The sequence below is a fragment of the Felis catus genome, chromosome B1, assembly GCF_018350175.1.
Source record: "Felis catus isolate Fca126 chromosome B1, F.catus_Fca126_mat1.0, whole genome shotgun sequence".
NCBI lineage: Eukaryota > Metazoa > Chordata > Mammalia > Carnivora > Felidae > Felis > Felis catus.
The window spans coordinates 68994938-69283295 of record NC_058371.1 but is presented as its reverse complement, the minus strand read 5'-3'; the positions used below and the strand labels follow the sequence as shown (position 1 = coordinate 69283295).

The 288358-nt window shown below is 37.4% G+C and overlaps 4 protein-coding genes, 1 long non-coding RNA gene and 1 pseudogene across 16 annotated transcripts; 3 read left to right on the top strand and 3 right to left on the bottom strand.

The window, feature by feature from the left end:
- The first annotated feature begins 25003 nt into the window (after nt 1–25003).
- Nucleotides 25004–25538, top strand: LOC101089689 (annotated as a pseudogene).
- Nucleotides 25539–87333: 61795 nt separating this feature from the next.
- On the top strand, nt 87334–222983 carry RXFP1 (relaxin family peptide receptor 1). 12 transcript variants are annotated; one of them, XM_045055731.1, is made up of 18 exons: nt 87335–87507; nt 147189–147326; nt 168822–168920; nt 172476–172662; nt 177968–178039; nt 188726–188797; nt 193069–193140; nt 193227–193298; nt 193911–193985; nt 204062–204133; nt 206753–206824; nt 210395–210466; nt 213647–213718; nt 214562–214633; nt 216383–216612; nt 218672–219082; nt 220084–220302; nt 222177–222983. In XM_045055731.1, the coding sequence occupies exons 1-18, from the start codon at nt 87429–87431 to the stop codon at nt 222476–222478; spliced, it is 2388 nt and encodes a 795-aa protein (XP_044911666.1). In that variant the 5' UTR covers nt 87335–87428; the 3' UTR covers nt 222479–222983. The 12 variants fall into 12 exon arrangements, with proteins under 12 accessions (XP_044911671.1, XP_044911670.1, XP_044911667.1 ...); XM_045055737.1 differs by having other exon boundaries at nt 87336–87507; nt 172557–172662; XM_019828775.3 differs by lacking the exon at nt 87335–87507 and adding an exon at nt 110089–110373.
- On the bottom strand, nt 146265–174907 carry LOC123384896. The gene is made up of 5 exons (XR_006596621.1): nt 173749–174907; nt 172539–172655; nt 163348–163469; nt 154280–157479; nt 146265–147392 (listed from the first exon to the last, which is right to left on the bottom strand). It is a non-coding gene; the product is annotated as an uncharacterized LOC123384896 (long non-coding RNA).
- A 7203-nt stretch (nt 222984–230186) lies between the features above and the next one.
- CB1H4orf46 (chromosome B1 C4orf46 homolog) lies at nt 230187–234967 on the bottom strand. Its single transcript, XM_023252731.2, has 3 exons — nt 234705–234967; nt 234320–234534; nt 230187–232578 (listed from the first exon to the last, which is right to left on the bottom strand). Exons 1-3 carry the CDS (start codon nt 234826–234828, stop codon nt 232423–232425), a joined length of 495 nt encoding a protein of 164 aa, XP_023108499.1. The 5' UTR covers nt 234829–234967; the 3' UTR covers nt 230187–232422.
- Nucleotides 234968–235078: 111 nt separating this feature from the next.
- Nucleotides 235079–267164, top strand: ETFDH (electron transfer flavoprotein dehydrogenase). Its single transcript, NM_001290236.1, is given in 13 exon segments — nt 235079–235245; nt 243904–244044; nt 244461–244690; nt 246044–246125; nt 246765–246883; nt 249726–249803; nt 253161–253307; nt 254888–255028; nt 258442–258585; nt 262273–262441; nt 264766–264948; nt 265343–265564; nt 266835–267164. Coding segments are annotated over 13 exon segments (1854 nt in total). The 5' UTR covers nt 235079–235211; the 3' UTR covers nt 266999–267164.
- Nucleotides 267165–267751: 587 nt separating this feature from the next.
- PPID (peptidylprolyl isomerase D) lies at nt 267752–281078 on the bottom strand. The gene is made up of 10 exons (XM_003984906.5): nt 280873–281078; nt 279490–279630; nt 277174–277280; nt 275001–275189; nt 273975–274097; nt 273726–273832; nt 271832–271973; nt 268911–268997; nt 268772–268814; nt 267752–268022 (listed from the first exon to the last, which is right to left on the bottom strand). Exons 1-10 carry the CDS (start codon nt 280955–280957, stop codon nt 267934–267936), a joined length of 1113 nt encoding a protein of 370 aa, XP_003984955.1. The 5' UTR covers nt 280958–281078; the 3' UTR covers nt 267752–267933.
- Between the last annotated feature and the right edge of the window lie 7280 nt (nt 281079–288358).

Below are 288358 nucleotides of genomic sequence, written 5' to 3'. Positions count from 1 at the left end.
TGTACCAGTTTGCATTTCCACCAACAGTGCAAGAGGGGTCTCATTTCTCTGAATCCCTGAAAATATCTGTTGTTGCCCAAGCTGTTAATTTTAACCATTCTGACAGGTGTGAGGTAGTATCTCATTGTGGTTTTGATTTTTATTCCCTGATGATGTGTGACATTCAGCATCCTTTCATATCTCTCTTTGCTATCTGGATGTATTCTTTGGAAAAATATCCATTCATGTCTTCTGCCCATTTCTTCACTGAATTACTTGTTTTTGTGTGTGGGGGGGTGTTGAGTTTGATAATCTCCTTATAGATTTTTGGATACTAACCCTTTATCAGATATGTCATTTGCAAATATCTTCTGCCATTCTGTCAGTTACCTTTTAGTTTTGTTAATTGTTTCCTTCACAGTGCAAAAGCTTTTATCTTGATGAAGTCCCAATAGTTTATTTGTGCTTTTGTTTCCCTTGCCTCCAGAGACATGTCAAGTAAGACGTTGCTGCCACTGAAGTCAAAGAGGTAGTTGCCTGCTTTCTCCTCGAGGATTTTGATGGCTTCCTGTCTTACATTTAGGTCTTTCACCATTTTGAGCTTATATTTGTGTATGTTGTAAGAAAGTGGTCCAGGATCATTCTTCTGCATTTCGCTGGATACTTTAGTAGGATGTTCTTTAACCTCCATGTATTTGTGGTCTTTCAACATATTTCTTGTGGTTGACTTCAACTTTTAAACTGTTGTGGTCTGAAAATATGCATGGTATGATCTCAATCTTTTTGTGTGCTTGTTGAGGTCTGGTTTATGACCCAGAATGTGATCTATTCTGGAGAATGTTCCATGTGCACTCGAAAAGAATGTCCACATGGAATTCTACTGCTTTAGGATGAAATGTTCTGAATATATTTGTTAAGTCCATGTGGTCTATGGTGTCCTTCACAGCCATTGTTTTCTTGTTGATTTTCTGCTTAGATGATCTGTCCGTTGCTATAAGTGGGATGTTAAAGCCCCCTACTATTATCGTATTATTATCAGTGACTTTCTTTATGTTTGTTATTAATTGATTTACGTTTTTTGGTGCTTTCAAGTTAGATACATAAATATTTATAATTGTTAGATCTTCTTGATGGGTAGACCCCTTAATTATGATACAGTGCCCTTTTCATCTCTTTTTACAGTCTTTGGTTTAAAATCTAGTTTGTCTGATATAAGTATGGCTACTCTGGCTTTCTTTTGATGTCCATTAGCATGATAGATGCTTCTACATCTCCTTACTTTCAATCTCTCCATATCTTTAGGTCTAAAATGAGTTTCCTGTATGCAGCATATAAATGGGTCTTATTTTTTTAAATCTATTTTGATAACTTATATCTTTTGATTGGAGGATTTAGTCCATTTACAAGCAGGGTGATTATTGAAAGATATGAGTTTAATACCATTATGTTATCTGTAAAGTTGGTGTTTCTGGTGATGTTCTCTGTTCCTTTCCAGTCTTTGTGGCTTTTGGTCTTTTCTCCCCCCATGCAAAGAGTCCCCCTTAGTATTTCTCATAGACCTGATTTAGTTGTCAAGAATTTCTTTAGTTTTTAGTTTTTGTTTTTGTTTTTGTTTTTGTTTTTGTTTTTGCCTGGGAAACTCTGTCTCTCCTTCTATTCTGAACAACAGCCTTGCTGGATAAAATCATCTTGGCTCCATATATTCCCACTCAGCACATTGAATATATCCTGCCACTCTCTTCTAGCCTGCCAAGTTTCTATGGACAGATCTGCTGCAAACCTGATCTGTCTTCCCTTGTAGGTTAAGGACTTTTTCTCTCTTGCCGCTTTCAGGATTCTTTCCTTATCTGAGTATTTTGTGAATTTGTGAATTCTTTCCTTGTCTGAGTATTTTGTGATTTGATATGCCTTGGAGATGCATATGCCTTGGATTTGTTGAGTGGGAGTTCTCTGTGCTTCTTGGGTTTTGATGTCTGTCCTTCCCCAGATTAACAAAGTTTTCAGCTATAATTTTTTGAATAAGCCTTCTGCCCCTCTTTCTCTCTCTTTATCTTCTTGGATTCCTATGATACAAATGTTTTTCCATTTCAATAAGTGGATGAGATCCCCAACCTACTTTCACGATCCATTACCTTTGTTTCCCTCTTCAGCCTCATTATTTTCCATTATCTTAACTCTTTTTTTATGTTTTTAATGTTTATTTATTTTTGAGAGAGACAGAGCACAAGTCAGGGAGGGGCAGAGAGAGAGGGAGACACAGAATCCAAAGCAGCTCCAGGCTCTGAGCTGTCAGCCCAGAGCCCAACACAGGGCTTGAACTCACAGACTGCAAGATCATGACCTGAGCTGAAGTCGGACACTTACTGACTGAGCCACCCAGGGACGCCTCCATTATTTATCTTTAAATCATTGATTCATCCATCCTTGCTGTTATGGCCTCCATTCAGGTTTGCATCTCAGTTACAGCATTTTTTATTTTGGCCTGATTAGATTTTAGCTCTTTTATCTCTGCAGTAAAGGATTCTCTAGTGTCTTCTATGCTTTATTCAAGCCTATCTAGAATTTTTATAATTGTTTTAAATTCTAGTTCAGACATCTTACTTATATTTTTATTGATTAAATCCCTGGCTATCATTTCTTCCTGTTCTTTTTTGGGGTGAATTCCTCCATCTTGCCATTTTGGAGGAAAAATAATAATAATAATAATAAAATAAAAATTTTAGATCTCAGGTATGTTTTGGTATGCTTGTTAAGAGAAGCTCGAGAGAAAAAAGAAAAAAATTAAAAACATAATAAAATAAAATAAAGTTTTCCTTTTCTGGATGTAAGAAAAAACAAAAGCAACAACAGAAAGAAACAAAATAAAACAAAAAAAAAACCCAAAGGAAGCTAGTTCCTGTTTTCCCTAGGGCTGAAGCTTTGTAGCACTCTATGATCAGTAGACTTAGTGAATCAAAGGGGTTTGTGCTGATCCTCTGGGGGAAGAACCTGCTGCTCTGATTCTCAGGTGGATATGCCTTAATGGAGATGTGCCTGTAGGGCGCAGCAGTGCGGGGCTCGGTGTAATGGCTCCATTCTCCACTTGGTGGCACTGTTTAGCTCACTGATGTGATTTTTGCTGGTGGGTTAGGGATGAAAGTGGTTTTGCCCCACTCTCTAATCTCCAGAACAAAAAGTTTGCACCCTCACAGATGCATAAAACAATCACCCCTCCTGTGACCCAACTACTATCAGATCCCCACTTTCACCCTGTACTTGACCAAACTGTTCACCTGACTAGGCAGCACTACCCTCCTGGGTTTTATCCCAGATATGGTTATGTTTCAAAACCCCATACTTCAGAGATTCCTGCGGCTTGGACCCACACTGAGGGGTTGCTAAACTGTGGCTAGTGCCGGATTGTCCCAGAAAACCGTTGAGTGACCATGCAAAGACTCAGGGTTTATGGTAAATTGCAACCTGGTGTGAGGGTTTACTGCCCTCAGCTGGCATCTTTGTTCCTATACCAGTGAATGGGGCAGCTCTATGGTGCCTGCTGGGTCCTTTACCCATGGAGAGGCCCTATCGCCTCTAGAAAATACATTTCTCCCCATGTGACTCAGGGAATCCTCACACTGAGCTGCCCTTTTCTGAGACCCTGTCCTGCTTCCTCACCAGAGCACTGCCAGATGCTGATCTCAAAAAATTCAGACTCTGTCGTCTGTTTATTAAAAAAAAAAAACTGACAATATTGAAACCCTTTCCTTTTTCCCTGTAAATGGTTTTGGGGAAAAGTTTTCTTGGGCAATCCTTTGCACATGTTCTCATTTTTCCCCCACTCTTTCTCTCTCTTTCTCTCTAGCTCATCTCTCTGAAGTCAGGCTCCCTCCTCACTGAAGCACCTACAGCTCTTTTCTCCCACAGATCAATTCTCTACAGTTCCTAACTTCCATGGGTCATTTTTTGTAGACGTGCATCTTTGTTCTCTACTTCGATTTTTTGGGTGTTCAGAATGATTTGATATTTACCCAGCTGTTTAGGGGAGGAGGTAAGCTTAGGGTTGCCCTACTCCTCCACCCTCTTAACCCCTCTCTCTGTTTATTGTTTGAATTATGGTGATAGTTTCTAATATATCTATATATTTGTATCTCAATTTATATTGTAAGCTTTAAATTTGTACAGTTTATTATATGTCAATTATGCCTCAATAAAGCTCTTTTTAAGAATCTTTTTAAAAAGAGAAGGTGACAAGGGGTGATAATGAACAGCAAGGGGAAAAAAAGTCCCTAACATTCAAGAGAAGAAGATCAGGTTTGCAACAGACCTATCCATAGAAACTTGGCAGGCCAGAAAGGAGTGGCAGGATATATTCAGTGTGCTGAATCAGAAGATCATGCAGCCAAGAATTCTTTAACCAGAAAGGCTGTCATTCAAAATAGAAGAAGAGATAAAAATTTTTCCAGACAAACAAAAATTAAAGGACTTTGTGACCACTAAACCACCCCTGCAAGAAATTTTAAGGGGGACTCTCTGAGGGGAGAAAAGAGGGAAAAAAAAAAAAAAAAAATATATATATATATATATATATATATATATATATATATATACACATATATACACATATATACCAAAGGCAACAAAGACTAGAAAGGACCAGAGAACACCACCAGAAACTCCAACTTTACAAGCATCATAATGGCAACAAATTCATATCTTTCAGTACTCACTCTAAACATCAATGGACTCAATGCTCCAATCAAAAGACATAGGTTAACATAATGGATTAGAAAACAAGATCCATCTATATGCTGTTTACAAGACACCCACTTTAGACCTAAAGACACCTTCAGATTGAAAATAAGGGGATGGAGAACCATCTATATTGCTAATGGTAAACAAAAGAAAGCCAGAGTAGCCAGACTTATCATAAAATATAGACTTTAAAATAAAGACTGTACCAAGAGATGCAGAAGGGAATTTTATCATAATCAAGGGGTCTATCCACCAAGAAGACCTAACAATTGTAAACATTTATGTGCCAAATGTGGACGAACCCAAATACATAAATCAATGAATCATAAACATAAAGAAACTCATCGATAGTAATACCATAATAGTAGGAGACTTCAACACCACACTCACAACAATGGACACATCATCTAATCAAAAAGTCAACAAGGAAACAATGGCTTTGAATGACACACTAGACCACATGGACTTAACAGATATATTCAGAACATTTCATCCTAAAGCAGAAGAATATACATTCTTCTCCAGTGCACATGGAACGTTCTCCAGAATCAACTATATACTGGGACACAAATCAGCCCTAAGTAAGTACAAAAAGATCAAGATCATACCGTGCATATTTTCATACCACAACACTATGAAACTTGAAATCAACCACAAGAAAAAATTTGGAAAGGTAACAAATATTTGGAGACTGAGGAACATCCTACTAAAGAATGAGTGGGTTAACCAAGAAGTTAAAGAGGAAATTAAAAAGTATATGGAAATCAATGAATATGATAACACCACAACCCAAAACCTCTGCGACGCAGCAAAGCCGGTCATAAGAGGAACGTATATAGCAATCCAAGCCTTCCTAAAGAATGAAGAAAGATCTCAGATACACAATGTAACCTTACGCCTGAAGGAGCTGGAAAAAGAACAGCAAATAAAACCCAAAACCAGCAGAAGACAGGAAATAATAAAGATTAGAGCAGAAATTAATGCTATCAAAACCAAAAAGCAGTAGAACAGATCAGTGAAACAAGAAGCTGGTTTTTTGAAAGAATTAACAAAATTGATAAACCACTAGCCAGTTTGATCAAGAAGGAAAAAGAAAGGACCCAAATAACTAAAATCAAGAATGAAAGAGGAGAGATCACAACCAACACAACAGAAATAAAAACAATAATATGAGAATATTATGGGCAATTATATGCCAATAAAATGGGCAATCTGGAAGAAATGGACAAATTCCTAGAAACATATACACTACCAAAACTGAAACAGGAAGAAGCAGAATTTGAACAGACCCATAACCAGTAAGGAAATCGAATTTGAAATCAAAAATATTCCAAAAATCAGAGTCCAGGGCCAGATGGCTTTCCAGGGGAATTCTACCAAACATTTAAGGAAGAGTTAACACTTATTCTCTTGAAGGTATTCCAAAAAATAGAAATGGAAGGAAAACTTCCAAACTCTTGCTATGAAGCCAGCATTACCTTGATTCCAAAACCAGACAGAGACCACACTAAAAGGGAAAACCATAGACCAATTGCCCTGACGAACATGGATGCAAAAATCCTCAACAAGATATTAGCCAACCGGCTCCAACAATACATCAAAAAAATTATTCACCATTACCAAGCAGGATTTATACCTGGGATGCAGGGCTGGTTCAATATCCACAAAATAATTAATGTGATTCATCACATCAACAAAAGAAAGGACAAGAACCATAAGATCCTCTCAATAGATGCAGAAAATTCATTTGACAAACCACAGCATCCTTTCTTGACCAAAACCCTCAAGAAAGTAGGGAAAGAAGGATCGCACCTCGAGATCATAAAGGCCATAAAAAACGACCCAACATTAATATCATCCTCAATGGGGAAAAACTGAGTTTTCCCCCTAAGGTCAGGAACAAGACAGGGATGTCCACTCTCGCCACTGTTATTCAACATAGTATTGGAAGTCTTAGCTCCGCAATCAGACAGCACAAAGAAATAAAAAGTATCCAAATCGGCCAGGAGGAGGTCAAACTTTCACTCTTCACAGATGACATGATACTCTATATGGAAAACCCAAAAGACTCCACCAAAAAACTGCTAGAACTGATTCATGAATTCAGCAAAGTTGCAGTATATAAAATCAACGCACAGAAATCAGTTGCATTCCTATACACCAACAATGAAGCAACAGAAAGAGAAATCAAGGAATCGATCCCATTTACAGTTGTGCCAAAAACCATAAAATACTTAGGAATCAATCTAACCAAAGAGGTGAAAAATCTATACACTGAAACTATAGACCGCTTATGAAAGAAATTGAAGAACACACAAAAAAATGGAAAAATATTCCATGCTCCTGGATAGGAAGAACAAATATTGTTAAAACGTCAATACTACCCAAAGCAATCTACATATTCAATGCAATCCCTATCAAAGTAACACCAGCATTCTTCACAGAGCTGGAAGAAATAATCCTAGAATTTGAATGGAACCAGAAAAGATCCCGAATAGCCAAAGCAATCTTGAAAAAGAAAACCCTTTTCTTTTTCTTGAAAAAGAAAGGGCATCACAATCCCAGACTTTAAGGTATGCTCAAAGCTGTAATCAAGACAGTATGGTATTGGCACAAGAACAGACACTCAGATCAATAGAACAGAATAGAGAATCCAGAAATGGACCCACAAACATATGGCCAACTAATCTTTGACAAAGCAGGAAAGAATATCCAATGGAATAAAGACAGTCTTTTCAGCAAGCGGTGCTGGGAAAACTGGACAGCGACATGCAGAACAATGAACCTGGACCACTTTCTTACACCAGACACAAAAATAAACTCAAATGAATGAAAGCCCTAAATGTAAGACAGGAAGCCATCAAAATCCTCGAGGAGAAAGCAGGCAAAAACCTCTTTGATCTTGGCTGCAGCAACTTCTTACTCAACATGTCTCCAGAGGGAAGGGAATTAAAAGCAAAAATGAACTATTGGGACCTCATCAAAACAAAAAGCTTCTGCACAGCAAAGGAAACAATTTGCAAAACTAAAAGGCAACTGACAGAATGGGAGAAGATATTTGCAAGTGACATATCAGATAAAGGGTTAGTATCCAAAATCTATAAAGAACTTATCAAACTCAACACCCCCAAAAACAAATAATCCAGTGAAGAAATGGGCAAAAGACATGAATAGACACTTCTCCCAAGAAGACATCCAGATGGCCAACCGACACATGAAAAAATGCTCAACATCACTCATCATCAGGGAAATACAAATCAAAACCACAATGAGATACCACCTCACACCTGCCAGAATAGCTAACGTTAACAACTCAGGCAACAACAGATGTTGGCGAGGATGCAGAGAAAGAGGATCTCTTTTGCATTGTTGGTGGGAATGCAAGCTGATGCAGCCCCTGTGGAAAACAGTATGGAGGTTCCTCAAAAAACAAAATAGTACTACCCTATGACCCAGCAATTGCACTACTAGTCATTTGTCCATGGGATACAGTTATATTTTTTCGAAGGGATACATGCACCCCCATGTTTATAGCAGCACTAGCAACAATAGCCAAAGTATGGAAGGAGCCCAAATGTCCATTGATGGATGAATGGATAAATAACATGTGGTATATGTGTATACACACACACACACACACACACACACACACACACACACACACAATGGAATATTACTCGGTAATCGAAAAGAATGAAATCTTGCTATATGCAACTACATGGATGGAACTGGAACTGGATTTCACTTATGCTTAGTGAAATTAGTCAGAGAAAGACAAAAATCCTATGACTTCACCCATATGAGGGCTTTAAGAAACAAAACAGATGAACATAAGGGAAGGGAAATAAACATAATATGAAACAGGGAGGGGGACAAAACAGAAGAGACTCATAAATATGGAGAACAAAGTGAGGGTTATTGGAGGTGTTTGTGAGGGGGGATGGGCTAAATGGGTAAGGGGCATTAAAGAATCTACTCCTGAAATCATTGTTGCACTAGATGCTAACTAATTTGGATGTAAATTTAAAAAAATAAAAAATAAAATAAGTTAAAAAAAATAAAAATAAAATAAACTGGTTTTGAAACATGGGTGCAATTTGCTCAAGCAGTAAAAGAGGTAAAGGGGTGCAGTTAAGAACACTTATAGCATTACATTTCTGGGAGAGAAAAACCCTGCATAAATTAAAATTTTCTCTAATACCTCTGAAATCACACCATCTCCTTACCGCTGCTGTTGCAGCAGTTGGCTTGTAAATTCTATCAAAAAAAAAAGATCAAAGAGTACTCTGGAGATGCCTAGAATAGACAGTTACAAACAGAAAATGTAAAATATATGAGATTTATATTATTTTTCTTTAAAACCTTTTTTGCTTTTGATGTATCTTGTCATCAATAATGTATAATATTTCTAAATTCCTATGGAATTTGAAAATCCACTGCTAACATACATATTGTCAGAAGTTTGTAAGAATAAATTATTAAATACAAAAATACCATTTTCTTTAGGAAAAATACCTACTCAAAAATTAGGTATTGTAAATTCAATTAACAGCATCAACAACATAACTCTCATGGAAACTTCCAATTCTTGCACATTTTTTAAACTTATTTTTTTTATTTTTTAATGTTTATTAATTTTTGAGAGAGACATAGAGACAGGGTATGAGTGGGGAAGGGGCAGAAAGAGAGGCAGACACAGAATCCAAAGCAGTCTCCAGGCTCTGAGCTGTCAGCACAGAGCCAGACGCGGGAGTTGAACCCACAAACCATGAGATCATGACCTGAGTTGAAGTCAGACGCTTAACCAACTGAGACACCCAGGCGCCCTTTACCTGCACATTTTTAATACTATCATTTTTCCTTTCCAACCACCACCTAAAACACACACACTTCACCATTGCCACAATATATATAAACATGATGCAGTTCTTTATGGTACCCTCCATAAAAGATATAGATATTTTATAATCAACACATGTACTAAATAAATGCTGGAGTATAAGAGGTAGTCCTGATTCATATTTTGCATCTTTACACCAACTTGGCATCAATCTCTTGACCTTGGTATATATTATGAATATATCATTTTTTTAATGGAAGATAACTTTAATTGGCTTCTTAATGTACCAAATAAAGGCCACACTCTTAGCCCTGCCATTCTCAGTCTACTTTTAGTCCCCATTCACTTCTTCAGCCTTCTCTGCCTACTTCCCAAGATCTAATATTAAAATGAAGACAGAAATAAACTCATAGGAGAGAAAAAAATTATAATTCACCCTCTCCATTATTAGCTGGGAATATCTTAAGGCCACATAGGTATGAAGGTCCAGCCCTTTGTTTTCATTTCCAGGTGGTTAGATCAGGGATTGATTCTCTGTTAAAGTAATATGTCCTCAACCTTAAGCTTGTTAATTTGAGTGCCTTGGGAATGGGTATTGTAAATGGAAAAATATGAATATCTGTTTCTCGGATCTGACATAAAAATGTAATCAATTTAGGCTTTTTATTTTTGGCATGAGGCACTGATGACTCCATTACATTAAAAACTCAGATACGATCCTTGGGCAATATAATATGAAAATTTTTCTTTTAGAATGGGGTGGCTATCATGAGGAAACAACCAAGGTCTGGCTTGGAATATCTTTTCAAAAATTTTTCTTTTAGAATCACAATCATGATGCACAAATAAAATTTTCTAACATTTTGCCAGCCAATGTTCTCTGACTTAACTACTAAAAATGTGAGCATGGATCCTATAGGTTCTCATAGTAAGCTACTAGAAATCATTGTTGTATGAATGAATAAATAAATGAAAATGTTTTAGCCATATTTCTTTTTTTAAATATGAAATTTATTGTCAAATTGGTTTCCATACAACACCCAGTGCTCATCCCAACAGGTGCCCTCCTCAATTCCCCTCACCCACCCTCCCCTCCCTCCCACCCCCAATCAACCCTCAGTTTGTTCTCAGTTTTTAAGTCTCTTATGTTTTGGCTCCCTCCCTCTCTAACCTCTTTTTTTTTCTTCCCCTCCCCCATGGTCTTCTGTTAAGTTTCTCAGGATCCACAAAAGAGTGAAAACATATGGTATCTGTCTTTCTCTGTATGACTTATTTCACTTAGCATAACACTCTCCAGTTCCATCCACGTTGCTACAAAAGGCCATATTTTGTTCTTTCTCATTGCCACGTAGTATTCCATTGTGTATATAAACCACAATTTCCTTATCCATTCATCAGTTGAAGGACATTTAGGCTTTCCATTATTTGTTTTAGCCATATTTCTGAGCTTGTTTCAAGACTGATGATAACTTGCTCTGCTTCTAGCCCTGGAACTCCTTTTCACCACTATTACTACTCGTCAACATCATCCAAATCCACTGATGCTGAGCCTTTCCCAGTTCTGCAGCCCATTTGGCCTCTCCTGGATTCACTTACTTCCTTTTCCAGCCTGCACAGCACGATCAATATCTCAACTATGTTTTCACCAATACAGTCACAGTTCCTTAATTCACTCTCCCTTCCATTTAACTTGCCTTACCAGTCCCTAACTCTGATTTCAACCTTTCAAATTTATATAGACTTTCTTTGCCTAAGATTTTGAACTACTAATGTTTTTAGCTGACAGTTTTTCTTTGTTAGCTTAAAGAGAAGAAAATATTAATAGAGTTGTTTTAATAAACATGTACTGTATGTGAACAGGGTGAAAAGCACTCTACTAGACACTATATGGAATAAAAACCCAAGACACAGTCTCTTCAGGTCTCTTACTACCTAGCAGAGATCAGGCATAATAATATAAACTGCCATAGAAGGTAGACTTTAATGGTCATATTGGGAACAGCTAGTGAGAGATTCATTTCAAGTGAGGTTTTTGCTGCAGAGACCATAACATCTAAATCTCTGATTTACGACTACATAAACCCATAGACAGATGGTACCTCACAGGTTAGAAGAGCACATTTCTCTCAATCTTCGCATGAACAGAGCAGTTCTCCAAATGGCTACCTTCATTTCCACACTCTCCACATCAGTCAGACACCATCCACAAGCCCGATATTTTATTTTCCAGCAGACTGTGGGGAAAACTGTACCTTTAAAGTGTTCCTGAAGACTGAGTCAGGATTAGCTACCATTTCCGGAAAATGACAAGGGTCCTGTTTCTTAAAAGTGATTCTGCTCTGGAAATGGAAATCTCGGGTTTCAGTACAAATTGTCATATGGAGAAGTGGAAGCAGGGAATTTATAAAATCCCCATACTTTAAAAGAATCAGAAGAAAGTAAAAAAGAATAAAAGACTTCACTGAGAAGCTTTGGAGAACTAGCTTCTAAATGAACTAACTTATAACAGGACTGGCTTATAACAGGTCAACACTCATTCCTCCTGCAATGCTGCTAGGCATCAAGGGTTGTTGTTTTTTTTTTCCAGATACACTTAAATTCTAAATCCATTTATTCTAAATCCATAAATGCCTCTGCCTTAAAAAGAGGTTATCTTATAGACATTAACTGCATTATTTTATGCCCCTCTCTGAAAATCTCTCAGAAATGTCAATCAATAAACTTTGATAATAAGACATCCATGGATCAAATCAATAAAAATCCCTTGATTTCCACCTCTGCTAAATCAAAGCTACTTTACTGAGCAGGTGGATCTCCAATCCTGTCTTCTTATCAGCAGACACTAACAAAGAGGAATTAAATGGTGCTCAGGGGAGTCCTCACCAAAGATCAAAGCACCTGGCTGATCTGTAAGCTGCTCTTTGAAGTTCCTCTCTGGGCCCCATCTTCCTGACAGATTGGCATGGACCACTGTCTTTCGTTTGTGTTCCTTTACCATTCCAGATACCCCTGACAAAAAAATCCCCAACCACTGGCTGTTTTTTTTTTTTAATTTGAAATCTGTTAGCTTTTATTAGTAAGGTAATACATGTTTATTTTAGAAAAAGTAAAGAAACAAAATACAAATAGGCAAAAATAAAATACACGTTAAATATAATTCCAACTGCCCCAGAGGCAATTATTGCTAACTCTTTGGTGTACATAGTTCTAGATTTTCTGTGCCAAAAAAAACACAAACAAACAAACAAGAAAAAACAAAAACAAGCAACAACAAACAACACTATATTGTTTTGAACCACAATATTCTAACGACTTTCATCTAACAAATATACTTGTACAACAGCATCTTTTCAAACTGCACAATATTCCACTGCATGGATACACATTAATTCATTTAACAGATTGCCTCTGGTTTTAAAAATACAGATAGATATGTCCTTGTTCTCTTATTACAAAAAGCAGTTAAAGGATATATCTGGTTAAGTATTTGCACATCTCTATTTCCTTAAGAAAATTTATATTCTAAAACACTAGATTTTTCTACACTTTTTTCGATTTGTTTAAAAAAAAAAGAAAGAGTAATACAAAAAGTCATAGAATCTTTAACAAAGTTATTTGTCATATTTAAATATGGCTATGTTTCATGATTAATGATTTATTTGCAGTTTTAGATGCATATATTTTCAGAATGTCATTGAAAGTGGTTACCAGTAAATTCTTATATATTTATATAGAAAAGGATTAAAAGTAAAAGAGAGATGGGGGGAAAACCCATATAAAGAAAGAGGAGAGTAACTGTGTAAGGAAGAAGCCATGGGTTAATTTTCAGTTAATTTCAATATTCTGACAACCAAGGTTAAAAAGTAAACATTGTAGGTGAGGAAACTCTCACCATGTGATGAAAAGAAGCACACCAATTCAAAAGAATCAAACTTTTTCTCTGGTACTAGGGATAAGGAAATGTATTCCATGTGTCTTTATATGAAGACAGTGATCAATAAAGTGTTTTTCTTCTTTACAAAGCCAAAGGCACAATACTATATTTTATTTCAGGGGAAAGATTTTTATAGGAAAAGCTAATATAGTCCAAGTAGATGTCTTTTGATCTAAGTTGCTACAAGAATTGAACCTAGAGAACCTTATTCTAATGGTCCCATGTATGGCTTCTTTCCAACATCTGTCCCTTTCATCATAAATTAGCAGGACTTCAATGGTTGGGAACTCCAGAACTGCCTGACAGCAGGATCAACTTTTACTTTAACTCTTTCAATTTGTTCAAAAGCCTATATAACCGCTAAGTTGAGCCCCAGAGAGCTCGATGTAGATGATTGGGCCTGCAAACCTTTTAGGGTAGCTATTTTGTCAATGAGCTGCTTTCACCATAGAGGAATCTCAGGACAGTTTGAGTAGAATGAAAGGGCTTTCACAACTCAAAAGCCCTAGCCGTCACTAAACGGCCCCATGCAATAGGGCCCCACGTGAGAGCGGCAAATTGGAGATACTCACCTAAAGGCATTCACATTCAAAAATACAAAAAGAGTGTGGCAGCCAGTCTCCTGGCAGAATTTGGCCTACTGGAGGCCATGTGGGACCCTTGCTGACAATAACTGATTTGGAGCAGCAATGCTTCCTATGAAGCCAACCAGAATGAGTTTGCTGTAAAATGTACAGCCAAGTTACTGGATAAAAATATTTAAAATATTCACTACTTGAATGTTGGGCTTCATTAGCCACGAAAACTTATTTTAGTTCTCTTAACAGTAATAGGCAATCTGGATGATGGGTTCCTCCTAATCCGTGATAGTACCACCACATTATCAGTACCAAGAAGCTGTTTGCTTTTCCCTTTGTTATAACAAAAGGATGCAAATTAATCTAAGTAATAACAACCAGATTGTTGGTTTATATTGATAAGAAGAGAGAACAGAACATAGCTTTCATTTATGTCCCTCTGAAATGGAGCAGAACACCATCTTTTCCATCATGATTCTTACAGAAGTATGATGAAGAATTCTTATGCACTAGAAAGGTCCTTATGCTAGGTTGCCTGGCTAGTTTAGTTGGTAGAGCATGTGACTCTTGATTTCAGGGTCATGAGTTCAAGCCCCAGGCTGGGTGTAGAGATCAGTTAAAAATAAAATTAACAACAACAACAAAAAAAACTCCCTCCCCGTTGTGGCTTCCTTTACTCCTTAATTTATCCATTCTTTGATATAAACAGTCAAACTGAAAGATAGCAATATTGAAAAACAGAATAAATTTAAGGAAGAGATTTTGACTTTTAACTTTAAGGTCAAAACAAATATTTCTGGAAAAATGACCCATGAGGAAATAATCTTTGAATAAAGATGGCTTAGTTTTTTGCAGAGTTGAATCCAAGCATTCCATTCCATTCTTTCAACACTCGAGTTAACAAATGAGTCATTAAAAATGTGACTTATTTTTTTTAATTGTCACGATTTTCTTTAAACTGGATTAAAATGAGTCCTAGCTGGGTTAGTATACATTGATGCTTCTATACTACCCTTTTGAAAAAGAATAAATAAATTCACAGGAAAAGAAAAACACCTATCCACATAGAACTTTCCTTATCTTTGTATTTGCCTCTACCACAATTTCCTTGAGTCTAGGCTGCACTAATACTTTAACTACTAGCCATATGATACTGTTTATACTTAAATTTAAATCAAAATTAAAATTAAAAATTTTTAGTTAATAGTTCATCTCATAAGCTACATATTAAATGTTCAATGGCCACATGTATTTCCTGGATACTATATTGGATTGTACAAACAGAGAACATTTTTAGCACAGAAAGTTCTGTTGGACAGCCTTGGTCTAGATAACATAAAAAGCAATTGAAGCCTTGCCCATAAAGAAAATTACATGGAACTTGCTGAGAAAAACAATTCACTCATAAATATACCTGCTGATGGAGGAGTCTCAATTTTTGGAGTTTAATTACGTGATAACTTTTTCTTCCAACTATGCACACCAGCAACACTAGATGAAATTTGTTTTTCCAGCTGGGTAATTGCTACCTTAATAGTGTCTTACATTGGTTCCATAACCCTGTTCAGTTACTAGAACAATCTTTTTTCTGGTAATTAGGATTTTATGCTGCTTTTTTTTTTTAACTTGAATCTCACACTTGACTCTAAGCTCCTGTCTTCCCTTACTCCCTGACCCACCCCAAGTAAGCTTTACTGTTTGAAATGGTGGGAGGGGGTGTGTTGTCTCCGAGACACCCCTTTTTATTCCTTCTTATGGACACTTGCTATTCTGGATTTGGGGATAAAATGGAAATGGGTATAGGGAGTTATGAAATTCTCCTTACGTGTCTCCACAGTGTTGGTTGAGAGGATCCCTGCTTTACTTCTAGTTTAGGCTGATTCCACCTGGTACTGGTGGCCTCACCTGATGTGGCAGCCTTTATCTAAGTGGTGTACATGTGATGTTTTATGCTGGACCTCTCTTGTCTAAAATCCTCCCAGGCCGCAAGGGCCCCTCCAAGGAGCAACTCATCTCATTCAGCCTCATCATAACATGTCTTCAAACATCAGGAAACACAGCCAAGCACTTCCCTCTTCTCTCCCATAATGAGAGAGAAGAACTGAGAAGAAAAGTGTTAGGAAAGAAAAACTTTTCCCTACCCATTTATTTTAAGTGCTTGAGGGCCTGCAAATTAAACTAACAAAAGATAGATTTAACTGGAGAAATGACACACAATTTTTATTAATATGTGCACAAGCGTTTACAGAAAAGAAATGAAACTCAAAGAAGGGTTAGAATCATGAGGTTATATATCCTTTTAACAAAGGAAAGAGGGTTTTGGCTTCAAGGGATGATAAATTATGGAGAAATGACTAGGAAATATATGGGGTAACTAATGGATGATAAGGGCTATTTTAGGAAGACCCGCATTTGCAAACTCATCTTGTTATCCACTGCCCATCTACAGCGAGAAGACTTGCTCTTCTCACCCTGGTGGGGATTTAGGGGGGATAGGAAGAAACTTTCCTGAAAGGGAAACTTACGTTCTTCTTTTAGGCAGATAAGTGGAAAACAGAGAATTCTCCCTGTATCTGTTGATTCTCAGTTGCCTTTAGCTCAAAATAATTCTTATGCCAAAGTTGCATATTTTGAAGTGGCATATTCTGTTACCTTTCAAAACCATGCCACACATTTAGCGACAGAATAAGTCTCCAGAGTCTGCAGCTAAATAAATATCCAGAGGAACAGGGTGTCAGTCTCCCCATTTTTGAGACATCCCCAATCTTCATGAAGATTTTATCGAAGCTGACTCATTTGGCTCCATGGATGGAAAAGCACCACTGTCTCCTCCTCCAACTGAAGGGAGGGAGGAACTTCCAGTCATAAATTGTGAATGTTCTCCCTCCCTCAAATTCTGGGGCAGTAGGAGGAAATGGGATGGGGGAGTAGAAAAGAGATGGTTACTAATGGTGATGGAAGGGACAAATGCCATTTGGTAAGCCCTGGAAGCCATTAATGCCTTAGGAATATTTAGTGCCTTGTTGTGTCTTCAGCTTTGAGTTTCAGCCACAATTCTGAGACTACAGGAAAAGTACATATGCAACAGATATTAAAACCAGCCTTAAATTATTGCCTTAAAATTTCCATCTTACCATAGTAAAGATTTTTTGTCACTTGAAGATATGTTCCAGAGCAGTTTCCAAGTCAGAATAACTAAAACAAGTTGCCTTTGGATACTTGATATTTTATAGTTTCAAATCTTCTGTTCTCAGCCAACCCTAAGGGTGAATGAGTCTAATTCATCTGGATACAGAAACAGCATAACCAACCAGTTTCTCATGGTGAGTTACTGCATGGGCTTCTTTGATGAGGAAGTTGGAGATGGAGTCAGCCAATGGCTAAGAATAAGGATAATCAATTCACATGAGAGGACAGTCCGAGGTCAAGTTCCACCTGCATATCTGAGGATTATCCCTGAATAAGTATATATATCAGAATCAATCAACACCAATGTAGCGGTTAAAAACTTGGGCTCTAGAGTCTAACGCCTGAACTGTTACTCCATCTCAAACCCACGTTAATTCTGTGAACCTGTGACAGTTACAGAATTTTCTGAGCCTCTGTGCAATAATCCCTAAAAAGGTGTCTTGGGGCGCCTGGGTGGCTCAGTTGGTTAAGCATCTGACTCTTGATTTCAGCTCAGGTCATGATCTTGTGGTTCATGAGTTCAAGTCCCGCATGGAGTTTAGCACTGACAGCTTGGGATTCTCTCACCCTCTCTCTCTGCCTCACTCTCTATCTCACTTTATCTCTCTCAAAATAAACAAATAAATATTTTTTAAAAAACAAAATAGTGTCTCAAGGGTAATTGTGAATTGCTAATACACAGTCATGCAAATGCAAGGCTTGTGTTGGACTTAAACTGTTGTTACTACTAAATTCCACACTACATTCTAACATAATTAGAATGGATTATTTTAAAGGCTTTAGAAGGAAGAGGAAGTAGAGAAGACTCTTACGAAAATGTTTCACAGATTAACTTGTGATCAGTAATTTCATTATTTAGTACACAGACTGCCCATCTTCTGGGTGGCACTATTCTCACTGCTAGATTGCGCTTCACAATGTGATTTTTTTTGGACACCACATCACTTTGGGGTGATATTGCTTTTTTTAAAGTCATAGTACCATGTGACACTTATTCAGATTGTATTGTCCATAGAAACCACTGAGACCAGTAGGTTTTTGAAATGAGTATGCTTTTTGTGATGTGCTATAATGAGAAAGTCACAAAGATTCAGATCACAAAATTTTACATAAAATACAAAGAAAAGCCTCCTTTATCTAAATGTTTTTACTTCCAACTTACTCTCTGTAACAGCACTAGAATAAAAGGAAATCTTTTCACTGAAGTAAAAATTAAGAAAATAAAATTATCGTGATGCTATTTAGAGATGGTACCAGTGGGAGACAATTAGGTTTAGATGAGGTCATGAGAATTGGGCCCGCATGATGGGATTAGTGCCCTTAGAAGAAAAGATACAGAGAGTTTGCTCTCTCCCCTCCCCAACCATGTGAGGACACAGAAAGAAGGCAGCAATCTACAAGTCAAGGGAGTCCTCAACTAGAAAACGACCATGCTGGCAACTTGATCTTGAACTTCTAGCCTCCAGAACTGTGAGAAATAAGTTACTATTATTTAAGCCACCCAGCGTATGGTAGTTTGTTATGGCAGTCGAAGCTGACTAAAACGGGATTCTACATACTTTTATTATCACCAAAAGTTTTTGAGTATGTTGAAATTAATGTGTGTATTATTACAGAAATAAAGATATTATTCTGAATGTAATCCATGAACATTTTAAAATAAGTCATAAGATTAAAAAAAAAACAATTCTGGAATTATTTATGTAGATCTGAATAAAAAGAAATAGTCATGTCCTGCTGGCTCCCTTGCTGAGGTTCATATGAGTCGTGTTGACCCAGCAAAACCTCCTCAAACTGGGCACACCACTAAGAGGGCCAGAGGAATCCCAGTCTAAAGAGATTAATTCAGAATTCACTCACCATAGTGGTTGACAAATAATTTCAATTTAAACATAAGAAATTTTTACTTTTCACATTACCATGAAAGACTGAAATAAAAATGCCAACATGATAAAACTGAACACTCAGGATAATTGCCCTTTCGATCACAATGCATGAGATTCGTGTTGAGCTACTTACTGAGTACACTGGATTAGTTAACTTTCTGACTCCAGTGTCCTCATCTGTAAAACTGAGAATAATAATAATAGTACCTGTATCACTGAATTGTCGTGAGGATTTTAGAAAAGTCCCTGGCTTGTGGCAAATTCTCAACTAATGTTTAACGCCCTGGCCTATCTGCATATTGATTTCAGTTCATAAATAATGTTGGTCCAGAAGACTAAACATAGACTCCAAAGACTCCAAAAAAATTAACAAATCATTTTTTCATTTAGACCATACTGAATATTCAGTATGTCTTTTACAAGTAAAAATTACTTCTATGCCATGAAAACAGTATGTTCCGTGGCATATGATATGGAGAATTTTTTATAGCATGAGTTTATTCATCCATAGTTTTGGATGAGAGTTAAAGAAATTTAGAGAAAAAGTGTTTTAATCATCATATGTAATTAGTTTTGTCAGAATACAGAAATAGTTGAAATATAGTTTTTATACAAGTTTTATAAAACTATATAAATCTTCCCAATGATCATAAATCTGTTTTCATTACAGACTTAATGTTTGGGTTTTTTTTTTAATTCAGGCAAATAAGATTTGATTTAATATTAAAAGTTTTAATTGTTCTGTCAAGGTACCATTTTACATTCCAACCACATTGCTTTTTTACTCAGTCAGAATTTCTGCCTTTTAAATGAGTATTTAGACTACTTGGAGATTGTTCCTTCTGAACCTTTTGAGTGTCCTTTTTTTCTTTGGCCTCAGATAATTTCCTGACACATAAGCATTGTCCCATACTCAGATAAAGAATTCAGGGGATCCTCTACAGATCTCTTAAATTCTCTGAAAGCTCCTTTTCAGGTATTCTGGCCTCTACACCTTTTTTTTTTTAACTGAGATACAATTGTCATATAGCACTGTGTAAGTTTAAGGTGCACAACCTGTCTAATTTAATACACTTACATAAGTGCAATATGATTACCACTGTAGTGTTAGCTAACACCTCTATTATATCACAATTATTTTTTATGATGGCAACCAAGTAAGATCTAGTCTTTTAGCAACTTTGAAGTTTATAATACAATATTGTTGAATACAATCCCAATGCTGTGCATTAGGTCTCCAGAACTGAGGTACTAATTGCAAGTATATATACTTAAACAACATCTTCCCAATTCCCCCACCCCCAGTCCCTAGCAACCACTATTCTACTCCATGTTTTACAAGGTAAGCTTTTTTCTATTCCACATATAAGTGACATCTTGCAGTATTTGCTTTGCTCTGACTTATCTCACTTAGCATAATACCCTATATAGTTTAGCCTCTTAGCCCACCTGATTTCTCAGCTTTTTCTCCTCAACTCAGGGGTACCACTGACATTCATCTGGGTTCTTCCTCCTTCTGCCATGGCCTGGAAATTCTCAGGTGGTAAACTGGGGCAAACACAGGATTCACCACACTTGTTTCTCCTCTCTCAGAGAATCCTAACCTTTGTTGTTGGCTGTTTCGCGTCTTGATAAACCATTGTTTCATGTATTTTATCCAGTTTTTCATTGTTTAAGCAAGAGAGTAAACCTAGTTCCCTATTACTGTAAAAAGTCTCCCACCTTAATTTCTGACAGGAAAATTAAAATGAGCACCTGCACTGATTAAAGCAGTTCATCTTCCCAGTTGATGAACAAACATTTGATTGCCTTCAGCTAATTCCATGATGCTTCTCACTACCACTAATAGCCAGTCTCACCTTTGCTCCAACTGGATGGTGACCTGCACCTAGCAATGGCCATTCACCATGCCTCCTGCTCTTCCTCACCTTGACTAGAAACATTCTAGCCTCCAAGACTTAGGAGAAAGGCACACAGGTGAAAGAAGACTCCAGAGCAATCTCAATCTATATAATTTAAAGCTCCCTTGCCCTTGACAATTGATTTGATTGTCATCTTCTCTCAGCGTACATATCCCTTGCATACTGTATATAAACTGTCTTTGAGAAAAACCACACGATGTTCAGTTTTTCATGACTTATTCCCCCTCTGTCCAAGGCCCTCCTCTATCATTTACAGCCCAAGAGGAGCACAGACTATGGTTCCTATGCCCCTGCAGTTCCCACCGACCACCAGCGGATCCACTTGGTATTACAAGGGTCCTCAGTGCACAACTAGGGAGAAGCCAAAACACATTCCCAGGCTCTGATAATGTTCCCCTCAACAGTGTCCTTTGGCCTATAACCACAGGGGTGAACAACTGGAACTCAGGTAGACCTCAGGTGATCCATTGGGGGAAGATTCCTGAGCAGTCATTAAAAGTAGGCTTGGGGCATGAAAGCAAACCCACGCATTTGCACAGGGAATTCTATGGTCCTGGAGAGCCTGGAGCAGGAGTAGAAGTGGGGAGGCAGGAGAATGGAAGCTCCTGGTTTGGAGATGTTCTGGCCCAGTGAGGAAGTGGTGAATGGAGGACAGGGCACCCAGAGTAGGGGTTCTAGTCGCCCAGTTCTAAGAGTGGTAGTGCCCCATTGTAAAACTCTCATTAAAGAACCATATCAAAATGTATCTAAATAGTTAAGGGGCACCTGGGTAGCACAATTGGTTAAGCACCCAACTCTTAATCTCAGCTCAGGTCATAATCTCACCATTCCTGAGTTTGAGCCTTGCATGAGTCTCTTCACTAATGGTGTGCAGCCTGATTGGGATTTTGTCCCTCCTTCTCTGTGTGCCTCCCCTGCTTGTGCTCTTTCTCAAAATAAATAAATAAACTTAAAAAAAATTTTAAATATATAACTATTTAAATACTTCTGTTAAGAAACCTTGCTCTCTCTGTACCCAATGTAAATTGCTTGGAAAAATCAGACTCATAAGTTTAGTGACAACAAGTAATTTTATCTAAAAAAACCCTGAATATTTCAGCAGAAAAATTTCCCCCTCACTGGTCAAGTGGGTTTCTGGCACTGACTAAAATAACAAAGAAGTGTCTAGGGAACAGAAGAAATAAAATATACCTCTTGAAAAACAAAGTATTGGAAATCCATTCTAACCAGTATTTGTCTACAAGAGATGCAGTTATATTTGTCTGCAGTGAATTGGTCCCAGGCATGAGTCCCGTAATTGGGCTCAGACATGCAGTGATGTTCTCACATGGACGCGAGTCCTAAAGGGAGAGACAGTGAGACTGTGAAATGTCACAGGAAGGTAAAGCAATGCTGTGTGCCAAGGGGTTCCTTCAGTCCATTTCACCCCCAATTTCTCAAACTTCACTAGCATGTAAGTGTGTCATGTGAAAATAAAAAGAAATCTTCCAGAGAAAAATCTGACCCTATCCTGCCAAGATAATTCCTGACTAGATTTGTTTATATGTATTTGCAGCTGACTAAAAGGTAATTTATTATTTCTTTTGGGTGAGTAGAGGTTTTTCTTTTGGACAATCTGAAAAGGTTTTTTTTTAATAAATTAACAAGATCTTTTCATTGCCTTGGGCCCATAACAAACTTGAGAGATTTGTTTATATGTTTCTCATATGATATTATTACATAAAATTCATAAACCAAACAGGAAGCTTAGGTTCATTAACCTGTGACAAAAGGGAAAAGGTTGTATCTGAAACAAATTTGGAAAATTTCAAAAATGTAATATAATTTTGCAACATATTACAGTGACAGTAAAAGCCAAAAACTAGGTTTGATTAAAAGTCACAACAGCAACACAAACTTATATTTCACAGAGAAAACCTACTTCCTATCTTCAGAGGGAGAAATACAGAGAAGGCAGGAATTTTCAAAGAGAAAAATTATCAGAAATTATCTGTGAACTCCAGCTGGACATGCATATTGCTTGTGTCCAATATGCATTAATTCTCACTGAAATTTAAATGAGTCCTACCAGAAAATTGGCAACGTGGAGATATTAAAGTATAAAATACGTGTTTGATTTGTGCAGGAATTTGGACTTGTTCTGAGGCCGAAAAAGATAATAGGACTTAAGAAATTACTAGCATTTAAGTGAGCAGGTCTATTTGTATGCAGAAAAGACTATTACAGTAGTTAATCCTGAAGGGAAGTAGTATGTCAAACTGCTTAGAAAAAGAATCAGGTGTATGCTTTAAGGAATTAGGATTTGTTCAAAGGGTCTTTAGGTAACTGTTAGGCTGAAATGAGACAAAATGCACAATGCCGTGAAAATTATAGAACCGAACCCATTGGTTCCCTTCCCACGTTGTCAACGCCTTGACTCATATCCAGACCTGCTCATTTGGAAGGTAAAGCACACCAAGGAGGAATCTCAACTGCAAATATCACCCCACCTATATCCTGACACCCCAAAATATGTCCCTTTCACAAAAACTACAGAACATTTATGAACAAAGTTGAAAAGGACACAAAGAAATAGAAAAATACTCCATGCTCAAGGATTGGAAGAACACTGTTAGAATGTCGATACTACCCGGAGCAATCTACACTTTTAAGGTAATCACTATCAAAATACCACCAGCATTTTTCACAGAGCTAGAACAAACAATCCCAAAATTTGTGTGGAACACAAGACCTTGAATAGCCAAAGCAATCCTGAAAAAAGAAAAGCAAAGCTGGAAACATCCCAATTCTGGACTTCAAGCTGTATTACAAAGCTGTAGTCATCCAAACAATATGGTACTGACACAAAATCGACACATAGATCAATGGAATAGAATAGAAAACTCAGAAATGGACCCACAAGTATATGGTCAATTCATCTTCGACAAAGCAGGAAAGAATATCCAATGGAAAAAAAGTTTCTTCAACAAAAGTTGTTGGGAAAACTGGACAACAACATGCAGAAGAATGAAGGTGGACCACTTTCTTACACCATATATAAAAATAAATTCCAAGTGGAGAAAAGACTTAAATGTGAGCTAGGAAATCATCAAAATCCTAGAGAAGAACACAGGCAGCAACCTCTGACCTTGGCCACAGCAACATCTTGCTAGACATATCTTTGGAGGCAAGGGAAACAAAAGCAAAACTGAGCTGAGACCTCATCAAGATAAAAACTTCTGCACAGCAAAGGAAACAATCAACAAAACTAAAAGGCAGCCTACAGGATGGAAGAAGATATTTGCAAATGCTATATCTGGTAAAGGGTTTGTATACAAAATTTATAAGAAACTTATCAAAGTCAACACCTGAGAAACAATCTAGTGAAGAAATGGGCAGAAGACATGAATAGACATTTTTCCAAAGAAGACATCTAGATGGCTAACAGACACATGAAAAGATGCTCAACATCACTCATCATCAGGGAAATACAAATCTAAACCACAATGAGATACTACCTCACACCTGTCAGAATGGTTAAAATGAACAATTCAGGAAACAACAGATGTTGGTGAGGATGCAGTCTCTTGCCGTGTTGGTGGGAATGCAAACTGGTACAGCCACTCTGGAAAACAGTATGGCGTCTCCTCAAAAAGTTAAAAAAAGAACTACCCTATGATGAATCGTTAAAGAAAATGTGATATATATATATATATATATATATATATATATATATATATATATATATAATGGAATGGAATATTATTCAGCCATCATAAAGAATGAAATCTTGCCATATGCAAATGACAGATGGAAATAGAGAGTGTTATGCTAAGTGAAATAAGTCAGTCTGAGAAAGACAAATGCCATATGATTTCACTCATATATTGAATTTAAGAAACAAAAGAGATGAATATAAGGGAAGGGAAGGAAAAATAAAATAAGATAACAGAGTGGGAGGAAAAACATAAGGGACTCTTAACTAAGAGAACAAAAGCAATAGTCTTCTGGTTAGTCAGGTGAGATGCTATGAGAGACAGTGTACGGGACTGTTCTCTTGGAGGGACAGCAAGATGGCAGTGTTAGCCACGGTGTCTTTGATCAGAAAGGTGATCAGCATTGCGAAAGCCCCAGGAGCTGTTGGTCCCTACAGTCAAGCTTTGTTAGTCAACAGTACTATTTACATTTCAGGACAGGTAGGCATGAACCTTCCAGTGGACAGCTGGTGCTAGGAGTGATGGCAGAAGAAACCAAACAAGCCCTTGTCAACATGGGTGAAATTCTGAAAGCTGCAGGTTGTGATTTCACTAAAATGTAAAGACAACTGTTTTGTGGGCTGACATAAATGGCTTCAAAACCATCAATGAAACCCACAAGCAACATTTCAAGAGTAGCTTTCCTGCTAGAGCCACTTACCGGGTTGCTGTTCTGCCAAAGGAGGCCATGTGGAGACTGAAGCCAGTGGCTGTCCAAGGACCTCTCACAACAGCATCGCTGTAAGTGGGTCCAGCATTATTTAGTCTGGAATTATAATAATGTTTTTAAATTAACTTCTTAATTTTTACAGCTGATGTTGGAAAGTGCACGTCTGACTAAAACATTTGAAGTTATTGTGGAAATACCCTATAATAAGGGGGATTGAGCATGAATTGAAGATCAGAGGACAAATCCTGTTACCGGTGTTATAAACCACCCTTAAGTACACTCATGTGACTGCGTGTGGGAAAAGACACTCATTACATACTTACTCTCATAAATAATAGTAAAGGGAAATAACGTGCAGGAGAGATGAGTTACTATTCCTGATAAATAGTAAAGCGCACACCTCGTTCAATTAAATTCTATTAATTTAATGACATGAAATACTTTGTTCTCACATCAGCTATCTACTTCTGCTTTCACTTGAGTAAAATTGAAGTACTGGAGTTTGAGTGGTAGAAGTAAAGAAGACAAAAGCGGACCAAAATTTTAAGAGATAATATTTTTTCTAATGGAAATAAAATAAACATGCAGTTTTGAATGAATGAATGAATGAATGAATGAAAACAATAGTCTTCTATTTCTGGCCAAGATGAAATAGCAGATCAGATTTACCCTCCTGCCTAAAGCAACCAAGAATACTAAATGAAGTTGTTTGGAACAACGATTTTAAAGACACCGAGCGTCAGACAGTGAAGGGCAGTGATCCCTAAGAGATAATAAACATCCTTGGGGCTGTCCCAGTTTACGGCTTTAAGAGTTTCCAGACCCCAGTGCAGAAAGGCACAACCTGAGGGCAAGGTCTCCTTGAGTTGAGGAGAAGCAAGCAAGATTCTGGGGAGATGAAGGAGGCTAGAACTGGCCATGTAGAGGGTTAAAGAAATCTTCTCACTGAAGAGAGAAATCTGGGAATGTGCAGATGGTTCTCTTTAAGTACTCAGCCAAGTACTGATCAGCACCTGTAGGTGAGCAAACAATCTGAAGCCAGAAAAAGAACCACCTGGAAGGATTAAAGAGAACAGCACTCGAGGCACTCACAGACCTGGAACAGTGTCTGCTCCCACCAGCCAGACTGGAAAACTTCCTAATTCATGGGGCATCAGATGGGATTTGCCTTAGTTGTGGGGAACGATTAGCCTTTGACTATATGCTCCACTGGTCCTACGAGACCTGAAAGAATCAAATACACGTATCAGGGTTTAATTGGAGAACCAGGACCACAGTGACTAATACGGAGTGAGGGGTTCCTTATAGGGTTTAAACTTAATTGTCGGAGAAGCTGGGGAAGGAAAACTCCGGAAGGGGGTAGCTGGAGGACCCGAGAAACACCTCTAAGCCGGAACCACAGGGAGAGCTGGTGCAGAAGTCTATGCAAAGCTGCTGTGTCTGTAGCCGCCTGCTGGCCAGGTGGAGAGTGTTGTAGGTCAGCTGGGTCAGAGGGAGGGAACAGGTCGCGCTGCAGAGTGGAAGCAATCAGGGAAAAACTAGAACCCACGAAGACCAGCCAGAATTCACAAAGACAAAGTAACACCGACAAGGACAAGCAGGAATATGCGTCTTTTCCCATGACACCTCCAGAGACCAGCACCCGCGGGGCTGCCCAAGTGCCTGGCCCAGGACTTGGAGAGGCGGCAGGAGGAGCAGCAGCAAAGTCAAATGCAGCTGCACACCGAGCTGCAGCTGTAGTGCAAGCCTCAGCGCTGCCCCAGCCCAAGGAAGTGGATTACAGATCAGCCGCCACATGCACGAGCTGCAGCGGCACCGCAACCCTGCAAGAGTCGCCGGTGTCACTGTCGTTGCTTCCTCTACCTTCCAAATTACTGCACACATTTCTCCTGTGCCCAGTCCGCACCCAGAATCATACGGGAAACGCGATGCCAGCGTCATTTTTTTTCTCACGGACACAACTCATTCTATCTTATTTCTCGTATCTGTAATAGCAAATTCTTATTTGGTCTCCTTTCCTATCCTAACATCCCCCATATCCTCTAAGTTAATGCTTCTAATGCACAGGTAAGAATCACCTGGGAATCTTCTTAAAAAGTATATTCCAATACAGTAGGTCCAGGATGGGGCCTGCGATTCTGATGTCTGACATGCCATGTCTTTACGCAATGAGAACCCCACAAGTGAAAATGCCGTGGTGGCAGTTTTCAAACTGTGTTCCATGGGGCCCCAGGTTCTTCACAGATGCTGATAGCGCACAGGTTGGTGGGGAAAGGTCGGGTTTGCCCTATGCATCACCCTAGGCTGCTCTGCTTTTATCTGTTTTATATATCGGAACCTCATGTAAAATCGCATTTGTGGAAAAATATACATGATTTCCCTGGTTTAATAACAGTAACAACAACAAAACCTAAAAATCATTTGAACTTGAAGGTTCGTGAACCTAACTGCAAAATTCTCTTGGCATTGTTTTTGAAGAAAAAATAAATAAATACTCCATTCCGCTTATCTGCACTACATTATAAAACAAATTATAAAAGCCAAATTTTCCTCAATACGTTTAATAGATTTACTGACTGCCCATTACAACCTTGAGCTAATCACAAAGAAACTTCTTAGAGATTTTATTTCTGTACCTAAGTTCAATTCCACAAATATCCATGGAGTGCTAAGTATGTTACCGATGCAGTGCCTTAGGAGACAAAAGGATTCAGTCACAGTTTCAGTATTCAAAGAGATTTGCTTCCTATTAGGAAGAATAAAACAATTTACTATAAAACATGAAAGTGAAAGGGGTGCCTGGATGGCTCAGTTGGTTAAGCATCCGACTTCAACCCAGGTCATGATCTCACCCTTCATGAGTTCAAGCCCCGCGTGCAGCTCTGTGCCAACAGCTCAGAGCCTGGAACCCGCTTCAGATTCTGTGTCTCCCTCTCTCTCTGCCCCTCCTCTGCTCACACTCTCTCTCTGTCTCTCAAAACTGAATGTTAAAAAAAAATTTTTTTTTAACCATAAAAAGTACAAAGTACAAAGGTTCAGGAGTTCAGGAGAGAAATTGTCTCTATTTGCGATGACCAGGAGCTCCTAGAGCAGTTGCCCCAGACAATGAGCATTGCTACACAGGGTTTCCAGGAGGCGGCCCTAGCAGAGTAAGGACTGAACTGGCTGCCCTCACAGTTGCAGGAAGGGAGCATGAGTTGTATGTAGTCCCTGCTGTTTCCCTGCCGTGAGGCTAGGCGGCATGGGTGTCCAGCACGGGGCATCACTTTCAGTGGCCCACTTGTAGCATGCATGGACAAGGAGGCTACAGAACTGCTTGAGGTCACGTCCTAAGTACCAAGGGAGGTCAGCGGCCAACCCTAAGTACACTTACTAGCAGGAAATGGGAATGAGGATGGGAGTCAGGCAAAATTCTTGGCAGGCACCACCAATGCAGTGGCTCTGAATCTCTGCCATCACCTATTTATAAGATTTCTGTGTGTCTCTGGCTGATTTGTCCCTTTTCTCATTCAAACTAGCTTCAGGTGATAGTTCTAAAATGCAACCACCTTCTGAAAATTAGAGCCTCATGATGATTTTGAAATTCTGATATGGAAAAGTTTAAGTGGATTCAAAATCTATTAACACTAGGGGCGCCTGGGTGGCTCAGTCGGTTAAGCGTCCGACTTCAGCTCAGGTCATGATCTCACAGTTCATGGGTACAATCCTTGCCTTGGGCTCTGTGCTGGCGGCTCAGATCCTGGAGCCTTCTTCAGATTCTATGTATGTTTCTCTGTCTCTGCTCCTCCCCTGCGTGCTCTCTCTCTTACTCTCTCTCAAAATAATAAATAAAATAAATAAAATGGTTTTTTTATTAAAATAAATAAAAATGTTTTTTAAAAATCTATTAACATTAAACATTATTTCAATGTTTCTCATTTCTGAAGGAAAAAAAGGAAGAGCTGCTTTAAATACAGTTTCAACTGTTATAAATACTTAATTTGAATGCTTTAAAATGGTTTTAAGGGGTGCCTGGGTGGTTCATTTGGCTGAGCTTCCAACTCCTGATTTCAGCTCAGGTTCATGATCTCAAGGTCATGAGATCAAGCCCCACATCAGCTGAGCCATGCTCAGCACAGACCTGCTCAAGATTCTCTCTCTCTTTCCCTCTGCCCCTCTCCCCCACTCACTCTCTGTCTCTAAAATGAAAAATAAATGGCTTTAATTTTTAAAATCACATACCTATGTCAACAATTCTTCTTTGATGGTGACTATCAAGAAAAATGAAGAAATCATTATCCAAAAGTATTAATCAGGAATTAAATATAGCCACTGAAAACATAAAACCTAATTTTAAAATGTTATGTTCAGGGAAACAAGTACAAGTTTCTAATTAAAAACCCTGAAAGATTGTATTTGAAAATTTTAAGCACACTCAATAGCTAATATCTACAATATATGTAATTATATCATATAAATGTAATGGATCTTTTCACTAAACATGATAAAAATGTCTCCAGGTCCCCTCCTGTTTACTCCAGGGTACTATACATTATAATTTTATAATTGTTTTAAAGGCTTATTTGTTTTGATAGAGGAAGCAAGAGAGTGTGTGAGAGTGAGTGTGCACAAGCTGGGGAGGGGCAGAGAGAGGGAGAAAGAGAATCCCAAGCAGGATCCACACTCAGCACAGAGTCTGACACCGGACTCAATCTCACAACCATGAGATCAAGACCTGAGCAGAAATCAAGAATCAGATGTTTAACCAACTGAGCCACCCAGATGTCCCAATATAATTTTTTGTGTAGTCCATAATGTTAAAAAAGAAAATGGTCATTAAGGACTATTTTTGAGAGTAAAGATTAGGAATGCACATTTCTTTAGGGTCAGAAAGACACAAAGGAATCTGGCAGCTCTAATTCTCTATATCCCAATAGGCTGACAATATCATGAAGGATATTGACCACTAAGACCCCTACATGAGGACTATTCTCCAGCTCCACATCTGAGGCAAATCCATCCAATGCAAATGATAGTGAGTAACAGCTAATATTTGTTCCCTCACATGATCAGTCTTCCTCTGAAAAGATCAATTGTCTTAACAGAGTTCTTTAAAAGTTGTAAATTCAAAACTGCATTTTACAAAGATGCATCTGGCTAGGACTATACATGATGCAGTACAAAGAGGGAGAATCTACAGAAGGAAAGAAAAGTAGTGTGCTATTGCAACAGTCACAGGGAAAGAAGGAAGGCCTAGCAGAAGAGTGTAGAGTAAGCATGGAAAAGAGAGAACTGATTCTTGAGACACTTTGCAGACAGAATCTCCTGATGGTTTGAAGGATGATAAAATTGAATTAAGAGAAAAGGAAGAGCTTATTTGAGGAGGAGAATGATATTCTCGGATTCAAACTTGTTGAATTAAGTCCCAGGGGACCACAATATAAACCATTCAGCGAAAAGATAAAAATATTATTTCCAAATAAGAGGAGAAGCATCTTCAACTATACAATATAATTTTCACACAGAAAAAAGGACAAGTTGAAGTGTTAGTAAATAATCGTAATTCAGACAATAATAATTCTGATAATGGTTTTTGAGATTCAAAAAGCATTTTCCACGTTTTGTGCTTTTCCTTTGGACAAGTTTGTAATACCCTGACTTTCCTGGCTGTACACTTAGCTTGCACATCAGCTCACATAGGCAACATATAAAGGCACTGAGAAATCTGTTGGACTGCAATATGCTTTAAAAATTTTTTTCACGCCTGAAATCTTTTCCATTTGTAATATTTTCTTAAAATGATTTTTCCTTTTAAATATAGCAAGCACTCAAGGTAATGATATTAGCTCTGAACAAATAATACAGTACTTGGAAAAAATATACTCAAATTTCCTCCTTATGAAGTACTTCTTTCAAATATTGCCTCCGTGAACTGAAAATTAAACAGTACGTTAGCTTTTGTATTACAGACAAATGTAAAAATAATTCACTATCCTGCTGCATATTAGCAGCAGGGGAAAATGGTAAAATAAAATCTTCAGAAAATTTTTAAAGCTCTTGATTGCATTGCAGATGTGATAAGTGTGACCCGAAATCCAGCAATACTGAACTTTCTTCCTTCTCAGTGGTGTGATTAAAATGGCACTGAAAGAAACATCCTTCAATTTGCATCCTTGACCAGGACAAATGACTACACTGAGGCAAAATACCATGATCCCTATCAAAGCCTTTTCTCCCTAGGGGCTTAAACTGTCATAGAGAAAAATGAATATAAATTCTTCATGAATTGCAGACACATTACATATTTCATAAGACATAAAAGAGGCAAGAAATGTACTTTTGTTGAAATTGTGGCCTGATCATTACAATCTTTTTTTCATATATTATACTATTCAAAGGGATAATTACATTTTCTTTGTTGAAAAAAAAAATATGGAACAAGACAAAAAATTTACCTTCTGTGACCGTGTAATAGTTTTGCCATTCTAAACTATTGAAGTGGCCACATAGCTGGGAGGAAATGGAGGAAGAGTCTGATAACTGATCATTTTAATCTATTTTGTTTAGTATAGGATTAGTCACCAGAAAAACTAAATGTTTTAAACTAAATTGCTAAATTTTGAGGAATGTTTATGTATGTTAACTAAAATGTATACACATATAACTGTGCTCAAAAGGGCTTCATATTTAGCTTAGTGCTCTGCTATTATTATTTTCTTGAAATTCTTCTTAATAATTTTATCTTTGAGTTTGTGTTTTGTTAGTGGAGTCTGACTGGACAAAGGAGCAATGTGTGTGTCTGCTGTTGCTTGTTGCCCCATCTCATATGGACTTTACAATGCCCCATGAAGATAGAATTCCAGAGGACAAATGACAAGTGATGATTCAGTGAGACTCAGTGTGAAGTAAGCATGTTACCTCCAGGTATGAATAAGCATGGGCCCCCATAGCCTCAAAAGTCACACTCTCCATCTTAATCATAACTTGCTTCAAACACAGAAAGGAAGCAATGTGTATCTAAGAAACATTAGTGGCCAAGGAACACTATCATATCCTCTCCTCGTTGTATTACTTCCATGCATTGGTTCCTCAAAAAATTGAAAAAAGAACTACCCTATGACCCAGCAATTGCACTACTAAGTATTTATCCAAAGGACACAAAAATGCTGATTTGATGGAGTGCGTGCACCCCAATGTTTACAGCAGCTCTATAAACAATAACCAAATTATGGAAAGAGCTCAAATTTCCATCATCTGATGAATGGATAAAGAAGATGTGGTACATATATACAATGGAATACTCCTCAGCAATCATGAAGAATGAAATCTTGCCATTTGCAACAATGTGGATGGAACTAGAGTGTGTTATGCTAAGCAAAATAAGTCAGAGACAGATAACTATCATATGATCTCACCCATATGCGGAATTTGAGAAACAAAACAGATGAACATAGGGAAGGGAAAGAAAAATAAAATAAAAACAGAGAGGGAAGCAAACCATAAGAGACTCTTAAATATAGAGAACAAACCGAGGGTTGCTGGAGGAGAGGTGGGTGGGGAGATGGGCTAAATGGGTGACCAGCATTAAGGAGAAATTGTTGGGATGAGCCCTGGGGGTTATATGTAAGTGATGAATCGCTGGGTTCTACTCCTGAAGCCAACACTACACTGTCTGTTAACTAACTTGAATTTAAATAATAATTTTTTAAAAAAAGAACAAAATACATATGCATGCATGAGCTACAAAATACACAGTTTATAATATCAATTATTCTGCATACAAGATAAATGTTCTTACATTTGCATTTAAAACTAGCATTGCACAATATAAATATGAACAATAAATTATAATACTTAATATTAAATTTAAATATAACAATTTTAATTTTAATTTTTCTTTGCTTAGAACAAGATTGAATAACAAATTTAAAATGCCAGGACAATTCAAAAGACTTTGAAAGAAACAAAAAGCTTTATATATACCTTTAATGACACTTTTCTCTTGCTTTATGAACAATGGCTCCACATTATGTGGCCAACCCTGCTGGAATGGAATCTTATGATGTGACTTTCTTGTGTCTTTTCTAGTTCAGCATAAGCTGTTATGAAATTCATCCATTTTTTAATAAAAGAAAGGGTAAGAACCATATGAGCCTGTCAATAGATGAAGAAAAAGCATTTAACAAAATACAGCATCCACTCTTGATAAAAAAAAAAAAAACCCTCATCAAAGTAGGGATAGATGGAACATACCTCAACATCGTAAAGGCCGTATATGAAAGACCCACAGCTCATGTCATCCTCAATGAGGAAAAACTGAGAGCCTTTCCCTTATGGTCAGGAGCATTACAGGGATGTCCACTCTCACCATTACTATTTAAAACAGTACTAGAAGTACTATAGTCTAGAAGTCTCAGTCTGAGCAATAAAACAACAAAAAGAAATAAAAAAAAATCCAAATCGGCAAGGAAGAAGTCAAACTTTCACTATTTGTGGAGGACATGTACTCTATGTAGAAAACCCGAAAGACTCCACCAAAAATTTGCTAGAACTAATACATGAGTTCAGCAAAGTCACAGGGTATAAATCAATGTACAGAAATCTCTTGCATGTCTATATACCAATAATGAACCAGCAGAAAATGAAATCAAGGAATCAATCCCATTTGCAATTGCACCAAAAACAATGAGATACCTAGGAATAAACCTAACTAAAGAGAGAAAAGATATATACTCTAAAACTATAGAACACATATGAAAGAAATTGAAGAAGACACAAAGAAATGGAAAAACATTCCATGCTCCTGGATTGGAACAACAAACATGGCCAAAATGTCTATACTACCCAAAGCAATCTACACATTCAATGTGATCCCTACCAAAATACCACCATCATTCTTCACAGAGCTAGGACAAACAATCCTAAAATTTGTATGGAACCGCAAAAGACACAGAATAGCCAAAGCAATCCCGAAAAAGAAAAACAAAACTGAAGGCATCATGATTCTGGATTGCAAGCTATATTACAGAGCTGTAGTCATCAATAGAGTATGGTAGTGGCACAAAAACAGACATACAAATCAATGGAACAGAATAGAAAACCCAACAATGGACCCACAAACATATGGTCAACTTATCTTCAACAAAGCAGGAAAGAATATCCAATGGAAAAAAGACAATCTCTTCAACAAATAGTGCTGGGAAACTGGACAGCAACATGTAGAAGAATGAACTTGGACCACTTTCTTATACCATACACAAAAATACATTCAAAATGAATGAAATACCTACATATGAGACAGGAAGCCATCAAAATCCTGGAGGGTAACACAGATAGCAACCTCTTTGACCTCAGCCATAGCAACATCTTACTGTACACATCTCCAGAGGCAAGGTAAATAAAAGCAAAAATGAACTATTCGGACCTCATCAAGATAAAAAGCTTCTGTACAGTGAAGGAACCACTCAACAAAACTAAAAGGTAGCCTACAGAATGGGAGAAGATATTTGCAAATGACATATCTGATAAAGGGTTAGTATCCAAAGTCTACAAAGAACTTGTCAAACTCAACACCCAGAAAATAAATAATCCAGTTAAGAAGTAGACAGAAGATATGAATAATAGACACTTTTCCCAAGGTATCCATATGGCTAACAGACATATGAAAAGATGCTCAACATCACTTATCATCAAAGAAATACAAATCAAAACCACAATGAGATATCACCTTGCAGATGTCAGAATGGCTAAAATTTACAACCCAAGAGATAACAGGTGTCAGTGAGGATGTGAAGAAAGGGGAACCCTCTCACAGTGTTGCTGAAAATGCAAACTGGTGCAGCCACTCTGGAGAAGAGAATGGAAGTTCCTCAAAAAGTTAAAAATAGAACTACCCTATGACCCAGTAATTGCACTATTAGGTAATTCCCCAAAGAATACAAAAATACAGATTTGAAGGGGTACATGCACCCAAAGTTTATAGCAGCATTAGCAACAATAGCCAAACTATGGACAAAGCCCAAATGTCCATCAACTGATAAATGGATGAAGATGTGGTATGTATATATATGTATATGTGTATATATATGTATATATATGTATATGTATATGTGTATATATATATATATATATTTATATTTATAATGGAATATTATTCAGCCATCAAATAGAATGAACTCTTGCCATTTGCAATCACATGGATAGAACTAGAATGTATTATGCTAAGTGAAATAAGTCTGGCAGAGAAAGACAAATACCATATGATTTCACTCATATGTGGAATTTAAGAAACAAAACAAATGAACATATGGGAAGGGAGAGAAAATAGAGAAGAGAGGGAAACAAACTACAAGGGACTCTTAATGACAGAAAACAAAGTACAGGTTGATGAAAGGACATGGCTGGGGGATGGGCTAGATGGATGATGGATACTAAGGAGGGCACTTGTTGGAATGAGCACTGGGTGTTGTATATAAGTGATGAATCACTGAATTCTACTCCTGAAATCAATATTGCACTATATGTTAACTAACTAAAATGTAAATTGAAAAAAACGGGGGAAATAAATTAATTAATTAATTAATTGAGTTTACATTTCCTGTATCCCTGTATCCTATGTTAGCAGTCCTTTTAATTTTAGCCAATCTGATGTGAAGTGATACCTGTGTATCACTTTATTTTTTTAATATAATTTATCGTCAGATTGGTTTCCATACAACACCCAGTGCTCATCCCAACAAGTGCTCTCCTCAATGCCCATCACCCACTTTCCCCTCTCCCCCACCCCCCATTAACCCAAAGTTTGTTCTCAGTATTTAAGAGTCTCTTATGGTTTGCCTCTCTCTCTCTCTGTAACTTTTTCCCCTTCCCCTCCCCCATGGTCTTCTCTTAAGTTTCTCAAGATCCACATCTGAGTGAGAACATATGTATGGTATCTTTCTCTGACTGACTTATTTCACTTAGCTGATACCCTCCAGTTCCATCCACGTTGCTGCAAATGGCATGATTCCATTCTTTCTCATTGCCAAGTAGTATCCCATTGTATATATAAACCATATCTTCTTTATCCATTCATCAGCTGATGGACATTTAGGCTTTTTCCATAATTTGGCTATTGTTGAAAGCACTGCTATTAACATTGGGGCACATGTGCCCCTATGCATCAGCATTCCTGTATCCCTTGGGTAAATTCCTAGCAGTGCTATTGCTGGGTCATAGAGTAGTTCTATTTTTAAATTTTTTTGGAACCCCCACACTATTTTCCAGAGCAGCTGCACCAGTTTGCATTCCCACCAATAGTGCAAGAAGGTTCCCATTTCTCCACATCCTTGCCAGCATCTATAGTCTCCTGATTTGTTCATTTTAGTCTTCTGACCAGCATTAGGTGGTATCTCAGTGTGGTTTTGATTTGTTTTTCTCTGATGATGAGTGACATTGAGCATCTTTTCATGTGTCTGTTGGCCATCTAGATGTCTTCTTTGGAAAAGTGTCTATTCATGTCTTCTGCCCATTTCTTCATGGATTATTTGTTTTTCGGGTGTGGAGTTTGGTGAGTTCTTTATAGATTTTGGATACTAGCCCTTTATCCAATGTGTATTAATTTAAATTTGACTTTTCCTGATTATTAGTGAGTTTGGCCATAATTTCAGCTTTTGTTGGTGGTTTGGATTTGCTCTTTTATTCATTGTCTAGTCACGTGTGTTATATTGCTTGTCTGTTAATATAAGAAATAGACAATACACCAAATAGTTCTATCTGTTTTGTTAGTTGTATTTTTCCCATATATTAAATATTTTTTTTAATTTACTGTTTATTTACTGTTGACAGAGAGAGAGACAGACAGAGCACAAGCAGAGTAGGTAGGGGCAAAGAGAGATGGAAACACAAAATCTGAAGCAGGCTCCAGGCTCCAAGCTGTTAACACAGAGCCTGACATTGGGCTCGAACCCATGAGCCGTGAGATCATGACCCGAGCCAAAGTCAGACACCCAACTGACTGAGCCATCCAGGTTCCCCTTTACCATATATTTTAATACTTTTTAATCAAATATCTTATCTAAGTTTCTAGATTTATTTAAGAAGATCTTCCACAAACCTAGACTGCACACACATCCTAGATTTTATTGTAGGGGTTTTATTATCCTATTTTTTATACTTGATTTGTCACATATGATGGATTCCCAATTGTTAAATAATTAAATAAAACATGAGCTTTGTCATTTGATAAATATGTCCTTAAGTATTCCATAGTTTTGTTACTACTACAATTTTTTCATTTACCTTACTGAAGTTTATTACTAGAGTAGAAAACAATACTTACTAGTTTTTTAATTTAGTTAATATTCAGTCATATGGCTCACTAAAAGCCTGAAACTTAATCATAGGACTATTGAAAGCTTCCCTTACCTTAAAATTTACCACTATATTGCTAAGGCTCTTTACTACAATTCTTCTTACCCGGAAAATCATGTTTAGGCATCAAGAAAAAATTACAAGATGTACAAAAAGGGAAAAAACATAGTTTGAAGAGACAGAGCAAGCATTAGAACCAGACTCAGATATGACAGAGATGTTGGAATGCTCAGATGAGGAATTTAAAACGAGTGTGATTGACCCGCTAAGGGCTGTAATGAAAAAAGTAGATCATATGCAAGAACAGGCAGGCAGAGGCATGGGAATTCCAAGGAAGATACATATAGGGAATGCTAAAAATCAAAAACACTGTAACTGAAATGAAGAATACCTTTGATGAGCTGATGAGTAGATCATACATGGCTGAGGAGATAATATCTGTGCTCGAGGATAACTCAGTAGAAACCTCCAAAACTAAAAGGCATACAATGTCTGCTCTCAGACCACAATGGAAGTAACCTAGAAATTAATAACAAAATGATAGCTGGAAAATCCCCAAATACGTGCAGATTAAACAACATACTCCCATACAACACATGTGTTAGAGAAGAAATTTTAAGGAAAATTTTAAAATATTTTAAACTAACTTGGAATGAAAACACAACTTATCAAAATTGGTGGGATGCAGTTAAAAGTGTACTTAGGAGGAAATTTATAGCACTGAATGTACATATTAGTAAAGAAGAAAGATCTAAAATCAACCATCTAAATCCTACCTTAGGAAACTAGAAAAAATGAGATAATTAGATCCAAAGTAAGTTGAAGAAAAGAAATAATAAAAATTAGAGATGCAATTGAAAACAGAAAATCAATAGGCAAAACAACAAATTCAAAAGCTGATTGAAAGGATGAATGAACGTAATAGGCCTGTAGCCAGGGTAACTTAAAAAAAAGAAAGCAGACACAAATTTCCAATATCAGAAATGAAAGAGGGGACAACATTGCAGGTCTCTTTATAAAAATGTATACTAAATGGATAGTTATCCTTTACTACATGGATAATAAAGGAATACGATGAATAACTCTATGCACATAGATTTGATAACCTAGATGAAATGGACCAGTTCTGGGGCGCCTGGGTGGCGCAGTCGGTTAAGCGTCCGACTTCAGCCAGGTCATGATCTCGCGGTCCGTGAGTTCGAGCCCCGCGTCGGGCTCTGGGCTGATGGCTCAGAGCCTGGAGCCTGTTTCCGATTCTGTGTCTCCCTCTCTCTCTGCCCCTCCCCCGTTCATGCTCTGTCTCTCTCTCTGTCCCAAAAATAAATAAACGTTGAAAAAAAAAATTAAAAAAAAGAAATGAACCAGTTCCTTAAAAGACAAAATCTGGCAAAACTCATACAAGAATAGACAATCTAACTACCCAAAGTAATCTAATTCAACCACATCTAATGCAATACCTATCAAAATACCAACAGTATTTTTCACAGAACTAGAACAGATAATCCCAACTTTTGTATGGAACCACAAAACACCCTGAACAGCCAAAGCAATCTTCCAAAAGAAAAGCAAAGCTGGAGGCATCACATCTTCAAACTATATTACAAAGCTGTAGCCATCAAGACAAGATGGTACTGGCACAAAAGCAGACACATAGATCAATGGAACAGAACAGAAAACCCAGAAATGGGCCCACAACTCTATGGTCAACTAATCTTCGAGAAAGCAGAAAAGAATATCCACTGGAAAAAAGACAGTCTCCAACAAATGGTGTTGGGAAGACTGAATAGCAACGTACACAAGAATGAAACTGGACCACTTTCTTATACCATACACAAAATAGATTCAAAATGGATGAAACACCTAAAGGGAACCATCAAAATCCTGAAGAGAAAACAGGCAGCAACCTCTTTGACATCAGCCATAGCAACACTTAGCTTTCATTGGAAACATCACTGATTAAAAACTAAAATTTTATCAATTTTCTCCTTCTTAGAATACAAGTTTGGGTGACTGAAAGACCCATGCATGGCTTGGCCAAGATAATCACAATGATCCTTATAGGTATGATTCAATCACCCACAAGGCAAATTGTGAAACCTGCCCGAAACACTAGACGAAACGTTCTGCAACTTATCAACTGAGGCAACTGTGTGCCAAGTTATCTGGGAACACATTCCTAAAATCACTCTAAAACTGAAATAGAACCCCGAGGGAAAACATTAAGATGTGTGATTAAGTGTTTGTGGGTAGCTGTGCACTGAAACATCTTGGAGAATCCCTGCTGTGAATAGAGAAAGAGAAAACATCGGGAAGGAAATGATAGCTAATAAGGGGTGAATGGTCACTGGAGCCAACTTTGATTCCTTTTTTTCTTAACCCAGAACCTATGCCAGGATCATCATTTTTTTCACAAATTTAACCCATAAACCAGTTGCATGGCCTTTTAGCACAATAGATGACTTAGAGTGATTGACTAAGAAAAGAGACCAAGAAAGAGTAAAGGACGCAACACACACACACATACACACACACACAATCTGTCCTACAACAAGTAGACATCATTTTGTCAGTACGCTTTGTTGAAAACGAATTTGTTTCAAAGTAAATATTTGGGGGGGATAATTAAATCTATTGGTATTTTGCCCACATTGTGAATTACATATGACAAGTATGCAATAAAAAAAGAAAAAAAAACTTAGTTACTATAACACCCAAGTGGCAAAGAGTTTACATCTTGTAGCCAGATTATTCTATTCAGCTGGATTCCCATGTTAGTATGCAAGTGAACTGGTAGGAACTGAGGAATAAGATAGATTGCTTCCTTAATAAAAATTACATTTGAAAGTCTAGAAAAAAATGTGGAAGGAAGGAGAATAATGTTATAAATTTAGGCACTAAATCAGGAAAGGAAGTGAGCAAAGTGACACTTGGTGGTCTTGTGGCCAAAAAAAAAAAAAAAAAAGGACTTTAAAGAAAAATGTTTAAGTACCTCAGGTTTTTTGCTTATAGACATATACGGTATTTCCTCTTTCCTGCAAATCACCTGTGAAATAACCAGCAAGTTCTATATAACACACTAATGTTTTTTCTGAAGCAAATTCTTTTGGGGGGAGTTCACAGACAGCAATGAGGGAACAGCTGACATCTGAGTCACCACTGGATTGAAAGCTGCAGGAATTAGTCTCAACAGGCAGTCATCCCAAAATAGGAGAAATAACTTGGGAGAGAGAAAATGTAGACAGAGGGTCCCAGGTGGGTGTTATTGCGGACATCCAGAAGGCAGCTTGGGGACACTAATTACCTGCAGCCGGGGTAAAGGGTACAGGTAGGAGAGTGATGATCCACCAGTTACAAGATGTCTCAGGCCAAAATCTAGGGTGACAGCAGCGGCTGTGAGAAGCAATGAGATTCAGAAAATGTGTTGAAGGCAGAGTTTACAGAAATTGCAGTTGGGCTGGATAGGGCTAGGAGTGAAAGAAAGAGAGGTTCAGGGATGATTCCTGGGTTTTTGGCCTGAGCCACCACCAGTTCATCGCTCTGATGAACTCTTCAGTGACTTTCTAACTTTCCCCTACTTCACTCACCTCCCCCTAGCTTGTGTATGGTTGGCCTCGCTCCAAAATCCCTCCAGGAATTGTGTCCTGTTCACCTCTGCCTCTCCAGTGCCTAGACACGTGCCCGGCATATGGTAGTACTCAGTAGCCATTGAATAAGAGAGGAAGTACTACATTACAAGTCCAGGGCCGAGTGCATTCTATATCAGACTAATCTCAGCGTTTCTAAGAAATGACTAAAGTTATAAAACCATGAAAATAGAGCTCTAGTTTTCTTTTTCAATAAGCTGACTTAATGAACTATATTTTCTCAATTTAGATTTTTTTCTTCTATGCATTTTTCTTAATCGATACTGCCTGCTGCCACTGGATACTTTAAGGTGTCTGTGGGCTATTTTACCACAGAATTAAATGTTTGGTTAGTTCTATTTGATATATCACTTTTCATGGTATTGGAAAAAAATACTTCCAGGCACTCCTCCAGTGGGTATTATTGCCTCCATTTCACAAAGCACGAAACTGAAGGAGCAAAGACTTTAAGTATATTTTTTTATTATTATTTTAGAGACAGAGGGTGTGTGCAAGCAGGGGAGAGGGGCAGAGGGAGAGAGAGAGAATCTTAAGCAGGCTCCACGCTTAGCACACAGCACAACACAGGGCTCAATCCCACCACTGTGGGATCATGACCTGAGCTGAAAGCAAGAGGCAGACAATCAACTGAGCCACCCAGGCACCCCAAAGATGTTAAGCATCTTAATCAAGGCCTCACATTGGTGGAGCTGGGATTCAAGACCACACTACCTGATCACAAAGCCCAACAAGAATAGGAAAGGAAGAAAAAGGGCATCAAAGATAAACTACCAAATCGGCCTTGAGCCTTGATTAGGAAGAAATCACTTACGCAAACTAAAAATCACTGGGGCCTCCATCACCCTAATGTCATAGCTTCTCTCCGCCTAAAATGCCATGATGGTGTGAGAGATAAATCACTAATCACAGTTTTAAAATAAATGTAAATTAATATGCTACCTCTTATAACTTCAGGCTTACAAATGGAGGCTTACATGAGCTAAAAAGACTATTCATGGCAGGTCCTTTGCTGGCCCTAACTACTATTTAGAAAGGAGTCCTCTTCAACATAGATTTCACCATCATGATTTTGTTAAAACCAGATGGTGTACTTCTATCCAGCAGGAAATTGTCATTATATATATATATATATATATATATATATATATATATATATATGCAATGTCCTTGGTGTGCATCTCACCACTCCTCTGAGCAACGCAATGCATAACCTATGACCCTGATTCAGGGCACCATGAGCATGTAAATTAGTTAAGTGTCTCCTCTGATAAAAATGAATATTTCCTGAGTGCCAGCTTCATCTGACACTTACATGTAAAGTGCTCAGAGCTATACCTAGAACACAGTAATTGGTAGCAGAGATTTGTTTGTTACTAACCCACTTGAGCCACACACAAAAAAATTCTACAGGATAGATAATATAGGTTTTTCCACTAAAATGAAATACACACATTCCTAAAAAAAAAAAAAAAAAAATTCACATTCTGCAAAAGTTTGCACTAAACCAACTGTCTAAGCACTGTGGTAATAGAATTAATTAAAATAGCACATTTTTGTTTTTAATAATAATTTATTTGTTTTGAGAGAGACAGAGAGAGTGTGCATGCACACAAGTGGGAGAGGGGCAGAGAAAAAGGGAGAAAGAGAGAATCCAAGCAGGCTGTATGCTGTCAGCTCAGAGCCTGACATGGGGCTTGATCCCACACACCATGAGATCATGACCTGGGCCAAAATCAAAAGTCTGACACTTAACCAACTGAGCCATCCAGGCGCCCCTAAAATAGCATATTTTTTAAACGTGACAAATGCCCAATGTAAAATGAGAGTTTATGTGTGGTTTTCTCCTTCTCAGTAATGTAAGAAAAAAATGCTATAGAAAATACAGGACTTTAACTTTCTAAAAATGTGGAATTGGTGGGACTGATGGGGGTGTAGGAAAGAATGGACAGTCTTTATAGCAATGACCTTCATCAAAGTCAGGAAGAACCATGCAGATAACCATTGCAAGCAAGATCATGTGGTTGAACTTACCCAACCCTTAGAGGGAGCACCAGCTGGCACCAGGCACAGTCCTACCTTCCCCACAGCTGCCTGCACTGGGGTCTTCAGACACTTCACGTTCAGCTGCTGATAACTTAGTGATATGAAACACAAGCGTGGAGAAAATCTCATATGAACCAGCACATTACTGCATTATATTGACAACATTCTTTCATGTACCAATCATGAAAGGCAATTCACATTACACAAACACACATTGTAGCAGAACATTAGTATCATCTTCGATTTACAAAGGAGGAAAGTGACAGTCGTCTGGATGGCTCAGTTGGTTGAGCCTCTGACTTCAGCTCAGGTCATGATCTCGCAGTCTGTGAGTTCCAGCCCCACGTCAGGGTCTGTGCTGAGAGCTCAGAGCCTGAAGCCTGATTCGGATTCTGTCTCCTTCTATCTCTGCCCTTCCGCTGCTCATGCTGTCTCTCTCTCTCTCTCTCTCTCTCTCTCTGTCTCTCTGTCTCTCTGTCTCTCTCTCTCAAAAATAAATAAATATTTAAAAAATATTTTAAGTGCACACTATGATGATTTGATATAGGTATACATTGAGAAAGGATTTACACATGGAATTAATTAATACATCCATCACCTCATGTATTTCATTTTTTCTTTTTTTGATGAAAACTTTTATATTTTACTCTCTTAGCAAATTTCAATTTTTTGATTCAGTGCTATCAACATAGTCACCATGTTATACATTAGATCCTCAGGCCTTATTGATCTTGTAACTGAAGTTTATATCCTTTTACCAGCCTCTCCGTATTTTCCCCACCCCTCAGCCCCCAACCTCTGGCAACTATTTTTCGAGTCTCTGTTTTTAGAGGTTCAACTTTTTATTTTTTCAGATTCCACATATGAACAATATCCTGCAGTATTTGTCTTTCTCTATCTGGCTTATTTCACTTAGCCTAATGCCCTCCAGATTCATTCATGTTGTCACAAATGACAGGATTTCTTTTTTTCTTTTTTTGTTTCTTTTTTTAATTAATTTTTTTAAGGTTTACTTATTTTTGTGAGAGAGAGACAGAGCATGAGTGGGGGAGGGAGGGAGGGAGAGAGAGAGAGAGAGAGAGAGAGAGAGAGAGAGAGAGACGGAATCCAAGGCAGGCTCCAAGCTCTGAGCTGTCAACACAAAGCACGACACAGGTACCAACCTGATAAACTGTGAGATCATGACCTGAACTGAAGTCAGAAGCTTAACTGACTGAGCCACCCAGGCAGGCTCCCAAGGTTTCTTTCTTTCTTAAGGCTGAATAATACTCCATTGTCTATTTATATCACATCTTCCTTATCTATCAATAAACAGTATCCACAGAGTAAAAAGTCAACCCATAAATGAAGAAAATATATTCAAGTCATATATTTGATAAGGTATATCAAATAGAGAGAGAGAGAGAGAGAGAGAGAGAGAGAGAGAGAGAGAGAGAGAGAGAGAATATATAGAGAACTCTTAAAACACAACAAACAACTTGATTCAAAAATGGACAAGGACTTGAAATAGACATTTCTCCGAAGAAGACACACAAATGGCCAATAAGCTCCTGAAAAGATGCTCTATAGAAAGAAAATGCATATCGAAACTACAATGAGATATCACCTCACACCATTAGGATGGCTACTTTCAGAAAAAAAAAACAACAAGTGTTAGCAACAAGTGTTAGGTGGGAATGTAAAATGGTACAGCTGCTGTGAAAAACAGTATGGAGTTTCCTCAAAATATTAAAAATAGAACTATCATATGATTTAGCAATTCCACTGGATATGTACCCAAAAGAATTAAAAGCAGGATCTCAAAGAATTATTTGTATGCCATGTTTATAGCACCATTATTCACAATAGCCAAAACAGGGAAGCATACAAGTGTCCATCCCGCCAATAAGTGGATAAGCAAAATGTGGTATACACACGCAATGAAATGAATATTCAGCTTTGAAAAGGAAGGAAATTCTGCAAAAGTTACAACAGGATGAACCCTGAGGAAATTATGTTGAGTGAAAAAACCAGATACTGCATCATTCTACCTGTAAGAGGTACTTAGAGTAGGTCAAAATCATTGCATAACAAAGTGAATGTATTTAATACCACTGAAGTGTACACTTAAAAATGGTTAACATGGTAAATTTTATTTTATGTATGTTTTAACACAATTTTAAAAGGGTGGAGGAAGAGGGGCGCCTGGGTGGCGCAGTCGGTTAAGCGTCCGACTTCAGCCAGGTCATGATCTCGCGGTCCGTGAGTTCGAGCCCCGCGTCGGGCTCTGGGCTGATGGCTCGGAGCCTGGAGCCTGTTTCCGATTCTGTGTCTCCCTCTCTCTCTGCCCCTCCCCCGTTCATGCTCTGTCTCTCTCTGTCCCAAAAATAAATAAACGTTGAAAAAAAAAAATTTAAAAAAAAAGGGTGGAGGAAGAAAAAAATTCTTAAGACATTTCAGCTGTTCCCATACCTTGGCTATTGTGAATAATGAACTTGGGAACAGTTATCTCTTCAAAATAATGGTTTCACTTCCTTGGATATATACCCAGAAATGGGGTATCTTGGGGAACCTCCATACTGTTCTCCAGGGTGGCTACACCAGTTTACATTCCCACCAACAGTGCACAAATTTCCCTTCTCCTCATCCTCACTAGCATTTACCTCTTGTCTGTTTGGTAATAACCACCCTAAAGATATAAGATGATATCTCACTGTAGTTTTGATTTGCATTTCCCTGATGATTCGTGATGGTGAGCACCTTTTCATGTACCTGTTGGTCATTTGTACAGACTCCTTTGGAAAAACATCTATTCAGGTCTCTAAAGGCCACATTTATAGCAGTTGATTGGATTAGGTGAGACCCTGCATGCCTCCCCTCCGTACATTCTGAGTGCAGAGGGAGCATTCATTACAGCCAAGAGGTGTAACTGGATTGGAAAAATAATCTGGTAATTACTATTGTAAGAGATCCAAGAGCAAAATTCAATCATTACAGCTGATATGATACAAAGGTTAATAATTCTCCTATAAATTGATACTCCAATTTATTCCACATACATATTCTGGTCTAATTTTAGTAGGTTTTATCCTACTTATTCATTGCATTAGAAGCCTTTGAAATTAAGTGCCCACTTCACTACCAGCAGCAGGGGTTGCTGTTCATTCTCTGTCCCGAGGAAATAACTCCTGGGAGGTGGGAAATCATCTATCTTTCTCACAGCTGCTCACCGCACACCCAAAGTATTATGTTGATCTGAAGACGAGAGGTGCCTGTGCCCCGCTTCCTGCCTCCTTCAATTTCTCTCTCTTTTATTTAGACATAGCATAAATTTAGCGAGTAAAAAAAAGGAGAAGCCGTATATACAAAGTCATTCATTCTAGTCCTTGTGTAGGTTTACTTTGTTTTTGTTTTTAAGAAACTATTTGCTGTGTTTTTCAAATAGTTTATCAGTTTACTTGCCCGGTTACTTCCTTAGCTTGGCATTAAATTAAAAAAAAAAAATTAATTACATTTCAGATTGAATGACTGAAACTCCAAAAAGCCATATCCATATGTTCGAATTGACTCTTTGGAATTCACGCATCCTAAGAGAATTTGTTTCAAATTTCTTTTTAAAACAAAACACTTTGTTGATTTAGGATATTTTTAGGGTTTTTTTTATTACATATTAACACACAAACCAGTATCTTCCCGCCGCAAGCACCTGAGCCCATTTCTAACTCTGAAACACTCTATTGGCATTTGCAAAATAAAATAGGTAAAAATTTTCTTGTTAAATTCATGCCTTGATTTGCAGTCTTGAACAAAACATTTCAGAGTGCTTTTTAATTAAAATTAGAGACTTGCACACACACAGTGCCCAGCAATATAACCTTGTTGCTATGAATGGTCTCCGTCTTCTTGCTCTCCCCAGGGTCACATCATCATTGTGACTGAGGCAAAAAGAGAGGTCACGGAAGGACAGCCTCCTGAAACATCTTCCAATTTTAAAGATCCTCGAACATTTCACAAGAGATTGGAATTTCAAACACACAAGTCAGATGAGTTTGAGACTGGCTCCATGATGCTCTGTATAATAATTGAAAAATTCTGTTAAGTTGAATCATGTGCCAAGAAACCTCTGAGCCTCTCTCGACCTGACTTTGAGTCTGCATAAGCAGAACCAGAAGTATCACTGAACAATATTTTATGAAACTGAGTCAAATTCAGTAGCTGTTTTTCATTCATCGTTCACAGTGGTCAAGTAACATAGTGGCTAAGAATATGGCTTTGGGGTTTCACTATCTGTTCAGTCACTTGCCAGTTGGGTGGGGTTGGCATGTTAACCTCACCAAGTTTTGGTTTTCTTATCAATAAAATGAGGAATCAAAGTCTACAATTTGTGTGAAGTATTTAGCACAGTGCCTGGCAATAGTAAACATTCAATAACTTTTATTGATCAAAATAACAGAGAAAATCATACTTGCAGCCTTTGCTAGTATACACAGTATGTTCGGATCACAGATTATCAAAACATTGAGAAGTAACTCTTAGATTCATTCTGCAACTGGTCTCTTGCCATGAGTTAAATGCAGCCTAAGGAAACATATTTTTGTCCAGGCTGAATTGAACTAAAATTCCTCAGAGTGATTGAAAAATGCATGAAGCGAAAGCAATGAAAATTTCACACACTGTAATTTTATGATCTGTAACTTTCCTTAAAATTAGAATTCTTCACAGAATGGTCAAAAAGGCTTGCAATGAGGGGTGCCTGGGTGGCTCAGTTGGTTAAGCGTCCAACTTTAGCTCAGGTCATGATCTCATGGTTTGTGAGTTCAAGCCCTACATCAGGATCTCTACTGTCAGTGCAGAGTCCACTTTAGATCTTCTGTCTCCTTCTGTCTCTCTCTCTCTCTCTCTCTCTCTTTCTCTCTCTCCTAAAAATAAACATTTTAAAAATGTTTTTAATGTTTATTTTTGAGAGAGAGTGTAAGCAGGGGAGGGGCAGAGAGAGAGGGAGACTCAAAATTTGAAGCAGGCTCGGAGCTGTCCTTATAGAGCCTGACCCAGGGCTCAAACCCACGAATCACAGGATCATAACCTGAGTCAAAGTCGGATGCTGAACTGACTGAGTCACCCAGGTGTCCCAAAAAATAAATAAACATTTTTCAAAAAGGCTTGCAATGTATGAAACATGTTTTTATAACTAAAATATTTGCAATTGTATTAAAGATTTCTAGGTACTTAAATCATAGAAGCTATAACTGTACACAGATATTTCAAGTAGTACTACAAAAACTTCAACTGATGCATTAAAGATTTTTGAACTAAATGTTTCCAAACTCCTAAGGCATCCATCATGCAAGAACATTTAGTGCTACATGAAAACACCATGATCAATAAAATGTATGAATCTTATTAAGAATTTCATGTATCTCAAGTTATGTGCTAGGCAGTAAAAATCATTTATTAAATCCTAGCCTTCAAAGAATTAATAATGTAAAAACAGAAAACAGACAAACAAATAATAATCTAAAGGTACCTTTTAGGTGCTGTAACAGAGATATGCTCAAACAGCTAGGTGAATCAAGAAAAAAAATAGAAGTGGAATAGGGGAGATAGTAGGAATCCAGAAAGCCAAAGAGAACTGACCATCTTTGAACTGTACCTAAAAGAATGAGTAAAAAAATTTGTAGGCCATATTTTCCAGGCTGGCAGGGTTAAGGTAGCATGGAGGAATGAATATATATGGCATGCTCGTTTCCTGCTGACACATCATCCTTTAAACCAGACCAACACGCCCACATACCATTTTCCCACATGGCTCAGAAATGCAAGTTTAAAGAGATCAACAGAGCTTCTTGACTTCATCTCTCCTCCCACACCAATTTCTAATTCATCCCTGACTTGCCTTTCCCTGGACTTGTGTTCCATACTCTGATTTACATATCTCCATCTCTCCCCATTTGGTATTTGTGAACTGCTAGATGGTTAGTACTTTCTTAGGATCTAGAATATTCACCTAATTTGGGGATTCAGTAGTTACTTTCATGTATAACCACAACCTGTATTTCAGAATTTTCCCTTCAAGTTTATTTTTTAAAATCAATAAAGGTACACATAGATATTAACATATATGCAGACATATATGAGGAGGAGGAAAGAAATTTGCTATTTAGAAACACACCACTGTCCAACCTCAGCGACTATGGCAAAATTAAGACCATTTTGTTCCACTAAGCACCTTGATAGATTGGGATGTATATATATATATGAGTCTGGAGGAACTTCTGATTCAATTGTAATAAAATAAATTGAGCATTGCCTCTTCTATAAATAATGTGAGAAACAAGTATAAATCTATCTTTGATTGAACTAGAGAAATCTCAACCTCGATATAATAAAACAAAAGAAAGGTTACACAAAGTTGTGAAAGTCAAATAGAAAGTACAGCAGGATATGGACTGACAACAATCATAGCTAAAAAGTTCACAAAAGCCAGCAGAGCATATTTCTTTTTTTTTAAGTTTATTTATGTATTTATTTTGAGAGAGAGAGAGAGAGAGAGAGAGAGAGAGAGAGAGAGAGAGAACATTTGCAAGCGGGAGACGGGTAGACAGAAAGGGAGAGATAGCGAGTCCCAAGAATCTGACAGCCCAGAGCCCTATGCAGGGCCTGACCTAACCAACCTTGAGATCATGACCCAAGTCAAAAGCAAGAATCTGATACTTAACCAATGGAGCCACCCAGATGCCCCAAGCAGAACATACTTCTAAGATATTTTTTTAATTATTTCATACTTACAACAGGATAAATGAAGTATGTAAACTAATAATGGAAGCCCCCTTGGATCCTATTGGAAGAGGTAATCGAGAGGATGTGACCAGGAAAACTGAGGCTCTTTAGCCCTTCCTCTGTCTTTGGGTGTATATTCTCCCCACCATTCCCACAGTGGAAGGCATTTTCAAGGACACAGTCCTGAGAGCAATATGTTGTTGAAACTATCTGGATGGTTTACATGACTGAACCTAGTTAAGGCTTCCAAATAAACTTAAAATTTTGGTGAGTGGGTACAGAGATCCACTTGTCTTGCAGCTAAGACAAGCATTGGAAGTAAGTTCCCTTGTCTATTAAACCTGCCACCTACCAATCCAGAGGAGTCTGCCTCTTTCTTCAGTCCTCTCCTTGTCCTCCCTGTACAGGGGTCAGTTTCAAATTTCACCCAGGGAAGCTCCAGAGGTTGTGAACCAACATTCTATTTGGCATCAAGTCTAAAATATCTGAGAGAGTGGAACTAATTTAGGAAACATAGATAAGCTATATTTTGGCAATTATCTCAGTGGGAGACAAGGATGAAGATTAAAAACAGTCTAAAGTACCATTTTTAGTTGACTAGAGAGGAATGAAAGCTAAACGAATTTATATAGATTATGTCATAAGTAAAACTCTTGTGAGTCTGGATCCTAACACTGTCCTTTGTTTATCAAACTCTCCTACAAATAGATTATCCAAGGACAAGTCACCTCATTCAAAAATAAAGAATAATAAAAAAAAAAAAGAAAATACACAAGATCTATTTTTTAAAGGAGGAAAATAAAACAGTAAATAAAAGTTGTAGTCAAATATAGTGTACTAAGTATGAAAAGCATAATGAAGCAAGGGCCTCTTTAAAACAGAAACACAAATAAGAGATATGAGAATTCAGAGGTCATGGAAAAATAACAATAGAAGATGGAAAATCAGCTAGATGAGCTCAAGAAAGAAGTACAAGGGCAAAAAGAGTCATCACAGAAATGACAATCACATAAGCAGCAGCACAAAAATAAACACACGGAAAGCACAATAAGAAACACAGAGCACAGTTACCTAATATGGACTAATAAGATGAAAAAAGATTTTAAAACTTTAGAAAGGAAACGGTGCTTTAGGAAAATAGGTAAAGGAGATCCAACATTTGCATACATCATGTTACCAAAGAGTAAAATCAAAGGACTAGAAAAAAAATAAGTAAGATACAAATTAAGGAAGTGTCCCAGAAAGTTTCCAAACAAAAAAATGGAACCAGATTAATAAATTATCATCATCATCATCATCATCCACATTTATGTTTCACGTGTAGTACCTATCTCATTTAATCCTGAGATAGGCAGGCTGTGCTATTATAGACACTATTGTCATCTGCATTATGATTGTAATGAAACAGAGTTAAAGAAAATTGGAATCTAAGCAAAATGATCAGGTAACCTCCATAGTAAAAATTCTGACTAGCTCTTACTTCTCTAGAGAAAACATTCATTGTTGGAAGACAATAAAACAACACCCACAAAGCCCTCAAACAAAGAAAGTATAACTTAAGAATTTCATATACAGCCAAACTGTCACTCAAGCACAAAGGCCACCAAAAAATACGTTATATTAAAACTCAGAACATAATTTACATAAATTTTTACTTAAGAAACTACTAGAAGAGTGGCGCCTGGGTGGCTCAGTCAGCTAAGCATCCGACTCTTGATTTCAACTCAGGACGCCATCTCACACTTTGAGTTGGATCCCCACATCAAGGACTCTGAACTGACAGCACGCAAGGCCTGCTTGGGATTCTCTCTCCTCCTCTCTCTTTGCCCCTCCTCCACACTCCCCATCTCTCTCTCAAAAAAAAAAATAAATAAATAAGTAAACTTAAAGAAAGAAGATAAACTTTACTAGAAGATAAACTTCAGCCAAATCAGTAATAAATAAATGACTACAAAAAGATTGGCATTCAGTATTGTTTCCACCTAATTATAAGAAAAAGAACAAAAAACAAACATATTTAATCTGCATTGCCAAATCCTAGTCAGAAGATAAATGAAAATCTGGAAGAAAATGTCAGTTCTTTTGGATAAATACTTAGGAGTAGAATTAGCACATCGTAAAATAAATTTATGATTAATTTTTAAGGAACTACCTAACTGTTGGAGGAGGTCATTGAGAAGACATGACTTTCTGGTTGATCTGCAAAGCTGGACCCAGCCATTGGGAGTCTTTATCTCTTCGCCTGTTGGAATATATGTTCTATTCATCATTCCCACACTAGGTGCCATGTCAAGAATGCAGCCTTTTGAAGGGGTAATGTGTTGTTGAGACCATCTGGAACTGAACCCGGTGAAGGCCTTTATATAAATTTTTAAAACCTGATGGGACAACGCAGAGATCTCATCTTACAGTGGCCCAAGACAAGCTTAATGTTTAAGTGCCCTTGCTTCTTAAAACTGCCACTTACCGGGGCACCTCGGTGGCTCAGTTGGTTAAGCGACTGACTTTGGCTCAGGTCATCATCTCACGGTTCATGAGTTCAAACCCCTCGAAGAGCTTTGTGCTGACAGCTCAGAGCCTACGGCCTGCTTCTGATTCTGTGTCTCCTCGCTCTCTGCCCCTCCCCCTCTCTCAAAAATAAACATTTAAAAATAAAAATAAAATAATAAAAACCTGCCACGTGCCAATCTGAAGGGGTCTGCCTCTTTCTTTGGTCTCTCCTTGCCCTCTGTGTACAGAGGCCAGTTTCAGAGTTCACCTGGGGAACTCCTGAGGTTACAAACCAACAGTAACAGATTTCCAAAGTGAGAGCTCCTGTTGTGCCACCTCATCACTAATGTTTGGTGTTATTGGTCTTTTTTTTTTAATGTTTATTTATTTTTGAGAGAGAGAGTGAGAGAGAGAGCGCGCGTGCAGTGGAGGGGCAGAGAGAGAGGGAGACACAGAATCTGTAGTAGGCTCCAGGCTCTGAGCTGTCAGCACAGAGCCCGATGTGGGGCTCAAACTCACGAACCACGAGATCACGACCTGAGCCAAAGTCAGAAGCTTAACCCACTGAGCCACCCAGGCACCCCTTACTAATCTTTTTAATTTTAGCCATTCCAGTGGGGTTAAAGTGGCAATTCATAGTGTACTTAATTTGCATTTCGCTGTTAACTAATGACATTGAGTATGTCTTCTTTTGATTATTATCCACTTGGAGCTTCTTCAGTGAGATATGTATTCAATAGTTTTGCTCCTTTTCATTAGGCTCTTTTTTTATTGTTGGGGTGTTGCTCTTAATACATTAATTTCAGTGAGGTAAATTTCTTAATTTTCTTTCTATTGCACTTAGTGGATTTATTGTCCTCCTGAGAAATCTTTGCCTGCTCCAAGATCGTGAAGGTAATGTGGAGGTTTTGTTCTTATGGAAGAAGTTTTTTCCTCTAGAAACTTTATGATTTTAGGGGTTTTTTTTGTTGTTGTTGTTTTTAATTTTAATGTTTATTTATTTTTGAGAGAGAGGGAGAGAGAAAGAGCACAAGCAGGGGAGGCGCAGAGAGAGAGGGAGACACAGGATCCGAAGCAGGCTCCAGGCTCTGAGCTGTCAGCACAGAGCCCGACGCGGTGCTCGAACTCACGAGCTGTGAGATCATGACCTGAGCCGGAGTTGGCTGCTCAACCGACTGAGCCACCCAGGCACCCCTGATTTTAGTTTTTATGTTAGGTCCATGCTTCACCCAAATTAATTTTCAGTGCATTGTCATAGGAGTGTCAAGGCCCATTTTTCTCCCACATATTCACCAACTATTCCAGCCCTGTTTGTTGAAAAGACTGTTTTTACCCAGTGAATTGAGTTGAATTGAATTGAATTGGTAACCTTTTCAAAAATCAATTGGTGTGGACCTCCTGTTCTGTTGCATTGATCTATTTATCTATCCTTACATCAATACCACTCTGTCTTGATTACTGTAGCTTTATAGTAATCCTTGAAATCACATGGTGAAAGTACTCTTTGTTCTTGTCTTCTAATACTCTTAGAGAAAATTGATGATTCAAAGAGGGAAACAATTGTTTTGACTTGTATATGAGATACCCACAATCATTTTGTTGACTACATTTTCTTATTTTGTGTATTCCTGATGCCCTGGCATCTGGGGCATTGCTAACTGAGGAGGAACTGTCCATCCCAGGGTTAGCTAATTCCCTGAGGTAGTAAAGTATTTGCCCGGGGGCACGTCTTTGTTATGCCACCCAGCCAAACCCTCATCTGTCTCATTTTATTGGGCTCCTCAAGTCTGAGAACCACTATCCCCAACCTAATCAACCCAAAGCCAATTACTAGACAACTAGGAATCACCTAAGAGCCCAGAGCCCACCCAAATTATTCAAACTTGCTGAATTTGTTTACCTTGTCTCATCTGGTCCCTCCCAGAAAAGCCAGAAAAAAAGGGCCTATCCAGTTGCTTCTCTCTCTCTCTCTCTCTCTCTCTCTCTCAGCCTGCTCATATTGTCTGTGCTTTCTTGTGTGGCCCTATAGGTATGACATGCCCCCTGTTTCTAGGTGATTGTGAGTATAATAAAAACTTTTCACACATAACCAATACTATGATTCATTGTTTTTTTAATTTTATATTAATTTGATAGTTGAAATTGACTTATCTAAGCGCTTTCCTTACTTATCTAAGCACTTTATAGTTCCCTCTGTATTTTTGGTTTATTGTATTTCTTTATTGCAAAATTATTTTAATGTTTTTGTTTATTATTTTATTATGCTTTTGTACTGCTTTTCTTTTTACCTCAGACTGAGAATGCCCAGAGCATTCCTGGACTCTCTCAAATGGTTTCAGAATTCAAACTTGTTGGCGTTACAGTAAGTAGTGTAACATGGCAGAAATTTTGTGTATTTGGAAAGCAGATGGAGATACAGGTAGAAACCAATATGTGAAAGATCACATAGTATGTCCACAGGAAATTGCATGTGGAGAGTACTGATGTGAACGCTGAGGTGTGTGTGGGGGGGTGTATATATATATATATATAGGTATATATATATATATATATATATGTATGTATGTATATATAGGTATATATATATATATATATATATATATATATATATATATATACACACACATATACCACATCTTCTTTATCTATTTATCAGTTGATGGACATTTGGTCTTTCCATACTCTGGCTATTGTCAATAGTGCTGCTATAAACATTAGGGTGCGTGTGACCCCTTGAATAAGCATTTTTGTATCCTTTGGATAAATACCTAGAGATGTAATTACGGGGTCACAGGGTAGTTCTATTTTTAATTTTTTGAGGAAACTTCATGCTGTTTTCCAGAGTGGCTGCATTCCCCAGCTTGCATTCCCACCAGCAGTGCAAGAGGGTTCCCCTTTCTCCACATCCTCACCATCTGTTGTTGCTTAGTTGTTAATTTTAGCCATTCTGATAGGTGTGAGGTGGTATCTCACAGTGGTTTTGATTTGTATTTCCCTGATGATGAGTGATGTTGAGCATTTTTTCATGTGTCTCTAGCCCTCTGGATGTCTTCTTTGGAAAAATGTCTATTTGTGTCTTTTGCCCATTTCTTCGCTGGATAATTTGTTTTTTGGGTGTTGATTTTGATAGTTCTTTATAAATTTTGGATACTAACCCTTTGTCTGATATGTCATTTGCAAATATCTTCTCCCATTCCATCAATTGCCTTTTAGTTTTGCTGATTGTTTCCTTAGCTGTGCAGAAGCTTTTTATCTTGATGAGGTCCCAATAGTTCATTTGTGCTTTTGTTTCACTTGCCTCCGGAGACATGTCAAGTAAGAAGTTGCTGTGGCCGAAATCAAAGAGGTTGTTGCCTGTTTTCTTCTCTAGAATTTTTATGGCTTCCTGTCTTATGTTTAGGTCTTTCAACCATTTTGAGTTTATTTTTGTGTATGGTGTAATAAAGGGGCCCAGGTTCATTCTTCTGCGTGTCGCTGTCGTTTTCCCAGTACCATTTGCTGAAGAGACTGCCTTTATTCCATTGGATACTCTTTCCTGTTTTGTCAAAGATCAGTTACCCATACATTTGTGGGCCATTTCTGTGTTTGCTATTCTGTTCCATTGATATATGTGTCCATTTTTGTGTCAGTACCATACTGTCTTGATGATTGTAGCTTTGTAATTCAGCTTGAAGTCCAGAATTGTGATGCCTCCAGGTTTGTTTTGCTTTTTCAGCATTGCTTTGGCTATTTGGGGTCTTTCTGGTTTTATATAAATTTTAGAATTGTTTGTTCTAGCTCTATGAAAAATGCTGGTGGTATTTTGATAAGGATTACATTAATATGTAGATTGCTTTGGGTAGTATGGTCATTTTAACAATATTTGTTCTTCCTATCCAGGAGCATGAAATGTTTTTCCATTTTTGGCGTCTTCTTCAATTTCTTTCATAAACTTTCTATAGTTTTCAGTGTATAGATTTGTATTAGGTTTATTCCTAGGTATTTTATGGTTTTGGCATATTGTAAATGGGATCAATTCCTTGATTTCTCTTTCTGCTGCTTCATTATTGCTGTATAGAAATGCAACTTGTTTCTGTACATTGATTTTATATCCTGTGACTTTGCTGAATTCATGTATCAGTTCTATCAGATTTTTGGAGGAGTCTTTCGGGTTTTCCATGTGGAGTATCATGTCGTCTGCAAAGAGTGAAATCTGACTTCCTCCTTTCTGATTTGGATGTATTTTATTTCTTTGTGTTGTCTGATTGCTGAGGCTAGGACTTCCAGTACTATGTGGAATAAGAGTGGTGAGAGTGGACATCTTTGTCATGTTCCTAACCTTAGGGCAAAAGCTCTCAGTTTTTCCCCATTGAGGATGATATTAGCTGTGGGTCTTTTGTATATGGCTTTTATGATTTTGAGGTATGATCCTTCTATCACTACTTTCTTGAGGGTTTTTATCAAGAAAGGATGCTGCATTTTGTCAAATGCTTTTTCAGTATATATTGAGAGGATCGTGTGGTTCTTATCTTTCCTTTTATTAATGTGATGTATCACATGGATTGATTTGCAGATATTGAACCAGCCCTGCATCCCAGGAATAAATTCCCTTGATCGTGGTGAATAACTCTTTAACATATTGTTAGATCCGGTTGGCTAGTATCTTGTTGAGAATTTTTGCATCCATGTTCATCAGGGAAATTGGTCTGTAGTGCTCCTTTTTAGTGGGGTCTTTGTCTGGTTATGAAACCATGGTGATGCTGGCCTCATAGAATCAGTTTGGAAGTTTTCCTTCCATTTCTATTTTTTGGAAAAGCTTCAAAAGAATATGTGTTAACTCTTCTTTAAATGTTTGGCAGAATTCCCCTGGAAAGCCATCTGGCCCTGCCTGGGCTCTTGTTTATTGGGAGATTTTTTTATTACTGATTCAATTTCTTGGCTGGTTATTGGTCTATTCAAATTTTCTATTTCTTCCTGTTTCAGTTTTGGTAGTTTATATGCTTCTAGGAATTTGTCAATTTCTTCCAGATTGCCCAATTTGTTGGCATAAATTACTCATAATATTCTGTTATTATTGTTTGTATTTCTGCAGTACTGGTTGTGATCTCTCCTCTTTCACTCGTGATTTTATTTATTTGTGTCTTTCCTTTCTCTTTATGATCAATCTGGCTAGGGGTTTATCAATTTTGTCAATTCTTTCAAAGAACCAGCTCCTGGTTTCATTGATCTGTCCTACTGTTTTGTTTTGTTTTTGTTTTTGTTTTTTGTTTTTTTGTTTGTTTTGATAGCATTGATTTCTGCTCTAATCTTTATTAGATTTTTTATTAGATTTATTATTTCCCTTCTTCTGCTGGTTTTGGGCTTTACTTGCTGTTCTTTTTCCATCTTTTTTAGGTGTAAGGTTAGGTTGTGTATCTGACACCTTTCTTCCTTCTTTAGATAGGTCTGGATTGCTATGTATTTCCCTCTTATGACTGCCTTTGCTGCATCCCAGAGGTTCTGGGTTGTTGTGTTTTCATTTTCATTGGCTTCCATGTACTTTTAAATTTTCTCTTTAATTTATTGGTTAACCCATTCATTCTTTAGTCAGATGTTCTTTAATCTCTAAGTATTCATTGTATTCATTTTTTTCTTATGCTTTATTTCATAGCATTGTGGTCTGAAAATATGCTTGTTATGATCTCCGTCTTTTTGTACTTGTTAAGGGCTGATTTGTGACCCCGTATGTTATCTATTCTGGAGAATGTTCCTCAAGATGCACTCGAGATGAATGTATATTCCACTGCTTTAGGGTGAAATGTTCTGAATATATCTGTTAAGTCCATCTGGTCCAGTGTGTCATTCACAGCCATTGTTTCCTTGTTGATTTTCTGCTTAGATGATCTGCCATTGCTGTAAGTGGGGTGTTGAAGTCCCCTACTATTATTGTATTATTTTCAAGGAGTTTCTTTATGTTCATGATTAATTGATTTATATATTTGGGTGTTCCACATTGGGGGAATAAATATTTACAATTGTTAGAGCTTCTTGGTAGACCCCTTAGTTATTATATAATGCCCTTCTTCATTTCTTCTTACAATCTTTATTTTAAAATCTAGTTTGATACAAGTATGGCTACAGCAGCTTTCTTTTGATGACCATTAGCATGAATAGATGGTTCTCCATCCCCTTACTTTCACTCTACAGGTGTCTTTAAGTCTAAAATGAGTCACTTGTAAGCAGCATATAGATAGGTCTTGTTTTCTTATCCATTCTAATACCTTATGTCTTTTGATTAGAGTGTTTAGTCCATTGACATTGAAAGTGAGTAGTGAAAGATATGAATTTAGCACCATTGTGTTGCCTGTTAAGTTGGTGTTTCTGATGCTGCTCTCTGGTCTTTTCTAGTCTTTGTTGCTTTCGGCCTTTTTTGTTTTGTTCTGTCTTATCTCCACTCAATGGGTCCCCCTTAAAATTTCTTCCAGGGTTGGTTTTGTGTCCATAAACTTCTTTAGTTTTTGTTTGTCAGGGAAACAATTTCTCCTTCTATTTTAAATGACAGCCTTGCTGGATAAGAATTCTTGGCTGCATATTTTTTCTGATTTAGCATGTTGACTATATATCCTGCCACTGTTTTCTAGCCTGCCAAGTTTCTGTGGATAGGTCTGCTGCAAACCTGATCTGTCTTCCCTTATAGGATAAGGACTCTTTTTTTCCCCCTTGATGCTTTCATAATTCTTCCCTTGTCTGAGTATTTTGTGAATTTGACTATGATATATCTTGGTGATGGTCGGTTTTTGTTGAATCTAATGGGAGTTCTCTGAGCATCTGGGTTTTGATGTCAATGTCCTTTCCAGATTAGGAGAGTTTCCCCCTATAATTTGTTCATGTAAACCTTTTGTCCCTTTTTCTCTGTCTTCATCTTCTGGGATTCCTATGTTTCTGATATTGTTCCTTTTTAATAAGTCACTGAGTTCTCTGAGTCGTGTATCATGCTCTTTTGCCTTAGTTTCCATCTTTTTTTCTGCTTCATTATTCTCCATAATTTTGTCTTATAAATCACTGGTTCACTGCTCTACTTTGTCCATCCTTGCCATTGTGGCATCCGTTCAACATCACATCTTGGTTATAGCATTTTTAATTTTGTCCTGACTAGGTTTTATTTCTTTTATCTCCACAGAAAGATATTCTATGCTTTTTCAACCCCAGCTAATATTCTTATTATCATGGTTCTAAATTCTAGTTCAGACATTTTGCTTATATCTGTGTCAATTAAGCCTCTGGCTGTCATTTCTTCCTTTCCTTTCTTTTGGTGTGAATTCTTTTGTTTTGTCATTTTGGCAGAAGAAAAATTAATAAAGCAAAAAATTAAAAACAAAACAAAAAATCAAATAAAGAAATCTGGATCCCAGTTGTATTTTGGTCTGCTTGTTGAAAGAAGCTTGATAGAACAGAGAAAAAAAAGGAGAGAAAAAAAGAATAAAAAAGGTAAGAACAAATTTAAAAATTAAAAAATTATAGAATAAAATAGAATAAAATGAAATAGAATTTAAAATTTTTTAATAAAAATAAAGTTAAAAAAATAAAAATAAAATTTTCTCTTTCTGTATCCAAGAATGAGGAAGAAAAGGAAAAAAAGAAAACAATTTAGGCAAAAATAGAAGCAAATAAAATGAACAAATAAATAAACCAGTGAACAGAATGAAACCCAAATAAAGTCGTATCCAATTTCCTCTAGAACTGGAACTATGAAGCCTTCTATAGTCCATTCACTAAGCAGATGAATTAACTTGTGTTGGTTTTCTAGGGGATGTGCTTGGAGGGTGCAGTTGGGTGGAATTGGTGTAATGGCTCTGTTCTTCACTAGGTTGAGCTGCTTAGCTTACTGGGGTGGATCAGTGTGGTGCATATGCATGTGCACGTACATAAGCATGCACAGGAGAGATTGAAACGGCTTCACCCAGCTGCCTAGTCTCTGGTACAGGAACTTCACGCTCTTACTCATCCACAATCAAGTACTCCTCCTTTGTCTCAGGCCTCCATCCACTCCCTGCCTCTACCCTGTCCATGTCTAAGCTATCCACTTGCCAGGCAGCACCTCCCTCTAGAGTTTTATCTCAGATGGGGCTGTGTTTTAAAATCCCACACTTCAGAGACCCCTGAAGCTTGGACACGCACTGACTCTCTTGGGGGGAGGGTCTTGCTAACCAGTCCCTGGGGACGGCTTGCCTCAGAAAAATGTTCCTGTGATCATACAGCAGCAGAGGTTCTGAGATTATGATGAACCACAACACACAGCCAGGGCAGGGTTTCACCACACTCTGGCCTCTGTCCCAGTACCAGCAAACATGGCTGCTCTCTGTGGTCCACTGGGACCTTTGTCTGTTGGGAGGCCATATTGTCTCTACCAAATGGGTGGACAGGAGAACCGTTTCTCCCCATGTGGCACATGGACCCCTCAGACCCTGCTGCCTGCTCCTGGGGATTTGCCCTGCTTCCTCACCAGAGCACTGCCAGGCACTGAGTTCCAAAACTGCAGACTCTGCTCTCCACTGTTTATAGAATCCTGGTGGTATTGAAACCTCTCCTTTCTTCCCTCAATGGTTTTGGGGAACAGATTCTTTGTTCAGTCCCCTGCACATGTTTTCACTCTTTCTCTCTCTTCCTCTCCAGCTACTTTCAGGGGAGTGCTTTTCTTGCACAATCCCTGTGCACCACACTCTCCCCCTTTCCCTTTCTCTCTCTGCTCTCCACAAAATAGCTCCCTACCCTTCGTGGCTTTTCTCTCCCCCAGTTTACCTCTCTGCACCACATACCTGTAGATTTCTGTGGCTCAAGCTATGTAGATTGTTGTGTTAATCCTCAGATCAATTTCCTAGGTGTTCAGAATGGTTTGGTGCTGATCTGGCTGCATTTCAGGATGAGACAAGCTCAGGGTCTCCATGCTGCTCTGCCTTCTTCTATTTTTGTATTATTTAGATAAATACCTAGTAGTGCAATTGCTGGCTTACAGGGTAGTTCTATTTTTAACTTTTTCGGGAACCTCCATACGATTTTCCACAGTGACTGCACCAGTTTGCATTCCCACCAGCAGTGTAGGAGTATTCCTCTTTCCTCACCATTAAAATCCTAGAGGACAACACAGGCAATAACCTCTTTGACATTGGCCATAGCAACTTCTTACTAAATATATCTCCTGAAGCAAGGGAAACAAAAGCAATAATAAACTATTGGAATTCATCAAGATAAAAAGCTTCTGCACAGCAAAGAAAACCATCAACAAAACTAAAAGTCAACCTGTGGAATGGGAGAAGATATTTGCAAATGACTTCTCTGATAAAGGGTTAGTATCCAAAATATATAAAACTCAACACCCAGAAGAACAAATAATCCGACTAAAAAATGGGCAGAAGATACAACATTTTTCCAAAGACATCCAGATGTCCAAAAGACACATGAAAAGATGCTCAACATCACTGATCATCAGGGAAATACAAATCAAAACTACAATAAGATCTCACCTGACACCTGTCAGAATGGCTAACATTAATAACACAGGAAACAACAGGTGTTGGTAAGGTTAAAGTAGCTTTAAAAAAAAAAAAAAACCAATGGAGGGTGGGGTGGTATGTGAGATAGTTGGTATGAGAAATAGGGAAAGGAATTGATTAGAATTAAGTCAGACTGCTTTTGAAGACCCAGATAAAGTAGCAATTCAAAGATGTGTAATGCAGTCAATCATTATGATTTTTTAATATTCTCTACCATAATTCAGCCATCGGGAGTTAAAATGAAGAAACTAGGAAAGTAAGCTTCAAATTAAAATGTACTAAAGTCTGTTATAAAGTTTTTGTCTTTTCTAACTAACGATGCTATAAATTCTTTGAGAGTGGAAACCTGTGTTACCCAGTCTTTAATGCTTAACATGCAAATATTAATAGATACTGATATTTCTATCCTATTTCTTTAAGTGCAGACTACAAAGTGCTGAAAATGTCTAATATCACAAGAAGTTTCTTTGTTCATTCCTATCATATGAATTGAGACATCTTTCCTAATTTATTTGCATATATTGTAGTCAAAGTTTTCAACCCCAAACAGAATAAAATGCATATAATGTAAAAACTTTAGGCATATAAGGAGTCAAAAACTACTCTCTGAACTCATCCCAAGTATATAATAGCAATTTTCCAGCCCCCTGTTAAATACACCAGTGAAAATATGTAGCGGCAGAGGAGAGATGCTAACTCCTACAGCCCATCACAAAATGGAGAAAGTAAGAGACCCCAGGTGGATGGACAGAAAGACCCAGAGACTGAACAGAAGACTCACAATAGAGGGAAGCAAAGAAAGTGTTAGTTCTTTTAGGAAAGGAAAGATAGAGGTAGAAAATATCTCTTGTACCTATTTATTATAACAGTGTGGTCTCCAGGCAAACAGATAGAGCGTTAGGATAAATAGGATGGATTTTAGACCCCAGGTATTGGCGATCTTGAGGTAAGTTTTTACCATGAGCCATATAACCAAAACTCAAACAACTCAATGAAATGGTAGAGTGTCAGATTCATACCACGAACAAAAATAAGCTTTCTGCTCTATCCTTCTAATTTAAACTTTACAATATTTTTTCTCATTTAAAACACACTCCAGTTTGAAATGCATCACGCTAACATATTGTGTGAGTCTTGGATCTAAAAGAAGCATTAATAAAATTCATGGCAAGCATGCACCCACCTTCAGAGATAAGTTAGACATCAAATTCCAAAAACTCTATTTCTGTGTTAGCAACCTATCTGTGCAACTGAATAATCAGAGGTATTTGTTTGAGATAACATCGTGTACAGTCTTTGTATTTCACAGACCATCTGTCCTTGGTCATAGTAACTACAGAAAGAAGGCCTAATGGATAGGAAACTTCTGAAAGTCATTTTGACTTTACTCAGCTCCGTACAATATCCATTCCACATTGTTCAGGGCCTCTTAGGCAAACTATCTTAATGTAAGTGGAAGGCAGAAAATAAAGATATATGAGATCAGGGCATGAAACAGAGGTGCCCAGGGGTTACCTCTATTTTGGATCAAGTTATTATTACAGAAGTTTTAATCTATTGTGAAGTCATTTTTTCTTAAACGTTTTATAGGAATAATTAATAGCAATGCTATCAGAGTTCTTAAATGCCATGCCTCTTATAAACAGCACATGAATAAATCTTTAGAGCGAACTGGCTATGGCTATATTGTGAGTCAATTATAAAATACAGAAGTGGGTACCAGTCAATTTCCAAAGGTAGTTGTTAACAGATAATCCTCCTCCTCATTTTTAACTATATCTCTTTTCTTTGGCAAAGAGTAGCAACTACGATTGCAGTGATTCTCAACCCTGGCTTTACATCAAAATTGCCTGCAAAAATTTTTAAAAATATTTATGCTGGTCTTTTACCTCAAGATATTATGATTCTGTGGAATTCATGTGGAGCCCAGAAATATCCACACATTTTTCCCTAAAGGATTCTGAGGCACTGCTAGGGATAAAAACCTCCATCTTAATTTTCACCTTGGACAATCTATACATATTACATAAATTAAAAGCACCAGGAATCCAAATGGTTTATATGGATATCATGTTGTTTCCAGGAATGAATCTAACTGAGCAGTATGTAACAGTAGTCATTGACATTATTTGAAAAATGGTGGATTAATATAAACACAACTCCTTATAAATTCTCAGACCTGATTGATGATGAGGTCTCATGAAAAGATTTGATAGCACACTCTGCATCCACTGAGCCAAAGTAGATTGACAGCCAAACTTCTCAAAGTTCTTAACAAAAGTGTTTCCTCTAAAGAGTTAAGAAATTTACTAACCAAGGGTGACATGGAAAGTAGAGTTGAACTCTCCTCTCTCAGACAATGATTGTTGGTGATTTTACTTGTCTCTCTTTTCTAGGAATAATGTAACTATATCCCTACGAATAGTGTATTTTCTCTTTATAAATGACATATATATCTTTTTTTAATTTTTTTTATTATATGAAATTTTTTGTCAAATTAGTTTCCATACAACACCCAGTGCTCATCCCAAAAGATGCCCTCTTCAATGCCCATCACCTACCCTCCTCTCCCTCCCACCCCCCATCGACCCTGAGTTTGTTCTCAGTTTTTAAGAATCTCATGCTTTGGCTCTCTCTCCCACTCTAACCTCTTTTTTTTCTTTTTTTTCCTTCCCTTCCCCCATGGGTTTCTGTTAAGTTTCTCTGGATCCACATAAGAGTGAAAACATATGGTATCTGTCTTTCTCTGTATGGCTTATTTCACTTAGCATCACACTCTCCAGTTCCATCCACTTTGCTACAAAGGGCCATATTTCATTCTTTCTCATTCCATGTAGTACTCCATTGTGTATATAAACCACAATTTCTTTATCCATTCATCAGTTGATGGACATTTAGGCTTTTCTCATTCCTCTCTTTCTTCAAAAACCAGGAAGCCTAGAATCACTTCCCTTCTCAACTTTAGTAACTATGTATGTAGACTACATATTCACAGTCTTTCTTTCCTGTCTTGGATTATTTTATATTTTTCCTCATTCAGATTTTATTTAAAGATTTTCCATTTTATTACACAAATTAGTTTGATTTTCTAGTGAGTCGACTCAATATGGAAAGTGTTCAACACTATTGGAGTCATTCCTAATTATTGTTATATAATTAGTGAAATATTTTAATTATCAGCCAAAGAAATATTGGCAGGTCATCATGATGAGCCTTCCTGAGCGTCTTCAAAACTAAAACAACTAAGAGGCAAATTCTGCAACCAGAGAGTGTCAGCATCACCTCCAAAACTAACCTGAGTTGCAGTTCACTCAATACCCAAATTTTCACCAAATTGGGAACCAGTTATGATGGTCTTGGTTGCTTACACACAGGAAGCAGGGAGATGAGATAACAGTGAGTCGCGATGGGTACACAAGACAAAGCACCTAGATGACATTTGTAATTGTAGAAACACTGATTCACGCCACCTTTCCTATTTTCATTTCCTAGAGTAGCAGCTCTTATTTTTATTAAAGGATGGACTATTTTGGCTTATCATTAGCTAAGAAGGAATCTGTTATATTTTCTGAATAATTATGCTTAGATGAAAGCCAATCCAGCTTTCTTCAGAGATTTTTCAAAATCTGTCTGAAACAAAGGTCTCTCAGACCCTTGTAAATATTAAAAGCAAAGTTTTTCTTTATACAGGAAAAAAATTGTTCTCAAAGATTTCTAAAGAGAAATCACCCTGGGGCCAGAAAATGCTTTTAATCTTCTGTTATGTTGTGATCCTGTTGCCAGAAAACTGAGATTAAAAAAAGCCAAAGACTTATTCCTTCTCATTATTACAATAATACAGAAATGTGCACAGTAGGAATTAGTCAGATAAACCCTCCATAAACCTAGGATGATTTCATCACTGCCAATCTAAGACTATCTTATACAAGGTCAAACCTTCTGGATGAGAAGAATAAAACACAATCTGCCATCTTGAAACTTCATCTTTGCCAGAGGCAGTATGGCCACTATAATGTTTACCTCTGTCCTATGCCTTATTCTATTTGATAAAGGTTATTATTGGGGCTGATATCTTTTTTTTTTATTTTAAGAGTTTATTTGAGTAAAAAACAATTCTTTTCTGTTAATTTTTTAAATATTTTTTTGAGAGATAGAGACAGAGACCAAGCAAGGAAAGGGCAGAGAGAGAAAGGGAAACACACTATCCAATGCAGGCTCCAGGCTATGAGCTGTCAGCACAGAGCCTGACATTGGGTTCAAACTCACAGACCACGAGATCATGACCTGAGCCGAAGTCAGACACTCAACTAACTGAGCCACCCAGGCGCCCTGAGCAAAAAACAATTCTAATCGAGCAGTACCAAACTACAAGTGATTAGAAGCACTTCATTGACAGGAATTAGGGGAAGGACTTTTATAGAGGAAAGGTGGAAACAAAGAAAGGAAATTATTGATTGGCTATAGCTGAAGGCCTAGTTGGCTGTTTGTTGTCTTTATGTTTCAATTTTGTAATCTTGGGGCATTTACAGTCTTAGATTATGCTTTGTTTATTCAGGCTGCCACAGTATTAGAGCCACATCAATCTAATGGCCTCCTTGTTTAATTAATTTAATGATTCTCCACTTTGGATCGTCCTCTCATATATGAAAGATTGACCAACCCTTAGTATTAGTGCCACTCTCAGTCACCATCAGAGTTAAGTAGCTCTTGTCTCATCCTGAAACTTGTAGACTGTGATGTCAGGAGCTGCTGTCTCTTCATTTCCAATCATGTCCTGTCTCTAGACGAGTGGCTGCATGTGAGAATCAGCTGGTTTTAAGAGCTCTTAAAACTCCTGATACCAAAGCCAAATTCAGAGCAATTGGATCAGAATATCTGGAGGAAAGACTATGTAACAAATACTAAGCTTCCTAGGTGATTCCATTAAGCAACCAAATTTGATGTCCAACTTCACATAAAATCAATTAATTAAATTGTTTTAAGTTACATGTAATCAGAATCAAGAACTTATTCCAAAATGGATAAAATATCCCAATCTATCAATGGTTTCATTTAGAGATCACTCTTAGAAATAAGTTTCCTCTTTCAAGTCCCTTTTCCTAAAATTAACACAGAAACTTGAATTCATGTTTTAATAGTAAAAGTGAAGCAAATTTTATAAAATATTTTATTATTAACTTTACTCAAGATAATTTTTGAGAAATATTATACTCTTGATTTAAATTTTAGAGAGGGACCTCAATGTCAAATCATTACTTTAAAATAAAGAACCTCTGACTCGATCTAAAAAACAAATTTAGCTTGTAAAATAGTTAGGAAGGAGGACCTATTTTAACATGCATGCATGCTTTATTCAGAATAAAAACACAATAAGAAAATTTTAATGATTCTTGAAAACTAACTTGAAGAAAGAAGCAGTGATTTTGTTTTGCTCAAGAAAACTGGTATTTAAGGAGGGGGAGAGGCAATGGATATAAAACCTCATTTATCTGGAATGGATAAGTTTCAAACAAGAAGTAAACAGGTTTGCTATTTCCACATCTGATTCTTCTGAAATCTGATTGATTAATAAATTCATTTGGAGGATAGATAATGTTATCATAAGTACACACAAAATACCTGAAGATCCAAGGATTAGAAATAAGCTCTTATTTGTACTGTGTGTCAACTTAATTTACATTTTCAAAAGAAGAATTGAGGTACAAAGACATTAAGTGACTCACTTAAGGTCATCCAGTAAGTTCAATCAGTGGGAGAGGGAGAAATAAAGTGTAAGTTTACTAATTTAGTATTATGATACTGATGTTATCTTAGTTTCCCAGAATCCCACTAGTTTGCACAATAACCTCTTTTTCCATGAATGCATCCCACTTTATACAAATCATAGTGCAAGACACTTGCCAGAGTTTCAAATATCTCTTTACATTTTTTTTCAAATATCTTTAAAAAACAAAAAAACATACCTTTTAACAGCTCTGCTCTTTGAGATTTCCAAAACTACTGGTGAGATTTAGTCTTTTGACATTGGTGAATGGAAACATTCATCTCTCATGGAGAAGAGGACTACCACATCCAATAAACCCAACAAATTCCTCAAGAACGATTCATGTTTATGGAAAGATCCACATGTAGAGTTCCAAAGTCTGCCTTTCTGAGCCATCAGCTGTGTCTGCCATCAGACCAATTGCATAAACCAGCACCTGGCCTTTCCAAAAATTTCCTGACTTATGCCCATCAATCATTTTGCTGGCCTCATCAAGGGGTTGGCAACTCTAATCTCACCATCAAAATTGGAGTTTTCTGACACAGAAAGAGTGGTGAGTGCTAATTAAAAATGGGTATACAGGAAAGATGGACCACTTAGCTTCATGTGAATACTAACCTCACACTGGAATTTCTATAGTAATCTCATGGTTTCCTCTTTATTTGCTGCAGAGATACATTTTAAAATTATTGAAAAGGAAAACCCAACGTTACTATTTAAAAGATGGGCAAATATTTATAGCTGAAACTCCTGATCATAGATACCTTAGCTGATATCTGGCACCAAAAAAAGACAAGCATTTTGATGTTTTTTGTTTTTTAGAGAGAGAGAGAGAGGGCACAAGTGAGCAAGGGGTAGAGAGAGGGAGAGAGAGAAGGGGGGCTCATCCAAAGCAGGGCTCAAGCTCATCCAATATGGGACTCGAACTCACAAACCATGAGATCATGACCTGAGCCAAAGTCAGATGCTTAATGACTGATCATCCAGGTGCTTGATATTTATTTTATAGAATAATTCCCAACTGAGTCTTACCAATTACAAATATATCATTATTCTCCAGAGTATGGCAGTCAAGAAGCCAATATCCCAGGAGAATTTAGCCTTTCCCTTATTGAAATGATTTACCAAAAAACAAATAAATAAATCTTTGGTCCCATGTCTTTCCCTAGGCTGGGAAGTACCACCCAGTTTCCAGACATTATCCTTCTGTTTTCCAGAAATGAAGAATTATATTTATTATAGACCCAGTGATGGGTATTAGACTCTAAGACTCTTCCTGGTCACTGCATTCTTATTCTGTTAAATCCTATGCCCTTCTCTCACGTCTGAATTGCACCATATCCTCCAGATCTCTGTTCCCTCTCTTCAGAAGACTTCCCACGACACCTTTGACTCTGATGTCACCATCCCATGACTTCAATGTCAGTTCCATCCTCTGAATTTATGATACTTGCCTTTTTCATATTCAGTGTCAACTCACTTTGCTTTCTACAGCTTATATCATCATGTTTCCTTTTCTGTCCTTCATCCATCATGGCCTCTGGATATTTGTGCCATTTTGTTCTGACCAATCTTCACAGCAACTCACCACCCAGGACTGACAGCTATTCATGAAAACACATATCATATACAAACTGGGAATTGTGCATATTTACCAATAGAACCCTTTAAAATTGTCTTTACTTCATATGCAGACATGTATCTATAAGTAATTAAACGGGCAACTCACTGAAAGGCAACTTTAAAAATAATAAATCAACCTAGAGAGGAAAACAATATGTCAAAGACAACAGATGGTCAAATAATACAGCACACATAAAATGTTTGGGTAAAAACGAATTTGCTGAGTGGGGTGGGTTGAAAATGCCAAGCATAATATATTAGCTATCTTTGTAAACAAAACAAAATGTGCATTTTTCAGAGTACCATTTCACTGAAATAGAAGGACACCCAATCTATAGTGATTTCAAAGTTATTTGACTCTTTTTTTAAATAATTTTTACAAAAACTGGATTTTTTTCCTATACCTAATCTTTTCATGAATAATGTAAATCCAAAGCATTTTAACTAGTGTACTGCTCAGTATGACCATTTGTAATTAGTCTCACATGTGACTTGTGCAATTACTAAAGAAAACGAAGAGATCTTAAGGTTAACATCCATTTATCATGTTTTATCTTCGCTTTCCCAATATGTATGCACACACAAACACATGCACACAGAAACTCTAAAATCACCATGGGAATAATAACCAGGGTTGTGTAATATATCCTTTACGGGGGCAGGGTCTGGAGCAGGTTATGCAGTAATTACGTAAGAAAACCTCAGATGCCCCTATATTCTCATGTAGCCAGGGTGTTAAGGCAAAAATCACTCCCTCAGATCAAACTAGTATCATAACCTTTGAAAGGAACATAGAACAAAGGCAGTCAAGCTAAAACCAGAAATATTTATAGGAAACACGCTCAAGAATGTGAGGCAGGGTTAAATAAATGCCTAAGAGAAAACTGGGTAAGGAGATAATTGTTAGAGGCAGCCATTGACAACCATCAGAGCAGTTCAGTGCAGGTATCTCTCTCTGACAGCAGTTGAGTCCATGTCTCAAACATAACTTCATAACAAAAAGTATTTCCCTGGTCAAGAGCATGACCTGGAAATTTAGACAGATTTTGGTTCAAACCCCAACCACTTAAGTGCCATTTAAGTTCTCTGACTTTGAGCAAGTTCCTTAATTCTTTAAGCCTTAATTTCCTTATCTGAAAAATAGGGACTTTCCTATAATTACTGCTAAATGTAAAGCCCTTTACTCCAGTGTTTGGCACAAAGTAAGTGCTCAACAAAGGTTAGCTAAAATAATAAACATTAATAACATTAATAACCTAATATTTAGAAGCATTCCATTTGTTTCTCACCAGGTTTCCTTTGGTTCTCAAATTACCTGCCATCCCAGACATTTATGAATTGGCTGGAAAGGGCCCACTGAACTGTGAGTTCCCTGGGTAAACTCAGTCTGGTTGTTAAATTCTTAACTGTTTAAGTGCAATCTGAGTCCAGGCAATTAATTGTGCAAAATCAGCCTGTATTTCTGCAATGTCTGCTGTATGTCTCACAATTTGGTAGGTCTTTTGGGAGCAACAAAAAGACCTTGCCTAGGAGATTTAAGGCTGAATTTATGGAACAGGCTAAGGCAAGTGGCATTATCCAGACTAGAGAGGGAGATAAAGGAGAAAAATAGACATAACTCTGTTCCAGGACAAGAAGCTACAAACCAAAAGGAAGGCTGTATAAAGTTAACTATACAGCATAACTCAATGGTGGGTTGAATAACAATATGGAACTGAAATCAACTTCTAGAGAGAAGACAGCTTCCTGGGTTAGATAGTTGTGATGGTTAATTTTGTGCATCAACTTGACAGGGCCAAGGGATGCCTCAATAACTAATTAAAAGTTATTTCCGGGTGTGTCTGTGGGGTCTTTCTAGAAGAGATTAGTATTTGAATTGGTAGACTGAGTAAAGCAGATGTCCCTCCCCAATGTGGGCAGACATCATCTAATCCACTAAAAGGTAGAGGAAGTTTGAATTCACTTATTGCCTGACTATTTTAGTTGGGACATCAATCTTTTCCAGCCCTAGGCACTTCTGGTTCTCAGACCTTCTAACCCAGATTGGAATCTACACCATAAACACTCCAATTCTTATGTCTTCAAACACACCACTGGCTTTCCTGGGTCTCCAGCTCACAGAGACTTGTCAGTCTCCATAATCGCATGTGCCAATATTGTATATCTCTTAGATAGATAGATGACAGATTGATAGATTGATAGAAACTCTCCATAGATAAAGATAGAGATGATAGACAGAGAGAGAGAGAGAGAGAGAGAGAGAGAGAGAGAGAGAGAGATCTCCTATAGGTTCTGTTTCTCTAAGGCTCTGCAGGTTCTACTGAAGAAGAAATAAGTTTAGATGACTTCCTTGGGCAGAAAAACCATGTTAATTATCTGCACCAACGTAAGAAGTGGGATATTAACTTTACAATTTTTTCATAGATTATCTAATTCCCAGGCAAATGACCCCAACATAAAACTAGCAGGTTAACACATATTTTCTGTATGATCTCCCTGGATAGGAGTCAGTTGTGTGACTTCAAGAGATATATATATTTTTTTAAGTTAACTCCATAATGCTAGAAACATACATACTGCATAGGAAGAACAGGCACGAGAAAAGAAGCTTTTTCCAGTAAGAAGTGCCAAGGCCAAATAAAAGGCAACACTTCTAGGTCATTTACAGTCTAGCCTGAAGACGCTCCAAAATTCAGTAAGCACCATGCTACAGGGTCCACTGACTTCCCTGAGACTGTAACAACACACAAAAGATCCTTTCAGCAGCATTATAACCATGGCATCCACTCTTCTGTGAATCCAACATAATCTTGTAAATATTTTCCTCCGGGACCAAAATGCAAATATAACATAAAACACATTTATAATCTAATGTCTTATTTCTAAATATTTTGTTATTTTCAATGCAAGGCAGTCTACCCATTATCACCTGTTACTTTTATAGATATTGCCTATAAAAAACATCTCTGAAACTTAATGACTAAATTCTGACATTATTACCTAGAAAGCATTTGTATTTTCCCCTTCGGTTTCTATAGCATATCACTGTATGTGATATCACTTAGGTGTTCAAAGCACCTAAGGAGTTGTGAGGAAGAATATTTGAAAGCATTAATGATTTTATCAAGGTAGACAGTGGGAAACTATCCAAAGGACCTATTCAAAAAGAATACCAAAATTATCATAGTAGAAAACATTAGTATGCACACACATCTTTGGGCTCTTGGCTTAACACCCAACTGCTTTCTGGATGCTGGTAGCTTAAAAGAGGATCTACCAGAGTACTTCAATGATGAATATATGAACATGAGATCTAGTACAATGAAGATAATGAGTACTTTTTAAACCACATCCCCACCTGCTCACTCGGTTAAGATTCACTTTTTCCAACTCCACCTTAATTCAGTGGGACAGAATGAAGGGTTTATCCTTGCCTTATTCCATCTCCTTATTTCTAAGCAATCCATGCATCACCTTCCTTCCAGTTATCTTCATTTGAATTTCAAATTTACTATTTTCTCCAAATCATCAGCTGAACTCTGAGAAATACTTCCACCCTCTGGGGTAACTTAACAACTGATTGAAATTTTTCTTGTTATCCTCACTCCTGAGAGTCATTTTCCACTTGTCCATGCATTTATTTATGCATCCATCCATTCCGCTCCCCAAGTATTGACTCCAGTATATTTGTTTGTTTGGGTTGCCATGACAAAGTAACACAGACTGAGCGGTTTAAAAAACAGAAACGTATTGTCTCGTAGTTCTTAAGGTTAAGTCCAAAATTAGGCGTCAGTAGAGTTGATTCCTTCTAAGAGCTGTGAAGGAAGGATCTGTTCTAGGCATCTCACCTTGGCTTGTAGATGACCATCTTCTCCCTTCTCCCTTCATTTCATCATCTTCCTTCTCCATGTGTCTGTGTCCAGATTTCACCCTTTTTTATAAGAACACCAGTTATACTGGATTAGGGGCCTACCCTATTGCAATATGACCTCATCTTGACTTATTACATCTGTGGACCCTATTTCCAAATACAGTTACGCTCTGAGGTATTGGGGATCAGGACTTCAACATATTAATTTGCACTGAAAGAGGAGACAAGTAAATCCCTACTAGCCAGATGCAATACTGCACACTGAAGATAAAATTCCCCATGGAACACCTCCCTTCCCCCAGTCTAACCAGAGGCCTTGGCCTCCTACACTGTCATTAAAACAAGGTTCATTCTATGAAAGTTCCATCAACTGCCATCTTCTTCACCTCTTTATTATATATAATTTCTCATTTCTACTTCATCCTTCCATTATCCTCTAAGGCAAATTCCTCCTACATCCTAGATTCCAAGCTTTCCCAACTACTAAGGAACCTGAAGGTCCACATACATCTCCCCTTTCTAAATTTTCACCTTTCCATCGACTCATTCCCTATGCTTAAAAGGAGCAAAGATTTGTCCATCCTGAAAACCCCATTTTGGGAGCTCTCTGGATACACTAGAAACTAGCCAGAAATGAACCTCACAAAGCAGAGGCTTCTAATCAGTTTTGATGGTGATTCCATCATTTGCTGCCTCAGAAAGTGTTAAAATTATTTTGTTTTGTCCTTTTCCCTGTTAGGATCATTGCCTGGCAGTCTGCAAATTTAACTGGCAAAAGACAGGTTAACAGGGGAAAAAGAACACAAATTTGATTAGTATTGAAATGCATAGGAGTTCACAGAAAAAGTGAAACTCAAAGCAGCACTTAGACTCTGGGGTTTATATATCATTTTAACGAAGGAAAGGGGGTTTGGGCTTTGAGGTATAATAAATTGTGGGTAAGTGACTAGGAAATATATGGGGGAACTAATGGAAGATAAGGGTTATTTTAGTCAGGTTTGTTGATGCAGACCCATCTCATTGTCATCTCTGCATCTCTGGTGATAAGAGTTGCTTTCCCCTTCCTGGAACAGGAAAAGGGGACACCTTCACACGGGAAAATTTATGCTCTGCTTTTAGGCAGAAAAGGGGGAGGGAAGAGAACTCTTCCTGCATCTGCTGATTCTCAATTGCCTTCAGCTCAAAAAAATCCTAATGCCACAGTAGCATTAGGCGCGTCCTCATCCCCTTCAGTTTCCACATATGTGATTTGAAAAAAGAAAGCAACTTTATGTACTGTGTTGGTTTGCCCAAATTCCCCACTCTGAATGACATGGTTTTCAGCATACACCAGGATATAACTTTTGTAACCTATGAAAAGTGTCACTACGTGATGTGCCCATCATGCTGTCACATATTTATCATTCCATGTATTAAACTCATAACTTGGGGTGCCTGTGTGGCTCAATCAGTTGACGTCTGACTTCAGCTTAGGTCATGATCTCACCGTTCAAGAGTTCAAGCCCCACGTCAGGCTCTGTGCTGACAGCTCAGAGCCTGGAGCTTGCTTCAGATTCTGTGTCTCCCTCTCTCTCTGTCCCTCCCCACCTCTCTCTCCCTCTCTCTTTCTCTCTTCTCTCTCAGTAATAAATAAACATTAAAAAATAAATAAATAAATCAACTCATAACTGAGGCAGCTTCTGATTTTAAAATTTTAAATTAAGATAATCATTCAAAAGTTCAAAGGCTTACCAGGATATGTATCCTAATTTGTCAGCTAAATTTCCATGGTTTTTATCTGTATTCAGTTATATTTTGCCTTTGTAGATAAAGCTCTTTGCCATAGTTCTAATTGAAAAGTTATCTTCACAAATTATCTTTAAATGACTCAATTATTACAAGAGAAACCAGGAGGCCCCAGAGAATAGCAAAAACACAGTCATGGCCCTGATAAATAGAAAGTAAAATAAATTTAAAAGTGAGAGATGCTTTTTGCAGGCAATGAAAGAAAACAATTCCACTTATGAGTGAAGATCAAGATAATAGGTATTTAATAACCAAATGAGACATTAGTTAAGAAGTGTCTCTTGATACATGATTAACCTAATTTGATATTCAGACACTAAAAAAACTACAGTGGGTAAAGAGCTTCCAAAAGAATACCAAACACAACATTCATTCATTTATTCAACACTTAAAACTTGTATTTAGCCTCTCCTATATTCCAGATGTTGTGCTAGAGACTAGGGACACAATATTGACTAAGACAGTTATAATTTTCATTGTCAACAGAAGAAGACAGCAGAGGAAAATTATACTACAAAGCGAGATGCTGTTACAGATAGGAAAACTTGATGTCATATGCAAATAGTTAGCAAGAACAACTAACCTCACATAAGGAGTTTCCTATCTTCCTAAAGGAAAACCACCCAAAAGATGAATAGGAGTTTAGTCAGAGCAAAAAGAGGGAGAATTGTGCCCAGATAGAGGTAAAGGGAACCAAAGAAACTAGTTGGGAAACTGTTGCCATCATTCGGATAGTGGCATCAGCTAAAGCAGTGGCAGTGGATAGTAAAAAATGGAATAAGTTTGGGGCGCCTAGGTGGCTCAGTCAGTTAAGCCTCTGACTTCCGCTCAGGTCATGATCTCTCACGGTTCGTGGGTTCGAGCCCCGCATCGGGCTCTGTGCTGGCAACTCAGAGTCTGGAGCTTGCTTCAGATTCTGTGTCTCCCTCTCTCTCTGCCCCTCCCATGCTCATGTTCACTTGCTCTCTCTCTCTCTTTCTCTTTCTCTCAAAAATAAATAAATGTTAAAAAAAAAAAAGAGGAAGAAACATTTACAGTTTTAAGGAAGTGCAAGTTGAAACAGGGGTTGGGTAGATAGTGAGCTCCATGTCATATATCCAAAGTTTAAGGAGACTAAAAAACCCAAAAAGAAACCAGATTAGAATTGAGTTCTAGCAAGCATCTTCCTGCTACAGTAAATGTCAAGGAGTAACAAAGGTCAAAATGGAAGAGTAACCACAAGTATTTATCTTTGCTCTTTAACAGGAGTTCTTAAAATTATTAAAAAGGAATAAAATAGATATAAACTCACAAGAAACCTTGTAACAGGAAGACACAGGGTTCTAGGAAGAAGCTGTCTGAGAAAAATATTTGTAGATTTAATATTATTTTTGAGATGTTACTAAGAACTTCAGAATATAATAAAGACAGTCAGTGCAACAAATTAGAAACCTAACTAAAATCTTCAGATAAAAACGAAAAAATACCTGAAAAAGAAAATATAATCATAGCATACTGGTAGCCAGAGCAAAAGTAGTTGCATTGCTATCACAAAGTAAGTGGTATTTGCTGATTTTCAAATGTCAGAATCAATCACATAATAAAACCCAGAAGAATTCATTATGATTATTAAATAGAATTTATATCTAATCATCTTGTGAACTGTAAAGGAGCAGTACATGGTGCTGGAGACAATGAAATCCAGGTGGAATACCATTTATGTTGCCAACAGATTTTTGTCTGGTTCTCTTGCTTCTTGGTATAAACACATGCACACTACCACCAGCACCACCATCCCACCACCCGCTATAACAACACACTTAGAAGAACTGGTGACATTTGGTCTTCGAGACTTAGCTTATATTAATAGCTTTTAAGCTCTCGACTACTTCTCTGATAACTGTGAGATGGTTCCTGGTCTTTGGCTTGGACCTACAGAATCATAAAGTGGCTCCATTTTACATGAAGTCATAAAATATTAACTCTACGTAGACTGTGAAAGTTAAGTTTGCATATTATAACCCCAAGAACAACTGCTAAAACTAACGCAAAGAAGTAGAACTAAAGACCCAATATGTAAATTAAAATGGAGTTCCAAAAAAATATATTCAATTGATCTGAAAGAAAGCCACCAAGGAAGAACAGAGAAACAACAACAACAAAAAGGAACAAACGGAAAACAAATAGTAAAATGATAGACCTAAATCTAATCATACCAATAATTGTATTGTTATTGGACTAAACACCCCCTATTATAAGACAGAGATTACAGAATAAATTTTTGAGAGACCCAAATATATGCTATTTTAAAGAGACACACTTTAAATATAAATATGCAAATAGATGGAAATTAAATCATTGGGAGAAACTGCCATGCTTACACCATGCAAGCATGAGAAAGGCTAGAGTGTCTATATTAATATCAGGTAAAGTAGACTTCAAGACAAAGGATATTATCAGAGATGATGAAGACATTTTATAATGATAAAAGGACCAATATATCAGAAGGATATAGCAATCATAAATGTGTATGCACCTAATAACACTTTTAAAGTATATGAAAAAAACAGAATTAATGGAGCAATGAACAATACTTGTAGATTTTAACACTCCACTCTCAGCAACCGACAGAATGATTTAAAATTTTCATTAAAACATAAGTGATTTCTGAAAAAAGAGCTAAATATGATTAAGACAATAAAAAGTTAGACTAACAGTGCTGCTAATATCAATCTACAATGTTTACCAATAATCAACAAATATGCATAATTGGGTTTGTTTACTCTTACATAGCAGTGTATTGATGTCTACTACTGTCTTATTCTTTTTTTTTAATGTTTATTTATTTTTGAGAGAGAGACAGAGAGAGACAGAGAGTGAGCAGGGGAGGGTCAGAGAGAGAGGGAGACACAGAATCTGAAGCAGGCTCCAGGCTTTGAGCTGCCAGCACAGAGCCTGACGCAGGGCTCGAACCCATGAACCATGAGATCACGACCTGAGCCGAAGTTGGACCCTTAACCAACTGAGCCACCCAGGCACCCATACTACTGTTTTATTCTTAATGCAATGAAGAACCATTAAGTATTTTTTATTGAGATATAACTGACATGTGACATTATATTTGCTTTAGGTATACAACATAATAATTTTATATTTGTGTATATTCTGAAATAATCACCACAATAAGTCTAGTTAGTATCCATCACTATACACAGTTACAAATTTGTTTTCCTGAAATGAGAACTTTTGAGATTTATTCTCTTAGCAACTTTCAAATATGCAATACAGGATTATCTATAGTCACTACGCTGTACATTACATTTCTATGACTTATTTATTTTATAACTGGAAGTTGTAACTTTTAACTCCTCCACCAATTTTACCCACCCTCCAGCCCCTACCTCCAGCAATCACCAGTCTGTTCTCTGTATCTTTGAGCTCATTGTGAGTGTGTGTGTGTGTGTGTGTGTGTGTGTGTGTGTGTGTGTTTAGATTGCACATATAAGTGAGATCATACAGTATGTTTGACATACAGTCTGTTTGACTTCCTTCACTTAGCATAATGTCCTCAAGATCCATCAATGTTGTCACAAATGGGAAACTTTCTTTCTTTTTTATGAATAATATTCCATTATGTATACACACTACAATATTTTATCCATTCATCCATCAATGGACACAGGTTGCTCCTGTATCTTGGCTATTATAAATGATGTTGCAATGAACATGAGGGTAAATATCTTTTCAAGTTAGTGTTTTGGGAGTTGTTGTTTTTTGTTTTGTTTTGTTTTGTTTTTCAGATAAATGCCCAGAAGTAGAATTTCTGGATTATATAGTAGCTCTGTTTTTAGTTTTTGAGGACCTTCCATACTGTTTTCCTTGGTGGCTGCACCAGTTTATATTCCCACTGACAGTGCACAAAGGCTTTATTTTCTGCATATCCTCACCAACACTTGTTATTTCTCATCTTCTTGATGACAGCCATTCTAAGAGATGTGAGGTGATATCTCATTGTGGTTTTGATCTGCAGTTCTCTGATGATTAGTAATGTTGTATTTTTTCATGTACCCATTGGCCATATGCATATCTTTGGGAAAATGTCTATTCTGATCTTCTGGTCATTCTTTAATTGGATTTTTTTTGGCTATTTTATTGTATCAGTTCTTTATATATTGTGGGTATTAACCCCTTATCAGATGTATGATTTACAAATATTTTCTGCATTTGATAAGTTGCCTTTTCATTTTGTTGTTGGTTTCCTTTGCTGCACAGAAGCTTTTAGTTTACTTTAGTCCTTCTTGTTTATTTTTGCCTTTGTTGCCTTTGCTTTTGGTGTCAAATCCAAAAAAAATCATTGCCAAGACTCAGGTCAAGGAGCTTATGTTTTCTTCTGAGACTTTTTATGATTTCAGGTCTTTAATCTACTTTAATTTTTGTGTATGGTGTAAGACAGTGGTCCAGTTTTATTCTTTTGCATGTGGCTTTCTAGTTTCTCAGTACTATTTATTGAAGAGACTGTCCTTTCCCTATGGTACATTCTTGGATCTTTTGTTATAAATTAATTGACCCTAAATGCATGGATTTATTTCTGGGCTCCCTATTCTGTTCTGTTGATCAATGTTGTCTGTTTTCATGCCAGTACCACACTGCTTTGATTGCTATAGCTTTGCAATATAGTTTGGAATCAGGAAGCATCATGCCTCCAGGTTTGTTCTTTCTCAAGATTGCTTTGATAAAGATTCTTAGACAAGAGACTGATATGAAAAAAAAATAGCATTTCAGAACACCACTCAGAAAATGGAGATCATGGTGCAAATCTACATGGCTAGGTGATATTCTCCAGTGGCACAGAATAGCACAAACATAAGCAAAATAGTATATGATTAGTCAAATCCAAATTGGTAGGTTTTCCCAGCAGAAGTGAGATAAAGACAAGGGTTTACCTGGTTAAAGATTATCAAGAAAGTGTTAGCCAAGTAATCTAAATAGATTATAGAAAAAAGTGAAAAAGGTAGACAGGGGAAGAGCAAGAAAATAGGTATTTAGCTATTAATAATAATCAGACCATTACTGACTGCCATAATAAACACCAGTATTTCAATAGCTTAATACAATAACTCACTCACTTGAGTATTGATGATCAGGATAGATGAAGGCTTCTGCTCCAAAAGTCATTCAGGGACATAGGCTAACAGATGACCTAATATTTTGAACATTGCTTTCCAAGGTGACCCCTGGACATGACATTCATCCAGCAAACTGAAGAAAGTGCATTTGCTTCCTAATAACTTGGACTTAAAATTACCACACATCACTTACACTCAGGGTCCTTGAGAAGAATTAATGCTCCCACCTAAATGTGAGAGCTGCTAAGTAATACAATAACTTGATTATACAGCCACTTCCTAACAAACAAACAAAAACTCTACATTAAGGAAAGGGAACCTAAATTTTGGGTACATTAGCTAAATGTCTCAGACACAAATTCCCTGTGAGATTGAAGAGTCTAGACCGGGACCATGTCCGTGACATATTGGTCCAAAGTGAGAGGTGGAACAATTTGTGGTGATGCCCCAGATACATGCACAGAAGGCTGACTAAAATGAAGTGGAAAGGAAAGTCAGTGAAGGAGAAAAAGTCAAGAAACTTCTAGAAAATGGTGTGGGATATTCATGTGGACCTGGAAGTCACTCAGGATAATGGCAAGACTGAGGGTAGATCATTAGTGAGTTGGTTAGCCTTCACTGAATGAGAGGAAGTAACTGAGAGGAAGGTAAATGACAGCAACACAGAGGGGAAGAAAGAGAGGTAGGTGAAAGGATAAATCTCAGAGGCAGAAATAAGCTTTTATCAGGGGGTCGTATGATCAGCAACTGCTACTAGAATAAAGGAAAATGCAGGATGGGTTTCCAGTGTCTCCCTGAAGTGAGAGAATATATAGACTCCTTTCAGGTGGCTCCAGCGTAGCCACAAGGCAACAGTAGCCACAAAATGAGAACCAGTTTCTATTAAAGAAAAAAGGAAAGTATCATTGAATAAAAAAAAACTGATGACATCTAGCAATTAAGTAATATATTACCCCCATGTTGAAATTGTAAAAATTTAATCCACTGATTTATTCACATTTTGTTGATATTAATTAGCAAAGTATTCAAGATGTGAATATTTAACTATATTTAATGCAAAATCTAATCCGATTTACATGAAAGATCTAATCTTCATTGGCACCCATTGTCATAATACATATGGGCCAAGTCACTTTTTTAAGCTTCAGATATGACATCTGTAAAATGTAAATAATTAGAACAAACCCATGAAAGTCAGAAGGGTGACCAGACATTGCCTTGGGTTTTCTTTCACTGCTAAAATCTATGATTCTACAAAATTACAGCTAGGAAGAATGAAAGGAATTTTTCACTTAAGACCTAGACAGTAAAATCTTGTAAATCTTAGAACTCTCAAATCAGACACATCATACAGGCATATAGGAAACATAAATAATGCTGTCTAATATAACATTTTAACATTCTGACTTCTGAGGGAAGAATCCAAACAATGACAAGACATATTTTGTGTAAAGAGTAACTTCATTCATCAGACATAACAGTGATTTTCCTTCTTTTTCTTTCCTAGAACTCTGCATTTAAGTACAATTTTTCAGAGAAGACAAATATGTAAAACAAATGAAACCAGAATTGCTTCTGTGGGAGTAAGAGGTAGGAGCTCAGATTGGGAAAAAAAAACCCAGAGTACAGCTCTTTCCTTAAATGGGCTTTTTGGAGTACCACTGAAGACAAAAGCACACTGGGAAGAATCACAGAAAAAGAAAAAAAAAAAAAAAATCTCTTCAGGCTGCCATAATAGTTTCCCATTAAGACTTTCCTACAACCAAAACTCATTGATATGCCTGCAGGCAATGCTTAATCAATCGTTTATGTTGACTTCACATTTTATCCACCCATCTCAATGCCAGATATGTTGACGCTTAACCATGTATATTTTTTCAGCATTTTTACTTTCTGTATTGCATTGCCTTAAATTGCTTTACCTAATTGTAACATGCACAAATCTAATTAACATTCCCTAACTCCCATATACAACAAGGTCTCCAATGTTTTGAGGACAAAAGATACGTATAATTGCTGAATTGGCTAAAGTACTAGGACCAAATGTCCAGTTCTGAATTAAACATTAACATGTATGAGGAAAATATTGAAAGAATTCAAAAGAAAGAAATACAGATGAAAACATATCTAAATCAAAGGAAGTGAACCTGTTTAGCTGGTCAATGACCACCATGTAATGAGAAACTTAGTAACTATCTTCAGGTTAGATGTGGGGAAAGACATTAAGCATTGGTAACTTCTCCACCCTTGCTATTTCATGAGGAACTTAAATCAGGAAAGAGAGGACAATTCTTTCTTAATGGGAACTGACTGGGCCCCCAGTGCTACTCAGCAATCCCAAGTCAGCAAACTTGCCCATTCTTTCAAATGGCTTTTGCAAGTATTTGCCATATTCTTCAAGATCTCTGTGGCACTCCTACTCTCTGAAAATATCCAAGAAAGAGATTAGAAGGTATAAATAAAGGCAATGGGGGTGGGATTACAGAGCAGATGTGGCATTGGGAATGAGGGAAAGATGATGGGTGTGGCAACTCCTTGGAACCATGAAAGAAAGAATGGTTGATTAATAGGTCAGTCACTGACTGGTGCTACTGTTCACCAGGACAGAGAATGAAGGAGGAAGCAGAAGGTGAAAGGGAAAGGAAGAAATTGTAACTGCGTCCAAGTTCATTCTACATGCCACGGGACAGGCCAATAAGTCAAGAGGCAAGATGCTGGGGTGAGGAAAGTGACTTCATTCAGAAGCCCAGCAAACCAGGAGATGGCAGACTATTGTCCCAAAGAACCACCTCTCCTTGGCATAATATTAGAGCTTCTTTTATGTTACCAAAAGGAGGAAGTGGAAGGGATTGGAGTCAAAAGATGACTGACATCTTGCAGACATCTGAGGAAGGTCATGTAACTCCTTTGTCCTTGGTCAGTTGATCTTTGTGTACACGAGTCTGGTCATATTGTTCCTGTAAAACTCAAACCTAGTATAGTCATTTCTGTACATACTTCCTATCTCCTCGGGGGAGAGAGAGATAATCTCCTCGGGGGAGATTTCACATAAAAAGCAGTTTTTACAAATCTTAGTTGTAACGTGCCTACGTGCAGGGATAGACAGAAGTTTATACACTATAGGTCACAGCAGCAAGGAAAATAGAAGCAATATGGAGTCAGACATGCTAAGCTTCTCCCTGTTACAAAACGGTGATGATTAGCGGTGACAGGTATGTTCCCTGTTGAACATACAGAATCAAGGTGATTTAGGGATATGATGTGAAAATGTCTGGAAAGCAGTCAAATATACACAGCTGAGGATGAGCTAAGGACACAGGTTTCAGAACCCTTGGTGTGTCTAATGTCATTAGTGCAGTTGAAATTAACCAGGAAGAGGAGGTAAAGGAGGGGTCCTCAACTGCCGGTTAATGCTCCCCTATTGTTTCAATGAGTAATCTTCAAATGGTTCTTTTAATCCCCTAAAAATTTTGTATGATTTACATGGAAATAGGGTCTATATTTTTCTTCAAATTCTCTACCCTAAAAGGTCTTTTTTTTTTAATGTTTTTAGTCACCCACTCCTCATTACTACCTTTCATCTACTTCCCAAAGATCATTTTAATCTGATTTTGCCACCACCTTTTAAGGGGCTTCCCTTGCCAATAGTATCAATGACCTCCTAGATGTTTTGTTTTGTTTTGTTTTGTTTTGTTTTGTTTTGTTTTGTTTTGTTTTGTTTTGTTTTGTTTTTGAGAGAGAGAGAGAGCAACCAGGCCAGGGGAGGGGCAGAGAGAGGAGACAGAGGATCCAAAGCAGGCTCTGCACTGACAGCAGAGAGCCCCGTGTGGGATTTGAACTCACTAAGATCATGACCTGAGCTGAAGTCAGATGCTTAACCAACTGAGCCACCCAGGCACTCCTATCCCAAAGACTTTTGAACCAGAAGTGTAGATTCAGAAATGATATCTAGAAAGCATGCCCTGAAGAACATAATGTTCATACACATAAGGGGAATCATGAGCCAAGATGGAGTCTGAAAAGTCACTGGCGGAAAGAGAGTCAGAGAAACAGAAAGATGCAGGGCTGGGTCCAAAAGAAGGAAGGTATGAGAATGCCCTATCCCATTATTAAGGGTACAACTCAAATGTCAACTCTCAGCAAGGCTTTCTCTGACTACTTAGCTCAAGCACACATATGTATTTATTGTAAATCTCCACCACGAGAAGCAAAGTTTTCTGTGGGCAGGAAGCCTGAGTTCTCAGTGCCAGGAACCCAAGGAATATAATTGTTGAGTGATGATTTGATTGCTATTGGAGACAATCTGCAATTGTTTACATTCAATTTTGCCCTTTCCTATTCCAAAAATAGATTAGATTGAGGAGGTTTATATAAATTTTTTGATGGAATGACTAAATGAACAAATGAACATGTATCTTCCCATTGTTTCTTAATGCTACAAATAACAATACCAGCAGAGTGACATCATAGAATGGGGGGGGGGGAGAAAAATAAAACAGATAACTAAACAATAAAATATCTAAAAGGATTTATCACTGAAATTTATATTCATTTGTCAGTTTTCTTTTCCATTAATAAAAATTACTATTAATCTACACGTTCTATATTATTCTATAATCTAAAACGCTACTAAAGGGAGGGCAGGGTGGCTCAGTAAGTTAAGCGTCCGACTTTAGCTCAGGTTGTGATCTCACTATGAGTTCGAGCCCCGCATGGGGCTCTGTGCTGACAGCTCAGAGCCTGGAGCCTGCCTCGGATTCTGTTGTCTCCCTCTGTGTCTGCCCCTCCCCTGCTCATGCTCTGTCTCTCTGTTTCTCTCAAAAATAAATAAACATTAAACAAAATTTTTAAAAAGAATACATAAAATAAAATGCTAGTAAATAGGAACTGATGTGGTTGTCAAAATTTACTAAAGGCCTACCAAACTGGAATATTCAAAAGGTTTTTATTATAAGCTGACTGCTATGAAATATAATGTCCTGAGGCATTTAGGCTGTAAATGTTCACTGAGGAAAAAATGAAGTCTGCTTCACTAGGCAATTTGAGTTACAAGAATATTAAAATCATTTATAAAAAAAACATTAAAAGCTATTTCAACAGGTTTAACATGACGCTACATGCTCATTTCCAATAAAATATATGATTTCTCAGAGTTGTAGAAAATTACATCACAGAACCCAGACATGTTTTCTTATTTTTAATGTTTAAGCCATGCTTAATACTTGCTATAAAGAACAAGACAAGAAGGAAATCTCACCTTAGGCACCGAACTTAATACTTATGCTCTGAGATACTCATAACAACAGTTGAGTTCATTTGCAAATATTAAATTCAGCTTCTGAGATGCAGGTGTGGCAAATACATGAATCTAACAATAGGGAAAAGAATTGCTACATAATAAACAGTGCAGGCAGACGATGGTCTCTGCGATCAAACAGCTTGGATAAACTGGTGCGTTTTTTACAGATTCACCTTAAACAAGTACTCTGTGGGACAGCAGTATTTTCAAAGTTGCTGCCATGTCCTGATTCATTTGCAGACTCCAAAGAGCTGAGAAAGGACAAAGCAAAGTGGACATAGTGCACAGTTCACGTTGCTACAGGCACAAGACCAGCTGTACAACTGTGCAACACCCAGTGCACAACAAAAATGTGGGTATCCTTTTTTTTTAAAAAAAAAAAAAGGAGAGGAAACTGCCATTAAAAGTATGGAAGTATAAACCCTTTTCTTTTTTCCCATGGTTTCTCTCTATTTCTCTCTCCCGACTTGTCACAGTGTTTTTTATTTCCTATTTAATATCGTTCTAAGTAAAGAGAAATTAAAATTTTAAATTATTAGCATGAATTTTTCTGTCCACGTTTACCTTGTGCGATGCTGGTTTTCAGTGCAACTATAAGAACATTTAACTTGGGGGCGTCCAGGTGGCTCATTGAAGCATCCAACTCTTGATATCAGCTCAAGGTCTTGATCTCAGGGTCATGAGTTCAAGCCCCGCATTGGGCTCTGTGCCAAAAGAAAGAGAGAGAGCCAGAGTGAGAGAAAGAAAAAAAAGGAAGGAAGGAAGGAGCACTTAACTTATATACAAAATCATCAAACTTATATGATTTGTATTCTGTAGCTCATACATTAATACTTCATGAAACAGTGGAAACACGGCACAGAGCTAACTTAACTCGTCGTGTCACTTCTTGACACAGGACCTTCTGCAATACTCTCTGCCTCTGGCTTACTAAAAATCCGAAAGGGCTGAAAAGAAAAGGAACTCTGAGTCACTCTATTTTTCACTCTCTTTCTGTGTCATGTTCTCCGGGTGAATGGTTAGCTAGTGTATGGAAGTAACAGCAGGAAACAAGGAAGCAAGGATATGCTAGGGCCCCTAGGGCACTGGTGTTTTTGAGAAGCCATTGCCTGCTTTTAGAGCAAGTCTGGTTGGAAAGGAAAGTGAGTCCTTTGGGGCTTTCAAGTGCAGTCCCTCCTTAGCCATAGATGGAGCATGCTTATTCTGTACTCCCTTGAGTCTTGCTCAACTTCCTTTCCCTAAAGAATGACCAAATCTTTCTGTTCCCAGTCTCAATTTTACCAGGGGAGAAAGAGATTAGAGATTAGATTTTAGAAACTTCTCAAAAAAAAAAAAAAAAAAAAAAAAAAAGAACCTGCTATTGTGACAATCCAGGAAATACTAGAGTTCCAGGGGTCCCTGAGGGAAACATAGGGAAAGCAGCCACTCTAGACCAGAAGAGGGACTTAGCTTAAGTTTCCAGTGAGAGAGTTGGCTTCTGCAAGACTAGGAGGTCCACAGGATGGCAGGCTCTGTAAGTGCTGAGTCTGCACCCAGCTCATCAGCAATATTTCAAAGGGGAAGAAAAGTTCTCATGCAGAAAGTGGAGAGCTGGGTTCTGAGCCTTACACACCTGGCTTAGAAGGTAAGGGTAAACGTCCACTGTGTTTGACCTTATAGAGGAGCCAGGCTCTGAAAACAGCATCACTGTCTCAAGCGACAGGGCTGCAAAGTTGTTGACATCTACAATCACATATCAAAAAAGCAATGGTAACTATGGTGACCACCCTGGACATCCAGGGTCCAGGATTCCTGTGTCATCCAATGAAGAGAAGAATGGAGCCAGGTGGGTGTGGGTGTAGAATCATATTTAATGTATTTAGAAAAGTGAAGAAAATTTAACATTTCCTGCATTGGTCTCATAACCACTTCTTACTTGAGCTCAAGAAAAAATACACCCAGTCTATTCTTTTTGACTGAGATATAATTTACATATAACATTGTTACACACCTTACAGTTTAAGTTGTACATGTTGATTTGATACGTATTGCCGTATAATTACCATTGTAACTTTAGCTAACACTTCTTTGCTATCACATAATTAACATCTCTTTTTTATGGTGAGAACAGACAAGATCTAGTCTCTTAGAAATTTTCAAGTACATAATACAGTATTATTGACTATAGTAACCATGGTGCGCATTAGATCTCCAGAACTCTTCATCTTCTAGTTTCAAGTTTATGCCCTTAAACAATAACTTCGTGATTCCTCCACCACCCTCAAAGCCCCCAGTAATCACCCTTCTACTCCCTGGTTCTACCAGTTCAGCTTTTTTAGATTCCACATATAAATATCATAACATTATTTGTCTTTATTTATTTTTACCTTTTCACATTAGATCATTTCCACTTAAATCCAAGTTACACAATTTTTTATAACTGCAAAATTCTGAAACCTCTTTTAAATAACATGGGTAGGCATTTAGATTAAAATGCAGAACTCAACAAAACAAACCCTCTTCTACACTAGACATTCGTAACTATTACTTACATCATTTGCTTCTAAAGAAAGAAAATCTGTTCAGCTGGTAACCACAGCCTGCTTACTTATACAACTGAAATCACTTTTAGCTCAGTGGGAGAAGCCATACATAACCTTGGAGATTCTTTGAGAACTGTGTGTATTTTTTCAATGAAGTAAATCAGTTAAAGTAAATTAGTTCAGGAAATATTTCATCAGGTTGTAATATGGCATTTGGCAATAATCTTTATTCCTACAACTATCAAAGTCACAATTACATTTGCTTCACTGCACTTAAAATGGCAACGTGATCTACGAACAGGTGTTTCACTTGGAATTAGATACAGCAGGCCCAAGTTTGGTTCCAATAATAGAGCTTGACTTTTGCGGGTGCCTGGGTAGCTCAGTCTGTTGAGTGTCTGACTTCAGCTCAGGTCATGATATCGGGGTTCATGAGTTTGAGCCTCATATCGGGCTCTGGGCTGACAGTTCAGAGCCTGGAGCCTGCAGGATTCTGTGTCTCCCTCTCTCTGTCCCTTCCCTGCTTGTGCTCTGTCTCTCAATAATCAATAAGCATTGAAAAAAAAATTGTTTTAAATAGAGCTTGGCTTTAGGTCTTCATAACAGAACTTTCTAAAATCACTGGGCCTCACATGGGTTATTTAAAATACAAGATTTTTTTTGTCCCCATCAAAAGCAGGCTATGTAAAACCAGTTGCTTATATACATTTCCCCCGTTGCTTCCTACATTATTAAGAGAACATTTAACATTCTTTTTTTTTTAAGTTTATTTATTTATTTAGAGACAGATCGAGAGCAAGAGTGAGAGCAAGGGGCAGAGAGAGAGAATCCCAAGCAGACTCTGCACCAACAGTGCAGAGCCCCATGCAGGGCTTGAACCCATAAACCATGAGATCTTGACTGAGCAGAAGTCAGAAACTTAACCAATTGAGCCACACAGGAGCCCCAAACATTTAATGTTCTTAAAATTCCTTCATAGGTTCCTAAGACATATTTTCCAAAATAAACAATTAACAGATAAAATAGTTTTTATTTCAAGCCACTGATTGGTCTTCTAGACTACCATCATTTTAATTTTTAACCACTTTCAAAAATGCATTTTTCTGGAAATTAAGTAAACATAATTTTCCCTGCAGTCTTCCCGCATTGTTATTGTGGCTTGTTTTCCACATTGCCAACTTGAAAAGTCGCCATAAAAGGAACTCTCATTGTTTTTGTTTAATGATCTGTGCTGATGGGTATTCTTTAGCAATGTGGTTTTACCCATTCAAATGAGTGGGACTTATACTTGAGGACAAAAATTCTTCACTGTTTTTTCATGGGTCAAATGAGACAAGACAGATCTCACACCTTCTAGACCGGCATTTCTCAAACCTAAGTGTGTCTCACAATCACTTGGAAAGCTTGTTAAACCACAGGTGAGTGGGCTCCGCCCCTGAATTTCTGAATCAGTAGAAGGGACTGGAGAATTCGTGTTTGTAACCACTTCTCAGGTCCACACTATGAAAAACCATTGTTAGAGACTGTCCTAGAGGTCCGATAAGAAACAAAAAGTGTTTACAAAACACCTTTAAAATACTACTGAAGAAAATTAAAACATTCATACTTCTGATTCTAAAATGTATCAACCGCATAATATTTCTTAAAAGAATTGTAGTAAATAATATTATAAATATCCATTCTTTCAAATAAAAGTATGTCTAAAATTATTATACTGTATTTATTTATTTTTATTTTTTTTTTTAATTTACATCCAAATTAGCATATAGTGCAACAATGATTTCAGGAGTAGATTCCTTAATGCCCCTTACCCATTTAGCCCATCCCCCCGCTCATAACCCTTCCAGTAACCCTCTGTTTGTTCTCCATATTTATGAGTCTCTTATGTTTTTGTCCCCCTCCCTGTTTTTATATTCTTTTTGTTTCCCTTCCCTTATGTTCATCTGTTTTGTCTCTTAAAGTCTTCATATGAGTGAAGTCATAGGATTTTTATCTTTCTCTGACTAATTTCACTTAGCATAATACCCTCCAGTTCCATCCACATACTTGCAAATGGAAAGATTTCATTCTTTTTGATTGCAGAGTAATACTCCATTGTATATATATATATACCACCTTTTCTTTATCCATTCATCCATCCATGGACATTTGGCCTCTGTCCATACTTTGGCCATTGTTGATAGTGCTGCTATAAACATGGGGGTGCATGTGTCCCTTCGAAAAAATATAACTGTATCCCATGGATAAATGCCTAGTAGTGCAATTGCTGGGTCATAGGGTAGTACTATTTTGTTTTTTGAGGAACCTCCATACTGTTTTCCACAGGGGCTGCATCAGCTTGCATTCCCACCAACAGTGCAAAAGAGATCCTCTTTCTCCATATCCTTGCCAACATCTGTTGTTGCCTGAGTTGTTAATGTTAGCCATTCTGGCAGGTGTCAGGTGGTATCTCATTGTGGTTTTGATTTGTATTTCCCTGTTGATGAGTGATGTTGAGCATTTTTTCATGTGTCGGTTGGCCATCTGAATGTCTTCTTTGGAGAAGTGTCTATTCGTGTCATTTGCCCATTTCTTCACTGAATTATTTGTTTTTTGGGAGTTGAGTTTTATAAGTTCTGTATAGATTTTGGATACTAACCCTTTATCTGATATGTCATTTGCAAATATCTTCTCCCATTCCATCAGTTGCCTTTTAGTTTTTCTAATTGTTTCCTTTGCTGTACAGAAGCTTTTTGTTTTGATGAGGTCCCAGTAGTTCATTTTTGCTTTTGTTTCTCTTCCCTCTGGAGACGTGTTGAGTAAGAAGTTGCTGTGGCCAAGGTCAAAGAGGTTGTTGCCTGCTTTCTCCTCGAAGATTTTGATGGCTTCCTGTCTTACATTTAGGGCTTTAATCCACTTTGAGTTTATTTTAGTGTCTGGTGTAAGAAAGTGGCCCAGGTTCATTGTTCTGCATGTCGCTGTCGTTTTCCCTGCACCACTTGCTGAAGAGACTGTCTTTATTCCATTGGATATTCTTTCCTGCTTTGTCAAAGATGAGTTGGCCATACCTTGTGGTTCCACTTCTGGGTTCTCTTTTCAGTTCCATTGATCTGAGTGTCTGTTCTTGTGCCAGTACCATACTGTCTTGATGATTACAGCTCTGTAGTATAGCTTGAAGCCTGGGATTGTGATGGCTCCTGCTTTGGTTTTCTTTTTCAAGATCACTTTGGCTATTCGGGGTCTTTATTGGTTCCATACAAATTTTAGGATTGTTTGTTCTAGCTCTGTGAAGAATGCTGGTGTTATTTTGATAGGGATTGCATTAAATATATAGATTGCTTTGAGTAGTATTGACATTTTAACAATATTTGTTCTTCCTATCCAGGAGCATGGAATCTTTTTCCATTTTTTGTGTGTCTTCTTCAATTTCTTTCATAAGCTTTCTATAGTTTTCAGCATATAGATTTTTCACCTCTTTGGTTAGATTCATTCCTAGGTATTTTATGGTTTTTGGCACAACTGTAAATGGGATCGATTCCTTGATTTCTCTTTATGTACCTTCATTGTTGGTGTATAGGAATGCAACCGATTTCTGTGCGTTGATTTTATATCCTGCAACTTTGCTGAATTCATGAATCAGTTCTAGCAGTGTTTTGGTGGAATCTTTTGGGTTTTCCATATAGAGTATCATGTCATCTGTGAAGAGTGAAAGTTTGACCTCCTCCTGGCCGATTTGGATGCCTTTTATTTCTTTGTGTTGTCTGATTGCAGAGCTAAAACTTTCAATACTATGTTGAATAACAGTGGCGAGAGTGGACATCCCTGTCTTGTTCCTGACCTTAGGGGGAAAGCTCTCAGTTTTTCCCCATTGAGGATGATATTAGCGTTGGCTTGTTCATATATGGCTTTTATGATCTCAAGGTATGCTCCTTCTATCCCTACTTTCTTGAGAGTTTTTATGAAGAAAGGATGCTGTATTTTGTCAACTGCTTTCTCCACAACTATTGAGAGAATCATATGGTTCTTGGCCTTTCTTTTATTGATGTGATGAATCACATTAATTATTTTGTGGATATTGAACCTGCATCCCAGGTATAAATCCCACTAGGTAGTGGTAAATAATTTTTTTTAATGTATTGTTGGATCCAGTTGGCTAATATCTTGTTGAGGATTTTTGCATCCATGTTCAGCAGGGAAATTGGTCTATAGTTCTCCTTTTTAGTGGGGTCTCTGGTTTTGGAATCAAGGTAATGCTGGCTTCATAGAAAGAGTTTGGAAGTTTTCCTTCCATTTCTATTTTTTTGAAAAGCTTCAAGAGAATAGGTGTTAACTCTTCCTTAAATGTTTGGTAGAATTCCCCTGGAAAGCCATCTGGCGCTGGACTCTGGTTTTTTGGCAGATTTTTGATTTCTAATTCTATTTCCTTACTGGTTATGGGTCTGTTCAAATGTTTTATTTCTTCCTGTTTCAGTTTTGGTAGCGTATATGTTTCTAGGAATTTGTCCCTTTCTTCCAGATTGCCCATTTTATTGGCATATAATTGCTCATAATATTCTTGTATTATTGTTTTTATTTCTGTTGTGTTGGTTCTGATCTCTCCTCTTTCATTCTTGATTTTATTAATTTGGGTCCTTTCCTTTTTCTTTTTGATCAAACTGGCTAATGGTTTATCAGTTTTGTTAATTCTTTCAAAGAACCAGCTTCTAGTTTCCCTGATCTGTTCTACTGTTTTTTTGTTTGTTTGTTTGTTTTGTTTTTTTGGTTTTGATAGCAATTTCTGCTCTAATCTTTATTATTTCCTGTCTTCTGCTGGTTTTGGGTTTTATTAGTTGTTCTTTTTCCAACTTCTTAAGGCATAAGGTTAGGTTGTGTGAGATTTTCTTCCTTCTTTAGGAAGGCCTGGATTGCTATATACTTTCCTTTTATGACCGCCTTTGCTGCATCCCTGAGGTTTGGGGTTGTGGTGTTATCATTTTCATTGACTTCCATATACTTTTTAATTTCCTCTTTAACTTCTTGGTTAATTCATTCATTCTTTAGTAGGATGTTCCTCAATCCCCAAGTGGTTGATTTCGAGTTTCATAGCATTGTGGTCTGAAAATATGCACGGTATGATCTCGATCCTTCTGTAGGTACTTAGGGCTGATTTGTGTCCCAGTATGTGGTCTATTCTGGAGAACGTTCCATGTGCACTGGAGAAGAATGTATATTCTGCTGCTTTAGCATGAAATGTTCTGAATATATCTGTTGAGTCCATCTGGTCCAGTGTGTCATTCAAAGCCATTGTTTCCTTGTTGATTTTTTTTATTAGATGATGTGTCCATTGCTGTGAGTGGGGTGTTGAAGTCTCCTATTATGGTATTACTATTGATGAGTTTCTTTTTCTTTTTTTAATTTTTTTTAATGTTTATTTATTTTTGAGAGAGACAGAGACAGAATGCAAATGGGTTGGGGCATAGAGAGAGGGAGGCACAGAATCTGAAGCAGGCTCCAGGCTCCAAGCTGTCAGCACAGAGCCTGACATGGGGCTCAAACTCACGACCTGTGAGATCATGACCTGAGCCAAAGTCAGATGCTCAACTGAGCCACCCAGGCACCCCTTGAAGAGTTTCTTTATGTTTGTGGTTCTTTGATTTATATATTTGTGTCCTTTCACATTTGGTGCATAAATGTTTACAGTTGTTAGGTCTTCTTGGTGGATAGACCCCTTGATTATTATATAATGCCCTTCTGCATCTCTTGATACAATATTTATTTTAAAGTCTAGATTGTCTGATATAAGTATGGCTACTCTGGCTTTCTTTTGTTGACCATTAGCATGATAGATGATTCTCCATCCCCTTATTTTCAATTTGAAGTATCTTTAGGTCTAAAGTGGGTCTTTTGTAAACAGCATATAGATGGATCTTGTTTTCTTATCCATTCTGTTACCCTATGTCTTTTGATTGGAGCTTCAAGTCCATTGATGTTTAGAGTGAGTACTGAAAGATATGAATTTATTGCCATTATGATGCTTGTAGAGTTGGAGTTTCTGGTGGTGTTCTCTGGTCCTTTCTAATCTTTTGTTGCTTTTGATATATATATATATATGTGTATATATATATATATATATACACATATATATGTATATATATATATATATATATATATATATATGTGTATATATATATATATTTTTTCATCTTTTCTCCCCTCAAAAAGTCCCCCTAAAAATTTCTTGCAGGGCTGGTTTAGTGGTCACAAACTCCTTTAATTTTCCTTTTTCTGGGAAACTTTTTATCTCTCCTTCTATTTTGAATGACAGCCTTACTGGATAAAGAATTCTTGGCTGCATATTTTTCTGATTCAGCACACTGAATATATCCTGCCACTCCTTTCTGGTGTGCCAAGTTTCTGTGGCTAGGTCTGCTGCAAACCTGATCTGTCTTCCCTTGTAGGTTAGGGACATTTTTTTTCCCTTGCTGCTTTCATGATCCTCTCCTTGCCTGAGTATTTTGTGAATTTGACTATGATATGCCTTGTTGATGGTCAGTTTTTGTTGAATCTAATGGGGGTCCTCTGTGCTTCCTGGATTTTGATGTCTGTGTCTTTCCCCGGGTTAGGAAAGTTTTCCACTCTGATTTGCTCACATAACCTTTCTACCCCTATTTCTCTCTCTTCCTCTTCTGGGACCCCTATGATTCTGATGTTGTTCATTTTTAATGAGTCACTAATTTCTCTAATTCTTAAATCGTGCTCTTTTGCCTTCATCTCCCTCTTTTTTTTCTGCTTCATTATTCTCTATAAGTTTGTCCTCTATATCACTGATTCTGTGTTCTGCCTCATCCATCCTTGCCACCACTGCATCCATCTGTGATTGCAGCTCAGTTATAGCATTTTTAATTTCATTCTATTTTTTACTTCTTTTATCTCTGCACAAAGGCATTCTAATCTATTTTTGACTTCAGCTAGTATTCTTTTTTTTTTTTCAACGTTTATTTATTTTTGGGACAGAGAGAGACAGAGCATGAACGGGGGAGGGGCAGAGAGAGAGGGAGACACAGAATCAGAAACAGGCTCCAGGCTCTGAGCCATCAGCCCAGAGCCTGACGCGGGGCTCGAACTCATGGACCGCGAGATCGTGACCTGGTTGAAGTCAGACGCTTAACCGACTGCGCCACCCAGGCGCCCCTTCAGCTAGTATTCTTATTATCGTGATTCTAAATTTTGGTTGAGACCTCTTGCTTGTATCTGTGTTGGTTAAATCCATGGCTGTCGTTTCTTTGTGCTCTTTCTTTTGGGGTGAATTCCTTCGTTTTGTCATTTTGAAGGGAGAAAAGGAATTAATGAGGTAGAACAATTGAAAGAAAAAAATTAAAATTAAAAAATATTAAAATTACAAAATTAAAAACACACACACATAAAAATATAATAAATGATGCTATATCCTAGGTGTGTTTTGGTCTGGGTGTTGAAAGTGGTTTGGCAGATTAGAGGGAAAAAAGGTGGGGGAAGAAAGGGAAAAAAAGGAAATCATTTGAGAATTTGAAAAAATAAATACAGTGAAGTAGACTAAAATGAGACGACGGGAGTAAAACAGAATTTGAAAAAGTATACACAAAAGTAAAGAATATAGTAGAAAAAAATTAAAGAAAAATATTTTTAATAAAAATTAAAAATACAAATGAATTTTTTTCTTTTCTGTATTCAAGAAAAAGAAAAGAAACAAAAAAGAGAAAAAGGAAAAAAAGAAAATTATTCAAAAATTTGAAAAAGTGAATACACTGTCATAGACTAAAATAAAATGATGGAAGTAAAATAGAATTTGAAAAAATTTACAAAAAAGCAAAAAATATAGTAAAAAATTAAAGAAAAATATTTTTAATAGAAATTGAAAGTAAAAATGAAGTTTTTCTCTTTCTGCATTCAAGAAAAAGAAAAGGAAATCATTTGAAAATTTGAAAAGGTGAATACACTGAAGTAGACTAAAATAAAATGATGGAAGTATTATAGAATTTGAAAAAATTTACACAAAAGTAAAAAATATAGTAATAAAAATTAAAGAAAAATATTTTTAATAAAAATTAAAAATAAAAATGATTTTTTTTCTTTCTGTAATCAAGAAAAAGAAAAGAAGTGTAAAAGAGAAAAAGAAAGAAAGAAAGAAAACTGAATTGATGGACCTAACAGACTGAAGTAGGACTGAAATTACTTCGTTTTCCCCATAAGGGAAAAGTCATAGAAGTCAGACTATGTAGCATTTTATAATCCATAAACTAAGCAGGCAGTGAGACTTGTGTTCTTGAAGAGCGCGAGGTTGGCCCAGTTGGGCGGGGCTCAGTGTAAAGACTCCGTTCTCCACTAGATGGCGCTGCTAGTCTACTGGGGTGGAGTGTTGTGGGGCCCATAGGTGAAAAAGTCACCACCCAGCTATCCAGTCTGTTCTCCCGGACCAGCAGTTGCACACCTGTCCTCTGTCTTCAGCTCTTGTCCACTCCCCGCTTTTTCACTGTCCGTGACCAGGCCCCAGGCAGCACCTCTCTCCTGAGTTTTGTCTCAGATGCAACTGTTTTCCCCGGCCCCTTACTTCTGAAGGACTGCGGCTTTGGCCCGTTCCGCCCCTCTGCGGGAAGGTCTCACCGAGCAATGGCCGAATGAGCGATGGCTGAATGTCGGCTGCACCCAGGAACGCTTGCCAGACCCTGCTTCTGCTGGTGCCCCGAGACTGCGGCCAGCTGCCAGGCTGCCCCGGAAAAAGCTCGCGAGATAGTGTAGCAGCAGCTTTTCAGGGATTATGGAAAATCATAACACACATCTGGCACCGGGCCTCACCCTTAACGACCTTGTTCCAGCACCAGCGAATGTAGCCGCTTTCTGGGGTCTGCTGGGACCATGTGGCTTCAACAGTCTCTACCGAATGTCCTTACGGCAGTGGAACCGCTTTTCCCCGTGTGGCCTGAGAACCTCCCGGACCCCACTCTGTTCCTGGGGATTCGCCCTTCCCACCAGAGCACCGCCAGGTATCGAGCTGCTGAGTTGCAGCCTTTGCGCTCCCTTTGTTTACAGTCTTAATGGAATTTCAACCCTGTCCTTTCTCCTTTCTCCCTTTTTAGTTTAGTCCCTGCGGCTGTTTCCAATTTTCCACTTTCTCTGCAGCTGCTTTTGGGGAGGGGTGCTTTTCCCATATTCTCTCCCCCCAGTCCTCTCTCTGCTCGCAAAAACACCTCCCTTACCGCTCCCCAAGTTCAGCTTTCCACTCCGCGTACCTGCTGAATTCTGTGGTTCAGGTTGTGCAGATTGTTGTGTTAATCCTCCAGTCAGTTTTCTAGGTGAGTAAGATGGTTTAGTGTTGCTTGGCTGTTTTTCATGGACGCGAGACACACGAAAGATTTCCATGCTGTTCCGCCATCTTGGCTCCTCCCCTCTACCGTATTTTTAAGTTTAAGCACAACAATTTATTTTACCTCAGTTTTTAGGCAGTTTCCAAAGAACAAATGCATTTTTCATTTCAGAATAATACAAAGTTAAAGACACTGTATAATTCTTAAAAAACAGCTTAATTAACTGAGTTAAAATTGACTCCACATGTTTACAGATCTTCCAAAAGTTACAAAGCAAACTCTAACTACATGTAAAGTAAAATTTTTCTAAAGGCGTACATGATTATGGGTGTGGTTTGCTACCAATTATTTGTACCTCTTTTTAAAACAAAGTCACTTTTTTTTTCATTTCCAGTTTGCGCAATGTATTCTGTCACCAATTATGTGATAATGTAAGAAATGGAATTTAATCAAAAAATCAACTTACCTTAGAATCCTAAATGCACATCATATGTTAGAGAATAAATAAGTGTAGCCCTTGTAACAAATTACTGCCCCACATCAGTTTCCTGAATCTTATGGTGTAACTTAATGTCTAAAGGAAATATTTTTCATTCAGTAATGATTTAAAACTTCACATTATTAAATATGTGTGCTTAAGAACTGGATTTTAGTCGACTTTACGCCCTGTGTATTTTCATGTTAATTTGAAGCACTTTTAAAAGCTAACAAGTTTGTTGACTGCCTCTCACTGTTTAGCTCTCTGAAAACTAACCCCTCTGCTGCACGTTGACTAGGGCAGGTAAAGAGAATTTTGTGGCGAGGATAACCTCAAGGTGACAAGTTTACTTCTCAGGACTTTGGATTGCTTTTCTTATTGTGTCATTTAGTAATCAAGTGTGGTCTTAATAACAACCTTCTCAAGAAACTCATTTTAATGATGCTAAGAACACCAGTTCTCCCAGCCTTTCCAAAGGAAGGGACTTACTACTATGATGTGGAGACTTATAAAGTCTAAATTCTAAATTAACTTATAAAGTTAAATTAACTTTAAAATTAACAAAGATGAGAGGCTCCTGGGTGGCTCAGTCGGATAAGCATGCGACTTTGGCTCGGGTCATGATCTTAAGGTTCGTGGGTTCGAGTTCTGCGTCGGGCTCTGTGCTGACAGCTCAGAGCCTAGAGCCTGCTTCAGAATCTGTTTCCCTCTCTCTCTCTGCCCCTCCCCTGCTCACTCTCTGTCTCTCTCTCTCTCTGAAAAATAAAATTTATTTTTACTTAACAAAGATGAGTAAATTGCCGGAGGTAAAGAATAGTTACTACTTATCTTAGAGAAAGAAAAAAAAGGGGCGCCTGGGTGGCTCAGTCGGTTAAGCGTCCGACTTCGGCTCAGGTCATGAGTTTGAGCCCCATGTCAGGCTCTGTGCTCACCACTCAGAGCCTGGAGCCTGTTTCAGATTCTGTGTCTCCCTGTCTCTGACCCTCCCCCATTCATGCTCTGTCTCTCTCTGTCTCAAAAATAAATAAACATTAAAAAAATTTTTTTAAATAAAAAAAAGAAAAAAAGATGAATCCAATAACAATCATCAAAGATATGCGAGAAAATAAAGATAACAATCAATTGACTAATTTGACATAACACACCTGGATTCATTGTCTCTTCAACCCTATTCTACCCAATCCTTTAGTGCATCACTATTTTCTCAAGCTTCTCTCCTTCAGGAAATCACCAGGAATCAGGTACCAGACATATACCGGTATCAAGAACAAAGTCTAAAGTGTCCCGTCTCCTCGCTAATAATAGTCTCCGAGGCAAGAGGTCCATCCTACAAGGTTGACTCATTAAGCATCTACTTCCAGAACCTCATTCTCCTCCCACCTGCCTTTTTTTCCTATTTATTCATTGTTAGTGCCCAATAATTGTTAGTACCTTAACTTTTTTTAAGTACCTGTTTGATTCTTGATACTTGCGGTGTGAATTTTCATGATTCCCCTTAGCTTCAGTCCACAATTTGTCCCCCTATGCCAGGATTGAAGCTGTTGTTTCTCTAGTACCTTCTTGCCACCTCCCCCTTGGTTCCAACAAGTACACATGTACCACAATATTCCACCCAGAAAATTCCTGACTTCCCTACAGCAAATTTGGTATGGCATTTGACCCTTATAAATGTATGTCTATTTGATATATTTACAGATTGACACATTGTGGAGAAAACCCAACTTCACATTTCAAAAGGTAAATAGCAAGCTATAAAACATGTAAGGAATCAGGAGCTGCCAAAAAATGTCTTCATTAAGATTTTTACCCCCAGACCCAAGTTCGATTAGTTTCTAGAAGGGGCAATAGCTGAGAAATTCCCTGAAGCTATTTCATGACAAGCTAACACGGGCCTGGAACATAAATTAGAAATCCCAGTTGACCTCTAGTAATTCTAAAAGAAGATTAAACGAGAAATAGGAGACACATTTTTGTTTTCACAATTAGGATTTCTTATTCCAACACCTTCTTACTTTAGTCACACAGCCTGAAGAGTGTTATCTCACCAGGAGAAGAGGAATATGACAGAACTGATCTGTCTTCACATAGCAAAATCATAAACTTAATTGCATAATTATATGTTACTTTTTTAATATTTGCTTTTATGACTATTGTGACAATTACTTTTCATGATCTCCATAAGTTCGTATACACCAACTCAAAAAACCTGACAACATTCTCACTCAGTTTAGTTACTGATCCATTTTAGTTACCATCTGTAAATTATTTACCATCTGTCTTTATCTTTGTCAATCTTTCTTTTTCTCAGTCTTCACCCCCAACCCTTGCCCCATTTTCTTCTTACTTATACTATCTCTGAACATCTCCTAAACATTTTCAGCCTTGGTACTACTTCCTTCTATACTTACTGGCAGAGGAAACTTCTGGATTGTGGTAGACTGTGTATCTGCTCACCAAGCCTACCCATCTTCTATCTTCTGATAATGTGTACTACACTACCTTCTAATCATAAAGTAAATGCAAAACCTAGTCTCAGATAATTATAAGGTTCTTTTCTCGTAGACACAATGCTTAATTCATGGCCAAACATGTAACCTAAAAGTAGAGACCTGCACCAACATTTCTTTAATTAGACAAGGAGATGTTTCCTTGCTTTGAGGATCATGGACCAGAAAAGATAAGAACCAGAGATTAACAACAGCCATTATGTCAACCACACAGAGAAAATCTATCTAAAGTAATAAAGCATAGAGAAGCAGAGATAAAAAATAGAGAAAGGAGGAAGAGACCTATGGAAATAGACAAAGAGACTTGATGAACTTGACTGAGTTGGATTTCTGTCATCTGCACTCCAGGGAATTCTGATGAATACCAAAATGGGAAGTGGATTGTCATAAATAAGAAAAGCTAAAATGCATGCATAACTGATAATTGATAAGGGTAGAAAGCAATAATAATTCTTCCATCCCAGACTGGGAAATTGGCAACTTAGTCATTCAATATAAAGTCATGCGATTAAAACTATCACCTGTCATGTCTTAGGACGAGGGTATGGCACACCACTTTCCCTTTTTCCTACCACAATTGTGGAAATATGTATCAAGACAGAATATTGTCAGGTCCCTGAGTGATCATAATGTGAGAAATAAACTTCCATAGGAGATGTTTCTTACTGCAGCCCCCCCCCCCCACATCTAGCATATACTAGCTGATTCAGAAATTGGTAACTAGACATGGTGTGCTGTCATAACAAAAAGAGAACATATGGCATTGACTTAAAGGCCAGGTGGCACATAGGAAAGAAACTGTTGTCAAAGCTTTAAGGATAGTTATCCATGTTGCATAGTGAAAAAGCATTTAGTAATATCGTCACCATTGATAACCTGGCAAGCAGATGGTGTACCTAAAGAATTTATAATCCTAGGACAAGAGATTATAGAAATTTAGTTGTTGCTGTTGCTGGGTGTCATTGTCTATGTTTCATAAGATTTTATAGAAAGCAAATAAACTTAGCAGAGAATTGTCCAGTTTGGGGAAAAAAAGAAAAGAAAAGAAAAAGAAATAGAATCCAGAAATTCAGCCCTTGAAGGATTGGGAGAACTGTGTGCTTTTCATCCACAACCAGTAAAAAATATAATTGAAAGAGCAAAGACCCAACAAACTGTGGTTCAGTAAAGTCTTTCAGTGTGACCAAATAGCTCTGGGAGAAGACAGGAAGTGGCTGCCCCAACAAAACTTAATGGACTCAAGTTACTTGAAATTACGTCATTAAATACAAAGAGATACATAGGTATGGGGGCAAAAAAAGTAGCATGGTAAATCAGGAAATTGTGTCCACAAAACTTTTCTGAGAAAAGAACTATTGAGGTGGCCATCAACACATGAAGTTAATTGGAATCAAATAAATAAGAACACAATAAGTCCTTGAGAGAGATGTACTTCTACAAAGACTATCAACCTCAGGTTAAAAGCAGAAATGGTGATTGTTCTATTTATGAAACAACCTTGGATACCCAACCATCTGAAAGGAAAAAAAGAAGATGTATAGGGGCACCTGGGTGGCTCAGTTGGTTAAGCATCAGACTTTGGCTCATGGTTCATGGGTTCAAGCCCATGTTGGGCTCTGTGCTGACAGCTCAGAGACTGGAGCCTGCTTCAGAATCTGTGTCTCCCTCTCTCTCTGCCCCTCCCCTGCTCGCTCACTCGTTCTCTCTCTCTCTCTCTCTCTCAAAAATAAACATTAAAAATTTTTTAAAAAAAGGAAGCTGTGTATTCTGTTCAGCCCTCAACTCTAATGCAGAAGAACATATTCTTCAACATGGAAAATCATATAATACAAAGGAAGGACCCTCCAGTGTGCAGACCGAGGGCCACAGTGAACAATGGACAGGGGAGCCCCTTCCAGGGAGTAGACTCAGCCAATTAACAAACGTTCCCCATCCTCAGGGTAAGGAGCCTCACCTCATCTGCCCAGCAGAATTTCAAAATTGCTACCCACAACTATCTATAGGGTTTCTCCTCACCTTCTGCTTTCTAGTAAGAATATTCATTGTGATTATCTTGTCCCTGTTCCACCACTGCATATTGGGGGAGGATAGTGTGTCTTTTTAGTTCGTATATGATTAGTCAAGAGAAGCCACAGATAGATATCATGTCAGAAGTACCCATTTTATATGTCATTCAGAGATCCTGATCTGTGGGCTTGATATTGTGACTAGATTTGACTTCTGGAATGTCTGCCTTAGAAAAGAGATTAGTGTATTATGCTTACCGGTATTCAGAAAAGCAGATTGAAGCTGTCATTAGTGCTGTTCATCATAATATTTCTGTTCCTCTTCTTCCAGGCACATGGTTGAATTGTCCCTTCCCTTATCATTTTGAAATTAGGCCAATGAAATGTGAGCAGATATGATGTATATCACTTTCAGGTAGAATCTTTAAAAGCCAGTGTGCAATTTACCATGTTACCTTCTTCCTGCCCTGATGATCATGGATGCATGTGTCATTATGAAACCTCCATCAGCCCGATACCTGAGAGACCATAATGACCAGAGCCTCCTACTGACCCATGATGGTCATGTAGAGTGAGAAACAAATTTCTGTTGATTTGAGCAACTAATATTTTTGTGGTTGTATTTTATAACAGCATAATCTAGCGGATATTGACTGAGAGGCCTTTAGGAAAAAAGAAAAAAAAAGTAAGAAAGGCCTTTTCTACAAAGATCACTTTTAGGTCAGATGATGATTTCTTTACAGCACTGTAAAAGTCCAATTACATACCCAAATCAAAAATTAGGGTCCAGACTAGGAAGAGGAATACTTAGAAGGAGCCAAAGAAATAAGGAAACCCTGGCTTCCCAACCTTTCTCCAAAATGCCCCACAGGATCACCTCTGAGTTACAGGGGTAACAATACCTCCCTTCATTAAGCACCAATCACTAGAATCTATCCTGGCATTAGATGAAAGATTAGCTCTGCCACATGGACCCATATATTATTCTCCTTGCTTTGAAGCAGAAGCCAAGTTAGCTGCCATTAAAACAGGGCTAGGAACTCCAGCACATACTAAAAGGAAGACCTACAAAGACAGCCCCTAGATTGATTGATCCAGACTCTAAAAACTTTGGTTAACTGCTGAGTGCCCCAAAATCAAAGGCACTAGCAGTCTACCAGGGTTTTAAAGGACTTGAGCTACCAAACAGATTCTGAGCCTAGACTAGATCAGTAGTTCCTAAATTATGGTCCACAGATAGGATCTGGAGAAGTCGTTACTGATTTGCAATGAAACAAGAAAAATAAATACAATGTCATCATGTTTTATGAAGCTAATTGTGTTTAGTTTAAAGGACTGTTTTGTGTTTGAACATTGTATTTTCCCTAATTGTACAGTAACCAAACGTCCTCAGATTCATAAAATGATGGCCAAAAAATGGTAAGTAAGGCTTTTGTTGCTGTTGTTAATTTTTTTACTTGATAAAACTGGTTGGTAACCTTATGTTGTTCCCATTGTTTTTGTTAAAATTCTACTTACTTATAAAATGATTATTTTTATTTGCTCTTAAGATCTAAAAACTTCTGATGGGATCTTAAAGAAAACCTCTTGTGTCCTCCTCTAGAGCTGCACTGTCCAATATGATAGCCACTAACCACACATGGTTACTGAGTACTTGAAATGTGGCTAGCCCAAACTGAGATGTGCTGTGCGTGTAACACACATATACCAGATTTCAAAGATAGTAAAAATTTAAAAAAGGACTTAAATACCCATTAATAGTTCTCATACCGATTCCACGTTGAAGTGGTAATATAGTGGATATATTGAGTTAAATAAAATGTATTATTAAAATTAATTTTACCGGGGTGCCTGGGTGGCGCAGTCGGTTAAGCGTCCGACTTCAGCCAGGTCACGATCTCGCGGTCTGTGAGTTCGAGCCCCGCGTCAGGCTCTGGGCTGATGGCTCAGAGCCTGGAGCCTGTTTCCGATTCTGTGTCTCCCTCTCTCTCTGCTCCTCCCCCGTTCATGCTTTCTCTCTCTCTGTCCCAAAAATAAATAAAAAGTTGAAAAGAAATTTAAAAAAAATTAATTTTACCTATTTCCTTTTACTTTCTTAATGTGGCTACTAGAAAATTTTGAATTGCACACGTGGCTCATTTTTTACTTCCATTGGACATCCCTCATCTAAAGTCAAAGTCTGAACAAAATAAATAGGTAAACAAATAGTCAAAGTCTGTTCATAATCAACCATAATTAGAACAGTTTTCTTTCTGGCAGCGGCTGGTGTTTGCAGCCTTTGCAGTGACACCAAACCCGAATAGCTGCCTTACATCTGTTACACAACAGCCTCATCTCCGTAGCTAAAGTCTGTTCTTTCTCATCTTTTGCATCACACGGTCATGAGACTAGTCGTCTTTATTAGTCTTTTTTTTTTTATTATATCAATTTACTGCTCAGAAATTGATATCAACTTTTATATCCTACTTTTTGTTATCTAGTCAACCTCATGTCTGACACTTTCCAACAAGTGATTAATTACTCCATAACTTTACAATAGCATTTCTTGGTTATATTTTGGCCTAGACCCATACGGATCTGCTGTTTGCACATGTTTACACACACTTGTTTTTGAAGTAAAATGTTGTTTCTATGACTCCCTGTCAGCCCATGACTTTCTTTGTCTTCCATATTCACTACACAGATTTTCTTCCCTAAAGGATCATCCATAATTGACCCCAGCTAGTTGTCTGTACCAGCCTCCTTGACACCTTCTCATACCTTCTTTACAACACTATACTCATGGCAACAGTTTACATTTGTTGAAAAATCTGGTAAAAATATATTTTAGGTAATTCATATGTATGAATTCTGTCTCCATAATAATTTATTTTTTTTCTTTTTTTAAATTTTTTTAATGTTTATTTATTTTTGAAGAGAGAGAGAAAGCGCATGGGGGAGGTGCAGAGAGAGAGAGAGGGAGACACAGAATCTGAAGCAGGCTCCAGGCTCTGAGCTGTCAGCACAGAGCTGATGCAGGGCTCAAACCCACAAACCCTGGGATCATGACCTGAGCCAAAGTCGGATGCTTAACCAACTGAGCCACCCAGGTGCCCCAATTTATCATTTTTTCTGAAACAGATTATTATATTTCATAAAATTACACAGTTATAATTCCTCTAAAAGATAATTGTTGGGATGCCTCTCTGTCTCCATCAGTAGAGCGTGCGACTCTTGATCTGGGGATTTGAGTTTAAGCCCCATGTTGGGTGTAGAGATTACTTAATAAATAAATTACTTAAATAAATAAATCTTTAACAAAATAAATAAATGAAAGATCAACCATTGATTTCACAGGTGAGACAACAGAGGACCAGGGCATTTAAGTGATTTATCAGAGGTTACATGTCTAATCAGTGGCAAAACTGGGAGCGTAACTTGCCATCCTCTACTGACACTACTGGAACAAGCCATCTTTACTTTTCTGATTTATGTTTTCTTCCAGCATGTAGGAGATGCCCCTTGCATAGATCAGGCAGTCTTGGGTGAGCCATGCAGAGGCATCAGCAGCAGACTGGCAGTGCATTAAAGGGAGAACACTGGGATTAGGAAGCTAGGGCTAAGAGCAGTAAATCTCCTGTAGGGTCAACCCCATGGAGTGAAGAACAAGCTAAATCATAGGCAAGTGGGCTGGGGTTAGAGGCAAGGCAGCATGGATGCCGAAGCTCCAGCTAGGAAACTGAAGCAGCTGAAGCTTATCACGACTGAGCAGGAACAATGGGCATGTGCAGAAGAAGGGACAGAGATGGCTGCTCAGAGAGCACGCAGGCTGCTAGATATGAACCAGCAGGTTTAGTTTCCAGACCCCATCTACTGGCTCAAGCAACAGACTTTATTTCTCCTTTTATACTGTTGGTCTTGAACTAGGTAGGCTCAATCTTGATACAAGGACCCTGAAACTTGAAGGTCATCAATTACAGTTGTTTGAGGAAACGAAGTAAGGCAAGGTTAGTAATACTAAATTATGTACATAATTTTCAGTTAACAAAAACCATCAACTGATATCTACTGCATAAGGTGATGATTGATAGATAGACAACAGATAGATACATACATGGATAGATGGTGTTGAGCTTGTTAACCATGTCCTCGCCGTCTTCACACCATCGGTTTCACAGAGGATTACTCAATTCTGTCACACCCCTATTATAACCATCAAGGCAACACACAAATCCACATGGGATTTGGTTTACATTTAATGGTTGATTTTCTGCTAAAATGACATAATAGCTTCCATCTAGAGTGAAATTGTTTAGATTCCGTATAAAATGTCTCTTGAAATACCTGTACCTCTTCATTGCTCTGTCCCAGTGCACATCTTACTTCATATCATTCTCCAGAAGTCATTTCATTTCAGAATTGTGTAATTAATGCTAAATTGAGATAGCTAAAATTGCCTTGGTATGACTTAGACATGATGAGTATCTCAAGAGTATTGCCTGGTTGACAGCTGTCAATTAGGAATGGATCCATGGGATCCATGCATTTGAAAGCATGCATTTTAGCTCCGGGATCGTACTTAGTCTTGATTCAAGAGTTGGTTTACTATTGCCCAAATATCTTTGAATCATGAGGCTCTGATTGAGATCTTACCAATCTCTTTCATTGAGACTTTCCCAGGTCTGCAATCAAACAAATATTTAGGGGAGCCTGAGTGGCTCAATGTCCAACTTCGGCTCAGGTCATGATCTCATGGTTCATGAGTTTGAGCCCCGCAACCGGCTCTCTATTATCAGCCCAGAGCCCACTTCAGATACTCTGTTCCCCTCTCTCTCTCTGCTCCTTGCTCGCTGGTTCTCACTCTCTTTCAAAAATAAATAAGTAAACTTTAAAAAAAAATTAAAAAACACATTAAGTAAAATGGTTCTTTCTACTGTTGGAAATGATGGTGGCAAATAGGTTGAGACACATAGACAAAAAACCTTTGAGTATCATTATCAAATTTTAAAATATGATGCTAAAAATGTACTAGAATAGTTCACTGGTAGTGGGAAGGAAAAACCACAGATTAGAAATTTGAATCTATACAGTGCACACAGGTTGATAATGCTTATCTGGCTTGACTCTAGGTTGTTCTGAGAAGTAATTTTCAAATATAAAGTTTTGTGATTATTCAGAGAGTCTCAATAAGATTTTAAAAGAGACTCCAAGGTAAGAAAGGGTGTTAACTGTTAGCCTGAATCGCCACCAAATCTGATGTGGAAAACCACGAAGTAAATACTCACAAACAGAGGGAATGACGTCACAGATCCTATCAGACCCACAATGTAAGCTTGGAATTGAACGATATGAGCAGGAAGAGAAGGCTAGGAACATACACCATTTCTTTTTAAAACTCTTTAATGTATGTCTTTAAATTGCAGAACAACAAAAGAAGAAAATACATTTTAATTAGAAGTTTGAGAAGAATTCTACTTTAATTATTAAGTAAAAATCAGTAGTTAAACATTGTTCAGGCAAGGCTTTGTCTACAATGCAGTTGTTGTCAACCAGGAGCAAGTTTGCCCCCCAGGGAACGTTTGCATAAGTTTGGAGATGTGTTTAATTGTCCCAACTAGAGAGTGCTATTGACATCTAGTGGGTAGAGGACAGGGATGCTGCTGAATATTCTACAATGCAAAGGATAGCACCTCACAATAATTTTCTGGTCCAAAATCCCAATAGTGCCTGCTGCACTGTATGGTAAGGGTACTTTTTTTTCACTCCTGGGTTTTTTCCACCAATATACCTATATGAAACTAATACTCCAGATTCGTTGTATTGGCTTAAAATAAGAAAGAAGTGATATTCTATTTAAAAAAAAAAAAGTCTTAAATTGTTCCTCCAGATAAATATCCATTTTAGTAAAATATACTACAATCTTAGTGAAATGAGAAATTATTTTGAAGTTTAGCATGGATAATTTGAGATTAAAAATACAATGCATGTATATATTGTTAAAAGTACTTCCTGACTACTGGCCCACTAATTGTATCATCAGCTCAGACAAAATGCTCAAAGCTAACAAAATAACATCAGGATTACTTTGAAAACGACTTTCTGCTGGAAGATTCCCAAAGCAAGTGCCTCAGCTTTACTGTTGAGAAGCTTCCTATGGGCTTCCCTTCAAAAATTGCCCTAATATGCCCCTTAGCATCCTTCTAGGAAACACTGTTTCTAAAACAAATAAAAAATCATTAATCACTTAAGTCATTTCAAGTATTAGTATAAAGAATATACACTGAATGAACACTTACTGATCATTAAATGAGCATTCAAATTCAGTTAACCATAAACATTTCTACTAAAATAACAGTGTCTTCATTGAATAAATCTGATAAATAAAGGACTTATAAAGATTCCTATACCTCATTTCTCCTTTCATGGCATTAATTACTTCTACAGGAAAAAAGAAAAGTAGTGTTAATATAAACTTTTAGCCACATTTTAGAAATAAGCTTCCTGAAAAAAAAGAGAAAAAAAGAAAGAGAAAAGAAAGAAAGAAAGAAAGAAAGAAAGAAAGAAAGAAAGAAAGAAAGAAAGAAAGAAAGAAAAAAGAAAGGGCTTCCTGTGATGAAATAAATGATATCATGATGTGTAACTTACATAGAGTCTATATGTAGAGAGAGATTAGGAGGCATTAACCTCATGAGCAAATTTCTCATGGCAAGGTGCTGCCCATTGCTTTAGCAATAAATTAGCAAACTGAAAAATAAGAATGATATAGCCTGGTTAAAAGAAGAAAGCACTGCATGGAAATGTTTTTCCTTGTTTTCCTTTCCTTTTTTTTTCCTACTTATACAAGTCATCATCATATGAATGGCTGCCATTTGGTAACCACCTACTATGCCCTAGAACCTATGCCAGATATTCAGTATGCACTATGCTGATCATCCCAGCCACCTTGCCTTTTTCCTCCAGATATTTTCCTCCAGAAAACCAAAGGTCAGCCAAGAGCAAGCAACTACACAACTATAGTTTGTTTGAATCAGACCATGATTCAAACCCAGGAAGGCTTTACTCCACAACCAATGACTTGTCGTGCTCTCTCCACTGCAGTCAAATTCATGGGCTCAAGAAAATTTAAGATTTGTTTTTTATTCCTTTGTATTTTTCTGTAAACAATATCCTATCATTCAAATGCCTAAACTCAGATCACAAAAGAATGCTACAGTTACATTTTAATCCTTGCCTTATAGTTAATTCCACCAAGGCATTTTGCCCCGTGTAGTTCTGTTCTTTTCCTAGTCCCAAGTCACTGAGGAGAAAAAATAGTTTTCATTTGTAATGTATCTCTAGCTCAGTTTCTTTCTAGTAGTGTGACTTTGATCAGCTCAGACATTTGTCAGTTCACACACACTCTCATTTGTACACTGCGGCAGGACATAGAAACAAGATGTTTAGAGTCAAGAAGAGCTTGTATGTTCTCTGTCTGAAACTTTTGCTCACTGCTCAGCTTTGTGTTCCCTCTTGTGTGTGTGTGTGTGTGTGTGTGTGTGTGTGTGTGTGCGCGCGTGCGCACGCGCGCACGTCTGCTGGGGGTGTGTGTGTGGAGAGGGTGTAAAGAAGGATATTAAGACTTTTTGCAAAGGAGGGTGGGAGGAGAGATTCTGAGAAACAGAAAGGAAGAAAGAAAAGAAAAGGGAATGGAAAGAGAGGGAGAGGAAATGAGAGAGGAAGGAGGGTGAACTGCTTTGTAGCTGCTAAGATTGCAGACAGAAATAGCACACAACCACCGTGAGCTGTGTGCGACTCAGAAACCAAGACCAAATTGTATTCACTTTTATTAATCAGTTGCTCAGAGAGAAGGAAATGACATCTGGTCCTGTCTTCTTCTACATCTTAATTTTGGGTAAATATTGTAAGTATGCTCAGTATTTAATTTTATATACCTTAATAATATTGTATGAACTAATCACAATTACAAATGTTTATTACTTACATTTATGCTTTTGAGATAATTTTTTTTCTGATAAAATTGTAATCTCACTTCAGAATTATTCTTAAGTCATTTCTGGTATTTATATTAGAAACTGGACTATCCTGGCAGAGTCAAATGTCGAGCAAGATTAACGTGACATACAAACCTATGCTTCATAAAAACCAATTTGTTTAAGCAATAATTATTTTATAAGTAATTTTATAATGTTTCAAGAGAAGCAGTCCTTAAAGAGATCGTGTTCAAGTAAGATGCCCACTGAAATATTCTGGGAAAGACTTTACGTGTATTCAGCTTTCTGTGTAGTTTTAACACTTTGTAGTCCCGGTCCTTTGTGATTTGATATCACAGGTGTGCCTTCTCACTGAGAAATGCATTCATAAAATCTTTTTTATTCAACAAGATCTCTTGCTATGCCTTGGAAAAAAAAAAAAAAAAAAAAGGAAAAGCACAAAGCAGTGAAAGGCACAGACACACCAGGAGCCCAGATGGGCATTTTTACTTTTGTTACTATGACAATTTTTGCTTTCTCCATGTATGCTGTAGTTTATTTTTCAGAAAAAAAAATTTTTTTTAATCAAAGGAGAGGCATTCTGCATTACACCCTCTTTATATTATGTAAGTAGAAATAAAATGTTTATGTCTCTTAGGTACTAAATTATGAGACAGTCCAAGGAAATCAAGAAAGAAAACTTTCTGGGTGTCTTTAACACCTTATGATGCTGGGAATGACAAACTTTAACACATTTAGAATTCACACGCATGTTTACACTCCTCCATGTCTTCAAAAGTTTGCAGAAGGTGGTTTTCACTGAGATATTCTATTGAGAATATCTCCAAGTAAATTTCAATCCTAACTTTCCCAGTTCCGATGGCCTGTACTGCATCAAAGTGATTTTTTTTTCCTTTCCTCTCTTGGTCTCCGGTATACCTTACTTTTAATGGTCAGAGGGTGGGAGACGGCATTGAAACCGAGGAAACAGTTCAGAATCCTGGAAAAGCATCCTATTTCTTTGCTCTCTCTGTCTCTAATCTTGGTAGCTGGTACTCCATTTTTCATTCCAGTTTTGTTGAGAAATACCTGACATATATCTCTGTATAAGTTTAAGTCCTACAGAACGATGGTTTGATTTATATATGTTGTGAAATGATGACACCATAGGTTCAGCTAACATCCATATTATATAAATACAGTATAAAAGAAAAGAAAGAAGAAAAGAAATATGGGTAAAAATTGTTTCCTTGTGATGAGAACTCTTAGGATTTACTCTTTTAACAATTGTCCTGTACATCATACAGCACCTTCCTCCACCTCCCACCATTATTTCTGGCAACCACAAATTTTATCTCTTTTTCCATGAGTTTTGAGACTTTCCTTTTGTTGTAGAGATTCCAGATATAAGTGAGATCATACAGTATTTGTCTTTCTCTGTCTACCTTATTTCACTTAGCATAATGCGTTCGAGGTCCATCCATGTTTTGCAAGTGGTAGGATTTTCTTGTTGTTTTTAATCACTGAATACTACTCCATTGCATATATAGGCCACAACTTCTTTATTCTCTCATTTACTGATGGACATTTAGCTTGTTTTCATGTCTTGACTATTGTAAGTAATGCTGCTATGAATACAGGGGTATGTATCTTTTTTTGAGTTAGTGTTTTTATTACCTTTGGATATACTCCCAGAAGTGCAATTGCTGGGTCATATGGTAGTTGTATTTTTAACATTTTGAGGGTCCTTCTTTAGTGAGTATACCAATTTCCAGTTCCAATTCCATCAACAGTGTGCAAGGGTTCCCTTTCCTCCACATCCATGCCAGCTTTCTTCCCCTTGTCCTTTTAATGATAGCCATTCTAAAAAGTGTGAGCTGATATCTTATTGTGGTTTTGATTTACCTTTTCCTTGTGCATGACTGGTGATGTTGAGCATCTTTTCATGCACCTGTTGGCCCTGTTGAAATATGTCTTCTTTGGAGAAACATCTATTCAGGTCCTTTGCCCATCTTTTAATTGGGTTATTTTGTTTTTTGCCACTGAATTGCATGGGTTCTTTTTATGTTTTTGGATATTAACCCCACATCACATATATGATTTGCAAATATTTTTCTGTATGTTTTCTTTTCACTTTTTTGATGGTTTTCTTTGGTGTGCAGAAGCGTGTTAGTTTGGGGCAGTCCCACTGGTTTATTTTGTATTGTGTTGCTTGTGTCTCAGGTGCCATATCCAAAAAAGCACTACCAAAATCCATGTCAAAGAGCTTTGTTCTATGTCTTCTCCCAGAAGTTTCATGGTTTCAGTTCCTACATTTAAGACCCATTAGCCATTTTATTAATTAGAGGACCAAAAAACAAATTGCAAACCACCACCAAAAATGGAATGTTTCTCATTGTAATCCAAGTATTTAAGCTACCCGAGTTTTTGACATTTGTAGCCAACAGCCTCATAAATCAATAACATATTTTACCATCTCCTATTCCATTTCAATGAAATGAATAGATTAAATAGGCCAAAAAGATACTTCCAATTAGAATTAGACATTCTAATATGAGGAATTCAAGGGTATGTAAAAGGTGTTGAGGGCAGGGGTGCCTGAGTGGCTTAGTCTGTTAAGTGTCCAGCTCTTGGTTTTGGCTCAGGTCATAATCTCATGTTTCATGACTTTGAGCCCCACTTTGGGCTCTATATTGACAGTGTGGAGCCTACTTGGGATTCTCTGTCTCTCTTCCTCTCTCTCTCTGCCCCTCCTGTGTACCCTCTCTCTCAAAATAAATAATAAATAAACTTTAAAAAAAAAAAAAAAAGGTGATCAGAGCAAGTTGAAAAGCAACTTTGGCTAATGTGTTTCCAGCCAAGTCAGGTTAGTAAAAAATTTCCATGTTTACATATTCTCTTTTGTTAAAAAAAATTATTTCATGAGCAGAAAATAAAAGTAGATGATGATGATGATGTCAAAACCCTCCAACTTTTAAGTGTTTATTTATTTTTGAGAGACAGAACATGAGGAGGGGAGGGGCAGAGAGAGAGAGAGAGACACACACACACACACGCACACGCACACACACACGCACACAGAATCTGAAGCAGGCTCCAGGCTCTGAGCTGTCGGCACAGAGCTCAACATGGGGCTTGAACTCACAAGCCATGAGATCAAGACCTGAGCCGAAGTCAGACACTTAACTGACTGAGCCACCCAGGCACCCCCCTCCAACTTTTTAAATTTAAGTTTATTTTGTGATTTAAAAAATTAAGTTTAATTTGTGATTTAAAAACAAATTTTGACAATGTACTGTGAATACTTAAGGGCTCCAATTTCTCATCCTTCCATGCCTTCAGCAAAGGATGAGGATATAAACATCTGATGCAGTTTGGCAAGCAACATTCTTCGCTATAGGGTGTCAACGGAATGGGGAGGGTGAACGGGCATTTGGCAGGGACCTCTAAAATAGCACCACACACCCATGATTGACCTTCTAGTTTATCTCATCATCCAGCTCCACTAAGAGAGGGTTTCCTATGCACTTAGCAAAAGAAGTCAACAACTACATAAGGACAAAATCTTAAATCTCTGTAACTTCCCTGTGGTGGTGGTTGTTTGTTTGTTTGTTTCTTTCTTTCTTTGTTTTTTTAATCTACTCTTCCAGTGGCCTGGAAAAGACAATGTGCTATCATGGAAGGCTGCTGGTCTAAGGTGCTTAGCAGCACTTTATGTATCCGCTCTAAGATTTGCAGCAATGACTGACCTTCCCTGAGCCTTAGTTTGTAAAATGGCAATAAAATCATTGACCCTTAGTTTATAAAATGGCAATAAAATATTTTACCCTAACCACATCCCAAGCCCTTATGTTTGCTTCTTTTTTACATAAATTACCTCCTTGAATTTTACAACAACTCTATTATGTAGATGTAATGAAATACGTGAGGAAGGCAAGACCCAAGGACATTCAGTACCTTGTCACAAGACTCAAGCTAATAAATACCAGGATTTGAATGTTTTTCAAGTCTATACTCTTTCCCCTAGACCATGAACATTCTGAGAGATAATGTGTATAAAGACCTAAGCAATTATTAGTCACCTTGTTAACCAAAAATACTTTTTGAATGCCAATGACCTTAATAAGCAATAAGACTAAGGGGTGACTAAAAAGCATGATCCCTGCTCTGAAGGGGTAGAGTGGAGAAGACAGAAAGTTAATCTAGGATTCCCAAACAGTGAGACGGGCAAAAACCTAGGTGCACACAGACAGGGGCAACATTTAGATATAGAAAAGGTTTTCTTTGACCCTTGAGAATTTCTAATTCTTTAAAAATTCCTCTGTCTTGGGGCACTTGGGTGGCTCAGTTGGTTAAGCATCTGACTTCGACTCAGGTTGTGATCTCCCAGTCCGTGAGTTCGAGCCCCGCGTCGGGCTCTGTACTGACAACTCAGAGCCTGGAGCTGTTTCAGATTCTGTGTCTCCCTCTTTCTCTCTCCTCCCCCATGCATGCTCTGTCTCTCTCTTCTCAAAAATAAATAAACGTTAAAAAATAATAATAATAAATAATAAAAATTCCTCTGTGTATAGTCTAGTTAGTTGTATTATGCCAGTGTTGATTTATTAGTTCGATAATGTACTATGATTATACAAGATTTTACCATTGGGGAAACTGGGTGAAGGGTATATAGGACTTCTCTGTGCTATTTTTGCAACTTCTTTTGAGTCCATAATATTTTGAAATTAAAAGTTAAAAAACAATCCCCAGGAAGAATTGTATCTTAAGTCCTTATCAGCAAATGCTTTACTTATTACTTAACCAGTATCATTAAACAAAAACAATCATTTCACTCAATACTTTGGATAGATGGAGAACAAGTGAGGAAATAGGAAATAGAAGAGGCCCAAACATAAACTTGATCCACTGAAGTATTTTGCCAAGAGCTGGCACAGCTGGGAACGTCCTCATTTTCTTTTTTTTTTTTTTTTAACTTTTTTAAATGTTTATTTATTTTTGAGAGGGAGAGAGAGAGAAAGTGTAATGCAGAGAAAGAGAGGGAGACACAGAATCTGAAGCAGGCTCTAGGCTCCAAGCTGTCAGCACAGAGCCCGACATGGGGCTCGAACTCACAGACCGTGAGATCATGACCTGAGCCAAAGTCGGACACTCAACCGACTAAGCCACTTAGATGCACCACGTCCTCACTTTTCAATTCCGAATGGATACTTATAAGACCATCTGAGCTTTGCCTTAAGTCCTACAACAGGCGTACCTTCTAATATTTTTTTCTCAAACCATTCAGAAGAAGAAAGGGAAGGGTTTTCCCAGAACCGACCATTAGTATATAAAAAAAAAAAGAGAATACTGGCATATTTACCCATATCCAAAAGATGAGAGAATAAACTTTCCAATGTGCACACTACAGAAGTATCTATTATGCCGCCCTATGTTTTTGAAGGTTATTAATAATTTTTTATTGTTCTTGCTGTGAGTTTGGAATAATATTTTTAAGTTTCGAATAGGAAGAAAATTAACAGATCTGTGCAAATACATCATCATAATCTGCATCAAGGAAAGACATGATTATATTTGTGAACTAAATATTTGTGAACAAAACTAAATAGTTTTGCAAGCATAATTTCGCACATTAGGACAAACTTGTTTGCAAAGTGAAGTGCAAAGTGAAAAGCTTGGAATTGGGTATTCTAGTTAGGTGTGTTTTTTTGTTCTTTGTTTTGTCTGAAAAACTATAAGCATTCATACCATTTGATTTCAAGGACTATGATTGTGGTTATAGATGTGGTTGTTTTTATATTTACCACTTATTGAGAATTTCCCATGAACCACAAACTATGTACTAAGTGCTTTATAAACATTATCTGATTTTACCCCTATAAAAACACAAAGAGATATTCTCATTTAGCAAAAGAAGAAACAGAAAATGAGAAATATTAAGTAGTATGCCTGGCACCATTCCCTAGTAATTGTTGCAAAAGAGATTTGATTCCAAGCCTGTCTCCCTGAAAAGCCTATGCTAGCAAAACATGATTCAGTTCTAATATTTTCTAATACCATAATATCTGAGAATTAAAGGGGATTTTTAACAGATCCTCTAATCTAGCGCATTGGCCTACAGGCAAATCAGATATTTCTCCATTTCAGAGATTAAGCAAAAAAGAACTATTGACCATCCCAGAGTCATAAAACTAGTAAATCCAAACAACACCAGGTTGCACATCCCCAGGTGAGGCCCTCCCCATCCCAGGGAAGTTGAAGAAACCCATGCCCATTGTTTATGGCTCTCCTCCTATGAGCTGGTGCCATCTGCTCTACGTATATCTCTCAGTGTCCCCCAACTGAGGAATTAGGATACACAAGTAAATAATTTGAATGAATAGAAAATTAGACTCCACTTGTATTGATCTTAGGATTTTTCTTAGAAAGCACTTTTGTTTGTACCTCATGACATGGAACTATACACATTAGAAGTACCAATAAATATTTACTCCATTCCTATGTCAGTTTACCTCCTCCTCCTCCTGGGTATATTCTCCCCTCTATATCCCCACAACCTCAGTAGCTCTACTTCTTGTACATAGTCATCCAATACTCTCTCATCCTTTTTGCACCTTCACCCATCACCCTGATCAGAACAACCAAAAGCTTTGTCCTTCTTTGAAGATAAGCAGGGGCTGGCACGTCATGTATATTTCAAATTTAGGTTTTGTTCTCTGTTACAGCAAAGCTAGAAGTCAAGTTAAAAAAAAAAAAAAACATAGTATAAAGTGAGGTCTCCTGTTACTTGTGTTAGAAACTGATACTTTCCTGCTAAATAGTTGTAGTTTATAGTAATTTGTTTGATTTTTTTTTTTGCTAAGTAGATTCATTTTATAATTATTTCAATATTACCTCAATTTACTGGGGTCACCTTATTTCTTAAATCCCCCATAATAATGAATATATCTTTTTTTTAATAATACTCTCAAAAAAAAAAAAAAAAAAGAAAGAAAAAAAACCTCCAAGGATTATCCTTTGTGAGGAGGACTCTCAGGGCCGTTGCACTGGATGCTCTAGGCCTTGCCTCTGACAACTGCACCAGTTCCTCTCTCCACCTCTCTCTCTCTCCATCATTCCTCCTCAACCTATCACCCCTCCCTGATATTGTCTCCAGAACTCAAGTTCTCCTCCATAGTGAAGAACAACATAGGAGCACCTGGGAGCTCAGTCGGTTAAGCATCCAACTCTTTGTTCCTCTCAGGTCATATTCCCAGGGTCGTGGGATCAAGCCCTGCATCAGGCTCTGCTCTGATAGCATAGAGCCTGCTTGGGATTCTCTCCTGTTCTCTCTGCCCCTCTCCCACTCATGCAAGAGCTCTCACTCTCTCTCTCTCTCTCGCTCTCGCTCTCTCTCGCTCTCTCTCTCTCCCAAATAAACATTTAACACACACACACACACACACACACACACAGCTCTCTGGCCTGAGCCCCTGTCTCCAAACTCAACTCCAGGTCCACCTTTGGTCAAGGTGCTCTGTTGAACCAAAATGTCACCACATGATTAGCTACAAAAAGGAACGCAGACAATCTGATACAGTCTTTAATAGTAAGATTCACCCTTCTTTTTTTTTTTAATTTTTTTAACGTTTATTTATTATTGAGAGACAGAGAGACATAGAGCATGAGCATGGGAAGGGCCAAGAGACAGGGAGACACAGAATCCTAAGCAAGCTCCAGGCTCTGATCTGTCAGCACAGAGCCCAACACGAGGCTCAAACCCACAGACTGCGAGATCATGTCCTGAGGCGAAGTTGGACGCTTCACTGACTGAGCCACTCATGCGCCCCAAGATTCACCCTTCTTAAAAGGCAACTAACATTTAAATTTTTTTTTGTTTTTATTAGAGGATTGAATATGCACTTGAACTGAAAGGCCATCCAATTATATGAGCTAATTAATTGATTAAAACATCTAATTACACTGCTGTCCCCTAATCATTTCTCTTAATTCCTATCTAATATATTTAAAGAAAAATAGTAAGTTTTTTCTGTTTCCAGCATCTGAATCTTTAGTGAATTACTATCTAGTTAGACAGTTCCATCTTCTGTCTCTCAAGTACTTTTTTAATTTAAGTCTCATAAAATCAGACTTTTGAGTTCAGGGGAAAGTCAAAAACTTATAGAGTACAACACCCTCATTTTTTACATAGCAAGAAACTGAGGCCATATAGCTGTGTTCCCTTTTGTCATCAGTTGTATTATTCTTTACTTACTCTTAAAAATGGGCCTCCAGGGGCGCCTGGGTGGCGCAGTCGGTTAAGCGTCCGACTTCAGCCAGGTCACGATCTCGCGGTCTGTGAGTTCGAGCCCCGCGTCGGGCTCTGGGTTGATGGCTCAGAGCCTGGAGCCTGTTTCCGATTCTGTGTCTCCCTCTCTCTCTGCCCCTCCCCCATTCATGCTCTGTCTCTCTCTGTCCCAAAAATAAATAAACGTTGAAAAAAAAAATTAAAAAAAAAAAATGGGCCTCCAATTTCATATGTAGGGCAAGAAGGGCAGGAAATATAGAAGGGTAGAATGTCACCTTAAAGTAGAGAGAACCTACAATGATGTTATTAAAACAAATTTATTATCACCCAAAATCCTAGCCTTAAAGATTAAGATTTTGCCAATACACTAAGCTTAGTATAATCATTATTCACATACCTGCCTAGTAAACATTTTAAATCATTCTCACAGCCAGTGAGAGAATGAGCAGGGAGAGAAGGGTCTGATCACACTTCTCCAAGTCCTTGCTCGCAGTCAGGCCCAGAGGAACTTTAACGAAAGGGGCTTTTATAAATCTCCAAGTGATTAAGATCCAGTGGATGTTTTCATTATCTCTATTCCCTCTCCAGTCCATACCCCCATGCTATCCCTCAGACAACTACATTTTCCTTAAAGATACAGCCCTTTCCATCTGAAAGGGCCCTGAATCTGGCCCTTGGGGGCATTCCATCTAAGGTGGAGGAGTCTTGATAGGCTGTAGGAAACCTGAGGCTGAAGATTGCTATACAGGTGTCAGGTGAAGCCACAGTGGAAGAAACTTTGTCAACTTCTCAGGAGTAATTTGTAAACTACCAGGATCTGCCCAACACTTCTTTTTTTTGTTTTGTTTTTAAGTTTATTTAATTATTTTGAGAGAGAGAGAGAGAGAAAACAGCAGGGGAGGGCCAGAGAGAGAGGGAGAGAGAGAGAATCTACACACTGTCAGCACAAAGCTTGACACGAGGCTGGAACTCACAGCCGTGAGATCGTGACCTGAGCTGAAATCAAGAGTCAGCTACTTAATCTACTGAGCCACGAAAGCGACCCACTTCCTGACACTTCTAGTTTCAGACAGATGCTTTCTTTTCTCCAGGTAACCCTAAATAGCTTGGTTGCCAAATACCTACACACTTGACCTCTCCCATCACCTCTCCCCCAAAAAAGAATACCGTGTCTTCTGTCATTCTGCCTGTGCCGAGGCTGGTGCCCAGAGAAGGGAGATACATTTGAGACCGTGTTCATACTGAATAGAGTCACCCTAACTTGCTCCTTCCTCCCTCGCCCTGCCTCAGCACACACACACAATTCCCTGAGATGGTAGCCACACGTCTCCCAACTTCAAGGAGATGGCAGAGACACGTAGAGAAGCAATGCAACGCATCCTCACTGCTGTGCGAAGCTACCCAAAGGCATTAACGATTCATGATTTGGTAGCAAATACATCCCACACTGGTAATAAGCTGTCTGTTACCATGCCAGGCTGATTTCCTCTTTATCCTGTGGGGGGAGGCAAGCTTTGCATTGAGATGAAGTGGGTATGCCGACACTGAACACGTCTCCTTGGCCACTTTCCCACCTCCTTCAGGCTTTGATCCTGCTGCGTGCTCAGTTTCTCCTCTTTTTCATCTCCCCCACATTCAGGCTGCTTAGTGCCAAGTGGAATCAGCAGCATTTCCTTCCCTGACTTCCAAGAGGCCCGGATATCGATTTCTAATTCTGATCAACAAGCTCTTCTGCACCCTCGCTACCACCTGATTTCTCCCTTTTCATCCTAACCATTCTCTCTATTCCTCAGACTCACCATACGTCATGAAGAAACACACACAAAGGGAAACTCTCGTCTCTTGGTCGCACATCTTGCAACCAGAATTCTTACTTCTACCCACCTCTTATCCTTAATATCCCCCCTCGTGAGTTAGGACCTTCATGAAGGATAGTTCCCTATTAAACAGGTTTTCGACAGATCACATATGCACAATCCATTCTGCAGCTACCTGCATTCACGGACATTCTGGCTCATTTTTGAAGCATTTAGTAAGATGGTGCCCCCATCTGATCCTCACGGTATAAGGGAATTATCACCCTACAGGTTCCTGTGTTGTAGCCATTCAAGCAGATAAATCTTACTTCATAGATTCGAAATTGAAATGTTATAGGATAAAACATGCTGATGGACATGAAATGTGCATGCCTGGATCTGAGAGAAATCACGTAAGTTACCACACAAAGCTGTTTTGATAAAGCTTTTGTCCAGGTTCCATGGTGCAGGTATAAATTAAGGGAAAGAACCGATTAAGCTCTCGGGTGCATCAGGCACTAGCTTCTGAGACAAAACACAACTGGCACCACTACCTCGGTCACTCGCAAAACCTCTGATCCTTGTCTTTCCTTTTCAGCCTCTGCCCTCATCTTCCTGCTCACCCCCAGCCTTTGGATATTTTAATAGGCTTTTCCCAGCGCAGGCTAGAAATGTTTGACTCATTTTCAATGGTCCAGAAGATTTGCTCTCCTGGTTGTGGCTGATTTATTGGACACCGCAAAACTGCTTCATGGTTTATAAATGTTTCTACTTTCTCACACGTTTCCAGCTTGGACAAGAAGACGTCATCGGTCATGCTTTCTGTTCGATTCTCCTAACCTCCACTTAACCTCCTTCTTTGTGGTAAAATCAGGAGAGCTGGCTAGTTTAGCTAAGTTAAATTTAGATTTTTGTTTCTTCCCTTCTGCCTGCAGCCCTTACCCCTGATCTTGAGTGCCCACAGCACAACAGTGCAGGCTCCCTGGAAAGAGGGATTGTTTTTATTTGTTGAAACCCCATAACTTTTCTCAGCAACTGAGCATTCACCCCCAGTGTTGACCTGAAATAATGGAGCAAATCATTTGTCCATCAAATCCACTTTAGTGGCAAAAAATCTATACAAATCTTTTTTGTCGTGCTCCTGGCTCTTAGGCATCTTTTTCAAAGTTTCTATGCTGGTAATATACAGTGGCTTCAATATTATTCTCATGGTCCATTGTAGTCATTACCTAGGAGGAGCTGCATGAAGAAATTAAACAGACTCATTCCCTTCTCTCTAGGAGTTTACAACCTATGACAGCTTTAATGCCTGTTGTATAAGATGGATACAAATAGACACAGGCTAGAATTATCAACTTAAGATGTGAACAGATAGGTCAAGGCCAAATGGTTTGTCCTGATTAAATCCCCTCCACATTTTGCTTATGGTACAGCTATAATGAATACCTGAACAGATAACTGAGGAGTGAATGTGGTAGTGATCAAGAAGAATGGAACCTGACAAGGCAGTGTGTTGTGGAGGAATGAAAGCAAGAATGATGCCACGTCATATGGAATAAATATAAGTAGTGTTTGCAGATGGACAGTAAGTTTTAAGACATTAAAGAATTCAGTGAAATCACCCAGCAGTCTGTGACGTAGAGGCAGGATAAGGAACTAACGGAGGCATTCATGTGTTGGTGGTGGTGTTAGTACCAGCGTAAACTTTATTATATGTGATCCAATCCCAGAATGGGTTCACATTTAATGACACTCATACAGAACAAGGGCGTTCCCTTTATTCATGCCTCCGAAAAATTTAGACTCCTCCATTGTACGTGATCTACACGAATCCTACTGAAGTCCCATGGCCTCTCTTCTCTATTACTCTTCAATCTCCAAGAACTTTTTGACTCTTCTCCCCAGATTTCTTTCTTGGATGCAAGACTGCATGGCCTCCCTTCAGCCTCCTGCCCCCCATCACTCAACCCTCATTCCTAACACACTCCTGACACCGCACACTCCTCTGCCGCACGGTCTCCTTGGGCACAAAATGTGTTTTCTAGTCTACTTTTTTCAGGAAAATTCACCTCTCGTGTTTTTTTTCCTTCAGAAAACACAGGGTAGGGGAGAAGTTCAGAGAAGAAGGTTAAAAGGCAATGCCAACATTCTGGTCATAAAATTTAAGGGTGCAGGGAAAGGTTGTAAACTATTACACACACATACACACACACACACACACACACACACACACAATAATAGCTTTGTCCGATCATTAATATTAAGTATATCAAAACCAGACATAGTATATAATACACAAATTTTCATTTTTAGGCCACAAATCTCATATGCATAAAAGTGAAATTTTGTTTCTGTGACTAAACTCAGAACTCGTGACTCCTACATAAAATGATAAACATTTAAATTTGCTAATTCAAAGTAGCTTGGTTTAAAAATCAGGAACCTGGGGCGCCTGGGTGGCGCAGTTGGTTAAGCGTCCGACTTCAGCCAGGTCACGATCTTGTGGTCCGTGAGTTCAAGCCCCGCGTCAGGCTCTGGGCTGATGGCTCAGAGCCTGGAGCCTGTTTCCGATTCTGTGTCTCCCTCTCTCTCTGCCCCTCCCCCGTTCATGCTCTGTCTCTCTCTGTCCCAAAAATAAATAAACGTTGAAAAAAAAATAAAAAATAAAAAAATAAAAATCAGGAACTTTAGGGGCACCTAGGTGGCTCAGTCACGTAAGCAAGCGTCCAACTTTGGCTCAGGTCATGATTTCATGGTTCGTGAGTTCAAGCCCTGACTTGGGCTCTGTGCTGACAGTGTAAAGCCTGCTTGGGATTCTCTCTCCCTACCTCCCTCTCTGGCCCTCCCCCACTCACCTTCTGTCTGTCTCTCTGTCCCTCTCTCTCAAAATTAAATAAACATTAAAATAAAATTTTTTTAAAGATACAATCTTAATCACCTAAGAATTCTTATCCACTCCACCCATTTTCCCCTTCTGCCCAATAGCATCTAGACTCAGAGGCAGCTTCTGAAACATGAAAGTGGAGGACAGGTGGAGAGATGAACATCTACAGTAACTTTGTCAGTCCTGTGTGGGGTTTAGCTCCTCTGTTGGATTTTGGCATCAGCACTCACCAAAGCACTCAAACACTTTCATGTTCTCCAGCTACCAGATAATCCACATGCTTCTCACCCAGCAACAATGCCCACCTACATTGACTGTCTGCTCATAGCCAGTCTTCTCAGAACAGCATAAGAAATCCTCAAATGTCCTTCATCTGCCAGGAACCCTGGGGCGATTTGAGGTTGACTCAGACCCTGTTCTGACTTACCTCTGTGCCACAGCTCCCCCGGCCCCTCACATCACTCAGGGCACATGGCTTCTGCTAGAGACTTGCCCTTTCCTTGGACTGCATATTTGGATTTGGGACAAGAATCACCTCTGTTTGGGCAATCCCCCAAGCTCCCTCAGTGATTTTCGCCTTCCCCCTTCCCCAACGGAGTTTTGGATTCCAAGTTGACAGTGTGCTTCATCCTCCCATTTGGTTCCCCCCAAGTTCAAAAAAAACTGCTTTAAGGACATCACACATGCTTACTCACCTCTATAGGTTGGGGAAAACCTCAGTGCTCTGAGTCCTTCAGTATTTATTTATTTTCACTTTCAAGAAAATTCTAAAGAAAAATCAGAATATTCACAACTTAATGGTGGGTAGGGTTATTCACTTTATCAAAGGAATATCTTCATTTGATGGTTTTGCTGTTTTTTAAGTCACATGAAAATGTGCCCATCCTATTTGGATCCTAATTCAAATATCATGACACAAATCTTATATTCTTTCTGGTACCATCTCCTTCCACTCTTTCATTCTATTGCCCAACTGGTTTCTCTTATTTCACTTACACCTACCTTTTCTGTAATTTTTATTTTTAATCTCTCTTCCCTACATTTTACTGTATGCTTTCTTTTCCTGTTCTAACAACACAATATTATAATATTGTACATTATTATAGATGAAAACACCAAAACATAAAAGTTTTATTCAGATTGTGAAAAATCGCAAATCATTGTGTCTATCTATTATCTTTCTTCCAGAATATGTGAGGGGCACCTGGGTGGCTCAGTCCATTAAGCATCAGACTCTTGGTTTCGGCTCAGATCATGATGGGTTTGGTTCATGGGATCGAGCCCTCTCTCTATCCCTCCCCTTCTCTCTCTCTCTCTCTCTCTCTCTCTCTCTCTCTCTCTCTCTGTCTCAAAATAAATAAATAAGCTTAAAAAAATTAGAATCTGTAAAACAATAGAGTTTCTGATAAATATTAGGAAGGAACAAAGAGTGGTCTGACATGATGCTCTCCTCCACCAGAAGCTGTGCTATCACACATCCTCCAATCAGTCTCCAGGAATCTACACTACTTGTAAATTTATTCCAGGGTAATTGTTGCAAAAGTTTAATATATATTATAACGTGCTGTCTTAGATACACAAAATGTACTAGACCAAAGCTACCATATTCTGATTATTAACATGAATTATTTATATTGCTGAAGTTGTAATTAGAGTCAGTTACATTATTGAAGTTCTGGTTGAAGATAAACACGTCAGGGTGTTGTCTAATTAAATCCTCACATGAACCTTGAAGGGTAATGTATTCTCCTCTCTCTACATGAGGGACTGCCTCAGATTTAGAAACTTGCTAAGATCACCAGCTCGTAAGTGCTTAATTTAGAACTTGAACTCGGGTTTATCTGGCACCCAAGTCTGAGTTCTTTCCACTCATCATACAAGCACCAAAGTCATGATACTTAATTATGGTATATTATCTCTCATTTTATAGGACAAATATTTTTATTCCCATTTACAGATAAGCAAACTGATCAAGCAATCTCAACTCAATTCAGATCTACCACTTACTGTTTCGTGGGGAAAAAAAGAGAAAGCACTGGCAGGAACAGGTAGTGTGTGGGCAGGAAATGGCGTGGCAGGTTTAGGAAATGATGGGAAGTTTGGGTGGCTTAAGAAATAGGGCTAAAGCAAGTGCTTGGAGTTAGAGAAGCTAGAAGATCTTTGGAACCAGATTATGTAGTCTTTGTAAACCACGCTCAACAATGGACTTCGTCATATATGCACAGAATGATATAAAGAGATTTATCTTCTAGGAAGTTATCCCAGCAGCTTACCAAAAGTGGTTTCTAGATCACTGAGCCGTTGAAAACAACCCTTAAAGGAAGTGTCCACTGCACTCGAGTCACTAGAGAAGACTGTGACCAAGTCAAGTTAGCTGCTGGGTTTTACATTGTTTTCATAGGACCTTGATACATTTTTAATGTATTTTCTCCCTGTTTAGTACCTATAAAATACACAAAATATGTGTGGAATACAAGACAGACTTTTTGTCTACTACACTGAATATGATAATATTGGCCTTTTGTGACATTGCGCTCCACAAAAATCCAACTATTATCTCTACTTCTAGTTCCCAAAACTCTTTTGATCCACTCTGTGCCTGTATTTACATGTTTCTTGTTTTCTATGTGTTATTTTCTCACTGTTTTCTTTAACTGCATAAAGTTTGGGATCCAATTTGAAAATAAGTCAGAAGACAAAACATAATAGAAAACATTGTTAACAAAAGTACATACGATAATGGACAATAGGTGGCCACGGTGTTTATTTGAATCAAATGGAAGGTACTATCTAGAAGTACAATCTCTACTCTTTAATCAATGAGTAACTTGGCAGCACAAAGCTGTTACTAAGAAAGTATCAGTACACAAACTTCAGGGATTTTACTCAGCAACTCGCAATACTCAGTGACCTCACCATAGTGGAAAAACAGTATTTATATAAATAACTTAAAATATTGTGTTCATAGGGCCAAGGCATAATATCTGTAAGATATAATTTTACCCGTTGCTTTAATATGTTCATGTTTTAGTTGATAACACTACTTGTGATAAGTTTTAGGCCCAAGTGTACATTCATTACTTTATTTCTTAAAGTTTCCTTGATGAAGGGCACAGTAAGAATGGGGTGAAATGGTGCTGAAAGTTTATGGCACAAATACTGACCATGCATCAGAGAGGCCCTTGACCCTCAGCATACTTCTAATCTCCCTAAAAATTGCACATTCATGGTCATGCTATCTAGAAAAGTAGCTTGTCCAGAACATCTTCAAAATAATAGCATATTATAGTATTCCTGCAAGTTACTATTAACTCAAGCATTAAACTAAAGGAGCTACATGAGTGAGTTGGCCAGTTAGCTTAGTTGGTTAGATCATGGTGCTAAAAAGAGACACATGACTGAAAATGGGCTCTTTGGGGAAATATTGTAAACATTATGTAAAAAACATTGCTAATGGCTTCTAATATGATTAGAAATGTTACAACTACTAGTCATAGAAAACTAACAAGTAGTTTCAATACATTTACCAAAAAAAACAAGACATTTGCTTTCAGCTGAACAAATCCTTCCGCTGGATAAATTACTTTCTGGTGTAAATTAAATGCATATTTGGAAAATATATTAACTCTTAAAAATAACACAGAGGGCACCTGGGTGGCTCAGTAGGTTGCATGCCCGACTCTTGATTTTGGCTCAGGTCATGACTTCATGGTCATGAGATAGAGCACCACATTGGGCTCCATGCTGAGGGTGGAGCCTGCTTGGGATTTTCTCTCTCCCTCACTCTCTCTCTCTCTCTGCCTCTCCCCCACTCATGCACATGTGCTCTCTCACTCTCTTTCAAAATAAATATATAAACATTTTTAAAAAATAACAGACTCAAAAAATCACATACATTCCAGACTTGCAATATTGATGTACTATTTAGGGTTTACAGTGGTGAGCGAAGAATTCCACATGTATAGAATGCACAAAGTTCTGTTTATGGTTTTCCTTAAAAAAGTAAATTCCATGCCAATTTGTCAATTCATGAAAACCTAGCTAATATAGGAAAATTGATTTTTGTTCACTTAATTATAGTGATTATATTATTTGTTCACTTACAGATATATATTCTAGATTCTAAATCTAAAATCCAACCTGTCTTTAGGATTTTTACTATCATGGGATGACAGAATACAGCTGGAGTAAACATGGTGTTATTCCACCACTAGCTATACTGAAGAGCTAGTCCTAATTTTAAATATTTCTCTTTGCATCTCTTTCTTCCCTTAATTTTCTCTTCCGTTCCTCCCCTTGCCCCAAAAATACAACTAAGTTTCCTTTATCTAGTTGTTTCATAGACAAAAATCTGTGGTCCCTAGAGTTGTTATAGGTCTGGTAAAGGGCCTCATGTCCTTTGAGGAAACAAAGACTTCGTGGCCAACTACACTAACATCAGGCCCGGGATGTGTTTGGAGAATATTTATAGAAATTGGACCCTAACTAGCTCAAGTCAGAGTCTGGAAGAAAAGCCCAGGCCACGCCTTTAAAGAGATCTTCAAGGCACCACCATTTTAAAATACTATTCCAAATGTTTCAAATTCATAGGCAATTATTCATTCTTCCTTTCCTTTGACTAATATTTTTTTGAGTTCTTACAGTATGTCTAGCACTGATACAGGCATCAGAAATTAATGGTGGACAAAACAAGAAAGATCCCTTGTCTATGAGAATTTATATTCTGGGAGCAATATTCAAATAACAAAAAAATAAACTAATAAATAAAATGTCCCTGATAGAAATAAGTATTGTGAAGAAGAAGGGCGGGGAGGGAACCAATAGTGTAATAGGAGAGTAACCAGCTAGGAATGTGGAGGGACTTGAGATAGGTGACCCCAGTTTTTGTAAGGCAGGGATATTTATGCTGAGACCTGAATAATGAGGAATAATCAGCCATGACCCAGGGGAAGAACAGTCCAGGCATCCAGGTTGTTGGAACAGCTAACTCAAAGACCTTAAAGTAAGAACAAACAGCCCATCTAGAGGACAGTCAATATGGATGAAATTAAGTGAAGCAGGAAAAGTGGAAAGAAACCAAATCAGTGAATAGGAAAGGTTCACTCAAGTAAGGTCAGAAGGGGAGGATAGAAAGTTTGGATTTTTATCCTAAGAACTATGGGGTGACATTATAAATTTTGAAAGAGGATATTTTTGTGATGTGATTTATTTTTGAAAGATCCCTCTGGCTGCTATATGGAGAACAGGTTGAAAAGAGAAGCAGGAAGTCCAAGTGAGAGACAACTACAGCTAAGAAAAGACAGTGGCTGACCCTATAAGGAAAGAAAAAAGCCAAGAGGAGAAGACATTGGCACATTCAGGATAGCTATAAAGAGAGTCACCAGCCCTTGCTAAAGGATCACAGGTGAGAAGTGAGGGCAGAGAGAAAGCCATTCCTTTATCCCTGAAAGGTGAAAAAAGGCAAAAGGAATTTTAAGGGTCAGAGAGAAGCTAAAGGAATTTTCTTTTAAAGGAGAGAAGAATATGTAGGAAAATGGCCATATAATCTACAGCTTCTCTACTTAATAATTCAATTCTGGAGGAATGGTGCTTCCCCTTACCTGCCACAGATGAGCATCCAACCCATCTATTGGTCTAATGAGCTGGGTACAGATGGGCAGGTCAGCAGGCAGACACTCGGAGGGACCCCAGCTGGCAAAAGCCATACGAGAATATGACCAAAGAAGATGAATTCTTCCTCACTGCTTAACCTGGTGACCTGAATTAGCAACCATCTCCCAGTATAGGCTTCAGCTTAATCTGAGATGGCAATTTAGACAGAAATAGGAAGTCAGTCAACAACACAAATAAGTACCCACAGATAGCTATGTTCATTAGAAATCAATCATGAAAGGTTTGAGGGTGAGGGTGCCCTACAAAAGATTAAGAAGAATATTAACTAATTCTCAGTAGACATCAGTAAGAAGAGAGAGGTATAGGCAATATCTACTTGGTATCAGAGGGGGTCTTAGCATCAAAGTGGGCTACATGTGACTCTTAGCATCTCAGCCAATATTCAGCCCATTATGCTTACAATTTCATGGGTCAATGATTGATTAGAGGGAATGGATTCTATTAAATATATTCATGGGATGCCTGGGTGGCTCAGGCAGTTAAGCATCCAACTCTTGATTTTGGCTCTGATCATGATTTCACAGTCGTAAGATGGAGCCCAGTGTCTGCCTCTGTGCTGGACATGGGGTCTGCTTAAGATTCTGTCTCTGCCCCTCCCCTACTCATGCTCACGCATGCTCTCTCTTTCTCACAATAGAAATACTCTAGAAATTAAAAACAATGGACGTAGAGGGGAAATTCGCACGTACTACATGTGATCTCTGTGAAAGGCAGTGAGAGACTCTTTCACATCCATTAGCTTCATCTAATCATACCAAAAAACCTGGAAGGAAAATTTACTAACCCCTGTGTTCTAGAAGAGGAAATTGAGAAGTTATGAAACCTGCACAAAAAATCCACAATGGCATAACTGGGAACTCCCAACAATAACTCTCCCTGCCCTGCAGCAGCCACACTTAGCCTACACTGAGGACGTGCGGTGCTGGTGTGTGGAGCAAGTCTTGAGGATTGCTATTGTCTGAGGTTGTGATAATTCCAAGAAAAGGCAAAAGCAGGAAAATACAGTATTCAAATTTAAATAAACCTCTTTGATTTTTCTGAATGATAAGTAGTTATATGGAAAAGCATTAAAATTAAGTACATGACAGATGTTATTAACAAAATAATAGCCATCCTGGAAATTCTAAAAAGGAAGCAATGGCATTTAACCTGTAGCCTGTGGACATGCAGTCAGTCAATAGTCAGTTGTGCCTGAAGCAGACCCTTAATGATATTCAGAGTCTTGCTTATTGTATTTCCCCCTCAGGTATAATATCCCTACTCTGTACCTTGAGACATCTATGTCACATCAGATAAAATCTTGTGCAACTCTCATAGCCTATAAATGCCTTTGAAATTGTCCTTTGGGTTAAAGATAGGGGGAATAACTACAAACTCCAAGTCATGAACACACAGATAATATGGAAGGACATCTCTTATAAATAATATGTCTGGCATTTAAAGCTATTTGTGTCTCACACACATAATTCTCAGAAATGTTACAGTGTACATACATTACACACACACATACATAGACAGTGTCCAGATAACTTCATGTTTATTCAAAAATTGTGTGGGTTATGTGCCCATACACCAGATAGAGGAGAGGTTAAATATTTTTCAAATAATAAAACTTTTAAAACCTGGAAACTTTACAAAGCTTTTCAGCTATAGTAGGTTTAATAGATTACATATTTACTAAACTTTTTTAAATTTTATGTTGAAAAATTTTAAACCTATAAGATATTACAAAAGTGGTAGACAAACACCCACATACCTTTCACCTGGACCACCTGTTGTTAATGTTGTCCCACACTTGCTTTCTGTCTCTCACCAATCATACAAACTTACACATTTTTTTTCTTGCTGAATGATTTGAGAATAAGTTGCAGACATCATGATCCTTCATTCCTAAATGCTTCAAGCTGTATCTCCTAAGAATTACATTTTCTTAGCCCCCATATGATGATTAAATTCAGAAAAATCTAACATTGATAAAATCATACTATAAAGTCCATATTCGTATTTCATCAACTGTCCTAATTTTTCTTTAAAGAAAAAAATTATTTTTTTTTCTAATCCAAACTCCAATCCAAGATCACACCTTGCATTCACCAACCACAGCTCTGTAGTCTCCTTTAATTTGAAGACAATGACATGAATTTTGAAGAATGTTGTTATGTAAAACATTCTCAGTTTGGGTTTGTCTGATTCAAGGGTATGCTTTTATAAATACCTAAAATAATGCCTTCTGCGAACACAAGACTGTTAACAAAAGTTGTCATAGAAATATTCCAGAGGAAGCCTACGTGGAGGCTGATCTCCTGTTAAAGTTCCTCTTCATATTACATCATTTTTTTGTTTCAAATAGGACTCACAGAACTCCCTGTTTCCATGTCTCATTTGTTCTTTTCATTGTCACACTTATCTATCCTAACTTTTAAGGTCATTTCTGGAGCCTTCACCCTAAACGCACACTTTGCCTTCACCTGTTGGCAATCATTTTCATTTTCCTACCTTCCTTTACCTGCCTATGCTCATAGTTCTCCTAGTCCCCTCCAGGGAAGGGAGTCTGTATCATTATTTACATAAATCCCCTCTGTATTCGAAATGCATTCTAGGTGCCACAAAGAGAAGGACCAAGCAACAGTGGCTTAAACAAATGAGAGTTTGTTTTCTCAGATGAACACTATCCAGAAGTAAGTGCTTGCTGGCACTGGATCAGCCGTTTAGGCATTCCATTAGGATCCTAGGCTCTATCTTTCACTCCACCATCTTTTGTGCATTGGTTATTGTGTTAAACACTTATCTCCTGATGAATGCAAAGATGACGACTGTAGCATCAGATCATTTTTTAAGTAATTTTTTGTTAATTTATTTATTTATTTATTTATTTATTTATTTATTTATTTAGAGAGAGAGAGAGAGAGACAGAGAATCCCAAGCAGGCCCCTCACCATCAGCATAGAGCCAGATGTGGGGCTCAAATTCACAAACCATGAGATCATGACCTGATCCGAAACCACGAGTTGGATGCTTAACTGACTGAGCCACCCGGGCATCCCTGTAGCACCTGATATTAAGTCCATGTTCAAAGCAGGAAGAAAAGAAAAACTGACATGAAGCTCCATTTTTCCCTTTTTATCAGGAAGGCAATAGCTTTTCCAGAAATTCCCCAAGAAGACTTCTACTTCTTAGATCTCATTGGTAGGTATTTGGTCACATAGCCCGCCTAACTGCCAAGGAAGCAGGGAACACAGGAAATTGTTGTTGAGGCCTGTCATCTCATCTTCCAGTACTGACCACACTGTCACCACAAAAAAAGGGAGGCAGGATTCCATTATGAAAGGGAGAGGAAGAAATAAATAATAAGCAGGCAACTAGAAGTTCCTCTGTCTCCTCCCAATCACTATTTAACTGTATCCATGCTCTACTTCTCAATTTCGTTCAATATTTCTTCCCTATTTTTCTTCATGTATCTTCTCTTCCTAGTACTTCCCCTTGAAAGATGAACTTTCAAATATTTTTATTAACACTTTATCTTCCACCCAGAATCAAATAACATTACAAGAGCTGGTACCGTCTCCTCTCCCAACATTGGAGGAGACCTCACATCCAGCAAGATGAAGTGACTTGCCCAAATTTGCCCATCAATTTAGAGGCATAGCCAAGAATAAAACATAAGTCTGCTGGACATCAGTATTTACTGTGAATATCAGAATATATGGTGCATACTAGTCCACTTTGTTCTGCCTGGTCCCTTTTGCCCATACCTTGGCCACTGAAATATAACGTTCTCCACAAGGATTTATCAATTCAGTTGTTTATTTCTGGAGACCTCTCTAAAGAGGAAAGATAATGAGAATTGTGTTTTCCCCCTTTTTAATTTTTTTTTTTACTCTCTAAATATGAGTAAATATAAGTAAGGGGAAACCATGGGAAGAAATCCTTGTCTTCACTGGAATCATTGTTCCATATGAACCATGAGTCTGAATTTATAAACCCGCCATCTCCAATACCATCTGCCAAGAAACAATAAGAAAATGTCTGTTTAGATGCATTATGTTTGTCTTTGACCTTTGGGGAAATATCTTAGAACATCCAGGGAAACACAAATACAAAATACCCTGATAAAGCAGTATCTCATCCTTGCACTGAAAGATTTCAAAAGAAAGACATTTCACCCAGAATAGAAATCCAAAAGGAAGTCAGTCAGAAAGGATAATTGATCATGAAAGGTAAGATTTAGAAAAAGAAGAAATGTGGGGACACCATCATATGGCAAAAAAGGAAGGCCAAAATCTGAAAATTTTTCAGGGGCTCATGAGCAGGTTAATATGGGGGGAATGAGCAGAGGCACCATGGTTAAGAACGCATGCTCTGGAATGAGTTGGCTGTGAGTCTGAATCAGTTTTGCCACTTACCAGTTCTTGGATCCCAAGCAACTTACTCCTCTATGCCTTCCCTTCTAAGCCTTAAAGTCAGGTAATATTGATAATTATTTAATGGAATTATTATGAGGATAAAATGAAGCAAGGCATGCAAAATGCTTAGCCTAGGGCCTAACATATTATAAGTGCTCAAAAACATGAAAGAAAGAACTGCTGATCAGAGCAAAAGTTAAAGTAATGGATTTTTAGGTTTTAAAAAGCAGGTTACGGCGAGTTGGGGCCGTTTGACTATAAGGCTAAAGTGCGATCAAAAAAGAAACCATTAAAAATTTATTACCTGGACAGGATATCATACGGATTGAAATAAGTTGAGACAGTAGGAATGGAAATAAGGTACTGAATGGAAGGGCTATTAAGAAATACAACTGCCCTTGATTTAAGATCTCTATTTCTTGGCTGTGCTACTAGAGTAATCAATAAAGCTTACTGCTGTTGTACTGGTGAGTAGGAATAAAATGTGATGGTTGGATAGTCAAGAAAAACAGTTTTGTCATAGTTTGAGAAATATGCTAAAAATGTATAAATGGAAAATTCAGAAATCTTGGCTGCTCTCTATGTTGGGAAATATGTGCATCCATTCAATAAATTCTTACTGAATGCTTATTATGGCAGAATACTAAGCTCTAAAAAATGTTTACAATAACATCGCACCCAATTGTAGATCACATATCCTAGAACCCAAAAAAGTTTCATTCTTGAGGCACCTGGCTGGCTCACTGGTGTGCTGACAATGCAGAGCTGCTTGGAATTCTCTCTCTTCCTCTCTCTCTGCTCCTTCCCTATTTGCTCTCTCTCTTTCGCTCTCTCAACATAGGAAAACAGTTAAAAAAATTTTTTTTAATTTGATTCTTAAAAACCATTAAAAAACAAAAGAAGAAAAAGAATTTTGTCCTTTTCAGGATCTCATTCGTAGCGTATTGACTCATTCTTTACACAGAAGTTTACCATGTGTGAGTATCTGCATTTGTAGCTACAGCCAGTTCAAGTAAAAAATTAAAAATAGTAATGAAGATACTGAGACTACAGAGGCAAACAAATTAATGGTGGGTGATGCAACACCTGGTGAAGAATTTTGGAGAAAAACTATACAAAGTTGACAACTCAAAGCGCAGGAGTCTGTGGTCAAATTTATAGGACACAAATTCCCTCAAAGTGCCTTAAAGGCATTCTTGTACTGTTCAACATGATAACCTAAATTCACAAAGGAAGATTAATATTGTATTCAATAGCTTCCCAACACTTTAGAGGTAAAGCTAAACACAAAAGTTATATCACAAACACCAGTATAGAAAAAATTTGACAAGTTTTGCTAAAAGGGGGAGACAAAACTGGAAATGGGACTAGTATGGGGAATGGGATCACAAAATTCTTTTTCTCTTGCTTTGTTCTGTTTTGTTTTGTTTTTAAGAAGGGAGATGTAAAAAAGAAAAAGAAGGGAGAGGTAACGGCACGTTTTCAGACTGTTGAGGATGAGCCAGGTGAGAGGTAAAATTTGCTAATGCTTAGCACGAGGAAGGAACCACTGAAATGTGTCCTGAGTAGGATGGAGGAGGTGGTGCCTGGAGCTCAGAGAATGGGCCAACTTTCAGCAAGAGCACATTGGGTTCATCCATAACAAGGGCGAAGAATGTATGAGGGCGATCTGCGGGGAGACACAGCGGGAGGATCAGTGGGGCTCCTCTTAGCAGCTTTAAGAGCCCCCCAACATTTGGGTCCTGTTATGAAATGAATCATGTGCTTTTCTCCTGTCAAGTTTAGCCACAACAGTGCAGGTCTAAGAGAAACAGAATTGGATAGAACTGAAGTTACGGCTTTGCCATAAAAGTAAATCTAGAGGGGATATATTTTAAACGCTGCAAATCAACAACAGCCAAATTCATGAATCTCAACTACTCTGTTTAAAGGGCTACTACTTATTCCCTCAATGACAATTTTTCAAATGCTTCCCAGGAAGAGCCCATCACTGAGCATGCAGAATAAACCAAGCAGCTCTTTCCCAGAGATGCCAGATGAGCTAATCCTACACACTTTTCTTAAGGAGCTACCTTCTTCCAGAAAGGATTTGCGTGGCAGAACCTTGGTAGCCTTTGAGTAGATAAACATTGGTATTCTTCTCAGTGTTTCTGTAATTCTGGAAAGAACCCATTTTAAATATATTTTGAACTCCACAATGCTTGATATAAATCAGTTTTTAAAAATGCACACACAGTAGAATATGCCATTTTTTTTAATGTGCTCTAACTCTACAATTTAGACACAAGTAAAACAGAAGCAGTACAACTCCTTTTAGAAACTTAAGGGCAGAATAATGGAAATTCATTTCTCAGTAAATGAAATTAATCTGAATGTCCACTCCTGCATATGACAGAAAACCTAACATACTTCCAGGTAATCCAATCACTTATTTTCTTCCCACTACTTTTTCCCTTCAGTATCTTTTGGGTAAATATTTTGCCAATTCAAAGCTCTCTACCTTCTCTGTCTTCTTCTCTTCTCTCTTTTCCAGGAGTGACCAAAGCTGAGCCATAGTTTTTGTGTCATCTAGACTGTGGTGGGAGGGGCCTCTGCTTTTGGTCCCATGGTCCACTGCTGGATCATTCACCCGGGAAATCGCACCACCCGTGCTTAGTTCCCGGTCCCCTGGCTCTGTCATATCTGGTGTGGAGGCATCTGCTTCCCCACACCGTCCTGCAGTCGGCTTCACATTGGTCAGTCTGCATTATCCTCCTCCTGCTCATCAGTCCTCTCCCAGTTGGCTAGCTTCTTGGCTACTTCTGTCCCCTCTGGGGAACACTGTAAACATCAGGACACTGTTCTGTTCCAGTCTAGGATTTCATAAGAGACTGTAAAAAGGAGCCCTTGGGTCTCTGTCCTTAAATGCATCACATCTCCTTTTTATTCTACTGTGGCTTACACCGTGTGGTGGGGGATGAAAAAGGTCCATTGAGATTTGTGATCCCTTCACTCACCCCGGGCACGATTTCCTATTTTTTAAAGGTTTTGTGGGGCTTTTTTATGTTTTTTTATTTTTTTTTAATTTACATCCAAATTAGTTAGCATATAGTGCAACAATGATCTCAGGAGTAGATTCCTTAGTGCCCCTTACCCATTTAGCCCATCTCCCCTCCCACACCCCCTCCAGTAACCCTCTGTTTGTTCTCCATATTTATGAGTCTCTTATGTTTTGTTCCCCTCCCTGTTTTTATATTATTTTTGTTTCCCTTCCCTTATGTTCATCTGTTTTGTCTCTTAAAGTCCTCATATGAGTGAAGTCATATGATATTTGTCTTTCTCTGACTAATTTCACTTAGCATAATACTCTCCAGTTCCATCCACATAGTTGCAAATGGCAAGATTTCATTCTTTTTGATTGCAGAGTAATACTCCATTGTGTATATATATGTGTGTGTGTGTGTATATATATATATATATATATATATATATACATATATATATATATGGAGGGGTTTTTTTGTGTTTGTTTACTTATTTTTGAGAGAGTGCAAGAGAGAGAGCAGGGGGAGGGACAGAGAGAGAATCCCAAGCAGGCTTCATGCTGTCAGCACAGAGCCCAATGTGGGGCTCAAACTCATGAACTATGAGATTATGACCTGAGCTGAAATCTGACGCTTAAACAACTGAGCCACCCAGGCATTCCTCCCACTACTTGTTGATCCTCCTTCCAGATTGTTGTTTGGTCCCAGCCCAGGGAATGGAGGTTCCCTGCAATCCATTTCCTCCTGCCTTCTGACAAATTCTTTTATCTTTAGGAGGCAGGAAAATTGCCCCATCACATGCTGAATCAATCAAGGTTCTTTCAAAGAAAAAGAAGCAGTAAGATATATATTATTTTCATTTTGATCTATCTATCCGTATATATACATACATATATGTGGTGATTCTTATGTTTATATTATTTGCGTATATACTCATATACATATATATATACACATATATAGATTGATAGATATAGATATATAGTGATTTATTTCAGTGAACTGGTTTGCTCAGTTGTGGGGTCTGTCTGGGCAAGTCTGAAATCCATAAGGCTAGAAACTCTTAGGAAGGACCTAACACTGTGATCCACAGGTAGAATTTCTTCCTCAGAGAAACCTCAATTTCTGCTCTTAAGGCCTTCAACTGATTGGATGAGACCCACCCACATTATCAATCTCTTTTACTTACAGTAAAGCTTTTGTGGACATTAAACACATTTACATAATGCCTTCACAGTAATGCCTAGATTAGTACCGGAATGAAAAACTGGCTACAATGACCTAGCCACGTTAACACATAAAACTAACCATCACCTATGGGTTCTCACTCTGTGGTTTATGTATAAACTCCATGTTCTAAGTCCTCCACACAAATCAGCCTTGGGAACTTAAAGGAAAAGACACTTACTTTCTTTTCAAAATTTTGGCTCTTAAAATGGAAACCCAGGCTGTCAATAATAATGCTTCATCTAGGAGCAACTGGGTGGCGTAGTTGGTTAAGCCCCTGACTCTTGATTTCAGCTCAGGTCATGTCCTCACAGTGGTGAGATCAAGCCCCACATCAGGCTCTGTGCTGAATGTGGAACCTGCTAAAGATTCTCTCTCTCTCTCTCCCTCTGCCCCTCCCCCACTTGCACACAATCTCCCCCCCTTCTCTCTCTAAAAGAAAAATAATAATTCATCTAAAAATATATAAGTTAATTGCAGTAGTAATGTACCCCTTTGTTCTCAGTTATACTTGCCCACCTCATGAAGCAATGAATATCACTGAAATGGATGAAGAGCCCATGCCACAAAAAAATTTCAGGAAAGAAAAAAAAATTTCAGTCACTATTTTTAAAGGTTATCTCACCAATTTATAAGACCCCATAAATAAGCCAAGATTGTTTTCTCTTTCTCCAAATTTTTATTTAAATTCAAGTTAGTTAACATGCAGTGTATTATTAGTTTCAGGTAGAGAATTTAATGATTCATCACTTACATACAACACCCGGTGCTCATCACTGTAAGTGCCCTCCTTAATGCCCATCACTCATCTCACCCATCACCTTGCCCACCTCCCCTCTGGTAACCATCAGTTTGTTCTCTATGGTTAAGAGTCTGTTTCTTGGTTTGCCTTTCTTTTTCCACCTTTGCTCATTTGCTTTGTTTCTTAAATTCCACATATGAGTGAAATCATATAGTATTTGTCTTTCTCTAACTTATTTCACTTAGCATACTACTCTCTAGCTTCCATGCCATTGTTAACCGACTGAGCCACCCAGGCACCCCTTAAAATGTTGGTTTTTTTTAACGTTTATTTATTTTTGAGAGACAGAGAACGAGCAGGGGAGGAACAGTCCACATCATTGCAAATGGCAAGATTTCATTCTTTTTTATGACTAATATTCCATTATATATATATATATATATATATATATATATATATATATATATATAGGCATTTGGGCTCTTTCCATAATTTGGCTATTGTTGATAGTGCTGTTATAAACATCAGGGTGAATGTATCTCTTTGAATCAGCATTTTTGTATCCTTTGTATAAATACCTACTGGTGCAATTGCTGGGTTTTAACTTTCTGAGGAAGCTCCATACTGTTTTCCAGAGTGGCTGCAGCAGTTTGCATTCCCACCAGCAGCACAAGAAGGTTCCCCTTTCTCCACATCCTTGTCAACATCTGTTGTTTCATAAGTTGTTAATTTTAGCTATTCTGACAGGTGTGAAGTAATATCTCATTGTAGTTTTGATTTGTATTTCCCTGATTATGAGTGATGTTGAGCATCTTTTCATGTGTCTATTAGCCATCTATATGGCCTCTTTGAAAAAAATGTCTATTCATGTCTTCTGTCCATTTCTTCACTGGATTATTTGTTTTTTGGGTGTTGAGTTTGGTAAGTTCTTTATAGACTTTGGAGACTAACCCTTTATCAGATATTTTATTTGCAACTATCTTCTCCCATTCCACTGGCTGCCTTTTAATTTGATTGTTTCCTCTGCTGTGCAGAAGCTTTTTATCTTGATGAAATCCCAATAGTTCATTTTGCTTTTGTTTCCTTTGCCTCAGGAGACGTATCTGGTAAGAAGCTGCTACATAAGCCAAGATTTTTAAAAACCATATCAAATCTAATGGAAAGATATGAAAGATATGAACTTAATAAAAATTTAACATATTTTTCCTAGTTTTTCTCAGTTTTTTTAATTTTGGTTTTTATAGGAAATTAGTTGTAACAGGCATGTTCTTATGCTCTCCTAGGCTAATGATACAGGGAGAATATGAGTGAAATAGGACATGGACTATTACGCTGGTGACAGTGAGTAGATAAGGCTAATGAAAATTCAGTCCATCTCCAGTTAATTCAGTTCACCACATATCTTTCATTCTAATTCATTCATTTATTCATTCATTCACAAATATTTATTGCCATCTTATACTATAATGTTAAGCACAGAGAATATGACCATGATTTGAGACATGGTTTGTCTGCCTTCAAAAAGCTGGGGCACCTGGGTGGCTCAGTCGGTTAAGCGTCCGACTTTGGCCCAGGTCATGATCTCACAGTTTGTGGGTTCAAGCCCCGCATCAGGCTCTGTGCTGACAACTCAGAGCCTGGAGCCTGTTTCAGACTCTGTGTCTCCCTCTCTCTCTGCCCCTCCCCCACTAGCACTCTGTCTCCCCCTGTCTCAAAAATAAATAAACATTAAAAAAAATTTTTTTTTAAAAAGGAAGCTTACAGAAGAGACATGTGGGCAGCAATTACAGTATAGTGCAACAGGGGCCATTGGAATGAGATAGGTTCAGAATGCTAAGAAAACGGAGAGTAGGTATACAACCCAGCCTAAAGAACTAGATGCTTTCAGAAGAAGGTAATACCTGAATCCTAAAGAAAGCACAGGATATTGGCAAGTAAATGAAGAAATCCCAGTGCCTATGTACTGTCATTTTATTGGTAGGTAACAGCAATGTGCATGACACATTTGGGGACTGCAAACAGTCAGTTCTATGTGAGGTTTTAAGTCAAACTGGAATCAGGACAGGCAATGATAAAGTCATATTTTTTTGTTATTGTTGGTGGAAGAATGGTTTCTTTGTGTTTGTTGCAGAATGTTATTTAATTGATTTATTCAATTGTAATTAACCTACAGTGTTATATTAGTTTCAGGTGTACCCTATAGTGATTCAACAATCCATGCATTACTCAGTGCTCTTTACGATAAGTGTACTCTTAATCCTCTTCTCCTAGAGAAAGGCATATTTCTTGGGAAACCAAGTGTTTAATTTATTTGGAGGAGCATAAGTTATGAGAAAGATCATAATACAATATTTATAATGAGAAACTGGGCTGAAGCAATAAAATTCAGAGATATTAAGTACCCGGATTTTTGTCAGGACAAATGAATTTTTTGGCTAATTTTTAAGCTCTCTTGAGGTAGAGATGATTGAATTTTTGTCAATATTTTTTGTGTGTACAGAGTACACACATCTCAAACTCTCAGATTTGAAGTCTAAAATGTTCTTTTTAAATAATATCTTCCTTAAAACATCTGTTTTGCTATTCAAAGATTCATGGAACTCGTTCAAGAGGCCTGAAAATATTCTGTGGCCAATTCTTTTACTTTTGGCAGAATATGCTTAAATTATCTATCCAATTTTTCAAAACTTCCAGAGACTGTCTTAGTAACCCAACCCATTTTTTAATAATTCTTGTACTTAAGAAATGATTCTTTCTAGGGGTGCCGGGGTGGCTCAGTCAGTTAAGCATCCAACTTCAGCTCAGGTCATGATCTCACAGTTCATGAGTTCAAACCCTGCATCGGGCTCTATGCTGACATCAGAGCCTGGAGCCCGCTTCAGATGCTGTGTCTCCCTCTCTCTCTGCCTCTCCCCTGCTTGCACACACACACACACACACACACACACACACTCTCTCTCTCTCTCTCTCTCTCTCTCTCTCTCTCTCTCTCTCTCTCAAAAATAAATAAACATTAAAATTTTTTTTTAAGAAATGATTCTGTCTAACTACCATGAGTCCCTGGGACTAGTGGACATAACAATGTGCAACCTCTTTCCCAGTTGTCAAAACAATAGCAGTTCCAACCTTTCCAGAGACACAAAAGCTGCACTGGTAATGTCCATCTATTTCTAAAACCTCTTAAAATCAATTAGAAAGTCTCCACTAGAAGGATAAACAGCCACTGAAGTAATCAATTGCCTGTTCTGCAAGTGAGCTCATGTGTTAGTCATCTGCTGGCATCGAGTGTTTTCCTATTGATTTTTCACCAATGACAAGTCCTGGGTTTCTCATCCTGGGTACTACTGACATATTAGGACAGATAAGTTTTTGTTTGGGGGGAGGTTTCCTGTGCATTGGGAGATGTTTAACAGTATCCCTGGACTCTACCTTAATTAGATGCTAATAGCAGCCCCCTAAGTTGTGACATAAAAAATGTCTCCAGACTTTGCCATTTGACCCCTGAGGAACAAAATCATCTCTGATTAAGAACCACTGATCTCATACTCACCTTCTTTCAAAAGGTCTAAAGAGAGCTAACTAATATTACAATCAGGTTTTTAATCTATAGCTAAGAAACCAAATTTTCACATATTTGAATTGTCTATAAGTAACTTCAGATTATTTTTATTATTATTAAAGGAATACTCATTTTTATGTATTTTTTAAATTTTTTTTAACGTTTATTCATTTTTGAGAGACAGAGAGAGACAGAGCATGAGCAGGGAAGGGGCAGAGAGAGGGAGACACAGAATCTGAAACAGGCTCCATGCTCTGAGCCGTCAGCACAGAGCCCAACGCAGGGCTTGAACTCACAAATTGCGAGATCCTGACCTGAGCCGAAGTCGGACACTCAACCGACTGAGCCACCCAGGTGCCCCAGGAATACTCATTTTTAAAACACAAGTCCAAATTTTCTTTTCTTAAAGGTATAAACTGCAGAATAAAATCTCCCATTTTTCCTGAAATTATTTGTCCCATTTCCCAAAGATGACCGTTAACAGTTCATTGTGAATATATCAGCATTTTATAAACACACATATAGCTTTTATTTTATATAAATAAGAACAAACAATATAGACTATTGTTCAACATATGCAAATATGTAGTTCTGAAACTACACCACGTAATTTATTTAACAATCCTCCACTACATCCGGTATTTTTTAAGTTTATTTATTTATTTTGAGAGAGAGAGCGTGAGCAGGGGAGATGGAGGGGCAGAGAGGGAGAGAGAGAATCCCAAGCAGGCTGTGTGCTGTCAGTGCAGAGCCTGACATGGAGCCCGATCTCACTAACCTGAGACCATGCCTGAGACAAAATCAAGAGTTGGATGCTTAACCAACTGAGCCACCCAGGCACCCCCACATCTGATACTTCTATTTTTTTTTCTAAACATCTTAAATAGCTATTGATAGTCATCATTTAAGATAGAAATTATCTTTTTTTTAAATAAATGGACTGAATATAGGGAAAGTTTGTCTTTGTGTCAGTTTGTGTGTGTGTGTGTGTGTGTGTGTGTGTGTGTGTGTGTATGTGTGTATTTTACTTCCTAACAAGGTAGTAAACTACCTCTATACTTTTGATGCTGTAATTATCTAAGAAAATAGAATATTGCATATTTTCCATAGATTGTGAGGAGGATTTCAAATGCTGGAAATAAGTTATAGAATCCAATGAAACTCCCATCTTAGTGTTTACACAAGTCAAAGTTGTACAGAAACACAATAAACATTTTAATTAAATGTGCCAATTACACTCACTACTTAAATTTAACTGAACAGAGATGCCCTTAAGGCATTGACTTCAGAGCAACCATGTTAAAATTTTCCATATTCGCATTTAAGTTTGCTACAGAGTAAGAGTTATAATTTCACTGAAGTGGCACTTTTGTGCATTTTCCTAGGCAAAATTGTAAGTGCTTGTGCATTTCTGTCAAGGTCTGTCAAAAAAGTAGAAGCTAAATTTTATTTCACTAATGATAAATCACTTGGAACTTAGCCTCCAAAAAGTGTTTATTGAAACCCCTAAGATTTTAGTTCTGAGAGAGAGAAAAGGGGCTATTTAATAATGTTTGTTTGTGCAGACTCACCTCGGTGCCAACTTTCCATCTCCAGTGACAAGAGCTGTTCTCCTCCTGGTATGGAGGGAGGAGGAAGACACCCTTACAAAGGGAAATATATGTCCTGCTTTTAGGCAGATAGGGGAAGGGTAGAGGGCTCTATGTTTGCTTATTTTCAATTGTCTTCATTTTAAGTGGCATGCACATTTGGGAGTGGTATAAGATGATCCCCTTCAACTTCTCCTAAATTTTCCTATAACTATCACTTACCTGCCCCTTACTCTATCATTCTCTTCCTGAACAATTGAGCCCTAAAGCTATTTGGTGAACCACAGAAAGGTATTCTGTGCTGGATGTGACAGAGGACCTATGGCATCCCAGAGAGGAATTTTGGGGCCACAATGGGATAAGGAGGGTGTCCACAGAGGAAGGCGGTGCCTGGCATTCTGTAACAGATGGCTAACAGGGCAAGGAGAGTGCTCATGCAGGAAAAATGTCCATTATTGGGAGTCAGAACTAAAGAGGGGTGAGGAAGGTAACTATGCAGGAAGAGGATTTGTCAAGATAATAACTATATTAAGGATAATAGAAAGCACTTTCTCATTGTCAGAAAAGGGAGCTAGAGATATGTAAAGGGAGTAAACTAGACTGAACCATATGGTGTTAGCTAGGAATTGGACACCCTTCCACAAATTCTTATTTTTAAAATTTTTTTAAATTTATTTTTATAGAGATATAGAAAGCAAGCAGGGGAGGGACAGAGAGAGAGGGAGACAGAATACCAAGCAGATTCCGCTTTGCCAGCACAGAGCCCGATGCAGGGCTCAGACTCATGAATCATGAGATCATGACCTGAACCAAAATTAAGAATTGGAGGCTTAACCAACTGAGCCACTCAGGTGCCCCTACAAAAATGCTTATTAATCACAAAGACTAACTTCACAGTGGAAAAGTTTTGCAGATATCACCCTAACCAAGCGACCAAAAGTGATCATCATCAGTAATGGGACAAATCAAACCTTGCATAACCTGACAGGTTGAAGTAAGTGTCACTTCTGTGAATTTCTTACCAAAGTTGCATAATCTAAATCTAATTTTGATGAAATATCATACAACCAAAATTTAGGGACATTGTACAAAATATTTAACTTACAACCTTCAAAAGTGTTGAGGTCATGAAAGGTAAGGAAAAACTAAGAAACTATTTCAGATCAAAGGAAACTAAAGAAATGGGACAATTAAATGTAAGGATTATAAACTAGATCCTTTTACTATGAAGGACATTTTTTGAACAGTATATGAAAAGTGAATGGATTCTGTGGTTTAAATGGTAATAAGGTATTAATGTTAATTTCCTGATTTTTATGGTTCTAGCATGATTATATAGGAGGAGAACATCCTTATTTAGAGAAAAAAAACACAGCTGAAGTTTTTAGGGGTGATGGAGCATCTAGTCAGGAACTTACTCTCAAATGATTCAGGAGGAAAAATCATTATTTATACTGCATTTGCAACTTTAAATCTGAGATAATATCAAAGTTATTTTTAAAATGTCACTATTTAAGACCTTAAATGTATCTTTTGAATCATAATGTTATAAAAATGTAGAACTCATTCCATGACACAATCATTGAAGGGCTGTATCTGCTTCTAAATATAAACTTAAAAGATAGGACGTAAAAACATAATATCCCTAAAAGTAAGTTACTCAGAAGAGAATTTTCAAAACAGCAGCATGAAAACACAGGCAGGTATGTCTCGTCTAGTTAAAACATCTTCAAATAGTAACTCTCAGCTGAAGACTGACAACTCATCACAGAATTTTTCTGAAATCCTTGATTTTTTTTTTTAAGTAAGCTGTATACCCAATGGTGGGCTCAAAATCACAAACCCAATATCAAGAGTCACATGCTCTACTAACTGAGCCAGTCAGGTATCCCTGAAACCCTTGATTTTTAAATTTTGTTCTTAAAAAATTAATTAAAAAAATTAATAAAGACATCAGAAGTCAGTATCAACACAGATTACCTTATTTTATGTACACTTGAAGTCTCTGAAATATGTGATGTCCTGCCAGGGCCATCCTGCGGCATACGAATCCTTTGATTTCATTTTAATCAATTTGTTGAAATAATATTGATAAATAATTTTAAAATAATTTCGCAAGTGAGAGGCGCCTGGGTGGCTCAGTCAGTTAAGCGTCCAACTTCGGCTCAGGTCATGATCTCTCGGTTCATGAGTTCAAGCCTCACATCAGGCTCTGTGCTGACAGCTGGATCCTGGAGCCTGCTTCAGATTTTGTGTCTCCCCCTCTCTCTGCCCCTCTCATGCTCTGTCTGTCTCTGCCTCTCAATAATAAATAAATGTTAAAAAAAATTAAACTAAAATAATTTAAAAATTAAAAAAAATTAAAAATAATTTCACAAGTGAGAACACCACTTACAACACAGCTCATTATTACATAGATTTAACTATTTCCTTCATCAAATGATGTGCTCTGAAACAACTAAGTACAGTCAAAACCTGACATTGCTAGATTTCTTCTGTATAAAAATGTCACTTGCCCTGTTATTAAAATGTCCTGCTGCATCTTACAAAGAAAATAGTCTTTTTTATTCTTTTCACGTCTTGGTGACAGATCACAAATACATTTTTATATAATAAATGTTATTGACAATTCAAGCTATTCTGTTTTTATTTCTTTTAATTGACAATATTCTAGAAAGTTCCAAACATGTACAAACTTGGTAAGGATAGCAAGTAACAGAACTACATTTGGAGTCTCCAATAATCTTTAAAATTTATATAAATCTAAGGTTTTAAAATGGCATAGTTAACTTATATCCACACAAACACCTGCATGTGGATGGATGCTTATAGCAGCTTTATTCATAATTGCCAAAACTTGGGTGAAACTGAAATGTCCTTCAGTAAGTAAAGATAAATAAACTATGGTACGTTCAAACAATGGAATATTATTCAGTGCTAAAATAAATTAGTTATTAAGCCATAAAAAGACATAGAGGACCCTCAAATGTGTATTACTAAGTGAAAGAAGCCCATCTGAAAGTTTGGGCAGGAACTTTGTTTCATTCAGTGTGGTTTACACAAAATCTTGCACAGAGCCTCACACACAGGCACTATCCAGTCTGTGAGTGAGCATGTGCATGTACTTTCCTGATGTTCTCTATGTCTTCTTCCTTTAATACCAGAAGAGTCTTGATTCTGAGTAAGAATTCAATAAATTCCCGATTTTTAAAATGATTGGTTAAAATATTTTTGAAAGGGAGAAGAAGGGAATTGAGATAAACTCTAAAATATGGGCAGACATTGCATAGAAAAAGGATGGGGGTGGAGGACATTCCACGTGGGAAACAGCATGAGAAAAGGCAAAGAAAGGAGAATCCTGGCATCTTCTGGGGACACAGAAGAGAACATCCCATTGGCGTGGAGGTTCTTGGAAAACAGTTGGCATAAGGCTAGTAAGCAAGGTGAGGCGGCCACACAGTGGGCGGTACAAGCCAGAATGAGATTACAGGTTTTAGGATACTGGGGAGAAACCATTGTTTGCCAAGCCTTTGTATTAACCTTCTCTCCTCCTTCTTCATCACAGTCCTTCACGGGAGTGGGCAGGATGTCAAGTGCTCCCTCGGCTATTTCCCCTGTGGGAATATCACCAAGTGCTTGCCTCAGCTTCTTCATTGCAATGGTGTGGACGACTGTGGCAACCAAGCGGATGAGGACAACTGCGGTGAGTGAAGCACTTGTAGTCACAGCAGGAATCAGGGCAAAATCACTGCAGGTAAAGTCTCTGAGACTGCTCATAACAAGAGAAAAGAGAAAACTAAATTGAAAAAAATATGTCACTTAAGGAAATCGTACATTTTTTTTATTAGCTTCAAACATCCATTCTTTATATTATCACCACCAGTATTTGAGGAAAGTGGTGATTGTGCACATAGTAAGTTTTGTATCCCACGAACCCATCCAGTTAACATCTTACATGCAAAATGGTGTAGGAATTGGGAATTTGGGGGCTGGAGACAAGACTGGTTTGAATCTGGGTACAACAATGACCAATTATGTAGTCTTGAGAATGTTTCTAAACCTCTCTTTTGACTCTCTTTCCTGATATTAGAAAAGGGTTTGGAAATTGTCCCTATGCTAAGATAACTTGGGAAGATTAAATGTAAGGGATTAGAGAAATGCAAGCATACAGCAGGTACTAGCTAAGTGTGAACAGCTATTGCTCTTTCTTATTATCTGTTGCTAACTACAATTCTGATGGACAAATGAGACTGCCTAATAAAGAACAAACAATAAGTCCAGCTAACCTATTATTTACCAACAATCAAATTTATAACCTAATAAAGTCAACAAGTAGAGCTTCTGACCAAAGAGAATACCAGGAAAACTTGGCTTTTGGTTAGAATTTTGCTCAAATTTTGTTTAGTATATTCATTGTTTTCAAATTTTTAAAATTCTAGTTAGTTAAAATACAGTGTAATATTGTTTCAAAAATAGAATTTAGTGATTCATCACTTACGTATAACACCCACTGCTCAACACAAGTGCCCTCCTTAATACCTGTTGCCAATTTAGCCCATCTCCCCATCCACCTTCCCTCCATCAACCCTCAGTTTATTCTCTATCATAAAGTCTCTTATAGTTTGTTTCTTTTTCCTCCCTTCCCATATGTTCATCTGTTTTATTTCCTAAATTCCACATATGAGTGAAATCATATGCTATTTGTCTTTCTGTGACTGACTTATTTCACTTAGCATGATAGTCTCTAGCTCCATCCATGTTGTTGCAAATGGCAAGATTTCATTCCTTTTTTTATCCAAATATTTATTTAAATTCTAGGTCATTAATATTTAGTGTAGTTTTGGTTCAGGAGTAGACTTTAGTGATTCATCAGTTACATGTAACACCCAGTGCTCAACAAAATGAGTGCCCTCCTTAATACCTGTTACCCATTAGCCCATCCAGCCCCTCCCCTCCAGCAACCTACCATGTTCTCTATAATTGAGTCTCCTATATTTTTGCCTCACACTCTGTTTTTATCTTTTTATTTTACCTTCCTTTCCCCCTTGTTCATCTCTTGTTTCTTAAATTCCACATATGAGTGAAATCATATGGTATTTGTTTTTCTCTGAGTTATTTCTCTAAGTTTTTCTCCAAGTTATTGTGCTTAGCATAATACTCCCTAGTTCCATCCACATCATTGCAATTGGCAAGATTTCATTCTTTTAGATAGCTGAGTAATATTCCATTGCATATATATATCACATTGTCTTTGTCATCATCAGTTGATGGACATTGGGCTCTCTCCATAATTTGGCTATTGCTGAGAATGCTGCCAAGGTGTGCATGTCCCCCTTCAAAATCTGTATTTTGTATCTTTGGGTAAAATACCCCGTAGTGCAATTGCTGGGTTATAGGGTAGTTCTATTTTTAACTTTTTGAATAACCTCCATACTGTTTATCAGAGTGGCTGCACCAATGTACATTCCCATCAGCAGTGCTAGAGGGTTCCCCTTTCTCTACATCCTTGCCAACATCTGTTGTTTCCTGTGTTGTTAATTTTAGCCATTCTGACGGGTGTGAGGTGATCTCTCTTTGTAGTTTTGATTTGTATTTCCCTGACGATGAGTAATACTGAGCATCTTTTCATGTGTCTGTTAGCCACCTGGATGTCTTCTTTGGAAAAATGTCTATTCATGTAGTCTACCCATTTCTTAACTGGATTATTTATTTTTTTGGTGTTGACTTTCATAAGTTCTTTACATATGTTTGGATATTAACCCTTTATGTCATTAGCAAATATCTTCTCTCCCATTCTGTAGGGAATGTTGATTGTTCCCTTTGCTGTGCAAAACCTTTTTATCTTTATTTCAAGCTTTCTTTTTCTTTTTTAACATTTATCTATTTTGCGAGAGAGAGAGAGATTGCAAGTGGGGAAGGGGCAAAGACAGAGGGGACAGAGAATCCCAAGCAGGCTCCAGGCTCTGAGCTGTCAGAACAGGGCCCAATGTGGGGTTTGAACTCATGAACTGTGAAATCATGACCTAAGTAAGGTCAGATGCTTAACTAACTTAACCACCCAGGCACCCTAAAGGTTTTTTATCTTGATGAAGTCTCAATAGTTCATTTATATTTTGGTGATGGTCAGTTTTTGTTGAATAATGGGAGTTTTTCTGTGATTTTTGGAATTCAATATCTGTTTCCTTCCCCAGATTAGGGAAGTTTCCAGCTATCATTTGCTCAAATACCTTCTGCCCATTTTTACCTCTCTTCTTCTGGGATCCCTAGGGTACAAATATTATTATGCTATAAGGAGTTGCTGAGTTCCCTAAGTCTACATTTGTGATCCAATATTTTTCTTTCCCTCTTCTTTTCAGCTTTGTTATTTTCCGTAATTTTCTCTTCTATATCACTGATTTTTCCCCCTCTGTTTCATCCATCCTTGTCGTCATAACATGCATTCAGATTTGCATATCAGTTATATTATTTTTAATTTTAGCCTGACTAGTTTTTAGTTCCATTATCTCTATGGTAAGGGATTCTCTAGTGTCTCCTATGCTTTTCTCAAGCCCAGCCATCATCTTTATAATTATTGTTTTAAATTTTAGTTCAGACATCTTGCTTATATCTGTATTGATTAAATCCCTGGCCCTGGCTTCTTTCTTTTCTTTCTTTTGGGGTAAATTCCTCCATCTTGTCATGTTGTCAAGGTGGAAGAAAGAAAGAAAGAAAGAAAGAAAGAAAGAAAGAAAGAAAGAAAGAAAGAAAGAAAGAAAGAAAGAAAGAAAGAAAGAAGGAAGGAAGGAAGGAAGGAAGGAAGGAAGGAAGGAAGGAAGGAAAGAAAGAAAGAAAGAAAGAAAGAAAGAAAGAAAGAAAGAAAGAAAGAAAGAAAGAAAGAAAGAAAAAGCTAGATCCTAGGTGCGTTTTGTTCTGCTTGTTAAAAGAAGCTAAATCCAAAATAATAATAATAATAATAATAATAATAATAATAAAATAATAAAATAATTTTAAAATAACAAAGATTAAAATTGCTTTCTCTGGTATCCCAAGGGGGGCTGAACAAAAGAAGCTAGATCCTATTTCCCCTAGAGGTGAGGCTTCATAGCAGCCTATGATCAGTAGACTTGGTGCACGCAAGGGGTTTGTGCTGATCTTCTGGGGGTGGGACCTGCTGTACTTACCCTAGGCCGACTTGCCCTAGTGGAAATGCACCTGCAGGGCACAGAGTAGCAAGGCTTGGTAAAAGGGGCTCCAGCCTCTGGTTGGTGGTGCTATTTTGCGCACTGAAGTGGGTCAGTGCTATTGGGCAGCCTGAAAATGGCGTCACCCGCTCTCTTGTCCCTGGAGCAGGGAGTTTGCAGCCACCACTCTTCAGGAAGCCCTCATTGGAGAGGCCGGGCCATCTCTCCCAAATGTACTGAAGGCAGGAGAACTGCTTCTCCCCATGTGACCCAGGAGATCTTCAGCCCACACTGCCCACTCCCAGGTCTCCACCCTCCTCCTCCACTGGAGCACCACTAAGCCTACTAGGTGTGTCCCTGGCGATGGTGCAGACTTCTGAAACTTCAAACTCTGCACTCCACTATTTATAAAATCTTGTGGTATTCTGCGCCTCTCCCTGTCACAGTCAATGGCTTTAAGGGAGACTTTTTCTTGTGTAATTCCCTGCATACACTGTCACTCTCTCTCTCCTTCTCTCGCTCCTCTCCCTGTGATCAGGGCTCCCTCCCCACTGGAGTACCTGCAGCTCTTCTCTCCCCCAAATCAACTCTCTGCAGCTCCTACCTTCCAAGATGTGGCAGTTTTTTTCACCTCTACTCTAAAAAGGGACAAGGCAAGCCTATGGTCTCACTACTCCTCCACTATCATACCTCCAAATATCCTGTTCAAATTTCTGAAGCCGTAACAACACAAATTTATAAAAGAACTTCAACTGGCTGGATCTGACCCACTGGGAAAATGAGCTTTGGTTAATAATGTAAAATAATGAGATTTCTTACTCATGGGGAAATAAGGTACTATTTTTGGAGGATAAAGACATACATAACGATCAGAAATGCTGCATAAATAAGTAATACACTGAAGAGACTTGCTGTTTTCACTCCCTAGAGTATTACAGACTTTTTTAAAGACCCTACACTGAAGGAATTAACACTTCTCTAGGTGGTAGCAGTTAACTCAAGAGTAAACACACTATCTAAACTGGTGAGCTTAAGCTATGATTATCTTTGATTTGGATGGCTATACATATGTGTTGTCTTCTTTTTTATAATTTTTTCATGTTTATCTATTTTTGGGACAGAGCATGAGTGGGGGAGGAACAGAGAGAGGGGGAGACACAGAATTTGAAACAGGCTCCAGGCTCTGAGCTGTCAGCACAGAGCCAGATACAGGGCTCAAACCCACAAGCCATGAGATCAGGACCTGAGCCAAAATCTTTTATATATTTATATATATGTATACATATGAATACGTGTGTGTGTATATGTATACATATATGTATATGTACGTATACATATATGTATATATATGTTCTATCTTCTTAAAACACCTGATTACCATATAAACTTTTTAAAAACCAAGATAAAAGTGTTCTGCCCACCGCCAGCCACTTCCCCCTTAAGCTGCTAGCAGTTCATATAGAGAGAGTGGCTTGAGAGTTTCCTACCAACTGATATGTTGACAGAAAGCAGGAAAAAACTTGGTAGGACAGGAAATTTGCCACCAAAAGTAGTTTCTCAGTGAAAAATAGCTTGGGAGCTCTTTTAAAGTGCTGCATTTAAAGAAACCAAGTAACAAAATGCTGCATTTAAAGAAACCAAGTAACAAAAGTAACAATCTTCAAAGTAGTAATCCTTAATTACTCAAGTTTTTCAGGATTCACCAACCAGCAAATTCAGATGGAGGCGATGTGCATTAGAATGCAGAGGTCAGGCTTGGGTGACCTGGATTTAAAATCTGGCTCTGAAGAGGGTAACAATGGCTGTTGTCTTTTCTGTGATGTGGGAATAATAAAAATATCTGTGTCCACATGTCTTAAAAAGATTCAGTGAGATACTGTATCTAGGATGCTTAGCCCAGCACCTGACACAAAACTGGCATTCAGTAAAATGTTAACTTGTGTATCAGCCAGTTGTAGCTACCTTACAAACTTAATGACATAAGAAGTAATCATTTCTTTAGCTTGCAATTCTGTGGGTCAACAACTCGGGCTGGGCTCAGCTGAGATCAGCTCCACAGTTCTCAACCTAGTTGGGACTTTCTCATGTACCCTCCATTATCTGTGGATCAGCTTTGTCGTCATGCCTGGGACCTTGGCTGAGATAACCAGAGTGACTCAGCTCTGGCCCTCCAGTAGGCTAAGCTTTCTGCTAGTGGTAGAGACATGGCACCCAGGGGTAACTGGAGGTGTAAAAGGACTCTTGAAGCCTATGCTCAAAAAATGACCCACTTGCCCCGCATTCTTGTTGAAGGGAGTCACAAGACCAGTCCAGTTTCAAGGGATGAAATTGACTTCTCTTGCTGAGATGATCTGCAAAGTCACACTGCAAGTGGGTTGGGCAGAGGGAGGGCAGCCACTGCAACCACTTTTGCAAATTCTACCCCAGTTGGTATTATCATTGCTTTTCCCACAAACGTTGATATTAACTCTCGGTGACTCAGAGATTGCTTTTCCCACAAACGTTGATATTAACTCTCGGTGACTCAGAGTCCCCACCTGTGTGACTTTAGGAAGTTCTGTCTGTTAAGCAATTTAAATATTTCTAGGAACAACCATGGTTTGTCTATTTACTTATTGAAACAGCAGCTCATATTTGAAGGAACACTATTTTTCCATATTCTTGTTTTTGTAGTTTTATGTTTATATAAATAGCTGTGTGTGTGTGTGTGTGTGTGTGTGTGTGTGTGTGTGTCCTATTGATTATGAGATAGTCAGGAGGTGGGTAAGCTTTCCCCCATTTCCTGAAAATGTAACTATAGTTTATTTGGGCAGGACCAAATAAACTATATTTTATTTGTATATTTAGACCTTAATTATGTTAATTATCCTGCTTAACTATCCTGTTGAATTTTAACAAAGAAAATATACATTGGAGAAAATATTAAGGCCTACATCTTTACTCTTAGAATTTGAATTCTGATGACAAGCAGGGGCTTAACTCTTGTGAAAACAATACCATTGGAACAAAAATCAGGTTAGAGATCCATCATGGTTTCTTCTTTCTTCCACCTCTTTGCCTTTATCTCCTTCCCAATTTCCCCTCCACCCCCACTGTGTATCTGAGGGCCATTCTCTCTTTTTCTGTCTCATTTCCATGTGTCTCCCCACTTCCATTCTGCCTCCCTAACTGTCCTCATCCCTTTTTTCACTGTCTCTCAATTCCCTTTCTACTTCGTGCTTGTCTTTTCCTCTCTTCTTTTCTCTTTCAAACCAAGTCCATCACAGTATTCGTAAATTAGACTTTAGTTATTATTCTGTTCATCCCATTAAGTTTACAAACTGCGTTGTTAATATTTTAATATCATTACCTCCAAAGAAAAAACCCAAGCAGTTGCTTTTAATTTCTATGTAGCACTAAATAGATTCCTGCCCCCACCCCCCTTCTCTACCCTTGGACTGTGTATCTCAGAACAGTGGCTTGTATTTTACGGTCAACAATAATGACTTTTCCTTACCCTCTTTGATTTCTTTTTAAATAGAAACAGAATGGTTGGAAGACTTCTCAACCTGACATCAGAAAGTTCAGGCTCAAATCCTGGAAGTGTCTTTTTCTATCTGTTGATACTTAGACAAGTCATTTCTTTTGGCTGTCTCACTTTCCTTATTTGTGAAATTGGAATAATAAATTTGTTGTGAGAATTAAATTAATTGCCTGTATAGAAATGCACACACACACACATAAAACAGGTACTCAATAAATCTGTGTGGATCAGATTATTGACCACTATACTCAGTAGTTACTCTGGAGTTCACATCTTTTTCACTCTATCCCAGGAATAGTTTATATTTGATTGGACTTCAAACCAGGGAAATCCTGGTTTGTATGCATGTAGGGAAGGGTGAAGCAAGTTGAGTCAAAGTAGTGTAAGCAATCTGTTCCAAAGGTTTTGCAAAATGGTTATCTTAGGGACCCCTGATGTGAGCAGGGAGTGGTGTGCACCACCAGCATTCATAAAAATAAAATAGGGCACAGATGAAATAAGTCAAGTTCCAGCTATAGGTGTATATGGCATATGAAAGTGAACAGCATTTTGTTTAATCAAAAATACTAATTATTAAAAATGCAGGCGACTTGAATAGCAATTAATATTAAAATATTTTTATTAGACAAAAAAGATTCTGTTTATTAGACAAAAAAATATTGTTTAATGACATTAAAAATTTTTTTTAATGTTCACTTATTTTTGAGAGAGAGAGCCAGAGGGGGAGGGGCAGAGAGAGAGGGAGTCACAGAATCCAAAGCAGGCTCCAGGCTCTGAGCTGTAATTACAGAGCCCGACGCGGGGTTCGAACCCACGAGCCGTGAGATCATGACCTGAGCCGAAGTCAGACATTCACCTACAGGTGCCCTGCTTAATGCTATTTTAAACCTCCTTTATTCACCATTGTCAACATCAAAAAAATAAAAAACCCAAGTCCAGTTTTGGAAATATGGGCAAAATCATAATCTATTCTTATGAAAACATGTCTATGTAACAAATACTATCTTAAACTATTCCTGGACTTCTTATGTCAGAAAAAAAGTACTCTCCTGAAATTTATCCAGGCCAGCACATCTTCCACTGTAGTTCTGGACCAAAGCCATCAGCATTAGCCACGAAGCTATTAGGAATGCAGGTTCTCAGTCTCCATCCCAACCCGACTGGATCAGAAACTCTGCTGGTGGCTCAGCAATGTTTCTGAAAGCTCTTCAAGTCACCCCGCACACTACATTTTGAGAACCACTGACCTAGACCCAAGTGAGTGGAAAACAAGGAATGCAGGTGAGATAGTAGCAAGAGTAGAAATAAACTAGAGTCAAACTCTCAATATGGTATGCAGACTTACTAACTTGCTAACTCCATTATCATTATTACCAATTTGTTAGCTTTTATAAGAAACACTGGCACTGTATTGGTTGCAGTCATCTAGAACTTTAAAAAAGAAGAATTTAAGTTGAACTCTAGTCAAAACCTCAGCAATGGTAAGTTGACATGTTGCTGCATCCATGCATGTACAGGTTGGAACATCCCAGGAAGGAAAACAGAATTTTATCATCACCTTTAGGGTCCAGGTGACAAAAATTATGAAATGCAGTTATTTCCTCTTGCTTCTTATTACTGAGTTTCCTTCACTGGCTGTGAATTGTTTTCTTTCTTTTTTTTTTTTTTTTTAATTTTAGAATATCTACATAATTTGTGCTCCCCTGGCTGTTCATTTTTTAAGACATTCATGTTTACATTCTGTTTAATGCTAATTAAATTAGGTCAGAAAGTTGGTTCTTTTCAGAATATGTAAACTTCATGCATATTTGAATAAGCAGCATTAAATATATTTACAATTACATAAAATATAGTATCTTAACATATGAATAAAAGAAAAATCCACAGGTAAAAATCACTTTTAGAGTGCTCATTTATAAGTTAATAATGTATTGCCAAATAAAAACTCTTTCTGTAATGGAAGGGAGGAGACTTTTCCTTAATTAGAATTTTTAAGATACACCCTAAAAAATACCTCCAAGCTGTTACCATTGACACCAGTAGTAATTATTAAAGTGGAAAAGTAAGTCAAATCAAAATAATAGCTATAATATTTAGCAGAGTCACCCCAAAAATGAAACACCATTAAATAAATTAAACTGACTCCCCATATATCGAACTATAATATGAACTAAATATATTTAGGGAGAAAAATGTGACTTTTGTATTATCACAGGCATTTTAAACAAGCACTCCTATTTGCTTATTGATTTCCCACTTTTCTTTACAAAAATAATTTCTCTATAATGGAATAGTTTACTGAATACAAAAATAAAATATCTCAGTATAAAAAGTATAACACATCTACTCACTGAACATTTTTCAGTGACACAAGGCAAGCAAAAGCAATAGATTTGAAGTTTTCCATTGAATTCATAAGAATCCCTTTCTTTCTAAAATATTTGGGCAATACAGAATTTATAGACATACATATATCAAAATTGGTTACACCATTTTTATAATAACTTTGATCCTTACTGATAAACTTCAATATGAAATATATAATTTTTCCCCTGAAAAATTTGATACAATTCCCATACAATTTCCATACGTGTTTGCTGTGTATCCTGACCCACTTTTCATCTCTACTCAGAACTATCTAAGATGCAATAAACAGACTAGAGACCCAAAAGAGTCTCAAAGAGTCCTTAGAGTAGTACTTGGTATCACAATGGCAAACCAAAAGAAAAGGGACCTTTTGCTTTTTCAGCTAAAACTCTGAGATACCTGGATGAATATATCTGGGTAAATACCAAAGGAATCAGATTACAAAAATGTTAGGACCCTCATTCAGAAATCACTTATGTCCATTTTAAACTGAGCGTAACTCAGTAGTAAACATGAAATATTAAAGTAGTGTCAAATTCGCAGATACTATGGCATTTATTCACTACCTCTAGATTTTTATTTAAAAGGAACTCTGCGTTTCCAGATGAGAATTTGTTAGCATTTCCTCTGCGTTATAAATGGGTGGTTGTACAGAGAGGTCTCCCCTTCGAAGTTACACCAACCCAACCTCATCCCCCGGTTGGAGCCAAGTTGAGTTACTCTACCATGAAGACCTGAGTTCTGACGCCGCCCCTCTGTAGACTCTTTCTCTGAACACTCCTCACTTTAGCAGAGGAAAAGGATGTCTACAGGAAAAAAGATGAAGACTTTTGTTATTCCGTTTCCACGTTAGTTTTTCTATAATCCACAGGGGAAATAGAAATCTCTTCTAATACATTTTGGGTAGTGTAGTAGGTTAGTATCTGCTAAAAAGGTATGTCCACCTCAAACCTCAGAATGTGACCTTATTTGGAAATAATGTCTTTGCAGATGTAATGAAGTAAAGAGTTTCTGGTTTCCCCCAGATTCTGCTGTCTAGGGAAATGGGAGGACAAGAAGACCCTTCTACTCTCCCTCTCTGGTCCAACTGTCTTGTGCAGACTGGGAATAGCAAAGCTCGTTCTTCTGTTATGTTTTTCCAAATTTCAGTGCTCAAATTAGGCCTTTGAAAATCAAATACTAAGAATTTGATTCCTTTTGTTATCTGCACGCTTCTGTGTCATCCTTTCTCCAAAACAACAAAAGCGGAAAACTTTAGCTGCCTGCTCTAGGAAAAAGGACAGAGAATAAGAAAACTTCAAGGGAAGAAAAACTTTGTTAATATCCCAAAATATTTTTCTGCATTTACTAATCTATAAGAATTAGATAAACAGTATTTATTTATGAGTGTGATGGTGATGATATGTATTTTTAAATATAATTTTTAAATTTTTAAGTGGGCCTGCATTTAAAACTCTGGAATACCAAATATTCTTTCATTTCCTAAATACAGTTTTTTATACAACGGTCAGAATGATGGGAAAGGCAGGCAGTTTGATGTAGAACTTAGCTCTTCGCATTTTAGAATATTCCATTAAAGTTAGTGGTCTGCCTTTTTCAAGGTTAAAAACACAAGAGGAAAAGTGACATGGGTCATAAATATGTACTAATACACAACCATGCATTGTCTGTTCAAAAATATGTGGTTTTCTATTTCTTATTCTCAAAATAGCACTGGAAATACCTAAGGAACTGAAACTTTCACTTTTCTCTACACACAAACCTCATTTTATTTTTTTTTTAAGTTTTTATTTAAATTCCAGTTAGTTATCATACAGTGTAATATTAGTTTCAGGTGTAGAATTTAGTGATTCAACACTTACATACAATACCTGGTGCTCATCACAAGAGTGTTCCTTAATCCCCATCACCTATTTAACCCATCCCCCACTTACCTCCCCTCTGGTAACCATCAGTTTGTTCTCTACATTTAAGAGTCTGTTTCTTGGTTTGCTTCTCTCTCTTGTTTCCCTTTGCTGTACAAACCTCATTTTAACCTCAAGCTTGTTTATCAAACAATGCTTAAACAATGTTTGGGTTAACTTCACAAAGACTTTCATCTCAGAACACTTCCTACTTGATAGGCCACAAAAGGTAGTTTCTTCAGTGGCCTTAATTTTCTTTAAATATGCCCAGGATAATGTCACACCCTTTAATTTCTTCAGAGCTGCCTCCAAAGGTATTAGGAGCCTACAAAGAGGCTAATACTTTCTGTCCAGCAAATTACTATTGTCATTCAAATTCAAGGAGATCCCACACAGTTAGTTGGATGAATTGTTCTGCCTGGCCAGTCAGCATCCAAAGGTTTATTCTAATGGCCCAGGGCACCTTTACTCTGGGGATCATTCCTTTCTGAGAAAAAGATACTCCCAAGAATGGGTGCTGAGGTGAGTAAATGTCTCAGAATCAGGAATGCTCCACTTTACATGAACCCAAACTTGATAAATTATCTGTTCATTCATTAGTCAATAAACATGCATACTTTGTAACCCATAAGATTTATGCCTTCATTTTAATAATTAAAAAAAAAAAAAGGAGACCATTTGACACAGCATTATTACATCATCCTTTGTTTTGGCCTCCTCTCTGTCAGAGACACAAGTCCCTTAACCTTGGATTATTCCAAACCCAAACATCAGGGGTGCCCAGGAGTGGCTGCTGAAAATTGATGGGAACTTTTGGGAATCCTGCTCTGAGAAATAGAGGCAGCAGCCTCCCCTGAGGGCTGGCAAGAGGTGCTGCAGTTCTGAGCTCCACCAGAAATGCTGATCTCCTAGGTAGTTTTGGAGCCCAGAAATCTGCATTTTTAACAAACATGGCAGATGAACATACTTGTTAACGTTTTGAAATGATTCACTTCCCAATGCACAGACAATATTATTACCCTGTTTAGAACACCTAGAAAGTGGTTAATTAGTGTAGAGCAGTGGTTTTCAAAGGCATCAGATCAGGCTTGTAAAAACCTAGATTGTTCCTCCCTCCTCCCCCCATCTACAGTTTCTGATTCAATGTCTCTGGAGTAAGACTCAAGAATTTCCTTTTGTTTGAAGTCCCCAAGTGATGCTAATGCTGCTAGTCCTGGATCTACACTTTGAAAACCAAGTGATCTAGACAGACTCTTTCTTGTGCAAATGAGAAAACAAACACTTTCCAAAATGTATGGCATCTTAGGGGCGCCTGGGTGGTTAAGCATCCGACTTCGGCTCAGGTCATGATCTCACGGTCGGTGAGTTCGAGCCCCGCGTCGGGCTCTGTGCTGACAGCTCAGAGTCTGTCTGGAGCCTGTTTCAGATTCTGTGTCTCCCTCTCTCTCTGCCCCTCCCCTGTTCATGCTCTGTCTCTCTCTGTCTCAAAAATAAATAAACGTTAAAAAAAATTTTTTTAAATAAAAAACCAAAATGTATGGCATCTTATAACAAGAATTAAACAAAATTAAAAATACCTCTTTTTAAAAAAATTTTTTAACGTATATCTTATTTATTTTGAGAAAGAAATAGAGCAAGCAGGGGAGAGGCAGAGATAGAGGGAAAGAGAAAATCCCAAGCAGGCTCGGTGCAGTCAGGACAGAGCCCCACAGGGGCTCGAACTCATAAACTATGAGATCATGACCTGAGCTGAAATCAAAAGTCAGACACTTAACCGACTGAGCCACACAGATGCCCCTAAAGATATTTCTTTAATGCCTGTGTTCTCTTTCATCATATTAGCATGCATTATTAATCCTAAGTGGAGATATAGGATGCAGCATTTCCAAATGTATTTCACCACAGAGCTCTCTCCTCGAGGAGGATCCTGGGAAACTATTTGAGGAAAGCCCAATATAGCACCATAACAAATTAGTGCATTTTAAGAAACTTGGACCTTTCCCATTCCCATCCAGACCTCATCCGTCGAACCACCCCCACCCCTATATTTCTGCCCCAGTGCCAGAAGAATCTGAGAGCACAGGAGGGGCAGGTACATTGTCCAGAATACAAATCATTGTGTAATCCATTTTTCCATAAAACTAAAATTATAACGGGTACCTGGCAGGCTTGGTCGGTGGAGCGCGTGACTCTTAAACTCAGTGTTGTAAATTCAAGCCCTACATTTGGGTGTAGAGATTACTTAAAAATAAAATCTTTAAAAAAACTAAATTATGGGGCGCCTGGGTGGTGCAGTCGGTTAAGCGTCCGACTTCAGCCAGGTCACGATCTCGCGGTCCCGAGTTCGAGCCCCACGTCGGGCTCTGGGCTGATGGCTCAGAGCCTGGAACCTGCTTCTGATTCTGTGTCTCCCTCTCTCTCTCTGCCCCTCCCCCGTTCATGCTGTGTCTCTGTCTCAAAAATAAATAAACGTTAAAAAAAATTAAAAAATAAAAATAAAAAAACTAAATTATAACAAATACTTGATGCAAGTGAAATGATGTTTTAGTATTTCATATACTTCATATACTTTAGAGGAGCTAGTAAGAGCCATATTTTAAATATATTTAAAGTAGCTTTGTAGTCACTGAAGTATATAAAAAATGCATAGGTTTATAAGATTATTTCCTACTATACTGCCATAAGGAGATAAAATGCATATACAAATAAGTAGAGTATGAAGCAGATTACAATAAGCATAAAAAGAAAGATATAAGCAATTTAAGTAAATTATAAGTAATTATATAAATAACTATATATACATATGTAAATTAAGGACCACTTGCAATCTTATTGGAGTGTTTGAGCTACTCATTATTAACAATCAACAACTTTGCTAAAGAAAAGAAGTATGCCTCTTCTGATGGACAAGATTTTTGTGTGACTAAATTAGCTGTGCTCTACTGCAGTGGGAGAAGGGCTCCAGCTAACTAGGGTGAATTTCATAACGCAGTTCTCCCAAAACCTGTTCTAAGACTCACATGGGACACCAGTGGAAACTATGGATTCCTAGACCCCATACTAACCAAACAAATCAGAATCTACAGTAGAAGATCCTGGAAAACTGTGTTTTTGATAAGTGCTCCAGTTCCCAAATTTTATTGTAGAATAAGAGAGACTGGGTTTTCTCTGAGGAGTCTTTGAGGGTAGAGCCTCATTCATTCATTTATTCATTCACTCACTCAGTTAGCAAATATGTACTGAGCTCATGTGGCATACACCACCAGATTTTTCTTCATCTGTGTCATTAATTTTTATTTACATTGTTAAATAACAAATATTCAACTGAATAAACTGATCAAATTGGCTTTATGTAAGGATTCGTGAACCAAGCAGCATCCAATATAGCAGGTAGAAAGAAGTTCCTTTGAGCTGCAGAAAAGGAAAAGTTTCTAAAGACAGAGGAGGGGGAAAAAAAAGGAAATAATTAACCAAGAATGCATTGTTTTAGGCAAGGTTGCCCTACTAAGAGAAACAGAGGGGGTTTATCAGTGGATTATCTCCTAGTGCTGACCAGGAAATTTCAAATTGACTGGTTAAAGGTCACATTCCTGGGGAGTTAAGACTACAATTAGGTTAGGTATTAAGTCTTGCTTTGCTGATTTGGGGATTAGCACAAGTGACATTATTTGGAGTCTGCTGTCTCATTTTTAACAATAGTATCATTCCATCATTTTCTAGCTAGAAAAAATTCTTTTTCAATAAACATTTATATTGTTAATCAACACTATTATTCACTCAGCAATACATAAGGAAATGATACGCCCTAACACAATGGTCTTCTAGTAAAGTGCTCATTATATGACCTTATGATGCACACAAAAAAACCAGACAACCAAACTTTAGTGGGATCATTACCAAAGTATGAAAAACCATTCTGCTCACTGCCCCAAACATCCTTAAGAATGAAGGATTTAAAATATAGAAGCACATATTCCAAAAGCTGTTTTCTTAAAAATGCTAACTTTCCAACTTTGCAATTTTGGCTATAATTCCTATGTTCTATATTCCTGCCTTCTGGTGGGGGGAAGTAATGAGTGGGAAGAAGCAAATGCTTTGGGAAGGCAGAAAGAAAGGTAAAAACTAATTCCTAAAAAGCTTGTGTGTTTGAAGATGTTGCTGTTTAAAAAGAGATGGTCCCCAAAAAGATATGCTCTATCCAGGGAAGTATAAGCAGGTTTGTCTTGCTTCTTTCTGCATTCTAAAAGTACCCACATCTATACTAATATCACATCTCTTTCCTTTTTTTTTTTTTTTTGACTCTGTGTGTGTGTGCGTGTGTGTGTGTGTGTGTGTGAGTGTGAGTGAGTATGTTGTGTTGAGGTACAATAAGGTAGAAAAGGAGAAAAAAGGAGTAGGATTAAGAAAATGAAAAGAGAAGCAGCATCAATAACTACACATGTCAATTTGTTGGACTAAATCATTGCAACCAAGGCCACAGAGTGAACCTCTTAAAATAGAGAGCAATGGTGAGGGACAAAGTATTAGCACAGGATGCCGAGCCCATGATTTTAAGCACTGAACTATCAGTTAATGGTAAAAAAAATGCGGCAAATTGAAATAGTTCAGTTGTAAAAATTCAGTTCCATACAGGGCCTGCTAAAGAACCAGAGTGAAAGAAAATCAACATCTACTGGCACTCACCCCATCCCTGATCTCATAAATTTCCCAGCAGCAGTGAAACACTAACCATAGAAACAGCCCTGTGTTTCTGGAATGCTGTCACCTCACCTCATTTCCATTGCTGTTTTCTGAGGTCTGGACGGATGTGTCAGGAACATGAACATGAACATGAACGTGGGGCAGGGGGTGTCCTCCTCCTCCTCCTACAAAGCCAACAAGGCGCTGGCAGCCTGAAAGGAGAAATTCTTCAGACCTTTGCAAACCACTTCTGCCTTTGCTCTCTAGATACACAACAAGCTTGTTTATAAAAATAATCAGTGCCTCAACATATCCAGAGCCAAATGACTTATCTTACATGTCTTATTTATAACATGTAAATGTATAAAAAATCATAGCATAAATCTATAAAAAAATTTATTTTTTAAATTAATGTTTTAGTAATACTTTAATGATTTACAATGTTTTCAAGTAGCAATAGTGATGAGCTTAAATTCCAGTTAATAACTACTTCTGGTTGTTATTTAAATGAATTTTTGGGGATGCCTGGGTGGCTCAGTTGATTAAGCATCTGACTCCAGCTCAGGTCACCATCTCATGGTTAGTAAGTTCGAGCCCCGCATTGGGCTCTGTGCTGTAAGCTCAGAGCCTGGAGGCTGTTTCGGATTCTGTGTCTCCCTCTCTCTCTGCCCTACCCCTTCTCACACTCTGTCTCTCAAAAATAAGTAAATGTTAAAAAAATTTAATAAATGAATTTTTGTATAATTCACACAATTCTGATATAAGAGCCTCAATAATGGAAATGAAATAGACAACAGAAAAATAAGCAATAAATAGTATTGGTTAAATATTTAAAGCCAATGTCACACAAAAGCTGAAATTCTGTAGGTAGACTATGTATTGATAAATCATCTATTTGGCCTAGGAAAGAAAAATTTTTAATTATTTTATTATTTTAACTCTTTAGTAAATTTTGATAATCTGTTTCACTTAAACATCTTAGAAGCAGTTTTTCCATCTGTAAATGAAGTGACAATAGTGACCAAATAGAATTATGAGGATAAAATAAAGTACCTAGTACAATGTAGTAGGTATTTGCTAAACACAAGTGCTCTCAGAGCTAAGTGCTAATATTCAATTTCTCTGTTAAAATGGGAGAATTAAAATCTCTCACAGAATCCTCCTTTCTTATATCTAAAGATATGAACCAAGTTTTTTTAAAGTAAAACCTTTGCAAAAAATCAACAAACACAGCCAAACCAGTAAAGGGGGAAAGCCAATGCTGTAAACCAAAACCGGACAGCCAAGGAAACAAATAGGTAATTCTGAGCCCAGAAGAATAGATCATTTTGTAAGGCTCTTAAACCTATCCCTAGAACCCATACTGGAGATGCAGAAAAATGCTGGAAAATGTCATCATTTCTGTAGTGAGACCACAAAATTAAACTACACCAAAGCTCATAGTTTCAGAAAAAATGCACTGCTTTGTTCTCACTCATGAGATTCCACCTGGGCTCCCAAAATGTTATAAATGTCCAACCACACTTAAACCATATTTTAATCCAATAATTCAAAAGGTCTCTGTATCTATCAGGGTTTAATGGAAAAACCAGAACCCATTCTAGGTATGTTAAACAGAATTTAGATACAAAATTCCCGGTAAGGCTGGAAGAGTGGGCGTCAGCAAGGCTCCCATTGGTGCCATTGAATCCAAGAACACATCAACATAGCTGCAATCCAAAGACTGAGACAGTGACTACCCCAATCACTGCTGATCCTGCTGTCCCTACCACTAACACAACTGCCTCTTCACACCCACAGAGCTGGTAATACTCGAATTGTCATGCTGCTGCCATAAGTGCCTCTTAACACAGTGTCTCTGTTTCAGACATAGCAGCAGGAAAATGATCTCTACCTTTCTTCTATCAACCAAAATATGTGTGAGTGCACATGATCCTGGCTGTAAAGAAGACGTGAAATGTTGTGAGCTTTGCAGTCTCTACTTTCCAGGAACACACCAATGAAGGGGGAGTTGAACAGAGGTTGAGCAAGCCAATCTACAGTATCCACCATAGGTCCTTTTCAGCTCTACAATACATGGGCCATGTCCCTCATAATCCACCCCTTTGGTGACTCAATGCCCATAAGTGTTTGCCTCTTGACTTTATTTAGTCTAAGGCAACAATGAGTCTTGATTCCCGTCAACAATCTGGCAAACTACTGCTTGAGCCAGCACACTGAATCCAGAAACCTGTGTTAATTAGCTGTGCTCAAAGTTATAGTCCCTCCTCCTAGTATAGTACACTTAGAAATTGTTCCCAAACAATTCCCTTGAGTTTCTGCCTATTTAAAATAGCAAAATCTTTTGGTATGTAGATCTTCTTTTTCTGAGTCCAACTTGTGCTTGGCTTCTTGGGTGTGTTAGGATCTGACTCTAGTTATAATAGTCTGGGAAGCAGAAAAGAATACTCAAAATGTGGGGCCCTTTGAAGAGACCTCAGAAGTTATTTACCTCAAGTAAAGTAACTAGCACGTCTCCAACAGACTACAACCAACCTTATGGGACAGGGAAGGGAGAGGTTTTTGCTGACAGGAAAGGTTCCACGGGACGGGGATTCAAAGTATTTAAATTCAACTCAACGTACTCAAATGTCCCGTTATAATTTGCAGGGCTTCTCTCCTTCCAAATCTGTGTCTTAATGTTCACTTAAAAGAGATAGCAAAACATGAATTCAGCTTATGCTGTAACCTTTGTAATCCACTGGATCAGAGTCTATCAGATTTGAGGTTACATCAATCCTGAGATCACAAGAGATAAAAGATTATCTTAGAGTGATCATGGAAGCTCAGTAGTTCTCTGAACTTTTTCATACTGATAAGATTGAACCTAAACCCTGGGCTTACCATTTTCTAGCTTTAACCTCCCCAGGACATCTCCATAGCTATCTTATTCCACAACTCTAGAAATTTCTCATTTTCATTCTAATGATTTACCATAGCAACTACTGTGCCAGAGTGTAGCCTTCTAAGAGGCACATCATAAGGCAGACATAAGTGATCATTGAAGTCACTTCTTTGTCACAGTGTGACATAAACTTTGAGAGTCCCATTTTCTAATAGTAACAGTATTGCCATTATCTTCAACACCAACCAGTTCAAATCATCAATCTAATGTTTCCATCCTTGAGATCACTATCTGCAATCCCTTCTAGAAGGAAGAAACAGAAACCACTCTCATTGGGGGGAGCTTAAGAAAAAGCAGATTTCATGCTAGGAAGAAGGTGTTTATAGAATCACTGTTAAGGCTATAGAAGCAAGAATCAGGAGTGGAGAACAAATCACCATAATTGCAAGCCCAAGATCAAGAAGTACTGGTGACATTCTGTCACTGTCACTAGTACTGCTAATAATCTCTTTACTTGTGAAACTGAACCCTGAGACTGGTTGCAGTAGCTGCCCCAACTCCCCAACTCCCACTATATACCCACAAGACTGGTATCTATAAACTTCCAATCTCACATGCGTGCATTCAAATGGAAGAACTTATCTGTAACAAGAACCCTAGTTGCTAAAGGTATGGAAAACATAGATTTGAGCTACCAACTTCTAAAGAACAAGAAAGCATTCTAAACCCAGTATAGAACAAAGGAGAAACAAACTGCACAAAATCTACCACAGACTCAATAGCTTGTAGTCTCTATTTGGCTGTATAACCTCAGTCTTTCCAATTTCCTCCCATTCTTCCTGTTTCTCTAAGATACCATCCTCATGTTGTCAGAGGCTGGGGAGGCACCTTGAACTGATACCTGGGTATTCAGTGGATGGTATTTTCTGTTCTAGGATGTTGTTCCTGGCCACCTAGTTACTGGTACCCATGTGGGGTCTCATGCTGAAGAGTGTGGTTGGTAAACTTGAGGGCCATCACTTATCTCCCTCTGAACTGAGATCTCATTATATTATTTTGCTACTTCTATTTTGAAATCTTCTGTAATAGACAAGTTTTAAAACTAAAGAGGCATGCTAAAGGAAGAATATTTTAAATACAATGTTTAAATAAACTTGTATTCAATTTTTCACTTTTAGTGGGATTTCTAAAAGCAAGACTAATTTTACAAGTATAAATAGCATTTATGCTAGACTTAATACTAATTTATAAAAACAGGAAAATTTTGGGGTGGCTGGGTGGCTTAGTCAGTTAAGCCTCCGATTCTTGGCTTCAGCTCAAGTCATGATCTCATGGTTTGTGAGTTTGGACCCTGCATCAGGCTCCATGCTGACAGTGCAGAGCCTGCCTGGGATTCTCTGTCTCCCTCTCTCTCTGCCCCTCTTCTGCTCTGTCTTTCAAAATAAATAAACTTTAAAAATTTTTTTAAAAAACAAGAAAATTTTATAGGTTTTATCATCTTCTCATATGTTTATGCATCCTTAAAGAGTCTTGGCAACATTCTGAAAAAATTTTAAAACCTCTGGAAAGAATCTCTGGAAGGCTTGTACCATCTGCAAAGATGTCCAGAGAAGTTGCTCCTACACCCCCATGCAAAGTCCATTCTATCACATGATTGGCTTCCTTGTCTCTTATGTTTAGTATTAACTAAAAGGTCATAAGGAATTTTGTACGGTAAAATTATTTCTTTGGTTTTCTCCCCAAAGAAGGACTTTTATAATTTTTATGTTTTTTAATTTTGTTTATTATTTATTTATTTTTGAGAGGTAGAGACAGAATATGAGCAGGGAAGGGGCAGAGAGAGAAGGAGGCACAGAATCTGAAGCAGGCTCCAGGCTCTGAGCTGTCAGCACAGAGCACGACACGGGGCTCTGAACTCATGAACCATGAGATCATGACCTGGGCCAAAATCAGATGCTTTACCAACTGAGCCACCCAGGCGCCCCAATTTTTATGGTTTTTTAAATGATACAAGAGCTTAATATCAAAATCAGAAAATATAAATGAGAAAATATGTAAGCACTCAGAAGATAATTCCTGTTAAAACCATCCATGACACCATGGTGCCCTTTAAAAGAGAGAACGAACGAACGAACGAACGAACGAATGAACGAACGAACGAACGAACGAACAAAAGAAAGAAAGAAAGAAAGAAAGAAAGAAAGAAAGAAAGAAAGAAAGAAAGAAAGAAAGAAAGAGAGAGAGAAAGGAAAAAGTAAGCAACGTGATCATGCTGGTCAGGTTCTTTTTTTCTTTAACAGTCATGATCATCTATCCATGTTAATACATCTCCACTATCAGTTTAAATGATAGAAGAGAGAATCATAATTAATATGCTAGGAACAGTATGCTGTGTTTCAGTACTTAAGAAAGCACTGTTTCTTAAAATGTAGTTCAAACACTACTTGCCAAAGAATCACCTACAGTGCCCATAGTGGAAATGTGGGGACCCATCTCAGACATGTGAAATCAGGACCTCTAGGTGGGGGCCCAGAAATTTCCATTTCTCAACAAGCTCCCAGATGATGCTTGTCTCTCTTGTGACAATCACCTGTTTATTTTAAAGAGAGGACCTATTTTTCCCAACACACCAGAGTATTTCTGTTTTCTTGAATTTTCTGCTTTCTGATTTTTATTTTAGGAGACAACAATGGATGGCCTATACAATTTGACAAATACTTTGCCAGTTACTACAAAATGACTTCCTTGTATCACTTTGAGACACAAACATCTGAATGCCGTAAGTGATCAGAGGGATTGAGTCTCCTTTTCCATGAGTTCATAATAAGATATCATGTTTTTAAAAGTTGGATCCAACATATTTTTTAAAAGGTTACTTATAGTTTTCTAACTGCAAACTCTATCAGACATGTAGCCTTAATTTGAGAATTCTATTCAAAAGTGACTCAGGGATCCCAAGTAAAAAAAAACAATACATTATGCCAGATACTGTTGTGAACAAAATTAGTGTCTGTCAGTCAGGGTTGCTATTGTATGTCCCTTTTTCACAATCACTATAGACTCTGATACAAAGGGAACTGTAGAAACAGAAGGGCAGAGAAGCCGTTTGGATTTTAATGTTTGCAAGTGAAAAAGCTTCTGGGATCTAAACTACTTTAGAAATACAAAAAATTCTCATCAATACAAGAGCTATTAATACAAGAGCTATAACCTGCTATGTTTAGTCGCATACTGAAAACTTCCAACACGCAGGAGGGGCTGTGGGAGGGTATGACCTTAGGACGGACTCTGCAATATTTTAGAACATGAAGATCTTGTCAATTTTTCCTTTTAAATAATTTGTGTTTATTCTGATAAATTATGCAAATGTAAATTTGTGCCAGGGAGTTACAATTGGATCTTAGCTCTGCCAAACCTTGGTTAAGTAGTTGGGGGTGGGAGTGGAGAGAATCCTTTACTATATTATTTCCTTTATGTTCTATTACAAGTTGTAAAGTATAGTTTTTTTCTTAAGGTTTAATATTTTTTTTGTCTTCAGCATTCATATGAGAATAATAAAAAACTACTACTAACAGTCCCCAATTTAAGGACCATACTTCTATCCTGCCAATCCACAGATTACAAGCAATCTGTCTCAGTCTAACATTTTCTCCTTGTACAGAAACCAAATTACTCGATCGTTGAAAAGCTAAAACTTTTTGAGAATGAAAAAGGTAACAGGTATAATTTAACTGCTAATAGAATAAAAACAAAAAACAAAAAAAAACTAATGAATTATGCCATGTTATCTCAAAACATGGATTTTATTTTTTTGTTTTATTGTATAGCCTTTCCTGAGTCTATAGACTCAGAGGCTACCAGCACTAACTTGCTGGTGCATTACTTATCTTTTTTATTTTAACATTGTGGAAATATCCTGTATAAACCATTTGTATCATATTTTCACTTAGCATTTTGACATAATCAGGTATCCATGCTATTATAAGCTCTTTTTGAATATACTATATTTTTTAAGTGTCATAATTTGCTTACTCATTCTTTGATTGTTGGATATTTTGGTGTTATTTTTTTTTTTTTTTCATTTTTCCCTATTACAGGTAACCCTGTAATCAATGTATATGAATTATTTTAACTCTGTCAATATAAAGAGAAAAACACACTGGAAGTAATGCTAATTTCACTCCCTCCATTTTAACCCTTCCTAGTCTCACTCTCAGAACCTTCATCTTCTTTCCCAACCCACACCCTTCCTTCCCCACAACACTCACGTTAGACATGGCTGTAACTTGGAGACAGAATCCACTTTCAGAGATCCATAGCCAAAATGGTTACTTACAACCATAAAACTGTTTAAAAGTTCTTGGTGGAGACTGTTTACAAAAAACACAAAACCTAAGTTATGATTTTGATCTCTTGTAATCCTACAAAATAGTCTGCAGAGTTATTTGGGAGGAGAGGTAGAACACCTGTCATCCCATAGCTGAGCAAAGGGAAGTTTAGTAGGTCAAAATCATCCACCACTTTGTCATGGAAATCTCTAGTTTGCATTAAGACACTTTTCTGCTCTCTGGAGGCTTTACAGTAAAGGTAAAAAACTGGAAGCCTACAAGCAGAAAATTCTCATAGAAAGTTTTCTTTGTTCTGTGATGTTTTAAAATATTTTAAGTTGGCTATTATCATTTTTTAAAATAGGTACATAAGTACCTATGTATGACATTGTATTTCTGGCTTCTTTGAGAAAGTTGGTTGACTTGGCTACACATGTTCTTATCCTAATATGGCAACAGTTAGGAGAAGCTGTTCCACTGGGACATCTGGACAATGCCTACACCTATTTTGCCAGTCCCCTGGACATAAGAGTCTGTACCTCTACCATACAGGTTAGGGTTTCAAAGTAAACGTAGAGGGAAAACACTCCTCATTGTTCTCATTAATCAACCATTCCTATTGTACTATTGAGCTATATGAACACATCATTGAAAGTCTAACAGACATTAGAACTATGAGGTCACATCTTTAAGACCATCACTACAGCCCCACAAGATGGCCAAAGGGATACATTCAACTCTTCCTCTTCCCAATGGCAGCAGTGAGAATAGAATGGCTGGCTATGCATTAAAAAAGTTCACTCCCAGGGGGCCTGGGTGGCTCAGTAGGCTCAATGTCTAACTTTGGCTCAGGTTATGATTTCACGGTTGGTGGGTTCAAACCCCACAACAGGCTTGCTGATGTCAGCATGCAGCCCACTTTGGGTCCTCTGTTCCCTTCTCTCTCTGCCCCTCCTCCACTTGTGCGCTCTCTCTCTCAAAAATAAATAAAACATTTTTTTAAAAAATTCACTCCCATAAATGACATTTTTGACATCCTTACATCCCTATGTAATCCAATCCAAAAGAAGATCATAAAAAATCCTTTAAAGAACTCCTGAATTTTCCAGAAAAAAAAAAAAGAATTCTACCAACACTATAATTCATGTTTAGTTCTCCTCTTTCTCGCTAGTTAAAAATGACTTAGTCTTCCATTAAGGGTTAGATTATGCTATTAATAAATACTTTATTTTTTAATGTTTTATTTACTTTTGAGAGAGAGAGAGAGCAAGCATGAGTGAGAGGGGCAGAAAGAGAGAGGGACAGAGGATCTGAAACAGGCTCTGCACTGACAGCAGCAAGCCCAGTTGGGGGCTCAAACTCATGAATGGTGAGATCATGACCTGAGTCGAAGTCGAGGCTCACTTTTACTGAGCTTCCACCCAGGCACCCCGATAAGTACTTTATTCTTTTTTTTTTTTTTAATTTTTTTTTCAACGTTTATTTATTTTTGGGACAGAGAGAGACAAAGCATGAACGGGGGAGGGGCGGGGAGAGAGGGAGACACAGAATCGAAACAGGCTCCAGGCTCTGAGCCATCATCAGCCCAGAGCCTGACGCGGGGCTCGAACTCCCGGACCGCGAGATCGTGACCTGGCTGAAGTCGGACGCTTAACCGACTGCGCCACCCAGGCGCCCCAATACTTTATTCTTAAGTAGCAGCTTTAACATGGACATTAAAGCCCATCACACACTGTCAGTCATGTGACCCCTGGACATAACCACTCTCCTTGTATGAGTAAAAGCAGATGACTTCATTCATTTTTGCAGCAAATGGAGAAGAGTAGTCTGCTATTTAAAGAAACAAAAAATGCGTGGGTTCGTAAATTGTATGTTTTCTCATCTTAGTGTTCTAGCATCATTTTAACATTCAATTAAAAGCAAACTTTGTAAACTTAATTTAAAGCAGTGCCCAAATTGCTTAGGTAAAACAGGACATACTTTTGTACTGAATAATTTTCTCATAGTTTCTCATTTCTTTCTTTTCATTACCCTCCTCTTCCTGGTCCCTCACTATCCCCATTCCTTACTACTTCCTCCTTGTTCAGTGGTCGGTTCTGTGCCCGTGCCATGTCTTTGCCGAGGTTTAGAGGTTGACTGTGATGAGACCAATTTACGAGCTGTTCCATCAGTTTCTTCAAATGTGACTAAAATGTAAGTAGAAAAGAATGGCTTCAACCTGACAGCCAGAATAGCACCTGGAAAATTGTATCATACTTAAGGCCTTGTCATTATGAATGCATTTTTATTCAAAGATGATCTCATTGTTCTCCATCAATTATAATGATTGCTGATATTTATTTTACATTTAGTAAATGCTAGGCCCTACTCTAAATTCATCTATATATTAATTTCTTTGGTCCCTGATAATAATCCTATCAAGTATTTAGTGTCTCCACGTTTTACCTAAACAAAAAATGTCATCATTTATGTGCAAGTAAAGAGAAAAGACTGCCAGTTAAACTATGATATAGAATTTTCTTATTACAAGAATGGACATTTATTGAAAGAGTTCTTTTAGACTTTGTTAGAAACATTCCTATCTACAAACAAGCAAAAAAAGAAAAAAAGAAAAAGAAAAGAAAAGAAGGGACAAAAACTGTATAAAATATTCCTAGAACTTCACATTTAAAATCTAACTCTTCTGAATCACATCTGACTGAGAGAGGTTGCTATTGTTTTTTTCCCAAGTAACTCAAGCTTATATATATAAAAGAAAATTATCTTCACAATAAGTGGTTTGTTGATCCAGTAATAATTCCAATTCAACAAACTTTAGGAACACAGTCACACACATTTGGCTGAAACTTTTCAAAAGCAATCAGTGGAGGATAGATATTTTCATCCAATATTTTTGCTGAGTTTTTTGTCTCACCCAAGTGTTTTAGTGCCTTATGGTTCTGACTTTTGAGTATATGAAGACAAAATCGGAGTAATTCTTAAATTTAAAAATACAGGTAAGTCCTGCCTTTGTCAACCCAAACCACATAACACAGCAACTCATATGCTTGAAGTATAAGAGGTGGGGAGAGCTAGAGTTCAGAGTTCCTGTGGATAGTGGTGCCATCAAATTAACAGAATCTGGGAGGGTTTACTCAATTGATAGTGACCTGAGGAGTTTATTCAACTTGGTAATAAGCTAAGAATATCAAACGGGTGAAACCACAAAGACTTATTTTCCAAGGTAGGTGATAATCCCACCTGAACTAAGGCAAGCATTCTACCCTATCCCCAACTCACCTCGCTCTTTCTCGATAATTAGTCTTAGTATTTTGCTAGAATTAAATAACAATCTGAGATTCCATGGAGAGTTGCCATGCTTTAAGTCATGACTGGACCTGTTCGGTATAAAAATTGATGATGATTGCATTCTATTTTCAAGGAAAAACATTGATCACCCCCACTGCTTGTATCAAATTAGCAGAAAATCAAAGAATACCCTGATGCTGCCAGTCCCATTTTTCACTTTCCTACAAGTAAGATTTGAATCTGTTCTTCTGCAACTTAACTAAACTTTGCATAAGAAAGGAAGAGATGGACAGAACTGGAGGAATGGAAGAAGATAGGCAATGACTAACCAGACAGTGTGTACCCCTAAAGAATACCTAAAGGCATTCTGATCCAAATTTAAATAAAAAACTGTTTTGGCTCAATGCATACATTCACACATCCATTCACACAAACGTTCATAAAGAGGTGTGTGCAGTCCTGTGGGCCACCAGTTTTTAACCCTTGGTACAGAGAAAAAAAAAACTGGGATCAGCTCCTTGTGAATGACTGACTACAGGAAAAGGAGAGAGAAGGAAGAGTCCAAGATGATTTCAGAGTTTCCCTCCTGAGTAAATAGAGTGATCCAAGAATGGGGACACTTGGTGACAGTAAGTGGCTAAGATTAGGACTCCAATTTTAGATGGATTTTTCAACTTGAGGTTAACAGGTCACTCAGCAGAAATTTTCAACAGGCATTTGGAGATGTAGAAATAAAGCTCAGGAGTTTATGTCTGTAACACTTTCTTTTCTGTTTTGTTAAAAAAAAAATGCATTTTCTTGTGCTTTGGATTGAGCAGCTTGATTCAAGTTCCTCATTTCTACTTTTTTCTGCAGAAAGCTGACTCAGCATCATACTCACCCCAGTCTTTATTCAATTCCATAGAGAAAAGGAACACTAGGCTTTACAACAAATACATTAAAAGAGTAAATATCAAATTTTATTACTGAGTTCATTCCATATTTTGAATTGGAACTCTCATAGGGAAATGTCAGAAATGGACTAAATCATATATAAGTTTTAAAGAAACCAATAATTCAGATAATATTTATTAAAGTTGGGGGGGGGTACCTGGGGGGCTCAGTTAAGCTTCCAAGTTCGGCTCAGATCATGATCTCTTGGGTTTGTGAGTTCGAGCCCTGTGTCAGGCTCTGGGCTGCTTCAGATTCCGAGTCTCCCTCTCTCTCTGCCCCTCCCCCGCTCTCACTCTTCTCTCTTCCTCTCAAAAATAAATAAGCATTTAAAAATGTATATATATTTATTGAAGTTGGGATTTTTAAGACATTTCACATAAATGCTAATGACCAAAAGAGACAAACAGATAAACATGATTATTTATGCATTGTTCTAGCTTCCTAAACATTAATTTTGACTGCATAAGAGCTGACGATAAGATGCTGGAATTTAACCACTAAACCACATAATCGATTGTAAGAGCTTTCTTTATCAAAACTGCAGCTAGCTTTGACAATAGTAATTAAACTAAGTAGCTTCTCTCTTTCACACACACACTTCACTTTGTGAAGAGTCAGACTTGGAATATTACATTTTAAAACTCAAGAATTTATTATATTAAAAACTTTGGAGTTTGTCCTATTCCGTGAGAATAATAACACCTACCTTTTTCCGTTTCAACAGGGTATTATGAAAATATCAAGAACGCTATTTGTAAAAATACTTGACATCACTTAGAAGGAAGTAGCCTATAAATCCTAGGCACTCTTAACAACACCAACTTCCTAAGAAACCATAGTTAGGAGTCCTTAAATGAGCTTTCCTTTCCTCTAGAGTAACCTTCCCACTCAGGTGAATTAGCTTTTCCTCTTTTATTCTTTCATTGAACCTCACCTGTGTCTCCTTTAAGCACATCAAATTTCTTCCTTGTACTACAGTGGTTGGGATTCTAATCTCTATCAGAGAAAGGGAAATGCCATAAGCTCCATGGGGGCCTACAAAATGGTTTTTCTATATATCCTCCAAAGTTCCCAATAGAGTATAGTAAGCTCTTAACACTGTTTTTGAATTGAATTTATAAGAAAATATATATAATAAAAATAAAACAAGCTGATTGCCTTTTTAGCCTTGGGCTATAAAACTGAAGTTACTTTCCAAAGAAAAATCTCTATTTATAGATAAAATATGTTCTTTTTCACCCCAATAGAATATAAGCTCTGAAGAGCAGGGATATTACTGGTTATTTTCCAAAGTGCAAATGGAAGGCATTTAACATGTTTGTTAAGAAAATGAATGAATGCATGAGTGAATGAGCACATTTTTGAAAGCACACTAAGATTTTGTCAATATTTTTAAATCAAACCCAAATATTCAACAGTTTATTTGTATACAACACAAACACTGAAACAGGATGTAAAGCAGAATTGAAGACCCAAGCCAAGGGAGAATGATTAGTAGGAAGGGGATTCTCAATTAGCTAACATAAGAAATGAAAGAATATTTAGTGATAGCCTGGCAGCTAAGAATGATTTCAAGAGAGGATTAATAGTTAATCAACCTTTGGCACTCATTCATTAAAAAATTACTAAGTGACTGGTGTTTATATTCTAGAACAGTGTGTCTTAATTTTTTTTTTCTTTTCATTACTGCCCCCCCCAAGCCTTTTTAGACATTGTTTTTCTGTTTGTCCCCTCCTGTGAAATTTTAATACTATATATCTGTTTATGTATACCTGTTCTTCATCCATTTAAAAAGGTAAGACTTTTTAAATTTTTTTTTCATTCCTTTAGAACCAATTTTCACACCTTGGGGCAATAATACCTCCATTGAAAATACTTGCATTCCACGGGGCGCCTGGGTGGCGCAGTGGGTTAAGCGTCCGACTTCAGCCAGGTCACGATCTCGCGGTCCGTGGGTTCGAGCCCCACGTCAGGCTCTGGCCTGATGGCTCAGAGCCTGGAGCCTGTTTCCGATTCTGTGTCTCTCTCTCTCTCTGCCCCTCCCCCGTTCATGCTCTGTCTCTCTCTGTCCCAAAAATAAATAAACGTTGAAAAAAAAAAATTTAAAAAAAGAAAATACTTGCATTCCTAAACTCTAGAATAGCATTTCTCAAATTAGATTCCAAAAATGTGTCCTGGGGAATCTGAGAAACTATTTTTATTTAAGAAGATTTCATTACCAAGTTTAAGCAACACTGGTCCAAAACCAACATAACAACTAACATAGTAGTGCCTACTATACAACACTGTTATAACCCGAGTCCTTTATGTGGATCAAGTATCTCCAAGGGTTTATCCCACAGTGGTTAACCTCCAGACAATCGTCTGTTCCATTGTATTATATAAAGATAGTAATAATAATTGCATCATATTATTACAGTTCATCTAGTCCAAATCCACGCTTTCACAGTTAAAGACACTGACAAGGAATGATTACGTATGATTCATGATTCATGCAAGGGACTCCAGCTGTAATGATTTGCGTTTTGCCCTGTTTGGTTTGCTTTTTTGCTTCTTTAATTTTGTTCCTACTACCTTACATTGCTTTTCCTTAACAGATTAAAGGTTTAGGTCCATCCCAATACAGCCACAATTATGTGGACCTGATTTGTGTCAAGCTGCATATCAAATTGTGATACAAGGGGAAAACTTTCTATACAATTTACTAGAAACAAATAAAATCACTTATTGAATAAAGACGGCTCAATTGTACTTCCCAACTGACAGTTTCCTTCATAACTAATTTTAAAAGGAAGTAGAAATAAAACAACACAACACAAAAAAGCAAAAAATAAAGTGGGATGTGAGCAATGAAATATTGAAGAATATAAAATTACTTACGTACTTGAATGTGCTTTGCAGAAAACACTACTTTTATTGTCACTTCAAAATTGAGATTATAAACCTAATGTTTATTAAATAAAAAGAGAAAGGGAAAATGTAACTGAAAATTATTTTCCCAGTTTAATTATTTTTGTGTTTTGCCAGAATTACAATGTTGTAACCTAAATTTAAGAAAAGATAAATATCTTTAGTAACACAAAATTAACAGTTAGATCCAATTCAAATGGTACTATGGATATGAACGTTAACATCATGAAATAAAATGTTTCCTGAAACCTGGTACCAAAGTAAATAAAGCTTATAATTATTTTATTTTAAATTTATTGTATTATTTGTAGTTTAAAAGTAATGAAGAAAACTTTAAGAAACTTTAATAAATTTACATTTATTTCAGGTCACTTCAGCGGAACTTAATAAGAAAGCTTCCTCCTGATGGCTTCAAGAAGTACCATCACCTTCAGAAGCTGTAAGAAAAAGTTTAATCCCCAGTATTTAATTCACTAACATTGTCTTGGCATGTCTGTTTCTTCTTACATCTGCGGAGACCCAACACTGTTCCGGTGCTTAAGTCTAATTCCTCTTCAGGAAATTATTTAGCTGTTAGCTCAAGACTACCAGGTAACTTTTTTTTTTAGAGGTTCTAGAGGCCATTCTAGAAAAACCTCAGATACTTATTCCCAAAGAAACTAGAGCATATGAGCTATGACTTCTCCTGCCACACACTAGACTGTGAAGAACTTTCTTGCATATGTTTGCAAATTCAGTCTCCAACTAAGAGAGCAAGTCATGGTGGTTTGATACCCCAGAGCATGTTGTCTGGGGGACTTGATTCCATTTTCACATCTGCCATGTAGGTTGAGTTTTCTTTTGGCCTCAAGTAGTATCTGACATGCTAGATTGCCATCAGTTTAGCATTTTCATACATACTCCAAAAATCCATAATGGTCCGGGGTATGTTTACCTAATATCTAGGCCAACTTTGTGACTAAATCATATCATACTTGAACTGCTGGGTTTAAATATCTTGTTCATGAATCACGCTATCTAGAAAAGATCTCAGAATTCTTCATTTCATTTTCATACCTATGTTGCTTTTGATTCTGGTTTCATACTGAATAAACTTCACACATAGATGTATATCTGTATATTCTTCTTTAAGATAACAAATATGAGGCATGTGGGTGGTTCAATCGGGTAAGTGTCTGACTCATGATTTCAGCTCAGGTCATGATCTCAGGGTTCATGAGTTTGAGCCCCACATCAGGCTCTGTGCTGACAGTGCAGAGCCTGCTTGAGATTCTCTCTCTCTGCCTTTCTCCCACCATATACACTCTCTCTCAAAAATAAATAAATAAACATTTAAAAAATTAAGATTAAAAAATAGAAAGCAAAATCAGAAGAAATATTAATCTACTTCATTAAATGAAATGTACTCAAAACCCAGATAATCTGAAAAAAAAAGTATGTTTCATATTTAAAAATAAAAATTTCAATAAAAATTACTTTCAAAACTTTATTCTGGATGTTCAGCAATCAGCAGAGAAGAGCTTTTCAAAATTAGGCATTATATAAAATCTTCAAGAGGATGCTTCTGTATTTTATTTCCTGATTTTTGGAGTATGAAGAATTTTTCTGATCTGTAGCACCACCTTATGTCCACATGTTTAAAAGGAATTAGGACTTCAAATTTAAATATCAAAATTCAGGTTTATGTAATGGTACTTTAGCATTTTTCCATAATAAACATTTTCATAAATTTTTTTAAGATTTTATTTTTAAGTAATCTCTACACCCAACCTTATACCCACAACCCCAAGATCAAGAGTCATATGCTCTACTGACTAAGGCAGCCAAGAGCCCCAAATTAATTCTCAGTTAGCCAATTTGCTATACCTAATAGATCAAAATAGCCTAATTACAAAAAAAAAAAAATTCTACCTGGTTATTAGAGATAAGCTTTGCTCAACCTCCACACAATACAGTCTATTGCTTAGCAGATTATTAAAATAGTTAGAAACAAATAATACATGCTAAAGTTTCTCTGTGTATTAGTGAGGAAGATGCATCCCCTATTATGTGATTGGAACCATAACATGTTCTGTGAAATTGTTATATGCACAATAAACTTATAGTTTAACATAACTTATTGTGTAACATCGTACAAAGTTAGGTTTTCTTGCATGTTGCAGAAATAGAGGATCTTTTTTAGTCAAAATTTCTAATTAACTAAGAATTTGTTCGTATTGGTTTCTTCCTTATTGCTCCTAATATTTATAAATATATATATATATATATATATATATATATATATATATATATATATATATATATATATAAACTTCAGAGTACCCTCAAGGACAACGATGGCCTATACTCAGAACAGGAAGTCAGGCTCAAAGCCTTACCTTGTCATTCCCTACAATCTGGGGCCAGTGCACGCAGAAATGCAAAGCTTTACAAGGATGCAGTTGATGCAATTTCTTGTGCTCTGGTCTCTGTTTCCTTTGACCTCCAATTAACACAGGCCAATCTAGTTAATTATATAAAACTACATTCTTGTCTTGACATGCTAGTCTAATTTATATTCTTCTAGTCTTTATTTTTATTCCTTTTTTTTCTTTTGTCATAAATACTTCTTATAAGTTTCTTCAAACACTTTTTAAAGCAAGACTTGGAGTGTCAAATTAATGAAATTGGAGCTGACTTGCTTAGCAGATTTATGATTAACATGGAATATGATTTGGGGCCTTAAAGGTGTCACATTTTGTACTTTTGCCAGCACTATCCTAAACACCTATATTTCCATTATAGCAGGAAATGTTAAAAAGTCTGACTTCTGAGCCTGTTTGATAAGTGAGTGCCTTACTGTGCATTAAAGTTTCACTAATAGAAAATTCAAGGGGAGGAGTTAAATGGTGGAGCAGTAGGAAGACCCTCTGCTTGCCTCATCCCTCGAACACAGCCAGATAAATATCAAATCATTCTGAGCACCCAAGAAATCGAACTGAGGACTGAGACAGCAAAACTGCACAAGTAGAGGGAGAAAAACAGCCGCATCATGGAAGTTAGTTGCTGCAGAGAGTTGATTTGGGGGAGAAAAAAATTGCAAGGACTGCAGAGGGGTAGGAGCCCTGATCATGGAGAGAGGAGAAAGAGAGAGAGAGAGAGAGAGAGAGAGAGAGAGAGAGAGAGCATGAAAGCAGTGAACATGGGATCGCACAAGAAAAACTCTTCCGCAAAACCATTGACTCAGAAAAGGAGAGGGGCTGACAATCACAAGTTTTTATAAGCAGTGGAGCTCAAAGTCTAAAGTTTTAGAAGTCTGTGAAATCACCACGGTCATTCCTAGTGGGTTTAGTAGTGCTCCTGTGGGGAAAGAGGGCAGAGGCCCAGGAGCAGACAGCATGCTCTGAGGATCCCCTAGGTCACACAGGGAGAAATAGTTCTGCTTGGAGTGCATTTGGGAGAGGCAGCACTGCCTCTCAGGTGACAAAAGAGAAGGTGGGCATCATTGAATATTCCCATTAATTAGCATAGCAGCAGAGGCACCTACAGAAGGTAGCTAACCTAGAAGCCAGCTTTTGGGTGTGCTTTGTCATAAACTCCTAGCCCCCATGGTCGTGCATCTGCTTTTCTGGGAAAAACCAGCCCCAGCCACAGTGTGGCAAGACCCTCCTCCAGAGGATCAGCGTGGGTCTGTGCTATACTGCGTCCCTGAACTTGGAGCTTTGAAACTCACTCACATGCCTGACATAAAACACAGGAGTACTGTGCTGCCAGAAGAATAGACGGCTTGGAAACAGAGAGGATGAACGCAGGGTTTCTGATGGAAGAAGCCTGAGACACAAGAGAGGAGACTGTTTGCTCTTCTGTAAAGGTTTCCTGAACAGCAACAGGCATGAACTCCCCTCTCTAGAGATGACAGAGTGGGGGATGCCATTTTCCCTCTGCCCATCAGCACTTCTGTGAGCAACACAGCACCCCCAGCTTACACTAAGCCTCATCCCAATATGTCCTGCAGGGTCATCTTTACAAAGGCAAGTCTGCCTGAGAACCAGTTCAGCAGGCCTCTCCCCCAGAAGACTAGCACAAACCCCCCTGCAAATACCAAGTCCACTGATCATAGAGTGTGCAAAGCCTCAGCTCTGGGGGATATAGGATCTAGCCTTTTTTTTTTTTTTTAATGTTTATTTATTTTTGAGAGAGAAAGAGAGAGAATGAGTGGGGGAGGGACAGAGAGAGGGGACAGAGGATCCGAAATGGGCTCTGCATTGACAGGCTGACAGCAGAGAACCCAATGTGGGGCTCAAACTCACGAACTACAAGATCATGACCTGAGCTGAAGTTGGAAGCTTAACCAACTGGGCCACCCAGGCACCCCAGGATCTAGCCTTTTCTAACAAGCAGACCAAAACATCTCTAGTTAAAACACGCCAAACACTGGACCAGGTCCAAATACTCCACATTGCAGGCAGGGAGAAACTCTGCAGAGGACTGATCTAAGAGAAAGAGCAGCCAAATCACAATAGCAGAAAGCACAGAACATAACACCAAAAAAATGTCCTGAAGTACCAGGCCGTGGACAGTATGACTTCTTCTTAATATAACCATTACTCTCAGAAGCAGGAAACAAAACAGGTTTTCCTAACACACAGTAGACAGAGGTCTAGGCAAAGGCCAAGATGGACGACTTCATCCAAAAAGAAAAACTGGAAGATGTAATGGGCAGGGATCTAATCGAAACAGATATAAGTAATATGTCTGAACCAGAATATAAAGCAACAATCATGAGTATACTAGCTGGCCTTGAGAAAAGCATAGAAGAAACCAGAGAGAACCTTACCACAGATATAAAAGAACTAAAAACTAGTAAGGCCTAATAAAAAAAATGTTATAACTGAGATGCAAAACTGACTGGATGTAGTGACAACAAGGATGGATAAAATGGAGGAATGAATCCATGATATAGAAGATAAAATTATGGAAAACAATGAGGCTGACACAAAGAGGAAAAAAAAGATATTGGATCACAAATGTAGACTTAGGGAACTCAATGATTCCATTAAGCATAATAGCATTAGTGTCATAGAGGTCCCAGAAGAAGAAGGCAAGGAAGAGGGGGCACAAGGTTTGTTTGAGCAAATTATAACTGAAAACTTCCCTAATCTGGGGAAGGAAATAGACATTGAAATCCAAAAGGCACAGATAACTCTCATCAAAATCAACAAAAGCCAGCCATCACTAAGACATATTATAGTCAAACTGACTACACACAAACAAGGACAGAATCTGGAAAGCAGCAAGAGAAAAAAGTCCTTAACCTATAAGGGAAGACACATCAAGTTTACAGCAGATCTATCTACAGAAACTTGGCAGGTCAGAAAGGAGTGGCATGATTTTTCAATGTACTGGATGGGAAAAATATGCAGCCAAAAATACATTATCCAGCAAGGCTGTAATACAGAATAGAAGGAGAGATAAAGAATTTCCCAGACAAACAAACACTAAAAGAGTACAACCACTAAACCAGCCCTGCAAGAAACATTAAAGGGGACTCTTTGATGGGGGGAAAAAGATCAAAAGCAACAAAGACTAGAAAGAAACAGAGAACATCACCAGAAACACCAATTTTACAGGTATTACAACGGCACTAAATTTGTATCTAACAGTAATCACTCTGAATGTAAATGGACTAAAATTTCCAATCAAAAGGTATAGGGTAGGGGCACCAGGGTGGTTCAGTGTCCAACTTCGGCTCAGGTCATGATCTCACAGTATGTGAGATTGAGCCCCACATCAGGCTCACTGCTGTCAGCCTGTAAGTACAGAGCCCACTTCAGATTCTCTGTCCCCCTCTCTCTACCCCTCCCCCACTTGCACTGTCTCAAAAATGAATAACAATTAAAAAAAAGACATGGAGTACCAGAATGGATAAAGAAAACAAGACCCATCTATATGCTGCCTACAAGAGAATCATTTAGACCTAAAGCCACTTCCAGATTAAAATTGAAGGGATGGAGAACCATATATCATGCTAATGGACATCAAAAGAAAGCCAGAGTAGCCATACTTATATCAGACAAACTAGATTTTTTTTTTTAATTTTTAACATGTGTCTATTTTTGAGAGACAGAAACAGAGCACAAGCAGGGGACGGGTAAAGAGAGAGGGACATACAGAATCCAAAACAGGCTCCAGGCTCTGAGCTGTCAACACAGAGCTCAACGCAGGGCTCAAACTCATGATCCATGAGCTCATGACCTGAGTCGAAGTCAGACACTTAACTGAGTGAGGTACCCAGGTGCCCCTGGACAAACTAGATTTTAATTTTTTTTTAATGTTTATTCATTTTTGATTTTTTTTAACGTTTTTTAATTTATTTTTGGGACAGAGAGAGACAGAGCATGAACAGGGTAGGGGCAGAGAGAGAGGGAGACACAGAATCGGAAACAGGCTCCAGGCCCCGAGCCATCAGCCCAGAGCCTGACACGGGGCTCGAACTCACGGAACGCGAGATCGTGACCTGGCTGAAGTCGGACGCTTAACCGACTGCGCCACCCAGGCGCCCCACGTTTATTCATTTTTGAAAGACAGAGAGAGACAGAGCACAAGCAGGGGTGGGGCAGGGGGGGGTGGGGGGTGGGGACACAGAATCTGAAACAGGCTCCAGGCTCTGAGCTGTCAGCACAGATCCCGACGCAGGGCTCAAACTCACAAACCGCGAGATCATGACCTGAGCCAAAGTCAGAAGCTAAACAGACTGAGCCACCCAGGCGCCCCTGGACAAACTAGATTTTAAACCAAAGACTGTAACAAGAGATGAAGAAGGGTAATACATCATAATTAAGGGGGTCTACCCATCAAGATCTAACAATTGTAAATATTTATGCCCCCATATTGAAAGCACCCAAATACATAAATCAATTAATCAAAAACATAAACTCACTGATAATAATACAATAACAGTGGGGGGCCTTAAACCCACACTTACAACAATGGACAGATGGTCTAAGCATAAAATCAACAAGGAAACAATGGCTTTGAAGGACACACTGAGCCAGATGGACTTAACAGAAATATGCAGAACATTTCATCCTAAAGCAACAGAATATATATTCTTTTCAAGTGCACACAGAACATTCACCACAATAAGTCACATACTGGGTCACAAACCAGGCCTCAACAAGTACAAAAGGACTGAGATCATACCATGCAAATTTTCTGACCACCACACAATGAAACTTGAAGTCACATCCTATTAAAGAATGAATAGGTCTACCAGGAAATTAAAGAAGACATAAAAAACATATATATGGGGCAAATGAAAATGAAAACACGACAGTCCAAAACCTTTTGGATACAGCAAAGGCAATTCCAAGACGTAAGTATATACTAATAAATACCTACCCAAGAAACAAGAAAAGTCTCAAATACACAACCTAATCTTACACAAAGGATCTAGAAAAAGAACAGCAACTAAAGCCTAAAAACAGCAGAAGAAGGAAAATAATAAAGATTAGAACAGAAATAAACAATACAGAAACAAAAACCCAGTAGAACAGATCAACAAAATTAAGAGCTGGTTCTTTGAAAGAATTAATTAAATTCACAAACCTGTAGCCAGACTTATCAAAAAGAAGAGAGAGAGGACCCAAACAAATAAAATCATGAATGAAAGAGGGGAGATCACAACCAACACCACGGAAATACAAACAACTGTAAGAGAATATTATGAAAATTATATGCCAACAAACTGGGCAATCTGAAAGAAATGGACAAATTGCTAGAAACATACAAATTACCAAAACTGAAATTGGAAAGAAATAGAAAATTTGAACAGTCCCATAACCAGCAAAGAAATTGAATTAATAATCAAAATCTCCCTACAAAATAAGCCCAGGGCCAGATGGCTTCCCAGAGGAATTCTATAAGAAATTTAAAGAAGAGTTAATACTTATTCTTCTCAAATCATTCCAAAAAAAAAAAAAATTGGAAGGAAAACTTCCAAACTCATTCTACAAGGCCAGAATTATCTTGATTCCAAAACCAAAGACCCCACTGAAAAGGAGAATTACAGGCCAATATCCCTGATGAACATGGATGCAAAAATTCTCAACAAGATACTAACAAATCAAATTCAACAGTACATCAAAAGAATTATTCACCACCATCAACTGGAATTTATTCCTGGGATGCAGGGGTTGTTTAATATTTGCAAATCAATCAATGTGGTACACCACATTAATAAAAGAAAGGATAAAACCATTTGATCCTCTCAATTGATGCAGAAAAGGCATCTGACAATATAAAGTATCCTTTCTTGATAAAAACCCTCAATAAAGTAAGGATAGAAGGAACATACCTCAACATAATAAAGCCCATAAATGAAAGACCCACAGCTAATATCATCCTCAATGGGGAAAAACTAAAAGCTTTCCCCCTAAGGTCAGGAACATGACAGAGATGTCTACTTTCACCACTGTTGTTCAGCATAGTACTGGAAGTCCTCGCCTCGGCAATCAGACAACAAAATGAAATAAAAGGGATCCGATCTTCAAGGAAGAAGTGAAATTTTAAACTCTTCACAGACAACATGCTACTCTATGTAAAAAACCTGAAAGATTCCACCAAAAAAAATCGCTACAATGAATACATGAACTCAGCAATGTTGCAGGATATAAAATCAATGTCAGAAATCAATTGCACTTCTATACACCAATAATAAAGCAGTAGAAAGAGAAATCAAGGACTCGATCCCATTTACAATTGTACCAAAAACCATAAGATACCTAGGAATAAACCTAACCAAAGAGGTAAAAGACCTGTACTCTAAAAACTATAGACACTTATGAAAGAAATTGAAGAGAACATAAATAATGGAAAAACATTTCATATTTATGGATTGGAAGAATATTGTTAAAATGTCTATACTACCCAGAGCAATCTACACTTTTAATGCAATCCCTATACCACCAGCACTTTTGACAGAGCCAGAATAAACAATCCTAAAATTTGTACGGAACCACAAAAGACTCCAAATAGCCAAGGAAATTCTGAAAAAAGAAAAGCAAAGCTGGAGGCATCCTGATTCTGGACTTCAAGCTATGTTACAAAGCTGTAGTCATCAAGACAGTATGGTACTGACACAAACACAGACACATAGACCAATGAAACAGAATAGAAATCCCAGAAATGGACCCACAACTATATGGTCAACAAATCGTTGACAAAGCAGGAAAGAATATCCAATAGAAAAAATACAATCTCTTCAACAAATAGTTTTGGGAAAACTAGATAGTGACATGTAGAATAATGAAACTGGACCACTTTCTTACACCATACACAAAAACAAATTCTAAATGGGTAAAATACCTAAATGGGAGCCAGGAAACCATCAAAATCCTAGAGAACACAGGCAGCAACATCTTTGACCTTGGCTGTACCAACTTCTTACTAGACATATCCCCAGAGCCAAGGGAAATAAAAGCAAAAATAAACTATTGGGACTTCTTGGCACAGAGAAGGAAACAATCAACAAAACTAGAAGGCAGTCTATGGAGTGGGAGAAGTTATTTACAAATGACATATCTGATAATGGGCTAGTATCCAAAATATATAAATAACTTTTCAAATTCAACACTCAAATAATAATAATAATAATAATAATAATAATAATCCAGCTAATAAATGGGCAGAAGCCATGAATAGACATTTGTCAAAAGAAGGCATCCAGATGGCTAATAAACACATGAAAAGATGTTCAACATCACTCATCATCAGGGAAATAGAAATGAAAACCATGATGAGAAACCACTTCACACCTGTCAGAATGGCTAAAATTAACAACAGAGGAAACAATAGATGTTGGTGAGGATGTGGAGAAAGAGGAACCAACCCTCTTACACCATTGGTGGGAATGTAAACTGGTGCAGCCACACTGGAAAACAGGATGGAGGCGCCTCAAAAAATTAAAAATAGAACTACCCAATAACCCAGCAATTGCATTACTAGTTGCTTACCCAAAAGAGACAAAAATACAGATTTGAAGGGTCACATGCACAGCAATGTCTATAGCAGCACTATCAACAATTGCCAAACTATGGAAAGAGCCCAATGTACATCAATAATGAACGGATAAAGATGTGGTATATACGTACAATGGAATATTACTCAGCCATCTAAAAGAATGAAATCTCGGGGCGCCTGGGTGGCGCAGTCGGTTGAGCGTCCGACTTCAGCCAGGTCACGATCTCGCGGTCCGTGAGTTCGAGCCCCGCGTCGGGCTCTGGGCTGATGGCTCAGAGCCTGGAGCCTGTTTCCGATTCTGTGTCTCCCTCTCTCTCTGCCCCTTCCCCGTTCATGCTCTGTCTCTCTCTGTCCCAAAAATAAATAAACGTTGAAAAAAAAAATTAAAAAAAAAAAAAAAGAATGAAATCTAGCCATTTGCAACTATGTGGATGGAACTAGACTGTATTATGCTAAGTGAAATAGAGAAAGACAAATACTGTATGATTTCACTCATATGTGGAATTTAAGAAACAAAACAGATGAACATAGGGGAAGGGAAAAAAGAGAGAGGGAAACACTCTATAAAAGACTCTTAACAATAGAGAGCAAACTGAGGGTTGATTGAGGGAGATGGGTGGGTGATGGGCTAAATGGGTGATGGTATTAAGGAGGGCATTTGTTGTGATGAGCACTGGATGTTATATGTAAGTGATGAATCACTAAATTCTGCACCTGGAACCAATTTTACCTTATATGTTAACTAACTAGAATTTAAATAAAAACTTGAAAAGCAAAAAAGAAAAAGAAGAAAGTTCAAATATTAAATTTTAACTATCACATGTTTATCTTTACAACTAAGTTTCTAAATAAAAACTAGCCTAATCATACACGAATTTAATAGCAAACAAAATAACATATCTAGTTTCACTATTTTGTTATGTTTACCTTTTTTAATTAAAAAAAAAGTCTATTGTGGTAAATACATATGCTGTAAAATGTACCATCTTAAACCAATTACATTCAGAGCCATTAAGTACATTTATATTGTTGTGCCACCCTCACCACCACCCATCCAAAGAGCTCTTTACATCTTGCAAAACTGAAATTCTGTTTCATTATGTTTTTTTTATAATTATGTTCACAGGTGCCTGCAAAACAATAATATTAGATCCATATCCATCTATGCTTTCAGAGGACTATACAGTCTTACTAAACTGTAAGTACCAGTGCCAATTAGTTTGCCCATTCCACTGTGGTCTGTCAGGCTGACCCACCGCCCTCCATGGTAGCCCTCCTGCCTACAACAGTTGAAGGGGCACGCAGGGCACTATGGTCGAGGGCATGGAATTCTGACTTGAACAGGCTTCCACTTAAGTCCTGATTCACCACTCCCTTGGTCCATAAACTTGAGCAATTTATTTTCCTTTCTAGGCATTGATTCCCTCTAGCGTAAGATACAAATTATAACAGTACCTTCCTCAGGATTGTTGTAAGAAACAAACGAGGAAATCCCTGGGAAGAATTAGGCACACTACATCTGACGCATAAATAGAACTCAATACATACTGGCCATGGTGAAAGGAATGATGGCCATTAGAACTTATTCAAAATAAGAAACGCTGATGATAATTAGAATCTTCGAAGGAAAAAACCCAGACTTTTCCAGTAATTCTTTTTCCACTACTCCTGCTTTTATGAATACATACAGCGCTGTAAGGTTAAAAGAGTAAAGCTTTTTCATTGTGATTAAATACATATAACATAAAATTTATCATTTTAACCATTTTTAAATGTGAAGTTCTGTGGCATTGAGTATATTCACATTGTTGTGCAAACATCACCACCATCCATCTCCAGAACACTTCATCTTCCCAAGCCGAAAGTCTGTACCCACCAAACGTAACTCCTCCTCCTCTGACCCTTGGCAATCACCATTCTACTTTCTGTATCTCTGAATATGACTACCCTAAGTGGAACCATACAATATTTGTCCTTTTGTGTCAGGCTTATTTCATTTAGCATGATGTCTTCAAGGTTCATCCATTTGTTTTTCCATGCACACCCATCAGTGAACATTTTTGGTTGTTTTTATCTTTTGGCTATTATGAATAATGCTGCCGTGAACATTGGTATCTGTTTGAGTCTTTGCCTTCAATTCTTTGGGGTATATACCCAGAAGGGGAATTGGTGAGTCACATGGTAATTCCAGGTTCAACTTTTGGAGGAACCACCATACCGTCTTCCACAGCATCTGCACCAACAACATACAAGGGGACTAATCCCTTCACGTCTTCACTAGCATTTCTTGTTTTCTGAGGTTTTGTTGTTTAAGAATTTGTTTGTCTTTTTAAAACAGCCATCCTAATGGATATGAAGTCGTATTTCATTGTAGTTAAAAGCAAAGCTTTTTAAAATTGGTTTTCTTGGGGTGCCTGGATGGCTCAGTCGTTTGAGTGTCCAACTCTTGATTTCAGCTCAGGTCATGATCCCAGAGTCATGGGCTCAAGCCCCACATCAGGCTTCACACTCAGACTGGAGCCTGCTTGGGATTCTCTCTCTCTCTCTCTGCCCCTCTCCCCTGCTCATGCACTCTCTCTCTCCCTCTCTCTAAAAAATTTAAAAAAATTAAGTAAATATATAAGTAAATAAAATAGTCTACTAAATGTTCCATTTCAGCATCTGAACCTAACCTCCTATAGGAAATAATTGTATGGAAATATAACCAAAAGGCACATAAATCAACAACTCCCTATATTTCTATTTCTGTCACCTTGTTTTCTATCCTACACCACTTTTTTTAATCCTAATCCAAGAAACTCATTCCAGTCAGATTCCTAGTTTGTGGTATCAGGGTTTAGGATTGAGAGACAGCTGTCTAATAATTTTACTAGCAAAATGGAAGAAGGGCCCTGGAGACTCAGAGTCTTAACAGTAACCACTTTTACCGAGTCCTCTTCCCTTCTATCCCATCCCTGCTCTTTTGTGTCTTGGCAAATCACCCAAAGTCAATATCGGATTCATTCCCATCAGGCTCCTGTCTTTCTCTCCAACCCCGCATAAATCTGTTCAAAACTTATAAGCAGTGTCTGCTTGGTTTAATGTTCAATGGGTGTGAAAGATACTACAGTCTTGGTTTAGTATCCAACGGATGTGAAGGGTAGTACCACAAATTTTAAAGAGTTCCCCATCTCTTTCCATGGTTATTCATAGCACTGGACTATTGTTTAGATGTTAAAGATGTCACATACTTCTGGGTTTTCATAGATAATCATTAGATTCCTCCTTTCCATTCACCTGTAAATATTCATTAGTCCTTACAATGTGTAAATTTTTCAGCAAGACACCATGGGGAGGTGGCACCGAAAGATAAGTCAGACATGCTGCCTTCCAACAGTTTACACTTTAATATTTCAGGTAAAGGGCTTTGAGACCACTGGGGCAAGGCATGCCTCTTGCTCTCCAGAGGCTTATGATCTAGGGTGGGAAACTATGCCAATATACACACAACAATTAGAGAACAATTAGAGAACGATTAAATCCGAAACACGTGTTGTTCAGACCAAAATTCTTGTTAAGTTTCACTGAAACAAGTGACTGTTTGGGGTCTGGAGCAATGAAGGATGGCTGGGGAAAATGAAGAGGACTGGGAAAAACAGATGAGTATAGAGTACAGGGGTGGATCAAATGCTTTTACCTGAGGGATTGCTATTGGCTTTTAACGGAGCCCCCTGAGGCGGTTGTAGGGAAGTATTGTAGCTATTCTTTACCCTTCCTGTGCCCAAATGGGGTTCTAGACCTACAAGGCAAGGAGAGAAGTGGCTCTAACATGGGGCATCATCTCCTGTTACCCCTAAGCAAAAGTCAAATATGGTGGGAACGGGGAGTCTCCCAGCGGGAGAAATTTTATAAGCTGTCAAATTATAAGAGTAGAGAAAAGTGCAACATCAGTGTGGTCCATATATCTGTGGAAGTGAAATTTGAAGTAAAACTTGCATATGAATCATAGGCAGAAGGGAAAAAGAAGACGGATATAAGAATGGGAGGCATGAATAGAGGCGTCATAAATAATATGTACTGAATGCTTATGACGTGTTACAACCCAATAAAGTAGGTACTAAGATTACCTCCATTTTAGAGTTGGGGAAACTGAGGCTTTCAGGAGTTAACTGCTTAAGGTCACACTATTAATAAGTAGCAAAGCTAGGAATTGAACTATCTGACGCCAGAGTCAGAGCAGCAAACTGCTGTATGGACGTGGAGGTAGAAATAAACATGGCAAGGGGTACCTGGGTGGCTGAGTCGGTCAAGCCTCCGACTTTAGCTCAGGTCATGATTTCCTGGTTCAGGATTTCAAGCCCTGCATCAGGCTCTGTGCTACCAGCTCAGAGCCTGGCACCTGCTTCGGATTCTGTGTCTCCCTCTCTGCCCCTCCCCCACTAGTTCTCTCTCTCTGTCTCTCTCTGTCTCTCTCTGTCTCTCTCTGTCTCTCTCTCACTTTTCTCTCTTTCTCTCAAAAATAAATAAAAACATTAAAAACAAAGAAAGAAACATGAACAGAACAGAGTTGATTCAATCTGCAGAAGAGTAAGAACTGAAAAGGTGGATGTCAAACTCCTTAACAAGCATACAATGTCGCCATGTCCTTTTTTCCAGAACAGTCCCTGCCTGCCTCCCAGGTTCATCCCCTGTCCCTCTTCACAATGCCTTCACGGTGAGGCCTCACTGAAATACCTGGTGATCCCTTACCTTGTTGTTCTCTCTTCATCTCTCTTGCCTCTGCATAAGCGATCTCCTCTGCCTACGTTAACTCCTACCCATTCTTTGCTTTGTGAATGGTATCTTCATCCGAATCTCTATCCATCCAGTTGTGCATTCTCTAGTAAAGCCTTCTGTCTCCTGACTCTCCCGAGCATTGCAGTCCCTGCCCCCAAGAAAGGCAGATGCCTTCTCCTCTGCAATTCAGAGCAACCCTACATTATACGCTTCTCTTTTCCCCATGTTGCAGTAATAACCTGTTCATACTCTGTCTTCCCTCTAGACTCAAAGCCCCTCAAAGAAAGAGATGATATGCCTAGCACACTGCCGTAGACTATAGGTACCCCAAAAAGTTTAATGAATAAAGGCATAAATGAATGGAATGACTGATTGATTGATTGATTGATTGTGGGGAAATTAAAACCTAGACATGAAAAGGTAAGTGATAAAGAACTTTTAGAGACCCAAAAGAAGGGAAGAGATCTGATAAGAACAGTATACAAGAAAATCTAAGATGGATGATTATTGTTTTTCCTTTCCTTATTGTTAGATATCAAGAAGGTAACACATTTGGGGTGCCAGGCTGCCTCAGTCAGTAGAGCATACAGCCCTCCGTCTCAAGGTTGTGAGTGTGAACCCCACATTGGGTGTAGAGATTACTTAAAAATGAAATCTTAAAAAAAGAAAAAGAAAGAGATAACACATTTACTGTAGTCATTTCTCTTTTTTCAGGTATCTCAGTCATAACAGAATAACTTTCTTGAAGCCGGGTGTTTTTGAAGATCTCCACAGACTAGAATGGCTGTATGTTTAATTTATGTGTCATTTTATAGTATTAGTTTTTATATTCTAAATATATAAATGAATCCATTTTTTCTTCTGGCTGGCAGGATAATTGAAGATAATCACCTCAGTCGAATTTCCCCACTAACATTTTATGGACTAAATTCTCTTATTCTCTTGTAAGTACTAAAAATTAAGACAACTATTTCAATGGAAAGAAAAGACATGAATAAAAGTTACTGCCTTAAGTTTAACAGCATTAAATTTGGAATTGTTCAAGCCCCAGAAAGGCCTTTCTGACTAAAAATCATCTCTTAATCATATCCTATGAGGCTATATTGTAGTTTTAACAATTATATAAGACCTTCTGTCCTCTAGAACATCAGCCCCTCAAAACTGAATACAGCCTCACTGCTATATTTTATTGAAATATTCTCAAGCATACCACTACTGCCCTGTATTCATCTTAGTAATAATAATAATAATAATAATAATAATAATAATAATATTCATTTAAAATCACCTCCTTCTCACTACCCACTTTTGAAGGGTACAGGCTTTTTTTCAGTTACTAACATTGCTGTTTCCTCCATATGACAACTATCATTTGTTGAATTTTATTACTAACAAGCACTCAAATATAACAAAACTTACAGGGAAAAAAAAAAGAGAAGATAACTAACTTAATAGATTTTCATGGTTTCATAAAGAATAATGATAATACCATATTTGACTTAAGATGAAAAAAGAACCAGAAAAAGGTGACTTCTTCTCTTTCTTTTCTTTTTCAGAGCACTGATGAATAATGTCCTCACCCATTTGCCGGATAAACCTCTTTGCCAGCACATGCCAAGACTGCACTGGCTGTAAGTTGCTGTACCTTTCCTTAAAGGAGTCAGCTAACTTTTCTGGTTTTGCCTAGTTCCCTTTGGATATTAGGTTTTTAAAAATGATAGGTTGTTAATGTCATATCATATTTCCTCAGATTACTTTAGCATGTTTTTGTTACTGAACAGCCCCATTGACTAAACTAACTCCTCTAGATTCTCGCCAACATAAACCATCTTTAAAAACAAAAAAATTGAGAGGCAGGAAGAAAAAAGACAGAAAGGATGTCACAGTAGCTATAGAACATCTCCTCCTCCTTCCCTCTGTCAATCTATTTTCACCTTTTAATTTGATACAGAAAGACTAAATCACTTTAGCCTCATTCCGAAATTCTGCATAATGAGAACATGATATTTAGAATTTATATTTAACTCTAATCACAACAGAATATGTTCCATAAAGTTTTTTACACAGTAGCTTTGCATATGATAATAAGAATCACTCTACCTATTAAGAACCAGTAAATTTGCCCATTTAAAACACAGTAAAAATGAAGAAATAAGTGACCAAAATAACTGTTTAAAAGTTCAACAATAAACCGCATATAGAGTATTATATGAAAACCTCCTCTGTGTCTCATTTTGTGTGAAATTCTCAGAAGTTTTGTTTGCTGTTTAATTTTTAAGCTCACAGCAGATTAGAAGTGCCAGATTAAAAGTAGAGGGGAAAGATGAAGTTCAAAACATCAGTGAGAAGTGACAACTATCAACCTGATAATAAAGCAGGGATGGGAGTGCTATAAAGAACAGACATAATAATTCAAAACACACTAGTTTGGAACCATTTAGGGGAAGACAAACATCCCCGGAGTCATTACTAAGTCCAGAGGGCGTCTTGGTATGACAGCACAGTACCCGCATTGATGACAGCTAAAGTATTCAAGAAAAGGGCAAATTAAGTTCAATCTCCTTGTTGTAATTAAATTTTGTTCCAAATGAGCACATTAACAGTTATTATGTGCTCAGTAATCCAAACTTAATAATAAAGCAAAATTGGTTAATATTTACATACATAAATTAGCAATTAAAAATTCATGCACTGACACCAGCAGCAAATGTAGGAGATATTATGCAATACACTAATAAACATTTCCTTTGCCTTTAAAAAGGCAGCCAAATATACATCTCAGATAAAAATTTAAATGATTAAGTTATACTACTAAAGAGGTGGACTTTTTACAATTTCATCACTAAAGTTACCATCTTTAAATTTTAGCTATCTAAAATAACTCATTTCATATGCATTCCTGATAACATTATCCCAATTTTAATGCCAGTAATAATAATTTTTGCTTTATAAGTATTCATTTCTTTTAAAACTAATCACAGTGCCATAGCCAGTAAAGACATTGAATCAGTAATCAAAAATCTCCCTCCCAAACAAGTCCAGGGCTGGATGGCTTTCCAGGGGAATTCTACCAAACATTTAAAGAAGAGTTAACACCTATTCTTTTGAAGTTGTTCCAAAAAATAGAAATGGAAGGAAAACTTCCAAACTCATTCTGTGAGGCCAGCATTACCTTGGTTCCAAAACCAAAGACCCCACTAAAAAGGAGAACTACAGACCAATTTCCCTGATGAACATGGATGCAAAAATTTTCAACAAGATACTAGCAAACCAGGTCCAACAATACATTAGAAGAATTATTCACCACGATCAAGTGAGATTTATTAATGGGATGCAGGTCTATTTTAATATCCACAAATCAATCAGTGTGATACATCACATTAAAAAAGAAAGGATAAGAACCACATGATCCTCTCAATACATGCTGAAAAAGGATTTGACAAAATACAACATCCTTTCTTGATAACAACCCTCAAGAGAGTAAGGATAGAAGGATCATACCTCAACATCATAAAGGCCATACACAAAAGACCCACACCTAATATCATCCTCAATGGGGAACTACTGAGAGCTTTCCTCCTAAGGTCAGGAACACAACAAGGATGTCCACTCTCACCACTGTTATTCAACACAGTGTTGGAAGTCCTAGCCTCAGCAATCAGACAACACAAAGAAATAAAAGGCATCTGGATTGGAAAGGAGGAAGTCAAACTTTCACTCTTTGCAGATGACATGATACTCTATGTGGAAAACCCAAATGACTCCACAAAAAAAACTGCTAGAACTGATCCAAGAATTCAGCAAAGTCACAGGATATAAAATCAATGTACAGAAACCAGTTGCATTTCTGTACAGCAATAATGAAGCAGCAGAAAGAGAAATCAAGGAATTGATCCCATTTACAATGTGCCAAAAACCATAAAATACATAGGAAGAAATCTAACCAAAGAGGTGAAAAATCTATACACTGAAAACTATAGAAAGCCTATGAAAGAAATTGAAGAAGACACGCAAAAAATGGAAAAACATTCCATGTTCATGGATTGGAAGAACAAATATTGTTAAAATGACTATACTTCTCAAAGCAGTCTACACACTCAATGCAATCCTTATCAAAATACCACCAGCATTTTTCACAGAGCTACAACAAACAATCCTAAAATTTATATGGAAACAGAAAAGACCCCGAATAGCCAAAGAAATCCTGAAAAAGAAAAGCACAGCTGGAGGTGTCACAATCCTGGACTTCAATTTGTATTACAAAACTGTAATCATTAAAACAGTGTAGTACTGGTGCAAAAACAGACATGAAGATCAATGGAGCAGAATAGAGAACCCAGAAATGGACCCACAAATGCATGGATAACTAATCTTTTTTTTTAATGTTTTTATTTATTTTGAGACAGAGAGAGACAGAGCATGAGCAGGAGAGGGGCAGAGAGAGAGGGAGACACAGAATCCGAAGCAGGCTCCAGGCTCTGTCAGAGCTGTCAGCACAGAGCCCGACACGGGGCTCAAACTCACAGACTCAAACTCACAGACTGTGAGATCATGACCTGAGCCGAAGTCAGACACTCAACCAACTGAGCCACCCAGACGCCCCATATGGGTAGCTAATCTTTAACAAAGCAGGAAAGAATATCCAATGGAGTAAGGACAGTCTCTTCAGCAAATGGTGTTGGGAAAACTGGACAGTGGCATGTAGAAGAATGAACGTGGACCACTTTTTTACACCATGTACAACAATAAACTCAAAATGGATGAAAGACCTAAATGTAAGAAAGGAAGCCATCAAAATCCTAGAGGAGAAAACAGGCAACTACCTCTTTGACCTCAGCCGCAGCAACTTCTTACTTGACATGTTTCCAGAGGCAAGGGAAACAAAAGCAAAAATGAACTGTTGGGACCTCATCAAGATAAAAATCTTCTGTACAGTGAAGGAAACAATCAGCAAACCAAAAGGCAATTGACAGAATGGGAGAAGATATTTGCAAGTGACATATCAGATAAAGGGTTAGTATCCAAAATCTATAAAGAACTTATCAAACTCAACTCCCAAAAAACAAATAATCCAGTGAAGAAATGGGCAAAAGACATGAATAGACACTTCTCCAAAGAAGACATCCAGATGGCCAAGCGACACATGAAAAAATGCTCAACATCACTCATCATCAGAGAAATACAAATCAAAACCACAATGAGATACCACCTCACACCAATCAGAATGGCTAAAATTAACAACTCAGGCAATAACAGATGTTGGCGAGGATGTGGAAGAAAAGGAACTCTTTTGCACTGCCGGTGGGAATACAAACTAGTGCAGCCCCTCTGGAAAACAGTATGGAGGTTCCTCAAAAAATTAAAAATAGAAGTACCCTACGACCCAGCAATTGCACTACTAGGCATTTATCCAAGGGATACAGGTGTGCTGATTCGAAGGGGTACGTGTGCCCCAAAGTTTATAGCAGTGCTATGAACAATAGCCAAAGTATATATAGAAAGAGCCCAAATGTCCATTAACTGATGAATGGATAAAGAAGTGGTATATGTAAATATAATAGAATATTACTTGGCGATCAAAAAGAATGAAATCTTGACATTTGCAACAACATGGATGGAACTAAAGTGTATCATGCTAAGCGAAATAAGTCAGTCAGAGAAAGACAAGTATCATTATGATTTCACTCATATGTGGAATTTAAGATACAAAATAGATGAACATAAGGGAAGGGAAGCAAAAATAAGATAAAAACAGAGAGGGAGACAAACCACAAGAGACTCTTAAAATACAGAGAACAAACTGAGGGTTGCTGGTGGGGTGTTGGGTAGGGGGAAGGGCTAAAGAGATGAGAGGCATTAAGGAGGAGGACACTTTCTGAGATGAGCACTGGGTGTTACATGTAAGTGATGAATTACTAAATTCTATTCCCAAAATTATTATTACATTATATGTTAACTAACTTGGATTTAAATAAATAAATAAATAAATAAATAAATAAATAAATAAAGTGCCTCTACCTTGCACATGAACTTTTATTTAGCAAAGCATAAACTAAAATATCTGATAGATGTGTTGGTAAAAAAATATATATATATTCTTTCACTGATTTAGTGGAAATATACACATAAAATAAAAGACATATGACAGCCCAGGATAATTTGCTTGCAAGATACATGACAGGCAATAGATTAAGGCCTTTATTATAGTTCTTTCAAAGCAAAAAATAAAAACTGTAAACACCACAACAGAAGTTGGGAAATTCAACAAGTTAGAAATATAAGTAATAAATAAGCACATGAGGCAATAGCCAAAGGTAAACTAAAGATCAAGACGGTAAATTAAACTTACTCCTATAAGAGACAACGCAAGTTTATTTGTAGGCAGGAGAAGCAGGTATAAAGAATTTGAAAATACAGACAATGATAGGGATACACTATGGAGCAAGGTGCTGGAGATGTGGAAACAGACAGAAAAAATAAAATGTGATACATATATCACATTTAAAATGAATGAACCAGCCCTACTTCAATCAACATGGCTCAGTTTCAAGAACATAATATGGATTATAAAGAAAAAGTCATCGAAGAGACATGTATTACAATTCTATTCCAACAATATTATGCTTAGGATATAGAACTGCAAAACAACATTGCTCCCTTTCTACTGATGAGAAGAAACTTTATCATCTACAAAATAATACTGAAAAAAAATAGACTTTAGAACAGGGACGATAACCAAGGATAAAGAGGTATATCACATAATGATAAAAGGGTCAGTTCAGCAAGAAGACATAATAATAATCTTAAATGAGTAAACAGTTTCAAAATAATTAAGATGATAACCACAGAAATATAAAGAAAACTAACTAGGAGTCATAAGACACCAGTTAAAACCAACAAATCCATTAAAATGCAGATATTTGATATTCCTAAGGTGAAAGATTCCTAAAGTGAACATTAATAAAAAGCATATAACTGATCAAAAATCATATGGTGGGAGAGAAGTAAAAGCAGAAAGGAAAATAATATATACTCATTTTATCATTTCTTATTATAGGAAACTAATAAATATTGTTATTCTCTAAGAAAGACAATGTGTTGGGGTGCCTGGGTGACTCAGTCCATTAAGCACCTGACTCGGCCTCAGGTCATAATCTCATGATTCGTGAGTTCCGGCCCAACATCAGACTCTCTATTGTCAGTGCAGAGCCTGCTTCAGATCTTCTGTTTCCCTCTCTCTCTGCCCCTACCCTCCCTCCCTCTCTCTCAAATATAAATAAACACTTAAAAAAAAAAAAAGAAGAAGAAGAAAGAAAGACTGTATTGGGTAAAATTATCATTATAAATATAACCAATAGAATATACAAACCTTTCTAAATATTAAGAGTTTTTATTTGTTGAAAAAAAATTTTTTAATTAGTTTTCTTTATTTTTGAGAGGCAGAGAGAGACAGAGCGCGTGTGGGGGAGGGGCAGAGAGCGAGGGAAACACAGAATCCGAAGCAGGCTCCGGGCTCTGAGCTGTCTTCACAGAGCACGACGCAGGGCCGGAACCCAAGAACCGCAAGCTCACGACCTGAGCCAAAGTCGGACGCTCGACGGACTGAGCCACCCAGGCGCCCCAAGAGTTTTTATATTTGTTGAAAGCTTTTTAACCTATAAAACCATATAGTAATATTTTTAAATTTTTTTAATGTCTCTTTTTGAGAGAGTGAGCGCACGTGCATGTGCATGTGCAAGCAAGGGCATGGCAGAGAGAAAGGGAGAGAGAAATACCAAGCAGCCTTGGCACTCTCAGCACAGAGCCCACCACGGTGTTGGATGAATGAGATCGTGAGATCATGAGATCACGAACTCATGAGGTCATGACCTGAGCCACAATCAAGAGTCAGATGCTTAACCGACCGAGCCACCCAGGCACCCCACCACACAGTAAGATTTTTAAATAGAAGACTTAAGTCAGATATATTAGTCATATCAATAAACTTAAGTGGGCTTAACTTACCTATTGAAAAGAAAAAGATTTTCAAATTGGCTCACAAAACAAAACCTAATTCAGCGCTATTTACAAAAACAAACAAACAAACAAACAAAAAAACTATATCTAAGTGATTAAGAAAGATCAAAAATAAAAGGCTGGCCTAAAGTATTCCATGTAGATGCAAATCAAAATTTAAAAAGCAGGGATCATATTTTTTATCTAAATAAATAAAATTCTGGCCAATTTGCATTAAGCAACACTAAGTTCATTTAAATGCTACAATGTACAATTTCTTTTTTATTATCTTTTTCATGTTTATTTATATTTGAGAGAGAGAGATAGTGCACAAGCAGGGGAGGGGCAGAGAGAGAGATGGAGACAGAATATGAAGCAGGCTCCGGGCTCTGAGCTGTCAGCACAGAGCCCAAAGAGGGGCTCAAACCCACAAGCCGTGAGTTCATGACCTCAGCCAAAGCTGGACACTTAACCGACTGAGCCACCCAGGCGCCCCAACAGGGTGCAATTTCTAATAAAAGGCATTACATTATAAGTATATGCGCACCAAATAATTCATATAGTAACCAAAGGGAATAACAGGCATACACAAGGAATAAGAGATAATAATCCACCTCTTTTCATCCGTGAAATATCAAGTGTAACCAAAAGGGATATGAAGAACTAAATAACATAATTAATGAACTAACTCTAATTGATGTATATCAAAGTGCAATGTACTTCTCAATAACAGAACTGATCTATTTGGGACAGCAGTGTGCCCAGCTAAAATACTACATTCCCAGACTTCCCTGCATCTTGATGCAACCACATGACTAAGCTCTAATTAATGATGTGGAAGAAGTATCATGTGAACTTCTGGGGAATCTCCCTAAAAAGAAAAAGGAATCCCCTTCCTCTCTTTCGCTATCCAGAAAACGTAGATATGATGGCTCAAGCTTAGCATCACCCTGGACCATGAAGACAAGGGCATGTAAACAGTGAATATGAAAGATGTTTCTAACAACTTTGTAAAACTACCATACTAGCCCTGGACTGCTTAACAGTAGATGTGTATTTATGCTGTTATAGTTGGGTGTCTGTTATATGTGCCTGCACCTAATTCTGATAGAAATAAACCTGAAAGCAAAGAATGTCCAAAGAACATTCACCAAAATTGACCATATATTTTAGGACATACACATACATAAGCCAAACTCAAGAAAACAGATGGAGGGATTAGCCTAAAGCAGGAGAAGGGTCATCTCTTCCTCTTGAGACTAGAAGGAGACCAGGTGCATATACAGGTAAGTTTGTAGATGTTGGGCAGAAGGTCAAGGGCTTCTCCCTGCTTCATCACCTCAGTTTTCTCCATGAAACAGGAGCCAGAAAGGTTTTGGAAGGTAGGGGAGGAAGTAGAGGTTTACGAGATTTGCGTGTTTAGAATGCCACTACATTCCTGGGGATAAGAGAGGAAGTTGAGAAGAAACAGGCAAGATTGTTGATGCTTTGGGGTTTTGTTTTTGTTGTTCTTCAGATCAAAGAACCATATTTTCACTTTCAACCAATGACCAGATTAGCCAAACTTAATGACCATGTATAAAGGGAAAAAATTAAATAGGTAAATTCAGAGGCTCATTAAGTTGGAAAAGTAATCTAGACATAAAGTAATGAAAACACTCCTTGTCAGCTCCCTTAGAGCTTGCAGCTAAGGAACAAGAAGCAGATTTGTATGCCTCAAACCAGATCCCTGTGTATCAAGGATAAAAACCTCTAATTGTGGGAAGAAAGCCAAAACAAATTCCCAAATAAATGTTAAAATAAACTCAAAATTAAACTAACAATTTAGTCAAAAGTCCCTAATTTATGGCTCGGTGTGTACCTCTTACTGATTTATACCAATGATGAATTAATACTAACTTAAATGCTTTTGTTCGCTTAATAGGAAAAAGAAAGTTACAATAGTAGCTAAAAAGAAAAGTGTTATCAACTCACCTTAAGAATACTGTGTGAGACTTAAGAGAGCATCACCATCTGGTGGCAGACTCGTGATAGGAAAAAGAAAGTTACAATAGTAGCTAAAAAGAAAAGTGTTATCAACTCACCTTAAGAATACTGTGTGAGACTTAAGAGAGCATCACCATCTGGTGGCAGACTCGTGGTAACGACAGTAAAAGAGGAAAGAAATGGACAGTCTCTGTTACTGACAATATATATTGTGAGCGACCAAAAGCTTAGACCAAAGCTGACGACCAAAAAAAGCAGTACCATAAGCACTTAATTTCCAATTTAATAGATTAGTAGAATTTTTCTTTAGAAGGATGACCTAGAATCAAGATTTAAGACTTAATGTAATATTCTGTATAGTACAGAAATCCTATCTACAAAATTCTTGAATTACAGCATATTTCCTCTGCTAAATATCTGTAGTGATAATAAGCTTATTCCCTGGACACTATAGATTGTGAGCTTGAACTTTAAATATTTTGTGTCATTCAACCAGAAAATCTAATTTTGCAATCTGATGCAACATAGGAGAACCCTATAATATCTTCTACAGCCTGACTTCAAATATATCTCTCTTATTTCACTCTTTTCCATTACAAATACACCCTTTTCCTCAACCGACTTGGTTTCTAAACCCCTAACATCTTGGTCTTCCAGATTGTTCAAATATTCCTTGATTTGTCAACATTTATTTTTATTGCAATGCCCAAAATAGAACCAATTTTCCCACATGTAGCCTAGCTAGCAGAATATAGGTACTTCTTTTAATGCTACCCATGTTTCCCCTGCAGATTTTAGTAGCTGTGTCACACTTCAGCTCATATACTTTCGTCACAATTATTCTTGAATAGCTCTATATTATATGGTGAAGAGTAAACTAAGTGTTGGGGTAGACTGAGTAGATTTAAGGACAAGTATTTATTCCTGAAAGTATATCCCTAACCTCAGCTAACTCTTTCCTACAAACTTCCACGATAAACCTAACAAAAGATAAAAGACGGGCAATAAAAGGATGCTTTCATGATCACCACGAAGAAGAGACACTAAACATAAGTTTTTTTGACAAGTTTTACTGCTCAGAATAGACTTCTGATGGTGACATAGCATCACACAGCAAGGGAGTGTAAGTAGGGTCTACATTTATCTCCCTGAATTAGAAATTGTAAAGCCAAGGATAGCATTGGCTTGTGTGGCAATATAATAAAGCAAACAGTGGTGTTCTCAGTGGTAAAATGCTATTGAGATTTTTTCCAGGGGGTGTTTAGGCAAGGGAGTTAGAGGTGAAATATTTTTTTGGCAGCAGGATAATAAAATCTTCTACAGAGTGTAGCAAATAGGGTCACCCCACTTAGAGCAATGCTATTGGTAACTCTCTAGACAGATGTTTAATACAGATCACTATTAAAATGTCTGTTAAGTGGATATTTATCATAACAAAGTTTTTTTAATTTGACTTCTCATTCTCTTCACATTTCTCAGGATAACATATGTGCCTATATGAACATATGATACAGATATGACTCAAAACATTTTTACTATGAACACAGAAAAAGAAGCATTACATATATATATTATTTCAGCTATTATGTAAGTGGCTACATATGAGAATCTATATGAAACAAACAGTATGTGAAAAAAAGATATTTTATTAGAAATCAAATAATTCTTGATCAATTTATTTCTATGATTAAAATTTAGCTTTATTATTTTTGTTTTTATGTTTCAGGGACTTTGAAGGCAACCATATCCATAATTTAAGAAATTTGACTTTTATTTCCTGCAGTAATTTAACTGTTTTGTAAGTAGTATTTTATCCTTTTGATGGCCTATCTCTTTACAAACAAAATGAATCATTTATGTGAACATTAGTTAGCATAAACATGCACAGTAATTATGGCAAATGTTCACTGATGACTTAAAATTTTCTGAAACTGAAGCATATTGGCAAAATTATTGGAGTTCAAACCAAGCTTAACAAAGATTCACAACATAACATGGATCATTGCAACGGTACTGTATTATTTGAGACCTGTTTTTCTCGAACTTAAGTGATACCCACTTTAATGGAAAGAAATGTTCACAGACCACCTAAAATCTCTCCTTGGATCTCAGTTTGAGAAACACCAAATTAGTCGTATTCTATAAGAATGTTTGCCCTTTGCAAATTATTACTGTAAAGATTGTGGGGACAAATTGAATTACAACTAAATTTTTTTAAAACACTGCAGAATGTCTACACCCCTAACGCTATAATTGTGGACACCAGGATAAACTCTAGAATGTTACTGGGTATAATTTCTCCATCTGCCTCTCTAGCCTATTTTTTTTATTTATTTATTTTAATGTTTATTTACTTTTGAGAGAGAGAAAGGGACAGAGTGCTCATGGCAGAGGGGCAGAGAGAGAGGGAGACACAGAATCTGAATCAGCTCCAGGCTCTGAGCTGTCAGCACAGAGCCAGACGCGAGGCTCGAACTCATAGAATGTGAGATAGTGACCTGAGCCGAATCAGATGCTTAAGGAGCTAAGCCACCCAAGTGCCCCTATTGGCCTATTTTAAATTCACATGGCTTTTCCCATGAAAGTGAAGGATGCTGAGGTGTCTTGCAATATGAAAACACAACTGCCTCATTTACAGTTTCTCAGATCAGTGTTTTTCAAACTGTGGGTTCAAACTCACAAGTGGATGATGAAAGCAATATGGTACCTTCTGATTAGCTTTTTTAATGAAAGTTGAATTGAATTGCGTAAAAATGTCGTAGCACAATTTGGATCATTAAATGTATTGTTTTATAAATCTTGGCTCGTGTGGGTGTTTGTCGTGTCCCAACGTAAAATGCATTTTTTTAAGTGTAGTTACCATGGGAAAAGTTTGAAAACCATTATACTAGAATCCATCTGGAAACCACACTAGAATCCATCTAGAAATCCATACTAGAAACCAAAATACTAGGACCCCTGTGTACAGGCAATGCAATAGTTACCACTGATACAATAACTTTTTCTCCAGTATGCTCCCCCCCCCCATTCCAATGGGTTCAGGTCACTGAGATGTTTGAACTCTTGTGCAATGAGCTCAGCAGTCTTCGGGTGCAGGATGCTTATATATCAGTCACGCAAAAAACAGTTCCTACTAACTGCCCAAAGGAAACCAAATTGCAACTAAAGGCCATAGAGCAAATAGATATTTGAAAAACTTACAACTTCTTTGTTGTTCCACTTGTATTTGTTTTTAAAGAAGCCTCTTTGTGAAGATATCATTTGTGAATTTCCTCTTGGCAGGTGCTTGCTCTTTTCTGGTCTAGAGATCCTGGCAGGAGATGATAATGGTTTGGAGAGCTGAGAGGAAATAAATACTTTAGGATGGGACAAGACCAACCTCTAGGGTCGTGCCTCACAATGTGTAAAGAATTGGAAACATTCAGAACACATAAGATCAGTGCAGAAATGAATCAAGGGGTGCCTGGGTGGCTCAGTCTGTTAAGCATCCAACTTCAGCTCAAGTCATGATCTCACAGTTTGAGGGTTTGAGCCCTGCATCGGGCTCTGTGCTGACAGCTCAGAGCCTGGAGCCTGCTTTGGATTCTGTGTCTCCCTCCCTCTCTCTCTCTGCACCTCCCCTGCTTGTACTCTCTCTCTCTCTCTCAAAAATAAATAAACTTGATTGAAAGAAAGAAAGAAAGAAAGAAAGAAAGAAAGAAAGAAAGAAAGAAAGAAAGAAAGAAAAGAAAGAAAGAAAGAAAGAAAAAGAAAGAAAGAAAGAAAGAAAGAAAAAGAAAGAAAGAAAGAAAGAAAGAAAGAAAGAAAGAAAGAAAGAAAGAAAGAAAGAAAGAAAGAAAGAAAGAAAGGAAGATAGAAAAGAAAGAAATGAACTGGTCAAGAATTATATACAGTCTGATTCAACATCCCAAACTAGAGATCTTCTGAATTGGTCCAGCTTAGATTACACTTCCTTAGGTAACTCCACTGAATTGGTCCAGCTTAGATTACACTTCCTTAGGTAACTCCACTCTAAATCACATCAACTCCAATGTGTGTGAGTGCTCGTGTGCAGGGTATTCTGTTAGAGAGACATGCGATACAGGCTGGAGAAGAGGCAGTTCTATAACAGCTCCCTGTGCTCTCTGTTGCATGATATTCAGTCTGTTTTCTCAAGCGTTGAAGTTTTCACTAACTCCCTTGCAGAATTCTTCCCTACCTCACTTAAAAAATCAAATAATTTTTTTTTTCATCATTAAAAATTTTGAGAAATTTAAGACTAAAACAAGACTGGGTAATTTATCATACTACAAGATACTTGATGTGCAAATCACTATATATAATTATTTCCTTTTTTTTAGGCTGTTAATCCTCTCTCCAAAAACTCATTTATCACTTACCTCAAAGAGCTACAACATATTTTTCTTTTTACTTTCAGGGTAATGAGGAAAAACAAAATTAATCATCTAAGTGAAAATACTTTTGCACCTCTACAAAAGCTAGATGAATTGTAAGTTTGATTATGCATATATTGATAAGACTTTTCTTTCTATTGTTTTAGTTCACACTTGTTACATATATATGCTTTTATACATTTGAGAAATATTTATCTCTTTTCCTAGCATTATCTGTATACACTTTGAACCATAAATGAACTCAGACAGCTTAGAAAAATACACTTTAAAATATATATAAAATAAGTATTGAGGAAAATGAGATTTTTTTTTCTTTTATTTTTGAGAGACACAGCATGAGCAAGGGAGGGGCAGAGACAGAGGAGGACATATGATCCAAAGCGGGGTCTATGCTGACATCAGCAAGCCAGATGCAGGGCTCGAACTCACAAACCACGAGATAACAACCTGAGCTGGAGTCAGATGCTTCACTGACTCAGCCACCCAGGTGCCCCAAGGAAAAGGAGATAAAGGAAACATAGCTAAATAATAAAGTCAGGGTAAAATTAATAAATAAAATACATCCTCTGTCCCATTGCTACAGAGGAACAACACATTTGTTTTTAAGTTTCCTAAAGAGTTAGGATTCAGAGACCTTAAAACAAAAAGACATACTTTGCTAATTCTGGAAACAAAAGATAATCTTGGATCCAAAAGAAATCAGACATCCTTGGATAACATCCTAGCCTATAATAATGGAAGAGAGACATAAGTTGAATCAGCTATTTATAACGTCCCTTTTTTAAGATCAATGACAGAATTCCAAAGAGCATTAAAAACAACTCTCTGATAAACCAAAGCTTTGTGGCCCAAGCACACAGTAGCTGATTGTCAGAATAAAATATATATTGAGCAATGGATGAAGTCCCTGTTCTTCGGACAATTTTTTTTATGTTTTAGTATTAATTTTCTCAATTGGATTTTTGCTAAAGTTTGAGCTAACAACTACGGTTGACCCTTAAACAACACAGGTCTGAACTGTGATGGTCCACTTGTACCTGGATTTTTTTCAGTAAATACAGCACAGAACTGTAAATGTATGTTCTCTTCCTTATGACTTTCTTAATAACACTTTATTTTTTTCTGGCTTCCTTTATTGAAAGAATACAGTATATAATACATATAACATACAAAATATGTGTTAATTCACTGTTTATGTTATCAGTAAGGCCTCTGGGCAACAGTAGGCTATTAGTAGTTAAGTTCTGGGGAAGTCAAAAGTTATATGTGGACTTTCAACTGCATAGGGGTAAGGCGGTCAGCACCCCTAACCTCCACATTGTTCAAGGGTCAGCTGTAGTTTGGTTTTGTGTTTTCTGGAAAGAATCTGGATTGTGGGCACATCAACATGTTTTGACAATAAGCTGGGCAGAACATTAAGTTATTAAAACTTTTCCATAAAAAAACTAAAGAATGTAAACTAGAATGTTTCTCTGAATACCTTACCTACATACTGAGACAGATGGAGGTAATTTATATGCCGCATTCTGCTTGAAAACATCAATAAACAAGCCATTGAAACCCCCAATTTTTTCATAACAATTAGCCTGAAACATTTTTTGGTAGGCAGTAGCAATCATTCACTAAATGTGCAAGAAAATCTCAATAGGTATTAGACCCAAGCAAGTTTTGTAACAACTCTTGGTATTTGGCAACTGAACCACATCATCAGTAAATAGGAAATTATTTTATTCTCAATACTAAGGAGACGTGCAAACAGGTGATCCAAAGTTATTATCTAGGTATTAAAATACAAGTTAGTCATGGGATCCATACTTTTCCTTGTTTTATCCTACTTGCAACCACTGTATGAGTATCAGAAAGCAATTCTCCAGGGGCGCCTGGGTGGCTCCGTCGGTTGAGCGCCCAACTTCGGCTCAGGTCATGATCTCACAGTTTGTGAGTTCGAGCCCCGCATCGGGCTCTGTGCTGACAGCTCAGAGCCTGGAGCCTGCTTCGGATTCTGCATCTCCCTCTCTCTCTGCCCCTTCCTCGCTCATGCTCTGTCTCTGTCTCTCAAAAATGAATAAACATTTAAAAAAAATTTTTATAAAAAAAAAGAAAGCAATTCTCCAAATCCTGACTTTCATGATGACATTAAGGTGCAGGTTCTATGTGAGTATCAATAACCAGCAGGGAACATGAAACACAAACAGTGAAATCCACAACCAGTGCTAATCCAGGTTCAGGGGTAAAGGAATGAGCAAGAAAACCTGCAGAGAGCATAACCAAGGCGAATCATTAGTCCTACCAAAAGCCTGCTGAATCCCATATTAAACACTGGCTTGAAAAATCCAATTCCAAGGATGAAAATGGCATGTTTTCTAAGAGGCAATGGTTTAAAACGGGTGGTTCTAGGGGCGCCTGGGTGGCTCAGTCAGTTAAGGAGCCGACTTCAGCTCAGGTCCTGATCTCACAGTTTGTGGGTTCTAGCCCAAGTTGGGCTTTGTGCTGACAGCTCAGAGCCTGAAGCCTCCTTCAGATTCTATGTCTCGGTCTCTCCTGCCCCTCCCCCATGAGCACTCTGTTTCTCTATCTCTCAAAATATAATTAATTAATTAATTAATTAATTTTTAAAGAACTTCAAATCTAAAACTATCATGCCCTTCAAAGTTGAATAATCTCACTTTTGATTTATAAGCACTCCAACTCATGTAACAAATACATACATTCTCCTACTTTTCCTTGTGGCAACTAATAGGATTTGGAGATGGGTAGGGAAAGTGGTTAGGCTTTATCTTAGCATCTCTTGATCACTTTGGAGAACTAAAACCTATTGAAATGTTATCTTGGTTAGAAGAATCTGAACCTTTTTCATGAGTGCTGCCACCACCAAAGCTACCACAAGATCTGTTACCTTCACAACCCTTCTTACAGGGGCTCCTGGGTGGCTCAGTCAGTTAAGCATCTAACTCTTGGTTTCGGCTCAGATCATCATCTCACAGTTCCTGAGTTTGAGCCCCACATTGGCTCTGCGCTCACGGTGTGGAGCCTGCTTGGGATTCTCTCTCTCTTTCTCTCTCTCTGTGCCCATCCCCTGCCTGCTTTCTCTCTCTCTCAAAATAAATAAATTTAAAAAATAAAATAAAACAAAAAAACCATTCTTACAAGGTCATACTAAGCTACAAGGTCATACTATGCTAGGCAGCCCAACTTCTACACATACACCCAAAGTATCCTGCCCCAAGAGCATATGAGATCCCATGCATGTCACCTGTGAAAGATGCTTGCCCCCACAAGAATCCACTTCCATTTGGTAATCATAATAAACCCAAGCAAATGAAAAAAATAAGGCTCCAAATTATACTACTGCTCTAACGCAAAAGGTTGAAGGGAATGAAGGAAAGGGGAAAAGAGGCACAACACATATATTAATTAAATGAGAAAATTGAATCTGTTGGGATAAGATCAAATACCACCAAGCATTTGTCTCTGAAAAAGTTACGAAATGGATTATTCTTATATTTTCCTGTTATACTCCTTTTTTAAAACGTTTAGACTTCTGGTAATTAATATAACTCACTAATAGCACTGTTTAAAGTTGTATAATGGTTCCCTAACAAATTGCAGTACAATCAATAAAGTCTTAAGAAAATAATATGACATGGTTGCAATTATTTCTCTAGGGATTTAGGAAGTAATAAGATTGAAAATCTTCCACCGCAAGTATTTAAGGATCTGAAGGAGCTCTCACAATTGTAAGACTGATACTAATTTTGTCACTTCATTTCTCTATTTTTAATTTCTTTTATTTTTTAAATTGTAATAATATCTGTAACATAAAATTTACCAATTTAACCATTTTTAAATGTACAGTTCAGTGGCATTATGTACATTCATATTGTTATACAACTATCACTTCCATCTCCAGAACTTTTTCATCCTCCCAAACTGATACTCCATACCTATAAAACAATATTTCCCCATCACCTCCCCTGACTGACATCTCTCTTCTGTATTTATTAATTTGACTACTGTAGGTACCCATTAGGTGGAATCATTCAATATTTAAGCTTTTGTGACTGGCTAATTTCACTTAATATAATGTCTTCAAGGTTCATACTTGTTGTAGCATGTGTCAGAATTTCTGGTTATTACTCTGAATAATAGCATTAATTAGTAATAATACTATTCTAAATAATTCATTATGTGTGTGTGTGTGTGTGTGTGTATATATATATATATATACATATATATATATATATATATATATATATATACACACATAGAGAGAGAGAGAGAGAGAGAGATACACGCATATATACACATATAAACATAAACATTGTGTTTATTCATTCACCCATTCATGGATACTTGAGTTCCTCCCACCTTTTAGCTATTGTGAGTAATACTGCTATGAACATGGGTGTACAAATCCCTGTTTGAGACCTTTCTTTCAATCCTTTTCAGTATATAGCCCCAGAAGTAAAATTGCTGGATCATACGGTAATTCTATTTTTAATTTTTTAAGGAAACAACATACTGTTTTCCAAGCAGCTACACCATTTTACATTCCCACTAGTAGTGCACAAGAATTCCAATTTCTCTACATCTTCAACAACACTTTTTTGGATAATAGCCATCCTAATGGATGTGAAATGCGGTTTTGATTTTCATTTCCCTCATTGCGGTTTTGATTTTCATTTCCCTAATGGTTAGTGATGCTGAGCACCTTTTCATGGACTTATTGGCCATATATCTTCTTCGAAGAAATGTCTATTCAAGTCTTTTGCCTATTTTTTAAATTGGGTTGTTTTTTGGTGTTGAATTATAGGAATTCTTTATGTATTTTAGATATTAAATCCTTTTCAATATATGATTTACAAATACTTTCTTCTATATTCTGTAAATTGCGTCTCCACTCTGTTGATGGTCTCCTTTGACACACTGAAGTTTTTAATTTAGATGTAGTCCAATTTTTCTGTTTTGTTGTTGTTGCCTATGCTTTTGGTGTCATATACAAGAATAATGCTTAATCCAATGCCCTGAAGCTTTTCCCCTATGTTTTCTTGTAAGAGTTTTATAGTTCTAGCTTTTATATTTAGGTCTTTCATCCATTTTCAGTTATTTTTATACATGATGTAAGGTATGGTTCTAAGTTCATTCTTTTGTATGTGAATAGCTATCTGGTTTTCCCAGCACCATTTGTTGAAGACTGTCCTTTTCCCATTAAATAGTCTTGGTGCACTTGTTGAAAATCACTTGACCGTATATACAAGGGTTTATCCCTGTGCTCTCTATCCTACTGCACTGGTCTATATGCCTGTCTTTGTAACGGTACCACATTGTTCTGATTACTGTAGCTTTATAATAAGTTTTGAAATTAGGAAGTGTGAAGCCTCTGATTTTGTTCTTCTTTTTCAAAGTTGCTTTAGCTATTCAAGCTCCCTTGAGATTTCATGCAAATTTCAGAATGGATTTTTCTATCTCTACAAAATATATTAGGATTTTGATAGAGATTGCACTGAATCTGTGGGTCACTTTGGGGAGTATTGACATCTTCACAACATTAAGTCTTCTAATCCATAAACATAGAATGTCTTTCCATTTACTGGTATCTTTGTAAATTTGTTTCTGCAACACTGTACTTTCAAAGTCAAGTCTTTCACTTCTTTGGTTAAGTTTATTCCTAAGTATTTTATTCATTCAATGCTATTGTAAATGGAATTATCTTTTGAATTCCTTTTTTGGATTGTTCATTGTTAGTGTAAAGAAACACATTCAATTTTTGTGTGATGGTTTTGCATTTGGCAACTTTCCTGAATTTTATTATAAGTTCCAACAGTTTTGTGTGTGTGTGTGTGTGTGTGCGCGCGCGCGCACGCGTGTGCACGAGCATGCAAGCTTTAGAGTTTTCTACACATGGTTTCATATCATCTGCAAACAAATAATTTTACTTCTCCCTTTCCATTTTGAATGCCCTGTTTTTCCCTTGCCTAATTACTCTGACTAGGGCTTCCAGTACTACGTTAAATAGAAGAAAAATGGATTATCCTGGTCTGGTTACGGATTTGGGAGGAAAAAATTTCAGGCTTTTACCATTGAGCATGATATTAGCTGTGGGCTTTTCATAGACAGCCTGTATTGTGTTCAGATAATTTCCTTCTAGTCCTAGACTGTTGAGTTCACTTTGTTCCTTTATACAACTCAATTTTCATTTGTCTTTCTTCCTCTCTTTCCTTCTTTCTGCAATCACCACTCCCCAATAGCTCCTCCATTTAACTAATGGTCTAATCTAGAATAAATTTCTAAAAGAATTTGCCCTGAGAAGCCCCTTTAATCAATGATTCTTGTTTCAATGCTTCTTGTTTGTTTTTTGTTTTTTTCAAAAAGGATTATGAAATTTTTTCCATCAGAATTCGGCTGCACTGTCATTCTGGTCTATATCTCTTTGTTCCCAGCTCTAGCCTTTCACTGTTCATTTCATGCCTCACAAATCATTAGAACAAACATCACTCTTTGGAATAAGATTTATTGGGAAAAGTATTCAGGGTAATTCTATTAATTCAATTTTTGACAAAATGAGATTGTGTTTTCATTTAACTAAATGAGAACCTAGGCAAAATGTGAGGTATGTGTGGTTTCTCTCAGGGTACCCTATCACTTCTTTGGTGAGAGCCATTTCTTGACTAGTTCACTTCCATTCTTATGTTGTCTTAGCTCCCTCTCTACACTAACAAAATCCTAAGAGCCAGGCACTATTCTAAGTGTTTTATCTCCATTAATTTCTGTAAATATTTAATGAGCTCTGTAAGGCAAGTGCTATTACTACACTTGTTTTTTTTTTTTTTTTTTTGGTACCAAAGTCAAGATACATTTTCTCTTTACTTAAGAAGTTTCTAGAAATGACCTACTGCTGCCTCTTTTTTAAAAAACAGGAATCTTTCCTATAACCCAATCCAGAAAATTCAAGCAAATCAATTTGATTATCTTGTCAAACTCAAGTCTCTGTAAGTATATACCTATGGGGATAGTTTTATGATGAAATCATTATTATATACTGACTAATAAATTCTGTAAGATTTGTAGAATCTTTCAAATCAGAAGCGCTTTTCCAGGATGTTAGTTAAGTGCCACCAAACCATGTGAGTGCTCACTATCAACCAACAGGTAGCTGTTAGTTTTATCTTACATGTTTATAAACTAAGAATTAGGTAATGATTTTATATTTTGCTGTAATCACCAGGAATTTCTATTGGATCATTTATTTTGATCCTCTGAAGGCATCTCTGCGTATCTATTTCTCTATTAGCACTGGTATCTAAGAATTTATTATAGCTACTTTTAGCCAAAGATGCAATATTCTCTTATATAAATCATTACTTATACCACACACAAAAAAATCTTTTATGGTCTAACAATTGCCTCTAAAAGATGTCTCAGTTAATTTAATTTAAATGTCCTTCAGTTAGATGGCATCTTACTAGAAAAAAAAATTGTTATTTAAAAATTATTAGAAAAATTTCAAAATGTAAAACTCCTCTGCTATTGTAACGTTGTCTAAAAGATGTTTGTTCATTTATTCTACAAATATTTATTGAGTAGTTACTATACACAAAGCATTGTGTTATGATCTACAAGGATCCAAAACTTCAAATAGAAGAGATAGATGTGTATAAATGCTAAAATCAGAAAGGAGTTGGGGAAGTAAGTGTGTAGGGCAGGCTGAGGATGAATGTTTGGTTCACAATCAGTGTTGACTGACAGTATCTTATTAATTGTCCATCACAAAAAGTCATTTTATTACACCCTTATAACATATGTTATTTTTATAATTAATTTGGTATTTTTAGCAGCCTAGAAGGAATTGAAATTTCAAATATCCAACAAAGGATGTTTAGACCTCTAATGAATCTCTCTCACATGTAAGCAGATGTTTTCCTTGTTTTTCACCTTGATTTTAATCTTTTATGTTTCCATGTGCACTATGCTAATACATCCATACCCAATGCATCCAATCTATCAAATTTTCTACTAACTAATTTGCCTAAACAATATTATTCTTAATGTGTTGCTATGGGGTGGGATGATTTTTACTGTTCCATGGTTTGGTAGAATCAAAGGTGATTTTTTAAATATCAGAGAACATGAGTGTGGACGGAACCCACCCATTCCTATAAGCTCTCCTCAGCACTGACACCATTCATACATACTGATGTTTGCCTGATGAGCTAGTAATTTGCACATATGGTATAAGTGCTACCAGATGAAAAAATAAGAATTTACATAAGCAACACAAAATAACTATAAATAAGTAATTGCTGTAAATGGAGGACAGTATGGAGAAATCCTCCTCAGTAAAAATTGCCTCCAATGTTAGGACATGATTGGAGCAAGTGTGTATGGATAAACTGGTAAACTTTGAAAAATCTTTTATTCAAACAGTGTGTATTATAGTACCATTGATTCCATGCTTTGGGAACATTTTCTTTAATTGAATGCAATCTTACAGAAGATATGAGAATGATCTCCATGCCAGGGTAATTAATTCTCAATAATTTACAAAGTGTCATGTCACCACTCCATAATTTCGCTTATGTTTTAAGTCTCACACGGGACATTCTTTTTGTTTTTCCTAACTCCTCACAGAGGATGCTTTTAAAAGTTTCTTTGGTTGCACACAACATAAAACACTCTGAATAAAGTAAGCCAATGGTGTAGCTCACAAAACCCAAGAAACAACTCAAGGAATAAACCTGAATTGGGGCAGAAACCATATCAGATCTAAGGGACTCAGGAAGGAAGGGTTAAACAATAGGACAATATACTGTGATTGACATGCTTTTATCTTGTATTGCTACAGCTGTCTATACTATAAAGATCATTTCTATTTTTTTGCCAGAGTACATAGCTTTAGAGCTATGTACTCTAAAGCTCTAATTAGATTTGAACTTCAATTTCTACATTTATTAGAAATTTCACAGCAAATAATTTGCCTCCATTGAATATTCATCTCCTTCTATGGTGTTGTTAATACCTGTCCCATGGAGTTGATTGGAGAATTTATTCCTGATACGAAGATGCTGAATACGTGGTGTTGGTGTTGGTGGTTAACAGTCATAATTATTGATCGACTTTATCAGTAAGATTAGTCTATTAATGAAAGAATTAACTCAACAAAACTTATTGAACACTCATCTAGGTACCAAAATCTGGTTGAGAGATAAGCATGTTAACACGTAGTTACAGATCACATAACTATATAGTAGAAAAGCCATGGAAGCATAAAGGAGAAAGCATATGGCTGTCTCTTCCCCGGAGGGCTAGACTGGTTTCAGCAACAATAGGAGCTGTGTAACAATGCACTCACCTGTACTAAACACTAAAAATGCAATAAAAGTTTCCTTTAATTCTCTTGATCACATGCTACCGGCTTGTTTATGTTTCAAGACACGCCTAACACTTGTATATTCATGATGGCCACTTGCTGCTCTGACCCTCAAACTCTTTTACAGTGAAATCAAGTTCACTTAGTGTCCTTAATGTTTTACATTCCTGTGAGTCTCCTATTAAGATATTTTCTTTCTATTGAGAAAATGTAGGAAAGAAATATTAATATATAATGGCACTGAATTAAATGTAAATTCTTCTTGTACTCTCACTTTGTTCATCAGATATTTTAAGAAATTCCAGTACTGTGGGTATGCACCACATGTTCGCAGCTGTAAACCAAACACTGATGGGATCTCATCTCTCGAGAACCTCTTGGCAAACATTATTCAGAGAGTATTTGTCTGGGTTGTATCTGCAGTCACATGCTTTGGAAACGTCTTTGTCATTTGTATGAGACCTTATATCAGGTCTGAGAACAGACTGCATGCCATGTCAATCATTTCTCTCTGCTGTGAGTATTTCCTGGTTGAAGAGGAATTACACTTTTGCAATATATGAAAGCACTGCTATTCAAAAATGAGTAAAAAGAGTGGTGGAATTATGAGATTTTAAGTCTTTCTCCTTTTTGCTTATATATTGTGTTCACATTCGTTGCAATGAAAATGAAATTCCTTTAGTGAGAAGAAAATACGTTTTTAAAACAAGAAAATTCAATTACCTTATACATATTAAAGAAGCTGTCATTCATTGGTTTTCTTCTCTGAAGACATTTTGTTAAAGAAGGTAAAATACTTTACTGTGAATAAAATGGCAACCTTTAATTTTTACATCCAGAGGTGTATTTACCGTTTTGTTTGCATGTCCAGATATAGACATTGACTTAACTGATGGCTGTTTTTCTGGTCTCTGAGCTACTAAAATCTTTTTCATTCATAATTTGAAATATTTAAAAGAATTTTTTTAACATTTATGTTTGAGAGAGAGACAGAGCACTAGTCAGGGAGGAGCAGAGAGAGAGAGGGAGATACAGAATCTGAAGCAGGTTCCAGGCTCTGAGCTGTCAGCACAGAGCTTGATGTGGAGCTCAAACCTATGAACCATAAGATCATGACCTGAGCCGAAGTCAGATGCTTAACTGACTGAGCCATCCAGGCACCCCCATAATTTGAAATATTTAAATAATAAAATGTTTTTAGGTAGAATTAAGTATTTTTAAGTTTTTGAAATGTGATTGTGAGGTATTATGTTAAGTGAGGACTACAAAAAAAAATAAGCAAGACCAGTCCTCAGGTTGTTTATAGTGTGGGTCAAGTGATCCATATTTTCTCCAGTGAGTATCAATCTATACAATGTTCTACTTTATGCATGCTGTCCATGTCTTACCCCCAGCCTCATTCAAAGTCTAATATCTAATTGTTTTTTTCACTGCAAGCTATCTAAGAAATAGAACTCAGAAATTGTTTACTACATTGTATCGTTAACTACAAAATTTTGAGTATGCTAAATTTCCCTGGTGAAGGCTAGAATATCACATCAATATTTAAGGATTGGGGCCAGCCTTATGATTTATACAGTGATGTGATTTTTGGAAGGTTTGTATAGAATGCTTATAAAGTCAAAAAAAATCTCACCTACTCTCTGACATGAAATGTTCATTTAAAAAGCAAAATCACCAAGTAGTGCATCACATTGACAACTGATTTGGGAGATGGGAGAGCCTAAAAAGAGACAGAGAAAGATGTAAAAATGGAAGAGAGAATCAGAGAGAACAGGTTTGCTTAGACCAGCTCTGGGTAAATAACTTAAGCCCTCCAAAATTATACTGACTACAGAGCACTTCTTAATTATTCCTTTCTTCTAAATTATAGACCCCGAAATTCATAGTCATTAGTCTATCACAGCAATTTCTGAATTACTTTCTCTAGGATTTTGGATGATATCCCTAACATGTTAAGCTGGGAGCATTTCACTGGAAGAGGGGATCCAAATAACAACATCCCCATATTGGTCCCTAATCAAACGCTCAACATAATTACATTTAATTCATTTACTCAACACTTCTAGGTGATGGGACCAGAATGGAAAACAAAATACACAATATCCCTGCTCACACAGACTTGAAAATTAGAAAAAACAAAAACAAAAAACAAAACAAAAACAAAAACAGAGAAATGATTACATAATTAGCTGTAGATGGTGCTGTAAGAGTACGTATTGAAGAGAGCTGATGAAAAGGTCCTTATCCATAAACAAATTGTTAGAATAAAAATTACCTCCCCCCAAAGGGCACCTGGGTGGCTCAGTCAGTTAAGCATCTGACTTCAGGCTCAGGTCATGATCTTGGGGTTCATGGGTTCAAGCCCTACTTGGGTTCTGTGCTGACAGTATGGAGCTTGCTTGGGATTCTCTCTCCCAAAATACATAAATAAACATTTAAAAAAAAAATTACCTCACCCCAAAATAGAAGTAAATTAGGTATTTTTTGCTAATACTAAAAATATTACTGTTTGTCATTAATTTTATTATACTTACTTATTTCTCTAATTTCGCAACATTTACTGATCCTATAGGTGCTGACTGCCTAATGGGAATATATTTGTTTGTCATTGGAGCCTTCGATCTCAAGTTTCGTGGAGAATACAACAAGCACGCGCAGCTGTGGATGGAGAGCATTCACTGTCAGATTGTAGGCTCTTTGGCCATTCTATCCACAGAAGTATCAGTGTTACTTCTAACATTTCTGACACTGGAAAAATATATCTGCATTGTCTATCCTTTTAGATGTTTAAGACCTAAAAAATGCAGAACAATTACAGTTCTGATTCTCATTTGGATGACTGGGTTTATCGTGGCTTTCATTCCATTGACCAATAAGGAATTTTTCAAAAACTACTATGGCACCAATGGCGTGTGCTTCCCTCTTCATTCAGAAGACACAGAAAGTACTGGAGCTCAGATTTACTCCGTGGCAATTTTTCTCGGTAAGAAACTGTGTATGATAAGCCCTTTCATTCAAATATTAGAATAAATCACATTTTCAATCTCATTATTTCTTCTAATGTTTATACATTTTTATTTCAGAACTTCTAGCCAGTTTTTCTCATCAACATTGGGGATGGATTCTGTCAGAATCCCCTAAAGGGATTTTTCTCCCCCTGAATTACCATTTTCTTATTTAATTCCAACATGCTCCTTAATAAAAGACAAAACAGTAAATACTTGTAGTTCATGCATTCACCCTAATAATACTAAACAAAATATATATTTAACTCTTTGCCCTTATAAGATAAATAAACTCAAAGTAGCCACCCACACAAGTCTTTGGCTTGAAAATAGACATACAAGTGTTTTTGTACTGTAAAAAATGTTTCAGGGGTAAGTTAAAAAAAATGTGTGTGTGTATATATATATATATTCAATTAGTATATGTGTGTGTGTGTGTATATATATATATATATATACACACACACACACATATACTAATTGAATTATTTTAAAAAATTATAAAGATTAATTTAGAAGGCCCAGGATATTCACTGAATCACTATAATCTCATTTTAATATGCCATTTTTGATTTTTTTAATGTTTATTTTTGAGAGAGAGAGTATACGCGGGCCTGTCGGGGTTGGGGCAGAAAGAGGGAGACACAGAATCTGAGACAGTCTCCAGGCTCTGAGCTGTCAGCACAGAGCCTATTGCAGAGCTGAAACACATGAACTGTGAGATCATGACCTGAGCGAAGTCAGATGCTTAACCGACTAAGCCACCCAGGGGCCCCTAATATGCCATTTTTAAATTAAAATTTCTTCATTCCACATTAGTTCAACAAAACTTCAAATTTTTTTTAAAAATCATTATTTTTCTTCATAATTCTTATAAAGAACAAAACACATGTTGTTCACGTTCAAACAGCTAAGAGTATGTGTGTTTGTTTTGAAAGAATGCTCATCACATTAATAATAATCTTTGTGTTCTAAATAGGTATTAACTTGGCAGCATTTATCATCATAGTTTTTTCTTATGGAAGCATGTTTTATAGCATTCATCAAAGTGCCATAACAGCAACTGAAATACGGAATCAAGTTAAAAAAGAGATGATCCTTGCCAAACGGTTTTTCTTTATTGTATTTACTGATGCATTATGCTGGATACCCATTTTTGTGCTGAAATTTCTTTCATTGCTTCAGGTAGAAATACCAGGTACAATGTTTTTTTTCTTTCTGTAAAGAAATAACAAGTCTCTTTCTGCAGTGTTCCTCCAAGAAAGAAAATTAAGATCCTTAACATCAACTCATTTTAAGAATTATAAGTCAGAGTTATATGTACCTTAGGCTCTGTTCATCAATCAAATGTTTACCAGGAGTAAGCTGTTCAATTATTTCCATAAATGCCCCAAAACCCTATTACCATTGAAGCAAAGAACAACTCAAATAAATAACACTCTATGCTTTGTAATTCTGATAATCCCATGCTTAAGATGACCAAACAGGTGAAAATGATTATCAAATATTTACTTCATTTTTTTTTTGAGAACATAAGACATTATTCTTCCTAGAATACATAGCAATTTAGAGAGCATGACGCCAGAGTGTGAAAGATGATTGAAGAATGCATTATTGGTATTTAAAAATAATGTACATCACACTCATTAGGATAGCTATTATCAAAAACACAGAAAGTAGCAAAAATTGGTGAGGATTTGGAGAAACTAGAGCATCGCTGGTAGGAATGTAAAATAGCACAGCTGCTACAGAAAACAGCATGGTGGTTCCTCAAAAAATTAAACATAGAAATACCATATGACCCAGCAATTCCTCTTCTGGGAGTTAAAGGAATTAAAAGTAGGAACTCAAACAGACATTGGTTCACCTATGTTCATAGCAGCATTATTCACTATAGCCAAAAGGTAGAAATAACCCGTGTCCATCAATGTATGAATGGATAAGCAAAATGTATCCTATACACACAAAAGATTATTCTTCAGCCTTAAAAAGGGAGGAAATTCGGAAACATGGTACCACATGAATGGACCTTGAAGACATTATACTAAGTGAGATAAGTCAGTCACAAAAACACAAATATTGTATGATTCCACTTATATGACGTAACTAGGATAGTCAAATTCATAGAGACAGACAGTTTGTGAATGTGTTATCAGGTTGGGAGGGAAAGGGCATGAAAAGTTATTGTTTACATAGATGTGTAGTTTCAGTTTGGGAGGATGAAAAAGTTCTAGAGACGGACGGTGGTGATGGTTGTACAACAATATGAATGTACTTAATGCCACTGAACTGCACACTTAAAACTGATTAAAATGGTAAATTTTACTTTATGTATATTTTACTACAATAAAAAAGTGTCCAAAATGCTATTAATTGTAATACAGTATATATTCACATTCTTAAAATTTATGAACATACAATTTTAATTTTTTTTTACCCCATGGTTAGGGTGATATTATCTTACATTTCATAAGCAACAAAGAAGGAAAATAGCATCAGTAAAATTATAATAGCAAATATGATGAGTTACCTATGTACTACAGTGATTTTTAAGATAAGTTTAGCCAAAGATTTTTTTACTGAAATAAATATCTAGTCAAAAGCCTAAAAATGCATACCTGTTTCTAAAACCAAAAAAATAGCGGAAAAGAAATCTTTTTTAAAGACTGTATATTCTCAGAAATACTATATGTTCTATCCAGCAATTAAAATATTGGGAAAGGTTTGATCTGGATGCTAAACAATATTATTTTTCCTAAAATGGAATCATATCACAATAATATGTAATCACTTGGTAGAAAATGGTTCTACCTAATGGAATACTTTTGTTGATGTATTCAAGAAAAGCTACTTAGCAAAGAACCCTGTTTTTCTGCTCTACGAGCACTCCCTTCAAACACTGACACCCTGGAAAGACGTTCTGGAAACACATTAGATTTGGTATTTAATTATGTGACATCAAAGAGAAAAAAATAAGACTCAAAAGAGGACTGGGGGAAAAACAAGGAAAAGGGGCTTCTATACCTTGTAAACATCCACAAACACTAAAACTATCACATTTTTCTCTTTCAGGTACCATAACCTCTTGGGTAGTGATTTTTATTCTGCCTATCAACAGTGCTTTGAACCCAATTCTGTATACTCTGACCACAAGACCATTCAAGGAAATGATTCATCAGTTTTGGTATAACTACAGAAAAAGAAGATCTATTGACAGCAAAGGAAGTCAGAAAACATATGCTCCGTCTTTCATCTGGGTAGAAATGTGGCCGCTGCAAGAGATGCCACCTGAGTTAATAAAGCCAGCTCTTTTCACAGACCCCTGTGAATTGTCACTAATTTCTCAATCAACTAGACTCAATTCCTATTCATAACGGACTTTGAAACCCATTTCTACACAGAGAATATTATGGGATGCTTCGTGATGGATTTATTAGTATAAAATGAATGCCACAAAATTACTAATTTATAATGGCCGAGATAAAACCATTACAAAGACATGAGGTTATTTGGGAAAAATCAAAGTGACTGATGCCCATATAAAGGGAAATAAATTATACTGATAATGTGTATATATTAGTACATATTTTGCATAGGAAATTAAGAGAAATCTATTTCAGAAAGACTCATTCATTCTTTTACTAGGCATTTATTGAGTACCCACTATGTGTATAGCACTGCAGTAAATTTCTGGAAGTATAGAACCTGGAAGTATAGAATAGTATAGAACCTTTTCAATTTGCAATGTTAAATTATGTTTAGCTACAACAGAATAGATGCAGCTCTTAGATGAAGGTAGAGCTTTATCTGTCATGCACACAGCAAACATAATAATCATGGACACTTTTAAATAAAGGTTTAAGGTTTTGTAATACTCAATGTAATGAAAAATGAGAAATGAGAAAATGTCTGATTGTTTGCAAAATATTTTGTTTTAACAATTCATCTTACCTCTCAAGTTGCTGTACATTTGAGAGGTAGTACAAGATATCTATTTCTATGAAAAAAGATATTCTGATAAACTCAAAAAAGCATTTTACAGTCAACTAATTTTCAACAAAGATACCAAGACAATCAAATGAGGAAAGAACTGTCTGTTCAACAAATGATGCTGGGACAACTGGATATTCACATGCAAAAGAAGGAAATTGGACCCTTACCTTACACCATATATAAAAATTAACTCAAAATTAATCAACAACCTAAAAACAAGACAAAACTCTTAGAAGAAAACATATGACTAAATCTTCAAGACCTTGGATTTAGCAATGGTTTGTTAGGTGTGTCAACAAAAGCATAAGCAACAAAGGGGAAAAAATTGATAAATTGGACTTCATCTAAATTAAAAACTTTTGTGTACCAAACAACACTATCAAAAAAGTAAAAAAGACGGGCGCCTAGCTGGCTCAGTCAGTGGAGTGTACCTCTCAATCTCGGGGTTATAAGTTCGAGCCCCACGTTGGGTGTAGATTACTTAAAAATGAAATCTTTTTTAAAAAAGTAAAAAGACAACCTACGGAATGGAAGAAAATATTTGCAAATCATATATCTGAGAAGGTTTTAATATCCAGAACATATAAAGAACTCCTACAACTCAACCACAAGATGAACAAGCCAATTTAAAAGTGGACAAAGAACTTAAAAAGCCATTTCTCCAAACAAGATATACAAATGGCCTTGAAAAGTCGCTCAACATCACTAATCATTAGAAAAATGAAAATTAGAACCACAATGAGATAACACTTTACACCTACTAAAAAGGCTGTAACTAAAACAACAAAAGACAAAGAAAAAAAGAGAAAACAAATACTGACAAGGATGTGGAGATTGAAACCCTTCTGCATTGCTGGTTGAAATGTAAAATGATGCAGCTGTTATCATAGACAGTAGTGTGGTGGTTCTTCAAAAGCTTATCATAGGATTAACATATGATCCAGCAATTTCACTCCCAGGTGTAAACCCAAAAGAATAGAAAACAGGATCCAAACAGACGCTTGAATACAAATGCTCATTGCATTATTCACAGTAGCCAAAAGATGGAAACAACTCAAGTGCCCATCAACTGATAAACGGAAAAACAAAATGTGGTATATACATACAATGGAATATCATTCAGCCATTTATAAGAAATAATAAAGTTCTGACACATGCTACAATGTGATGAGTATCAAATAACCCAAACACAAAAGGACAAATACCATATGATTCCACGTACATGAAATATCTAGGATAAGCAAATTCATAGAGATAGAAAATAGATTAGAGGTCACTGGGGGTGAGAGGGTCAGAAGGATGCTGCCTAAGAAGTACAGAGTATTTTCCTGGACAAAAAAAGTTATAAAATTGATTGTGGTGATGGATAAATAACTGTGAAAATGCTAAAAGCCACTGAATTGTAGATGTTAGACGGGTGAATTTTATGGTTTGTGAATTAGATCTCAATAAAGCAGTTAAAGGGAAAAAGAAGAACTAGAATGCAATGATTCAGGAACTTAAGGAAGGAAAGGTCTGCATGCACATGTTTTACTTCAAAGACAAAGTAGCTGTCATCAAGAGATGGATTTACCTTCCTTTTGCATGGCCAGTCAGTTCATAAGATACTAACTTTTTGGCTACTTATTCTTCTGGTCTCTAACTGAGCTATTGGAATTTTTTTGGTTTAGTAATTTGAAACCTTTAAATAGGAACAAAATGTTTTCAGGTAGTTTTAAATACACTAAAAATGTTTAACACATGAAATTACTGGAATCAGAAATGTATTTATTGAATATATAATTGTATAGATTTCTTTGGAAAGTAAGTTACCTGAAACTTACATCTATTAAAAACATGGATTACTTTGAGTCCTGTTTGTTCTTACTTGGAATAATGACAATAAATTTTCTACATGAGGAATATGGTTACACTTCCAACAAAAAATCAGAAAATAATAGAAAGCTATAGTTCTGCTTATAATATTCAATTCTCTAACTGCTGAAACTATATAATTTTTAAAGCTCACAAAAACAAAAATATTTAAATTCTCATAAGTTTATTTTGGGATTACTTGTTATTCTTAAATCTTATTGCTAATAAATATTACAATAGAAAAGTGGCTGAGTTGGTTGAGCATCTGACTCCGGCTCAGGTCATGATCTCACAGTCTGTGAGTTCAAGCCCCATGTCAGGCTCTGTGCTGACAGCACAGAGCCTGAAGCCAGCTTTGGATTCTGTATCTCCCTCTCTCTCTCTGCCCCTCCCCCGCACTTGCTCGCGCTCTCTCTCTCTCTCTCTCTCTCTCTCTGTCAAAAACAAACATTAAAAAATTAGAAGAAAAATATTTTTCTTAAAAATAATTTCTAAAAAAAAAAAGCATTAATTATGAAGACAAGATAGATAAAATGTAATACTACAAAAATCATGATCGTAACCTGTGTTTAAGGGTCTTAGAAATGCATGAATTTACAAAATAATCTGAAACAACTTTTTAGCATTAAAATATTTTCCAATAATTTTCTAGAAGCCATTTAGTTTCCTGTTTATTCAGGCTACTCACTCTTCCATTCTTCCACCTCTCCAAATAGGGTAACTTCTATTTAACTTATTTTGGTAAGTAATTACTGGCATACCACATAACTAGTTCCTACTGACTTCGAAGGAAGGTGCAATAGAAGCACTAAGTTAACTCAGATAGAAGTTATGGTTTTCTCTCTTGCAAAAATAACTTTGGTCCAAAACTCATGGCCTATGCTTCTAGGTCAAATCAATGCCTCTAAGTTAAACCAAAGTATTTTAAAATTTAAAAATAAATACCAGGAAGACTTCAACCTTTTTTTTTTTGTTTTGTTTTTTTACTATTTTCAGTCTAAGGGTTCCTAATGCATTTGGCTACTACCTAATCCCTCACAAAGCAATTACTGCCTTTTAGCAACTTAGATATTCATAAAATTGAAGGAAAACAAATGGGAAAGAGATATATGCAGCCAGAATACTCAAGTCCATGCATTTTACTGCTTACCTAATAAGTAAATTGATACTTGAATGTGATGGAGTGAACCACTCTAAGAGACTTCAAAAATACATTGAATTTTTAACAATGTATTTCTTTTTTTTTTTTTTTTTAAGTTTATTTCCTGAGAGAAAGAGAGAATGAGTGGTGAAGGGACAGAGACAGAGGGAGAGGATCCCAAGCAGGCTCTGTGCTGTCAGTGTGGAGCCTGACGTGAGGCTTGAACCCATAAACCATTATTAGATCATGACCTGAGCTGAAATCAAGAGTTGGATGTTTAATCATCTGAGCCACCCAGGCACCCCAATGTACTCCTCTTTTAAATAAAAATCTTTCACTAGAAGCCTCATTTACTGTTTTAAATCCTTTTCTTATCTTTTCTTAAGACTTTTTAAAACAAAAGATTTGTTTAATGTTTATTTTTTAAAATTTTTTAAATGTTTTTATTTGTTTTAATGTTTATTTTTAAGAGAGAGAAAGAGCGTGAGCAGGATAGGGGCTGAGAGAGACCGAGACAGAATCCAAAGTGGGCTCCAGGCTTTGAGCTATCAGCACAGAGCCTGACGTGGGGCTTGAACCCACAAACCATGAGATCATGACTTGAGCTGAATCCGGATGCTTACCCAGCTGAGCCACCCAGGCGCCCCTTATCTATTTCTATGGTTTCAATTACTTTATATATACTGATGATTCCCACATTTTTGCCTTTAGCCTATTCTCTCTCCTAAATTAGTCACTTATGCATACAACTGCCCACTAAACATTGAGTATCTCTCTGGCTCTTTCATGTACATTATCATGTGATGGGGATTTAGAGTGGTGGGGGTCCAGAGCTCATGGCCATGAAAGAATTCTTGAGATGTCTTTGATGCAAAAAGGTGATTTTATTAAAGCACTGGGATAGGACTCCCGGGCAGAAAAAGATGCACTGGGGTTGTGAAGAGTGACTGATTATATGCTATGTAGTTTGGAGAGGTAAAGGCAAAAAGGGAGGCTTTCAAAAGGACTTTCATATGCTAAAGATACCACAGGCCTTGCTATTGTCAAGCTTAGGTTGTTTTCCCTCTGGTAAGACATTAAGATAGTAGAGAGTTCCTGGAGAAATGTTACACATACTCTGTATTTACCTCAAGAATTTGTCAATGGGCTGCAGGTTATAAAGAAATTTAACTATGCATATCATTTCCTTCTTGTCTTTGCTCCCCACATCACTATGGATGGGAGGGTGATGTTAGGGCTCCAGGAAACTGAGTCTATAGGTTTTTGGAGATTAAGCTATTTATAAGATTGCCTTTTTCCTATAATTTATGAAGACATTTTTTTAATATAATTGTCAAGTTAGCTAACAAATGGTATATACAGTGTACTCTTGGCTTTGGGAGTAGATTCCCGTGATTCATTGCTTACATACAACACCCAGTACTCATCCCAACAGGTGTCCTCCTCAATGCCCATCACCCATTTTTCCCTCCCCACCGTCCCTCCATCAACCCTGCTTGTTCTCTGTATTTAAGTCTTTTACGGTTTGCCTCCCTGTTTGAAATTATTTTTTCCCTTTCCCTTCCCCAATAGTCTTCTGTTAAGTTTCTCAAATCCCACATGAGTGAAAACGTATCTTACTCTGACTTATTTCACTTAGCGTAATCCCCTCCAGTTCCATCCATGTTGTTGCAAATGGCAAGATTTCATTATTTTTCATTGTCAAGTAGTATTCCATTATGTATATATATATATATAATGTATATATTATATGTATACACATGTATACCATATATATGTGTATATATACACATATATGTATGTATGTGTATATATATATATATATATATATATATATATATATATATATAAAAAACATCTTTATCCATTCATCAGTTGATGGACATTTGAGCTTTTTCCATAATTTGGCTATTGTTGATAGCACTGCTATAAACATTGGGGTACACATGCCCCTATGAATCAGCACTCCTGTATCCTTTGGATAAATTCCTAATAGTGCTATTGCTAGGTTGTAGGGTAATTCTATTTTTATAAACTAATGGAAATTCATATCCTGCAGGACTATGATCTCCATCAGTTAACCATTTGTTTCCCCCTTTCCTTTGTTCTTGGGCAGCCAAGAGTGCCTGAGGAATGTCACACATATCCCTCCAGGTGAGTAGGAGGGGTTGGGGCAGGGGATTGTTATTCTTAGCTTGAGCTTTGCCCTCAGCTTGCCTTATGCTCCTTCATCATTATGGACTCAGTCTTACTAAGACTCTGTACTGACACCTTATCTTATCAACAGCTTAATCTCCAAAAACCTATAGACTCCTTCGAGACCCTGTCTTAGTGAATGGTACCGAAAGCCCAACCTAGAAATCCTAGAATCAGTCTTTAGCTCTTCCTTCTCCTTTATCCATCATATCAAATCACCTAGCCCTACTTTTATTCTACCTAAAAAACAACTCTTAAATCTATCCACTTGGCTTTATCCCAATTTCCAGTACCTTAGTTTGTGTGGACATCATGTATTGTTGCCGTATTTGCAATAACCTTCTAACAAGTTTCTATACCTCCAGTTGTAATTTGTTCAAATGATTTTTATCCATATTTAGAGCTCTCAAAAAACTAATCTATGGGCCCTTGCGTGGCTCAGTCAGGTAAGCGCTGACTCTTGATTTCAACTCAGGTCATGCTTTCATGGTTTGTGGGTTCGGGCCCCGCATCGGGCTGTGTGCTGACAGTGCAGGGCCTGCTTGGGATTCTGTCTCCCTCTCTCTCTCAAAAACAAACTTTTTGTTTTTATTTATTTATTTTGAGAGAGACCACACAAGCAAGGGAGGGGCTGAGAGAGAGAGAGAATACTAATTTTGGTGTAAGAGACCCACAGGCAAATTCCATCTAACCTTACTTCCTATTCTGTTTCTATAGACAGAAATAACATCACTTTCCTCAAAAGTTAATATTAAATAATGCTTATAAAGCTCCTAGCATAATGCCTAACTCAGAATTTTTGAAACACATTATTTGTAATACTAAAAATTTCATTACAGTGACTTTTACCCTCTTGAGGCCTTTTTTTTTTTTTTTTTGAGAGAGAGCACAAACGGCAGAGGGGGGCAAAGGGGGGGGGGAGAGAGAGAGAGAGAGAGAGAGAGAGAGAGAGAGAGAGAGAGAGAGAATCCCAAGCAGGCTCTGTGCTGAGCAGGATCATGGGATCATGACCCAAGCTGAAATCAAGAGTCAGATACTCCAGCGACTGACTGAGCCACCGAGGCTATCAAAAACCTCTTGAGGCTTTTAATTACATCAAAATACTGAGTTTTTCCTCTAAGGTGTATATAGAACTGGTAATGAGCTACCTAGTTAAGAAAACAATTTCTTAAGTCTTTAAGTAAATGTTTATGTTTTGAGCTCTTCCCCAACCCCTGCCATGAAGCAGAGCAAAAAGAAATACAAAAAGGGATACTTTTTTAAAAAGCCGCTATTAAAAATAAGATGAACTTCTCTGTGGGCCACACATGACAACAAAAACTGTCAACAGAGCTGAGCTGTGGGGATACCAGACTCTGACACTAGCAGCTATGAGTTTTAGTGATGAGGAATGAACTGAGTGTCCACAGAAGCCTCACCTCCTGAAATCAGGGGTTAACCTAAGCTGACTGCAATTCAACAAAATTATAAATCAACAAAGATGGTTCTTCTTTTCTAACATAAAAACATACATGGTGGGGAGAGGAAGTCACACACACAAAAATCAAAGTAGTACAGATCAAACTTATGATACAGCTATAACAGAAAAAGTTATAGGGGACCTTAGCATAGGGCTAAGCAAATAAATCAGAATACAATATGGAGCTCAGAACCAAACACTTACATGGTAATTGAATGACAGATGTAGCATTTGAAATACTGATACTTGAAGGAACAGCAAAAGACATACAAAAATAAACAAGATCCCAAAATCGCACCATAAGCAAAAGTTAATCAGACGAATAAACACCTCAACATTAAAAACAAAAATTTAACTTTTGGAAAGACATAAAGGAGAGTATCTTTATGACATTTCCTATACAAGCCCCAGAAAGCACTATTATGAAAAATTGGTAAGATTCCATTAAAATTAAAAGCCTTTATTTAGAAAACTCCACACTCAAATACAAAGATAAACCACAAGCTACAATAGATAGTTGAAACACAGAGAACAGGTCATTAGTTAGTATTCAATATATGGAACACCTACAAATCGATAAGGAAAAGACAAAACCTAATAGAAAAATGGACAAAGGTATGGCCTCAGAAATCACACACTGCATTTCTTCAATCTCCTAGTAGTTATTAAAGTCAGCACTATTCAACATGTGAGACTATACAAGGGCATGAATACCAGGAGGCTGACCATTGTGGCCATCTGGAGGCTAGCTACCACATACACAAAAAAGTATTTTGTAGTGCTTTGAAAACATACACATGTATTAAAAATATAAAAACACAAACTAGAATATACACCACCTCCAGGACAATGGTTACCTCTGGGGAGAGAAGGGGTGGGATCAAAGAGGTAGCAAAAGTTTCAAATGTATCTGACATTTACAAACATAGATCTGAAGAAAGTATAGCCAAATGCTAACATTTATTTATTTTTTAAATGTTTATTTATTCTTGAGAGAGAAAGCAAAAGCGGGGAGGGGCAGAGAGAGAGAGGGACAGAAGAGCCAAAGATCTGTGCTGTCCACACAGAGCCCGATGCGGGGCTCAAATCCACGAACTGTGAGATCAAGACATGAGCTGAAGTCTGGACGCTTAACAGACTGAGCCACCCAGCTGCCCCAAATGCTAATATTTATTAAATCTGTATGGTAGGGATATATTCTTTAATCATTCACTTTTCCTGTTATGTTCGAAATATTTCAATAAAAAGTTTTAAAATAATGAACCCAAAGAAATGGAAATAAAATTTGCTTTGAACAAGTTTATTTTTATACATTTTAAAAACTGCAATTTTTGTGACATGTAAGAAAAATATTTTTCTAATATGAAAATAAGTATCTCTTTGGTATAGAAGCACACCATTTGTGTTATCTTTAACTAAAAAGAAAAAATTAAAAAAAAAAGGGGACCAAGAACTATGACCTAATATACTCAATGAAACTATTCTTTGCCCATCCATTTGTCCCCTTTCATAACCCCACTGTGGGTCTTTAGAATACATATCTGTACACAACTCCATATCTACAAAGAACTAAGATGCATTATCAAAGATGTGTAGAAATTACGGAAAATTAGTTGGCTTAATTGTCGACACAAACCACCAAAGAGAGACAGAGAGAATATAAGATATGGAACAAGTAAAGTAGAACATTGTCAATAAAGTCAAATTATATGCAAGCAATCACATCATTTAAATTTGTTGGCTTAAAAGCACAGTAATTTCTTTAGAATTATATTTAGAATTTAAATTATTATGTGCAAAGCTCAAATAGTAATAGTACAGAGCCATAATTTTGACAAGGCACTTTAAAGAGAACAACCAAACATACAACAACATCAAAAAGAGTTAACCTGAGAAATAAACAAGGAAAAAATATAAACATTCTTTCTAGACAGGCTTTCATTTTCTGAAATAAAAGCTTTTTAGAAAGCATCATAAAGGATAAAAAAATATTTATCATATATTTTAAAAAGTTGTCCTCAAAGTTCAAATTGTTGTAAAAAAAAAAAAAGAGAGAGAGAGAGATTGTATTCCTTCAAGTCAGTGAGGTTCTGAGTCAAATACTTTTTTAGAAAAACAATTACAATTTTCATGGTAAAAACAGGAACAAAAAAAAAACAGCTTTTAACTGTACTGTCAACTCTTTTATTCAACAAACATTTACTGATTGCTGTGTGACACAGTTGTTCTAGGTGCTGGAGATAAACAAGACACAATCATTAGTTCCAGGGACCTTGGCCTAGTGGCACTGGGCCAACATTGGTAGCCTTAAAGTTACCTCCCTAGGTCTGTAAAATAAAGCTCAACTTCAAACTCTGGCATTCTTGGCATCTTCTTGCAAACCAAATAGAATAATGATTTAACTATTTTTTTTTCTGCCATTAAAACTATAGATAACAATATCTACTGATGAAATTAACTTCCATAAAAGATACTATGAAAGTTTAGAGGACAGAAAGTATTTAAAGATAAATATTGCCAACATCAAATATAACATCAGTATTCTGCTTTCACAAAAGTGAAGGAAACCAAAAAAATTTCATTCTGAATACACAGAACTACTGGAGACTACCTTATACTTATGGTACACGTGCAAATATCATCAATGAGGAAGTAGGAATTATTACACAGCCAAATCAGTTGTCAGGCTTCAAAGAATCATAACCTTCTTTCAAGAGGTCCCTCCATGTTTTAAGGAAACGTGCATTTTCTGTACATTTGAAGGCAAGCTCTTCCACTTGAGCTGATACTGCAGATGTGGCTTCAAGAAGTTTGGTTAATGAAAATGCTGCCTGAAATTTAAAAAGAAAGAAAAGAAAGAAAGAAAGAGAGAAAGAAAGAAAGAAAGAAAGAAAGAAAGAAAGAAAGAAAGAAAGAAAGAAAGAAAGAAAGAAAGAAAGAAAGAAAGAAAGAAAAGAAAAAAGAAACAACAGAAGTTTATTTTTAAGATTTTCATCTCATTTTATAAATAGTCTAAAAATAGCTTAAAACCTTGACTCCATTGCCTAAGTTATTTTCCTTAAAAGTAACAAAAAAATCTTCAAACGAAAATACCAGCTCTTTCAGGGAACCCAAGAAATTCTTTCACATGAAGCAAGCTTTGAGGAAATATGTCTGCTGGAAAGGCATCCATTATGCACCAAACATAACAAATCAGTATTTTTTTTTAACTGAAAATACACTAGGGGTGCCTAGCTGTCTCAGTCCATAGAACATGAAACTCTTCATCTGGGGGTTGAGTTCAAGTCCCACTTTGGGTGTAGAGATTACTTAAAATAAAAAAAATCTTTAAAAGAAAAAAAGAAAAAAGAAAGTAAAAAAAAAAAAATACACTAGAATCTCATTTAACTCAACAAGAGGACTTGGATCCCTTGACACTAAGGACCAGAAGTATCTGAAGAAGGACCTACAGACTTACTTCATCATAAACAACTCACTAAAAAATAAAAAACTCACTGATATTTAGTAACAAGGGCAGTGCTCCACTAATTTTACCTGTGAACGCTATTTAAACCATGAAAATATATAGAACAAAGAATAGATACTCTGAGCTGACATATATGAACAAAATCAAAATGAACAAAATCAAGCATACAGAAATGTTTTCTTCACCTATAATATAGAATAACACTGTTCCTACACTAACACATCAGCAGTCCAGTCTACATATTCTCTTGAAACCAGTCTTGTTCAGCAAAAACAGTTTTGTTCACCATTTTAGTCATCTTTAAACAAGCAAACAAATACTTGTTAAGATAATCGAGTTCATTATCCAGTTTCCAGTCTGCACAACAGGGTCTATTCCACAAAGTTCTCCCAGGAGGATCACACCCTACATACCTCATTCACTTGACCCATCCAAGAGTCTTTTTATACTGAAACTCCGGTGATGGGTGAGTAGGTGGGTGTGCGCGCCACTGGGAATTCGCAATTCAACAGAAACCATACTATGCATTCTAGCAATCATAGGGAGGGGTTTTTGACCTAACCTTTAATGAAACCCAATCTTGACTACAAGCGCAGTTAAGTAATCCCTCCAAACTGGGTCCAGCGCACAGCAAGCCTAAAACAGATAATAATAGCATTGCCAGCTGGCTCTGGCAGGTGGCCAACTAGAGCAGCGGGATCTTAAGTCCCAAGGAAAGAAATCACAGCCTGATTCTAAGCACCAACAGGCAACAAGGAGAGCACAGACACCGCCTGCACGTGTCGGCGCAGTAGAGCAGAACGGTTTCAGGTTACAGAGGGTGATTGAAACCAGAAGGCGAGACTAAAAGAAAATAGGGGTGGGGCGGTGGAGGGATAACCCCTTATTCCTCAACACTAAATCTAAAGGCGGAATCCTCATAGATGGGGGACAAAGGGCCTTGGGTCGCCAGTTTAGTCAACCCATCCCCCAGCCCATACTCTGAAAGGGCAGAAGCGCGAGACGCGCCGGACTGGGTGCGCGGACTCCTGGTCCTTTTCTCCCTTGCACCGCCACGGTCTGTCTTCCAAAAAGGGCTGAATGGGGACCTGTCTACCAACACTCACGTCTCCGATCTGCAGCTCCACTTCCTCCAGCGGGTCCACTGTTCGGCTGCTGCTTCTGCTTGGAACTGGCCAGCCCAAACTCACTGGGACGCCGGGGGAAGATGTTGACGAGGCGTCTGAAGACGAGGGAGACGAAGGAGGTGGCGGGGGCGGCGAAGAAATCCGCACGTCCTCAGGGTTTGCCATTGAGCGGGGCTGGGACTGCAGAATCCGACCTTAGCAGCCGAACCGACACCAACAGTCTTTCAAACTGCTCGCGCCCAACGCCCAGAAGCCCCGCCTCCTCCCGGCCGCAATCCCGCCCAGTAGGCTAGTGGGTCTCTAGCCAAATCCGCGAATACCAGTCATTTTTTCGGGACAGCCAATCAAATGTCAGTTAATTCACCTTGTAGCTCAACGCTCTTGAGCAAACTTCCAGTCAGGCTCAGAAGACGCTTGAGCAGAGGACTACAACTCCCAGAATGCCGTATGCATCGCGCCGCCTCCCACTGCTTTTGATGCGAGCGCATTACACTACCGGATCTGTGGGTCTCTCTCACAAGCCCCCGGAGGCCTCACCACGCCTTGGTGAGACGCAAACTCAGAACCAATCCTCAGCCTGAAGCCGGGGGCGGGCTGGGACTAAGAGTCTCTTTCCTTTTCCTCTTTCGGAACGTGACCCGGAAGTCTCTGCTGGCCATCGCGTCCATGCGTGGCGCCGGCGCAGAGCGAGAAAGAGGCGGGAACACGGTGAAGCCACAGTGTTGGGCCGTACTCTAGGCAAACTTCAGCGGAGGTGTTGGTCCTGCTTGGCAGGTGATGGCGCCCCCCGCGGCCTAGAGGTCCAGCGCCCGCGGCGAGCCACAGACAGCCCTTCCGTTGTGTCCCACCGACAGTCCTGGGAACAGTGAATATGTTGGTGCCGCTAGCCAAGCTGTCCTGCCCGGGTGAGAGAGAACTCCGGGCGGGGATAAATGGAGGAAGGTCGAGGAGTCAGGGCGAAAAGGACAGGGCCACACCTGGGGCGGGGGAGGGGGGTGCGGCTGGACACCTACCTCTCTCCTCCGGCTCTCCTGGCGTTCACTGGTTAAACTAGGACGAAGGCCACGCTGTCTGCGCCTGGTAATGGACCCTAAATTCCTCCCCATTGAGTTGCCCCAATTGGAAGAATTAACTAGGTTAAAGGTCGTGGGCTGAGGAACCTTGTCAACATGACCCTCCGGTGGACTCCTGAACCGAATATTCCCAAATCCTGGTCCTAAAACTCTTATCCCATAGCTCAGGTGTTATATGTTGCATTGTTTTAAATGGATAAAATAATATTTGCAGTTTTTCTTCTTGGTCGTGTACTGACTTTCGTCTTTGCACCCAGCCTAGTCCATTCTTAAGAATTTGAAGTCCGATCTGTCACATCATGATTAACATCCATGTGCTGCCCCAAGTCACCAGATTACATCTGGAGCCAGAAATTTTTCTACATTGTCTAAAATTAACTTTAGAGGCTTACCGTGTTATGGGTGCTCCTAGAACCATCATAATGGTTTGTGAAAATACCTCATTACCTTCCCTTTCTCTTAAGTAAAAATAATAATAATAATAATGCAGTTGAATGGTCTTTGGTTGGTTTTACTTAAAAACAAAAAAAGTTTAAAAATTCAAAAAACTTCACTGCAGAATCTTGAATTTTCTCACAGTTGTCTTAGTTTTTTTTATCTTTTATTTAATTTTTGGTTATGGAATAAACAAGTATACATACTGCAGATTCACGGATGTTCTTATTATGTACATTTTATGAAAGTAGAATTTTGTCAGATTTGGCTACCATATGTTAAATTAGAATTTTGTTTAAAGTTCCTGTTACTCATACATGTATTACTACACCTAATGTGTAGATATGCTTTATGTTTTGTGGAATATCAAAGTAGTCAGATGCTATCTACCCTACTGCCTAATTTAGCTGAAACCATTCTTGGGCCAAGCCTTAACCAAATTCCAACACAATCAGCATTTCCATTTTCCATGGATACTTAAATCATTGCCATTTTCATAGCTCAGTGTTAGCACTACTGGCAACAAAGAGATGGACACAAATGTGTTGGCAGTGATGTTATGAGTTCAGTGGACTTTTTGACCTTCTCTACCAAAATTCAGCCAAGTTGCCTAATGGTTCAGATGTTTAAAGTGGAGTACCAGATTTGTTTTCAGAAAAGGAGTAAAGGTCATGACTTTTTAATTTTTATCCCCTGGGGAAAATCAAACTACCCAATTCCAAATATTCTCAAGAAAACCACTGGCTGTGTAAGCAATAGAATTAGTTTTGTCTGATACCAGGTCAACAGTTTGCAGCAGCAAATGATATAACTTCTATACACTAAACTACAATTCATCACAAAACAAACATTTTTAATATCTTTTAATAAAACAAATAATTATTTAATAAATATTCTTTTGAATAATAATAATGCTCTATTTGAACTGAACTCTAGAACTGAATTCTCCTGTAATATCTTTATTTATGTATTTTAGATACATTTTTTTCAAGATTTAGGATATGTGAAAAGTTACCTAATAATTAAAACATTATTCCCAATATTAAAATTTTTAGTATGCCTCTGTAAGTAGAGAAAATTAGTTTCCTTGCCACTCTTTTTTTAAGATTATCAACGGGGCGCCTGGGTGGCGCAGTTGGTTAAGCGTCCGACTTCAGCCAGGTCACGATCTCGCGGTCCATGAGTTTGAGCCCCGCGTCAGGCTCTGGGCTGATGGCTCAGAGCCTGGAGCCTGTTTCCGATTCTGTGTCTCCCTCTCTCTGCCCCTCCCCCGTTCATGCTCTGTCTCTCTCTGTCCCAAAAGTAAATAAACGTTGAAAAAAAAGATTATCAAAAACATTTTTTTTTAATATTTATTTTTGAGAGAGAGAGAGCACATGCACAAGTGGAAGAAGGGCAGAGAGAGAGAGGGAGACACAGAATCTGAAATAGACTGCAGGCTCCAAGCTGTCAGAACAGAGCCCATCCCGGGGCTTGAACCCACAACCATGAGATGATGACCTGAGCCAAGGTCAGATGCTTACCCGATTGAGCCACCTAGGTGCCCCAAGATATTTTTTAGTGTTTAAAAGTCCTTAGAGTTCAGCCACTATACATCTCTTTCCTTCCTGTTTCCCACAATCTTCACTTATTGATTTTCTGAGGCCAGATTTTTGCTTTAAAAAAATATTTTATTGGAAAGAATAAATCATAAAAATATGCTAGTTCTGCAATTAGGTACTAAAAAATAATTAGACTATGCCAGGCAATTATCTCTCCATGTAATTAGAAAAGAAAGGGAAAAAAAAATCTTGTTTTCATCACAGCACAGTTTCCATTCACAAATCATTCCAAATCCGATCATAGTCTCAGAGCTTGACTGATGTTGGAAGGATTGAGACTGAGTTTGAGTGCGATCATCTGAATTCCTATTTATCTACTGTAAATGGGGATGAGCTGCCCCACAATTTTTATAAGGTCATGAAGGATAAGATGTATTAAAATTGAAAATTCTTGTTTTTTAATTTTTAAGTTGATTTACTTTGAGAGAGGGAGAGCACATGAGTGCGCAGGCACGCACAAGCAGGGGAGAGCAGAGAAAGATAATCCCAAGCATCAGGCTCTGCGCTATCAGCACAGAGCCCGAGGCCGGGCTCAGTCCCATGAACCCTCAGATCATGACCTAAGCCGAGATCAAGTAGGATGCTTAACTGACTGAGTCACCCAGGCACCCCTAAAATTGAAAATTTTGAACTGTTCAGTATGTCCATTAAAATGTAAATTTTATTGTATATTTCAAATCCATGTAAAAGTCTTTGTTGATCTTTACTAATTATTTGTTATAGCCCATATTTAGAAACTTATTTTTGGGATGTCTAGCTGACTCAGTCAGTAGAGCATGTGACTCTTTATATCGGGAGTGTGAGTTCAAGCCCTACATTGGGTGTAGAGTTTACTTAAAAATAAAATCTTGAAAGAAAAAGAAACTTGTTCATTTGCAGATAGATGTTTCCTTATAAGAGACAAGTTAAAAACCAGGAAAGGCCTCATTATTATTGTTATCGCTGTATAACCCAAGTTACTTTTTGGAAATTAAACCACAGATTTGCAGGTTCCTGCAAATTACAGTGAAAATTGTAACTAGGAAGATATCTATTTAGTTATCAAATATGTATTAGCCCCTTGCTTTTTGTAAGAGTTATACTAGATTATATATCATAGTATTTCCAAGGCAAAGACTGACCATAAACTTTAGAGCTGATGGGGTGAGCAGAGTTAGAATAACATGCTGAATGTTTCGTTGCTGTTAATGAATTCAAACACAATGTAAACAGACTCCAAAACCTATGCACTTAACCACTGCTTTTTTCCATGTTGCCCTTTTCTATTTGTTTTGTTTTTAATTAATAAACTTAGTTTTGGGGGGGCAGTTTTAGGTTTAAAGAAAAGTTGAGCAGAAAATACACAGAGTTTCCATATAACTTTCCCCCATTCCCCATTAACATCTGGTATTGGTGGTACATTTGTTACAATTGGTGAACCAATTTTGATACATTGTTATTAGAGTTCATTCTTTGTATTGTACATTTTATGTGCATTTGACAATGTGTAATGACATGTATCCACCATTAGTTACATTATTGTATAGAGTAGTTTACCCTCAGATCCCCTGTGTTCCACATATTCATCCCTTCTTCTCTCTTCCAGAACCCATGGCAACCACTGATTTTTTTGTAATGTCTCTATAATTTTATCTATAGAATGTCACGTAGTTGAAATCATGCAGTATGTAGACTGGCATTTTCAGATTGCCTTCTTTTAATATGCATTTAAGTTTCCTCCATGTCTTTTCATGTCTAATAGTTCATTTCTTTTTAGTGCTAAATAATACTCTATTGTTTGGATGCACCCCAATGTATCTGTTTATCCATTCACCTATTGAAAGACATCTTCCAAGTTTTGACAATTATAAATAATGCTGCTATACATTCATGTGAAGGGCTTTGTTTTTAATATTGGCCATTTTCTTTCTTTTATTTTATTGTGATGAGAACTCTTAACATGACATAGACCCTCTTGACAAATGTTTAAATGTATGTTATTGTTGACTATAGGTACAATGTTGAACATCAGATCTCTAGAGCTTACTCATCTTGCTTGACTGCAGGTTTTTGTGTGGACATTAATTTTCAACTCATTTGGGTAAATAGCAATGGGTGCAATTGCTGGATCATTTGATAAGAGCATGTTGAGCTTTGTTAAGAAATGCCACACCATCTCCCAAAGTGGCTGTACCACTTTGCATTCCCACTAGCAATGGATGAGAGATCCTTTTGCCCCACATCTCTGTTAGAAAAAATTCCAGTGTTTTTCTCATAATCTTTATTGTGTGTGGTTGTGAATATTCTTTTTTTAATAATAGTTTTATTGAGATATGTCACATACCATACAATCACACCATCTAAAATACACAGCTCAATGGCTTTTAATACAAACATAACAGTTGTGCAGCCCTCACCACAGTCTATTTCAGAACATTTTCATCACCTTAAAAAGAAACCTCACACCATTAGCAGTCACTCTTCAACCTCTCCAGCCCTAGGCAACAACTAATCTATTTTCTGTCTCTATAAATTAGTCTAGTCTGGATATTTCATATACATGGAATTCTATAATACGTGATCTTTCCCTGCTGGCTTCTTTCATTTAGCAATATGTTTTCAAAGTGTACCATACTGTAGCATATATCACTACTTTATTTCTTTTTGTTGCTAAATAATACTCCATTGTATGAATATATCACCTTTTATCCATCCACAAACAGACATTTGGATTTTCTCTATAATTTAGCTGTTATGAATTATGCATCTGTGAAGATTCATGTACAAGCTCTTGTGTGTTTTCATTTGTCTTAGGTATATACCTAGGGGAGAGCTACATAGAAATTCTATGCTTAAGGTTTTGAGGAACTGGGAGACTGTTTTCCAAAGTGGCTGCACCATTTCACATTCCCACCAGTTGTGTATGAGGGTTCCAGTTTTTCCACATCCTCATCAACATTTGTTATTATCCCTCTTACTGCTTATAGCCCTCCTAGTGGATATAAAGTATTGTCTCATTGTGGTTTTGATTTGTATTTCCCTGATGGTTAATGATGTTGAGAATCTTTTTATGTGCTGATTGGCCATTTATATATCTCCTTTGGAGAAATGTCTATTCAGATCCTTTGTCTCTTTTTTAATCTGGTTGTCTTTTTATTATTAGAGATGAGTTTATTATATATGCTTGATACAAGTCCCTTATGAGATATATGATTTGCAAATATTTTCTCCCATTCCATGAATTATCTTTTCACTTTCTTGATGGCATCCCTTGAAGATAAAAGGTTTTTATTTTGTTGAAGTATAGTTTACCTATTTTCTCTTTTGTTGCTCGTGGTTTTGGTATCATAGCAAAGAAACCTTCGTCTAATCCAGGGTCACAAAGATTTATACCCATGTTTAAAAAAAAATTATTAGCTCTCACATTTGGGTCTTTGAAGCTTTTTGAGTTAACTTTTGTATCACCATAATCTTAATCTTTTAACTTTGTATTTTTAAATAATTTTACACTTACAGAAGCATTGTAAAGATAACACAGAGTTCCCATATACCCTTTGCCCAGCTTAACTCCTTACATAACCATAGTATAATTATCAAAACTAAGAAATTGATATTGATGTAATACTATTAACTAAACTACTGACTCTATTTGGATTTTATTATTCTGTTCCAGGATCCAATCCAGGACACCACGTTGCTTTTAGTTGTCATGTCTCCTTAGTCTACCTCAATGTGATAGTTCCTCTGTCTTTTCTTGTCTTTCATACTTTTGATATGTACTAGCCAGGCATTTTGTAGAATGTTCCTCAATCTGAATTTGTCTGACTTCTCATAATTACACTGAGGTTATAGATTTTGGGGGAAGTATGACACATAGGTGAAGAACTCTTCTTATCATATCAGGGAGTATGTTTTACCAACATATCTTATTGCCAATAATGCTAAACTTGATCATTTGGTTAAAGGCTCTGCTGTATTTCTCCACTGTAAAAGTAATATTTTTCCCTTTCATGCTCTACTTGTGGGAAGCTAGTAACTAATCGCAACCTACACTCAGAAGCAGAGAAACAAATAATCTGTGGATGTATCACCATAATCTTTTATACTTTGACTTTTTCTGTTAAAATTATAGGCCAAGTGGAATGCATTTTGATAGGAAGAAAAAGGTACACTTTTTTCCCAAATGACTCTCTCCCTATCTTTGATGATTTAGTGAGTAACCATCTCTTCTCCCTGATTAGAAATGGCATCTTTATCAGGCATCAGATCCTGAACTCTTTATTCTTTTCCTTTGATTATTCTATCCCTTCTCCTATAACAGACTTTTAATTATTATAGCTCCAAATACAAGTTTTTATACTTTTCAGGGCTATTCCCAAGGGAGGATTCTCTGTCCCTTTTTCTTTTTTTCTTTTTTTTTTTTTTTTTTAATAATGGGAAAAATTATGAAGAAGAGTACCGGAGAAGAGAGACTGAAATTGAAGATATAGGTCAAAGGGAAGGCCTCAGATGGAGGGATGTCCCTACAAATATGGGAGGGATAAGCCTCATCATCCAGGTGGAAGGATTAATCTAAGTGAAGGGAAACGACATCTATTATAACCTAAGAGAATGAACAAAGAGTAGATACAAATACAGATTACATTAGAAGTTGTTGCCAAGGAAATAGGGAAGTTCCCACCTAATTGCTTCTATCTTTCTATGATGTTTGGTGTGTTAGAGTATCTGCTTCAGATAAGGGAGGGAGGAGATAGAGTTGAAGATTTTAGGACAACAGAGGTTTAAAGAAAATTATTGCAGATAAATCTTTGCACACTTCTGTTTATTTCTATTTTCTAACTTAAAGTATAGGTACATTTTTGAGGCTCTCAGAAGATACTGCCATATGGGAGAGTTAATTTTTTAAAAGGCTGACCATAAAACCTAGTTTGCCTGCATTGTGCCAGCATAATTAGTACTGCCCCTTCTTACTCTCACAAGTATCCAGTTGATAAATTATATGGTCATCCTATTTATAGGTTAGGCTTGATACGAGCTATATTGAAAAATTAGTTTATTAGATACTTCTAAAATATTATAGTTTGAAAACATTGCTTTAATGAGGAGAAACTAACTAAATTGTTCACCTGGGGCACCTGGATGCCTCAGTCAGTTAAGCATCCAACTTTGGCTTAGGCTCAGGTCATGATCTCTCAGTTCATGTATTCAAGCCCCACGTTGGTCTCTCTGCTGACAGCTCAGAGCCTGGAGCCTGCTTCCAATTCTGTGTCTCCCTCTCTCTCTGCCCCAACCCCACTTGTGCTGTGTCTCTCTCTGTCTCTCAAAAATAAACATTAAGAAGAAAATTTTAATTGTTCATCTAGGAAATAGTATAGTGTGTTTCAGTACATGCACAACTAATGGCTCAACAACATAGACCTAACTATTAATTGAATGCGGTATTGATATGGTCAGAATGTGAACACAGATTTCCAAATATAAGACATCGTATGGAATCATACAATTTTAGATCAAAAAGTTACCTTAATCATCTCATGCCAGTCAGAGTGGCTAAAATGAACAAATCAGGAGACTATAGATGCTGGAGAGGATGTAGAGAAATGGGAACCCTCTTGCACTGTTGGTGGGAATGCAAACTGGTGCAGCCACTGTGGAAAACAGTGTGGAGGTTCCTCAAAAAATTAAAAATAGATCTACCCTATGACCCAGCAATAGCACTGCTAGGAATTTACCCAAGGGATACAGGAGTGCTGATGCATAGGGGCACTTGTACCCCAATGTTTATAGCAGCACTCTCAACAATAGCCAAATTATGGAAAGAGCCTAAATGTCCATCAACTGATGAATGGATAAAGAAATTGTGGTTTATATACACAATGGAATACTACTTGGCAATGAGAAAGAATGAAATCTGGCCTTTGTAGGAACGTGGATGGAACTGGAGAGTATTATGCTAAGTGAAATAAGTCATACAGAGAAAGACAGATACCATATGTTTTCACTCTTACGTGGATCCTGAGAAACTTAACAGAAGACCATGGGGGAGGGGAAGGGGGAAAATAAAAGTTAGGGAGGGAGCCAAACCATAAGAGACTCTTAAAAACTGAGAATAAACTGAGGGTTGATGGGGGGGGGGGGTGGGGAAGGGTAGAAAAGTGGGTGATGGGCATTGAGGAGGGTACCTGTTGGGATGAGCACTGCGTGTTGTATGGAAACAAATTTGACAATAAATTTCATGTTAAAAAAATAAATAAAAATCATCATCTAATGACCCTTTCGTTTTTTGGATGAGGAAACTGAAATCTAGAAAGGTTAAGTGATTTAAGGTTTTAGGGCTAATTAATAGAAAATTTAACAAAAACCAGATCTGATTCCCAATCTTAGAAATTTTTTCTCTTAAAAAATGTTTTTTTCAGCCTATTCCTGAGGAAAGCTAATTGAAAAAGAAATAATAATGTTCATAATTTTCATGCAGCATATCAGTGCTTTCATGCCTTAAAAATTAAGAAAAATTATCTACCTCTGTGTGGTACAAGATGGTCTTCAACTTCTGTTGTACCTCGAATTACTACCCACTATACTATTTATCCCCGGGATAAAGACAAGCGATGGGAAGGTAAGTAATAATTTCTGTAGAAGAGTCTAGGCTTTTCTAGATACTTTGTATCATTTTGTGGAGAGAAATATTTTTCATGATAGTATAAAATCATCTAATAATATTTCATAGCTTTACCAACACTATCACTTACTGATATTGAGATAAGCAAATATCTGCTAAGTTTATAGTAGTAAATCCCAAAGCCAAAAGTTGGCTTCTAGAAGCTAAAGTAAGATCTACACTGGAAAAGAACCTAACAGAACGTCCAATTAATACACTAATATACTTAGTATAATTTTCATGCAAAGCAGAGGGGCAATTTCTATAAGTAATGCTTAGTACAGTATAGTATTTGTAACCCAGTATGTGATTTTTATCAGATCATGTTCATCGCAGAATTTTCATGTATTTTTTTAAACATTTTTTCCTTCCAGGAGTGAACATGGAGAGGTTTGCGGAAGAAGCAGATGTAGTTATCGTTGGCGCAGGCCCCGCAGGACTCTCTGCAGCAGTCCGTCTAAAGCAGCTGGCTACTAAACATGAAAAGGACATCCGTGTGTGTCTCGTAGAGAAAGCTGCTCAAATAGGAGCTCATACTCTCTCAGGGGCCTGCCTGGATCCACGTGCTTTTGAAGAATTATTCCCAGACTGGAAGGAGAAGGGAGTATGAAAAAATTGGTTTTTATACAAAGTATAATCTTTATTCTATCTCTATTTCCAAATTATAGAATATGGAAAACCCTTTTCACATAATTCTACCTCTTAGAGGATTATTATAGATAGGTATTTTTTTAACTTAAAAAGAATGAAAAAAATTGAGTCCTATCAGATTTTGAGGGTATTGCCTAACTTGTTCCATAAGTGTTTATATCATTGTTCTTATTAAAGCTTTCTGTGAATTTCCTGGAACAGTGCAATATGTAAAGCCAAAGAGGATAGTCTAACCAAATGGTCTAAAGAAAGAAATTAATATGGCCTCTCATAACCTAAGCAGAAAAGGCACTGGTATGATACGTAGAGAACTGTGTTAGTTTTACTGCTTTCATAATTTGTAGGACCTTGTTTAAAATCTTACACTTTACATGTCTTAGTTTTTTTCTTCTATAAGATGGGTTATGTTATATCTGCCAACATTAGAATATTCACTACCTGTGAATATACTTTGTAAAGGTCAAAAATTATATGATTTCTGTATTATTTCTGTATGGAGTAAATTGAATTCCAAAAATTTCATCTATGTTTTTCTTTCTAAAACACCAAGCTCAGGGTACTGGGGTGACTGACTCAGTCAGTTAAGTGTCTGACTTGGGCTCAGGATGGTGAGTTCAAGCCCCACATCGGCCTGCTATCTGCGCAAAGCCCACTTTGGATCCTCTGTTTCCCTCACTGTCTGCCCGTCCCTCGCTCTCGCACACTCTCCTGATCTCTCTCTCAAAAATAAATAAACACTAAAGAAAAGACTTTAAAATAAAAGACCAAGCTCCTTTAAACTAGAAATACTTTAGTTATACCTAATTAACTTCCTTTTTACAATATTGTATCAAAAATAGATCTCATTGAATTGCTATAGTATCAATTATATTAGAAAAAGATTTTCTAAGCCCAACTGAGCAGATACAATCCATTACATACATGTTAATTGTCTGTATCCAAAGGAAAAATAAAACTTCTCTTCTGTTTTCATCAAGCAGGAAGTTACAACTTGGAGCAAGCACCTAGGCTAACCTCCCACAGAGAGAGGGAGACAGGAAGCCATGTCCAAGATGTCTCCAAGCCCCCCCCCCCCAACAAAGACATTTCTGGGATGTAAAACTGGCTTATTTAGGTTCTAAAAAGATTCCTAAACATCTCAAAGAGACAAAGAGGATTTATAGTTCCAAGTTTTCTAAAGGAAACGATGAAAGAAAAATGAGGAAAGTAGTTCACTTTCCCTTTGACAGTTTTTTTTTTATTATTTCTATTTATCATTACAAATATGAACTAAAAATTTCCTTCTTTTTCCTTCTTTTGTTTTCAGGCTCCACTTAACACTCCCGTAACAGAAGACAGATTTGGAATTTTAACGGAGAAATACAGAATTCCAGTGCCAATTCTTCCAGGTAAGGTATGATAAATATTTGTAGTATCTTAGAATTCCATACATGGAAGGAACTACATTTCATCTGGTGAAATCCCTTCCTCTTACAGATGAGAAAACTGAGGCCCAGAGATTTGAAGGACTTACCCAAAGTTATATAGCTAACTTGTAGTAAAACAAGAATAGAACCTGGTTCTTTGTCTTTTAGTCTAGAACAATTGAGATAGCCTTGTAAGCCACTCAGAATTTTAATTTAGTGTTGTAATGTTGTTTTTAATTTAGTGATTAGAATTTTTGCCAAAATTGTAGAAAATAAATGAAATTATGACCATTAGTGTGTATATTTACACAGAAATTATACATTGATTGGAATTTTTAAAATGTTTTACTTATTTTTTGGAAGAGAGAGCACAAGTGGGGAAGGGGCAGAGAGAGAGGGGGACAGAGGACCTGAAGCAGGCTCTGTGCTGACAGAAGCAAGCCCAATACGGGGCTCAAACTCATGAACCGTGAGATCATGACCTGAGCCGAAGTCGGCCACTCAACTAACTGAGCCACCCAGGCACCCCTATATTGATTAGAATTTTTAAGTTAAGCATTTGTGTATTTTATTTAGATATTTTATTCATAAAATGTCAGACTGATAAGCATATATTTGTAGGTCTTCCAATGAATAATCATGGCAATTACATTGTCCGCTTGGGACATTTAGTAAGCTGGATGGGAGAACAAGCAGAAGCCCTTGGTGTTGAAGTATACCCTGGTTATGCTGCTGCTGAGGTTTGTACAGCTTTATTTTGGTTTTAATATTTATAAGAATCTCTTTTCTTTTGAATATAAACCAAGGATAGTACAAATGTAAAGAAATAGATATTTGAGAAAAGCCATGGAATTTCAGAATTGTAAGATTAGAAGGAATCGTGAAAAGATCTAATCCAAAGAGTACTTGAATTCCTTATTTTGTACCTTCATCAAGTGATTGTCTAATTTACAATTGAACACCATCGGGAGTGAAATAATCTCTATCTGATGTTTGGATTGTTGATAGTACTCTCTTATATTGAATAGAAATATATCTTCTGTTTCACCCCATGTAGAACAAATCTGTGCCCTCTTCCAAGGACAGTTTTCCAATTATAATTATGCCCTCCTCTCTTCTTCCTCGCTTTCACTCTGGTGTTTTTTCTTTCCTAGGTTAAATATTCTCAGTTCTTTCAACCATAATGTACATAGTTTGAGTTCCTTCAGTATTCCTCAGTGCCCTGAGATTCTTCCCTTTTTATCCTCTTTATAAAGCGGCACCCCAAATGAAAAAACTGCTTCAAGAGAAGAGCTATTGCCTTCTTCATTCTGGAATCTGTTCTGTTTCTCTCAAAATAACTCTTTTGGCAAACATACCATACTATTGATTCACACTGAGTGTTATTGGGGAAATGATTAAAAATAAAATCCCTTACTGGGGCTCCTGTGTAGCTCAGTTGGTTAAGCCTCTGACTCTTGATTTCTGCTCCAGTCATGATCTCAAAGTTCGTGAGCTCGAGCCCCACGTCAGGCTCTACGATCACAGTACAGAGCCTGCCTGGGATTCTCTCTCTCCCCCTCTCTCTGCTCCTCCCCTACTCACGCTCTCTATCTTTCAAAATAAATAAAAATAGATAGATAGATAGATAGATAGATAGATAGATAGATAGATAGATAAAATCTCCTACAAACCCAGAAAAATCTGTATAAGTTATAAAAAAAAAGTTTTATTATTTAATGAGCATTAAACCAAGACTGCAATGCATGTCACAGGCAGTCTGCTAGGGAGATTGCCAAAACAGAAAGAAATATCATTCTCTCACATAGCCACACAGATACAGTCCATTACATACAGTTTAAGTGTCTTTATCCAGAGGAAAAATAAAATTTCTTGTATCTTTTTGACAAGCAGGAAGTTATAACTTAGAACCAAGCACCTAGCCCAGACTCCCACAGAGACAGGGAAATAGGACACCATTCTCCGTGGTGTTTACATTTCAAATATGTCTCCATATTTGGAGAAACACATTTCTGAGATGCAGATCTGGCAGGAGTCTTAAATAAGACTTTTAAAAACATTCCTATATCTCAGAGAGACATAGAAAGGGTTTACAGCTGAGTTTTCTAAAGGAAAGAATTGGAAGAATCGGCAGGAGGGGGAGGGGAGTTCTTTTGTTTTCGGCCTCAGGGAAAATTGAAAAAAAAATTTTTTTAAGTTTTTTTATTCAGAGAGAGAAAACGAACTGGGGAGGGGCAGAGAGAGAAGGGGACAGAGGATCCAAAGCCAGCTCTGTGCTGACAGCAGAGAGCCCAACGCAGGGCTTGAATTCATGAGCGAAGCTGTGAGATCATGACCTGAGCCAAAGTCAGACACTTAACTGACTGAGCCACCCAGGTGCCCCTCAAAAATTTTTTTAATTTGTTTTTACCCTTACAATATGTAAGTCAAATAAAACATGTAAGTCCCTGTATTATACTTGGTGCTATACTAATTTTTGTTTTCCCAGCTCATATATATGCATTTGGGTTTTTAGACCCAAATGTGGGGTTTTGCATTTTCCTGATTAAAATATTCTTGACTGGGATCAGTGTAAAAGTCACGCTTTGTAGAATCTATGATTTTTACTTTTTGTGAACAGACACACACACACACACATATACACATAGTCTCTTACACTTTTCTTCTTTTCCTCAGTCCGTTAAAGATCATCATCAGTAGATTAATGATCTGTTTGTTGGGTTTCTTTGTACTCTGAGTCAGACTTCAGTTCTAGTTCAAAGCCACATTCTACAGTTGATTCATTTTTAGGGTAAGAAATAAAATATTTATGTTTTTCTTTTTCATATCCATTGCCGCTAATCCTCGTTTCATCTTTTCACACCTGTGCTTTCTGTGTGATTCTAGTGTACGTTTTGTACTTCCTTTCTCAAGAGGATTTTTCTCCATAGGGGAATCGGAAGCCAAGTAAGGGTTACAGAGGATTGATTGCTATTTCTCATCCTCAGAATTACCCTTTTGACCAGTTTTTGCCAATCCTTCTTGCTCCAGAAATAAACTTTGATCACCTTTGGGCTGTCTTGAGCCTCTTTCTGTTTTGTTTTGTGGTTTCATTTTCTTTGGTGTTTTGTTTTGTTTTGTTTTGTTTTGTTTTGTTTTGGCGGGGGGAGGGGGTCTTAGCTCGTTTGGAACAGAGGCTTTCCTGACACTATTGTCTTCCCACCCACACTGATGGTCTTCATTTGTTACAGGCCCTGATTTCAGGTTCTGTATACGTGTTTTTGATATCTGATCTCTTCAGAGAGCTTTTTGTTTATTGTTACCGGTTTCTTTAGTGACCTCTGTAGTAGCTTACCACTTTTCTTCTTCAAAAAGTTGTGGCATTTCTTTCATTTCCAACTGTTAGAGCTGTGTTCTTTTATACGCTAGAAGGGAGTATCTTTAGAACATGTGTCTTTTTTTTTTTTTGCCTAAATGTTTTAAAGCCTTTATTTCTGTAATCTAGAGAACATGTTCACTTTCTTAAAAATCTAAGACTGTTTATTGTTTCTTTTCAAGGTGGTTGTGAATCCTAGGTGATAACAAAAGATGTTTTCATTTTAGGTCCTTTTTCATGAAGATGGTAGTGTAAAGGGGATTGCCACTAACGATGTAGGGATACAAAAGGATGGTGCCCCAAAGGTAAACATCTTAACAGTTATGAGCTTAACAAACTGACAAACAAAACAAAGAGAATCAACTTAAATGCAATAATTTAGTTCTGTTACAGAGTGTATGCTAATAGTGTGTGTTAGAATATGATTAATGTGGAATTTTTCTCGTTAAAAAATACAGAAGCATTTTTGAACTAAAAAATGACTTAGACAAGTCGATATAATGTGTTTAAGAATACTTTTTTAAAGAGAAAAACATGACTCATACAAATATAAAACAAACATGTGACAGATTTTATTTTACTCATTAATAAATGACAGACTCAGTGAGCAGTTCAAGGAGAATTCAAAAAACATACCCATGTGTAGGTCATCAGTAAACTCCATTGCCACTTCCACAATTTTCATTTCTATGGACAAGAGTCATTCGTATTACTACCAGTCATGTTGATAGAGTCTTTGACATGATTTTAATATCTTTTGGTAAATATTAAACTGATTGCTTTCCTTTCATTCAGATATAATCCTGGTTGGTTTTCAGGTGTTTACAACTTTTATTTTTGAATTTGCAAAGAAAAGCTCTAAGGGGGTGGATCCATAAGATTCCCTGGAAAGGACAAGGAAAAAAAACATGTTGCTTTCCTGTAACAATAGGACAAAACACAAATTAACATCTCAATAAATTAATTTGTCAATTCATATTTATTTGTTTATTGTCTTAATTTCTCAACTAGATCATAAGCTCCATGAGGGCAGAGATCATGGAGGGTTACTCCAGTACCTACCGTATAGTACCAGGTAATATCAGGTCCTCAATAAATATTTGTTAATTTAGAATTTATCCTTCCTTCTGCCATTCTTGAACAGAATTGGGAATCTCGTATTGAGTCTCCCTGCAGATGTTCCTGTTTCTTACCGCTTCCTGCCTAGAAATAAGCAAATGGCAAAGCTTTGGAGTCTTACCTACTTCATTGTTCTTCTAAGGGTTTGACCAGATTCATCAGAATTATATGAGGTCTGGGACTCAGTGTGTCCTGTACTAGGGCCCAAGAAGTTTTTTGTTTTTGTTTTTGTTTTTGTTTTTAATGCTTATTTTTGAGAGTGCAAGGGAGGGGCAGAGAGAGAGACATAGGATTGGAAGCAGGCTCTGCACTCACAGCACCAGTATTGTAAGAATATATATATACGAGGGTGTATGTTTTATAAACATTGTTTTTGATCACAAATAAACTGGAAACAGAGTTAATGGTTATTATGCATTAGCAGAACTGGTGAATAAGCTATGGTATTTCCACATGGACTACTACTATACAGCCTTTGAAAAGAAAAATTTGAACTATACAGTGACTTGAAAAGATTTTCATGAAGTAGTATTGAGAAAAGATACAGAACAGTTTGTATTATATGATCTCATTTTTTGTAGAATAAATCAAGAATCGAAAAAATTTAAGTGTGTATGTATCTCAGAATATATGTATGTTTATGTATTTGGGTAAAACTGTACATACTAGATTGTTAATATGGTTTATGGATGAAGTATAATAAAAGGAAGCAGACAAGAACAAAATAAAAAGGTACCGAGTGAGAGTACTTATAGATTGTGTATGCAAGTGTTATATACATGTATGCATTATTATGACACTAGTAAGTATTGCTCAAGAAAAAAAAGTTACCAGTAAGCATGTGAAAGATGTTCAGAATTTCTAGTAACCAAAGAAATTAATTTATTGTTAAATTAATGAGATAATTCTTACCATTCAGACCGAAAATATTTAGCACCAAGTATATTCATGTAAGAAATGCTTTATAATAGTGAAACACACTGGAACGGTGTGATTGTCCCACTATTGAGAATTGTTTAAAAAATTAGGGGACTCTATTCAAGCATTAAAACTGAATGCTATAGGAGGACGCCTGGGTGGCTCAGTCAGTTAACTTTATCAAGACTCTTGATTTCAGCCTAGGCCATGATCTCACAGTTTGTGGGATCGAACCCCACATCACGCTTTGTGCTGACAGCACGGAGCCTGCTTGGGATTCTTTCTCTCCCTTTCTGTGCCCCTCCCCCTGCTTGCTCTCTCTCTCCATCAAAATAAATAAATAAATAAATATTTTTTAAAAATGAATGCCTTATTTGGTGTATATTGCCTTAGACAAATCACTAATGTGAAAGCAGTTATAAAACAGTTTGTCAGTGTAAAACTACTATCTGTATGAATGTCTGCACACACACATACATGCAAGCAAAATGAATAGAGAAATATCAGAAAAGATATACTTCATTAGAGACTTTCCTGATTATTCTGTATTCCTTTATTAAGTAACTTTATTGAGTATCTACATCATGGTAGGTGTTAAGTGCAAAATATATAGAGCAAAAAAGAAGTAAAGACTTTAATTGTAGCTCTTTTTCTACTTGGAAAAAAATTTCAGTTTTATAATATACATTGAACAATAGAGGACAAGTTAAAGTGAAAAACAAGTAGCTAAAGAGTATATTTGGTATGATTGTGTTAGAAGGATATAAATAGGCTCTGTATAATTTTTTATTCATGGAATTTTCTGGGATGATTCACAAGAAAACTATTAATAGTGTTTTTTGCTTCAGATGATGAGACTGGAAAATTGAGCAGGGGGAAATGGCTTTTCACTTTTCACTTTATTTTCACTTGGAGAGAATTTTTTTAGAAGGAGCATGCTTTATTTCATTTTTAATTCTTATGCATTCGTTCAGGTACTTTGGAAGTTATAAAGAAAAATACAACAGAGACACAGGATATATTGTAACATTTTAAATTAGATTCCACTTACAGCAGTACCTAGTTTTATTTCTAGGGTTATGTATTTGTACTGTTTCTTCCATACCTGAATCATGGTTCAGTTCAAAACTGACCAGACAACTGATGAAAGGATGAAGAAATTGTGGTTTATATACATAATGGAATACTACTTGGCAATGAGAAAGAATGAAATATGGCCCTTTGTAGCAACGTGGATGGAACTGGAGAGTGTTACGCTGAGTGAAATAAGTCATACAGAGAAAGACAGATACCATATGTTTTCACTCTTATGTGGATCCTGAGAAACTTAACAGAAGACCATGGGGGAGGGGAAGGGAAAAAAAAAAAAAAGGTTAGAGAGGGAGGAAGCCAAAACCTAAGAGACTCTTAAAAACTGAGAACAAACTGAGGTTTCATGGGGGGGGGGGGGGGGAGGGAGGGGAGGGGAGGTGATGGGTATTGAGGAGGGCACCTGTTGGGATGAGTGCTGGGTGTTGTATGGAAACCAATTTGACAATAAATTTCATATTAAAAAAAAAAACTGACTAGAATGTGAATATTTTTTAAATTGTCAGATGTTGCAATTTAACGTTTTTGTTTTTTAGACAACATTTGAGCGAGGACTAGAACTACATGCCAAAGTTACAATTTTTGCAGAGGGTTGCCATGGACATCTAGCCAAGCAACTATATAAGAAGTTTGATTTGAGAGCCAATTGTGATCCCCAAACCTATGGAATTGGACTCAAGGAGGTATCCTGATTTGTTTTTTGTAATTTTCATTTTGAAATATGGAATTTAAACTTGTTTGTATTGTTATGTAGTTTATAACATTGATATAATTTTATAGTTGTTATATTTTTCCTTGACTTGAGATGTTCATTATGACGAAAAAGATTTCAGATATTTTTTAAGGGGCTAGAAAGTACTGCTAATCAAATTCCATTATCATCTAAATTGTATCTACATGTAATTGTTTTATCAAAAGTTGCTTGAAGGGTGCCTGGGTGGCTCATTCGGTTAAGGATCTGACTGTTTCAGCTCAGGTCATGATCTCACAGTTCATGGAATCGAGCCCTGCATCGGGCTCTCCACTGACAGCCTGGAGCCTGCCTGGGATTCTCTCTCTCTGCCCCTTCCCTGCTTGTATTCTCTCTCTCAAAATAAATAACTAAATAAACTTTTTTTAAAAAATGTTGTTTGAAATCAAAGTCTTGAACTTAAATATTTTTTTAAGTTTGTTTATTTGGGGAGAGAGAGAGAGCGAATGGGGGAAGGGCAGAGAGAGAAAGAATCCCAAAGCAGGCTCCACACTGTCAGTGCAGAGCCCAGCGTGGGGCTCAGACTCATAAACTGTGAGATCATGACGTGAGCCAAAATCAAGAGTCAGATGCTCAACCAACTGACCCACCCAGGCACCCCAAAAATACTTGTAATATTAATTTTTTTCATTATAATGCCATCTGCCCTAATAAGATTTGACCTGATACCCATATGCTGTTTGTAGGGTGACCGCATCTTACAAGAATTGTTTCTTCAAAATTGCACTGTGAAGATAATTTAGTTTATGAAATATATGCTCAGCCATAGTATATTGATTTGAAACCTAAAATTTAATTAGGTTAAGTATTGTATATATTCTCAGTTTATCCGATCTCTGTTTTCCCAAACCTTGTGCTTATTAGAGTGTGAAAGATTAATTATAACCCTTTTGTTTAATTTTTTTTAGGGTAAAGCTCAGAAAGTTTCAAATTCCATATATAACTAGATTTATTGTGAGTAAAGGCTTAATTGTTTTGGTAGGTTGCAGATAGCACATAACGTTATCTGATTTTTAAATAATATTTCAGATGGAAATTGTTTAAAATTAAAACTAACCATTCTGAAAATAGATGAGCAATTTTTTTCATTTGGGGGGGTAGTGCAGGAAAGCATAAACTATATTATTGAAGAATAACATATGTAAAGCAACAGGTCTTAAGTGTACAACTCAAGTAATTCTTGTAAGGTGAACACACCCATGTAACCACCAGCCAGATCAAGATGCAGAACATTACTAGCACCCCAGAAGTTTTCCTCATCTCTTCAGGGTGTTTCCTATAGACTTCATAACTTTTCTGACCTGTTTCCTTTAGTCCGGTTTATCACGCTGCAGTTTGATATAATTTTCTTTGATATGCGAAGTACTTTTTTTGTGTTTCTCAGTGTATTACTTTTTTTGTGTATTACAGTCTTTGACTTGAAACTTTCATAACTAAGACATAAAACTTGGCAAGTTATATATATTGTGGTGATAGAAAATATTTAATACTCTAGGACTTTTTTTTTTTAAGTTATGGATTATTGATGAAAAGAAGTGGAAACCTGGAAGAGTAGATCACACTGTTGGTTGGCCCTTGGACAGACATACTTATGGAGGCTCTTTCCTCTACCATTTAAATGAAGGTGAACCCCTGGTAGCTCTTGGTTTTGTGGTAAGTTACATGCCCAATATGGAAAATTCTGTTAGAGTCATTGGATCATCAGTGTTATGATATCTGCAGCATGTAAAATGTTTTTTACTTTAAAAAAAAAAAAGTGCTTTTCATTTAAAGGTCCCTTTCTAACTTTGTCAGTCTGTAAAGCGCTTGTGGCTATTATTGGCATTAGTCTATAGCTTTTTAAACACTATAAATATACTTTATGTATACTTTAGGAATCATAGCTACTAAATGCCCAACACTACACTAGATGCTTCACTGAGAATTCTAAGTTTCATAATAATCCTAAGAAGTAGGTGTGTCCTTATTTTACTGACAGGACACTGAAGTCCAAACAAGTTAAACAACTTTCTCAAATACACCCATTAAATGACAAGAGGCAGGATTCACACCTGAGTCTGTGTGACTTCAAACCCCTTTTTTCCACTTAGGCATGCTGTCACTAAAAATGAAAGCAGCACTGGGTTTGAATCTGTAACTTTTATCTATTTATTTTATTTTTTCAATATATGAAATTTATTGTCAAATTGGTTTCCATACAACACCCAGTGCTCATCCCAAAAGGTGCCCTCCTCAATGCCCATCACCCACTCTCCCCTCCCTCCCACCCCCCATCAACCCTCAGTTTCTTCTCAGTTTTTAAGAGTCTCTTATGCTTTGGCTCTCTCCCACTCTAACCTCTTTTTTTTTTTTTTTTTTTTTTTTCCCTTCCCCTCTGCCATGGTCTTCTGTTAAGTTTCTCAGGATCCACATAAGAGTGAAAACATATGGTATCTGTCTTTCTCTGTATGGCTTATTTCACTTAGCATCACACTCTCCAGTTCCATCCACGTTGCTACAAAAGGCCACATTTCGTTCTTTCTCATTGCCCTGTAGTACTCCATTGTGTATATAAACCACAATTTCTTTATCCATTCGTCAATTGATGGACATTTCAGGTCTTTCCATAATTTGGCTATTGTTGAGAGTGCTGCTATAAACATTGGGGTACAAGTGCCCCTATGCATCAGCACTCCTGTATCCCTTGGGTCAATTCCTAGCAGTGCTATTGCTGGGTCATAGGGTAGGTCTATTTTCAATTTTTTGAGGAACCTCCACACTGTTTTCCAGAGTGGCTGCATCAGTTTGCATTTCCACCAATAGTGCAAGAGGGTTCCCGTTTCTCCACATCCTCTCCAGCATCTATAGTCTCCTGATTTGTTCATTTTGGCCACTCTGACTGGCGTGAGGTGGTATCTGAGTGTGGTTTTGATTTGTATTTCCCTGATGAGGAGCGACGTTGGGCATCTTTTCATGTGCCTGTTGGCCATCTGGATGTCTTCTTTAGAGAAGTGTCTATTCATGTTTTCTGCCCATTTCTTCACTGGGTTGTTTTTCGGGTGTGGAGTTTGGTGAGCTCTTTATAGATTTTGGATACTAGCCCTTTGTCCGATATGTCATTTGCAAATATCTTTTCCCATTCCGTTGGTTGCCTTTTAGTTTTGTTGGTTGTTTCCTTTGCTGTGCAGAAGCTTTTTATCTTCATGAGGTCCCAATAGTTCATTTTTGCTTTTAATTCCCTTGCCTTTGGGGATGTGTCAAGTAAGAAATTGCTATGACTGAGGTCAGAGAGGTCTTTTCCTGCTTTCTCCTCTAGGGTTTTGATGGTTTCCTGTCTCACATTCAGGTCCTTAATCCATTTTGAGTTTATTTTTGTGAATGGTGTGAGAAAGTGTGAATGATCCAGTTTCAATCTTCTGCATGTTGCTGTCCAGTTCTCCCAGCACCATTTGTTAAAGAGACTGTCTTTTTTCCATTGGATGTTCTTTCCTGCTTTGTCAAAGATTAGTTGGCCATACGTTTGTGTGTCTAGTTCTGGGGTTTCTATTCTATTCCATTGGTCTATGTGTCTGTTTTTGTGCCAATACCATGCTGTCTTGATGATTACAGCTTTGTAGTAGAGGCTAAAGTCTGGGATTGTGATGCCTCCTGCTTTGGTCTTCAAAATTACTTTGGCTATTCAGGGTCTTTTGTGGTTCCATACAAATTTTAGGATTGCTTGTTCTAGCTTCGAGAAGAATGCTCGTGCAATTTTGATTGGGATTGCATTGAATGTGTAGATAGCTTTGGGTAGTATTGACATTTTAATAATATTTATTCTTCCAATCCATGAGCACGGAATGTTTTTCCATTTCTTTATATCTTCTTCAATTTCCTTCATAAGCTTTCTATAGTTTTCAGCATACAAATCTTTTACATCTTTGGTTAGATTTATCCCTAGGTATTTTATGCTTCTTGGTGCAATTGTGAATGGGATCAGTTTCTTTATTTGTCTTTCTGTTGCTTCATTATTAGTGTATGAGAATGCAACTGATTTCTGTACATTGATTTTGTATCCTGCAACTTTGCTACATTCATGTATCAGTTCTAGCAGACTTCTGGTGGAGTCTGTCGGATTTTCCATGTATAATATCATGTCATCCTCTTCCGTGGACCTCTCGTCTGCGCTTGGCTCCAGAGACTCCGTTCTGCTAGTCTTCTGGCGATTTTCTGGGTTATTTAGGCAGGTGTAGGTGGAATCTAAGTGATCAGCAGGACGCGGTGAGCCCAGCGTCCTCTTACACCGCCATCTTCCCCTCAAAAAAATCTATAACTTTTAAATGTAAGCATTTTCTCCCTTTTGGCCACTTATGTCTTTGCAGTAAATTACATCTTGAACCTTGCAAGGAATGGAAAAAATAAAGTTACTGCACCTTGCAGTTGGTCGCAACTTTATAATTTAATGTCATAATTAGACTTGTATGTGATACATTAAATTTTTGCATTATTGGTGTTTTTTGACAGATAGCCAAGTGTTCAGTATATCATTTTTGTATAGTTATTCCAGTGACTTAATTTTTTGAGAGCAAAAAAGTTTTGCGTATTAATTTTAGTGTTTTGATAATGCCTTGTAAAATGTAGCCTCTAATATTTCTTGTCTTCTTTTTTTCTAAGTATGATTACATTCTGTTTCTTCATTTGTGCCTTAGTAGCACCACATATAGTTTATTAGTTTATTACCAGAGTGGGTATTGATACACGAAAAATAATTACAGCTCCTTTCGTAGAAACATAATGTTAGCCACTTACCTACAAATACTTTTCTAATTTGAACTTTTATTTACAGAGCACAAAGATTTATTAACACGGTCTACATTTTTAAAGTTTGGCCAAATACAAACACATGGTATCCTTTTGTTTACCCTTTCTTTTCCAAACAGATTTTATTCAGTTAGGTTTGAGTTACTGCCTATAGTTCTCCAAGTATTATTGAGCACAAGAAACTTAATGCTTTCTCATAAATATTGCTCACATTTTAGTTTGATATAATTTGAAATAAAAATTTCTAAGTATATAAATTTACTAAATTTAAATATAAAAATGTTAAGGTTGGTCTAGACTACCAGAATCCGTATCTGAGCCCATTTAGAGAGTTCCAGAGGTGGAAACACCATCCCAGCATTCGGCCGACATTGGAAGGTGGAAAAAGAATTGCATATGGAGCCAGAGCTCTGAATGAAGGTGGCTTTCAGGTAACAAAATTTTTTATTTATTTCTGTATTATAAAGTAAACATTGAAAATATAATGTAACAAATTTAGATAAAGAATAGAAAATTATAGAAACTTTTAAGCAGAGCATCTAGTGTTTATAAAACTGTGTCACACCATAGTTTAAATTAAATTACACTGTGAGTTTAGTTTTAAGAATATATTGATTTCTTGAGATAAATTTATAGGCTTCTTGTTGGTTGCTTGGTTTTTAACCCGAAAATTAAAACTATATGATCCAAGATATTTTCCATTACTCCTTAGCAGCAAGGAAACAAAGACAGATTTAGTTTTCCACAAAGGTAATTAATTAATCCCAACTACCTAGTAACAGTCATGCCTTTTAGGTGGCCTCTGTCAAGCTTTTACCCTGAATTGTTCTATTTTAGTATATGTTCAAAATAAATCTTACCAAATGCAGTTAATGTATTAATTATATATAAACAATGAAATAAGCAATAATAAAAGCTGTTAGTACTATTGTAAAAATATTAAACATGTAAGATGATCTTAAAAATTAGCTCTAAAATCTATACCAAGTGATTTGAAGCAAGTTACATATCTTCTCTGGCTTTGTGGGATCATGTGTAAAATGAAGATGATCCCTTCTGTCTCTAATATTCTAGGAATCTAGAACTATCTTAGAGATTGGACTTTTTTTTTTTTTAATTCTGTTGTAAAAGTAACAGATAATAGAAAATGGGGGGACGGGTGCCTGGGTGGCTCAGTTGGTTGAGCATCCAGCTGGGCTCAGGTCATGATCTCATGGTTTGGGAGTTTGATCCCTGTGTCGGGCTCTGTCTGACAGCTCAGAACCTGGAGCCTGCTTCAGATTCTGTGTCTCCCTCTCTCTGTGCTCCTTCCCTGCTCACACTCTGTCTCTCTCTCTCTCTCTCAAAAATAAATAAGTATAAAAATTTTTTTTAAAAAATGGGGGATGAGTAACTTAACCTTTAAAATGAAGTTCTAAATATTTTGTTACTGTAACAATAATTCATAAAGTCCAGTAAAATCAGAGCTAAATTATAAATATAATCATTAGAATCTTAAAATAACAGTGTCCCTGTTGCTATGGAATTATTCTCATGAATAATTTTGTTTCTAGAGTAGTAATTCATTTGCAACAAATATTTATTAAGTTGTATTACTGTGTTCAAGCCCATTCAGCTCTTTTGCATATTGTCCATAATACCTGTCAATTTAATTCTACTCATTTTTATAGTATGAAGTTTCCAGTATATTTAATAGGACATCATCAGATTTGTATTTAAAAACATATGGCCTTGTGTATTTCAACCTCTCAGATGATTTTTTTTTAGATTGGAGAGAAGAGTTGACCACGCACACACACATTTTACTTAAATTTTCTGATTTAATTAAAGATTCAGAAACTTTTCCAGTAAAATTTTAAAGAACCTTAAGAAGCAATAATTTGGAAAATTCAATTTTGTTTATTTTGAGCTAACAAATATGATAAGATTTCCCCACCCCTTTTTTTTTTTTTTAATCATACTTATTTTATAACTGGAAGTTTGTACCTTTTAATCCACTTCACACATTTTGCCCTCCCCTCACTTGCCTCCCCTCTGGCAATCACCAGTTTGTTCTCTTTATAAATGAGGTAGTTTCTGTGCACATGACTTTTTATTTCTTTTTTTTTAGTCTGTACTAAAACTTACCTTTTCTGGAGAGTTTCCAACCTTGTAGTTTCATGTCCCAGAATACAGCCTTTCCCAGTGCAACTTTTCCTGTCCATAGTTCCTTGACCAGATACCTAGCTGCCAGTAACACTGCCCATACAGTGTAAGATCCTCACAGGATTTAAAAATCCATTTTGCTTGGGGCACCTGGGTGGCTCTGTCAGTTAAGCTTCTGACTTCAGCTCAGGTCATGATCTCACAGTTCATGGGTTCAGGCCCTACGTCAGGCTCTGCACTGACAATTCAGAGCCTGGAGCCTGCTTCGGATTCGGATTCTGTCTGTCTGTCTGTCTGTCTCTCTCTCTCTCTCTCTCTCTCTCTCTCTCTCTGTCTCTCTCTCTCTCTCTCTCTCTGCTCCTCCCCCATTTGTGCTCTTTCTCTCTCAAAACTAAACATTTTTTAAAAATTAAAAAAATAAAAATCATTTTGCTTGGACCATAAGATTTTTATTCTTCGCACTTAAGCACCATTTTGGAAGAACTGGCACTAACAATCCATGCCCTTTTATAAACTTCACACAGTCTTCTGGTTCTTAAATCAAACTTAGTGTTGGCAAGGTCAAAGTCCTATTTAAGAAAAGTGTCATTATCCAAATTACTAACTGTTAATCTCTTTTCAGCTAGTAATATTCAGCTAGTAATATCCTTTCCCCCTCTTGTCTATTTTGTGATCCTGATTTCAGGCTCTTTTATCTAGGCGGTTCTGATATTGAATTCGGTCTGAGAACTATAATCATAAATTCGTTCCCTACATGTACTGTGAACGGATCTGAACCCTGATCTGTCTTATACCAGCATTCCCTCTGCCCTCCAGCTTCTCTTCTCACCACCTCTCCCTCATAGTGAGAATTCTGTAATTGATAGTAGCTGTGGCCACGGATCTTGCAGCTGATGGCACTGGTTTCCCTGTTTATCCTTCTTCCTCTGTGTCCCTTTTGGCACCATCAGCCAAACTCTTACCACCCACCACTTTCTCAACACAGACTTGTGGCTTACTTTAGGAAGCCCTTAAAGAAGAAAAAATACAGAAGGAGGAAACTCTGCATTGGTCCTGTCTTCTTTCATTTTCAAACTACAGTTAGAAGACATTTTCTCATGCAATCTAATTTAGCCACTACATTGTAGGGTATATATAAGCTTTTACTGGGTAACCCAAATAACAGCACTACCTTTTATTACATTGTTTTTCATGAAAAGTATATACTAAGGCCCAGACAACTGTCTTAAAATTTGGTGGGGGGGGAGCGCCTGGGTGGTTCAGTCGGTTAAGTGTCCGACTTGATTTCAGCTCAGGTCATGATCTCACAGTCTGTGAGACTGAGCCCTGCGTCAGGATCCGTGCTGACAGTGCAGATCCTGCTTGAGATTCTCTGTCCCTCTGTCTCTGCCCCTCTCCCCAACTTGTGCTCTCACTCTCTCAAAAAAATAAACTTTATAAATAAATAAATAAATAAAATTTATTTTGGAAATTCAACTTATTCTTAACTTAATTAAAATATATCTTTAAAGTAGTAGCTAATTGTCACGATACCATGATCAGAACCTAAGTTTCCATCTCTAGATATCAAAGTAAAATAAAACAGGGATATAGAGTTAACATCCTTTGTAAATCATGTTACCAAGAATGTATGTAAAAGCAGATTACAATTTCTATAATGGTTGTTTAAGTTTACAGAGTATTTTTAGATGTGGATATGTAAAAATAAAAATGTATGTTAATTTCTGGTTGTAAATCTGTCTCATGTAGGTTAGTCAGGGGGCAGAAGAGGAAGAAGTCCTAGAAAAGTAGTAATAGTCTAACCCTCATTCTTAAAAAGGAGGGGGGGGGGGTTGGAAACTGCCCTTATTCTGATTTTTTCCTTCAAATTTTTCCCTATAGCTTTAGAAGACTTTAAGAGAATATAATTTGTAATATTGTTCTGCTTGTTTAATTTGAACTAAAAATGCACTTTGAATGTTTCTTTCCTTCAGTCTATACCAAAGCTCACCTTTCCTGGTGGTTTACTAATTGGTTGTAGCCCTGGTTTCATGAATGTTCCCAAGATCAAAGGTTCCCACACAGCAATGAAAAGTGGAATTTTGGCAGCAGAATCTATTTTTAATCAACTAACTGGTGAAAATCTCCAATCAAAGACAATAGGTAAGAAATTCCTATTTAAAGCATAGAAAATTGTCAAGGTCTTCATTGAGATATTAAAAAGAATCTTTTTAGACATACACTTAGTATACAAAGAATGAAAATAAATACAATTAAAAATCTTGGTCTTTTTTATGCATATTTCAACCGATATTTAAAAGATATATATTGTATCTGTCCCTTTACACAAAGCACTCAAATGTGTGCTGTGTGAAGAAAACTAACCTCAGTAATTAGATTTTTCCAGCAATGTTGTGTTTTATTCAGATCAAAAGTAGAATAGTACCAATGATATCTCACCTACTTAGAAATAATTTCAAGTTTGGGGTGCCTCACTGGCTCAGTTGGTACAGCATGCTGTTCTTGATCTCGGGGTTGTGAGTGCAGAGATTGGTCAAATAAACTTAAAATTTTTTTTTCTTAATTTAAAAGAAGAAATGATTTCAAGTTCGACAGTACTGCATTCTGTTTCATGTATGTAATATACACACTAAGATACCTCACAAATACTGAAGTGTCTTCAATCTGAAAACAGAACAGCTTTGCACACTGCAGAACCCAGGAGCACCTTTTCCTTTGCAGGCTTTGCCTTCTGCGGTGGTGGAGAGGAAGAGTGAACATTGAAACCTCTGTAAACCCTTAATCTATGAAGACCCTTTAATAGTTCTCAATTTTTCTCAAAATAAAAGCCTCAGCTTTCTTACTTTTCTGATTTCATCTCTTTTTACTCTCCATTCCAGCCACACTGGCTTCTTTACTATTCCTGAAACATGCCAAGCATGTTCCCATCTCATGGTCTTTACTCATAGCTAACTCCCTCTCTGCCTTCACCTTTGCTCAAATGTCAAACTCGCATTCATGGTGGCCTTACATTCACCATACCAGTTAATTTGCAACACACACAGAGCACTCCCACCACCGCCCCTCCACACACACACACACACACACACACACACACACACACACACACACCCGTGTTTTTTTATATAGTATTCTCCCCCTTTTGGGAAGATACTTATGTATCAACTTTATCTCCTGCCTCTTGCAGAGAATGCTTCAGCAGAGCAGGGACTTTGTTCATTATGAATCCCAAATACTTGGCATATAGTAGCAACTCAACGGATATTTGATAAATAAACCTTATTCCTTAGAATTCCAAATAACAAGTGTTCCTTCAAGTAGAAGTATGAAACCTGATCATGCCCTCAAGTATCTTTGTAGAAATGGAGGCCTAGGATGTGGAAGAGGAAGGAGATAGATAGAACATAGAAAAGGCAAGAAGCTACTTCAAGGAGAACAGAATAGGTAAGGAGTGTAATTGTGGAGCAGTGGAACCTTTTTCCTAATTTTCTTGCCAAGTTATCTTTCCTTATTGGGACCACCAGCCATACTTTCACCTTCTTGACACACAGTACCAGCACATAGATGATACTGAAGCAAGTAGATCACCAAAGACTAGATTGAGGATGACAGCCTGAGGGAGAAGGAATGGAGCCATAAGAGGCAACATTGTGACTGGGAAGTGTATAGTCACTATGGAGTTTGTGACAGTTAAGAACCAGTTAAATGCATGCAGCAAGTTTTAGGTATTGTTACAATTTCCTAGGGCTGCCACAATAAAGTACCACAAACCGGGCTGCTTAAAACAACGGGAATTTATTCTGAGTTCTCTAGGCATTGATGGGACCTTACTCTGCTGCCTCTAGTCTTCTCACCCCTCCCAGCTTTCTGATCGGTCCAGACATTCCTTGGCTTGTGGCAGAATAACTCTGATCTCTGCCTCCATCTTCACCTCTCTTCCATGTGCATAAGGACACCAGTCGATGGATGAAGGACCCACTCTATTCCAATATGACCTCAACTAATTACATCTGCAGTGACCTTATTCTGACCCATCCTGAGATCCTGGGGGTTAGGACTTCAAAATAATCTTTTTTGTTGGGGGGGGGGGGGACACAATTCAACTTGTAACAGGTGGAAGTGTTTCATTTAATCAGTTATAAAATGCCTCACTTTTATAGTAGCATGAACTTTGTAAGTAACCATTTCAAGTTCTTTCAGTTTTGAAATGGATTTTCTGTGCTACTAGTTTAAGAAATCAAATGTCTTACTGCCCGTTAACAACATATATCAAATGGTTATCTTTTTTGGAAGATGCCAACATTTACACAGGAAAGATTCTTCAGATGTGGTCTCACATGACCACCTGTTTAAATTTACTTAAGATTCACTCATCAAGTATTTCAGCAGCAAAATACCTTCATGATAAAGTATTTTATACTCCTTGAGGTGATTTGACACTTAACACTTCATGTTTTTAATAAAAGGACTCCATGTAACTGAGTATGAGGACAATTTGAAGAAATCATGGGTGTGGAAAGAGCTATATTCTGTTAGAAATATAAGACCATCCTGCCATGGAATACTGGGTGTATATGGAGGGATGATTTACACTGGAATCTTTTACTGGATATTTAGAGGAATGGAGCCATGGACTCTAAAACATAAAGGTAATTCCAACATACTTGAGTATGAGTATTAAAATCATTAGCTGCTCATGAATGGGGGGCACCTAGTTGGCTCATTTGGTGGAGCATGTGACTCTTGATCTTGGGGTCATGAGTTCTCGCCCCATGATGGGGGTAGAGCTTACCTTTAAAAAAAATTTTTTTAACCTCATGAATGTAATCCATTAAGTAGTAGAGAAAGTAAATTTAACGTTTTGAACTTGTCTTAGTAGAGAAATAATGAACTCAGTATTTTTAATAGTGTATTGTTACCATAAGAGGGTTTAAGTTTTATTTCTTTGGTAGGGTATTTTCAAGTTTTCATTAAAATGTTTGATAAAGTACTTTTATATTAGTGTTTTATTTTTATTAAACATCTTTCTCAAAATGGTTTAAGGTTCTGACTCTGATCAGCTCAAGCCAGCCAAGGACTGCACACCTATTGAGTATCCAAAACCTGATGGACAGATCAGCTTTGACCTTTTGTCATCTGTGGCCCTAAGTGGTACTAATCATGAACATGACCAACCAGCACATTTAACCTTAAAGGATGACAGTATTCCTGTAAACAGAAATCTGTCAATATATGATGGACCAGAACAGCGATTTTGCCCTGCAGGTCAGTAATGTGATTTCCATCCATTCCTAAAACACAAATATTTGTTTTAACTATGTTGGTAATAGACTTCCATTACCATTGGAAGTCTGCCATTTTCATTGCATGGAAATTGTAAATGACCCCCTACATACAGCTTCCTTTAGAAAGCTCATTTTTATGGTTCTTATTCTATCAGTGCTGAAATAATAGGGATTTTTTGGTAAGCCTAATTCAGATGACAGTTGTCAAAAAAACTTTTCCCTTTCTACCCTCAGACCAAGATAAGGATTATGGAACACCAAAGAATACCTCTTTCCATGTTCACAGGACTTAAAATCATTTCTGTCATGGCTGCTCCTACACACACATACACAGAGTATATATACTAAAATACTAGGGTATAGCCATATTCAGCTCAAAGAAATGGTCCCAGACATTAAATTCATCATGAATACTGTATCCTTTAGTGTGAACTTTCAATGAGAATTGTAATAGGAATTGATATGGTAGAATAGTATGTAGATATATGAAAATTAGCACATGATGCTAATGATATGATATGAAAGAATGATATGGTAGAATAGTATGTAGATATATGAAAATTAGCACATTCTGGAGGGACTAGAATTTGAATATAAGCTCTCTGAGGGCAGGCACCCCAACTGTCTTTTGACTTTACTTTTAAATAATTTCTGTCATCACACTGGTTTTAAACTCTTCAAGGGGGAAGGACTCGATGTAATTTGTCTTTTCAGTTGTAGCACACATATAACATTGGAGCTCAAAAACTGCTAAATGTTGTTCCCTTGTTAGTAAGACTAACTCAGCCAATACTGCTGTACCTTCTACTTTTATCTATAATTTATTTTTTTTTAAATATTAACAACTAGTTTTTTTTTTTTTTTTAACGTTTATTTATTTTTGAGACAGAGACAGAGCATGAACGGGGGAGGGTCAGAGAGAGGGAGACACAGAATCCGAAACAGGCTCCAGGCTCTGAGCTGTCAGCACAGAGCCCAATGCGGGGCTCGAACTCACGGGCTGTGAGATCATGACCTGAGCCAAAGTCGGCCGCTTAACCGACTGAGCCACCCAGGCGCCCCTTTTATCTATAATTTATACTAACAGCAATGGCACACACCAAGATCTTCATAATATTCTCTATGGGTAAACATTCAGAAAACAAACCTTTAAGGTTTCTGTAGCTACTGTTTGCAGGGGTTCAATTTCTATGTTTGAATTTTAAAAGTCAAAATACACACTTCATAGTATTATTTATTTTTCCTTACAGGAGTTTATGAATTTGTACCTTTGGAACAAGGTGATGGATTTCGGTTACAGATAAATGCTCAGAATTGTGTGCATTGTAAAACATGTGATATTAAAGATCCAAGTCAGAATATTAACTGGGTGGTACCTGAAGGCGGTGGAGGACCTGCTTACAATGGAATGTAAACTGCAACTGATTTCATTTGCAGGCACTTGTGAGAGTTTCTTTAAAATGTATGGCAAGCTAACTAAACATTTAGAAGTCAACAGGTTGTCAAACTATCTTACCACATATTACTGATCAGAATGTTCATAAAATTATCAACGAAATAAAAATTTTATACTTACACCTAAAATTGTCCCATAAAAAATTATGAATACACCTCTTACATAAAACCTTATCAATGAGGTAGCATCTGCTTACCTCTTTAATTCTTCAGAGATTCAGTACCAATAGCAAATACACTATTGGCCGGCCTTTAATGTATATTGCACTTGTCAAATTCAAGACTTCAAGTATAAACGTATTATTATTCTAGACCAGAGGTGAGCATCCAGCCCACCACTTTTCTTATGAATAGTTTTATTGGAACACAGCCATGCCCAGTAGTTTACATACTGTGTCTGTGGCTACAACTGTAGAACTGAGTAGTTGTGACAGATGATAATGGTCCACAAAGCCTAAAATATTTACTCTCTGGCCCTCTGGATAAAGTCTGCCAACCCCTGAACATGTATATCTGTATTATATGTAAGTATAAAAATGCCAGCAAAAACCAACCACAAAGAAATACATCAAAGAATCAAGGGAAACAGTATACAAACTTAAGCTTTAATCTGTTTATCCAACAGATGTGTCTTTAGGAGATTAGAAACAGGCTGGACACCATTATTCTTTGTAACTAATGCAGAATAGCCATTAAAAAGAACCAACTTCACTGTATTTTGTAACACCGTTTTATTAAGAGTGAACCCTTTTCAGTATTCCTAAACTGTAAACAATGAGAAACTGAAGTATCAAAGGAAACACATCAGGGATCATCTATAACAGACAGAAACCTTTAAATTTTCTTACTGCCTTTATACAATCAATGCATATGTAAGTAAAACTGAATTCCTTATTAGGCAAACATTTTTGCATATGCTGCCTTCTCTTTATCTTTCTGTGCCTTTATCTTTTGTTTGACTTTCAGCAATTCTGCCTGGATAGCTGTAAAATAAATATGTAAATAGGAGTTATTTCTCAAAACATCCAAAAAATGAGGATGCCCAACAAACTGATGTTTTAGTATGACAGTTAACACCCCCGCCATTGATAAAACTCTTCTTGTCCATAAAGTAACTGAGCTCTATTAACAGAATATTTTACTGAGGAAACATCACACAAACACAAAAACCATGAAACATAATTTTAGAAGATTGTCAATTTGAAAGAAGTGCCTTTCCTATTTTACTTTAGTAATAAGAAACTGAAGATATATTTTAATACCTAGGCCTACCATCACTATTTGTAGCAGGCATTATTTGAAAAACAAATTTTTGTGCTCTAACTTCCCATAGCTTTCCTGAAACATATCCAGTAACTAGAATACTTATATTATGGCCTCATTCAGCTTAAGGAATGGTCCCAAACATTAAATTCATCATAAATACTTTATCTTTTAGTGCTGTGCTTTCAACTAGAATTACAGCAATAGGAACCAGATCTCAAATGATGTGATAGAAAAATAGTATTCAGATGTGTGAAAATCAATATTCTGAAGAGAGACCAGAATGTAAGCTCCTTGAGAGCAGGGATCTTGACGTTCACTGCAGTATGGCCAATGCCTAGCCCAATAACAGACATTCTGTAATATATGTTGAACAAATAGGTCTCTAAGTGGCAAAAAATACAATGGTTTATGAAGGTGAATTCTTACAGGACAAAATGAAGTTTCACTATAAAAAGTACAAACTTACCTTTATCTTCTGGTGCTATCTCCTGAGCTTTCTTAAGATCAGCCTTTAATTGAAAAAAAAAAAAACATTTAAAGAAATTAGATGTATGATTTATGAAGGTGGTTGTCTAAAAAAATTAAAATTTAGAACAAAATTTTACCAAAGCTTGATCATATTCTTTTAATCCTTGCCATCCTTGAGCTCTACGGTACAATGCTTTCGTATTTGATGGGTCTATTTCAAGAGCCTACAAAAAAATTGTAAAATTAATATTTTTATCTAAATATTAAGAATTAAATATATGTGCTAGATTTCAATTTACTGCCAGTCAGGTACAAATCAACCCTTTACTGCTCTGTGATAATGGAGTTGGATGGACCCTGTAAATACCCTCTGCCAGCTGGCACATTACATTTTGTCAGTAGAGGGCACTAAAGGGACACGGATGAGAAAAGCTGTTTCTCTTGCAGGTTCCAGTGCATTTCTCTTGGGCTCCTGCACTGAACTTGGTCAACAGCACTACTTGGTCAATAGGAGCTCCCTGCAGGCAACTTCCCTAAGCACTACAGGGAATCACAAGTATGGTACCCATTGAACTTCTCTGCCACCAGTAAGTCACAGCTATCCCCTCTCCAATGAAGTACGGATCTCAGCCTAAGGGCCCTTAAGAGGTGACTTTTCCTTGAGGCTCCATCCCAGCTCCATATATTTATATATGGCAGATAGATATATATCTGCTATTCCCATATTCTTCAGAATTCTCTTTACTAGCCAATCCCTCATTATCCAATCTTCCTCTTACATGTACTTTTATATTAAACTTTCTCTTTTCAAATTACTATATAGTTTCTATCTCCTGATTGGACCCTAAATTAACAGAGAAAAACATGAATAAAAATGTGTTACACTCTTTACTTGCAATCTATGAGTTTTTTTAAGGAGCAGTAGTTAACACTTAATAGGTCTCTGCTCTGAAACAAATATTTTAGAAATAACCTATTTTGTGTATTCACATCTTCTAAAGGTCAGTACTAAGATTTTACTGCAAAAGGCATATTATCTGCCTCACAAAGGTCCAAAAGAAATCCAGAGTTGGGGCACCTGGCTGGCTCAGTCAGTGGACCATGCCACTCTTAATCTCCGGGTCAGGAGTTCAAGCTCCGCATTGGGTGTGGAGACTACTTTAAAAAAAAAAAAAAAAGGGGCGCCTGGGTGGCTCAGTTGGTTGAGAGACCGACTTCGGCTCAGGTCATGATCTCATGGTTTGTGAGTTCAAGCCCCGCGTTGGGCTCTGTGCTGACAGCTCAGAGCCTGGAGCCTGCTTCTGGTTCTGTGTCTCCGTCTCTCTCTGACCCTCCCTCACTCATGCTCTGTCTCTCTCTGTCTCAGAAATAAACATTTAAAGGGAAGGAAGGAAGGAAGGAAGGAAGGAAGGAAGGAAGGACGGAAGGAGGGAAGGAAGGAAGGACGGAAGGAGGGAAGGAAGGAAGGAGGGAAGGAAAGAAGGAAGGAAACCCAGAGTGAAGACCAAACTTTTCCTTGGATAAATTTTTTCCTGTTGTATGCTCCCTTCTAAATATATTAGCCCTTATTCTACCTATCCTACCAAATTAGTATCTCATTAAAAAAAAAATTTTTTTTTTCAAGTAATCTCTACACCCAGCATGGGACTCAAACTTACAACCTCAAGATCAAGAGTCACATGCTCTACCAACTGAGCTAACCAGGCACCCCAGATTTCATTTGATTTCTACTTACTCTGGGCATACCTGATTTAATTACATTGCTTAATGTGCAAAATACATAAAAATTACTGGAGATGGATCTTTCTAAAATACACAGTTTGGAAAATTTTTCAACTATGCAATAAGAAGAATGTCATAATTGCTTGATTAAGGAGGTAATGCTGCCACCTATCTAGCTTTATCAGTCAGTATCCCTGGATGTCCCCATGAAGACAGGTGACCTTTGAGTGTCTCAGTAGTATCCATTCTCCCTATATAAATCCTGATGACCCTAAATTGAAACTGACTCCCTCTTCATCCAAATAAAAAGTTCCTTGGGAGTATGAGTCTTTTAACTGAAACACCTAATCTCGGCGTGCCTGGGTGGCTCGGCTGGTTAAATGTCTGACTTGGTTTTGGCTCAGGTCATGATCTCATGATTTGTGAGTTGGAGCCCAGTTCAGGCTCTGTGCTGACAGCGCAGAGTCTGCTTGACATTCTCTCTCTCTATCTCTCTCTCCCTCTCTCTCTCTGTCTCGTATCTTAAAAAAAAAAAAAAAAAAAAAAAAAAAAAAAAACACCCTATCTCTGTTAGGTGCTTAAAATATGCCCAATACTGTGGTAAATGTTCTTACATGTTATATAATCTTTGTAACAATTCCATAAGGCAAATATTATTTTCATTTAATATAAAGATGTTGGGGCATCTGGGTGGCTCAGTCTGTCAAATGTCTGACTCCTGACTTCAGCTCAGGTCACGAGCTCAGTTTGTGGGTTTGAGTCCCGCATCAGGCTCTGTGCTGACAATACAGAGCCTGCTTGAGAGCCTCTCCCTCTCTCTCCTCCCCTTCCCTTCTCATGCCATATCTCTCTCTCTCTCTCTCTCTCTCTCTCTCAAAATAAACTTTAAAATAAGCAAATAAATAAACAATAAAGATGTTAAAACTCTCTAAAATTAGGACTTACCCAACAAAGTTAGTAACGGAAGTCTAACAAAAACACCCAAGTCTGACTGGCTCCACAACCCATAATCTTAATCATTCCTGGCTTTGTCTTCCAATACCTAGCACACAATAGGTGCTCAATATGTTAAAATGAATAAATGAGCTGATACTGTGCTCTGAAGGGAAAAGGAAAATATCTTCATTGGTATTAATTTACATAATGTTAGAAGCTAAATGAATGGATTAACAGGAAGAACTGAAGGTCCAAAGTATTTAGAGATAAAAGAACTTTTTCATCAAGTCTCATTAGGTCCTATGTAATAAAATATATTAATGTATATAAAATTGTTTTTGTTCAAGTTGATAAATCATAAACCAACTCCTTCAAAAAGTCTGATGTCAAAGAGACTTACCTCCAAACAACTGTCAATTGCTCCCTGCCAATTTGACATCTTCAGTTTACAAGCACCAATATTCAGCACGCAGCTTAAAGCTATAGGTTGCAGCTTCAATCTGTCTGCTTTCTCAATAACAGCCTTTGAACCTTCCACGTATCTGGAGAATACATTAATAAAGTTGGCATGTAACGCCACATACGACTTAAACTGCTCCTTCAACTATGTCAAAAAGTATTATGTCACTTCTGATGTAAAAAGCTCATCAAATGCTAATATTAATATTCTTAATGATCACAATTTTATTTTCCTTTAGAAGATTTATTTTTATTTGTTCCAACTTTTTCCCCAAAAGTGTTCAAAGAAACCAATTTAACAACAATCCCCAAATCTAAAGATAATCATACACTACTAACATGTCCCAATTTTTAAAACTCACAATCTCCATTATTTACGTTCCAATGTAATTATGTTTGGGCCAAGGTTCTCACTGTGGGAGAGGGTATAGAATGAGTTGACTTTGAACTGTATTTTAATACAGCTAGCTGACTTTGTTGACTTTGAACTGTTGACTTTGAACTGTATTTTAATACAATTCTTATCTCTGCCCACGGAAGAAGGCCCAGAAATGATGAGCACACCTGGCTCTCAGAATCTGGTTTCTAAAATCAATCCCCCAATAAAAAGAGCCAGGGCTCCTTGGAGAAACTGCTAATACTAAATCAAGAAACAAGATGAACATAGAACACCTTGTGAAAGCAAGCAAGTGCTCACAGACTAATAGGAACATGTCAAACAGATACAGGAAGGGGGCTTCCACTGGACAAATTGGAACCCTTTGAACACCAAAAAGAAGGAGAGTACAGTAACAAGCTGAACTGGAAAAAAAAACAAAAACAAAAACAAAAACAGATCTACAGTGGTACTAAAAAGGGAGGCAGGGCAGAGGGAAGAGGCTCTTTCAAACATTAGAATGCCAGCTATGAATGATAAATTAGAAAATCAGTTCTGTCACCATCAATGTAATAACTGATTCGGGCAAAGATCTTCAATGATGCTAACACCCACTGGATGAAAGAAAGATTAGGAGCTGGATATTTACAGAATCTCACAGGATCACTTCACAAAGTACTTATTATTTACAAAAGGAAAAGGTACTTTTATGACACAAGCATCTGGCTAATGCCACTTTAACCAAATGCCAAAACTCAAAATAGGCCAAATTGACATGTGCTTTCAGGATGTGGTATCATAGGAAATATTCAACACCACCGATTTAAGTTGTCTTGCCAAAATATTTAACCTCAAAATAATCTTGAGGGAGCAAACAAATACAGATGGTATTCCATAAAACGACTGACTTAATAAGACTGCACAAAATACAAATGACTTAGAAAACCTAATGTAAAATAGGAACTACCAAAGATTAAAGGAGACTAGAGACACAAAACCAAGTGAAATAATTAGGGAAATCTGCACATGGATTACATATTAGACAATATTATTGGATCAATATTATTCTGGGGGTCTTTTTCAGTGGTCCAGAAGGTTATGTGGAAGCATGTTTTTGATTCTTAGGAAATATCTGCTAAGCCATTGAAGGGGTAAATGTCATGGTATCTGTAACTTCCTTTCAAAACAATTCTACAAAAAGAAATGTAGCAAAAGTTAAAAATTAGTGAAAACAGGTAAAGGTACAGGAGTATTCACATACTATTCTTTCAATTTTCCTGTATTTTGAAATTTTCAAAATAAGAAGTTAAAGGAAACAAAAGAAATGCAACTATTTCAACACACCTGGTTATTATTCTACAAAGTAATTTTGCCCAAAAGACAATAAACAACTCTGAATTTCAGTTTATAATTCAAGTTACAAGTTATTAAAATTAACTTACTAAAAATATTTTATTACCTTAAAACTTTTGTATATTTTTTAATGGCCATCTCCCAATTCTGGGATTTGAAAAAAGTATTTCCAATATTTTTTAAGTCTTCTGTTATTAGTAAAATTTTATCTACCTGTATAAAAAAAATACAAATATGTTGCATTTTAGTAATTAATGTAGCTAAATGCTAGGTTCTATCATTAAGACAGACTGATACAAAGCTCAAAATTTTAGTACTATTTTTAATAAAGTTTGACTAATCTGAAAGTACTCACATCTTTTAAATCTATATCTGCATCCTCAGGGAAATCTGGATGACTGTCACCAGAGCCATCTTTTGGGAATATGCCCCAATCATCCCCTTCCTTCAATTCTCCGCATTCTGCAATAACGCACAACTGTAAAAATAATCCTAAATTGTAGAGGTGCACTACCATATTAATGAGATTAAAAACAAGAGATCTAGGTTTAAAAGCTATACAGGTGTAAGTTATGTGCAACACTGTCCATGTCACTTCTAAAATGACAGATTGACACAAGTCTCATCTATCTGCTCTGATTACAATAATGCCCTTTATATACATTCCACTATACAATACAATGTCACTATTTTATGAAAGTGTTTTACTGCTATTTAGCGGCTCAGTATACAGAGAATAGTTGAAAATGTTATCATTTTCTATATAATTTTCTTTCGGTGAGGCATGTCCTTTCAAGTTTACTACTGTTTCCATCATACAATGAGGAACAGTCTACCTCCTCTAAGTATTTCAGCTTCCAGTTCCCACACACAACCCTGCCAACTAGGTTAGGTAGTATTCTGGCCACTGTAATTCAAGGACATGTAAAATACGAGGTTCTTTACAGAGTTATATAATCTAGTCTAAACCCTCAAGTAATTTATACAGGATGAGGAAACATGCCAAGAAAACTTAAATAACAAGATCAAGGCCAAACCACCAGTTAAATGGCAGAGTCTAGACAGGATTCTTGGTTTCCTGTCCTCTTCCTACTATGTACTAATGCACATACTGATTCAAAGTTTTGCAGGTATAGAAAGAATTAAGAAACCTACAAAAAAATCACCAAAACTGAAGTTGAAATAATAAAAATCTCCTTATAAGCTACCCTAATCTCATCTTTCCCACTGTAGAAAAGTTTAAAAAAAAAAGTGGCAGTCCAAGCTTCAATACCAAAAGTCATCCTAACATTCTCCCAACTAATAATCACCTGATCCTTTTACTTATGTTTAAGGCAGTAATTAAGATAACAAGTATATCTCACTATAACTTTTTACTTACTTTGGCAGGTTTTTCACCTTTCACTTCTACATTTTCCAGTATCCTTGCCACACCCATTCCTTTAATTACTTGACCAAATACCACATGTTTCCCATCCAAATGAGGAGTCGGAACTGTTGTGATAAAGAACTGAGAACCATTTGTATTGCAGCCTGCGTTTGCCATGCTCAATAAACCTTCCTGGTCATGCTGTAGAAATAAAAATCATTAAAAGAAAACCAAGGTTAGTGGTCCTAGTCTGAATTATTCTTTCACTGACCATTCACATAAAACTAGGGCAGGCTTTAATGTTACTCAGAACAAACAATGTAATTTTAATTTGTATAAATTGCAACCTTTAATCCACAAACATGGGGCACTTAATCACTTTTTAGACCTTAAGAAAAGTTTATGAAACCAAATAAAATAATGAAAACAATGGGGGGGGGGCAGGTTTCTAAACAGGCCATTTTGAGAACATGTTTGTATCTCAACTTAAGATGAAGATGCTGTATTATGGAAATCTAATAATGATTGTACTCTGCCCTCTTTTCATAAGGAATGCTCTCTTCTGAGAACAGGGAACAGTCTGAGAACAGGAAACAGTCTTCCCATTTTTATGAGCCTACACTTTGATTCCTCCTTTACACATCAATAAAGTGGGAACAGTGATGGGACATTCAATTTAGACAGGACATTCGTTAGGTACTTTCCTAATCTCAGAAGAATCCAAACAGGGGCACCAGGGTGGCTCAGGTGGTTAAGCATCCAACTCTTGATTTTGGCTCACATCATGATCTTACAGTTTGTGGGATCTAGCCCCAGGTCAGCTCTGTGCTGGCAGCATGGAGTCTGCTTGAGATTCTCTCCCCTCTCTCTGCCCCAACCCCATGCACGCGCACGCGTACACACACACACACATAAACACACACACACACACACACACACACACACACACACACACACACACATGCTCTCAAAATAAATACATAAATAAAACTTAAAAAAAAAAAAATACAAACATCATGGCTTTCACTCCAGGTGAAACTTCATAGAACCATTCCAGAGAATGACCTAAACAAACTGCTGCATACATTTCAAAATCAAATTTCTACTTGGCATCAACCTATTCAAAGATTCTATGAAACCGAATGTCTTCATCTTTCCACTTTATCCTTAGGCTTTCTAAATTTTTGTCGGGTCATGCAAAGGCTGAGGAAAGCCTTTGTCTTTCCTCACTCATATCCTTCAAACTGGCATCTATGTTTTAGTTCCTGTCTAACCAAGTCTTGGCCACCCTGCAAGGTCCAGTTTAAGGACCCATTCCTCTTCAATGTCTCCCCTAATAATTTAGAATATATAAATCATACCTGTCTCCTAGAATATATAAAGTCTCAATCAATTTAGCATTAATTTGCATATTATTTATTCTCCAGTTGTCCCATGTGTTTTAATCTTGTATTCCTGATAAGATCTTAAATTATCATCAAAGCCATTCATTTTTATAAACCCTCCGGTGCCAGTGACAGTACTAAATACATACAATTGCAGCCAATGAATACTGTTTAAAAGACTAATGACAATTTCTTTTCAAATTATCCTAATTACCTTGCTCATATTCCTCATTTCCAAAGATATTACTTTACTTTTGTACTTACGTGTCCCTTCTTACAACTTGAATGATGCAATATACCCCAATTACATCTTGGGAAAATAAAGATAAGAAGGCACAGGCACCACTAATGTCCTTTAGGAGCTTGGACATTAACCATATCCGTTACTTTGCAAATCCCCTGACATCCTGGATATTAGCGATGGTTTTGTTGCTCTTCAAATTCAAGCATAAAGATGCACAAGTTACCATCCTTCTGATAATGAGAACATTTTTCCTGGAAACAATTCTGCCATATGGTGGCCACTCTTAAAAACTCATTGGCTTTACTGAAGTATGTAAACCTGGATCTCACAGGCATAACCATTGTATTTTTGCCAAATAAAATTAGTGGATCAAATTTTTCTATATTAAAAATAGTAAATATATATTAAATATGTATTTACAAATATGATACCTTTTACAAGAAAAGGAGAATCTAAGCACACGTTGAAATATTTATTGGTTCTTAGTCCAACAAGTATCCCAGACATCTAATAACCTTTACTATTAGCAATAAACATTCCCTTTTGTCCACTTTACCTTATAATAGAAATTTTCATCTTCAAATTTTTCACCATAAATACTTTCTCCGCCTGTCCCATTTTGATTTGAGAAGTCTCCACCCTGAATCATAAATTTCTTAATAACTACAAAAAAGGAAAACAGCTATTAGAAACTAAAATATGGAGGACTATAGTAATGTTAACTAATGAACATGTAATAAGAAAGATGAACTTCCTAAAACATGACTCTAGTCTTAGCACTCTCCTGTCTTTCCCCACCCATCCCCACAACTCCAAAGACTTTTCATAGTCTGAGTCCAAACTACTTTTACTACCTGCTCACTCACTAATACTCAAAGAATTAGTTCAAATGGCACCTCCTTGTGAAACTGTCACTGAGACTCCCAAGTTGGATCTCATCAATTTTCCTCCCACAGCATCTTGATTCTACCTTTACAACACATATTGTAATGATCTGTCTCTTCTAGGAAACAATTTCTTAAGTACAGCAACTGCTTTTCACCATGCACATGGCTAGGCACGTTACTCATTAAAGTCTACTAAATAAGATCAATTATTCTGAGATTTGTTATACGATAATGGAAGTACTTTAGCAAGTATTAGCACTTGGTGTCAAAGGTTCCCAAGACCACCTCCATGTTCAGACATTTTCTAGGATTCATGGGCCTCAGCATCTGGTTGCATTACAATAATGTAATAAAGATACACAACTAGATGATAAAAGAAAAAGATAATAAACAGTCTGGAGGAATCCATGTGCTTCCTTACACTCTCTCGCTTCTATGAGAGGTCATATAGCACATTCTTCCCCCAGCAAAAAAAAAAAAAAAATGCAGCAACATGTGCACAATGTTGTTGCCCATTACAGACTCATCCAGGGTTTTCATCAGGGCTGATCATGCAGTTACTGTCTACCTAGCCATGTACCAAAATTTCAGACTCTCAAAAGGAAATCAGATGTTCAGCATAAATCAAAGTGTGTATACAAACAATCTAGGCACAGTAAACCATCATTATGATTCAGGGAATCGTTCAAGTGCCAAGTTCCTAAACTCCAGCTAATGGCCATCCTGCAAGCAAACCTTTCTAAGGAAAGCAGTCTCAGGCCTCCTACATCAACTCTCTTCTGAATACTACATTCTATTAGTATATTTTAGTATTTTATTAAACATAAATGTAAAACATTTAAATATTTTATAATCAACATTAATTTTTTCTTAATCAAGTTTCTTTTAAAAATACTACTCATGATTATGCTTTAACTTATTTATTCATTAAGCAAATATTTACTGAGTGCCTATTTAATAACTATACTGTATGCTGAAGACAAAACGATGAAAAGATTTAGTTCCTGAATTCATGGAACCTAGAGCCTACTAGGGAACCATCAAATAATCACTAAACAAAGGGTGACAGGCATTGTGAAGTGTCATCTTTTAATTAAAATAATACCAAGACACTGAATCTTTCAATCAGCTACAGCCTTCCCAGGCAATCCTGTCCACTACTAGGTATAACTTTTTTGTCATCAGTCAAGCTAAAGTCTGCTTCTTGGGGCGTGTGGATGGCTCCATCGGTCAAACATCCAACTCTTGATCTAGCTTAGGTTGTGATCTCAGTTTGTGAGTGTAGCTGTAGGCGCAGAGCCTGTTTGGGATTCTGGGACTCTCTGTCTCTCTCTCTATGCCCCTCCCCCGCTTGTGCTGCACACACACATGCACTCTCTATCTCTCAAAATAAATAAGTGAACTTTAAGAAATAAAAAATAAAAATAAAGTCTGTTCTTTATCATAGCACACCCTTTTTTCTCAATCTAATCCCACTGGTGTGAAGAGCCAGATGTCTGGTGAAGCTAAGGCATTCCATTTCTAAGTAAACCTTAGCACCCTCTCAGAATTCCACTTTTCACAGCCCAACCTTTACGAAATTGAGCTACTGCCTCAGATGTCAAAGCATCCTCCTGAAACCAGCAGTAATTTTTAACTTTCACTCTTTATCACTTCCCTAATGCCTACAGAATTATTTACGAGAATCAGATTCAAGGGGCACCTGGGTAGTCCAGTTGGTTAAGCGTCCAACTCTTGGTTTCGGCTCAGGTCAGGAACCATCCCACTGTTTGGGAGTTCGAGTCCCACATCAGGCTTTGTGCTGATATAACCTGCTTGAGATTTTCTGTCTCCCTCTCTCTGCTTTCCCCGCCTGTGCGCGCGCGCGCGCACACACACACACACTCACTCTCTCTCTCTCTCTCTCTCACACACACACACACTCTCTCTCTCTCTCAAAAATAAGCGTTAAAAAAAAAGAATCAGATTCAAATTTTTACACATACTTCGATGGAAAGGACATCCTTTGAAATGGAGAGGTTTCCCAGTGGTGGGTCCAATGCCTTTTTCTCCTGTACACAACGCACGAAAATTTTCTGCAGTTTTCGGTACAATATCTGCAAACAATTCTAAGACAATTCGACCAACTAAAATAAAAAATGAAATCATGTCAGTATGCAAACAACCAAATATGCAAATGATAAAAGGGGAGCTGGTAAAATTCTAGTGACTGAAATACCAAGTTCTCTTTTTTGGTCATTTTTCTAACATTCAAATTTAGTCTAATGTTAAGTGTCATGTATCTTAATGAATCTGAAGCAATTACTTTTCTACATCTTAACAAAGGATCATAAATACAGTAGCCGGAAGATTGACACCATATGAGGGACACTATGAAGTGCAAATGGTTTTAAATTCTGAGTAATTTCTTCTAACTTGTACTCAGAAATTATAACCACCAAGTAACCAATAGGAGAAAATTAAATATCCTTTGAGTGGTCAGGTTGGCTGAATTTTAAGTATAGCTGTAGCCTCTGTGTTCTATGGAATCTGCCTAATGCAGCCGCTCAAGCAAAAATGTGAAGTTGTTCCCATTTTAGACAACTCCTAAGGCAGGTAAAATAAACCTCGCGCTAATTTCAAAACAAAATGTACAAGTGCGTCCATAATCATCCACGGGGTCCCTAAATCCTGATGTGTCCGTTAGTATTTGCGTTAGCACAGCCTAGCCCCACAAACCTAACCCGTTCTACAACAAGAGCAATTCAGGTACAAATCGATACGCTAATTCCCAAGACCCTAGGAGCTTCCGAGACGCTGACGTAGCCTAGGCAACCACATTGCTACATTGAGCTCCTTTTTCCCAATGCCAAAATAGAAAATATTCACCAATCTGACGGTACCTCTAAGTTAAAAATAGGTAATAAGAAAAAACAACAAACAAAAGTTGCTCTATTTATAAACCACATGGCAGCGGCTGATAGATACCTCGCGTGGCAAAAGACATGGCGTGACCGGAACTCAACAAACGCCTATCACAGTTTTCTGAATGTCCCACTACGTACATAAAACAACCTTATTTCATGCCTGCCTGATGCAAGGTGGCGAGGAAGTACAACCAAATCAGGAGAGACAAACTAAAGGCCGCCACAATCCCCAAACCAGAAATTTCCAGAAACTTCCGCGCGACCGATGGTATTGGTACAAGGGCGCGGGCTCCACCCAGCCTTGGAAATCAGTATTTGTTCCAACAGTCCAGTCTAGGGAGCCATCCCCTTCGCATCACAGTGCAGCCCCTGGCCCGAACCGCACGCCACCCTCGGAGTCGCCCAAATCCTGGTAAGCCCAGCTTCCTCGGGGCCACTCCCCAAGTATCAGACTCTGCTCACCTCGCTCCCCTCCGATGTCCACGTCAAAGAAGACTCGGGGGTTACTGGGGTTGGAGGGCTTAGTCTGGGGGGACGGGTGAGACATACTGAATTGCAGATGCGCTTGGGAGCGAACTCAGACAATCTCGGGGACGCCCAGCACCTTCGACCCCAAAGCTACTTTCTCCGCGACGATCTGTCGGCGGCGCTGACGAGCTACTTCCGGCGTGAGGTCGGGAAGCCGCGCCCTGACTTCCGGCGCCTCCTCCCGGCGTCGTTTCCGCGCGCTGGAGTTCGTGCGCGTTCTCTGTAGTTCTCTGCCCTGTGCTTTCTTGCTTTTCGCGTACTGAATTTGCAGCCCCGATCGTTTTTATTGTTTTCGCACATGTTTCATCGCTTTTCCTACCACGGTAGTGTAAAAGAGCTTTGGAGACCGTCCTCTCCATCCCAGCCTCAGGTCTGCCGCTAACGGATGAGTGACTGCTTCTCTGAAACTCATTTTGCTTGTCTGGAAGATGGGACAAAATGCTCACCTTGGGGGGTCGTTTTGAGGATTGAAACGTAAATTGCTTAGCACAATGCCTAACACAGCCTGATGGTAGCTAATCAATAGTGGCCATGTTATTACTGCCTTATTGTTAGAAGTTACTCTTAATATTAACATTTTTACTGATGATTGTGAAGCTGAACGTCCAGAAAAGAGCAGTTTCGTTCCCTGATAAAACTGTGTTATAGTCCAGTTTCCCCTTATGGGAATTTGTGTAAAGATTTTACCTAGTCATAGGAACATAGACTCACCTCTGATCAAGCCTAATTTTGGAGAGAACTGGTATGTTCTTTAGCACTTTGTGATATTCCAGATGTTCATTATTCCATCTATCCTCTCTCATTAGAATTACTCTGCTAGGACAAGAATTTAGTTTTGTTCATTGCTTTATCCAGAGCACTTCTAATAGTGTCCAGCAGGTAGTAGGTGCTCAATAAATTGTTTTGAATGAATGAATGAGTTACACAGAATGCTAACAAGAAATTTTATTTCCATGTGTCTTTGTGTATGCTTTGAGAAGATTATCAGTGCTTCCTGCTGACCCTTTCAAATTCCAGCACATTAAAACTAATGTAAAATCTTAATTCCTTACCAGTTGACATCCTTGAATTCCATGGTGTTGATTCTTTGTGGTTCCCTGAGGATCAAGTAAGCTCAGCACACAACTCATGAGTCCTTTGATGAATATGAATCAAAATAAATTGTTCTCTAATCCATTCTCATTTCCAGGCTGCAAATGGCAATTTACAGTTTGTCTCACAAATATCAAAACATAAATTCACATTAAAAGTTTTCTACACCTCTAGCTTAAAGGTAGCCTTTAGCTTATTATTCTGAGAATTGTCACTTTTACGCCATAACCTCCTAACCATTATTATCATTATGAATATCATTGTGATTAACTACTTAGGACAGTTAAGCACTTCTGTGCCATCAGGCTTTGGGGTTCAAATTCAATCACTAATTAACTTGTGACTTTGGACAAGTTACTTAACCTCTGTGTGCTTCAGTTCCCTCATTGGTAAATTAGGATACTGATAGGTATCTCTTAAGTTGTTTTTTTTGTTTTGTTTTGTTTTTAAGCTCTACACCCAGCGTGGGGCTTGAACTTGGGAGCCCCAAGATCAAGTGTCGCATGCTCTACCGTCAGCCATCCAGGTGCCCTTTCTTAAGGTTTTTATGAGGATTAGGTGAAGAATTATTTAGATGTTTTAGTATCAGAAACATAGTACTCAACAGGTATAAGCAATTATTAATTATAAATAGCTAATACCTTATTAAAATAATAACATACTTCAAAATGAAAGTTCAAATTGCAAAGGTGCTTTGAGGATACCTCTGCATTCTCAGAAAATATAACGTGATTCTTCCTGTTCTACAAGTTTCTGAGTGTTAAAGACTAAATGTTACTCTCACTGTGTCTAGATTTTTCACAGTAAAGTAACAGCTTTATATAAACTGTCACATTCCTAGAACAAACTTGGGTAACAAAATCATACCTTTCAAAACCACTCCAGTACTGATCTCTAGTGAAAAGATAAATCCTTCTAGAAGACAACCTGTCCCATTGGCCGCTTACCTAAAACAGGGCTTCAGAGTTCTGAAGTCTTGCCTGTGTGCAGAAACAAAGAGCAAGCGGCATGCACTATTTCTTAGGGCTAAGAACATAATTTCATCGGAATAGAGGGATGAGTATTTGTCTAAGAGCTCTATTATTATTTCTGTCTGTTCCTCATAAGTGTGGTAGGATAATATTTATGGATCATACCCCCCATGCAGTATTCTCTTTTCCAATCTCTTTGCCCCTTACTCCACCCAAACAAACAGCTAGGCTCTGTACTCGTTGCTGTAGGAGAAATATGTGATAGCAAAGAAAACAGAGGGTAAACCAGTTTTCCTGGCTTTGGAGTTCTAAAAGTTTTGGCTTTACAGGAACAAAAAAGACTCCTGGCATAGCAAGAGACTTGGACAAAACATCTTTTGTAAGAGCATGGCTTTCCACTTGCAAAAAAAAATAATAGTAGTAGTAAAACTCAAATAAACAAACTCATCCCCTATCCTGGAGACTGGGGGGGTCGGATGGTAGAGAGGAGAGTAAGAGGGGAGGCAATGGTGGTGCAGATTTCCATTGTCTCAGAGACGAGAAGTCTCTGAACCATCTTCCCCAGTCACATCCCTGGGAAATCCAGCAAACCTCCATAGATGGGTTTATGAGATCTGAGAGCAGAGCAAATATGTGCCTGGATTCCTGAATACAGCCTCAGGAAGGCAGCAAGCCCCAGAGCGAATATGGATTGCCCCAAAACTGGCTGCAACACTAGACATTATCAAGTTTAGATCCAATCCCAAGAGGAGAAAGTAAGATACCAGAAATTGGCAAAGATTATGGCATTATCAACCCTTTGGAATAGACCATTCAAAATTGAACTTAAAGTGAGTAATAGAAAAAAACCTTTTGTTTCACACATCTGAGTTCATACCTTTATATGGGCATAGACTGTGGATCATTGAGATCCCAACTAGGAGCCAGACAAGTTTGAAATAACACCCAACCCCTTTATCAAAGGTAAGATGTGAGAAAGGACACCAGAGTCTGGGAAGAAAGTTTCAGGATCCTGTCTGTTGAGAGTCAGGCTCTGACAGCAAAACTGAACTCCAAGAGGCTAATCTGCAACTCCTTAAGGAGACTGAATGATTCTGCTTCTAAAGGAGGCATTGGTGTTGATGAGATACTAACATGTAGGAGAGAGTCCTAACCGAGAATCTCTACCCTGACAGATCAGAATGGAAAAGCAACTCTCAAAGCTCTGCCTGCTAAAATTTATGAGTAAGAATAATTGTAATTTTTCTGAGCTGGAACACTGAACCCAAGGAAGACAGCAGATGCCACCAGGGGACAGTAGAGTCTCTGCCACCAGCAGAAAGCATCCCACAGATGGAAATAGTGCAGTGGACTTTGTGCCTGAGAACTCTTAAAATGGTAAGAATCATCTAGGAGCTGGAAGTGATGTGATCAAAAAAGGATATTGAATATTAATTTAGAGTTTGCATGTATTCTTTTTCTGAGGAGTAATAATAAGATTAATTTTAACTGTTTTCAGTTGTGAGATGTGTATTTATCTAATAGAACAAAATTAATGATACAATGATTTAACAAAACCATTGTTCAAATCCTTAATATTCGTGGAGCTCCTGGGTGACTCAGTCGGTTAAGTGTCCATTTTAGGCTCAAGTCATGATCTTGTGGTTCATGAGTTCGATCCCCGCACCGACCGGGCTCTGCGCCATCAGTGGGATTCTGTCTACATCTCTCTGCCCTTCTCCTGCTGTTGCACTCGCTCTCTCTCGCTCTCTCTCAAATAAGTAAACTTTTAAAAAATCTTTAATATTCCTTTCCTCCAAGGGAAAAAAAATTAGCTTAATCTAAAAGTACATCCTTAAAATGGATTTTATTATGACTATCACAAACACAAATAATAATAACTAGGCCCTATTGATCATTGCTATGTGCCAGGCTCTCTGCGAAGTGCTTTACATGCTTTATGTTAGTTAATCCTCAAAATAACTCTGTGTCAGAGGTAGTAGTCTTACTATCCTATTTTATTTATCAGACAGATAAGTGCTGAAGAGGTTAAGAAAGTTGCTTGATATGATTCCAAAGCCACTTTCCTATGTGCTAGAAAGATAGAACCTGATGATCTATCTTTAAATATATAAGACTTAGATATTGTGTAAGAAATGCCATGATATGTAAATGATCCTTGAGCTCCTCATGGCATTAACATTGGACTTGTTTTATCCTTACATAACTTAGCTTTGATCTGGCATCCTAACACGGATTAGGCTTCTCTGCCTTCTGAGAGATATTCTATATCTATAGAAGGTGAAGCGAGAAGAAACATTTTTCCATAGAAAATGAGAGCAGTAATAAAATTTCCTCCTAATCACTTTGCATGGAGGTTGGAGACTTGGTGCCAATCTACTGGGTCTCCATGAATTTCCCTAATTTGAGGCAGAGATTGAAGGCAAAAGAAACTAATAGTAGATATGCAAGTAACAAATCCTGATGGCTCTGACAAGGGTTATACTAAGTAGAAGAGTTTATAGAGAAAGGATGTGCTTACTTTCTATTGATTGACAGAGACTTTTATGACATGCTAAGCAAGCCAGTGTAGTATTTTTCATGGGTTAATGTTAAAATATTTGCATTTTAAAAGATTATTTTGACTCTAAAATGGAGAATAAAACCAAAGGGAGTCATAATGGATGTAAAGAGGGCAGTGAGGCAGTTAGTAGTTTATACTGAAGTGATGATAGTAAAGATGGATGAAAATTGATGGATGAGAAAGGCACATGGGGAGTATGTATAAAATCAACAGTTCCAAATAATAGATTGGATATGGGACGTGACCTAGAAGAATGGATGGAGGATAACATCTGGCTTTCTGGGATACACAAGTAGATGGGTGGTAAGGCTATTTGCTGGGATGGGGACACTGGAAGAAGATGATAATTTGAGTGGAACACGATAAGTTTGGATTTGGACTCGTTGAGCCTCAGGTGCCTCTGAGACATTCAAGTAGAGATGTTGAATAGTTAATTGGATATATAATAGAAGTCTAAGAGATAGAAATTTAGGTAACATTAGTGTACAGATAATTTCACGAGGACAGGTGTGATTGCTGGGGGAAGAGGGTAGGGAGTGAGTAAAGAAGAGGTCCTAGGACAGAGCCTTGAGGAACTGCAGGATTTAAAGGCCAAAGAGAGAAAGATATGTCTGTAATGGAGGCAAAAAGGAAAAGTAAGAAGACAAACCAGCAAGAGAATGTTGTATCATGGAATCCAAGGAAAGAGTGTTTCAAGGAGAGAGTGGAAAGCAGGTTGACTGGTGAAGCTGGGAGGTTAAGTAAAAAAGGGATTGATAAACATCCACTGAATTTAGTGACATGGAGGTCACTGGTGGCATTGCTGAGACATTTATAATCAATGGCATTGTATCTCTAATGAAATAATTTGGGTGTATTAATGTCTTAAATGCTTAATATTGACATTTATTCTGAATAACCTTAGTATTATTTTTAATGTCCTTAAATTTACTGAAAATGATAAGTACAATATAGAATTCCTCTAGACCTATAAATGTCTTTGGAAAAAGAATTTTTCTCCACGGTGAGATCCAGTTCCTTTGGCAGAATGATTTGTGGGAATTAAAAGTAAAAGTAACATTACTGAATACATACAGTGTGCCAGATGCTTTTACATATCTTATAAGTTATCTTCTGTATCCTAATGTCAATGCCAACCACTCAGAATAAGTACTGATTAACTGGTGGTGATAGTTTGAAGTTTAAAAAGATGAGTTGGTACATGGAAAGTTTTTTGTTTCTTTTTTAAGTTTATTTATTTTGAGAGAGAGAGAGAGAGAGAGAGAGAGAGAGAGGTAGAATCCCAAGTAGGCTCCACACTGTACGTGCAGAGCCCCACTCTGGGCTCAAACTCACAAACCGTGAGACCATGACCTAAGCTGAAATCAAAGGTCAGGTGCTTAACTGACTGAGCCACCCAGGCACCACTGGCACATGGAAGTTTTTGAGTCCTCTTTCCTATATCCTGTCCCACCAAAGTTGCTGTGTTCAAACCTGAGCTCTCGGCTATAAATTCCCACACTCAAATTACATCCTTTGTAATGGGAGGTGGGTGGGAGGGGCAGAGACAGAGGGAGAGAGGATCCCAAGCAGGCTCCACACTATCAGTACAGAGCCCGATGCAGGGCTCCAACTCACCAATCGTGAGATTAAGACCTGAGCTGAAATCAAGAAACAGACACTTAACTGACTGAGCTACCCAGGCACCCCTTCCCTGTTCTGTTTAAAGATACCATAGGCTAGAAATACTTAAAGGCATCTGGCACACAGTAGGTACTCAGTAATGTTCATTGTCATAATTTGTCTATTCTCCCTCCTATCTTTCAAATGATGTCTCTCAAACCCGCCTCCCCTCCTATTCAGGACCTTTCAAACTTAAATAAAATAGTTATTAATGGGTCTGCCATTTCTAGGTTCTCCCCTAATTTATAAGAAGAGCATAAATAGCATGATGGATAGTGTTCCCGATAATACCAAAAGCACAGAATGTACTACTCCCCCAGGTCTTTTCTTTTATTGACCCTCAAACAAAAATGCAAATGAACATGTTGTTAAGTCATTTTTACAGGTGGCCAGAATAGTGCTGTCTATCCAGGTGTACAGATTTCTAGAACTCAAATTTGAAGGATGGATATATTTAGTGAGGTCATAGGACTTCATGGTTATAATGCTCCTTATGCAGTTCCTGCTGCCTTTCACTTGTTATCAGCTAAGCTTTTAATAGTCTCTGCATTGTAGCTACATCATTGAGATCACTGCTGACAATGTGAAATGAAAAGTTTCTGTGCTGTTGATTGAAGAGTAATTTAAGTGCCCTGGGTACCAGACCAGTGGGCAGCAAAGAAATGAGTTTGTATTTTTGCCCACAGAAAGAATGTCTCACCTTGTTAAAGAGGAACGTTTTAGAAGGGGTTATGACTTTTCTCAATTTGCAACAGTGGATCTATTTAGATTCTGGAACTCTGTTGAGAGCCCCAGAAATCTGTACTACAAAGCATCATCGAAAAACAGACAACCTTGGCTATAAAAAACTGTGAGTGAGGCTGGTGTTTCAATCCCATTTCACAGAGGAAGAAACTGGCTGAGAGGCTAAAGAATGTGCCTCCAGGCCAAACTATCAGAGTTGTGCGTGCTTCTATTGCAGGCCATAAAACTTGCCCCTTAGGTCAGAAAAAAACATTTCTCTATTACTCTATCTAGATGTTTGGGAACATCTGCCAAAGCTAACAACTTTGGTTTTATTATTAGTGATGTGAATTGTTGCTGAATCTGTAGCCAACAGATTCAGTTGCTTCTTGAATATTCCCCTAGAAGC

Coding starts and splice junctions, on each gene's coding strand:
- PPID (XM_003984906.5), bottom strand. CDS start 280,957: ATGTCTCACCCGTCCCCCCAGACTAAGCCCTCCAACCCCAGTAACCCC. Junction 275,190..277,173: donor ATGAAAATTTCTATTATAAG/GTAAAGTGGACA, acceptor TTATTTCTACAG/CATGACCAGGAAGGTTTATT. Junction 268,023..268,771: donor GATAGCACCAGAAGATAAAG/GTAAGTTTGTAC, acceptor TTTATTTTACAG/CTATCCAGGCAGAATTGCTG.
- RXFP1 (XM_045055731.1), top strand. CDS start 87,429: ATGGTAACTATGGTGACCACCCTGGACATCCAGGGTCCAGGATTCCTG. Junction 206,825..210,394: donor CTACAAAAGCTAGATGAATT/GTAAGTTTGATT, acceptor TTATTTCTCTAG/GGATTTAGGAAGTAATAAGA. Junction 210,467..213,646: donor CTGAAGGAGCTCTCACAATT/GTAAGACTGATA, acceptor TTTAAAAAACAG/GAATCTTTCCTATAACCCAA.
- CB1H4orf46 (XM_023252731.2), bottom strand. CDS start 234,828: ATGCGCTCGCATCAAAAGCAGTGGGAGGCGGCGCGATGCATACGGCAT. Junction 234,535..234,704: donor CAAGAGCGTTGAGCTACAAG/GTGAATTAACTG, acceptor TCGGCTGCTAAG/GTCGGATTCTGCAGTCCCAG. Junction 232,579..234,319: donor TGGAGCTGCAGATCGGAGAC/GTGAGTGTTGGT, acceptor TTTAAATTTCAG/GCAGCATTTTCATTAACCAA.